The sequence below is a fragment of the Pezoporus occidentalis genome, unplaced genomic scaffold (genome assembly GCF_034315485.1).
Source record: "Pezoporus occidentalis ecotype Australia unplaced genomic scaffold, CSIRO_AGI_Poc_V1 ctg181, whole genome shotgun sequence".
NCBI lineage: Eukaryota > Metazoa > Chordata > Aves > Psittaciformes > Psittacidae > Pezoporus > Pezoporus occidentalis.
Window position 1 is genome coordinate 1,230,803 of NW_026913652.1, and position 247,538 is coordinate 1,478,340.

The following is a 247,538-nucleotide window of genomic DNA, read 5'->3' on the forward strand; positions in this document are numbered from 1 at the left end:
TATCCTATCAATGGTAGAGTCTTTTGGTTTTAGCAGAAATCTAACATCCCTCATGAGTGAAAGAGAAACTGATTCTGCCAAAAACCCATGCCAGAATCTGGAAGCCAGAAGATGCAGGTTACTGGAAGATGCTGGTGTAGGACCCAATGAACAAAAAAGCTATTGATGTTGTCTTATTGCCTCACATCCAAACTTATGCAAGTATTTCATTACTCTGTATTTTTGTCTAGTTGCAGGCTCCTGTTCCATGACTTCTCTGGATATGAGCACAAAGTACTGTGGTATATCAGCAGGGCCTCCCAGCTGAGGCTTTGCAAATGAGCTGTATGGTGGCCAGCCTGTGGCAAGGAGAACCACACTGTGCTTACAATGAGTTGCTGGACATAGAGGTCTGGTTCTGCTGGCTGAAAGAGTCAAGGCACCACAGAGCTTTCCTGCAGGCCTTTTGTGGCCTGTTTTGAGAAATCTGCTGTGATTTTCAGTTGTAATGCCGTATAAAACCAGGCCAGTTTCGTATAGTTTCAGGTTTCATTGCTAACCTTCCAGGCAACTCACTGAGTAATATACATGCAAGCATTTCATGACTTTAATTTCCCATATGGTTGACTCATTATTCTACCTCCTGCAGTCAACTCTTGATTTCTTAATGTATTTTCCTTTCATCTTCTGCTCATAGCTGTCACATTGTTTAGAAGATATTGCTCCTGCTATTAACACTAGAAGTACTGAGGTAGTAGCATTTGCTTTCTTAAGGCAACTGGGAAATTTTGGGAAGTCATCAGTGTATCACATGTGCACTGTATTTTCTTATGTCCACAAACATATACATAAATAAGTAAATTACTTTCACCTCTTTTACTTACAAATTCCACTATAAAAATGCCTGAAATCTGCTTGTATGTGGGTGGCTACATGTGCTCCCATGTGTATACTTTCAGCACAGCTACAGCTACACCAGAAGTACTTGCCTTACATTTCACTTCTTCCTCCTCAGGCACATGGAGCAACAGTCCCAACTGCTGCATGACACCAGTTTCCTTCCAGTGGCCCCAGACAGAGAGGACTGGTCAGCAGATAAGGATGTGCTGCTTTTTCAGGTCCCATCCTCATTTTGAGGCCATTCGTATCACACTAATAACCTTCCACACCAGCAGTTTCCCCAATTTTCTTATCAGATACCTTTGTTTACAGTTTCCATCATTATTTAGACTTGGTCCAGTGACAGCATCTAAGAACCAAAGTTGGCAACAGGGACTCCCACATGCCAGATATTACATTAAGCAGAGAAAAAGATGAATGCCCACCCAACAATTTGTGGTGACATCAGCCCTGGTTCCTGGCACGATGGCTTCTCTCAAAGGGAAAACAAAATTACAATAGCCAGCTGTCATTTTTGTTAAGAGATCATGAAACTGAAAAATCTTAGAATTGTGTCCATTTATTCTCTAGGCTTTAACTGGCCTCTTTGAGGAAAATAGCACCATTAGAAACACTAAAGGAAAAGATAATGGGGGGCTGTGAAACCAGTCACATGGATTGGTGACATTAACTAAAAAGGAAAAAGGGTTTTGAAATTCTTCTCTCTACTTCTCTCTGAGTGACTGATAATATGTTCAGTTCCCTGAAAGAAAACTCATAGTTCAGGACTTCCTTGTAATGACAGAAGTTACACTCCAGAAAAGTAACTAATAAATTGTGTTGTGAAGTAGAGCAATGATGTTACCATACCGAAGTAAATGTGACATTTAGCAAAAGGGAAAGCACATTTTTACATAAATTATCCACAGCCATTATTGCAATGATTTTTCCTATTGAAAAGACTGCATTGGTATCACTTTCAATTAAGTTCAAAGATTGAACCAGATTTGATTTAAGTGTCTAGAGAAGGATTTGGTCACCAAATATCTGAATCTGGATTTCAAACTCTGTTTGACTTCTGTAAAACTAGTGAAAATTGTGTTCTGTGCATTAAACAGTGACAGGATTTGAACAATGCAGTATCAGGAATATGCATGTGCCTCAAATCCAGCAAACAAATTACATATGTGGAATAGGAAGGGTCATTCACTGGAAATAAGTGGGAGCTTGTCTCAAAAAAAAGAAAAAAATTATGTGCTTCGGAAGCCTTGAGAAAAGCCTGAGAAATAACAAGAAATATACACTAACGAGATTTTTCAAGCACAGTATTTACTCTAAAAGGGATGAGAAGATTAAGAGATGGTTTACCAACAATGCAATAAGAGCTGAACATAACAGAATAGGTCATAAACTTTCATGCAACACAATGCTAGCCAGCTGCTCTCAAGCATGTCATGTTTTCTCAAAGCAAAGACATTTGCTGCTGAAGCAAGTAACATCCATTTTGAAAAATGAGAATAACTGGTGCTTTACTCAGCCATAAAACTTCCTGCATCAGAATAAGATTGTGTAGAGTTATGTTGTTTTAACCTTAGATATAAATGCATCGGTACTGTGAGACTTTCGAAGTATCATGCTCTACAAACTCCATGATCCAAAGCAATAGATAAGGAAGATATTTTCTGTTTGAGGGGTAATTCCTGAATTCTTTCGTCCTTTTTTCTTTTGCTAACTGCCCTGTGAACTCAAGAAGTCTGATGGACTAGTAGTGGTGAATCATTTTTTGATTATGGCTTTGTAATTACAGGGAATGACATAAGCACATTGTAATGCAGACTTGGAAATTATTCAAAAGGTTTTATCCTTTTTACTTATTCTTTTTATAGCTACACAGAGCCATTTTATAACTGTATTAAAGCACTCTGGGGCTTGCATTACCAAGCCATTATAACACTTCAAGAGACAGAGCACTGCCTCTCACTTTCTGTCTTACAAAAAGAAAATATCTTGTGCAGATTACAGACAATATTCTTGGGTTTCTCTCTGTGGAAGTGCCACACATTTTGCAGCATGCCTTTTAAAGTGGGAGTTCTGCTAAGTTAAAAGTTCCATTCAACTTCAATATAGATATTTTTTTATTTTCCCTAAAGTTTGGTCCAGGAAGTAAAAGGAAATGATCTAGTTCTTAGCAGACAGAATTTTAACGAAAAGTCCAAGCATGTGAGAGTCGTGCATATGAAATCATTTTACATAGCTCCACTTTGTCTGCAAGTGACAGATGAAAAGCTGTACTAATTTTTCTGACTTAGCTGAACTGAGAGAAACCAGAGTCTTAAAGAGACTGTGAAATGAGGGAGAAAAAAGTGAGCGAGGAAAAATAATCTAATTCAATCTACATCTAATAACATATAGTGTGGTATATTTGGCCAATGTTTGAGTTAGCAATGCAATGTGTAGGACAAGTGTCCTGTTACCATAAGAGACACATCATGAGTCCTTTGTGCTTTTTTGTTCCTCTCATACTGGAAAATTCCTATAGATTTATGTTGATTTGAATTTTGGAAATCTGAAAATTATCTGAAGATTTCTGCATGCCTTCAGAAGTATTTATCTTTCTGTAGATTTCTTTTCTTAACCTACTTGCAGGCTTCCTCTTACCAGCCATTCTTAATATTGGCAGAATTAAAAATACCACAAGTGCAAGGAAATATCGAAGATCAACAGAGAAAACAAATGTTAGGCAACAACCAAATGAAGCTACTGATTAGTTAAACATCAATGAACCCACAGGTCCTGCTGTGTATGTGATGTAGCTCCCTATCCCTAGCCATTGCAACAAGAAAGGACTTCAGGGAAAAATCTATGGCTCTGTTTCTGTAGCAAGGCTGTATAATCTTTTGTTTGGTAGATTTAAGCAGAAAAGTAGGACAAATGCATGCTAAAGAATTCTTTTTACAAGTAACTCACTAAGGCAGCATACATGTTTGGATTGAGTCATACATATCTAGGTGTGGGTGATAGGAGAACACACAATTACAATACCGACTTCCAAGATTCTAAATGAAGAGTGATATTTGTTATATGCATGAATTAAGGTTCTGGATGAGACCATGCTCACCTGTGATTGTTTCTTTCACCAGGCAGTAGCTGGGTAACAGCGAAACAACAACAAACATGAAAAATCCCAGGTTTATATAACAAGTCACTTTGATTTGTTTTGTGTTTTATCTGTAACAGATTTGTTATGAGATTAATCAGCTGCTGTCTTTGCTAACATGCTGTGGCATTGCATATCCATCCTATGACCTGAAAGCCTCTTCAATGCATCTATTAAAGTAGCACTTCTGGCCTGCTCTGTCCTGTGGCTCTGAAAATGGCATTTTTTGTGTCAGAAGTGTGAGGTTCACACTTATCAGGGATGGCAGTGACCACGGTTTCCTGGCAGTACCATTCACTATGCTATTCCCAGGGATGGTACAGTGTCCAGAGGAGTGGCAGCAGCAGCAGCACTGTGCCTTCATGCTGCCAGGACTCTGCAGGTACCCCATGCTGGCAGACAGGTAGGAGGGGAGCACCCTGACCTGAGCACACCAGCAGCAAGCCCTGGAGTGAGTGCCCTGAGGGCTTGCTAAGGTTTACAAGGCATACATGTACATGCATACTGTCACATCATTGCCATACAAAAACACGCTAAGGAGATCAGGAATATCTTGCCAATTATGTTATTTTCTTGTACCTCACCAGTCATATGTTAAGCCATGCCTTAACTGCTGTCATGGACTTGTCAAGCCTTAGACAGAACTTTGGCGTGTCAGATAAGAGCTGTTTCAAGCAAAAAGTGATGTTTCTTGGTACATAAATATAATCCTACATGATAAAAAGAGGATACCTTGGATATTGGTACCTTGGAGGGTATCAATAATGAAAATCTTACCATGGGCTGATATGTTATTGTTTTATTCACTGCATCTGGCATTAGTAACATGAGGCAAAAATGTTTTTAATTTTAAGTTGATACTTTAGTTAAGCTTGGGGGGAAAAGTCAAAAGATCATACAACACAAATATGACCAGCCTTTTGACTGTGTGCTTCCTTGTGAGCAAATAGTGGAAACAAACATTTTTTCAGACCAAATGCACTGGGAAGTGCCTTCCTTTGGGAATACAGTTATGCTTGTAACAGCTCTGCTAGTGGATGTAACTTTCTGAAATGCAGACACTGATAAAAATGGAGAGCACCAAACATCTGCATGATTAGCACAAAAAAAAAAAAAAAAGGAATTTTATTTAAGGACTCAAAGCATCCTGTCATTGTGAATAAAGGAGGCTAGAAAGATCACTAAAGTTCTGCACAATGTTCTTTAAACATGAAATTGAAACAAGAAATGAAAAACAAAGCTGGCATTCTACATAAGCACTGTAAGGCATACAAAGAATTCTCTAGCCGCATAGCTAAAAATAAATTAATATTTATATCATATATAGTCATCCAAATATACTAAAATAGCAATTTAACTGTAAATCTTTGGTCTGAATAGTTCCTTCCTTTCCATTTTCTCACTGGTTACAAGGTTGGTTGGAATACTGAGTTTCCTTCATGAGTTGCTGACCCATGTGCAGCTCACACACAAGGCTCAACATTAATTTGAAACATTTTTATTTAAATGGCTCATTCTGATTAGTAAGATGAAGACTGTAAATCAGAATAACTCATGTATCTCTAACATGTCATGATTGTGTACAGCAATAGAAGTCCACAGAAAGAGCTTTTCCATTAATTCATTCTCCTGTAATTTCCATTAATTCATAACTTTTTAATGTTTTTCACATAGTCAGGAAAGTAAGAAAGAAGCAAGACAGTGTGGGAAGCATGAATGTGACACAGACCAAGAAAGTAAGTATTTTGGAAAACATGTATCTCTCTTCATTGAGCAGTGCCGTCTTTAATGTCTTCCTCTCAACTTCTGAAATTTTTCAACTGAAGAAAAAATTAGTTTTTTGATCATTACAGAAACAGTTTTATTTGTAGCCTCTTTTAAGCGGCCTTGCCTTTTCCATTTCATCTTCTCCATCTTCAGTGGTTTCATGCATCACACTGGCTCTCCTGCCAGCCAAGGAATTAACATGGCTTTATCCCAGATTGAAATTCCTGTCACCAAGAAGAGTGGCTGCTGGGCAGATCAAAGCTGTCCCTCTCCCATAAGGCACCCAGCTGCCACTGCCTTATCTTGGAGACTGACAAGTTCTCATTTTCTAAAAAAGGAATGTGTGTTTCCTGACTGCAGCATCATCTCTGCACTAGCTTCAAATATATTAGCATTTTCTTGTTAAAAAGCAATCGCAATTTCCCTTCAACAGAATTGTGCAAAAAAGCAGGACTCTCCAAACTCTACAAAGAAAATACAGATTCCTGAAGAATATGGACTGGTTCCTAAGTTTCCGCTAATACTTTTTTCCCAAACAACATCTGCTTCTATTTGCTCTTTTCTTCAGATGCTAAAGATAAAATTAGAATAGATAGATTTTGGTGTTAAAACTGTAAGTGTAGATGTGTTGAAAACACTGCAGCCCTTTTAATGGTCATATTTCAGAGAGATGCTGGGAGTGACTTGCAGAGATCAGTTTCCCACTGTGAGCATAATTTTGAGGTGTTGAACTTCCAATATATCAGAAGACAGTGGCAGCCACTGAAATATGCTGCTAAGTTTCTTAGCAGAGCTTCTAAAATTGTCACAGTAATTATTTTCAAGGTGTTTTCCAAATGTACCACTTTGGAAATCTGTTTCTGTGAACCCTTTTCTGGGAAGGTCTTGCATAAATTCCAGGTACAAACAGTAAGAACTATTAAATGCCTAAAAGTGTGCTGAGGTAAGCACTTTACTAATTTTTCCCCACCTACAAAAAGCAGCAAAGCAGATCACAAATTACTGCACCACATCATCCACCCTTCCAGGATAACTGCTGCTCACACCTAATACATTATTTTTAAAAGTTACATAAGATCACACTTTTTGAAGTCAGGTGCCTCAGTTTCCCATTTTAATTGAATATACCAGTTCAAAGCTGCTATAGATAGAAGGTATTCTCTTAAGCCATTAACTATCCTCTGAGAATCTGATCTTCTTAAATAGAACAGGTAAAAAAAACAAACTCAGCGACTAGTCTCGAAAAATGCGGATTGTAACTCATGGACCTTTATTGCTTGGTCTGGGGATCTGCAAAGTATGAGATTTCAGTCAGAGTCAGCTGGAACTTGGCTTTCCAGCATGGATGTACAGTTCAGACTCCAACAGCAACAATCCAGTGCAAGGTCATATGAAGTATTTCCACTGAACTTCCATTGAAAATTCCTGGATTCCAGAAACCACAATTGTATTTCACTTACAGCTTTTTCAAAGTTTCAAAGCTTCTACAGCCTAAAGAACAAGATCCTGAAAATTCATAGACCAGGTCCAAAAAGCTGCTGAAATGCCACTGAACTTGGGATCAGTAGGCTGTGTTACAATTCAGCTAAAGACAAAAAAACCTGTTGGTACTTAGGAGCAAGCATGATTACACGAAGATTTCCAAAATAGGGCAAGAAATAATTGAAGTTCAGATGTTTGAATAAATGGAAAGACTGCTTTCTGTCATACATTCACCAGAATTTGAATACATCCCCATAAAATTCATTTTGCCAGTAAATATACTGTAATTGATACTAAAAGTAGTCTGGTGAAAAACCCCTCAAATTTCTTTTATTTTCAAGCTCATTTTTTTACTTCATCTTTCAGAAATTAAATCTCTTTAATATGAAAGACCACAAAACAGCAAGTGGCAAACCAGCACATAGTGATTGCCCTCAAAAAACTGTCCCAGTTCTGTGGAGAAACTAATTCGCATTTTAACAACTCACTTATCTTCCCTGAATGAAGGGAGGAAAGAAACTGTGGGGAAGAAGTCTGCCAAAGTACTTCTTATATAAAAGATATATTTTTTAAAAGGTTCTTACTCGATTTTTCTCTTGTATTCCCACACAGTGCATGAACCAGTGACCTCGCTCTTCTGCGGGACACAGGGCTGAAGGAAGGAGTGATGAAGCTTGTCAGCCAGAAGACATGAAAGCTTATGAACATACCCCTGATTGAGACCAAAGCCTGCAATCACTGCATCTCTTGAACAAAAGGCAAGATTCACAGGCTGTGTTACAGTTCTTCGTATAGCACACACTAAATATAGTCAAGCTATGTAAAGTGGAGCAGTGAGGTTCTTTGGCACTTCTTCAAGAGCTGTGTAGAGGAAAGGCCAGTTACTTTAAGTTCAGAGCTATATGAGTCATTTATCACTGAAAGACCCGCTAAACACAAACAAAATCCTTCTGAAACCTAAGAGGAGTGGGAATGTTACTGAAAATATCAAAGTATCTGCCCTCTGTGAGAGGATCCTAAAAAGACCAAGATACCTTCTTGAGTACTCTGGCTTTCAAGGTTGAATCTTGTCTGAAGAGGTGAGTGTATAAACACACTTGGGTGATGCATGTGGCAAATCAACATAGGTTTGGTGTTGGTTTGCCAGAGAAATAGTGCATGTGAAGGCAAAGCCTAAGGTGAATAAATGATTTCACTTACAGCAATGCCTCAGTAGGAAAGGGGATTTTTTTACAGTCTGAATACATTATCCTCCTCTGCTCTCTCACACGTCTGTCTGGCATCTTCTTGCCGCTGAGCACCACAAGTCAATACACTGTAACTCACTCTTCTCGTGAGCAAAACTGCAGAGCAGCATCAACCTTTATTCTGAATGAAGCTTGGTGTGTGATTCTTCCATAATTTCATGAGGCTGGGCAGACTAATTAGGATGCTTCTTCTCCTGCACAAAGGGCCTAGGACAGGATAAAACATTTTTTAAAAAAAGGAAATAAAACAGAAAGGAGAAGGAAAAGGAAAAAAGAAAAGAAAAAGGAAAACAGAAAAAGAAAAAAAAAGGAAAAAGAAAAGAAAAAGGAAAAGGAAAAGAAAAAGAAAAAGAAAAAAGAAAAGAAAAAGAGAAAAAGAAAAAGAAAAAGGAAAAAGGAAAAAGAAAAAGGAAAAGAAAAAGGAAAAGAAAAAGGAAACCCAAAGGAGTTGTTCATCATTATTTTAAACAAACAAACAAAAAATGTTTACATTATCCATTTTTTAAAAGATGATGAAGGATTAGAATGGCTTATCCCATTCTTAGAACAATATTGCTTTTCCTGCGTGTTCACTGAAGACAAAACTACCAGAAACAGCTGGGGGGTCTTGTTCCCCTGCAAGTAATAACATAAATCATTCCAGACATGGATAGACAGTGCAGGAGGTAAATTAGCACTGTTTTAACTTCACTCACATTAATTTTCACTCTTTAATTTGGTAAGCAAGCAAAACAGATGAGCTAAGCTTTCAAAAAGGGAACTGAAGCAAGGAGCAGTTTAAAGAGCAGTGCTGCAATGATGTGGCCTTTGCTCTTAGCCAGGAGCAGCAGAAGGGAATGAAAACCTGGTACTAGACCCAGCATCCTAACAGAACAAAGGTATGTCTCCTTCATTAGACCATAGCTGAAAGACTAAAAGACTTGTCTCAGATTATTCCTTTCCTGTGGCAGGAAAGGTCTCCTTTAGAAGATTTGAAGTGCCTACCAAAGGCATCTGTTTTAGAGGCAAGCTTGTTTCTGGGGACTCCTGGCCCTGGGGCAACCTGAGAAGGTGTGGATGATGCTATGGGCTATTACAGGAACATGGTGACTAAGGGGGGCGGTTTCTATGGAGTTTGGCATGGTTTCAGACATCTTTGCTGCGTAATTTGGAAAGTTATGGCTGACACTTCCCTTTTTGCCTGGCACATTTCTCCTCAGACTCTGAGGGGCTCTGGGTCAGTATCAGCTATGTGCAAGCAAATGCCCCTGAAGTCACTGGAAACTGCTCTTACAGCATTTGTCCCTGGGAGCATCATGAGTGAGATGTTGCTTTTACTGCTTACTGCATCTCTATTTCTGATCTTTCCTTGCTTGTGTGAAGTGTGTACATGTGTTTATGAGCTGCTTGTTGCAAAGATAAGGGAATGTGGGGTGCTAGCAAATCCCTTTTTCCATTACTCCTTTAGGTTTTCTCTTTCTTACTCTTCTTTTATGCTGCTTTCCTGTCTCCTGTTTTTTTATTTATTTTTTTTTCATCCCCTTCCTTCTATGGCAATGAGCAGGGTTTGCTCCTCAGCCAAGGCAGACCCTGCATGCTTTGTCTTCACTGCTCAATAAGAAATCTGCTAAAAAAAAAATCAAAAATACACAGAGAGCAGCTCTTTAGCTCTCTCTAAAAGCAGGTCATATTATGCCACACAGATACTATTCTTCACGCTCTAACATTAACCTAATGTGTAGCTTAACCTGAGACTGAATCAGAGTTATGTGTTTTGAGGATTATTTCTTGGCACTATAGAAACCATTTCAGATGAGCTCCAAAAAGAAGCACATCCTGCACCCTCCTGGTACCATAGGAACGACATTTCTATACTTTGTAAATGTCTGATACAGCTTGTTACTGATCTTCAATCTCGAAATGCCTCTTTGTAATTCAAAAATATTGCTATGCATTTGTAGTTGTATTTTCTAATCTGCACTATAAGTGGCAGGTTGTGACACCTGTCACCGGGCTACTGCATCCTGGTGTTCTGTCACCAGATGGAGGACTTTGTGCAGAGCTGAAATGTTCACCAGGCCACCAGCCAACAGATGCCCTACCCCAGCCTGGGGGGGGGGGCCACATCTCCCATCCAAAGATGGCCTTCTACACTGAAAGCATGTGTAGAAGGCATTAATCTGCTGTCACCTAGGTATTTTTGAAAATCCCTTCTTTTTGAGATGTGAGTTATGCTCACCAAAGTTATCAGGAGTCTCATGACCCAAACAGATTTTACACATGATCTAGATTAATTCTTCAGCTTCTTTTGTGATTAAGATGAGCAATGTAAATTCATTTGCCTCTGTCTTAGTACTATAATGCATTTGCTTTTTATTTCACATATGGACATGAATATTTTTTCACAAACTTAAATTCCATTTCCATGGAATGGACAATTTCATTCAATGGAATGAACAGATTATGTCTGTTATTTCAATTTTGTTGCAAAGTTATTTGTCTAGACATGTAGATCTGTTTGGAAAACAAAGAGAATCAAGAGTATTGGTGGAAATTACAGAAACAATTGGGGTTGTAAAAAAGGCTTCTTTTGTCAAAAAAGTAAATTTATCTTCAGGGTTTTTTGTTGCTGTTTGGTTTTGGGGGTTTTGTTTGTTTGTTTGTTTTGGGTTTTTTTGTTGCTGTTTGGTGTGGCTTGGTTTTGTTATTTTTTTTTCTTAAAAGTGTATTGTTTTTCAAGCTGCCTTTATGGACCCTGGATATCTTATATTACTATGAAAGAGTACGTTTCCAGGAACACATCATGTTGGGTATCAGGGTAAAAAGCTCTCCACTGGAGAAATCAGTACCATTTGCTGCAGTACTTCCCTTTCTGATTTCTTTATTTTGCTACATTTGTTGATGTTGTTGTGTTCTGTTTTTGGTTTGTAGTAGAAACAGATTTAAGGTTGTTTTCTTAAATCAGCCTTTAAAATTTATAAGCTTGTGCTAGAAGCAGGGTTATCCTGGATTTTGGTAAATACCACACGCTCAAAGGCAGTGTTCTCAGTGGGTAAATAGCTGGATGGGTAAATGCAAATGTGCTTGGATTTGGATAAATGCTACAAAATACATCTTAAATGTCAAACAGCTGAAGTCAGTCCACACAGCAAGAACATATGTCAAGAAGCTATGTGGAACTGATGGTACTTCTAAGCACTGGGATCTGACATGGAATCAGCCCTGATTCTACTCAGAAGTAGGGAGCTGGAGTCTCACTGACAGCTTTGTGGAGAGCAGCATTAGCTGCCTACCCCCACACTGCCACTGAAACCTTCCTCAGATAATTGCCTTGGGAATAAACGGTTTAAATCTGTCCTTTGAAAGCACTCTGCTGAGGCAGCAGGGAACACAAGTTTACATTGGTGCCATTCTGGTTTAAGGAACATTATCAGTATGTGACTCAGCATAAAGGTTAACATAGCTGGAAGAAAGCCAAGAAAATAGCTTTGACTAATTTTCTTTTTCTCTTAATGCCCACCATAGCAGATGAAAGTTCAACGAGCTATCTGTCAGAGCCTCATGTGGTGATGCCATTTGCTGTGCATTAGGTTTCTGAAGGCTGTATTCTAGCATCTGAAAACAGGATACTTTCTGGCTGATACCCTCTGGTACCCCAGCATAGGTATCACTGAATTATTTTCCTTCCTTCATTAAAAAAGGGGAATTCCATGATACCATGGGTGACTGCTTTGACTGCTTTCACATTTTTTACCTGCATAGCAATTTGAAACCTGGGCTGGTTTCATACAGCAGCCAGGATGGACTTCAGCTGAGCTCACACGGGGTCTAAGCAGGATGCCATAAACCTGGGAATCAGAGAAGGGTGGGAAACTACAGCCACAGTGTTGCTACTATTGCCTGTAACAATTATTGGAGCAGGGTCAGTCCCTGCTTGCTTATCTGGGTAAGCCCTGAAGAGGTACTGTTGGCTGCTCCAAGTTTTGCCATCTTGTCCTCAGGATATTGGCTTGCTCTTTACAGATGAAGCAAGCAGCAATCTGCCTTCTCTCTTCCCTATCTCAGACATAGCACACCGAGTGAGCTTCCTCTGGAAAAAGTTCCACGGTTTCGGCATATTTTTCAGGGACATGCTCCTTTGCCTCTTTCTGGTCACCCTCTGCTCTGAATAGAAGAACTTGTAAACTTTTTCCCTAGACAGAGCTGTAGAGATCTTGGAACTTTCATAATTTCCAAGTTTTCACACCAACCTGTACAATTCCTTAGCATATTTTCCAAAACAAGAAAAAGAAGCTCCAAATCACTTCTGGTTTTGCAGACCTGAATCCAGACCCACCACATCTTACAGTTAAAAGCCATGTGGTGGCTATTTTATTTGCTAGACTTTTCCCGACAGAGAGAGTCTTTGTATAAATCAAATCTAGTGGTTGCATAAGTATAAAATCTGGTGACGTGGTCTCTTTAAACACTTTTAATTAAAAAGAAGGAAACTACATGTCCATCAGCCTCCAGCCGTCTGTGTCCTGACTGATGAAGAGAAGTGGAGGTTGCTTCCCGGCACTGCCAGCGTCTGAGACACCTCATCCTTGACTGTAACCTGGGGTTTTCATCATCATGTTTAGGCGACTCTCATGTCCTGAAGCTTTGCTGCAGAGGTAGCTTGAGTCACCCACATGTCTCATGGAGCCAGGCAGAAATACCTGAACTGTCTCTAAATTACTATGTTCAGATACATCAGCAGAGTAGTTATGTTTACATAAAAATTCATTATCTTGCCCTCGGCTTCTGCTATTTGTTCTCCAAAACCTTTGGATAGATCCCTGAGTCCAATGCCAGTTCAATGTCTGAGGTCTGCTACTGAAGTGAGAACTGGGCTTTAGCTGCACTGCACCAAGGACACATCACTAGCTGCAACCCCATAACCACCTCCCTCTGACTGTGTCTGCATCATACAGGAACAAAAGGTAACCTGCTCCTTCCATACAAACTAGAAATAATGCCTGTAGCATTTTAAAGCATTCAACAGTGCTTACACTGATCATTTAGTGTGAATAAAATAATTATGTATCAGTGTAACATTTTGGGTTTATTAAAGAAAAAACTGCAATGCTCATCCTTAGCCCAAGAAGCAATAAAAAGAAATCATAGAACATTTTCTGCATATCAGGAACTCTGTAGTGCTATCAAAGAAAGTAGGAATACCTTGATAAGCTGTGTTTGACTATGGTGTAATAATGGCTTCTAAACCACTCAAAATAGATTTTTTTCATGGTTCAAGGAACAGATGTATCTAGAAACAATTAGCAGTGAGGGACAAAGATTAAAAAAACAAATTAACTCTGGGGTTTCTTTCCTTCACTCTGCTAAAAACAGTGACCTTTGTGACATTTTGCAGAGGCCATCTTTTGGTTGTAGTGTTTGCTTTTCCTTGACTCTTTTTATAACTTCTTGCTGGTTATGTTTTGACTTTCGCCTCAGTGTACATGTGTGGGTGGCAGGAGCAGGGAGCCTGCATAGGCCTGTGACAGACAATGCCAGATAAAAACCTTAGCACAAATAGTCATTTCCAAGCAGTATATTCAAACACATCATTCCTTGTGCCAGTAAGGAGGGACATAATGGATTTGCCCCATGAATTTCTAGTTTCCAACAAATGCTGACCTATTAAATGGCCACATTTGTGTAACTTTCACAAAGACATACTTTCTGCCAAAAAGTGTCCTCTTCAATCAAATTTCAGAGCCAGTGAAAGAATCAATGTTTCTGTCTTTCAAATAGATTCTTTTTAATATAATGATTTTCTCAAGAAGAGAGACAGATAACATAATTTCAGGATGCATATCAAAATGCAAGTAGAAATTGGTTCAGTCTGATTTTGCCTAGCATAGGATTGAGGTCAGTATTAGCAGTTCCATTAGTTAGATTTTAATTTTTATTTGGCAGTGATGGTCAAAATCACAAAAAATAATTTTAATAAGTCATAAAGCCTGAATGATGCCAGTAAGGAGTTTAGGTGAAGAAAAGAGGGTCCTTGTGCCATGCACATTACACTCTGGGGAGTCCCAGGCTCCTTCTCAGCTCTGTCATTTGCCATTTTGTGGATAGTATTTTAAATTTTGAATTTACATTTACCTGCAATTTCTATTAAGAGGTTGGATAAAGAGACATTCTGTATGGCTCAAGATTACATGTCAAGAATTTGAACATGTAAAGAAAATGCAATATTAAAAATCTACTTTTCATGCTAATTGTTAGGCTTATAGAGTCATCATAGAAAACATTCCTGGTAGAGCAATTGTTATAGCAGATAGGGATAGTTCACTGTGTTCTTAAAAGTGCAGTATACAGGTCACTGTGGTAATGTATCCCATATTTTAAACTAATTTATTATGCTTTTTTGTGAAGTTCTTCCTACTGCCTGTAAGATGCATGAAAAGGCAATGTCCTGCACAGACTACACTTTCAGCTACCATGTGGAAAATGAGAGCTTGTTCACTTCTGCAAAAACTAAGTCCTCCAGCTTTTCCGGAGATACTAATGGAAGATCATTTATCCCCACTGGGAGAAAAGTCTGTATCAGGTTCTGTTCAGTTCCTCACGGTCTCACTCTAGCATGGGTTGTCTCACCTGGCTGTGATATCTATTTAAGGCATGTAGCTTGCATTTTGAAAAGAATAAGCTATTGCAGCTGTTCAGCTGTAACTTTGAAATCAAATTCTTTTGTCTATCTAGGCATTGACTGAGTCCCTTGTGTCTGTTCTGCTTGAAGAACAGTCTTTGTCTTCAAGATAAATCTTGTACCTGGTTTCCTATCAGCTTGTACTTGAACATACCACTTGCTTTTCCTCCTAAAATCTTCCCATTAATTTTTTAAAGGAACATCTGCAGCAATAGTAGTAATAATACATGCATTTTAGTGTTTATCATTGCTATTCAGCTTTTTAGCCAGTTGAGTCAAGTTCTACATGTATTTCCCATGTGTCCTTTGTTAAATCAACAATTTCCTTTTTAAAAGAACAAACAAACAATAAATTTAGGACATCTAGGAGCAGATTTACAAAGATATTTAGGTGTCTTAAAAGGTGGGTACATACCTTACAGAGTTTTCCGAGACATCTGAATGAGGTGCATAACTCCTTTTTTAAAGCATGAGAAGCCTGGATTACGTTCAAAACCAGAAATTTTGACTGTCAGATAGGTCAGAAATTTTACATAAGTAGCAATAAGTGGTAGGGAGATTTTGTTTGTTTCATTGCTTTCTTTCTTTTAAAATATAAATGTATTTAATATTTAATTTAGCTTAATTATTCCTGTCTGGGGTCCAGGTCTTTCGGAAGCTTTGACAGCTGAGTCACTGTCTTAAACAGTTTGCAATTATTTAGAATTTTTTCACAGCTTTGACATGAAGACTTGTAGACCCAGATGAAATATTAATAAAGGAACAAAATAAAACACTTTCTCTTTCTAAATAGATACTCCTTAGGTAAATATTCCTTAAGTAATCATGCCTTCTTTTAATTACATTAAATACACGCTGGATTTTAAATTCATGCTTTCCATAATGGCACAAAGATTGAAAGCATGGCAAAGAAAGAATAGGGCAAGTTATTCAAGGTGATGTAGTAATTTAATGTATTGCATGGAAAAGTCAGTCCTTCTTTGACAGGTACACTTACATGTGTATTTTACTGAACACAGATGGATATTTTGACTCCCAGCAGCATTTCTATTTGGAGAACCTTAAACTTTAAGGAGATCTAGAAGGAATGTTGCTGAAACCAAACTGCCTATTCACCCAGGAAATTAGAAATCTTTGCATCAGCTCTGAGTCACATGTTCTTCATAAACTAGTATTTACAGCTTCATAAGTTTCTTATTTTGCCACTGGGATGTTATGACTGAGACTGCAGACTCTCAGTGGTCTGGAGACAATACTTGGATTCATATTTTTCTCACATACAGAAGTAATTGTGAAGACATTTTCTCTGATAATGAGAGCCTGGCTTCAGTCTCTTCAGACTGCTTCTTCTCAGGTGGTGATTTTTTTTGAACACTGACAGAGCTGAGGAGTTCCACAGGAACTTTCATAAGCCCAGACCAATCTTTAAAAGATTATAATGAAAATGAGCTATGAAAAGAAATTGATCTAACGTTTGCAAATACAGAATTAGAGATTTATTGGTATTCACGTCTATCTTTAATACTTACCTTGAGCTTATTGGAGTAATTGTACTCAGTGTGACTGACTATGCTGCTTTTCCGAAGTTGCAAGGATAAAACAAGGATAAACCATTAGCGGACACTGGACTGCTAAGCAGTCCCCTGACTCATAACAAGTATGCATAATACTGTCTTACTGAGGAGAAGAAAAAAAAAACAAAAAGGAGGGTGGTGACCATGACGGACGATTTATCCTAGTTCCTCGTGATGCAAATAACATGAAGATCCAACACTAGAGAACTAGAAGGAATCACTACAATAATGATCACATATTTAATTATTTTTTTTTTAACAAAAGTCTAAAATGTGGTTTCAGTCCTGAATTTGTCTGTATGAATACATTTTTATGCAAATTTTATAGCAGCAAGCAAGTGGAACACATGCCAGAGCTGGCACGTGTGTGCAGGCAACATACTTGCATGGTGGTGAACTGGCTATCTGCTCCCAGATTCTCCTGTCCATATTTCCTGGATCTCAGAAACCAGTGGCACAATTCCCAGTCCTGATAACTGGGAAAGAGCTGGTTAAATGTTTTGCCTTTGCACTACCCTGGTCACAGAGGAAAATTCACTCCAAGAGCTGCTAAAGGCTGAGTCAGACATCCTGGGCAAGTCGCCCTGTGCTGAGGACAGACTTAATCTCAGTTTACAGCATTTTCTAAAATCATAGATCCTATGTTCCAAAGCTCTTGAAAAGAGACTTCAAGTTGTCAGGGAACAGGAATTTATAACATGATTTCTGCCTGAAGGCCCACACTAAAACAGGCTAAAGGAGCGAGGAGAATGAGTGTGAACATCAAAAAGCTCAGGAGAGCAGCATTCTTCCAGATCAGCAAGAAATGACTTCCTAGAGCTTAACTTTTCTGGAAATGGAAAAGGGCATGCCTGAGATGAGAGAAAGGGATGGGAATGGGTCTCTGGGTAAGGAGACGGACTAGAGGAACTGAGTAGATGGGAAACGTTAGCAGTCTGACGATCTTGGGAGAATAAGGTTTCTAACAGCTGCCACAGACAGATATGGCTCATCTGGTGGGCTATATTGTATCATCTTTGAAACTGTCAACATGATGAGAAAAGTGGACTGAAAGTCATTCAAAACAAATTTCAGGGTTTTCAGGTGTGAGTAGAGAGATGAGAAGGCTGGGTGATACAGACTGCAGGAGCTGCATAACATAGGGATCATAACAAGCAGGACAGGAAAGGATTTCCACCTCACAATCAACTACCGTGAAGCCACATGGGAAACTGAAATAACAGGAGGCTTGACTGAGATTCCTGGATAGAAGAGCAGGAGAACAGGAAGATCTGGTAAAGGAATGAAAAGACCAAGTGCTGCTAGAAAGTTGACTTGGCAGCAGAACGCAGGAGCATGGAGGAGACAAGAAATGAGATAGATGCAGTATTCTTCAGCAGACATATGGGATTGGGAATATTAAAGAGAAATTGCCAGCTGGTACAGCTCAAAAAGAAGATACCAGGCTGAATGCTAGTGGAGTCTCTCATGCTCAGCCACATGACTGAGGCTGTTAAATATTTGCATTAACAAACTCAACTCATAAGGTAGGAAAGTGCATAAGAACAATGACATTCTCTACTTGAGTAACATATGGGAGGAAATTAATTATTTCTGGGACATGTAAGACTTGGGAATAAAACACATGACCAAATAAGAGAGGATTGTGATCAGCTGGGAATATTTCAAGAGGAGAGAAACCCACAGATAGGAGTTGACCACAGGATAACAATGAACTTTCAAAGTAATGCATTTATAATAAAAGGCAAGAACATTCATAGGAATGTTTGTTTTTTGTTTAGCCTTTGGTTTTGGTTTTTTGTGTTTGGTTTTGTTTTTTTTTTGAGGCTTTTTATTGGTTGGTTAGTTTCCATTTTTTGTTTTGTTTTTTTTTGGGTTTTTTGTTTATTTGTTTGGGGATTGGGGGGGGGGGGTGTTTTGGTTGGTTGGTTGGTTGTTTTTTTTTTTTTAATTGTGCAAGATACTGATAATAATTTGTTCATTTTATGCTCCAATCAGTCATGTTCAATAAAGATTCAAAATAGATCAAACACAGAGACTGGCTACTAAGGTCATCTGAAGACTTCAAGTCTCAATTGAAGGCACTAGAAAGCCTTGATTTATCTAAGAAAATGAAGGCTGAATGACCTTTAAGAGTATTCTTGCTCTCTCTAAATTTGTAATGAAGGGGAAAATGGGAGAGAAAAGGGGTACTTAGGTACAGGACAATATTGGCACATAATCCAACTATTAAACAGGTCATATAGACATTTTGGCTGAAAACTGTGAATACAAAATAGTGATGGTGTATACAAAAAAGCCCTTCAAGGAACAGCTGGCTAAAAATTTTAAATTTTACTAAAATGTAAGAGCAGCCTTGATGCTCTTATGTGCTTTAGATCAGCAGATGTATCTGTGAAAGTGTTTCTGTGGAATTTTCCCTTTTCACTTCCATTATGTCTTCAAATCTCAACTCAAAATTCACCATAACCTCCAGCCTACATTGCTAATTTTCAAGTATTTTCTTCCATGGGAGATACCCCTTACCTTTCATACCTTAATAATTTCTATCAGGAATCTCTGTAGCCCATCTTCTGTAGACAACTTTTTAATTTGCCTCCTCTTTCCTCTGGCTATCTTCTGCTGTCACATTAGCAGCTAGTTTTATTTGCCTAGTTCCTATGTATTCAAAAAAAAAAGACTGAAAATTCCCCGAATTCTCATAATTCTGTTTTTTGTTTGCAGCTGGCCCCTGAGGCTTTGGTGTAGAGCAGCTCTTCCTCTTTGTTCAGGCTTGGCAGCCACTGCCCAACCTGCAGTGATCAAAGGCAGGAAGCATCCAGCGCACCCTCATCCCCAGACTTCTGGCCCTGTTGCAACATAGTCCCTGAACAGCCCCTGAAATATGGTTCTCTGAGCTGCGATGTATTGTACACCCACACAAAGGATCCCTGACTTCACTATGTCTCTGCCCATGCATGATATATTGCTTACCTTCCATAGTTAGGGCAGTTTGTATAGGAAAAAATTCATACCATTTGGAATTCTCCAGCAGTAGAAGAAAGTAACAATTGGACCTAGACAGTCTTTTGTGTCTTTGCAAGGCATAAAGCTGTTCTGAAATGTGCTTGTTTTGTTTTTGTTGTTTGGTTGTTTTTTTTTCCCCAAAACAAATGCAAATCTTCCTTTTACTTGGCTTGTTTTTTGCAGTATAAATTCAGGTTTTGTATTTCTTCCAAAATTGTGTGATGACAGGGGAAATGCTGAATGGTGATGTCATGATAAACTAAAGAGAATACAATTGAGCAATTTGACAGGAAACCTGACTTTTGGTTGGACTGTGCACAGTCCTTTGGTTTTGATTATTAACCACTCCAATACAGTGACTGATATTTTTGCCATTTCAACTAAGACATAACAGCTCACAGTAAAGTTCCTAAAAATTTTCTCACAGAGTAAACAAGTAACAATAAAATTAAGTGTCAAAAGACTTCAGAAGATTCTCACTTCAGTATATAACATATTTCGACTGATCTAACTGAACAGGAACCCATTTAAAATAACAAATCAGAAATTAATGTCTTCTAGGTAAAGACCAGCAATCCTAGCATTTCCAGAGTAAAGCATCAAATGGATCCTTCAGTGTTCATAAACTGGGAAAAATTGATACTTTCATAGGCTCTTTCAAGTCCAATTTTGAAATACCCTGCAGCAGATCCTGCCTCTAAGATTGTGTTTCTATACATAAGAAACAGTGTTTAATATTCTGGAAGATAGCATCAGTGGTTTCTTGACATTTCTGGAAACCATACTTTTTTTCAAAAAAGGAACTTCAATTTATTTTTCATTAAGGGAAATATGCTGTTTGTATGCTCATCCTATAAAGAACTATCACCAGCTGCAGTTTCTGGTCTGACTGCAAGTTATTCTTTAGCAAGGTGGTAATACCAATGAGTCTAAAAAAAATCTAGAAAGATATGACATAAATTTTCAATGTGAATCCACCCAGCACCTAAGAAAGGCCAAGAGGTGTTAAAGAACATAAGCTATATACTGGGAAGTGTATGTTCCTTGCTAACTTCTTTCACATCAGTACTACTTCTTGCATTTTTTTACCATTATCATGAGTATTCCTTCACAAAGTTTACTGCACACTATTGTTAAACATTCACGTACTTCAGCCTTAACGAATAAAGTACTAATATACGAAGTATCCAAGACTACTTACCCCTCTCTTGTTATGTATCCATCCATGAGGACTGGGTCTTACCTAATTGAAACAAAGAATTCTGTAGTTGACCGTTTGTGGCTTAAAAGATGCGTGTGTGTGTGTGTGTGTTAGCATGTTTTGTGTGATTTCATTTTCTTTAGCTTAACTTGATTGACACCTATTTTTGAGGTGGCTTCAAAACAAAGCTGTACTCCAGGTGGAGTCTCAAAAAGATTTCTCTCCTGCTCTGTCATAGAATCATAGAAGAGTTTGGGTTGAAAGAGACCATCAGATCATTCAGTTTCAACCCCCCTGCCATGCACAAGGATGCCTCTCACTGGACCAGCTTGACACCAAGACTCATCCATCCTGGCCATGAGCACTTCCAGGGATGGGGCAAATACAACTTCTCTGGGAAATTTCTACCAGTGTCACACCACCCCTATAGTAAAAAACTTCTTCCTAATGTCTGATCTAAATCTACCCTTTTCTATTTCAAAGCCATTTGTCCTTGACCTATCACTATGCCCTTGTAAAAAATCACTTTCCAGATTTTCTGTAGCCTCCTTTAGGCACTGGAAACTGCTTTAAGGTCTTCTTAGAGGTTTCTCTTCTCCAGGCTAAACAACCTCAACTCTCTCAGCTTATCTCCATAGGAAAGGTGCTCCAGCCCTCTAATCATCTTCGTGGCCTCCTCTGGACTTGCTCTAACAGGTCCGTGTTCCTCTTGTCCTGAGGACGCCAGAGCTGAATGCAGGACTGCAGGTAGGGTCTCACAAGAGCAGAGTAGAGGGCAGAATCACCTCCCTCAACCTGCTGGTCAAGCTCTTTTTGATGCACCCCAGCACACAGTTGGTTTCTGGGATGAGAGCACACACAGAAGCTGTCTCATGGTGAGCTTCTTGTCAACCAACACCCCAAGTCCTTCTCCTCAGGGATACTCTCAATCTGTTCTCCACCCATCCTGTATTTGTCCTTGGGATTGTCCCAACCCAGGACCTTGCATTTGGCCTTGTTGAACTTCATGAGGTTGGCACTGGTCACATCTCAAGCGTGTTAAGGTCTCTTAGGATGATATCCCTTCCCTCTAACATATCAACCGAGCCACACAGCAGAGTGTCATCAGCAAATTTACTGAGGGTGCATCAATCCCACTGTCCAAATAACTGACAAAGATGTTATACTCTTCCTTAAGGTATTTGTGTTTCTTAAGCTATTTATGTGTTTCTTAAGCTATTTATGTGTTTCTTAAGCTATTTATGTGTTATGTTAAATCCCACCCAGAGCACATGTGTTATATTTCTTATGGATTTAACTATGGCAAGAACATCTCTATAAATATTATGATGTTTTTATACTGTAATGATGAGGCTTAAATTTTCCATTGTTCTCTTTTTATGTTTGTGGATACATTATTTTTTTGGTCCCCTCCTTGAATCCTAAATTTTGTTTCGTTTTGTTTTGTTTTTCTGTTTATATCTTCCTTTCATTTTAGTTCTGGAAGTAAAGGAAACCGCTGTATCCGATTTTTATTATTTATTTAATTGAAAAGATTCAAAGTTAGATAGAAAAATTTAGACAGCTCTGTGTCTATTCTCTATTTTTTCTATGTTCTTTTTTATAGCTTGCATTTCTGCCATGAGAATTCTCTTCTGAGAAAAGACTACCAGCTACCTATGTGTTTTTGGTAGCTGAACCATAGAGTTAAAAGGTAAAATACAAATGCAAGTTCTTTTATGTATTAAAATGCACTAGAGAAATAAAAGAGAAATTGAGAAATTAATATCAATAAACCAATTAAATTGTGTATTCTTTTTTGTCTTACTTTTTCATTTTGTCTTCCTTCCCTATTACAACATAGAACTGAAGATTATTATGAAGTCTAGTTTATTGTACCCTAATGTTCTCAGCTCAGTATTTTGCTGTTTGCGGTCTACAGAGTATTGATATTCCTGCTTGTTCTTATCAAAGTATGCATAAATCCTGTTTTTCTTGCTCAGCTCCATTCCACTGTGAAACAGGTATGAAGTTTTTTTTTTGTTCTTTTTTTTTTTCTGAGTAAGTAGGTATAACTACTGGCAGATGAAAAATGGAAGCAGTCATTTAATCTCGAATCATGATGATATCCTCAGATTTTTAATTTCCCATAGAACACAAAGTCCAAATATTTTAGTATTTAAAAACTTCCGGGAATCTGCTTTTTACATTTCATGTAAAAACCAAACATGTTGGTTTGTGAAATATTTACCTAGAAGGGAAGGATGACACATGCAGTTCAATTTTTTATGAAATATTTCCTTTTAAAATACTCCACATGCTTAACCTTTCAACTTGCATTTTTCTCAGAACTGGAAAGAAGAAGAAAGCAAGGTTAGACCTTGTCTTATGATGGCTGTAGATATACTGTAAGGTGGGAAATGAAGAAGATGACTGTGGTGAGACAGCTACGAATGAGTGTGTGAAGAGAAAAGGAGCTGTCACCTCACACCTCTGTATCTCACTCCTCTTTTGGAGGAAGTGCATATCTCTGCCAGGAGCTGGTTAGTCTGACCATGGGGATACTCACTGCAGCATCTGAGGAGATACAGACAGCGTGGGATGCATCCATGGGGCTGCAAAATGCCATGGCACAGGGGCAGAGAAGCCCCACTGGGGGCACACTGAAGCTGTGGAACCAATCTGGCCTCAGACCTAGGCTGGAAAAAAAGATGGCTTGAGTGTATGTTTAGATAACATCTGCTGCTAAGATGCACAGCCATTTCCCTTAGATGAGGGAGAAGAGAGACTAGTAACTAAAACTCATCTAACAAGAAGTAATGCACATTGTGTTTATCAAAAAACATGGTGGGTTGAGTGAAAGACCTTCAGAAACAGCCTGACTAACCCTGAAATCTGATCGATTGAAACTGAACTATAATATACTACTCAGTTAAGCCATTTCCAAAAAAAATCAGTTTATCTAATAAAATAAGCATTTTTTTCTTTATTGAACCACAATATTTTGGGAGAAAATATGATTCATATTATTAATTTCCTCCATTAAGTAGTATCAACATTATCTACTCCCAGGATCAAGTTTCTATTAAGTGCATTGGATCAAACTCTTAGATTAATTGTCTTTGCTGGTCTCTTACTTGCTGATTATTTGGCTCTCTATATTCACCTGATGATATGAATAAAAAAAAAAATTTTCTTGATTTTTCCATTGCTGCCTGAGTAAGACTAAACCTAGTAGATGAAAATGAGCTTGACTGCAGAGAACAGAGCAAAGTACCTGAGAACATACCTCAAAATTAGTGAAGCAATATGCTGTGAGAGGTTTGGTTAATGTCTACATGGCTATGCTGTAGTGTTCTTGAGCATGCTTTCCATTTTCAAGGACACAAAATATGCAGCAATGCATGTACTGAATGTGGAGCCAGTCCATTTTTACATTGATCGTCTGACACCCTCAGGGTGATACTAAACCTAGACTTCACAATCACTTCATCACAAAGAACTGAAAGAATCAACAGAATATCTCTGAGGACTATTTGAACAAATTTACATAAAACACACCTTCTGCTCCCAGTTATACAAGTTAGCTTATATTTACATTCATGCTCAGAGACCACTGGCAATGAACATCGGTAGGAGAGCAGTACACGCACATCAGTGGGCAGGCACAATGGAATCTGCAAAGGCAGCAAGGTCCTGGTTTCCCTAGTCACCCTCTGTGTACTTACATGCCAGTGTAATGCAAATGAATAATGAGGTGCTGTGCATTGTCAGAGAGTTGAGGAAGCAAATTTCATTGTCAATACCTTTGCATTCTTAGGTCATGCTTTCAACAAGTGAAAGTTGTCCAAAGGTTTAATATTAGAGATGGATGAACTGAAGAACAAGCAGAATCAGCAAAATACATGGGACCTAAATCATGTATATTCATCATCTCTGATCTTGGATGACAGGTTGGAAGAGCAGGGGCTGACTTCTTAATTGGGCTATCACATGACATGGTAGGATAAGGAGATGTTTTTGCCTAAGAGGTGAGTCCTGGGCAGTTTCTGTGTCCATTCAGAACACAGTGAAGAGGACGCTGGTGATGAATGGCAGGACTGTGTCTTGCCATTTGAGCAGCACCGGAGCTCAACACTCAAGTCTGAAGTGAGCTGGATATTTTAAAATGTAAATCACAATTTAATGGTTCTCTTGGTGCTCAAAATGATGAACACTCTTCATCAGGGCACAGCCATTTATAGTTGGGTATGTTTTAAAAAGGAAAAAAAAAAAGAGAAGGTAGGCAGAATTTTAAAATAAAATTTTCACCTTCAGATAGGAAAGACAACGGCCAGCTGTTCAAGCAAGTTCATTCCTCAGTCGTACTTTAGATTGTGATGACGTAATAGCTATCTTGGGAAAGTTGGAAAGATGATCTTTAAGGATCTGTAACTTTCCTGCTGCTACACCTCTTGATATTTCCATGATGTTCTATCCTACAGGTGAAAATATATAAAAATGTATTCTTCTTCCTTCTTGGAAAACTTTAGGCTGCTGCTTGAGCTTGCCCATTTCCACTTCCATATTTTACTAGAAGTCTTTGTTTATTTAAGTCAATTTAAATGATCTATCAGATGAATTATTGCATTTTAAATGCTGGCAGGAGGGGCATTATGAAAAGCACCAGTTTGCTTAAGGTCCCTTAAGTACGTAGTCTGCAAAAACAAACTCCATACAATTTCACAAGGGTAGCTGGAGTGCAACTGATTGAGTAATGGAGATATTTAAAAACCCGCAACAATTTGGCTTCATTAGCCAGTCCATTCCATAACACAAAAGAAAAAAAAAAAAAAAAAAGCAGCAAACCCCAACATATCCATAAATGACAGGGGATATATATTTTATTATTTGTATTTCTTTCCTCATGAACTAGGGAGAATATCAAGTATCAACTGATTAGAGTTCTGTGTTGCACTTTACGTACTGCAGCAGTCCTGAGTGAAAATGAACACCGCTGTATTGTTGCTACACACAAGTGCTCCACCACTTTGGATATCATTGCCTCAGCTTCAGTAATCACCAGTTTCCTGGAGTAAAGCCTCACCACACTTTCTGAGCTGTGTAGGGAGCTCTGTCAGGTTGCTGAGCTTCTTGTACTACTGATGGTAGTTATTTCCTCCAAAAAGGCTTAATCCCAAGAAGAAACTGCCTAGTTTATAAACAAGACAGAACAAGTGGCAACCATCTCAAAACCAAGCCAATCTGCAGTAGGCACAAAGAAGACCCCGGAAGGCCAGGCACCTGGAATTACCATCCTAGAATTATTGATTATTGGCAGGTCTCATCACAAATGAAAACCTGTAAGGCACCACAGGCATTAAACCTTGGATGTTGCATAGAAGTGGGGTTGTTAAATTATACATTCTGCATGAAGAACAATGTGCAAAATGCTGTGAACAGCTTGTGAATACCCACTTGGCCACAAAGAAAAGTTGGATTGTAAAGACAGATGATTTATTAATTGTTTAATTAAAGGTAGTTAAGAATCCTGGCATAAAGTGTGTCAAATCTATCTCCCATTTAAGAAAAGGAGTATGCTTTTACTTGAGAAGGAAAAGGTTTGGAAAAGCAAAGGATATGAGTCTGAACAAATTTTTTATTAACCCATGAAGGGACTAGGTAGAAAATGTCCTGTTTCCCCTTGAAATCATAGTTTTCACTGACTGCAAATTTAGATTTAATTATTATAATGCATGCCACAGGTTTGGTGAGTGGTTAAACAGCTTGATAGCAGTTACCAGAAGGTGAGGAAAGCCCTGGAGAAATAGATACATGCACAGTTTACTTTTATTTCTATACACCCTTGGTCATAACTTCTGTAACTGTGTTGACTATGTTTAGATTTTGTAAATATAATGCTTTTACTTGCTTTTACCCTAATCTGGCCAGAAGTAAGGATGATTTCAAAGTATCTGGCAAACACCAAACACACCATCCTGATAGGCACACACACATTCGCATCTGGTGTTGACTTACTCCTCCAGAGTGAAGTGCTCCAATACTTTTCTCCAGAATAGCTGTAACAGAATTAAAAATTATTTCCATTAAGCTGTAGAGGTGCTACTGAAAGCTTCTATGGTATGGCCTTTGCAGATCAGAGGAGCAGAGATTCCCTGGTCCTGGCAGCATCAGGAAAATTGCTTGGGCTCTATCAGGTAATGAATCCACAGGCTCCTGTCAACAGAGCAAACACAGATTCCAACAAACAACCAAGATCATTCTAGATGTGTTTATTTTACTAGTGTAAACTAAATATGGGATCTCAGGTAAACCACTTTGCATCATCCCACTTAGGTATTTGTAAATTCATCTTTACCGCAGCTGCTGTGTGAAACTTGAGGGCAATTGGGGTGCGGGGAGGGAGAGGTGTTTGGGTTTGTTTTGTTGTTCCTTTTGTTTAAAAAAAAAAAAAAAAAAGTGATTTTGCTGGTTCAAATAAGTCTGAGTGAGTGATAAGAATAAAGAAAGTGCTCTGTGGTGGGATAACCTTTGCTGGATACCAGGTGTCCACCCAGTCACCCTCTCACTCCTCCTCCTCAACAGAACAGGGAGAGAAAAAATGATGAGTCAAGACAAGGACAGGGAAATCACTCACCAGTGACCATCACGGACAAAACAGACTTGACTTGAAGAAGATTATTTTAGTCAATTGCAAGTTAATAACAGAGTATGACAGCAAGAAATAAAACAAAACTGAAACCACCTTCCTGTCACCTTCTCCCCTTCTTCCCAGGCTCAACTTCACTCCTAAATCTTCTACTTTCTCCTCTGCATCCTGAGCAGCACAGGGAGATGTGTAATGGGGTTATGGCCAGTCCACAACACTCAGTTATGGAAACAAAGTGCACCTTCCTACTCACACAGTTGCCCTGCTCCAGCATAGGGTCCCTCCCACAAGATACAGTCCTTCACAAATCCCTCCAAAATGGGTCCTTCCCAGAGGCTATATTTCTTCATGAACTCCTCTAGCATGGGTATTTTCCATAGGGTAGAGTGCTTTGGGCATGGACTGCTCCAGCATGGGTCCCCATGAGACCTGCCAAAAATCTTGGTCCTGCATGGCATCATCTCCATGGGCTGCAGCTTCCTTCAAAGTACATCCACCTGCTCCAGGGTGCAGTCCTCCGTGGGCTCCAGTGTGGATATCTGCTCTGACATGGTCCTCCTTTGCCTGCAGGGAAACAACTTGCACCATCTTTGTCTTCCCTGGAGGCTGCAGGGGAATTTCAGTTCCAAGCACTGCTCAGTGCTGGGAACACCTCCTTCCCTCATTCTTCATTAACCTTGGTGCCTGTAATGTTGTTTCTCTCATATTTTCCTAATTGCCTCTCACACAGCTGCTACACAGAATTTTTTTACCCTTTCTTCAATATGTTATCATAGAGGTGTAAGCAACATCCCTGGTGGGCTCAGTTTGCCAGCAGTGGGTCCATCCTGGAGCTGGCTGGAACTGGCTTTATCTGGCATGGATGCAGCTCCATGTCTCTTCTCACAAACTCTTCTCCTGCAGGCCCCCTGCAACCAGAACCTTGCTAAGTAAAACCGATACAAGTACCAAGGAAACTAAAGCTTCCAAAGACTCTTTGGCATTTCAGACCTGGAAGGTCTCTAATCACAGAGCTTACTTGCCTGTGATTTATGAGGTCACAAGTATTAATATATTCAAGATCTTTTATCAGATTTAGGATAGGCTACTGTTAATTTCATAATGTGTATTGAAAGCCAAACTGCTGTTCAGAAACCTGTTTCAATCATACAGCCAAAAAAAACCCCACACAATAGCTGCTTAGGTCTGGTAACAAATCACCCAGCTCAACTGATGAACATCAAATAATCAAGGTAATCAAGTCACAAACAATTCCATAACCATGGAGATACAATTTCCATAACATGCACCATTTAAAATCTCTAGCTGTGTCAACTAAATGAATCAATGGTTGTTTAACAAGAGTGTGATTTGTTAATAAAGCAGAGTGACAAACACACTCTGTTCAGTGGTTCAGATTGTGTAATCAACTCAGCTTGGTCAGCCAACTTGGAAATTTCATTAGACACTTGAAACTTTTGCAATGTTTTCTGTTTCCTACTTTGGCTAAATCAGAAATATATGAAAATATCTTTCTGCCACTGTTTTGATACTTCTGATATAAAGAAATAAAGACCTAAAAAGACATTCAGATTGAAGACCCAACTACAGGAAAGATTCAATTTTGTTTCAGTTAATGGTATAACAACTATAATTTAATCTGAACTATAATGCTGATTTCAATAAGTATTATTTACATACTTTAAATTTAAAACTCTTGCATCCTCCTTTAAAACATTCAGGGAACATCTAAAGGACTAGGTGATCTTAACCTTCCATACACTTTTACATTCCTTTTCTTGAATATATTTCCATTTTTCCCATCCATAGACTACAGTGCTCATGATTAAACCTGCATTAGGATAGATGTACAGTAACCTAGTGATCTGTGAAGTTATAATTCAATAAAAAGCTTTGCGTATTTTTCAGATTTCATGGGTGATTGACTCCTGTTTTATGTGACCAGGGAAATCTGCAGCTTCAGTTTCTGTTGATTTCTAGATATTTTCTGTAAGAATGAAGTTGTACTAAAACCAGCATTTGTTTCTGCTCAAGTAGCTTCAAACTAGCCAAATATTCCTTGCCAAAGTCTGCCAAGGGAAGCAAATAAGCACAAAAGTGAAGTTATAAAACTAAAACTATTTGGGGTGCACTTTAGAGCCTATGGAGCAAATATATCTCTGCAAACTGCATATTCATTCCAATTCAAATAGAGATTCATAACCTCTGAAGATCCCAGTTTGAGTTTTGCATTGTAACCTCTCCCTTAACATTCTTTCTCCAGAAGGAAGACTACAGGCAGGACTGTTTCAGCAAGCACATAGCTGATAAATAGGTAGAAATGATTATTCTCACCAGCTCAGCTTTGCAGCCCCCCTACAGCACTGTCTATTTCAGGCCCCCAGTGCAAAAGATACATTGAGAAACCACAGTGATGCCAGTGAAGGCCCACTGCACTGGAGCCATGTCATGTCAGCAGAGACCAAGAGAGCTGGGCTTGCTTTGTCCAAAGAAGAAACAGACAAGTAGGGACCTCACTGTTGTCTTCAGCTACTGAGCAGGTAGTTACAGGGATGTCTTACAGATTCTTGTTAAATCTGCACAGGGAAGGCAAAGTCCAATAGCTGCACCTTGCAAAAAGTAAAACCAGAACATTTTTTACAGTAAAGATGTCTAGGCATGAACAGGTTGCCCAGAAGGATGTACAATTTCCACCCTTAACGATATTTGATGTTCTTCTGGTCAAGGCCCTGAGACAACTTCAGCTGACTTTGAAGACGGTCTTGCTTTGGGCAGGCAGTTGGATTAGAGACATCCAGAAGTCCCTGTCATCTTAAGTTACTCTATCATCCCATGGTTTCATTAGAAATTAGGATTGTAAACACAGTGTTTTTTCAAGGCCTCAACAAACTTTAAGGAAAAAAAACTACAAAAACTTGAATTTGGGACTCTTTCGTATTGATCTTTCTTCTCGATCACAAGAGATGCCTCAGCAATGTATTTAAAATTAATGAGGAAATCGGGAAACAAAAAGATTGTTTTTATCTGTCTTCTATTTTTTTATTAGTTTGGTGTGTTGGTTTGTTTTGAATTTTTTTTCTTTTACATCACATCGCATGATCAAGCTCTTATTTACAGTCCTTTTAATGTTGTTTCCAGGACCTGGGGCTTTTCCAGCAAAATACCAGATATTTCAAAACATCATAATAAAATAAAAGCAATACTGAACCACATTTTTTTCTCAGATTCCTATCTTCATTTGAGATTACAGTTCCTAACTTGAGAATATTAACATGGGTAAAAACTATTAAAAAATTGTGGTGGCTTCAGTTAGCTGTAGTAAGGAAAGTTTTCTTAGGAGTTACATGCAAATATTGTGTTACTGCTATGAAGTTGTGGTTATCGCTCAGTACTTTCTACATTATTAGATTAGGTATGACTGAGTTCAAGAGGAATAATTAATATTTTGATGCATCTAAAATTTGTTCCCAGGTTTTATACAATTTTTTGAAGAGTATTACTATTTGCATCTTAACTCCACTCCTCCTTTTTGTCTCTTTTTTCAGTAAATTTACAGTTAACAGAAATCACAATTTCTCTCTACAGTTAAGTTTTATGATGCTTAAACCTTAGAAATAAACCACATGAGGTGTAGAGGCTTTATGAACTGAAATTTGTGCTGCCTCCTCAACACAATTAGCTGCAAGACCAGAAACCAGCAGCCATCACACACCTCTTACCATTGGACTACTGTGTCACACAACTTATGATAACAAACACATGACCTACTAAAGAAGCATTGCAAAATTACTTTCTTTTCTATTTTTAGCCCTCTGATGCACTACGGTTTAATAGCAGGCATGTGACACCAGACACACTCATGCCCTTTATTCAGAACTTCACCATAACTACACAGTGTACACATGCGACATTACCACTTGGTTTCCTTTTTCCGATGCTTGTATTTCAAGGGGTCAGAAAGGTGCTGACCATGAATAGTTATGAAAAACAATGTGTTTGAGCCTATTCTCCCTCAGTTCATACTGTGTCTCATTTTGGAATGTTTATTACTCTGTCCAGTATTATTCTGCAATATTATTCTTCAAGAGGATTTATACTTCCAGCTGATTTGCCTGAAGTTGTGGCACTGTTCATAAAAAATTAGATCAATTTCCACTGTGTATCATGACTGCCAAATGTAACAGATGTTTTCCCTTATAACCCTAATACTTGCTTTGCCATACTGTCATACAGGTGACAAATGTAATAGAAGATATCTGAAATGAACTTTGGCCAGAAAAATACAGTGAAACATAAATTATCCAAAGAGTACTTGGAACATATGTAAACATTTTGTCATAGATGGCAAAACCAGTAGCTGGCTGGGAGACCCCTTTGCACTGTATCCTCATAGGGAAGTAGCATAAAACTGGAGCGAGACTTGAGTGGAAAATAATTAAATACTAATTTTAGGAAAAGAAAAAAAGACAGGAATAGCAAAATAAAAGCAATGGCCTCCAAGAAAACAGAGTTTTAAAAGCCCAGGGACTAAAGCTAGAGAAACAAGTGTAAGGAGATAAAGTATTTATGAACAGCTACTAGTCTACTGAAGAAGTGGGAGCAGAATTAAAGCCCCGTTACACAGGAAGGATTCAGAAGCAGAAAGGCTTCCACCAAGGTCGAACACAAAAAGGAAACATTCAGGAAGAGGAAACTTGGACAGATTGCTAAGGACAAGTACAGATCAGAATGCACAGTTAAAACCAGAAAGGGCAAGTCACTAAAGGAGATCCAGCTATCAAACCTGAAGAAATTTGTTCTGGAAGCAGAAAGAAGACTTAGGGGAGCACTGGCTGGATATTCAGCAGGAGGGAAGGCTATTGTCAAATAATGCTGGGAAAGCCAAAGCTCTTCATGTCATCTTTGATTAATATTCACTAAAAAATCTACTAAAAACATCTGTCTAATACCAGTGACAAAAGGATAATATTTCAGTCTAGAACCATTAAAAGCAAATTAGAGACTGTACCATGCCCTTCGAAAGATTCTTTTTTTTAAACCATGTTAGTCTGACAAACTACGATGCAAAAAAATAACTGGGCAAACCAATTTCTCAGAACTGGTGAATGATTAATACTGGAAATTCTTGAACCAAAACATTAAAAGAGGACAACACTGGGCTCTTTCATAGAAGTTAGAATGAAGGCATCATAGACCACCAAAATTAATTTCAGTTACTGGATTGCTAAACATACTCCTAAAGAAGATACCATTTTCCAAGGTCCATTCCTGATAAGTATTCCTACTGATGACTAGGCAAGAGAACAGAAACCAGGTTTATTACAGGTGCAGTGACACAAACTGACAGTTATCACCACTATGTTGGGGTAGAGAGTGAAAAACCAAACCATCTGTGATAAACCAGAGAAGTGCAGGGTACCAAATGCAGACAAGAAATATCAACTGCATGGGGACAGGAAAAAACAGCTCAGGCAGGCATGCTGAGGAAAAGAACTAGAGATCATTCTGAAGACAGGTGGAATGACAGTCACCACCATGATACTATGAAGAAAATACAAACTCACAGCTGCAGGAATATAGCCCACCAGATGAGAAAAAAAAACAACCACAGCACTGCACCAGCTACTGAGAAGGAGAAAAATGACTGCTACAGCTGAACCCAGGACACCATCCTAACTCAATAAAAGAGCCACTTCCACACCTCTCACTCCATGAGTGAGAGGCATGAGTCACCTCAGCTGTGTCAGAGTGACTGGCCAGTTGTCGATGGCTTCTTGGAAATAGCTAAAATCTACCTGTTGACATGCACTGAATGGGCAAATGATATCATGCAGGGGAGTCACCATGCTGAAGGTGAGGTGATAGACATGTAAGGATCCACATGCAAAATCTCTGAGCCAAAGTATGAAATTAGGTTGCATCTTCTGTGGTCTCTCATGAGCCACATCAAACTGTCTTACAGGTACAAGTGGCCTTTCCGGGTGCAAGTCCCAAAGTAAGGATCCCCAGATCCCTCCTGTAAAATGGGCATATCATTATCAAATTTAAATAACATTTTGATTTCTTACTATTATTATATTACAAATGGAGATGCCTTCCTGTTACGTGGGAGCCTACAGTACCTGATGCTTGCTTTAGAAAACACTTTTTCATCTTGTATCAAGCTGTCAAGAACAGAAGTTCTGTAATACTTTCTCATCTGCACATCTATCTCCAGTGAAAAATTTTTGAGAAAGTTCAGCCAACCTGACTCAATCATTTCCAAGCATAAGACAAAGAAAAAAATACATTGTTTTGCTCATATTAGAAATCCCGGTAGTGCTGCTTTTGTAACATAGCTTTGCTTGTGTAAGATACAATCATTAATTGAGGTCAGTCACTGACAGAGATGGCAGCAAAAGTCAGAAGTTACTTGTTTGCATTTTGTCACTACTCCACACTGTGCTGCTTTCACGGAAGACACTGCTGAGAAATTCCCTTAAGTATCTCAGGAAAATAAGAGGATGTTGTGATTTTAGGTTATTTTCTGTGGATACACATAAATAAATGAACCTCAATTGGATGATGCTTGTTCAAATGCAGTTGGTCTGTCTCTTAAAGGACATAGGAAAATCATTTTTGCTCATTGTCACCAACCTGGCTGTGACTGCTGAAGAGGTGAGCACCAAGCACAGAAGCAGGATCTTGTTTGTACCTCAGCAATGCTGGCTGCTGCCTTGGCCCGTCAGTTGTTACCAGCTTCTGCTGCTCTGAGTTGTGTCCATGGCTCATCAGCTGCTTTTAAAGTGTCCTGCTAGAAATCCTTCTCAGAGTAGGACCCGTGGCTGGAAATTCACTCAGGAGATATTTGCTCCTTTTTTATATCTGACAGATCATAAACAGCCCACTTTCTATTTAATTTCTGGAGGAGAACTCAGAATTGGAGCAAAATATGCTAATTTTCCACATCAGAGAGATTGCTCAGTGTTATAACAATTGAAATAGGGTGGAGAGCATCAATAGAAGGTAGCAATTCAATTGCAACTATCATGTATTTTTTCCTAAAAAAAATGTTCTAAAAAAAAGATTTTCTTATTAGAAGTACGTATTTTCCAGTGATATTCTGCTAGACAATCTCATTTTGACTCTGATTTCCTAGGCTGGGTGTCATCTCAAGATGCTATTATACAATGATCCATTTACAACAGTATTCTGGGTTATAATATGCACCCAGATGTTGTGTGACTCACTATCACACTGTTTCAAAACAACAAAATGGAAAACTAAAGTTGACTTTTCTGAAGAAGAAAAATAGCCATTTTTCACAAAAGCTTTATTTACTCCACCTTTAAGAAGGAAATGTGGGAATTTTTGGTGAGACAGTATTTTATTCTTAACATTTCAGGCAGTAGATAAAGCAAGTTAAGACAGTCCTCTGGAGCAGCTAGGCACCTCTTTTCTTGTTCCCTGTTTATACTGACTACATCCCATCTTTATTTTTGGCTATTTGGAAAGCACAATGTAGGTCATGTAGCTGCAATCCCACTCTTCCATGAGGAATGACAGGGAACAGTTCTCTCAGCGTTTACATTTCACAAGCAGCTGGGGTCAGGATGCACATGTTCTTTCTCACTAATCCACAGGGTTTATTTTCACAGCATGTTCTCTTTGTGTGATGTGTGCACCTAGGATTCAAATAAATAAATAAATAGAATGGGAGAGAAATAAAGTTTTTACCTTTTATGTAGCTACAAATAACAAGAAACTTCAGCTAGATTTTCCTCAGTGCTTACATGTACAGCCTTCTTGTTTACTTTGTACATTTAAATTGTGTCATTGTGTTCTGTAAAATGGTAAAATGATAATAGAGTATTCAGATAGATGAACCTGTCCAGATAAAACAAAAAAACAGCCTGAACTCTGCCACCTAGCCTCTGGAGCATGAAACCAGGAACAAACACTTCTCCGATCACAGATCACTTTGTATATCTAATTTTATTTTCATTAGTGGTGTAGTTTGTCAAAATTGTATCTTGCTAAAGAAGACATTCTCTCAGGTTTATGAATAGATGCAGTTGTCTGATAAAAACAGCACTGCATACTTACCACCACAGGGAAACAGCACTTAAGTGTAATACTAGATGTAAAAGGTAAGGCTCAAGGGCAAGGGAGCTGGACACCTCACCGTTATTTTTGTTCAATGGAATGTAAGTTCCTAATTCTCATAAACTTCTTCTGATATTTCCAGAGATTTGCCATGTTGATTTATTTGTTCTATCACAGTATTTTTGCGAGATGACAATTAGGTGGGCATTTTACACTATATGCCTAAACTTTAGTGGATATTTAGTGAGTTGGCTGCATCAGCTTTTCTTTCTATCATCCCTCCGATGGAGATCTGTTTTGTGAATTTCTTGACCTTATACACAAACTGAGCAACATATGCTCATTTCTAGTTCTAGTTCCATGCTGTTCTATTAGGATTTTTACAAATTTAGTGATTCATATACTGCAGGTAATAATGAGAGTGTCAATTTTACTGAAAAGGACAGAAAGGAGGCATGCCTGCTGAAGTAGACATTCTTTATTTGTGATATGGATTTAAACCCTGTAATATTACTTCAGTTGACCTGAGAGCAGAGCAGTGGGTTTGACTCTGATTTTTAACTCACTAATGTCACTATACTGCCCTCCTTGCCATTGGTAAACTGTGATCCAGACTGTCCATGAATTCCTGTTCATTTCGTCTCATCTTTCCAAAGGTTCCCCTCCACTTTTGAAAAATTTTACTAGACTTACTGGAATTTTTGATGTAGATCAGAGTGATTTTTACTTGGCAGCCTCCACCAGCTTTCTTGGTAAATCCTCTTCTAAGTGAAAAATACAGATGCTGAGTACAAGGCCAGAGCCTTCATCCACTCAAAAATCCATTCCCTTAACCATAGGCTGCTGGGGTGAGTAAATGAAGTATTGAAGCTGCTGCTGGGAAAAAGAGCAAGCGTTCCTTTCTTCTCATTTCCATTCATGAATCATATAATGCACTGTTCCAGGAGTAGTGTTGCTTCAAGATAAACACCATTTGCAATCATTATATATTACTGAAGGAGCACACAATTGTCAACACAAGTCACATTCCAATAATGTGATCTTCATGAAGAAATTAGCAAGCTGTGGGTGCTATCTGATTGGAAGTAGGACTTAAGGAGAGTTATTTTTAAGCTCAAGCGTAAAATGTTACTTTGCAAAACTCCATATAGAATACCAAAAATGTTTTTTGCAAGTAGCTCTGAGTTTGTTTAGTTTAATTTTCAGTAACCCGTTTAACTCCAGCTGCTAGGGACTGGTACACTTTCTGTCACTGGAACTACTGAGTCAGAACACATATGTCTTTAATGGGGCTTTTGGCAAGCGTAGCGTAGATGCTATTATGGATGTTGATGCAAATAAAACTAATAGTTTATTTCATGCTTTGCAAATAGAAATCAATGCTTAAGGTAAAAAAAAAATGGAGTTTACACACAGTTGTCGTGGTTTAAACCCAGCCAGACAGCTCGTTCACTCACTCCCCCACTTCTTGCCCTTCCCCTACTCCTGGAGGGACGGAGAGGAGAATCGAAAAGAATGCAACACCCACGGGTTGAGATAAGAACAGTTTAGTAACTAAGGTATAACACAAATCACTACTGCTACCACCAATGATAATAATGATAAAGGAAATAACAAGGGAAGAGAATACAACACCTCAGCACCAGCCGACCAATAACTCGCCCCCCAGCCCGACCAAGCACTGACCCATGCCTCCTTCAACCCTGCAGACTCCCAGCCCTTCCGGCTAACTCCCAGTTACATCCTGGTCATGACGTGCTGTGGTATGGAATACCTCTTTGGTCAGTTTGGGTCAGGTGTCCTGTCTCTGCTTCCTCCTGGCTTCCCCTCCTCCCTGGCAGAGCATGAGGCTCACAAAGTCCTTGGCCAAACCGAAACATCATTGTTATCAGCTCTGTTCCCAGGCCAAAAGTCAAAACACTGCACTGCACCAGCTACCAAGGAGAAAAACACAGCTACTGCTGAACCCAGGACAACCATAAAAATATTTATGGAGATAAATCAGCTAATAGGTGCATTATACTTATGTTCATTTTACCTATGATGATAAATTATGACCTAAAAGGAAGGTGGCTGACAACTGCACATAACATTCATGAGAGGATACATTTTTAAAAGGTTAATGAAATCAATGTGAAGCCATCAAGCTTGCAGTCTGAATTTCCTGATTTGGAGAGGGTGGGATTTCTAAATCTTATGCATGCTACAGCTTTATATTAAAACTTAAAATTTCCTGTATCTCTCAAATTAAATACAGTCAGTCTATTTCTATCAGTTTCTAGGCTCCCAGTACAGCTTTTTTTATTTCAACTGCAACTTCAGAAGACACATCATAAAAGCGCTTTTAAGTATTGGAAATTCCTCATATAAAGGATTATTTGTAAAGTCTTTTCTGGGGAGGAAGATGAGATATTTTGTTAGATAAAGACATGCCTGGGGATTAGCAAACCGGACAGTACACAGACAATCTCCCACAGATGTAAATCATTTCAGCACACTGTCCTGACCCAAAGCTGATGTTCATAATAGCTGATAGTAGATTTTGGATGTCCTGAAGTGAATAATTTTAATACAACTCTTTTTCCATTCAAATATAGCCAGTTTGTTCAGATTTGTTCAGCATGAATCACTTGAGAGGAATCAATTACATGCAAAGTTCTTAGAGACAAGGAAAGAACACTGCAAAAGGCTGTGAAATTAGAGTATTTAAGAGGTCCCATTACTGTTACATGCTCCAGTCTTTCCACTGTTTTCACACTCGGGTGAGACAGCAGTGGGGTGAGTACTGGAAAAGCTCACATGGCATCCATGAGCATCTCCATATCCCCATTACCCTTGGTGCCTGAGGTGCAATCTCTGCTCTCCACCAAGGAGCACTAGGCACGCATAGTCCTGTGCCAAGACATGGGGATGGTTTCATGGATTTTGCAATGCAGAAGGAAAGTCTGTCTTGAATTGAAATGCAGCAATTAGTATGTTTCTATAAGGAATATAGGGTTTACATGGGTCTTGGTCTGTGTTACCTGACATTATTATGAGTTCACTAAAGCCCTAACCCAACACTATAGAAGTTGATAGGAATTTTTCCTCCATATCAACTAGATTAAAACATAATCTTAATTTCTTTTTAAAATGGCATGTCTTGTGGATTATTTGCCACTGTTTTTTTCAGGCTTTTTATTCCTATGTTTGGTTTTTAGCTGGAAAGAGAGTCATGGCATTAGACCTGTAAGGCTATTTATCTCTATGAAATCTATTTCAGATACTTTTCAAAAACAGATACTTTTCAAAAAACATTAGTAATTAAATGGCTCAAAAATGGGAAAAAATCATACTAATATCTTAAATGGTAAAGTCACTAAATAGAGGTTCTTTGAGATGTTAGACAGTGAAGATCCCACAGATTATTGAGGCTCTGTGATAAATGAAGAGCTCTATTTCATTGATTAAACTAACTCGTTTAAGGTCAGGACAATGCTTTATGGGACTGATGAAATTCACTTATGATAGTCTTGGTATAATTTCTGTAAAGTGTAAAGAAACTGAAAAGAAAGGATATAAGGAGTCCATCTGAAGGCTCTGAAGTTCACGCTGATGAAATAGCTAGATGGGGACACTCACATGCTGTGAAAATATGTGTGTGTTTTACGTCAATGTGTGATGAAGCTAGTTCTGCAAGATACTCCTGCAAAACAGTCGTTGCACTTTTAGTTTCTTTGTGTTGTAAAAACAGCTTCAGGCTTAACACCCACCATGCCACCAACTGGAAAATGACTAAGAAGGCAAATCTGTTTTGCTTTCCAAGGACTTTCCTTAGGGTAGGATGAGAAGTTTTAAATATTTGGACTGCTTAGGCTAGGAAAGCAAAGAGTAAAAAGAAATCCTGAGACTGTTATGATGGCATTCAATTGTTCTTCATGCCCTGTGGGGGAAGGAAAAGAATACAATTTAATTTGTTCTGTTGAAAAATGATGCTTTCAAGAATAAGTTTTTAATAATAAAGGGAGTCTAGCACTGGAAAAAGCTACCTATGATTGCTGCTTTTAAGTCTTTCACTGGAGGATTTTAAGGCAGACATATGTTATAGGTAATATAATCAATCCTCTTCCAAGCAAGAGGATGTGTTCAGTGGATCTCTTGAGATTCCCCCCAGCCATGCATGTCAAAAACACTTGGGAAACAATATGTAGATAAATTGGCCAGATTCAGAGAAAGGGTGCATGTTGAAAGCATTTATGCAGTGATTCACTATTGTGAGAGGTAAGCATTTGAATGGTTATTTACTATTGTTCTATTTGTCAGTCAAATGATTTTGTTACTGGAGAGCTGATTCAAATGCATATATTTCAGCTGCCTGACACTTTCTATTAGACAAGATTTTTTTGTGCTGTCTTTGAAAAGCAACTAAATTATTTACAAAATAATTTTCGTAGTCTACAAGAAAAAAAAAACATTAGCTAGAGAAGTCCCTTTATTGCTCCATAAACTTTCATTCAGGGTAACTCAAGCTATAGGTTGGGGAAAGTGCATTCTTTTCTCAAGAAAAATATGTCATCCACCTCAGCAGATATCTTTTCCAATGAGTATTAATCACATAAAATACCCTAAACAGTTAGGTCCATGCTGGACTACAAGATATCTGAGAGTTGCCAGTGCAGATGCAGCTGGACAGAAGCAAATCAGAGCTATTTTTGTGTCTGTGTTTGTAGAAGAATTTACACACCTCTATACTAGGTTTGCAGGTGAATATATATATATATATGTATGTACATATACACTGCCAGTGAAGTTGCAGCTATATTCATTCTGTCACATACATTTATAACATTACTTTCCAGTAAAATGGATTTTCCCATGGAAAATTAACATTAAAGGTCTGTGAGGTTTTTCATCTAATAGTATATTGTTATTACAGCTATTCTTACAATGTTTTCCAACTCTTTCTTTCATTCTACTTATAATATTTCTTGTCTGATCTTTCGCTATACTGTGAAACTTGATTCTTCATTGGGAATGGAGCGACTGACAAGTACCACCTTTATTCCTTTTATGAGCATTGTTGTCTAAAACACCTTCATGCCTACCTCTTTATAACAGCAAAGGCTAGAAAAGAATAATTTTTCAAATAAATCCAACATCAGAACTGCAGAACTGGTTAGAGTCTATTCAGTAAACACAGCACCTCATGCTGTATTTTCCATTGTGTTTGATTTAAGACCATTTATGAGGGGTTTCAAGACTGTTTCACCAATTTCAAATATTCTCTGTGTATATAGACATTAAGGGTACAGTCTGCACAACATCTTTGTTAGGAGTCTGGCCATAGTATTCTGCAATTATTGATCAAATAGTGGTATAAGTCTTAGCAATGAAAGCAACAGAGAATAGCAGTGATGGCTGCACGATGCAAAGGGTAATATCAATGAGCATGTTTGCTCCCACTGAAGACTGATATATTTACCCTCATTAAGTACTAAACATGCTCCAGCTTAAGGTAACATTCTGTGCTTTAAGTAATAGGCTTGAGAGAGGAGGTGTTCTCCAAATTCACTTGCAATGATTTCAAAATACCTAAAGTAAACAAGAGGTAAAGGGCAAAATCCTGTCCTACCTTAAAGCTGACATAAAATCTTTGGAGGTCTTTTATCTTGAAGTTAGTGAGTTTGGGCTACATAAAACAGGCAGAGCTGAGTTTTGCACTGATAATGATCCCACTGAATATGATTTAAAGCTTTCGTTCATTATGGCCTGGTTTTGAACTGATATTCAGAGCAGTGGACTTATTTCCTTTAAATATATATTTAAAAAAAAGAAACATTTTTTTGGAAAAAAAATCAAGCTTAGCTCACTGCTGTGTTCCAAAGGAAGCTAAATAGCCCTAAGAAGAAGGGTGTCTTTGGGTGGCCTGGAAAAACAGACAGCAAAGCTGGAAAAGCATTTCATGGACTGTTTATAAAAATCATTTAAAAAAAAAAAAAGGACCACTATAAATGTTCTAAGCATTATTCCAGTTGCAACATCACTTTGGGGGAGGAGAGGGAGAGGGGAATGTGAATGGTCCCTGAAGGATGCAAATCAGCCACAGAAAAATGTGGGATTTGCTCACAGCAAATTAAAACCAGATCAATTGATTATCAGGGGACAGCATTCAGACTTCTACTCTGCTAAAGGGAAGTGCCATAAAAGTTGCTCTGTTCTCACAGTATGTACAATAGGAGTCCAAATCAGGGCCCAAGTGTGAGCTCAGCAAGATGCTCACTCCAACCTTTAATAATACAGATGAAAATTAAATGGAGGTCTATTCCTGCATGTTTGCCCATCTGGAAACACTCATCTGCATGCCACACTGTCTTGGCCCAATTAATTACTCCTCACCAAAGATGTGACAGGTAGAAATGTGCCACTGTACCAACTGTGTGGTCATCAACACTGAAACACAGAAAATAATGATACCTGAATAGTCCTCCACCATCTTAGTCATTTTTCCCCATTTACACAAAACACAAAGTCACCCTTACCCTAATATTACAGAGGACTGCCAGCACCACAGCTTCAACAGTTTCCTTAGCTTTCTCACCATGATTGGCATGTTTACATCTCAGCAATCGGTTCTAAAACACCCCCGTGCTTTTCTAAATATCCCTAGTCTGCCCCATGACTAGACAAGCAGGTAGAATACTGATTTGGAGAGTTCTAGATAGATGGGAGACAGACAAGCATGGAGAAGCCAGGGAGCATGGCTCTACTACTGCATCGACTATTTTTCTCCCAGAGAAGGAGCACAGAGGCAGGAAGGGCTGTGACAGCCTCAGGACCACACGATGCCAGACAAGAACCCTCTGTGGCCCAGGGGAAGCTGACACTGCTCCCCCAGGAGCCCTCTGGCACCAAGCAAGCTCAGTGATCTGGGTTTGGCCAGGGTGGGAAGGAGAATTAGTCCTTTTTGTTCAGCTCTACACAACATTAGAATAAATAGCTGCTCAGCCTTCAAACTGAAGTGCAGATGTTCATCAGCCAGTTTGTTAAACAAATCTGTTTCTCTTTTCTTGTTTTGAATACAAACCAAAACCTCCAGAAAGGAAAGATAAAGATTGCCCACAAAAAAAAAAAAAACCTCTCTGTGACCTTCGTGGCACACTGACTGATGTCTCAAAAACAAACAGCTTGGTGAGCAGCAGCAGCACAGATGAAACCTGATTTCCTACAGCTTTGTGTCCCAGGGTTGCTTGGTAATGCCCTGACTTCATCTCTTCTCCGTAGCCTGTATTTACATTCATTTTGCCTCCTGGTGCAAATGCAGACTGTAACATGGTAAGGCTGGAGCCAAATAGGACATACGGCTTCTGCACAGCTAGGATAGCTCTGTTGGCTGTGCAAGGGGTTTAAATCTCATCTCTCTCAGATGTGGTTGAATCTGGCCAATACCTAATTACTTATTTGGAAGTGGAAATAGCAGCAGCACAGCAGAAATTAACTGAATTCCCTTAGACAACGGTATACAGTCTCATAAGCTGCTGCAGTCCGCCATCAATATTCTTTTTTAGCTTGGGATCCACCACAACCCCTGGCTGTAAGAAATGCAGTCTCAGTATCTGGACTCACCCTTTGTTTGTGCAGTTGATGACTTAAACCTAAGTTTTGCATTTATAGTCATAGATTTGTGTCCTATTTTGATAACTATATCTCCATTTTTTCATGTTCTATTTGGATTCTAACCCTGTTGTCCTCCGGTATAACTGTTTCTCATTGCTATTCAGGAGCCTGTGAGAAAATCCTTAGGAAGACACAGATTGAAACTCAAAAGTGTCTTTTTAAAAACTTAAAAATCCCCATAATTGTCTTAAGGGGAATATTGGAAACATAAATAACCACCACTGCAATTAAAAGTTCATGAGATTTATGTAACTTTTATTTTTGTCCAAGGTATGAATGTTGGATAGCTAGGCACAACATTGTCTACAATGAAAATTAACCAACAAAAAAAAAACAAACAACACAAATGCCCAGGCTTCTGGACGATAGAAAGCTGATGTGTTTCAGGGAAGAAGCTATATGTAGAACAAATATTTTCTAAATTAAGCTTGATTCACTAGTTCCAAGATGTTTGTTCAAGTAGGCAGCTGCATAAAACATGATTACTCAGTTCATAATTTGGCACTGTTCTAAACCAGTACAGAGAAATATGTTCTTACACTTTGCCAGTTACTGCTTAGCTAGTGGCAAGTGAAAAAATCCCATTTCCACGTACTGGCAAGCAGAAATCTGTACTGAACTTCTGGAGAAACAGGCCAGTGGGTTTATTACTAGACTAGACAACAGAGACATCTGATTTCTTCCACTAGCTAATTTCAAGTGACTGAACTAAATCTATTTTAGAAGCATCCTGATTTGGAGAAACATCATATTTATATTTCTATTGTGAAACTACTCTGAGTATAATTTTAGAGGAACTAATCTGCTGTGAAAATATAGTACTTAATGTGGATATTTAGCTGGTTTGAAAGTTAGAAGGGTCATCAACTGAACCCAAAGACTCAAACAAACAATATAAGATGCTTCATGTTTTTTTATGAAAGGGATGTACTACAAATCACACAGGAATATCTCAAATTTGGTACTTTGAAAATGTTGGCCTTAACTTGTGATGTTCCTCAACTTTAAAATACAAGTAAAGGACAAGTTCTGCTAATAGTATCAATTACTTCCGTAGTTATTGAATGTGACCATATAAAAAAAAATCAAAAAGAAATCAAAAAGAAAAAAAAAGATATGGAGATTTTTTTCTGGAAAATACCATCCTGAAAACCTCTGTCTGTTAGTCGATGCTGCCTAGCAGGAAATTGTTTCCAACTTTCCTAAGTTATTTTGGTACATGCTGCTTGCCCTCCGGGTCATAAAATGCTACAGTTTTGTGCAGTAGCATTTTCCAAACATTCCACTTTGTTTCCACATGATTATGACAAAGTTTTCTCCATAGGCAAAATGGTAAAAAGCACCATGAAGGAGAATATTCATCAAAGTGGAAAGACACACCAGACCTTTATAATTAGTAAATTAATTGTGCCTCAGCTTATCTGTAGCCAGCCACCAACTATGTGGTACTCATTCTGCAGGGAACAAGAGATCCACAAAAACCAGAGATGTTGCATGGAGCCTTCTGCTTCTAAAATATCTCTGAGACTATGTTTCCTGTCTGAAAGGACTAGTGTTAAATTTGATTTTTCCCATTCTTCTTCTGCAGTTGTCTTGATCAACAGTTTACACGAATGGAATGTATATCAAGTTTAAAATATTGTTTTACACACACATGAACGCATGGAGCTGTCTCTTCTACTCATCAGTTTGCGTAAGAGGTGGCCACTGTTGCTCGATTATGGTCTTTCAAAATGAGGTGCACCTTACTTGGTGATAGCACAGTATCACCCATCGTCTGTTCTGGGCAGCTGCTGAAGCCCCCACTGCAGCCAAAAGAGAGACAGATATCTCCAGTGAACAATATTGAGCATCCTAGGAGACATATATCAAGTTTTTGGCATAAAGTGCTCCCCCTACAGCACCTTTTCCAAATCATAGAATCATAGAATAGTTAAGGTTGGAAAGGACCTTAAGATCATCAATTTCCAACCCCCCTGCTATGGTCAGGGACACCTCACACTAAACCATGCTACTTAAGTCTTCGTCCAACCTGGCCTTGAACACTGCCAGGGATGAAGCATTCACAACCTCCCTGGGCAACCCATTCCAGTGCCTCACCACCCTGACAGGAAAGAATTTCTTCCTTATATCCAGTGTAAACCTCCCCCGTTTAAGCTTGAACCCATTACCCCTTGTCCTATCACTACTGTCCCTAATGAAGATTCCCTTCTATTGCAAGACAACCTTTGGACAACGAGAAATAAGTAAGATGAACTCTGTATGGGTTGCCATGGAATTATTCCTATGCACTGGGTTTCTAGTGTTAGGATACTTTAAATGAAATAATATGATTGAAATTATGATAACCTTTAACACAGAACAGGAAAATTAGATTCACAGTGTTAATAGTTCATACATATATAACACCTTTACCTGTGAATATATATTCTTTCCACTCACCAAGCAGTGTATCCCATCATGATATACAATAGCAGCAGAAAACTTTCATAATTAAATATGTTTTATTATTTTTGAGGAAAATAGCTGCTGCCATTTTGAAGTGTAGGGGTAAATTTCACATATTTGTTCAAATGTAAGTTTATTTCCATTCCCTGCTCCCAAAAATCAGAGAGACAATAATTCAGTCTGAGCTCTGATTAAGTGTAAGACATTAGATGGAAGGGTCTGACTTATCTACTTGTATGGCGAGCAAACTGGTGTCTGCCTGAAAAAAAATCTTTTTTGCGAGGAAGAATCGAGAGGCATGGAAAGCTGACTGCCTCATTAGGTTAATTTTTACAAAGGCTCCATCCACCAGTATGCATTTGAAAAATTAGATTTATAGAATCCATTTTGATTGCTGAAATTCAAGAACAGGTTGAAAGGCAAGTTTCTTGCTCAAACCTCGACTCTATGTTGTACAGGACAAAGGAAACAAGATAAGGGATGCTAATATAAAGATGTTTCTTCCATGCACCATGACATGCGGATCACTTCCAATCATTTCCACCAGACACAGACTGCAGTTACAATTGATTTACACAGCAGATGTTTGTTTCCAGTGTTTTTCAGGAGATTCAGAATTTTCAAATCCAAGCAAAAACTAAGTGATCAGATTATGGTGTTAGGTAAGGATAAAGTATTAGGATAAGAGTGTTTTTCTACTTGTAAACATGAAATCAAGGTAGCCTACAGATAACAGGATTTACTATACTATTTTACAGTATACTTTCAGGATATTATTCTTGACACTGAGTAGCATATACACCAATTTTTTCACATGATACTTTGCCACCAGGGGCTGTGTTCTCATCCTTTGGGTTTTTGTCCTGCCCTTCTATAATTTCATTTACAGAAAACAATCCTCAATAGACCTCTAAGGAAAAAGCAAGGCAAAAACTTCTGATAGCCTTTGTTTACTACTACCTAAAAATAAGAATGGTGTTAGTCGTCATACAGCTATTTAGGGACTTAATCTAGGGTTTGTGAACATATCATACAAATCAAATCTTTCTGTTGACATTTGGTTCAAGATTAGATTACATTATACATCATTACATTATACATCCATTAGACATCCTTCTTTTAAAAAAGAACAGTTTCAACCTTATCCATTTACTTATAGCCAGATTAGCACATAAGGGAATGGCTCGCACAGTGGATATAAGAACACTGGGAGATCATGAGCTTTTCATACAGGGTTAACACCTTCTGCTAAAAAAATCCTTTATATACCAAAAAAACCCACCCTAAATTATATAGTAATCTCTTCATATAGAAATCTAACAAAAAAAAAACAAAAACCAACAATAAAAAACAAAACGGGATTTGTGTCCATTTTCCAGTAGCTGGGTGCTTCAAGTTGAACACCTTTAAGCTCAGAGGGAGGCAGAAATCAATTCTCCTGCACCAACCAATGAAGCAATAACCTGCTCATTCACACACCCACGTGTGGGCAGATCTGGCACAAGTCCTGGACAGCTATTCCAGAAGCACGCAGTTAATGGATAGATAAAAGGATCCTGGCACTGATTCCTCCAGGATGGCTGTATCCTCAGCAATGACTTCATTTATGACCTCTTAAAATGAGTTAAAGAGACAAATTAGCTTGGCAATCAAATTATTCTCTGATGGCAGGGAGTGAATTATTCTCTGATGACAAGTCAGTGAAGACAAGTTTGTCTACCTGTCATTTTCCAGCACTTTCATACAAATATTTTATTTCTTCCATTTCCTCACGGAAAGATAAAAGCCAGAGGCTTAGGCAGCAGCCCCGGAGTATAATTCATAGAATCATGAAATCTAGAATGGTTTGGATGAAAGCAACCTTTAAATGTTATCTAGTCTAACACCCCTGCAATGAGCAGGGACACCTTCAACTCGATCAGGTTGCTCAAACCCTGGTCCAACCTGACCTTGAATGTTTCCAGGGATGAGGCATCTATCACCTCTCTGAGCAACCTGTTCCAGTGTTTCACCACACTCATTGTAAAAAAATTCTTCCTTATATACAGTCTGAATCTATCCTTTTTAGTTTAAAACCATTATGTCTTGTCCTATCCCTACAGGAGCTGCTAAAAAGTCTGTTCCCATCTTTTTTATAAGCCCCCTTATAAGCCCCCCTATAAGTAGTAAAAGACTGTGAGGATTTCCAGAGCCTTCTCTTCTCCAGGCTGAGCAACTCCACCTTAATTAATAATTATTCCCACCTTAGCTCTTTTTGGTTCACACAAGAGCCTGTCCAATACCTGGGGTTATCAGACAACAAAGATTTCTCTCTGCTGTACACATTGCATCTAAGGCAAATGAAGGCTTGAGCACTGTGTGACTCATGTCACTGTGCCAGGCCTACACAGATGTGGGTTTCTTGGATAATCTAGCAGCTAGTCTAACTTGCTTTCCAGATCTGCTGTGCCCAGCAGAACTAAAGAAGTGCAATGTAGCTAAAAGTCTAGTGCCAAATTTTTACTCCATTCTGCAAATTTTTGCTCTATTCTTCATTTAAGAGCTTCCTAGCTATGACACATTGTGGATGCCTAGACATTACCTTAAATGTTTCAAAGACGAACAGTGCGAAGAGTTAGGCAGATAATCACTCAGTTTATTGGGGACACCTAGGACTGGATGTTTGGTTAGGTCTTTAATTCTTTTGGGTAGGGTATGACCAAAGCTCTCATATTACCATAAAGTGTCATGAATACCTACACTTCTGAAACATGTGACATTTTGGGTGGATCTCTGTTAATAAGTGTTTTTTTAAATTAGGCAAACTCACAGACCCTGAGTGGATACATCTGAAGATTAACTGGTTGGGCAAGTTTCCTTACATGTCTGTAATGCTGTCACAAAGCCTCTGTGCGTTTGTTCTATTTGACAGACTACCCACAGCTATGCTGCATAGATTATTTTGCTAACATAACAACAAAGAGCACAATTTTATCTTCCTTTTGATGGGCTATCTTTCTTGCACTTTGAAGGCTACAAACAACAATGAGAGAACACAGTGAACTCCTTTCTATGAGCATGGTAATAACAGCATATTTACTTTGCACCATTGTTATTTGTTTACTGGGAGTCTACATCAAAAGAAAGAAAACAAGAACATATTTCACAGCCCTGAAGTCAACAACTTCCCAGTCCTCAAATCAGCATCTAATTCAGATATACGTGCCTGGTTTACAGCATCAATCAGACGTCACCACTGAGTGTTTTTTCCTTTTCTACTGACACCACAGAAGATGGTGCACATTGTCAGAGACAACTGCTTAATTAAACCACAGTTACAGGAAAAGCCACCTACAATTGCGACGCTAAATAAAACTATGATCATAAAAATTGTGCTCTCTCCCACATTAAAGATCAGCCATGAGAGAGGTCTTACCATATTAGAATCACAGAATAGTTAGGGTTTGAAAGGGCCTTAAAATCATCTAGTTCCAACCCCCCTGCCATGGGCAGGGACACCTCACACTAAACTGTGTCACCTAAGGCTTGTCCCAACTGGCCTTGAACACCGCCAGGGATGGAGCATTCACAACTTCCTTGGGCAACCCATTCCAGTGCCTCACCGCCCTTAAAAAACCTCCTCCTTATATCCAATCTAAACTTCCCCTATTTAAGTTTTAACCCATTACCCCATCTCCTATCACTATAGTCCCTAATGAAGAGTCCCTACCCAGCACCCTGGGGATGATGCTGAGGAGCAAACATTTTATACATTATTATATTTTTACTTCTCCAGTAAGTAAAGTAAGGTACCACAGTAACAAGTGTCCTTTAAAGGGACTTCAGAAAAAGGTTTTTGGAAGGAAAAAAAAAAGCTATAAAATAGGTAGATGGTCACCAAAAAGACCATCAACAAGAACTTTGCAACACGCAGTTGAAGTTTGTGCCTTCCTTGAAAGGAAACACTTTTCCAGGTCCCGTCTCACACAGGCTAAGACCTACCAGAACTGCTGCCGATCCAGAGTTGAATTTTGTTCATCCTATGCCTGAGACATTACAATTCTAGAGGGAAAGGCAGACTGACATGAGTTATCAGAGGTGCCTGAAGCTACACGGGGTTTGAAACTCCTGCAACACTCCTATGGGAAGTAGACTAGGAGAAAGAATGCAGGTAAGACTGTGAGAAGAAGGATGACTAATAACCTTCATTGCCTGGCTCTGGTGTTTTTCTCAGAGGGCTTTTATTCTGTGTCCAAAGCAGAAAATACTCAAAATAGAAATTGCCAGAGACAAGAGAAGGCTTTGAAGAACTAAGTTTATGAGGCTGAGGGAGAGCGGAGAAATAGGGCAGGAAGGAGAGAGTGACAGCATATAGAAATGCAACAAATAAGGTGGGAAATGTCCACTGAGGGAAAAGAACAAGCTCCAAGGTCATCTTGTTTAACTAAACCAAACCTCTTAGTCTTAATGGAGATGTATGAGATGCCCATGGACTTTACAGCACAGTAAGAGATTAGCTAATTGACAACTGTATTAGCTAATTATTTGATAATCATCCTACATTTCTGAGACATAATTTGAGCTCAGGTTATCTGCAAAAGTAAATGCCAGGAGCTGGCTGTTTTTTTCACTATCTTATAGCTACCCTTTTTTTGGTGCTAGCCCAGAACGTGGGGTTTCGGGTAATTAAGAGTTTTTTTTCCTTGCCCTGACCTTCACAGTAGAAGAACCAAATATCTTTTCTGTTTCAGCAGTGTAAAGATGCAAGAAAATGCAAGTTGCACAAAGAAAATCTATATAAACAAATACCATTTGCTATTCAAATGTCCCAGTGATTCTGTACCACTGTAACATTAAAATCTCAACACATCTTTATTACTTTTGCGTAACTCCCAGCTGCTACAATATCCAACATCATCACTTGGTTTAATGTTACCTTCAGAAACTTCTCAATGATGTCTGCTTCACAGGAGTTCAAAAGAATCCCAGACAGTTGTTAGATCTACCCTGCATGTCAGTGTACAAAAACAGTGGAAGAAAGCAGTAGAAGACATAAAGGCTTACCATCTAAGCAAACTGGCAGATATCCAGGCAAAATGAGGCCTGGCTGCAAATGATTTTGTAAGATAGAGTTGCATGACATGTATCAGATCAAACTTTTGAGGTCTTATTATGTGCATTTCAGCAGAGTGGAGTAAAGCTACATTTCCCTTGTAATCTAGCTTCCTGAAGTGCCTATGTGACGAGGTTAATGCTATAAAAATACAGGAAGTGGTTAAAAGCCTTCACTTCACAGCAAGCAGCATGTTGCAACTGAAACTAGATTTTACTTAAGAACCCACTGCTGTTTTCCACACAATTTTATGATCTGAAGCAAAGATACATGGATCTAAAGTTTGTCTCCATTAAGACCTGCCTATATCTCAATTTCCTTCCTTTCCTAAGAATCTATTGCTACTGTAAAGAAGAATTTTTTCCTCAATATTGAAGCTGCAATTTTACCATTGCAATAAACCCAGACAAAAACCCATAAAGAAACTGGGTTTGGCTACCTCAGAACACGCTAACTTTATGAACTGTATTACAAAGTAGCTTTAACAAAGTCATTTTTTCCCAAAAAATTGAAAAAGCATCCTAGTCTTCAATATTCTTGCTATATTGCTGTTTACAGATCGTTGATCTTTTTCTTTTAATCACAAGATCAATCTTATGACATCAACACATCAGAAGTCAATGAAATGAAAATAATAAATGAATTTGCAGCTCTTATAAAATGGATTAATGGTTTAAATTTGGGCATTAGATATGTACACAATTATATAACAAACTGCTTCCTCTCTGTATGAAGTCAGTGAGCATATTTTGTTATTCAGTAACTTTGGAAACAAAGCCACTTAATTTACAGGCATTTAGGTAATGAACTTTAGATGAAAAACTTCAGCTGCAAACCCCTTTCTCATTAAAGCAGTAAATGTTTGCTTCACTTTAAGCACATGTTTAAAGTGCTTTCTTGAATGAATAAAATTTAACACACAGAACAAGTATCTAGGGCTTAGACTTCATTATGCATATCCAGAATCCCTAATAAACAGAATTAGTCCAATCCCACACCAAAGATACTGGCTTTAGTACCACAGTCCCTTAAAAATAATTTAGAGTAATATAAATTCAGTAGTTACTGCAGATTTATTTCAGGTTTAATTGAGAGGTAAGGTGCAGCACTAATAAAAGTAAAAATCCGGAGACACAAACACTGTGGAAATGCTCAGAGTGAGCTTCTGCAAAGCCTTCAGCAAGAGCTCAGACCCTCTGCAGTGGTTTCCTTTCAACCTGCCCCCATGCATCCCTGCCTCATTTCCCTGGTCCCAAAGAGATGAAGACTCCACATGAGAGTTATAAGGACACAGGGAGCAGTATCCTTTTCTAATGTAATTGTGATTATCATTCTCCCTGCCTAAAAGTTTGACACTGCAATCCTCACTTTTCCAGAGAGGAGGGGAAAAAGTCAATCATTCAATACCCCCATCCTGTAGATAAAGTACAGCCTAAATCATAAAATACAGTATAATTGATAAAGGACAATACATGATAGGGAACATAAAGGTATTCATAATTTACAGGTGATGGCTTAACTGAAGGTACTGATGCAGATGTCCCCTGAGGTACCATAAATCTTATTTCTCAGGCACTGTTGCTTTTACTTTGGTAATATCAACTTATTCTTTTATCTAAAACAAATTCCTTAGTACGTTACTAATTGATAATAGTATTTTTTGAAGACTACAGGCATTGTACAAGAAAGGTGAATTAATGTTGCCTCAGGATTATTAACAATTGACATCCTACTATTAAAGCAGTAGCCTGAAGATTTATATGTGCAATATTAGCTGACAACTGAAAGAATTGCTTTCTTGAAATGCTGAAACATATCAATATATTAATTTGAAGTAAGACTTTACTCATTCGGTTCCTTGGAAATTTCTGTATTACATTATTGATCTTTCAGCTTGATCAGTTCTCAGTCACAAACAAGAGTAAAGTCCAACTCCCTACTCTCTTAACCAGTAGCCAAAGAGATATCAACTCATACCTACACAGAATGTACATTTCCAAATGACAGACAGCACTGATGTCAGTCCCAGCATAAGGCCATGTGGACTGCACAGCAATCATTTTATTAGATCTTTCCCACTGACTTCATGCAGTACAGATTGCAAGGTTTACTTCACTCTTTGCCAGCTAAAAATAGTAAGAATTAAATTAGTATTTACTACAAACTTGCAGGGATTGTCACAGTTTTAGAAGATCAAATGCCTTTCCTGAGTGCCAGCATGCCAAAGACAAACTTTCTTCTAAAGCTTTTTGTCATAGATAAAACTGGGAGTAGTTGAATGGAAATACTCATAGTTAATGTTCTATGCAGATGTGAAAGCCAGTTTTTATTGTAGGTCCTAACTTGGGAAATCTGGAATTTTTAAGCATCCCTTGTTTTTACTTCAAATCCCATTTTACACCCAGAATGTATAAATGTCTGTGCAGTTCAGGTAGGATCATATGGCTGTTCTTACAAATATGTTCATCTTTGGAGGCAACACTTTTTATGTGGGGATATTATTTATACCTGAAGTACTTTGAATCAGACATAGTTTACCAGAATTCCTGGTATTTGCAGAAACTTTACCTTTTCCTTTGTTTTTTGATTCTGAAGAAATGCTAAAAATGTGCAAGGAGCACACAGTTCTTTAGCAGCATTGCAGGGACCCGGCAGCACTGTGAGACCTTCTTGTCTCCATGCACCTGTTTTCATGGAACTGATTATTTTATCAGAAGGATTTTTTTTTCACTTAAGCTGCAGCTCTTTCTTAACTGTGTCAGACTGCATGCAAATGCAGCCATGAAAAATGGGCAGATGCACAGGAAGCCCCTTTCTGATGAGGCAAAGTAGCTGCATGCCTGGTCAGAAACTCCCTTTTATGGCTAGAGACACCATCACCTGTGAAGCATCTGCTTGTGAAACACACCAGGGGAAAGGCATGAGCTCAGAGGGGTGCAGCATAAGCTAGTGAGCCTGTTATAGTGGAGGAGCCCCTTTCCCAACTGCAGAGTTGTGCTTCTGTAAAGTAAGAAAGAAAAAAAATTAATAAAGTAGAGCAGACCTTGCAGGAGGATGTGCAGCCTTGCAGTCCAGCAATCAGTACTTTCTCCATGAAGAGGAGATCCTGAGTTTTGATTCCAGTTCCCACACTGATCAGGGATTGTGTAAAAGCACAGCAATGAATTGTGGAGCCTCAGGATCTTCCCTTATTTCCTCTCCTAAGGGATATGAAAGCTTGCATCAGAGCACTCAGCCCTTGTGCTTCACAGACCAAGGGAGGGTTCCCTTGGGGAGAAATTACATCTTTACACCAATTTGAACATTGATTTCTTCTTCCAACTGTTCAGCTACACTAACTGTCACATTTAGGTCTTTTCTCTGCTGTGCTGGAAGACAAGCCTTCAAATCTTTTTACTTTAACCTTCATTTCAGTTCTTTGTTACCAACATTTGTCAGCCAGAACATTCTTCTCTATCTCACCAGCCAGCGTAGGATGCATACCCCCACTCAGAGAGCCTGGGGGACTTACTCTGCATACATGATTTGGTTACAAAATAAATCTGAATATTATTTGTTACTGAGGGACTTTATTCAATAGAACTATTTTAAAATGTAGCTGCTGTTACTTCTAATGACTGTTGTTTCCTAATAAGAAGCGTTGACATATGTACATCTTGAAAGCTTTTGTCATTCTTTTAATAACTCAGTTTCAGTACTAAAACCTACCCCTCTGGTATTACAATGGGCCCAACCAGTGTGACAGGTTCTGTGCAGGTTCATGGAACTTGTAATTCTCATTCCTTTTCCTGTGTTTACTCAAGTCACACTTTCCCTGCTCCTTGGGGCATCCAAGGTGTTTGCAGCTTTTTGAGTCATTAGTAAGTAATGGTAGTGATTTCTAGAGAGTTACATCTTGCTACCCGCTGACACTGTGCTGGCCTGAAGATCTAGGAATGGAAGAGTTAACCTGGCTGATTGCAGGTCCTTGGTGATCCAGTCTCAGAGATCATGAGACACCAACATGGTATTTGGCTATTCTTGCTCTGCTTCATTCCACTTTCAAACTTGGAGGAACTGAAAATCTCAAAATTACCCATTTTACTTTAAAACCACAGACAGATTTTGATGAACACACAAAGCAAAATGGAAGCTCACAGCTAGCATCCTTGGTTTGGGGATGGCCAGCATGCAGAGTGCAATGTTTTTGGTTCTGATGCCTTTCCCTAGATTACGGTGAGTCACCATCCCAGATGCACACAGTGAGAACACCCTGGCAGTTCTAGATTCATGTTTTACATCCTTAGCCCATGGGTTTTAATGATTTTCTGTACAAAAACTGACATAAATCCATCCCCTTCTGGCAGCGATACTTTTCATACTTTCATGAAGATAATGCTGGCTGTTGGCACTGAAGGTGAAGCAGATGCAGAAGCATAGATTTAGGAAGCTACCTGAAACAGGTTTCTATATAATTCTGGCCACATTGTTTAAAGTGCTTCCAGATGAAGATTTATATATAAAACTTTAGAGGTTTATTATTGCTATTGTTAAAGAAACAAGACTGTTGTCTTTGCTGCTCTACTGCACAAATCTGATTTAATAGGCTACACAGTAGAATATATGATCACACGTGTTTAATTGAAACAATGTTGAAAATATGCTGCACTGTAAAGACAGCAGAATAAAAAGGTCTGAAAATGGTGCTGTTACATTTTGCGAGTTGTTTTAAATAGCTGTTTTTATTTCTGGCTGTTGTAAATATCTATCGTTGTCTACAGTAACTACTATGATTCATTATCTTCCATGGATTTGACACAGCAATTGTTTGGTCAAGATGGCTGTCGTTCAATTAACTCCTAAAATGAATTAAGATTCATGTAAACAATCCAAAACACACACACAAAAGTGCTACCTCACCTGTTTTATGGATAAGAAAAAATAGGGAAAAACTGTGAAATATAAAGAGTGAGAGCTAAGAACAGTGTCAACCATCTTTCAGCTTAACCCATGACCTTCCTACTTGGCAAAAATAGCTGAGATTTGAAAGCATTTGAAAGCACATAAGACTGAATGTTTCAAAAACTTTGACAGAAGAGAATGTGCCCCGATGGCTCAGACACCATCTACAATTCTGGAAGGCCCAGACCAAAGAACCATTTTGGCCTCATCCAGAGCAGGCAGTTTCACTTACAGGGTTTCAAACTATCTATCTGGACTGCCCTGCAGATCGGGAGGATCTGATGTCACTCTCCTTTTCCACCATCAGATAAGATCATGGAAATCACACAGAATTTTTTTATAGCTAATTTTTCCAACCCAGGTGGTAAAGAATGCAAATGAAATAAAAGGAGAAATTAATACAGGGGACATTCAGACACCAAATGATTACAGGATTGCAGTAAATTTATATCAGTTCTTATATTCTCTTACATCAGTTAACAGGAAGAACATTTTTGTGTACATGCTGTGGGCTGCATTTTGAACATAAAACAGCCGGAAGTAAAGGAGTAACAAGTAAATTAAAAGGTTAGTGGTTCTCTCTAAAAACTCAAAAAGAAAGGCAGTCCTGTTTTCAGCATAAAGTTGTTAGTGTTAACAGTTGTCAAGTCATAATGTACATTTTTATCCTCAACATTGTTATTTTTATTATTAATCTCAGGCTATGTATATCAATCTTATTACTTCTGAAGCAAATATATGTGACAGAAGAGTATTAGTCTGGGGAAAGTGACAATATTTTTTTTCTTTAAAGAATTGTTGCTCTCTTCCAAGCTGATCTCTAGTTATTCCTTGAAAAAGAAATTGGTGTCGATTACTTTCCAGTGCAAAAACCAGAAGTACCTTACAGCACATTTAGCTCAAAGCGGATTGATTTTGCATATGCACATCGTCTACCATAATGACCTTCATTTTTAATGTCACACAATGTACATATATGTATTTCAAAATTCTTCATTCCTACATGGTTCTGTAAGATGCTATACTTATTATGCACTAAAAAGTACTAGCAGGCACAGCAAATAAAGCAAATGTGCTGACTGATTCTTAGTAACTGAAATATTCTCTGTATCTGAAAAACTAGAATACAAATATTCATATAGAGATCAAGCCTACAGAGCAACAGATTTTCAACAAAAGCCAATAGCACATTAACAACAGATATATTAATCTGGTATAAAACTGAAGACTGCTTGGATACTGCTCAACATTAGTAAATATTATCCATTTGGATGTCCTCAGAAACAGCAACATTCAAGAAGCATCCAGACTTTTACAACTGGCATTATTCTTGTGTTTGAATAAACATTTCCTTTTCTAACCACAGTCCATTCATTTATTTGCTTGTTCTCTTATTTCCTTTGGAATCTCTAACTGTTATGGAAAAATCCACAGCCAAAAGGGAGGCATGAGGAAAAAATGACAAAGTTTCCACATAGAGTTCTGTCACTGGTATGGCATGTTGCAAACCTATGGATCTCCCTAGATCCACCACTGTCAGCAGTATCAGTACTATCTGCAGTATTTGTAGCATGCTGATCATTATCTCAGCACTAAAGAAAACATTTTTAAAGGAGTCAAGTAGAGTCAAAATCAGCTCTAGTATCATCTTCTTTGCAGTACAGCCCTAGACTTCAGAGTTTTTTTCTCTTTCTTTCCCTAATCCAATGTGCCTCCTTCTCTTCCAGTTTTCACTTAAAGTCTTTGCTAATTAGATTATGGGGGAAAGAAATTGAATTTGCCATTAGCTCTGGAAAAAGACAGTCTAGTATTTGTCCAAACCTCCCTGGCACAGATGCACTAAAAGCCCTTCTTGGGAGTTCCTTAGGCTAATGCTGGGTTGGGAAGTTTCTTCTCAAGGGAATTCACCTCATCCCATCACATTTCATAAACTCATCTCAAATAGTTGCAAAGAGTAAATGTGTTTTGAAATGGTAATAATAATGTGGACTTTTTATCTACTTGTATATATGTGTTTGTGTGTTTTCTCATAGGAAGAAATAACTACTTTCTCTAGCTTTCTCAAAACAATCTGCATCTTTTTCCCATGCATCACATGCTAAAAAGAGCACAATGTGCTGAACAATTACCTCACTCAGAAAAGTTCTCAAGAAGATAATAGAAATGGTTTTAACGCAATTTGGCTTCCCAAAGGATATTTCTACATGGAAAGATACTTTCTGAGGCAAGCTGGCCTTGAAACAAGATGCATCAGAAGCATCTAGAAAAGATGCTCCTCCCTAGACTGAGCTCTGTTATGCTGTCTCCCCCTCCTTATATATGGAATTTGCAGCATCATTGTCCAAGCAATTTTTTTTTTTACAAATCTTCACTATTGTTTAAGCACAATGTTGTTTTACAGTAAAATGCAAGACAACAAGACTCCTTGCAAATGACTTGTGGAAGTTTTTGTCTTGATACCAGCTGTTATTATTATTGTTGTTTCAAAGACTGTGACTGTCATAACATACTGAAAACAGTAGCACTGTTAAGAAAATTTTTATTACAATGGCCAGTGTGATCTTCATAGTGTGAAGATCAAAACTGAAGCAGAAGGACAGATGCCTAAATCTGAGTCATCTCAGAATTGTGTTAAGGATATATATGTCAAAATAATTGTACATTACTATGCTTTAGCACTTATGTAGATCTCCCAGAAGGACGCTAGTTATTTCCTTTTTTTTTTGGTGAATAGTTCAGACTCTGGTGAAAAAGACATGAAGGTGGTATCTCCACTGTAATCTGAAGGACAAGAGGCTGGTCGCACACAGAAAGAGGTATTTACTAGAGCAGAAAAATGCTCCCAATTGAAAAGGAAAGTCTCAAGTGTCAAGTTAGAGTGTTTTTTCATAGACTCAGTGTTAAACCTGGAGGGAGTATTCTTCCAAGCCCAGCTGGCAGCAGAGGAGTAGGCAGTGAGGCATCATTCTGCAGAAGTGGACTTCCTCATTTCATAGGTTCCTGTCAGCATTTTTACCTAACAGAACTTTGTTCTTGCAGGACTGGAACACTGGCTTGGCAGTTATCTTTCCTGCTCTCCTCCTTTGGCAAATTACTTTGCTGTGACTTTTGGAGGTTAGTATTAAAGGTCTTGACTTGTTAAAAGGCTTCAGAAAATGTTTTGTGAATAATGGGCTGCAGAAGGCTGTGACGCACAAGAAACTTTTCTAATGTCTGTGTGCAAGGCATGGACTCTTTTGCTGCTGGGGCCTCTTCCAGTCTGATGTTACTATTCCAGCTGGGACACTATTAAACAAAGGCTTGTTCTTGTCTGCACTAAATGCTGACTAGTGTTGATATCTTGTTAGTTGCAAGTTAGCTTTGCAATTCTAGGCCTTTCTGCTATCTAGACAAGTTCCTAGCAGCTGGAGGAGGCAGAGGTATGCTCTGAGATTTGCTGTCCCTAGAAGATGGCACACTTCAGAAAATGGCATACTTTCTCTGAAGGAAACACCAATGACTTTGATCTGCAATTTGTGTATCTTTTCTCAGCCATGATGAAAAGAAATCTGAGTCATCTTTTTTGCAATTTGGTCCCATATTATCCTTTGTATTTACTGCCTATGACTATCTGAAATATTCTCTGTCTTGCTCTGCAAAGAACAATTTATGCAGTCAGTACAAAAATCTGTTGTTCAGGAGCTAGTGATAGTGTTTCCTGAAACTGCTACAGCAACATGCTATGTTCTACCCACAAAAGTTTTAGTACTAGTAAGACAAAAGCACAACGGTCCTATGAAACAGACAGATCAAGTGCAACCAATTTTAAAGGAAAGCACATAAACCAGGAAATCTGGGATTTTTATAAGGTTAAGCTGTAAATGAATTTCGTAGGAAGACATATAAAAGGTTAAAGGTATAAAACATAAACATGCCCATGAATTCCAGGATAGACTTTGATCTCAGCTGACATCATTAGGATGCTTGTCATTGAATGCTTTTAAAAAAAAAAGCAGCTTTCTCACTTGTCTCAGAAAAACTGTTGTCACTGCCATTATTTTTGGCAATGGTACACTGATGCAATGGCTGTTGGTTTGGGGGTTTTTTATTTCTAGATAAAGTAACAGTTAACTGGGTCTTTGGACTTGGAAATCTTAAAGAACTTTCTAAATGCCAGTTAGTATCATCATACTCATAAAGCTGGGGAAATCTGAGGGTTGGGCAAATGATGGAAGAAGAAGAATGAATTTTCATTTAGATTCTCCTACGTGGGTTGCATTCCCTTGCACCTATTCCACACTGACTCTTATTTGCCACCCATATTAAGATGAGCAGAGGAGAGACAAGTGATTGGAATCTACACGCAGGATGATTCACTGCTTCTTGCCGCATGAAAAGAGAAGTATGCACAGAGGAAAAAGAAATAAGGTTTTCCACCTATAACATTTCAAAGCTGTTGTTAAAAAAATGCAAGCACCCAGCTTTTAGCTGTTTTCCTAAAAGCTTAGCTCAGCACACTACAAAAACGAAAATCTGGATTATAAACAACTCTGTGAAGAGTTCTTCACATAAGAATATTAGAAATCCCTTTTTGCCCCACAAAAAAAACCTAATAGGATCTTTTAAATGAAATTCACAGGCTACAGCAGCTCTGGACAGCTTAGAAAGTCAACTTCCTTTGCTTGAATTACGAACAGTGTTTCTGGTAGATGACTTGAGGAAGCAACGTTTATGTCAGAAGTACAGGAACAGCCAGACATCCACAAATGAATATTGAATGGTATGTTCAAAAGCCTGGTTTTTAAACAAGGTCAGGTGCAAAGCACTTTAGGACAGGTGTCTGTCTTAAAATTTTGAGTCAAAGCTATCACTTTGTTTAAGATTCTTGTGATATCTTCATGAAGGTAAACAATTTCAAAGCTATTAGCGCTTTTCTCCCCAGCATTGCATTTAACTTTGATATAAAACATTTCTGTTAGGATACCTAAAATGGAAGCTGTTCTGAGGGCTCTCTTATAGCAAACTCTCGAAAAGAAATCAGAAAACTGTGTCTAAATTATAGATCTTTCCTCAATGAAATGTGGACATATTTATCTATATGCATGTTTAGAGATACCCTCAAAATTAATTTAGCTTATTCATGTATTTGAAAGACCAAACTATCAGCAAAGGATACTTAATATGCAAGGTCTGCTTTTATAAAAAAATCCTGTTTAGTGACAAGAAAACAACATGTTGAGAATTACTGAATACTTTCAAAGAATCCTTGCACAGTTCAGTTGGCAGAGTTCATCAAGTTTCAGGTGAGATGAATACACGTTAAAGATATGACATCTTGCAGCTCAGAATCAGCGTCAGAAACTTCCACAGATCTTCTTATGTCAGCTTACTTCAGGGTCAACTTATGATGAAAACATCACAGAAAATTTTGCTTAACTGTTTTACCCTCAGCAACTGTAAGAACCCATTTGTCAAACTTCAGAGGAATCTGCAAGAGAGAGCAGCACAGTATGTCAGCTTTCACAGCAGTTGGCAGAAGTCCAGGATATTCATCTGCTGTAAAAGCAGTTTTACTGAAATCCTACAAGTTGCTACAAACAAGTTTGATTTCAATATGAAGTCACTGTGAGGTCAGTCATAATCGACAGCGAACCCTGCCTGTTACTAAGTCAAGGTAAATAGCAATAAACTGTGTCTATATTAGGCTTAATTTGAGGTTTAGCAAGTTAATCTTTCTCCAACCTCACCCCATAGTCTTAAAATAGACTAACACCAAAAGTCTTTCGAAAACTTTTACAGGATTGTGACATACAAGACAGTAATTTCGCTTTGCTAGTATTCACATGCAAAACCTGCTCGTTCTTTGTTTCATGAAAAGTAGTTACAATTTAAGAAAAAAAAAAAAAAGGAAACAAAATTTAAAAATCCTAATTTCTTTTGTTATGCCTTGAAACTATCTTTTACTCAAATTCCGCAGTTTACAAAAGTTATTGCAAGGAGACATTTCAAAATGCTAGAATACAACAAAAGAACAACATTGCACATAACTCGTCTTGCCTGGATCCCTCATCTTACAGTTTTCCAAGGCCTACGCTTTCTAGACTTGACTTAATAACCCTAAATATTTCAGGGCTGTCAACACTTCACCGATGACTTATCTTGTCCATCTTGAACATCATGAAATTCCTTCAGGGTTACTGAGGTACCACGCCAAGAGTCTTTCTTCTATTACCTCTCACTGTCTGGCAGTGAGCAGTTTTAACATTTCGAGGAGAACACATTGCAAACTTTGAAGCCATTCTAAAGATAAACCTAACTGAAGACCCCAAGGAATCAAGTAATGATTAATACCAAAAAGCTTTCATCAAGTTTAGAAGGTTGGGTTGTTTTTTTTTTAAGAAAAAGACATTCATGAATATAATGTGCTTACTGAAACCAGGTTTGCCTTATGAGCAGGCTGCGTTGGTTTTTTTTAAAAAAGATAGAGCAATAAAATACCAGTAAAAATGTCACGCAATAAAACTATATACATCACTATTGACAATGTTCTATTTGCATATCTCTGAAAAGCTAAGCAGTCATTTTTTCAAAGATAGGAATGAAAAATACTATGGGATCCCAGCAGCAAGAAAGCCCTATACCTTTTTCTCAGCAATTTGTATCTCTCTACTACTGTCTGTAATATTTTATATTATAAAAAAGCCATGAGGCATCAGCTGAAATCCCTTTATATTAATTGGCAATTCAAACAGAGAATAAGGGACATTTTCCACCTTCAGGACCTGTTGAACTGAGAAGATAACATAGACAAATGTTAGGGAAAAAGGAGAGATTATTATTGGCAGTTTGAGGGGGAAGTCTGTCTAAATACTTTTAGGCATGAAAACCTTATGATAAATACCCTTCTCGGATTTGTAAATGCATATCTGGTTATTACTCCCACCTGTCCACAAAAGCATGACCACAGGTAACTTGTTCAAAGATCCAGTGTCTATGGTAACACCCGTAGTGGCACCTCCATTTTAAATGTGTCAGTCAGCCTGAATCATTATATTGCCTTACTGCTTTTTAGCATCATTATCCAGCAACCATTAATTGTATGTTTGTATCACAGTAATATAGATAAGTCCCATCTAGACCATATCTTCAGAGGAGCTTGCATCTTCTCCTGTCATCCAGGTCACAGCAGCCTAACAATTCGGATCCTTATTTACAGGAAGGTTGAAGACTCTCTGCTTTGATCTCCTGTAACCCTGGGCCTAGTTATGACTGAGATATATATTGAAAAACTAGCCTTTCACAAGCAAGAAAACTGTCCTATCAAATGTGGGACTTCAGGAGATACGTATGTTCACAGAGTGACCAGAAAGAAAGTTGTGGGGACTAAAGCGGAGTGATGCAGAAGGCAAACTAGGAGTTCGACAGTTCACAGGCATTTCATTTGTACTTTGATCTGCTTACACACATGATGAACTAATTCAAGGCTGAAAAACAAAGGATGTTCAAGAAATGCAGTACCTTGGGATTTGAAATTGTATTTGAAATCTGCATTTTCCAATGGAGGAATTAAAGATATTTTTATTTAATAAGCATAACTTTGGTAATATATTGCTTAATCTAAAATTACTTGTATTTTTACAGGATATTTTATACTGCATAATAAGAAAAATAACAAAAGCTCAAAGTGGTAGTTTGGGTCAGTATTTTCCTATTGCAGTTCTATTTTATTGCTTTTCAAGAGGTTCTCTGAATTTACGAATGAGACTGTGAAGGAAGGAAAGCCCTCTGATCTGGTTTGGTTATATTTATCTTGTAACATTAACTCAAGCTCCCTCCTTACCTGCATAGTAGCATCTCCTGTAGCCTAAAGCAATGAAGCCTGTTAGTCTGGTTTTCAAAGGTCAAACTGAAGGATGTTGTGTATTTGCATTAATAGTTGCCTTCCAACTCAAGCATTTAGGGAATGCTGCTCAGAGGTCTTCCAGAAAATCTTCCACACCTTGGCTAGTGATGGAAAATAGTGTTAATGATATTTAGTGCATGCTCCAGGCAGAAAAAAAACAGATGCGATACACAAAGCCAACAAGGACCAAAATGTTAGTGTGACAAAGGTGAAATTTAGGTACCTACACTCTACTGCAATCCCAGTAAAACCCCTGTTCATTTCAAACATCAGCATAAATTGATGCATGTAATTGCTTTTCCTGTATAAAACCCTTGTGGAACAGTCCCATACCAGACAGGGTAGGTAAAAGCTGCAAGGCATGCAGTGATCCCACCATGGGGAAGGCAGGTGGTAACTTTCTGGCAATATTCCTAGCAGCATGCAGCTACCCTTCTGCCTGACTTTCCAGTCCAGTGATGAAGCAGTATGAAGCCCCAAAACCTTTTGCAGCTACCGTTCATTGTGTGTGCCAAAAGGACACCAAGTGCCCTCCTTCAAACTTGGGGGTTTCCCACCTAGGCACAGAAAACTAGAAGCCCAAAGTCGCAGCTCATGCATTTTGATCAATGTAATCTTATCTACAATCAACCTTTACACACTGAATGGGCAAGATCAGACCCACAGCTGCCCAAGTATTCCTTTAGGCAGCGTTTGTGCACACACTTCACAGAAAGCATCCTGTCAAGTCTCCTTCCCAGCACTGACCAGAAGCATTTCTAGCTCACTAGGCAGCAAAATGAAGTACCAATGCATGGTGAGAAGCACTCTCTTTCTTGGGACTAGGTGTCTAATAAAATCCTAAACTCTGTCATGAGCAATGATCCAGACAGGGAAGTGACAAAAAGTTGCTTTTTATAAAGCCTTGACTGGAGCAAAAACCATGTATTGCCATCCTTCAAAGCAGAAAAAGGAATAAAACACCCTCCATGCTGAAGACCCTGAGCAGATGGGAAGGCTTCAAAACCAGTTCTATTTACAATACCATAGCTCCAAAGAGAAGACAAAGTGTAGAATTATTCCTAAGCTTAGGTGTTAATTGGCAGCTGTTAGTGGTCAGTGCCTATGGATCATCCTTCAAAGGCATCCAAGGATTTAGTAGTAGTCTACATAGACTTCCTTAGAAATAGTCTGCTCTGAGTCTTGCAATGCTTACACTGAGCATCAGAAGGAGACAGTTTTCTAAAATTTTGTTCATTGTTTCTGCAGGCTTGCTCCACAGGTCATTTGTTACCCTGGTATTTATGGAACATTGCAATGGACCCACTGCAAATTTGATATGGCATGCCCCCCCCTCCCCCCGCCACTTGCCTGTAAATTCTTAAATGTGCTGTTCCCAAGAATCTCTCTGGGAGCATCATGTAACAGGACTCTGTAGGAGAGGTAAGAGACCATAGCCAGATTTCAGGGACATTCACTGGAAAATGATACTTTAGCATAAGGCAGCTGTGGGAGGTCTGAAGCAAGAGACATTGAGACAGCTTAGGCCTCGAAATTTAAAATGCAATCAGAAAATATTTTGCCACAGAGATAAAACTTTATAGACAGAGGAGAACTCAAGGGCATCGCAATACAGCCTGCATTTCTGCATTTCTGCAGAAAAGCCACCACAGGCCCTGAAAGCTATTTTGCCATATTGCCAAATAACCCTTTTTCCAGTAAAGCTAATTAGTGTGAATCCAGCATGATGCAGACTTGGCTATACTTTCCAGTTGTTGGACTGGCTCCTTTTCTGGCTGTCTTAGAAGTCTGTGCACTCAGTTGTAGCGTAGGGTTTGCATAGCCAAAGAATCCTCTTCTATCTCAGGGGAGTCCTCTGCTATAACAACCTTGATACCCTCAGAGAGGCTGCCAGCAGATAAGTAAGGATTAGACCATTACGTGACTCATGTGTGAACCTTCCCACGATCACCTTACAAAGCAAGAGGATTAAGTACAGGAACCCTGTGACTCCATGAATATAGCTCTGGTATGCACTCCCGATATCCTTGTTTGCCGTGCTGATAGGTGTTCATCCTAGATGACATATCCATCCCACACTGCTGTCAGGAGATTAAATATTATTTTATCATCAATTAAATGTAAATAATGGCCTGAGCCAGGCACAGTGCCAGTACCTTTTATGCCCAGTTGACATAGTTTTGCCAATATGCATACACTCTGCAAGTGTGCATGCTTTCCTAGGGTGTGAGCAGAGCTAATGATGAAGATGGTCTCACAATGGAAGACCAAATACTAACAAAAATGAAACAAATAAAAACCGAGAAAGTGCTGAGTCTCCACCAGACATCTTCATACAGACGTTTCCCTCATTCTAAGAGTCTCCAGTAAAAGAGTATTTACTTAAAAAAAATAATGCCAGGACCCAACTCTTCACCATACTTTATTCTTAATTATATCTGTACTATCAACAGGGCTTTTCTTTTCGATAAAAGATGGCCTCTGAGCACTTACAGTTTATTTATACTCAGTATGGTAAATGCATAATAAACAAACCAAGCACAACGTACAGTGAAAGGCTTCAATGCCAAAAGAAAAACTAGGGAAGAACTGAAGCATTAGCTCCAGATTCACCATCCAACAACACTCCTACCCACACACACAGAGCTTAACACTTTGTTTTGGCTATCTCTCAGCAGTTTATTAGGTTTGGGAATACTATTCTCAGACACCTGGCTGTTCCCACACGCTGTGCAGGAAGCTTGAATGCATATCTCCATCCAGAATATCAGTGTGGGAGCCATATGCTGAAGAATTTAGCTACTTTGGCACTAAACCTGCTGGTATCTTAACTTCATACTGGGTCTAACCCAAAATTCTCAGATGCAGTAAAAGAATTTAGCACAGTAAAAGCCAGAAGAGTTAAGCCTGTTAACCGTGGCTGTAGAACTGGTCTACATAGTATTATAAATCATCTAGAGCTTTTGGATGCCAAACAAAGTCTTTCAGTTGAATTCAATAGACCTTGAGTCCCAAATCCCGTGGAAAAAAAAAAAAAAGTGTATTTATAGCAAGTCTTTTCCTCTCTATTATTTAACACCATCATTAAAATCTGAACAATGACTGTGTTTTTATCAGTTTTATGCAGTGAAAAGCGGAGTCCACAATTGCCAAATCAATTCTGGCTTTACTGTAATGTCTCTCGAGAGTCATGGCTGGCACAAAGCCTCAACTAAGGGCTAATTTTCACCTTCCCTTTATGTCAGAAACAAAACACAATCAAAATCTGCTCACATTTTCAAAATGGAAGCAGCACAAAAAAAAAAAAAAAAAAAGAAAGCATTTGAGAAGAAATAGAAGAAAAATAAAACACTCTGTAGATTAAAGTCCACCTTTGTAAAAGGTCAAATTTTTCCTCTGTCAGTATAAAATGATCACACAACATCTAGTCATGTGCTTGGTTTTATGTGTCTGCTGCTTTAAGAAGTGAAAGTCATTATTTCTGCTGCAACATTTGCCTTCTGGGTGGGGAAGTTCCCAGAATGTGCTGATGGTTGGTCTCTGACCGCTGGCTTTCTGGGACACCTTGTAGTCAGACTTCTCTGGAGCTAGCTGTAAGACTTTTTATTCCTCCTTTAGACTTACACCATGGCAATAGGTCACAAATGACCTTTTCAGGCACTTGGCATGCCTAGCAATATCTTTTACTATAGGTAAGTAGTGACTGACATCCAATTCATCAGTTGTAATCATTATGCTCAAGAGTTTTGCCTTAGGGCTGGGTGTGCTATGTTTAAAGGACTTGACTGTCATACCTGAAGAAAACTGGCGGAGTACACTGTAAACGCATTCACTGCTTTTCCCCTTCTTTGCAGGGAAATTAAACTGTATCTAAGCTTGTGCTCCTGTAAACAGACATGTTGCATTGACGAATGTTCCAGTCTATAGTACAGGCCTTCCTGAGCTGATTTAGCTGTTTGGTGAGCAGATGGTGGATAAAAGAGAAAGGAAAATATCAAAAGGTATGCAGAATAAAGAGGATAAAGCTGAAGTACTTGGGGTTAACAATGTCAGTAAAACAAGTACATTTAGATCACCAAGTCACATCAAGAAAAGAGTAGTTCCCCACAACTCAAGACACAAGCTGCTCTTCACTGCCGTGGTTGTCCCAGACAGGGGTTAGGTGCTTGTTTCAAGTGATTGTCCCTCACTCGCACCACTGTACACCCTCCATGTATCACCACAGTCTTGCCCTTCTCCCTTTGATTCCAGCTGACCTAGACAAGGAGAAAACCAAGCCAGGGTCATCCTGCTTTTTATACCAGACCAGACAGAACATAATTCAGGCACATGTTTGTGCAGTCTGAAGGAGCAAATTGGTACAGCCTATGGATTTATCTCCACAGCTATACTTCCAATCTGTCCCATTAGACATGCTTCATGGTATTTAAAGTAAGCAAGGGCAAAAGCAAGGCCTACATACTAGGAGATGATGAGTGGCTTCAGCTCACAGGATTCTGGTTGTAGGGGCACGCATGATGACCTTTTGCTGTTTCTTAAAATGAACTTTCCATCTTGCTTGCTTTCTGTTAATACATGGAAAAATAACAGATTTTCTATCAAAAGGCAACACATTTCATATAAACAGAGGTTCTTGTTAAAGCTTTCTATAGACTGGACAGACCGGCCAGGATAGTTGTCAGTGCTGTAACAAGAAGATGTGTAATAACATGTAAATATTTCTGCATATGAGAAATTATGTCATAACACAATTGGCTTGGCTTTTGCACAAAGTTCTGCACCTGAGATGAGTCACTTTGGTGCGTAATCTAGTAACGTTCTTTCTTTTTGTAGCTGTGTTATAGAAATGCTTTTACGAGGCACACCTAAGCCAGGAACACTAAGGGCTGAATGTCCAGGACACCCTAAGTATGTTGTGTTCTACTGAGAATGCATGCAAGTAAAAACAACACCTTGTATTCTGGTGAAGACATATTTGTACTCAATCAAACAATGAGATAATTAACCAAAGTTAACATCAGCATGATTTTGACAATAAAGTCTGTATAGAGCTAGGGATGGGCAGAGCCCTTTGTAAAGGATCAGACAGCATGTCTGCATTGTGCAAGGGTGTGCAAAGCAGAGATCCTGAGCTAGCACATACCCAAACTGGTCTGTCTACATGGCACAGCAGAGTGCCAGGTTACCAGCTCTGGTCTTGGAAGCAGTATAGCAGCATCAGTGTGATACCACACCCTATTAATGAGCTTGGCATCACTTTGCTGACATGGCCATCCTCCTCCAGATTCCAAAGCTCCATTAGCTCAGGCATGCATGCAATGTGCTATGTTGCACAGCAGGTGTAGGCTCCAAGTTAAATGGAGCTTTGGACCAAGTGCAAAATGGAGCCTTAAGAGAGTCAAGAAAAGCAACCCCTTAAGTATTGGAAGAGCAAGATGAAGAGGATTAGAGGTTACTTTGGACAAGGAAAGCCAGGGATAGTTAATAGAAGTCTTAAGATAGAGAGATAAGTCAACTCTGTAATAGGCCAGCATAAAAAGCACATACATAAACAGCAGCAAAGTAATATCTGGCCTTGTGCCAGCTCGCTACACCAAGGTGAGCTACATCCTGAAAGAAAAATTTGGTGAAACCATTAATAACTCAGCATATTTTAAGATATAACAGTGGAACTCAACCAGTATAGGAAACCTGGGCTTTATTCCCTTTGTTGCTCATTATGAAATAAAGTATTTGCAGTGCTACCTCTAAAAAAAGTTTTAAAAACATCTCATAGAAGATCTAAATTTTACATAGCATTTCAAAAATTTTGGGAGCTTGGAATTCGTAATTCTTTCCTGCCTAATGCTGAGCATCTTGCTTTTATAAATCCTATGATATCTTATATAAACCTACTGTAAAATGCTGTGGCAGAAATAATATAGCTGGTTGATGTGGTTTTACAAGCTGGTTAAAACCATATTTAGATTATGGAGCATTCTTCATGAAAGTGAATGCCAATGCACTCAGTGAATGTTGGGATGCTTTGCCAAAAAAGTCTCGATAGTCACTGCTAACATGAAAACACCTCTGGGACAAAACTGTCACAAATACAAGTCAGTAGTTCCACACAAAAGGAGAAACAAAAATATCACCATTTGGGCTGGAAATGAAACAGCAATTTGTTGGCTTTAAAGTAGTTAACACCGTTAGTTAAGGCAGAAATTTTCATACAATCATAACATACCAGGTTTGAAGTGATTTCAAGGACCACCTAGTCCAACCTGTCTTGGCAAAAGCACGACTTAGAACAAGATGACCCAGCCAGCTGAATGAACCTTGTGTATATTATTTTAAAATCAGCCCCTTCCACAGCATCACAAACAGCTTAAATATACTTCAAAAACCCAATTTTTGTATTTATGTGTATAGGAATAACATTCCTGAGTATTTAGCCATCCCTGAAGATTAGAGAAGATACAAGGTCACACCCTCAATTCTTTTCTTTGCAAGCCACTTAGAGGAATCAGGAACATCCATAATCTTAGCACATCTCACATTCCCTGTCTCCAGCTCAGAAAAAGTAGTGCCAGCACAGAACTGATGCACCTACATGCCAGAGCTTTTATTTTTTACTGAACGGGGGGGGGGCTGCTCTCATCTTTCCTACCTATGAGTTGGAATCTCCATATCCCTTCTAAACTTCATATGGCTGAACGAGATCTGCTATAAGCAGAGATGTGAACATCACAAAGTTACTGCACTTGAGGTCTCGGATTTGGAAATCTTTTGCTACAAAAATGTTTTAAAAAGGCAGTGAAGGAATCAAAAGGTCATCTTTATGTCTACATTGCCTCCTATTTGTCACTTCTTATGTTACTTCCTCCTGCATCTATTTATAACTTCCTTGTATGAGCTGTCTTACCACAAATTTATATGACCCAGTTAACACGTACACAATCGCTTCAAAGATTGCATTATTAACCGTCTTGGTTTTCTAGGTCATAAATTCAGATCCTATTTTTACATTTGCCTTTGTCCTACTTAGGAAAATGACCAGCCCTCTTGAAGCAAAGTGGGTAAAACACTTTCAGATGGCTGGCTTCTACATAACCTGCACTATTCAAAGGGAGTTTCTGAGCTCTATGATGGTTCCCTAAACACAGCTTCTCTCTGTGTAAGCTTCTCCTCACATAAAATGCATAACCTAAAGAACATGTTGAAGGCAAGACAGTAACAAGACAAGTGAAGCTGTAACCAAAGCAGAGGACAGTGGTCTTGTTACGTGCTGGAGCCAATGTAAACGGCTATCTGACTAGGCAAATACACACCCCCACAGTCAGAGAGAAACTTTAACAGAGCAAATTTCTCTGTTGACTGGCTCTAGACATTCCTATAAGGTTTTCATCATCAGTCTCAGCATCATCTTCTTCAGTTTCCTTCCAGGTACCCCATAGAAAACCTGGCTTGGTATGCATAGGTATTTTTGAAATGTACTTTGAAGGCTCTGCTCAAAAGAGTATGTCATAGTGCTTGAGCCTAGCAAAGGAGTCACTATGTCCAAGCTACCCCTAGAATAAAGAAAGGAAGCAAAGGGTAGTTTTGTTCAGGCAAAGGACTTATGTCATAATGCCATTATATGTATCACGTGATTAACACTACTACTTCTTTTACAGTGCAACAAGAGAGTTTAGACTTTAGAAACTGTTCCTTTTCTATAGATTCATGTCTTATTGAGCATGCAGGATTCAGCACAGACGAAAATAGATATTGGTCAGCACTGCTTAGGTGAGTTACCCCAGAAGAAACAGAAACTAAACACAGCTCATCACAAATACTCCTGGAAATAGGGTGTGAGCAGTGTCTACTTTCTATTTTGGTGGTTCTCTCTGTACCACAAGTTGACACATGGTGCTACTATTCAGTTTATGTAGCAGCCCCTGTGTGTCCCTGGCAGAACAGGTAACTTAGAAGGGAAACTGGACACACCCTTTATTGTACTGAGCTGTACTGGATATGATATGCTGCATAGATGCACTGCCTTAAATCCATGAATATATTCTTTCTGTCACTAACAGAGATTGTGAGCTACTTCTGTTTACACTGATAAGAATCACTGTATCACCAGGCAGCATTTATTTATCCCATCTGAAGTTGCTGCCATTGCTCCTACTGAGGCACCTTCTGAGTTTAAGGAAAATAAAAAGAGCTTTAAAACTATCATTTTATGAGCAAGTACTTCAAAAACAAGCAATCTCACAATTAATTTTTTAATAAAATTAAAAGAGCATTCAGTATTGGACAGCATGACTGGACGCTGACTTACTTCTATATGACTAAAAAGGACTTGGGGGGGTGGGGGGAACGACCCAATATGAGCATTTCACTTGAAGCAATCTTTTCCACTGAAATGTATGTCACAAACTCATTACAGTCACGTTACTCTACAGAGACCCACACCCTCACCTGAGCACACAAAAAGAGCCGTGGCATCTCCTCAGAATTGCCCCACATTTTCAAGTGCTGCTCTCAGCCTGGAACATTCACTACAGAGCACACATCAGACTCTCAGAAAAAATAAGAACCAAAGTAAGAGAAAATTCCAGAAAACTGAGCATGTTGGTGTTTTTCTTCACTGGAGAAAGTCTGTTCAACCAGATTTTCCTCATCTGAAGTCTACATGATGCTGGTCAATATCAGCAGATTAAAAATCACATGTGTTTCCAACCTCTCAAAATACAATACTCTTACTCTGTACCTAAATATTTATCCAGGCTTTATATGACCCTGACTAGTACAAATACTTGATTTTTCTGTGGCCACCCTGTCACATTTCCTGATTTGAAAACATTCATGTCTTTGAGACTAAAATGAACTTCAGCCACTGTGTATGCAAAGTACAGGGACTATGATTCTTTTCAAGCAAGTCTCCCAGGGCATTTTTTTTGTTGTTTCTTTCTTTTAATCTATGTCAGGCTGTATTTCCATCTGTCTGTAAATAATGCATCTATACAAAAGCATTTGCAAGTTTATTAATTTCTTACAAAGGAACGATCTTTCAGAGCTAGTAAGAAGGACCAGACTTGTCCTTCACTACAGACTTTTCTCTCTTGCTCAAACTGCTTATTCTGCAGGCTTCAGCCTTGCTCTTGTCTCTTCTCCTAACATTCAAAATATATCATACCTGCCTCCTTTATGCATTTTATCTATTATGATCTGCCTTGCTGTGCCTCCCACAAACAAAACCACTTTCAGGAACAAATGATGATGCAGTAATTGCTCTCAATAGTCTTTCATAAATGTCATTACCATGGTGTGTCTGAAAGCTTAAATACATTTCAACAGTGTAATTTTTTTATTTGGAGAACAAAGTTGATCTTAGACATGAATTCACTTTCCTTATTACACCGATACAGTCCAGTCCTATTTTCAGCATTTGAGTCTTTGCAGCAGCACCATTACATAAAACTTCAAAATGAAAAAATCTTGAGGAAGGTTTAATTCTAATTTAAGTTAAAAACATATGTTTTCAAACTTTCCAGGAATGCGACAGTCTATAAAAGGGTTACTTTTCCCAGAATAATCAAATAATTTTTGGATAATACTTTTCATAATCAAATACACTGGGCTGTTTCTACCTCCCATCTAGTCCTAATCGATAGAGAGTAGAGAACCATTCAGGCTTTGGTCACAGAGAATCAGGGTACTTGAAACAAACAGAGGTCAGGAAGGACTGACTCACAACCCTGATGGCTAAGCACAACACCTATTAATATAAATATAAATGTGCAATATCAACATAAAACTATATATTAAGATACAATCCTCAGAGTGATTACAGTCAAAATAGACAGGAGTCCCTTCGGGCACCAGACTCAGAACCCTTGTTTTCATATGGTATTGTGTTTTGGAAAGTGGTATGGTAAATATCTTAAGATCAAATAACTCTCTCTGGTGCATAAAATCAAAAGGCTGGGACAACATGACCCTTCATTTAATCAAGGATTTTTTTTAATACTATAAATACACTCATTAGGCCCAAATCTGCTCTCAGATATATTAACTTTTAAAGCTTATATTGTAAATTCAGGACTAATGGAATGATAACAATTATGGCCAAACTTGTTCTACTTAAGTAATATGCATCAAGATGTATTTTAAAAGTCGTGTATGATATGCCTATATTTGATAATGTTAAAACTCTAAGGACAGCATAAGGCAAGTAGATTTTAATGCTAAAGCTGTACCTTACGGAGCTATGTAGTTATACAAATTATTTGTCTAATTTAGCTACACACTGTATAAACACAGCTCCATGTCAACTAGCTGCTCTTACAGCCTTATTAATGTGAGCATCTTCTTGATGATACAGTACATTGACCAGTCTGCCAAATCAAACTTCTTGTAAACCAATCTAACACAATGATTGAATATACTTCGATAAATATAATGAAATAAAAATTTGAGAGAGCAAAAATTAGTATTTTCCAAAGAAAATACTGTACAAAAGAGCTAACATTTATGAGATTACATATATGACAGCGGTAAGATATTTATGGAAAAGATATCTGGAAATTATTCTAGATTATATGTTAATTACCCACAAGTAATGGGTGTTGTGGGTGGAAAAATTACCCACATTTATTTGGTATGTTCAAATATAACACTCCTCTTAGCTATGCTTAAGTGTTTATAGTAAAGTTTCTCCTTTTTTAGATTTAAATTCTTCTTAATTTGGAAAAAAAGGATTTTTCACCCACTATCTGTGCATTTCTCTGCTCAGTAATAGTCACTGAATTTAACAGTATCAGAAACTGGGGAACACCTACTTCATTTCATACAGACAGAGCAGACATTAGATATAAGTGATTTGCAGTCATGCTAAGTTACAAATCATAGAATCATAGAATGATAGAATTGTGTTGGAGAGGACCTTAAGATCATGTAGCTCCAATCCCCTGCCATAGGCAGGTATGCCTCACACTAGACTGTATTGCTCAAATTTCTGTCCAACCTGGCTTTGAACACTGCCAGGGACGGAACATTTACCACTTCTTTGGGCATCCTGTTCCTCAGTAAAGAGTTTCTTCCTTATGTCCAACCTAAATAAGCCCTGTCTGATTTTGAACCCACAACCCTTTGTCATATCATTACAGTCCCTGATGAAGAGTCCCTCTCCAGCATCTTTGTAGGCCCCTTCAGACACTGGAAGGCTTCTATGAGATCTCCATGCAGCTTTTCATCTCCAGGCTGATCAGCCCCAACTCTCTTAGCCTTTGTACAGAGTATGCTCCAATCCCCTGATCATCCTTGTGGCCCTCCTCTGGACTTGCACCAACAGCTCCATGCCTTTCTTATGCTGAGGACACATAAGACAAACAAAGAAATAAAAAAAATCAAAACAAACAAACAAAAAAATAAAACCAATAGCACTTTTAAGCTTTAAAACTGGACACTGGTTAATCCTCACAGAAATCACTATTTAGAGAAAGGGAGAATTCAGTGAAAACTGTTGTGAAATGCCACATTTTCTATGTCATTCAGAACTGAAAACCACATGGGCAGCTCGTAAATGGTTAAAATCTATTCTCATTTGCACCAATAAAAGTCAGAAAATATTTGAAAGACAAAGAAGCAATTGAGATCACCTTGCCCCAGACTGAAATAAAAGTGAAAGCCAAGTCAAGAATCCCTCTCTCGATGCTTGTTAATTCCTATTAAAAATGCAAGTATGTTTCCAAAACCTGGGACTGGTTCAGATTTCTGAAACGTTTGAAAGAAAAACTTATTTAATCAACAGCGTTCTATTTTTCTCACAAAGCAACGATGAGATTACTAACAATAATTAAATAAGAGGTTACCTCCCTCCATTACTAAATTAATTATCTCACATATTATTAGGAGAGAGCACTATCCTTCAAATAGAACCAGATCCTTTAGAGGATCTGTTTCAAGACCATCTTAAGAACCTGAACGTGCACAAGTACATGGGACCTGATGAAATCCATCCACAGGTCCTGTAGGAGCTGGCAAATGGAGTTGCCAAGACACTGGCCATCATATTTGAAAAATCATGGCAGTCAAGTGAAGTTCCCAGTGACTGGAAAAAAAGAATTATAACCCCTATTTTCAAGAAAATGGATGACACATGGAACTACAGACCAGTCAGTCTCACCTCTGTGCCTGGCAAAATCTTGGAGCACATTCTCCTGGAAGGCATGCTAAGGCACATGAAAAACAACAAGGTGCTTGGTGACAGCCAGCATGGCTTCACTAAGGGGAAATCCTGCCTGACCAATTTGGTGGCCTTCTATGATGGGGCTATGGAACTGATGGACAGGGGTAGAGCAGTTGATGTCATCTACCTGGACTTTTGTAAAGCGTTTGACACTGTTCCACACGACATCCTTGTTTCTAAATTGGAGAGACATCAACTTGATGGATGGACCACTCAGTGGATAAAGAACTGCAAAGAGTTGTGGTCAATGGCTCAATGTCCAGCTGGAGACCAGTAATGAGTGGTGTCCCTCAGGGATCGGTGTTGGGACCGGTCTTGTTCAACATCTGTGTCAGTGACACAGACAGTGGGATTGAGTGTGTCCTCAGCAAGTTTGCCGATGACACCAAGCTGTGTGATTTGGCTGATACGCTGGAGGGAAGGAATGCCATCCAGAGGAACCCTGACACACTTGTGAGGTGGGCTGATGCCAACCTTATGAGGTTTAACCATGCCAAGTGCAAGGTCCTATACCTGGGTCAGAGCAATCCCAAGCACACCTACGTGCTGGGCAAAGAAGAGATTCAGAGCAGCCCTGCGAAGAAGGACTTGGGGGTGTTGGTCAATGAGAATATGAACATGAGCCGGCAGTGTGCGCTCACAGCCCAGAAAGCCAACCGTGTCTTGGGCTGTATCAAAAGGAGCGTGGCCAGCAGGTCAAAGGAGGTGATCCTGCCCCTTTACTCATGAGACCTCACTTGGAGTATTATTTGCAGTTCTGGTGTCCTCAGCCTAAAAAGGACATGGAACTGTTGGAACAAGTCCAGAGGAGGGCCACGAGGATGATCAGGGGACTGGAGCACCTCCTGTATGAAGACAGGCTGAGAAAGTTGGGGCTGTTCAGCCCGGAGAAGAGAAGGCTGTGTGGAGACCTCATAGCAGCCTTCCAGTATCTGAAGGGGGGCTATAAGGATTTTGGGGAGGGACCCTTCATTAGGGACTGTAGTGATTGGACAAGGGGTAATGGGTTAAAACTTAAACAGGGAAAGTTTAGATTGGATATAAGGCGGAAATTCTTTACTGTAAGGGTGGTGAGGCACTGGAATAGGCTGCCCAAGGATGTTGTGAATGCTCCATCCCTGGCAGTGTTCAAGGCCAGGTTGGAGAGTGCCTTGGGTACATGGTTTAGTTTGAGGTGTCCCTGCCCATGGCAGGCGGTTGGAACTGGATAATTTTAAGGTCCTTTCCAACCCTAACTATTCTATCATTCTATGATTCTATAAATCCCAAACAAGTCCTTTATGACAAAGTTTCAAAAAGTTTTATACAAATCTTAAGAATCACAGCATGGTTATGCATATTTGCATTGATCATGCAATTTGTGTTCTTGTTTTTGTAATTTAACATTTCTTTGGGTTTGATTTGTAGACTGTCACGTGCTCCAAGCGCTCAGGATATCATCAAATTTTTAAGAGAATTTTGTAACTAAGCATGATAGCACTGACACTGAGAGAGACAACACAGATAATGAACACACAGCAGGTTAATAATATTGTGCCTTTTTGTCTGTTTATTTGTCTTATTTACCCTTTGTCCATTATTCCAGTTAAAGGCAGAAGAGTCTTTAAACCTGATTTCTACTTTGCAGTACAGATTAGTTGCTTTCTGTTGCTTATCTTGGGTATACAGGTTTGGTATCTATCATAGGGATACAGTGAGGTTTTTCTTCCAGGCTTAAATTTCAGACTTATCTAATGGCAAAAACAGTTTCTATATTTGGGCATGTATGGCATGAATTAATGTAAGGAAAACAAAGTCACATTTCCTTTGAAGAAGAAGAGAAATTACGGCATAACCTTTGCACAGATGCCTGTAGTTAGATCACTTGCCTAAGTATCACATATGAAGTCAAGTCTAGATTTGGATCTCTGACAACAGCATGAAAAAAGCCTATGTAAAAAGCAGCCTACCGTTGTGTTATCCTTGTGAGTCAAGCAGACTCTTAAAAAGCTTAGGCTTTAATGAATTTTTTGTTTACTGTGGGTTTGGGTTTTTTCGCCATTAACATTATAGAAGGTGATTCTACCTCCAATTAAAGGTTCAGGCTTTGTTGTTCTACTTCTAACCAAGCATAATTTCTCCTGGATCTTGGCAGAATCACTTTTAATTGTTAACAGACCTAACAGAAATACTTTCAAAAAATACTTCCATTTGCCATGATGAAACACTGCAGGCCATGTTGTGAAGTTGTACATTAAATACAGAAAATTTCCTTCCACTTTTAGGTGACATTGTCTATGTAGACATAAACCACAGCAAACCTAGACATATGCTACAGAACACACAGTGCACAGCAGCATAGCAGACAGACTTTCATTCTTATTCCTGCTTCACATTTTTTAGATTAGGCAAGGCCCCAGGGTTTCTTCAATCAGTATGCTGTGGTTTGGGTCTTACCCCAGATGAGTAACATCTTGGTGGAACTATTTTCAGTCAAGGGATTATGTGTATACTCCCTCCTGAATACTGACCCTACCACATCCACTTTGTGTCACAGACCCAAACAAAAGGAGGGGAACTGCTGCCAGCATTTCTCCTGTGATCTTTGCGTGAGCATCCCCATCCAAATTGCTGCCCACTCACTGTTCCTGGCACTGAAGAACTGCTGTGGGAATTGTAGAGCCGTTGAAACTGCACCTTCACACACAAACTAAACATGGCTTCTGTTTCCTCATGCCTTGTTTCCAATATCAACCCATTTGCTTGTTATTTTTCTCAGAAGAATCCCCTTGGCTTTCCCTTCCCACTAAATCACTAAAGTAGTACATAAGAATTAAAGCCCCTGTTAATAAGATGGCAATGCATTCAACCAGCAGCCTCACTAGTGCCATGGGTACACAGACTGTCTGAGGGGAAATAGAAAGAATAGTCTGTCTCCTTCCAGTTCAGAAATAACATTAATTCTTTGCTGGATGCTGAACTACTAGGATATATACTATTGCTGTTTTAACACTCAACAGCAAATTACTGTAGCCACACTGCAGTACTCAGATTCTCCCACTTATGATGCCTATGAGTCCCTGCACAATGTGCTGCAGTGTCATGAATCTGACTTTGAGGAACCTCCTTCTCCTTGTGCATAGCAGAGGGAACCAAGACCCACTTTCATCTTTGGTCTCCACTGTGGAGTTTCTGTGCCTAAACATGTAGCCCTGCAAGACTCAGCATTGCAACATTTCAATTTTCATTTGGATGTAGCCCTAATTTGCTGTACGACACCTCAAGCATAGAGTAGTATGTTAGTAATGTGTTCAGAAACACCTACCAAATTACTATGCCTGACAAATACATAAAAAACTTCTCCCTGGGAGAACAGTCTGAACTTTCACATACAGAAGAAACCCTGGCACATTTTCACTCTTTGAGATTCAGTTAGAGGCAGATTTTTCTTCTGGACTTGGAAAAGATAAGTGGACCTAAAGAAGTTGTCTGTCCTCCTATTCGCAGTAAGAAAGTGTACACAATGTCTATGGTTATATGGACACAACATAGGCAAAGTAACATGCTTTGATTTAGATCTCTGTGTGTTGAGCTACATAAGATGTTAACAGCACTATGACCTCGATGTACACTGCTTTCCTTGGCTGAGCCAATTCTGTTCATAGTACACTGGCTGTACTGAAGTCTTCATCTTCATGTATCTAGCTCTCCCCGTTCAATATATGCAAAGCCTCAAAGCCTTAACTGGGGTTTAAAATACTACCAGACAGCAAAGTATGGTGGCATAAATTTCCCCAGGCACCTACCTAAGGCACATAAGTGGTGCAATAACCACTCTCCACCTCTGTGCAACCAAAGGAGTCAGCTAAGGGCACCTGCAGGGATCAGCCAGATCCCAAGTGGGATGAGTTACCTTGAGGTACTTGCTCCTCTCCAATTAGACATGAAGGCAACATTAAGTAAGCTCCTAGTTTAGATGCCTCAGATAAGTGTCTCAGCTTAGAAGGGATGAATCCAGGCCCATGCGTTATATCAGGAGAAGCTGAAAACACACCCAGCTCTAACGTGGAAATGCAGAATGCTATGCATCGTTTCTAAATAAGCACCCTGACACCTTCTTCCCCTCTGCAGCTCTGCACTCAAGAGCTTGATTGTGATTTACCCCACTGCAACAGCTGCCAAGTCCACATCCAGATTGCCTTAATTAAGAGAAATCGTGTTAGATAAAGACAAGTAAAGACACATCAGATAAAAAAAAATCAGAAAGAATGTATAATTTAAATATGCCTCAGGTTAAAATTACTCTGAAAATTGCTAAGTAGGCTAAATATTGTGTATTTCATTTTTACTGTGTGTGTAATGTGATAACAAAGTTTTACTTCACAGCTCCTTGTCTGAAAAAGTCACCTTCTTCCTTTTGTCTGTCTGGTGCCCCAAGTACGTGGAGACATTTGTCGTTGGTAAGTTCCTTCTTTGCTAGCTACTTGAAATTGCATTTAACTTAACACTACTTCTGAGTTTCACAGTGGCTAGCTTTCAAAAGCAATTGTAAGGGTTTAGGAACATTTCCTCTAGCCAAACCAATGCTGTTGCATGAATAACTGATTGTTCTCTTTTTCCTCCCCTGAAAGTTGTTTGCTCAATATAAACAAGCTTTCCTGAGGGAATTCCATGAAGAAAGTTAATTTGGCAAGGCTCTGCACTGACTGAGTTGGAGAAAGATACCCTGACCTCCCTTGTGTGAGCTATGGAAGCTGAATCTCCCAGAATAAAGAAGATATTTGTCTACACAAAGAAAGGCAATTCAGTGCACAGTGCACTTCCCACACAGAGGATAAGGACCAACTCTAGACAAAGGCAAGGGCTGTCACATAGAACATCTATCTGCAGCAGGTGGCAAAGCAGCCACAGACCCACAAAGCACTGAAAAGGCAAGTTTACTGGCCCTGCTACCACCAACAACTCAAATCAAGATCTGGGGAGAAATACAGAGACCTTTTCTGAAAGAAAGGTCCCCCTGTCTCTCCTGCCTGCACCCACAGCAGCAGGAGTAGCAAAACCAAAGTTGGTTTTATTCATTGACTATCTTGGCTTTATTCCCTCCCTGATAGCAGTGGGAGAAGCCTGGCCATGTTTTGCCATCCTTTCTGTGCAATTGTGGGCCAGTTATGCCCACATGGCTGAGACATCTCAGACAACTCTGCCTAGAGTTGGCGGAGATGTAAGCATTATTGTAAATGTGCAGGGAGAAATGCAGTTTAAAGATTAAAATCTGAATCCAGAGATAGATCCAAGAAACAAAGGGCAGTGTTCTTTAAGTAAGAAATGTCGAAGAGCCAAAAGAGGTGCTGGTAGGGAAGAGCGAGCACTATCTACCCAGAAGGAACCCAGAACACTGGCATTTCAGAATCATGACCAAGGAAATATCTGCCTGCAGAAATTCTTAGGCTAAGGCAGAAGATTATAAAATACCAGGATTAAATGTCCCAATACAGGAGCTGGAGACAAAAGATACATGGAAGTCGTTTGGAAAAAACATGGTGTTAAATGTACTTCTGCTTTTATGGACTTGTGTTTCTCCAAAATGTCTGGAGAGTTTATCTTGCTCACTATTTCATTTGCACATTACTCTAAATGGTATTATCATCTACATCCATGCAGGTGCATTCACCTTAGAACTCCAGTAGGCTGCCAGACTAAGTACAATTCTGATACAGCTCCTGAATTTTAGAAATAACACAAAGATCTGTACTCAGCAGACAATTAAAATTTGAATATATGCAGAAGCAAGCTGTTCCCAGGACTACAATTAAATACCTAACCGGATTAGGAGACTCTGTTTCTGTGAACAAGTTCTACTGAATCACATAGATTTACATCAGCATGTTTTAACACAGGGTTTCGGAAAACAACATTGCCTGGGATTACTGGCTTTTGTACAAGAAAAGGATCAAACTTTCTAGAAAAAGGTTGCATGCAGAGATAACTATTTTAGTAACAAAATGTTTTATGATTATGAAATGAAACACACACATAATGTCACAACCATCACTTTGCACCTTGGTGACAAAGATCCCATGAAAAATATAAGAAAGGTGCATCTGCAACTGATGTCATGATATCCTGACACCAAATCCAAAATGCGTTTGTATAATGATACAGAGTTTACCAAAGTGTAACCAACAGGTTGAAGGAGGTGATCCTGTCCCTCTAATCTGCTCTCATGAGACCCCAGTTGGAGTACTGTGTACAGTTCTGGTGTTCTCAACATAAGAAGGACATGGAACTGTTGGAACAAGTCCAGAGGAGGGCCATGAGGATGATGGTGGATGACTGGAGCACCTCCTGTATGAAGATAGGCTGAGAAAGTTGGGGTTGTTCAGCGTGCAGCAGAGAAGCTGCGTGGAGACCTCATAGCAGCCTTCCAGTATCTGAAGGGGGCCTTCAAGGATCCTGGGGAAGGAATCTTCATCAGTGACTGTACTGACAGGACAAGGGGTAAGGGGCTCAAACTTAAACAGGGGAAGTTCAGGTTAGATATAACGATGAAGTTCTTTACTGTGAGGTTTGTGAAGCACTGCAACACGCTGCCCAAAGAAGTGATAAATGTTCCATCCCTGGCAGTGTTCAAGGCCAGGTTGGATGGAGCCTTAAGCAACACAGTCTAATGTGAGGCATGGCGGGGGGGGTTGGAAGTAGATTATTTTAATGTCCTTTTCAACCTAAATGATTCTATGATTCTATGAATATGACCTAGCATGAATAACAGTGTTTATCCCTTTACATGGGATATTTTTTTTAAAAGTAAGGTGACTGAATTTCTCTAGCTTATGCTGAACTCAATGCTGTCCTTTTGGGCTATACTGGCTGACTATGCTGAGCAGGGTCAGAGTGCCAGACTGTTTTCTATTTTGTGATGCTCTTCAGTATTTCTGTATTTCAGAAGGCCATAAACAGGAACAAAATCAAGGCAGGTTCAGATATATACAAAGCAAATCTTCAAGGATTCTCTTTTTGTTTGAAAATTTCTCTGAATGACCCAGTATGGCAAGGCTTATGCCATGACAGCCAGCCTCTCAGCCAAGGCTTTTGAAAGGTTTTTTCACTTTTGGATACATGACTTACAGTCTCTAACATTTTAGCCATCTGCACTTCTTTCAAAATCTGATCTTTAACTGTAGTACGCCTTTTCTACTAAGCATCTGTGACAAGATATCTAGTAAACCATAGTAATGTATTCTGAAAATCATAGTCAGCCTTCATAATATACAGGATAAATTACGTTTGCATTGTCCTTCAAGCCAGGGTTACAGAGATATTTTGAAGTTAAATCAGTCCAAAGCTTTTTACTGTGTGTGTTATACAGCAGAAGAAACTTAACATCTGCAATTTACTTTGATGATGAAGTAAAGTTAGCTCTTCAATGGCCTTAAATTTGGCAGCCACCAAAGCATTTCTTATAATAAATATATTCATCTATGTTATAGTCATCTTACACAAAACTGACACATTTCTCAACATGATCACTACACAGAAACTACAAATTAGTGTATCAATTTATGGGAAAGATAAATGGAAAGATTTCTTGATGCTTTTATCTTATTCCATTTAATTGTTGGAGGTGCTAAATGTTATATAAGCAATTTTATTTAGTACTTCTCTTGTAGTGGTTACTCTTCAGTTGGTAGTATAATTGAATAAACAACCTTGCAAATACGATTGCTTTTAGGCTAAAATCTTAAGTAGCATATTTGCCAGAGGACTGTGACATGATTTAAGTTCCTTGATGTGAGCAAAAAACAAATATTCTCTTTCAATGAGAGTGCTAAAAATTATATTTAATCATGGCAATTTTAAATAGTGAAGTATAAATCAGTTTATCTGTTACCCCTACACAGGAACCCAAGATGTAGTAAAATCATTTGAATTAACACAGTAGAACTTAAGACCTACTTTTTTTTCTTTTAAACAGATATTTTGAGTCAAGAAAATTTGTGGGAATCTACTTTCTCCTTCATGGAAAGATATTAAATACTTGATTCTCAGAAAAATGCCTGAATTGCCAATAATATTAGACACATCATATCCACGAGGCAGTGTCCTTATATGCATCCAAAGGGTTTCACAGGGGGCTAAAATATCTGAGGGGGAGTGGGAAACAGCAAAGATGACTAACTATCACAACTGAGATAATGTGGTTTCAGAAAGGGACTTCCCAACCTTACTGTTGACAGCAATTTCTTTAATGTGGAGAGGGTTTTATAATTTTACTGCATTTTTGTCTCATGAAAACATTTTTATTATGAAACTATTTGCTTAGTCAATTAGCTCTCTGACACTCCTTATCAATAGGAGAAGTCAACACATTAATAGAAAATAAAACACAAATCAAGAGAGAAATACTTAAAAAATGTGCACCAAATCTAATTAAAAGCTCATTTGTACTCCGGTTTTTGATGACATAAAATACAGGCTGAGGAGGTGGGGAGTGGGTGTTGTTTTGCTGTTGCTTTTGTTACTGATAATTCTTTTAGAGACTGTATGTCTGCAGATCAAATTTATCCAAACTCACCAGCATCATTGATTATTGCTATGAAGAATGAAAATTCCTTTATTGTTTTTGAGTTTGACCCACCAGTATTAACTATCATCAGCTCTTATCCCATTTTGATCTATCCATAGAAACACGTATTATTTCCTCATATTTCCTCATATTAGCATATTGATTTTGGTTTTTTTTTCTGCTTTTTTCTGTTTTTTTTGTATGAAGATAGCTTACCAACAAAAGATGCTGCTATTCAAGATGCACTTTCTATACAATCCAAACTCATTTGGATTTAAACCTCAACAGACGTATAATTCAGTGGAAACAGTTTTCATTTGAATTTTCAGTTGACCCTGATCAGATATATTTATTTAAACTTTCCTAAATGACTGCAGATATTGGGAAGGTCTCATTTTGCCGTCTTAATAAATAATAAGAGAGTTCATTGGTTCCCCGAGTTCTAAGTGCAAGCTTTGTATCATTATTTAAACCTAGATTTTCAGTCTCAGCAACTAACAAAACCAGGCAAATCTGCAAACAGACTACGTAATATGCACGTGTAAGTTTGAAACTGAAAGGAAATACTCTGTATCTTTAAATATTAAGCAGCCTTGATGTCCTGCTCTCAAAGCAAATTCAACCCACTAAGCAACACCATCTGGCAAGTAAGTTATGTTGACAAGGTTTGCTCATAGACTGAGCTCAGTTCCCCAGTTCCTTGTTTCTCAGGCTCTGACTTAACCATTTTGCCTACAGCTGAAATAAATCAACCAGCTGAAATTCTGGTCCAGATGCTGAATTCTACTGAGATTTCCTAAGTAGCTGCTTGGCAAATACAATGGATGAGAAGAAAGAGGTGGTGGTGCAAGCTTGGATTAGGGGGAAGAGGGTTAGAGGGATGGCCAGCAGCAGGATCAGACTGAGTCTGTGTTAGCTGAAGTCCAGCAGTAGCACAGCTGTGGTGAAAGAAAGCTGCCATATGTCTTTTCATCAAGGCCTGATGTGACAAATGCCCATGGTCCAATTGATAATTTTTAGTTCTACATATAAAAAAACCCAACTGCTTTCTTATTCTAAATGAAAGTCAGGATCTAGAGCTGTTGACAGGAAGATGAACAGTTTGTTCAAACAGGATCCTCTTTTGAAAGTAGACCTACAAGCTCACTATACTTTCTCTTGTGGTTTTCTTTTTCCTTATGAACAGCCTGTGAACTTCCATGAAAACAAAAGAGGGTTGACATTTCCAGGGAAATATAACTGTGTGTTATATTCCCCTTATTATTCAGTCCCCTGCTGGAAGCCATCCAGTTGTCATGAATCTAACAATACCCAGAGAAAAAGAAATATCTGCATTTACTAAAAACCAAGAGAAGGCAAATAATATCCTTCACAATCTCAGAATACTCTCAGAAAAGCCAACATGTTGCCATAAATTCAAATCACACAGTTACTGACATTATTACGCTGCCACTCTGCAAAAGTCTTCATTCATTGCACTTCAGTTGTGCATTACAAATCTGAAAGCTTTATCACGCTTTATTCACACTAACATTGAGATCAGAGGATCCTGTGACACCATAAAAACCATCATGCTTCCCTGTCTTTGACGAGTGACAAGTTTCTTTCACTGTGTATTGCCAAAAGATGATAGTTTAATGCTCATGCTGATTACATCCAAATAATAAAATAAGAAAATTTTCCTCCCTTCTTTCTGCTTTTGGTCTTAAGGGTGAAAAATGGCTTTTTTTGAAAGAGAGCTGAGATTCTACAACTACATGATTCAAAACCAAGACCTGCTGAAAAATAAGAGTCTTGATATTATAAGACAACCTGCTTAAGCTACACAACCATGTGAAGTTTTATTACAATTTTTATCATGATGCCTCTGTTTCGGTTGAAACAGGCTTTGAAGAAAACACACAACTGCTCTTTAGGAAATTCAAAATATGTAACATGTTTATGAGTACTGAATAATGAGACCGGTAATGTAACTGTACAGGTTGGCTTACATCCTTTGTATTTGTGTACTGACCCAGCTTAATAGAAGTACTGGAAAAACAAATGGGAAAGCAGCACACAACATTTAGATAACCAGCCTTTTAGCAAGCACTGGAAAGTAACTATCAGACACCAACTCTCTTCCAAACTCTAACCCAACATTTTGTCAGATTTGGAAAACTGAGGTGGTTGAGAATTAAATTTTCTTAAGAACTTATTACTGGTGTGTTTGATTTTCAGATACCTAACTCTTAACCTTTCCTAAGTATATCCTAACTCAGAAATCTAACTACCTTAGACTCCCTGAACAGCCAGCAGAGAGCTGAGCATGCCTCTCATGCTTGGATGCTGCTGAATAGATTCAAACTAAAAAGCATATGGAGCAGAGAGACACCTAAAGTCAGCAAAATGTGCAGGAGCGAACCGATCCATAGGAAGGCACTATTTAAAGAGTGCTAACTTGAAGCTGAAGGACAGTCATGGCATGGACTTTACTGCACACATCTCAAGATGATGCAAAGTTTCTTTCTACTTCTAGATACTTTGAATTATCAACAAGGCTTTCAACCTCTGGCCTTCTTCAGAACTTAGTGTGCAGACTTCATCTTCTGAAACAAACTTTTCTAGTGAGTCAACAACACTTTCTTTATGAGGGCATGCTTCCTGTCTTTCTCTTCTTTTGCATCTAAACTGAATACATTCTCCAATCTCCTGCCTCCTTTTGACTGAATACGTGCATTTTTCAGATTATACACTACTTTTTAAAGGAAACTTGCCAGGGAAAATAAAAAGAAGTCTAGTAGCAAAATCTTACTCAAATACTGGCAAAACACCTGTGAAACAAATCTTTAACTAGAAAGGAAAAGTACATATCGATTTAAAGACCTCACATTGTGCCTCCTGTTCCATTAAGTCACTCAAAATTCACAGGATATCAGCTCCCACAGCAGGCTACAAGATTAAATTGGCATTGAAAAGATGTCATGATAAATGAAGTGCAGTCAGGGAGAGAAGTGCCCCAAGATCCTGAATGATGTAGTCATTTCTTCCCACCTTCTACACTATAGTACATTTTGAACTGATAATCTTGTTTTTCCCATCTGAGTCTTCCATGATGTCTTTTATTTGTCAAATGGCATCATTTGTACTGAGAGATAGCCTGAAAATGGAAAATAGTCACACAATTCCCATAGGGCCTCATCGGACATTTTTTGGACAGGCAGCAATGCTGCTAGCCTTATGTCCTTCCCTGAAATCCTGATGTGAAGAGGTGGCATCTCCCTGGAATGAAGTCACAGCAGCAGAATCTGAGCAAGTGTAAATCATGCACTCTCTGCCCAAATTCCTGCCCAACAGTGACAGGCAATCCACCTGCCCCAGTGGTCTGCAGGCACAAAATTTTGCACTGCCTTCTCATGCAGAAAAAGATACACAAGTTCTTTTCCTCATTCAAAAGAACCTAATACACCTTTCCTTTTACTTTGGAAGCAATTTTGAATCTCACTGCACTAAATGCACTTAACACACCCTGAATCTACACAGAAGTCTTTGATCATAGAATCATGGAACCACAGAATCTTAGAATGGTTTGGGTTGGAGATGACCTTAAGATCATCTTGTTCCAGCCCCCCTGCCATGGGCAGAGACACCTCACACTAAAAAATGCTATAGAATGATAGAATAGTTAGGGTTGGAAAGGACCTTAAGATCATCCAGTTCCAACCCCCTGCCATGGGCAGGGACACCTCAAACTAAACCATGTTCCCAAGGCTCTCTCCAACCTGGCCTTGAACACTGCCAGGGATGGAGCATTCACAACATCCTTGGGCAGCCTATTCCAGTGCCTCACCACCCTTACAGTAAAGAATTTCCTCCTTATATCCAATCTAAACTTTCCCTGTTTAAGTTTTAACCCATTACCCCTTGTCTTGTCACTACAGTCCCTAATGAAGAGTCCCTCCCCAGAATCCCTATAGGCCCCCTTCACATACTGGAAGGCTGCTATGACGTCTCCACGCAGCCTTCTCTTCTCCAGGCTGAACAGCCCCAGCTTCCTCAGCCTGTCTTCATACGGGAGGTGCTCCAGTCCCCTGATCATCCTCGTGGCCCTCCTCTGGACTTGTTTCAACAGTTCCATGTTCTTTTTATATTGAGGACACCTGAACTGTACACAATACTCCAACTGAGGTCTCCTCCTCTGCAGGGCTGCTCTGAATCTCTTCTCTGCCCAACCTGTAGCTGTGCCTGGAATTGCTCCGACTCAGGTTTAGGACCTTGTACTTGCCATGGTTAAACTTCATAACATCATGCATCAGCCCAACTCACAAGCATGTCAAGGTCCCTCTGGCTGGCACCCCTTCCCTCCAGTGTATCAACCGAACCACACAGCTTGGTCAACAGCTCTACCCCTGTCCATCAGTTCCTTAGCCCCATTATAGAAGGCAACTAAAGGCAGGATTTCCCCTCAGTGAAGCCATGCTGGCTGTCACCAGCCACCTTGTTGCCTAAGGTTCTGTCCCACCTGGCCTTGCACACTGCCAAAAATGGGGCATTTCCCACTCACTTGGGCAACCCATTCCAGTGCCTCACCACCCTTGCAGTCTCACAAGAGCAGAGGGGCAGGATCACCTCCTTCAACTTGCTGGTCACACTCCTTTTGATGCAGCGCAGGACACAGTTGTTTTCTGGGCTGTGAGTGTACAGATGTAGATAGCTGTTCAGCTTGGGAGGAGAATTTCCCCTCCGCCCAACCTGTAGCTGTTCCTGGGGTTACCTTGTCCTTGCATTTTGCAATGTTGAACTTCATTTGTTTCATTTGTCTGTTGTAGGCTCTGAAGATCAGCTGCAAAAACCACAGTACTCATGCTGGTGCTTCTTCACATATGGACCTGTTATAAATACTAGCAGAAGAACTAGGCACATTTGTTCCCAGATATGTTCAGCCGGAGCCAATCCTAAATTCACAGCTTTCTAAGGGTGAGAAATGGAAAGATTTTAAGCTCTCTTCAGGCAGACAGCTAAATAATTCCTCAGCAGCTTGTTTGGGTTGCCAAAGTAAAGATATATCAATAGTCTTATATTTATTTTTAAATTTAATTTCATTTTTTATTAATTAGTATAAACAAAGAAACTAGCACCATATTTATTTTCATGTTTGGAACCTGGATACATGCTTTTGAGAAAAGATGAAGTGATTGTAGACAGGAATGAAGTACAACCACTGTTCATGTCTGTTAAAACAGAATCTTACAGCACCGATGAAGTTAAAGCATTTTTGCTTATATGTATGCTCTTGAGACTGTGTCAAAAGATAAGGCAAAGAAGAGATAGGAAGACATGAAAGGCCTTGTCCAAACTTAAACAAGTTCCTGGAAGAGCTGCAAGTAAAACTGTATGTCCAGACTACCAGCTGGTGCATTAACTAGGAAAGAATACCACTTCCCATTTAACACTTACTTTTCATAAATTCTATATTTAATTTCTCTATCTTTCTGTCAACAAATAGTAAACGACATATTGCTAGTATGAAATTATAAAATACATTTGTATATGATGTGCACATAAAGTACACAAAGTACATTAAACACAATTTAGTGTTTGACAGTTCAGAACTTTCAAGAAACAGAGAAAGTGATTTCCAGCAAAGCCAGCTAAGCAGGAATGCTGTAGAAGGTGAAAAGATCTACTCTCCAAACAGGGAAATTTCTCTGCCTATCTGTCTCCCTGAAGCCACTTCTCTTACTGCTGCATTTCTTTCAACTCGACTTTCAAGTTTCTTGGTCACAAATTTTTGAACTAAGCTCTGAACATACAGTTAGATTCAGAGTTACAAAGCAATGTGATAGAATCAAAGAATCACAATCTGGTTTGTGTTGTGAGGGACTTTAAAGATTATATAGTTCTAAACCCCCTGTCATGGGCAGGGACATCTTCCTCTAGACCAGGTTGCCCAATGCCCCATCCGACCTGGCCTTGAAAACTGCCAGGGATGGGGCAGCCACAACTTCTCTGGGTAACCTGTGTGAGGGCCTCAGCACTTTCACAGTGAAGGATTTCTTCCTGATATTTAATTTTCTTTCTTTCTGACCCTCTTTCACTTGTCATACCAGATTCATGTAAACTGCACTCCAATTTTTGCATTCTTGAAATATATACATTTTTCATGGCATTTCCCCCACATTCAAAATTATATCAATAGAAAACTAAAATCAGAATTTTTTTCCTTGCTTTTTATTTTTTTTTTAGTTTTTCTCAACATGAAAAAATACCACACTCTGGTTCCACCTAAACCCTTTCCTGGTAAGGATTGGTCACACATGATGTTTCTGATTAGCAGGATTCTTTCCTTAAGAAAAAAAAAATACTTTTTTTCTTTTTTTTTGTGAAAATTTAAAAAAGTCTTAAATCATCAGATACAACATGGATTTCATTTTGTTCTCTCATGCTACAAAGATTGGCAAGCAACTCTAATAACAGAATCAAAGGCTGCAGTGATGAAAGTTTTCTTTCAACTGTCAGTATGGCAGGGATACCTACATGTCGACATTTTCTTTGTCAGAGTTACAGAATTCTTAACATGAATGTCATTAGCTATCATTGCATTTTAAAGTTATAATTTAAATGACTATAGTCCAAAAAAAAAGTAAACATGGGAGCTGAAGATGGAAACAGAGACGGACAGGCTAACTGACCAACATCCAGAACTAAGGAGTATCACATAACTGTCTGGTAAAGACCTACAATAATGAGAGTTGCATTATACAAGATTCAAAAGACATAGAAACGGACATACACTTTGATAAGAACAAGACAAATTGGTATTAACCATAAACAACACAGATAAATAGAGCCTCTCAACCACATGAACTCAGAATGGAGAAATTTTGTAAGAGCTTTACTTACCAGAAACTATGATTTCCACAGCACCTTTAAATTAATATTATTGCAAAATATCGAATCAGTTTGTACCAGTCCTCTCTCTGTTTTGAATTGTGTTGTCATGGTTCAAGTTTTTTATTTTCTGTTTAACTCCAATTTTAAGATTTAACAATAATTCAAAAATGCTCTTTCATTCAAAGCTGTATTATGCCATAATGTAAAGCAGTTCTTTCCATTTTCCTCTCCAAAAACCAGTACAAACATTTTTATAAAATACTTTTATAGACAATTTTGGTTTTGGTTTTTTTTTTTTTAATTAAGTTTAAGACTTCTCAACTAAAATAAGGACCAGAACTTTTGCTAGACAGAATCAATCATTTCTGTAAAGGCAGATAGCTTATATAAAACAAGTAATTAATCAATTCTTCAGAAGCAATCCCCCGCCAAAAGTGCTCAATCCATCTCAAAGTTAATTAGTGACTGCTTATTTTAGCTGGGTAGCTTAGTACCTTGAGGAACCTGAGCATCCTGGGAGATATGAGTCTTGAGAGACTGCAGCAGGACTTTTGAAATTCCGGATCTTGCAGGAAGTGCTCATCTCTCAGATAAATCATGGTTTTAGATCATGGTTCTGGTTTTATTAAGGGGGATACTCTGGAGCAAGTCATTGATGGCTTGAAGTGTGGTATTCTTTTCTGTGCTTCTCTGTATCATACAACACTCCTTTAGAGGTTTATGACAATGCATGCTCTTGTGATTTCAATAAAAGTTGCTTAGGAGCTTTTTTTTTTTTTAATAAAGTGTTGATGTTTCTAAATGCATTTATTTTTATGGGTGTTATAAAACCAGAAGGAAAGTAACTGCAGAGGGTTTACATAAGTAATGCTTGAAGTTATTTGAAAGCTCCATACAGCTTTAGATTCTGTAATATTCAGTTTACAGTCAGTTAGAAACTTATCCTGTAAACCTTTGTGATTATGAGCAACCCTTACTGACTTGAGTAAAGCCACTGATGTGAGTAGCCCTATAGACATGTATAAGGATTTACAGGATCAGGACCCAACATTACTATTGGTTACCATCTCTGTAACTCCAAATATAAAATAAATATTGTTGTGTAAACTTTGGCATAGCCCAAACAAAATCACATATTTTGTTGTTTTTTTTGTTTCTGTTTGGTTTGGGGGTTTTTGCCTGATTCAAGTGAGAACAAAGTAAGGCCTGAAAAGCTAAAGAAAAAAGATTAAAGAAATTGCTCTAAAGAAAGCTGGAGTAAACACACTGATATTTTGATACAGTTATCAGCTTCCAAATAGCTGATATGCACTTGGCTCCCTTAAGGAAATATCTAGAATCATTCATTTTAGAGTTGCTAAGCAGGAGAGCTCTGTCAAAGCACAAAGTTAATAACTGCCACATATGTTAGAAAATTATATTTTTTCTGGCAGATTTGTTATTTATTGCCAATAATTATTTTAGTTCTGTTTGTCCATTTTATACAATCTATACCTTATTTCTATGTAAAAAATAAAATAACTACATACTTATTCATGGGATATCTGAGTCTAAATCTGTCATGATTTGTTCTTGAACACTATTTATTTATGTTAATTATTAATGTGTGAAATAATAACCTGTTTTGAAGTTCTAAATATATTCTGCAGAAGTATTACTGCATTGGGATATGGAAAAAAAATCATTGGGGAATTTTAGGAGGAAATACATTCATTAACAAGACAATTTGGTCATCTCCTAGCATATGTCACTAAGTTCAAAGGTTATAGGTTTCAGTTTGTGTGGGGTTTTGTGCGTACAGCAGTAGATTTCCTATGGACGCAGTTATTTATGGATGCAGGGCTGCCCTGAATCTCTTCTCTGCCCAACCTGTAGCTGTGCCTGGGATTTCTATGACCCAGGTGTAGGACCTTGCACTTGGCATTGTTAAACTTCATAAGGTTGGCATCAGCCCACCTCACAAGCATGTCAAGGTCCCTCTGGATGGCATTCCTTCCCAACAGAGTATCAACCAAACCACACAGCTTGATGTCACTGGCAAACTTGCTGAGGGCGCACTCAATCCCACTGTCCATGTCACTGACAAAGATGTTGAACAAGACCGGTCCCAACACCGATCCCTGAGGGACACCACTCGTTACTGGTCTCCAGCTGGACATTGAGCCATTGACCACAACTCTTTGTGCGTGGCCTTCCAGCCAGTTCTTTATCCACTGAGTGGTGTATCTATCAAATTGATGTCTCTCCAATTTAGAGACAAGGATGTCATGTGGGACAGTGTCGAACACTTTGCACAAGTCCAGGGAGATGACGTCAACTGCTCTACCCATGTCCATCTGTTCTTACTTTCTATTAAGAAAAGGAGATTCCTGTATGGAGGACCATGGTCTGTGAGTTCTTCCTATCCTGAACAGTGGAATACTTAAGTGTTTGCAAGTATTATGGCAATTACAAGCTACAGGTGCACTGTTTGAAATGCTCAAACTAAGCGCCAGTTAGCAACTATCAGAATCTTCAAATCAGTTTAACTGCATGGTTTGCCAGATAACTGGGGGAAGTTATGCCAGATAATTAGGGGAAGTCACATAAAAATTGTCTCTGTGAAATGGAATTAAAAAGGGGACACAAGTGGTGTACCTTCTTACTGGTATCTTTATGTGAAGTACCTCAATAAGATTGTCTCAGAGTCATAGAACGGTTAGGGTTGGAAAGGACCATGTAGTTCAACCCACTCACCATAGGGGATGCTTCTTCCTTGAAGTCATGTGAACACGTTTAAAATTAATGAGTAATTTTGAAGTTATGAAGACTCATACTGAATCTAAAACTGTCATTGATCTCTGCAGTTTTATTTTTAAGTTTAGTTTAACGTTTATTAGTTTAAAGTTTCTATTTTAGTTTTGATAATCCCCAGGCTGGCACAAAAATGCAGCCTGGCCTTATCTGCCATTCTTCACTTCTACAGTTATTTGTGAATGTACCGGGCAACAGGATTCGACCACCTATCATTAGGGAAACCAAGGTATCAGTCACTCAATATGATTCTTTACTGCCAAATAATGCCGAAGCACAGATCAAGAGTTAGTACTGGGCATTTGCAAGAGGCATGTTGCATATGGGCAGTATGTTCTGCAAAGAGTTTGATGACATGAACAGGGGCTGTGTGCGTTGGCTGAGCCCTAACGCCAGAAAGCAAACAGAGAACACTTAGTGATAATAGATGTAACTTCTGTTTGTTACTTCAGACTGGCTTTGAATCTTCTCTTTGATCTGGCCAATATTTACGTAAGGAATTCCAACTGAATATTAGAAATGATATTTTAACAACACAAAGGCAGAATTTATACGCCTATAAAGATACCATGGTTTAGCTGATAATGAAACAAAATAGTTTTATGATTGAAAACTACAGAGAAAAATGAAGAATAAACTGGGTCCAGTAAATTACTCTTTCAGATTTTGTTATGATCTTATTCTTTCATATATAAAATCCCCAACACGTATCTCTGAAACATTTCTAAGAAACAAAGTGGACTGCATATTTCTACATCTTACACTTTCTACAGTGAAGTGGACTTCATTGGATCCCTTTATTCTCCTGTTGGCAGGGTCAGTGTGTCTTAAAATGGTTACAAGTCATATTACTGGGGTAAAGTACTGACAAAGGGCTCCAGTATAAGGAAAATCTGTGGCTTCAGGCATGTTCCTGCTCACCAGAACCTTTCATTTCAATGAGAGCACATCTGAAATTTTCTGCCATAAACACTTTCATGGGCAGAGGCTCCAGTCAGTTCACAAACAGGGGAAAAGATCAGAACCAGGAAATACAGCATTCATATGCTTTTTCTCCCAGACGTAGCTTGATCACTAGTCAGCTGCTGCACCAGAAACAAAACTAAGGTGGAAGTCAAATTACTCCCAACCTTTTAGAAAGCCTTGCCCAGGCAGTGCTACGGCAGTAAAAGACACAGCTGACTGCCTTCAGTTCTTGACAAGCACAAGGTGGAAAAAAAAACAGTTGTAGTGGCATGAAATTATGTCAGCTGGTAACTTCAAGTCTGTCTATCACATACAAGCTTTTAATTGCTATAACACTGCCTTAATATGCTTGCCTTGAAAATTTTCAAGTAAACTAGTCTTATCATGGGGATACATGAAAAGGCCTCATTGCCGCAGTCCAAGACCTCCAAGCAACTTGATCTGCTATTACAAACATGTGGGCAAGAAATCTTCACAGCTATTCCCCAGAAGTGAGCTTTGCATATCCAGAAAAATATATGATTGAGAGTGTCATGATGGCTGGCAGTCTTCTTGTGTTTTACCAAATATTTCCCCTATTCAATTCAATTCAATAGAGGAAACTGGATTTCCCCCATTCAATTAAAATTTTAATCTGGGTACAAAATCCTATTGCCTCTATAAAGAAAGGAGTATTCTAGGAAATGTACTGAAGTTTGTCTAGGTTCAGACCATAGATATTAAATACAGAATTTATGCCTGTATACTATTTTAATATAAACACTACATACAATTACAGATATCTCTACACCAGGAAGAAAATATGAGGCACAATTTTAAAGACTGGGAAATGGACAAATATTAGTTTTGCATCTCCTACCAAAAAATTAATTAGAATCCATTACTAACAGTACAACTTGTCACACAACATCCTCCTATTCTCAGCTATTGCTTCCTGGATTCTTTCTTTATACTTGAATTGCCAAATAATATATTGTTTCCTAGTTGTGGTTTGCCAGAAAAATAAGCATAATAAGAAACAGACTAAACAGCTTAGATGATGGGGTGATCTGAAAAGATGTACTTTTGTCTACCAGGAAATCTTTTTGTTTCAGATTCACCAAGCTATAATTTTGGGGGGATTTCAATTCAAAACAGAAAAAAAATCCTCTCTCAGTTGAAGTAAGATTGCATTTAAAGGATTTGGTATGTTTTCTTTTGCAGAGCTTATTTTAATTATGTAGTTTGACTAGAGTTTGACTAGACAAACTTCCTTCCCTAAATCATGAGAAACCCATAATCTCTTTGAACAAATATAATCATGGATAAATTCTCTACCCATCATAAGTTACCTTAGAGATCTACCTTCACCATTTGAGATATGAAGGTGTAATTTCACACTCTTAATTAAAAACTGATCTTCTATTACTTTGATAATAGCATTATCAATCTCAAATTATCTCAGATTATTTTTCACTTTCCAGATATCTCTTCTTATAAATACAAATAATCAGTGAAGAACTTAAAGCTTTTGCCACTTTTGAGTCAGGAAAGCCTGGAAAAGTTAGCTGAACAGAACACATTTTGCTAGTTTAAACAATCATAGCTTGAAATTACTACCAATAAAATTAGTATGCTCAAGCAGAAAATCTGTATCCTTTTCCAGGTTTGCTACCATTTTGTGGATTAAATAATTTATATCTGCATTGCCTAAAGTTGACTATACTAATCACTCAAATCTACAGTGGTGTTTTGGATGGCTGAGTAAACCACTATGACCTGTGAACCTAGTTGCTGACTCCTGAAAAGAGCAGGATGTTAATATTCAGATTTAAAGAACTCATTTTTAGTAGCCTATTATCAGCTTGTACTGATACTGAATTAGCTGAAGGGTAAACATACTAAAGCAAAACTAATACTATATAAAGGCTTCAAACATTTCAGAAGAATGCCTCCAGTGTTAGGATTGTTATTCAAGATTAAGGTCTTGTATCAGAAGACTATCTTTGCACGGTAAATTGAGTCCGTACTTGTTCCACAATGCCAAGAATATCTGGTAATTTATAAACAAGTAGCCACACAAAAAGGAGCTTCCGGAAAATAGTCCCGGTGCTGTTCTCAACCACCCTGTCTGTACAAACTGAAGTTAACAGCACCTGGAGATCATAAAATATTTTCATTGTTTTTTTCCTGTTCTTGCTAATGTTCAATATAAAGTGAGCAGGAATCTGTAAAAATTGTATATGTGTAAGAAATGTATTTTAAAACTACTGCAGCTCACGTAATTCTGGAGAGATTCAAAAGGTAAATATAAAATCAGAGGCATTTTGTAGGACTTGAGAACTGAAGCGCACGGGTGCTGTGAACACAGAGCTCTGCTAGCATTCCTCATAGGATCTACACGGCTCCAAAACTTCATCAACTCTGGAGATTATAGTTCTAAACACTGGAGTTCATGTTGTAATTATCTCTAAGAAAGGGAAAAAAGAAAAAGAAACTACTCTGTCTTCAGTGTTCTACATGAAGAATCAGGTAATTCGTACACACCTTCACAAAAATCATTGCTAACATTTCCAGATCTTATACTTAAAAAATGTAAAAATTAAAAATAATGTTTTCAAAACTTGCTCAGCTTTGTTTATGGTTTATGCTGCTAAATTGTACAATGTCCTCAGAGTCACTGAAGATGAATTATCATGAAAGGACAGCTGTTTATTTGCTGGTGAAAATCTGTCCAGCATGCCAAGTACTGTTAGAAACCTGTTATACCTTTAAGTGTATACTTGATGTTACAGGCTTCCCCTACTTGTTGACGTAAGTATAACTGCATTACAAAGAGCAAACCTGCAAATTGCCTTCTTAACTTCAATACATTTATTTGAGATCTGAGGCCTACAAACACAGAAAGATTTATCCAACTAAACAATCTGATTGTTACAAAAGCTTCCTAAATCCCAAAATGAGAATTTTTGGACTCTAAGCTCCAGTCCTATGTCCTCTATCAGAACAGTCCCACAGGTTACTGCCGCTGCTTATGTACAGACCTGCCCAAGTTCAGACTAACACGACTATAAAATGAATCTAGCAAGAACCAGGTTCAAACAAACAGTCTCTGGTTCCTCACAAAACACCTTTTAAGATTGAATTAAATATTCATTGGCCCAGTAAAATTCAGTTCTATTTCCTGTTACAATGAGTATTTAATAAGTCTACTGAATTAGTCAACTAAGACGCTAGGATTTACAGAATCTCTTATTTTCCCTCTTTCATTAGTCATGAAAATCCTATTGTGCACTGTAACTACAGCTGTAGATTCCCCTAGAGAGTGAGGTGCTGCAACATCCACCATTGCAACATCTAAGTCTGCTAGTTTTGAGCCCGAGATCAGTGCAGCCTCAGTGAGGAGTCACAGCTGTACACAGGCTCCCATCAATCAGCTGCCATCTGGGTTCTCCAAGATCAGCCTTGCCACACTACACCTTGCCTGCATCTTGAACTTTTATTACCAGGAACCTCAGGTCCCAGGCCTGCATTTTTCTTGCTTAACATAGGTAAAGAGTGAGCTCTGCAGAAACTGTATGTGTAAAGTTCAGAGGACAAATGTGTGTTTTCCATAGCCTGTTTCCTTCCCAGGGTTTCAGGGAAAGAAAAGGCTGAAAAAAGCTGATCAGCTTCCAAACTCAGGCCCTCACCAGCTTTCAGCAGGCAGGGTGGCATCAAGTTCGATAAATTATCACTCTCACATAAGGAAAAAATAATGCTTGTGGTGATGTAGCATACAAGGGCTAAGTAATGCCACAGACATTTGACTCCTGAACCTGAACTGAAAAGAGAACTTTTTATTTCATTCAGTCCAAAACTAAATACCATCAGGGTTTTCCATTAATAAGAAGCTTTGTAAGTCTTGAAAAACTCAATATATAGGATTGTCTTATATAAGATTATCCTTAGGGATAAACCTTGTTTATGTGTTTTGTCCAAGACAGATTATAGTGAATCACTAGCTGAATATGAGTCAACAAAGAAATGGTCTTGCAATAAAACCAGTCAAACACCATCCTCAGATGTTTATCCGCAAGTATTGCTTTCTGCTTTACTGATTACTATTCCAGCCTTTGATAAAATAGTGCACTGTCCTCAGAACTGCCCTTCAAAAAAAATGTGGACTAACTGTACAGGATCCACAAGAAAATAATTAAGTATGAGAAAAGAAATAATCATGATTGTTTAACCTGTAACATATTACGCTATGTTACATATATGTAACATAATATGCAGGTGAGAGGAGTCTTTAAATACATACCAAGTTGCTGCAGAAAGAAAAGGCGTAGTATGCTTCCAAGGTTACAATAGATAAAACAAGAAATAATTTGTTAGAAGAAAGATTCAGGTTAAATAGTGGGAAAGTCTTTCTGACACTGAGGACAATGAAGTTGCAGGAGGAGATATTAAAGTTTTTGCTGCTGGCAGCTTTTAAAAATAAACTATGCACGTTTCTGTCAGGAACACTAAATAAACTCTTCAATTTGAGGTCCCTGTCAACTTATTTTCCATAACTCTAGCAAAATACATAAGAATTCCTGGGGAAAGGGCTCAAAATCCAAGTTATTTCTCTTCCTTTGTAGCCAATTAATACACAGTTACTTAGTTATAAAACAAGAAACCCATTTGGCCACTGAATCTTGATTATCTTGATGGGTTGTAAAGCATCTCCAGGTGAGCTGGAATGTTATTACGCCCTGCTGAAGGGTAAGAACTGTGGTTTTAAGTCTTTCTCAACAGAAAAAAAAATATTGTATTCCCCACACTCTGTAAAAGCATGACCTCAACCCCAATGCAAACTGCTTTAACAGTTTTTGTAAGTCATTATCCTGAAGTCCCAGTCAGAAGCCAGACTATAGCACACTTCCTTGAAGCCCAGCATGCTGCATTCTGTTTCCTCCAATAGCTACTTAACAGAAAATGTGCAGCAGAGATTGTCTCTATTGTGCACAAAAAAAAAGGAATGATACTTAGTAAAACATTCCCTTTGACTCTGATACCTGACAATCTGACTTCCTGTTGCCTTAGATGTCAAAAGTTTGAGTCTTAATAGCTACAGCCTGGACTTAGAAGGTCCCTTGCACAATGTGGGTTAGGAAGTTTTCTGCAAAGTGTCTCCTTGAGCTTTCAGCTAGGTAAAGGGGTACCTTTAATGTTTCTCTAAGTGGAAAATGTGCAGCTTTGGTGCTCTTGTGCATGGCCTTTTCCCACAAAGCCTTCATCCTACCCACATCCGCTCTGAATAATTGTTGTATGAAAGGAAGGAGATGGAACATATTGCAGTTGTCCTGGTCCTTCCACAGGCAAAAATGAGACAGTGAAAGGAGCTAATTATGTCCTCCTACCCCCACTGAGCACCTTTTTAAGAGCTGGCACTGTCTAGACCTTACAAGCCTCTCAGCCTTAATCTGTGTCATGCTTAAGCAAAGACAAGAAAAATAACATTTGGAGATGTTTTTATTTGATCAAAAATCTTCTGTTTTATTAGCTGTGAAGTTGGTCTCACGTTTCCTCAGATGTGTCATGGTAATTCTTGCCATACTAGATTGCACAAATCATACTCATTTGCTGGATCAGAAACAAAGTAAAGTGGCTGCCCTAATTATAATATCTACATGGTCTTCCAAACATTTAAGAGACTTCAGCAGTAGTGTTACACTGCCAAAACCATGGGGAAAAACATTGCAGAATCCTTTGTTTTTTTTTTCTTTGAATCAGTGACAATTTCAAGGATAATAAAGGAAGCTGGAGTCCCATTGAGATTTAGCTTTATTTTAACAGCTTCCATAGGAAGGTATTATTTTCAAATCTGGAGATATGCTGATCAACTACACAAAAAACACTCATCTGCAGAGAACTTTGCCTGCTGCTTAGACGGCATTCCTTCACAAGCCCATCCAAATTATCTTTCTGTACTAATGCATACAGCTACACTACTATAGGGTGTTGGGAGTTCTCTGTGCCACAGGAAATATAGTTATTGGGCTCTTTCTGAGAGAATTCAGAGAAGTCCAATGTATGCTCCCAGCAGACCTGGATCTCCAGTGGTGACTAGGCATGAGTTTTGAGGCACCTGATGAGGCTGAGAATTCCCTTCCTGAATCTTCTTGTGTTTTACAGCATTTTCCTAAGAGCAAAGCCATTTTTTCTTGTCATCTGTCCTGCTTCTTTGGCATTGCTCCAGTAATAACCAGAAAGATCAAGTTTAGACATAGCCATACAAGGTTATTCCACCTAACAGGCAATAATTGGACATAAACCACTGCATACCATATTTAAAGATACAGAACTGGTTTTAAAAGCAGGTAAAAATCCAAGCCCAGCAGCATTTGTTTACAATTGTTACCCCTCAGCTCAATATAGTCTGATTCACTAACTCGAGAGAGCAACACTGTTCTTTTCAAAAAGATTGAATCAAATGAATCAGCAGGGCAGGTCATCATGAGATACACAAAGAGCATCTTTCAGCTGAGACAAGCAAAGAAACAGTGACTCAGATACAGTACTCAGCAGTACTACCTGCTACACAAAGCAGAAGACCTCAGTCTAATACAGTAGCTTCAACAAGATCAATTACAAAAATAAAAATAAAATATAAAATTAAAAAAAAAAAAATCGTATTTCATTATCAGAAAAAAAAATGCAACATGTACATAGACCCTTGATGTATGTATGTTACTTATCTTCTGTATATATTATGTAAGCATAAGGGTATATATGTGGTGCATAAGAGTGTAGGAGGACACAAACTTCATATTGAAAAAATTCACTTTTCCTAGCCAAAATCAATTGGATGGTTTTGCGTTTTAAATAAGGGAATGGAGGGAATTAAAATTTAATTAATTAATAGTAAAAGAAACAGTGCTTTTGACCAGTTTTCTGCAGAATGTGCCTAATTGTTATTTCATTTACTTTACTAGCTCCCAGACTTTAAGTTAAGCGTGTGCCGAATAGGGATTTAAATCACTGTAATGTCAAAATCCTGACTGACGTCATTCGTGAGAGTTCCTTTACTTATGTTGTCCAGAACTTGATGTATTGTATTGATTCATTGTTCTTTGGCTGACTGTGTGACCTAGACTTTGGCTGGGAAAATCATTACAGCTTCAAATATTTTCTTCTCAAACTCTTTCCTAACAGCGATAGATTCACTGCTTCCTGAGCTTACCCAAATCTACCTTCTGTAGTTTAAACTACTTTCTTTCCTGTGTTGCTGAGGGAGCTTTAGCTTGCCTGTATTTCTGTTTAACATAAGTTAATAATTACTTTTCTGGTAAGTCTCCAGTGCAGATAGGACTAGGACAAATGCCAGAATTCATTGCTAATGGAACAATTGTTAAATAGCTCAGAGTGGAATTCAGGTGTTAAACAAGATCTTGGTCATATGGTCAACATGTATGCTCATAAATTAAACAGCTCCAAGAAACAATCCCAGGAAGGATTCACTCAACTATACTGTTACTGTCTGGCCTGTTTCATGTAAGCTAGTGCTAGAAAACAATTCTAGCAGTTTAATATACTCATACACATTTGTGCAACCACAAACTTACTCGTATCAACTACATATTCACACTACCCCTCAGTACAGCTTTTAGGCTAAAAGCAAGTAAAGTTCACATAAACTTGGACACTATAAACATTAAACATAGAATTATAGAATCATAGAACCATGTTGGAAAAGGCCTTTAATACCATGAAGTCCAACAGTTAAACAATATACAGACATATCTCCTATAATTTTGTTTGCTGATAGGACAGACCATGATGGGTATAAATGAATTAATAAGCTATATCATTATTATTACCTGTGCAAGATCTATATCATCATGATTTATTAAGTGGCAAACAATATTAGGTGTTTCTTTAAATCTCTCAACCAGACAGCAGAATTACTAAATGCTATTTTATCACAAGATAACCAGCAATGATTTATGCAGCATTCAGAAGTATTCAGTGCTACTGTAGACTATAAAAGAATTCCAATGGTTATTGAAAAATATTGTGATTGAATTTTCATCTCATAAATCATGACAAGTAGAGCAAGCTGAGCTAGCTGGAAAGAACCTATTGTAAGAATTAATATGAAAACTAGTATTTAGTAATATTTATTCCAGTTCTTATTCCCCTGTATTAGGAAAATGAAGGAAAAATGAAGTAGGTAAAGTAGGACAAACAAAATGGGCAGTACAAAAGCACATGTCAGCCAGATTTAAATTCTGTCCCCTCTTGTACCTACTGAAGCTCAGGAACCAGAGCACTGTTAGATATTCTCATTCACACTGTGGTTGCTCTAATGCTTATCAGAGTCCTAAAACTGACTTCAGTGAATCAGCTACAGTTAAGGAACAATTGCATTTACGTGTAAAGCATCTTCTTCCGTTTGCTTCTTTAGGGAAAAAAAATGCATGGTCACATAAAGACTACAAGTTATCCAAGCCTCTTGCTACATTTCATGGTTTGTTCTGCCAGGACAAAATCATGATGTGCCCAAAGAGCTTTCCAGCCAAGTAAAACTATAACTCATGCATTACTACTTGTACAGGAGAACTGGTTGTGTACTCCTGTCTCTGAGGTCAGTGGATGATACAGCAGAATAATACCCCTGGTGCTTTATGCAACAGTGTCTCAGCTAGCTCACTAATGATTCCAGCCAAAACCACATGTTCTACATTCTCAGCCAATGAAACATCGTAAGTGGGGCTATAACACAGCAAGACTGCCATGCCGAAATAGAGACAGAAAATGCCCAAAGACCTAGGATATAGAAATGAGGGCACTTTGACATTCAAAACTTGTTTCTCACAATAGAATATTAAAATATTGAAATAAAAGATACTTTTTTTCTTCCTTTTTAATTACTACGGGGAACTGAGAAATACAAATAAGCAATGCATAACACTTGATCCTAGGAAATGTACAGCAATTTGAGAATGGCTATTTAAAGCTACTTTATGCAACTGCAGTTATAATGTGATTTAAAACATTAACTACTAGAACCCAGATTTGTGGAGTTACTTAATAATTCTTGAGGAATAATTCTTGTGAACTGATACCAAGAACCCAGAATATAGTGAAAAAAGTGAGATGATGCAAAATAGAATTCAAGCCTAAATAACACAGTAGCAAGGCGTTAGCGCAGGAGCAAGAAATATGAGGATATTTGACTTCTGGAAAAAAAAGTTCATGGGGGGGTGTCTCTAAGTGTAGTTAAAGAGTAGGAATGAAAGAGAAGCATGCACGGTAAGCATGGAGTTCTGGAAGAATGAGGCATTTGTTTTTCTCATTGAAGTTTCTCTTGTGTAATAAGTTCATTTACTAATAAAACAAAGACTGCCATAAAAATCATTTACAGTGCCTGAAGCTTGCCTGAGTTATGTGAAATTGAACAGCTTCTTAAATGCCAGATATTCTTTTCAAACTACCTCAGGAAGTGACTGAAGAATCTAAATTATTATCATGGTCACCATCTCTGGTAATACTTCAATATTTTTTAACTTTTTCGAAACCATTTACATAAATGGCTATCATGTACATATTTGGATGAATGGAGAAAAAATCACATGTTTCTGTCTGTAATTTTATGGGTGCAACATAAAGTAACATCCATAGGACTCAAGCAATGAGAGAGCCATTTGCAGTCAGTTCACCACAACAGCATTTACTCTACTCTTGATTTCCGTCTTACATAATGCTGTCCATTCACACTATAGCATAAAGGGATATGTTTGCTTAATATGAGCAGGCTGTTGTATACAATAGGTGTGTTGTTGCAAGAGAAGTTTAGAAATGAAAATACTAGCAATCAAAAGACATAGACCATCTATACAGTGTAACAATATCTGTATATGTGACTTCATCCTGAAAACCATGAGGCAAGAGGATTTAAAATAAACTGCATGCTATTTCACATGTGCTGACAAGTCTTGTGTGTCATTAAAACATACAACACAATTACAAATGACTAGTCACAATTAAATACTTTTTAGGCTCTTAACTATTAAAATGAAACTTTGTTGGTTAACTACAATATTTATTAAACTAATTTTATAGTTAAGTTAGAAATCCCTGCTCCCCAGTTATTACTTATATTATGCCACTAGTGAATCACACTATCTGAAGCTATGAAGAAGTGAACACCATCTACTTTTCTTCAAGAGTGTTACATTTAATCCAGTGCATACAGAGATCAGCGGGAGTCTTTCTGTTGTCTTTCTGTTGAATTCAATTAAATTGCTGTTAAGTGCTTTTCTACTTATGCAGCATCTTTATGTAGATGAAAATCATGCATTGCTCTTTCTATGCATTTCTACAAGTTTCATCCTCATAGGCAAGCACATATTTAATGTGGGTCCTGCTTGCTTTCCACAGAAACTTTTTGGCTGCCCTCCTTTGCAAACCAGAAAGAATTTGGATTGTGCACTAAGCATGAAAAGATTTCCTTCCTATACTCCTCCAAGAACAGCTTTAATAGCTACTCTTCATATTTACTGTGTAGTACTATTTGGTCTGTTTGATTTTTTGAATTAGTTACTGGTTAATTTTTTTCTCACACTCTGCATCCTCTGCTACAATAGGAACGAATCTCAGTTAAGACTGTTGCAGCACATACCTTCTCCTTTTTCAGTTTCTCATAATTAAAATATCTTTGGCTGCCAGGGTACTGAACAACAAACAGATACAATATCAAGTGATTTAAATTTCCCATAATTATTGTTGATATTTATTTCTGCCAAATATTTGCTTTTCCATTCATTGCAGCTGAGGAAAATGCAAATTAATGATTCCAAAATGGGCTCCTTTTATCTTACCAAGATTAAAAGTGTCAGAGTGAAAACATTGACATAAAAACTTAATTACAGTTAAAATGATTAAAGGGTTCTTGATTCTATTTCTTTGCATTGTGTGTTAATTATTGATTTAACTAAATTAGTCTACTAAGACTTGAATAAAACATTTTCCTATCATATAATAAACAAACGTAAGATGAGCTTTGTTTAGCTTTAAGCACTTTAATTTTATACCAAATAATAGATCTATTTTACAGGGAAAATCTTTATTTCACTTGATATCACATCAAAAACCTCGAATATATACTCCATCTAAATCCTAAGGACAGGTGTTTATAACACAAAACTGACTGTTGATAAAGCTAGCAATAACTTAATATGATATTAGGAAGGAATTTTTCACTATGAGGGTGGTGAGAAACTGAAACAGGTTGCCAGGAACATATGATATACATAAATTTCCAATTAATCCCTTTATGACATACATAAATTTCCAATTAATTTCCAATTAATTCTTCTCTTTCTGTTTATTGAGATACACTGACTTGATCCTTCTGTACTTGCAATATAGACCAGCATTTTTCAGTACCATTAGTTAAACGTTTTGAAGTTTAACTCCTGAAAGTCTAGAGTACTTGAATCCAGCAATGCAGTTACACATATAAATAGCTTTAAGACTCCGATTAGACTTAGAATCTAAGTCTAATTATTGGGATACCATATAGTACAAATTGAGCTAAAGTTTCTGTCTTCCAGTTGAGTATGCACTCAGGCTCACTGCTGAATCAAGTGTGTCCATTCATCCAACAATCAAACATTAGGATCAAAACTCTAAGCAGTGGATCTGCTTTAAAAGTGCATGAATGGTGCAGGAATAGACACCAGCTTGTGATGTGTTTTTTGATCATTCCAATTTATTTACCACATATTGCTATGTGAAGACCTCTAGGAAAGATATCAGCATTCCTCTTGATCAGTTTGCATGGGCTTCCCAACAGAAGATTCTAAACTCTTTCATGGAGAGAATGGCATTACATGGGGAAATGCCAAAAGTGACAAAGGTTATGGATTCATCAGAAAGGGAGAAAGAAGCATTGCCCTAGATTTCAACCTAGGTCTAGTATCAAGGAAAGAGCTAAATCTGACAGACATATGGTGATATATCCATGGTCTTCTAAGGCTTTCCTTAATGTGAAGATTACAGTAGAAATGGTAGTTTTATTTCCATATTCAGATGTAAAAACAGACTGCAGTTGTTTTGTTCATCATGCCTGAGGTTAGTACATCAATCCAGAAAGCATCTCAGTGGGGGCTTATTAAGACCTGTATGCCAATCCGCAGTCTCCAGTGTCTGCAGTCTTCATGGTTTGTTTCCCGATCAGTGGACAAAGAGCGCACTACCTCTCTACTACAACAGTGCAAGCAGCTGAAGGGTACAAAAAATAGCAGAATCAGGGAAAGACTTGGAATTTTTTATGACACCACAAGGTTATCTGGGAGAATGCTCACATAGAATAATTGTAAAGGTAAAAAAATTTGGAATTTGGACCACACATTTAGACTGCATTAGGACAAACCAGAAACTGAAAGTACTATGTCCCTCATGCACTTTGTAAAGAAAAATGTCAGTGAAAAACACTGTACTGGTTTAGGCAACAGTACCTGTCTGTTGTTCAAAAATATAAATGTTTCTGGAGTTAAAAGCTCTTCAAAGGAAGTTTTTATTTAGTTTTGAACAATGTATCATCAATGTCAACTATATTCATTAGAATTTATGTTTATTAATACTGTACGAACTTAATTTCTCTCTCATTTTAGAACTGAGTCTTAACACTTTTTTTCACTTCGGTTTCAGTTTGTTCCTCATGTGCATCCTAACTTAGTTCCAAGAATTTATGCAAATGTTAAGCATTAAGCACAGAAATATTCTTTGGTGACATGCACAGATCTTTCATTTAATTGAGCACACTTACAGTAATGCTCAAGCATTACAGGATATAAGTATCAAAATATTCAGTTAAACCATACCTAATTTTGTGTAAATTTGCAAACTCAGAGAAGGAGGCATTCTGCTCAAAGAATTTAAAAATTTAACCTTTTGTTGTGAGTTCTAGTCTTCAGAACCAAAAACAAAATTTCAGGTAATCAAAATGGAACAAAAAGAGAAAAGAAGTTACAGGGCGTTGCCTTTCAAATGACAGAGCCATATAAGTTTTAATAAATACTTTGTTTATATGGATTTGAGGTTACAATCTCAGAATAAATTGTCAGTTTAAGATTCTGGTCCAGAGATTCTTCATTTCCCCACCCTCACTGTTACCATGTTAAAAAACTTTCAAAGTGACCTCATGGTAAACTCCTTATTGGCATCTACAGACAGACATAACTTATCATCCAGACTTATTCTACAATAATGCTATTCAAGAATCATATTCAACATTTACGGAAAATGTCTTCTATAAAGATGAATGGAAAAAAGATGGCTCCCACATCTCCTATCAGCTTCTGTGATTCAGACTTGAAAACCACATGTGTCTTGAAGAAAAACAAAAATTTGACTTCTTTGGATTGATTACAAATTACTTAGTAGAGGTTAAACCCTCACAAAGGCTGACAGAGGATCTGCGACCTGTTTTTAAACCAGTTTTTATATACACCTAATTGATCCAGGACTTGGTCCTGAACTTGATCTGTTCTTCATTATGAGAAACAGTTATCTTCCATTTACATATGTGCATAGTGAACATATTGCTTACACTTCCCTTAGTACCACTCTGCTTTCACTCAAGCACTCTGCTATTTTACCTTTTACAGGATTACTTATCTTTTCCCTTCCAATTCTTTTCCCTTTCCTTTTTCTGTTTAGCAGAATGCCCAGTACATGCTCTATTGTCATTTCAGTTGTGGATAAGGCCTCATTGTTTTCCACTCAGACACAGAACTGCTTTCTGAAATAGTCTGCATTTGCTGTCTCTTTCAGTCTACTTTAGTATTAAAATTTCCCTTACTCACTGTCTTCATGTGGTTTTTCTCCTATAGAAATGACTACTGTTGGGTCTCAGGAGAGTGCCATTGTGCTGCAGCACCTTTTTCAGCTTGCGTCACTAGAACATCATAGTCTGGAAATGGTTTTCCATCTTGCGGTTCACCCATTTTATTTCCTCTGCCTTCTCTGAATTCTCAGCAAGGAGATTTTTTTTTCTCCTTTCTTAACTGCAGGGCTTCACAATATTGCAGTTATTTGTGGCTTGGCTTTCTCTCTCTATTTCTCTCATCTTACAATGCTTCTCTCCCACCAGTTCAAACTTCTAAGGTAGTTAGTTCTCTCAAGTTACAAAGACAAGGAAAAAAAGAAAGAAAATATAATTTCTTTCTGCTACTTTCCTACTTTCTGTTTTCATTCAAAACTATTCTAAGTGAAAAGCCATTGTTGCATTTGGCAGTTAAAGAAATGCACCTATATACTAATTATCCTTGCTGTCTGCAAATTCAGAGGGTCATGTCCCTTTCTGCCTAAGTCTACCTTATGCATTAAGGTTGCTAATGCATTAAGGTTTGTCAGTGACATTTGCTCTACTCACTGCAGTCAAGTTTATCTCCTGCACTGGTACTGAATTTGGACTTTTGTCAACTGCATCATCTGTAAAGGACATTCTCCATGTAAGAAGGTAGGGAGATAAATTGTTATTACATATGAATTACATTTTTACATTTTTGTATTTTCAAATACAAAGAGCCTATTTAAAGACGTTCTCCATCAACTACCAATACAGAGTCAGTCCCTGTCAGGAAACTCCCCAGCTGTACTGGTTTTAGTATAACACTTGAATTCATAAATTATGACAGAATAACCTCCATAAAGGTAATGAAGATAGACCAAGATTCATACACTGCAGTTCCTTAACAACACATTAACTTTAAAATGCAGTGATAACCCTTTACTAAAAATCTATCTATAATGCTTTTTAAAAGTCTATTTTTAACTTGTTAAATGAAAAGATACCTAGCTTCACACAGCTCGCAGAGATAATACTGTCTAGAACTAAAACACCTCAGCTGCTTTGGCAGCATTTCAGTCTCATTAGAAATACTCATCAGAGAAGAGCTTCAGGTGAACATCAAGCCTGTGGAAAGTAAACACAAACACTAGCTCCTGTAAAATACAGCAAATGCCAAACAGTTTTCAGTCTGATAAGTAACTGTGGAATTGCTTTTATATAGCTTGAAAGCCTAAATATTGCCAACATATTATTGTAAACTATCAAGAGCTCTTCTAGTATCCTGATGTTGTTTTATTTTCCTCAACAATTAACAGAGGCTACTGTGCTATCACACCCACAGGACTTTAGGTTGAAGGATACCCTCAGTTTGTAACGCTATTTTAAATATTAAAAGCTGTGCATCTTAAGGTGTATGATAATCTTGTTTTAACAAGACAAATGTTCTCCACATTTTTATGAAGTTTGCAGTGCACTTTGTTTCATGATTAAGAATTTAAATTAAGCCCTTTAGAATGCCAAGTGGACTCTTGTCTAGGCATTATCTTTGGGAACACATGCACTCATGTAGTTTATTTACAGCAATAAGTTCCTTTCAACCAGTCACATTTCTCCCTTGGCTTCAATGAGGGTTGGCTCACACTCTATTAAGATAACCAGTTACAGAAACTGGAGCCTATAATCTTGAATCATAACAAGAAGGAAGAGTGAAGCATAGGTAGCACTATGATCCAGCTGCTCAGCTGTAAGAAAAGCTCTGTTCCTTCAAGTGAGGAAAAACACACGCACATCTCCTTGATGAATTGTGGGACATTGTTGTCATTTCTTCTAGGAACAAAATGCAGAGGGCACAATGACTGCTCCACCACAAGTAAATATGAAAATAATGATTATCTCATCACCAAAGCTTCTACGTTTTGGCTTGTAACTCTTGCACTGTTTAAAATGCTCTTTAAAACTCTTGACTCCATTTCCTTTCTGTGGCATCCAATCATGCCTAGAAAAGGGTAGACAATTATTTCAGTCTGAAGATTATTTCCTGAATTCAGATAAGCTATAAACTATAATTGATTTAAGAACAAAAGATAAGAACACAGCTACACATTATAAGGGAAGATGAATAAAGGATCAACATTTTTCATATTAAAATTTGTATTCATTGTTAAATCAATTTGTTAACATCAAAGGAAGCTGTTCTCTCCTATGGGATACAAAAATTTTCCAGAGACCTAAAACTATGCTGCATGTGGTCTTTCAAAAAGTTGTACTGGATGCATAAAAACTGTGAAGTTTCAGAATAATTTATTTCAGTTGTAGCACTGCTGTTTTTAAAAAAGCAGGACAAACCCAGCATTTTGTGTTACTACTTTGATTTTCTCACATTTGCAAAACACGCTTGTGTTGGAATGGGGGTATAAAATACCTTTTCTGCCAAATTTGACAATTTGCCAAAATTTAGAACTGAAATGGGTAATGAGGGTACATACAGCAAGATTTCCCACTGCCACATTGTACCAGATGCTCTCACTGTTTTGTCAAACTCTACTCCACAAGCCCTTTATACTGGCATAATTTGGTACTGCTCCCAGAATTAGTTCTGCAACCTACTCCTTTCAAGCTGCACACCACCTATTCAGCTTCACATCCACACAACAGCAGATTGGAGAATTGATACAAAGACACCTTTAATTTTTTGCTGAGCAAGAATGAATATAGAGGATTGGCAAGAGGATGGGACTGCCTTAAGTAGCACCACTGGCTTATGCCAGACTAAAATGTTCCTGAATTTATAGTACCTGTTTTCTATCATGAAAAAATATTTTTGGACTTGGGTCTAGTTAAACTACAGCTATGAATTCTACTTGTTTAAAAAGGTCCTTTATGTAAGACAGCAGAGCAGCACCGGAGCATGCAACCAAAGAAGTGGTGGAATCTCCATCCCTGCAGGTTTTTCAGACTGGGCCAAAGCTATGGCTGACCTAATAATGTTCATGGTAGTCTTCTTTGGAGCACAAAGTTTTACTAGAAACTGTCAGAGGTTTAACTGTATTTCCATGACCTATGGTCTGAGATACTGAGATAAAGCTGGTATGTACTCAGTTAATCATAACAAGTACATAGTGGATTGTATCTCACTGTCTGTGCAAACTATCAGTCTTGGCTTTTACCCCTGAAATATACTCTATCCTGCCAATGAAGGTTTTCAAAACACTCTATAGATAGCAAAAGGGAAAGTCATTTATGAAGGTAAGCATACAAAATTGAGATTAGTTCAAATTACATTGCCTTTTCTCAGTACTTGAAGGGCTAGAAAAAATGGCATCCTACTTGGCCTCGCACTCTAGCTAACCTGCTTTTACCTATTTCTCAAATACATAATTATCAGCTTCCTTCTTGTGGAAGACGAGCCCTAAGTGCTCTTGGGACAAAGGACACAGAATAAATCATTACAAGAAGCCTGGCGGAATATAATCAGTGGGGAAATTATAGCTCAGCTCCACAATAAATATTTGGCACAACGCAGGATGCAGTCTAATTCCACAGGGACCTCATTCTGTATGTTGGGAATAATTCTATCATAGATAGAATAGGATGTTGTAAGATATTACTAATACTTACAGACCATGTAGAAAATTTCTTTTCACTCTGTAATTGAAGAATTAGTAGAGTTTTTTCTAAAGCAAGTGAAGATTATGGCCATGAGATTGGGAGAGTTATTAAAGTGTTCTGAACATCCAGGAGATTTCCTGAAGGAGTCTCTTTTCCAGGCTTTATGGAGTCTTGCACAACCATCTAGAAATTATGGTATGTAATTGTTTGTCCAATGCACAAACTTCGCCCAAGTGGCAAGGCTATAATGCCTTACCCATTAAGGCCAATGGAATGATGTTCATTATTAATGATGAGGTTCTCTGTCACATCTTGGTGTTCGAGCCCGGAGGCTCCAGCTAACACCTTATTCACAGTTTCGATTTCCATCTAGATCGTATTATTAACATAGGAATAACTTAAAGCATCAGAACAATCCCAGTAGTCCATGCAAGTAGTCATTTAGACTTTTGGTTGAACTGACTCACACAAGAACTAAAGACAGAAACTCTGAGAAGGTTAATTATTTAAGTAAGACCATTCCCCTAACAATGTTCTTTAGCAGTTTTCAAAGCACATCTTTTAAAAGCTCTGTTGAATAAATATCTGACAAAATTTATTCCCAGAATTTTCTATTAATCCTATTTTTTTCACTGTATACTAGGCAATTTTACTGACATGCCACTTGGTTAAAGCAAGGTGTCTACCTGTGCATTGGCATAACAAATATTAAATTATACATTTCTCTAACTACCACTGGCTGCACAGATCATGAAGAGAAATTCACCTTAGATTTTTTAGCCTCCAGATGCACTGGCTGTTCTATCATAATAAACTAGTACCACTATCCAGTGTATGATTTGTTGATGTCATGAATAGAAAAATTACACAGCACATTTTGCACAGCCCTGTCAAAGAGATTTAGCACAGTTCTTCACAAACACTAGATTAATATGCTTAAAAATTTTAGAATGCTGATTTTCTTATCAATATCCATTGTTGGGAAAAAAAGAGCTGCCACATTAAGGGAGCTGATACTATTTCAGCGCACATTATTTTTTATCTTCTTAATCTTAGAACATTTGTATCACCTTTTAAAGAATAAATCATACAAACCAGTTGATTAAGACAATACAACTCCAGCAGCTCTAAGTATCATTACGCTCATTTTGACTAAAAAATGGAGTGATATGATAAACTTCTGGTAAAAGAGATACCTAAATAAAGAGCTCCTGTATTGATCATCTGTGAGTGTTGATGTATGTAGGTTACTAAACCATTTCATTTCAGTAGCATTTCACAACAGCAGACAACCTGGTGTTCTGGTTTCAACTCGGATAGTGTTATTTTACTTCCTAGTAGCTTAAACCATGACACCTGGCCTGTGTGCTTCCTAATGCAAAACTGGAAATATCTCATAATTAATCTCCCATTAATTCAAGAATCCATGTCCTATTATATTTGCTTTAGTAATCAATGCTCAGTATAAGTTCAACTTGAGCAATACAGTTTGCAGAAACAGAACAAAGTTTACTTGAGATTTTAATTTTGCACATGTTTAACAACTGGGTTAAGAAGCATGACAGAAGCAGCAGTCTTTAAGAAAAGTAGAGAAATGAAGGTGGGGAAACAGCAGTAAGTTCACACTACTGTGCAAACACCAGGAGGTTAAAAGCCTGCAAGACTGATAATTCCCTATTAATTTCTTTCTATGCTTTATCCAGAAATCTATTATTGCCAACTGCTGCTCAAACTAGCTACCCTCACTGGCTGGCCCAAGTGGCTTTTACAATGGCTCACACCATTGTAAAATTTTAAAGGTTTATATTCCTCTTGTTTGAGTAGAAGCATAGCTTCTGAAATCATTGGAATTAAATACATGTGAAAGTTGGTAGATACAAAAGCAGAGTCACTCTATTTCTTTAGACTTTATCCATCTACACTCTCTTCAGAGCTCAGTTTGCTTTCAATATGGAAAACAATCATCTGATTCTGATATGGAGAATCAACATATCTGTGAGGCCTTCTACACAATGTAATGTTTGTAGATACTGAAGCTATGTGAGTGTATGTACTCATGAGCTTTATTCTTTTTTGTTAATTTAATTAAGCAACTTAATTTTATATTTTTGGCATGTATCCAAAATAATTATACTTCCTTCAGTTAAATGTATAGGAAATCAGACCTACTTATACAGCTAAACTGTACCCTGGTCTTGACCCACATAAATGGCATCGGCTCACTGGTTCTCCTTGTTTCAGCACAGCTAGAACCAAACAGGAATGACATTGGCAAGATAAAACCTAACTACAGTGCAGTGTAACTGCACTAGCATGGTGCTTTTCAAGGTAATGTTCTAATTCATACCAAGCTGGTAATCATGGGTGTTGCTACACTAATGACATCCAGCTAATATCCTTAGATGTAGTTTAAAGTACCTTTGCCCAGCACTGTCTTGTCCCATAATTATAGAGGGCTTTTAGTACATAGGGGTGAGTTTTGAGACCAGAATGACAAAGCTCGTTGCTGTAAGATAGTTGTAGGAAAAGAAAAGAGAGGGAGACAAGCAGACACCATAAGTCAGAGTAATCTGAAAAATAGGTAATGAATTGTTGGGCCACATCTTCAACAACTGTAAACTTGCACAGAGCCATTACAATCTCAGAGCTATGCAAAATGCTAAAGATTGGGATATGGTCACAAAACTAAGTTCGGTGCTGAGCAGTTACTTCTGAATGTGTTTACTTCTGCATTATGCACTGGACCCTTCTCTCTTAATTATACTAATTACCTGTGCAACTGCCAGGCTGTGTTGTATAAGTACGTTCCTTAGGCATTAATGTCCCCTTTCAGAAAACATTGTCCTAAGGGTGGGAAATAAAGACAGCTAAAATTCACAGATGTTCAGACTGGTGAAAAGTGGGAGAATTTTATCTTTGAAAAGGAATCTATGCATATTTAGCAGAAGCTAATATGTGATAAAAATCAGTTCCACAGTTAACAAGACTAGCAGGATATGTTTAGAAAGAGGAGTGGGAACTTAGCATAGAAAAACAAGGACAATGAAACTGCCAGGTAGAATAATTCACTTATTCTTGGACAGCCACATCACCTTGCTATGCAAGAAGCAAAACAGATGGTAAATGTTAACACAAATGTACTTATAAACAGCATATCATAATGAACAAAGATGTTCTGTGTAGAATGTGCAAAGGACACCTAACCTATATTATCCATGCTCTCACAGGAGTACTTTGGGTGTAATACACTTTGTAGACCTTTCACATCCAAATGATGTGTGCAGAGATATGTACATGTCAGTCACAGCTGAAATGTGGGAAAGCAGTAGCTACCTGTTTATGCATAATTCACAAGCCCATAGAGCAGACGGCAATGCGGACTTCCCAAATGCAGCTACACAGTTAAAAAAAAAAAAAAATGAAAAAAACAATAAAAAGGTAAATTTAATCCTACTGCCTAACATAAATTCTCTGATGTTGCTATTGGAATACTTCATGGTATTTTTATACTGCATTTAAAAGACTGATTACAGCAGACAGAAACTAGCTGTATTGGAAATAGACTGAAAACTAACTAGCCGGCATCAAGCTGATTGGTCATTTAAGGTTTATATAGTTTTCCAAACATACATCGTATTGCATGCTCAGCTCCACACTACCACGGTTATCTAGTTATCACCATCTGAACTACTTAATTCAGGTTGGGCATGTTGGCGTGAATTGCAGTCATACCTAGGGCTTCAACACAGATACCTCCTCCTCTCCACAAGAAAGCCTGAAAAACAATTGGTGAAACTTTAGAGCCTACGCTAATTAACCTCTGGCAATCCCAAAATCCTTGTCAAGATCTGAACGGCAGCAGAATACTAACTCTGTCAGTAAACACTGAAGAAAAACTTTGTACAAGTCATCAGAAGAAGCTTTCATACAGCCTGAGCAGTTGATTAAACACTGGCATGATACAGAGAGAATCTGAAAGAAAAGCACATAGAAAAGTAGAATACATTAGTAAATTGAAGGTGGGGCATCCAATCTTCCATATTGAAATGAGTCACTCTAGAAACAGCCAGATCTGCAGATGACACATCAGTGTTGCAGATAATCAAGATTAAATGCTGTGAGAAGTATCAGAGTATCTTTTCAAAGCTAAGCAAAAGGAGAACGACAAATATAGTTCAGGACTGTGCCATTCAAAGCAAAGATGGCCTAATCTGAACATCTTTTGCCTGTCCCTGATGACTTGGTTAAGAATGCTGGTCAGTGTGCAATAATGTCCCAAAAGGCAAACAAAAAGCAAGGATGTTCGAAGAAACGTTACAAAGTCCTTGTGGAAATCAGAACTGCACTCTCACCAGCAAGACATTGTTCAGTTCTGTCTACTGTTTCAAAAATTTTGAAAACATAGTAGATGTAGGAGAAACAGGACAAGTTCATCAAAGCCTCGTTTCATCCTCACTTTGTCGGCCAACTGGCAGCTTTGGTTAGGCAAAGGCTTGTATTCATCTGCAGAAGCCAGAACACCTTTGGACTGCTAAATAATGCACACAGCAACCTGAGATTCAGGATCACACTACTGTTCTTTCTTGACTTCATTAATTTAACTTTTTCCTGTGGGCTCCACTCCTCTGACACCACTCCACAGACTCTGCCCCTTTGCTGTGCCACTCCTCCTATGTCAAAACACAATGTACTCCACAGAAAGCATAGCATTCACACTTGCATATGGCCCACTTGAATTACATGTCTGCTTTAGCTTGTTTGATTCAAATAAACACAGCGAATTTCCAAGGGTTCTGCAAATTCTCACATTTATTTAAAATTACAAAGCAAAAAATATATCACAATCTCATCCTCTTCTTTCCAATCTCCACTACATAAAATCAGGTTTCTGTACCACAATTTGCCTACTTAATTATGTAGGAACTATAAAGTAATTGCAATATTTTTCACTTATTTCCTGCATTAATATACAAAAATAAAGCAGGTATATAAATAACTGTAGTCTTTTTATTCATGAAAATGTTGTAGAAAGTTTAAGTAGATAATTTACACATTTGTGAGTGCAGGTATAGTCCCAAGATTTTTCTTCACTACCCTCATCCCCTCCCAAACAAAGAAGACAAAGAATCTACTCAGAGAGAAAATACGGACTCTTACTTTTTCATAACCTCTAATAAAAAATTCTCTTTCATAATTCTCAAATGAAAGCTGTTAAAAAATGAACAGTTAGCAAAGGCTTCTCCCAGACTCCTTAATGCAGTGTAGAATGATACTCCAGTAATAAATATTTCTACAGTGAGAACAGCAGCTGGGATATTTAATAAAATCATAATATAAATGCCAAATAAAAGTAAACAAAACCAAACTTGCTGAAGTTATTTTTCATACCACCTCTACCCAGTAACCATACTTTTCACTCTTGATCAGCCAAGTCCCAGGAGTTAAACAGTTTCAAAGATGTCAGCCAATGACAGGTACCTGGGAACATTAATACTGGAAGTGTCAGTAGAAAAAAAACAGAAGATTTGAGGCCTTGTTGCTCTTTGACACAAGGGTTTTGCTTTCTGATGCTTAAAACTACCTTCCTGAGGTAAGTTTTATGGGACTGTCTTGGGGGAAGGGAAGAAGAGTTTTGGGTCTGCTCAGCACTGGAAAAGTGTCAGCTGCATTTTACACAAGTTGTATATGAACTGGAACGGTAAGCATGGAACAATAATAATTAGAGACCTAGGTAGCACGATCAGTGAAAAAAAATTGAGTTTTATCCTAAGGAAGAAAAGAGCAAAGGTGAAATCTAAAACCAAAGTACAGGTATACTGATAATGAAAAGGAGAAAATAATCTGTCATCTATGTCTTTGATGGACAGGCAAAGGAGCCATTGTTTTAAGTTTCTGGAGCAGTGATTAAGTAACAGGAAAGCCTTCAAATGTTTAGGAAAACTTTGTAACAGTAAGGACAGGCTAAGGTCTGAGACAAATGGCTTGAGAGGCATCATAAGGAGTCTTTAAAAAGAGGTTAAACAACGTCAATAACACATTATTAACCACGCTTTGTCCTGTCTCCTATGACTGTCACTCGGCTACTAAACTGCAAGAACTCTTTTCACCACTCAAAAACAGGAGGAAAGTGGTTACAATGAGAGAAGTAGATTTTTTTCAGCAATAGTCTGACAAGCCAGTTCATGTGTTGCAAATCAGTATGCTGCAGAACACATGAGCTGGTTGGCACCTTAATAAAACAAAAAATCAGATTTCCAAAAAGTCCAGTTTAAAATGCCAGTACAGAAATAGTACATTAAATATGTGAGCTGTGGAGTATTGTCATAAACCAAAATCATGTAGGACACACAAAAAAAAAGAAGAGTATTAAGCGACCAATTTTCTTTACTGAAAAAGTAAGTTGAACAGTGAGAGATCAAGCTGCTTGTTTCTTTTAAAGTATAACTGAAACAAAACTGGAACAAAGGCTGACTAGTAAGCAAGAAAAAACTGCAGGTGCTTCAAAGTTATTTAGGGTGGTCAAGTCCAGACAGGACTGTGAGAAGTTTACAAGAGAAACCAAAGTAATCACTAAAATGGCAAAGGAAAGTCGATGTTAGTACATAGAAAATAACCCACATTGGACAGAAGAAAAAGGAAGAGCATACTTTCATCATCCAATTAACTGTGTGAACTTGGGAAAATAGTCTGGTATCACTGTAGAAAACTCATTAAAGACCTCAGCTCAATGCTGAGCTGTGGTAAAAAAGCAGACATGATGTTTTGAAGGATAAGGAATAGGATGGTGAATAATACAGAAAGTATTGTAATGCCATGATATAAATCAGTGGTGGAGTCTCATCAGGAATGCTGTATACACTTTTGATTACCCAGTCTCAAAAAGGATACTGCAGAACTAGGCAGGATTCAGAGAAAAGCAATGCAAACGATCAAAGGGCTGTGGAAACCTCATATACAATAATCAGAAAGGATGAAAAACATTACTTAACTTCTGAGAGGAACAGACCATCAAAGACAAATGTGCACAACTAGAGCATATAGGAGAAAGATTTTCTTTCTCTCTGCCTCATAACACAAGAACAAGGTCATTAACTGACATGCAAACATTACAAATTTAAAAACAGAAAAGGGGATACTTCACATCTAACACATAATTAATCTGTATAAAGCATAAACATGATTAAAGCCAAGTACTTATTCTCAGTCATTTCTATATGTTATGAAGCAATTGAAAAAAAAATCAAGAACTACAATGTGCTAACAAATTTTGGATGGAATAGTAAACCAATTAGGGATAAGGAATAAGCCAACCATGGCAGGCAGATTATCCTGTTTTACGAGATATTTCTTTGTACTTCCTCAGCTACCTGGCGATGGCAAGAGTTGGCTGCAGCTTGCTGAACTAAACTAACCACAAAACTGATCTTACTCTGGTCACTTCACTACGTCTGTAAGAGATGAAGGGGTGACGTTCACTGCACATCAGCAATGCAGACAGTTAAGACAGGAGGTGGTAGGAAATGGCACACCACCCCTAGAAAGAAACAGTGTGTCCTGGTTTTGCCTGGGATACAGCTAATTTTCTTCCTAGTAGCTAATACAGTGCTGTGTTTTGCATTATGAGAATAATGTTGACAACACACCAGTGTTTTCGTTGTTTTTAAGTAGCGTTTACCCTTATTCAAGGACTTTTCACCTCTGATGCTCTGCCAGTCAGGAGGGGCAGAAGAAACTATGAGGCAGCAGAGACAGGAAACCTCACCCAAACTAGCCAAAGGGGTATTCCACACCACAGCATGTCATGCCCAGTGTATAAACTGGAGGGATTTTGCTGGGAGGGGATGATCACTGCATGGGGACAAGCTAGACATCAGTCAACAGGTGGGGAGCAGTTGTACTGTGCATCACTTGTGGGTTTTTTTCTCTTTTTCCTTTATTATTATTATTATTACCATAATTATTCTTGTATTTTGCTTTATTTCAATTCTTAAACAGATTTTATCTCAACTGATGGGTTTTACCTTTTCCTGATTCTCCTCCCCACCCCACCAGGGACGGGGGGGTAGTGAGCAAGCGGCTGCATGGTACTTACTTGCCACCTGGGCTTAAAGCGCAACATTGCGAAAAGCAGTTTATATGAGATTATCGAAATCCATTCATCAGTGTTGAATTAATAATGACAGAATTGCCAAACTAAAGTTGCTGACCACAATCTGAACACAACCATAAAATCCAGATAATCAGGGAAAAGAAAAGTAGCTTTTCTAAGGCAGAGATGTGATAGGCAACTGGAAGAGGTCCAGCCTACATGAGGAAGCTCATTCTAGGCTTCTCATAGCATTAAATAACCAATTTAAAGCTGGAAATGTAATAAGTCATGTTTTGTTTAAAATGGAGTATATCTGCATGACAGCAAAGATGAGCTGGCACAGAACTCAGAAAAGGCACACATGCAAGCTTTAGAGCTAACATAAACAGGTGGGAAAAGAAAAACTCTGTCCAGAAAGCAACTCTAACAGTGATGGTAGTTTGAGGCTCCACAAAGGCACTTAAAAAACTAACTTCTATTTTGAAGCGTGCATCCCAATGACTGAAAGAGTTTTAGGCACAACTTTCAGGGACAGTTACAATTTCAGCTGTGCGATATTAAATATAAATTGCTAACCATACATGCAGTTTTGCAAATCTCCTCTTGATAGAACTAAGATTCTTTGGCTATATTTATGTGCATGTGTTTATTTCTTTACATTTCTGTATATATATATATATATATATATATATATATATATATATATATATGTGTGTGTCTATATAGGCAAAGCAAATATGGCCAGAACCATTTTCTGACACTGAGACCAACTGGCAATCAGCCAATTGAGTCTCTGCTACTAAAGTAAACAACAGAGAAGGCACAACCTAGAAAGGGATGTTAGGCAGTGCCAGCTCCCAAATCCTGCCCAGGAATTGCCTGGGAGAAGGGCAGCTGACCCTGGCCAGGTCACAGTGGTGGCTGTGGCAATGCATCTGGCAATGCAGCAGCAGAGGAGACCCAGTTGTAGTGCTGGGCAGACACCCAGTACTGCTCTCTACCACAAAACAGCTCCTGGACCCCTGTCCCTGATTACCAGCATCTGAACTGTGGGAGGTTTTTAAATTTTGAGTGTATTTTTAATTTACAATAGGGAGAATATCAAATAAAATACACTTTATTTTTATTATTAGTTTGCATTACTGTCATTACAGAATACCTGAGTGGATAGATACTTCTTTCTCTTGCAGAAAACCTTTTTCATCCCCTCTGATGCGCTCGTTTCACACAAAATGAAATGCATGTGACATTCAGGTGATGTCAGAGGTGGTACACAGCAACAACATGAAAGCCATATATGGACAGGGAGGCAGACTGCCTCCTTCTCCTGCGCAAGGACTTATGACAGCATCATACTGTGGGATTTGCATGACTAAAATTAGGCAAAAAACGTTCTCCATGAAAGAAAAGCAACACAGTCTATAAGCAGTAGCCAGAGGCAGCTTTGGACGTGTCAATTCAGCTGTGCAAAGAATGTGCCAGTCTCACTGCTGGAATAGTTTCCACACTTTAATATACAGAACGAGTCATTAAAAATGAGGGGGAGTAATATGAAAGGATGAGGCATATGGCACACGGTGTGCTACCACAGCATACCATATATTTGAGATAATAGTGTGCACTAGAAAACCCATTTACACTTTCACTGCTGACAACTACAGCTACTGCCAATTAACTTTTCTCTCTACCTCAACTTCTGTTTCGAGGTAAATTCCTGGCTTTAATGAATCAACAGGAAATTTGCTATGAAAGTAGGACAATATTTATTTGTTTGTGTTTCTGGAAGTGTTTAAATTCCACTAGTTCAGATATGTATGCTTATTTAGTTTTTTAATACATACCACTTGGTTCATTCCCCAATGTTATTGTCTTCAGTTTTTCTTAATTAATTTGGAATAGAAAATGCTGGAAAATACTCAAACACCCAAATTACTATGAGATTCAAAAAAGGTGGGCACGTGTTTAATCGTCAGAGCTCCTGTTTAGGAGAATCTCTCATTTCCAATCTTCCTTGGAGCTTTGTATGAGTGAGTTCCCTGTAAATTGGACAAGCGGAAGCACAAGCAACATCAGCCAACTCAGTCACTGGAGGTCTGCATAGTGTGAGTTCACAGTTGACCCATAGGTGGAAGATTTGCTCAGTGCAGTGGCAACCACATTCTGATGGTTCAGGGCCTAGTCCTTCTCCACAGACATCAGTGCAAACCTTACCATCAGCTTCTGCTGTAACAAGATTTGACCCTGGATTACAAGTGACGTTCACCCACCTTCTTGAAAAAAGCAAGTATTGTGAATTCATTAGTCATGACATTGGTAGCCTAAAGGATTTAAACAGTTTGGTTCCAAAACCATACAAAAATGATAATATGCCATACCAGAGGAACTGTACAGTTGTTTCTTTCATACACACATTGTATTGATTAATGTTGTTGACTGATTAATATTGATACTCAGGAGCTACATACACCATTTAAAGTATTCCAACGCAACATCACCTCACTTTGATTCATTACACAAGAAAGTAGGTCTGAGCTCACCCAGGAAAAGAGGAAAAAGATCATGCAGAGACCTGTTTCAGTTTTGAGGCTCTTTGAATGAATATTGTGTTATGCACTCTGGGTAAACATATAGCTACTGTATGAACTCTGTCACAATTACCAATACGTACAGACGGAATTCCTCACATGAACAGGTGAGCACAACAAGCTGCACAGAATAAATTTTAATTTACATAATATACTGCTCAGTGTGGGACAGTTTAATTTTCCCAGAAATTTATGTTAAAATACTCCCTTTCAACAAACTCCAACCCATCTGGCTATTGCAAAGCCCATCTGTACAACACTTCCTGAGACTGAATAGTTCCATTGATGACAGTAGTACTATCCGCACATCATCGTATTGTTCACTATGGGGAATACTATGACTCAGTTTGGTCTGCACTTTTTATTACATTTAACCATAAATCTTACTCATAGAAATACAATTGCATGAGCTTTAATTTCATAAACTGAAAATAAAAGTGCTTATTTTATTGCTGTTACTATGTAAAAGGCCACAGGAAATCTACCCACTCCAAGATGACTATACACATCTCCATATTGGAAGAGATATTCTTAACTAATTTCCTGTATGAGATTCTGCTATTTTGGGAACATTAAGTGCTGCTATTCAAAAGCAATCCCTCTTCTGGATGAAAAATACATGCTTCTTCAACAATCCATATGTCTTAGGTATATTGTGTAAGCAGGAGGAAAATATCACCTTACATCAAAATACAGATTTGAACAGACATTAAAAATTTTTAGTGCAGCTTCCTACTAGTCAGCAATAAAAACCAAAACAAAAAACAAACAAACAAAAAAAACTGATGTTGTTTTTTTCTTTATATTTCTAAGGATGAAAAATATCTTGTACAATGAACTAATTAGTCCCATGACTCTATACATTGTTTTCCACTTCCATGATCAAATTTCCCTCACTTCATGAACAAATTCAACTATATCTGCAGGAAGATTGAGGCAAAGACTCACCTTGCTGAGGGTGGGGGTGGGGCAGACAGAAGATCCAAGGCTACAATGTACTTCCTAAAACACAAAATTATAGACACTGTATGATCTAATGCTCCAGTTTATAAATGAAGGTGGGGAAAGGATGGAGTGGAAATTCAGACATATTTCAGGGCTTCAATCTACCACAACCCATATCGGCTAACTTCAAAATAATAAGCAACTCAAGTGACTTCAAGGATCAAACACCAGCTGTGTTTGTTGAAGAAAAGCCTACAAATGGACACTGTCATTTGTTTTGTTAAAAAGATTTGCTATAAAAGGAAAATGGAACAAACAGCAAACTTGTTTGAGTCAAGTGCAAAGTTTGTATACCTGATGCATGTACATGCTTTATTTGGTAATCTATTTTCCACAACAGTTCTCCAAAAGGACACACCAATGAAACACTGCTAATAAAAAGCAGTTGTCCAAATAACTGGGACTATCAAAATACATTCATATTACTGAAGTTAAATTAAGTTAAACTTCTTCTTTATTGCATTCATCTAACTCTTTTAGCATTGGGACATCATCAGTCCAAGCCATTGAAAGAGAAAAAAGTAAAACACCACAGCTGTCAAGTAAAATAATAACCTAGTAATTCCACTTCATCCCAAAATAGCACATTAAAATAATAATAATTTAAAAAAAATAAATCAGTTCTCCTAGATATAAACCTGTTCATAGATTTGTACACTTTTGTACCTCTGATACCGCTAATAAAGCTACTAGCCACAAAAGGCATTTACCTAGTAGAGAAGATCAATACCCTAATCATAACTGATCCCATCAAAGGCAATCAAGGAAATGAATCATATCATTTATGCTAGAGTTGAACGTCAATAGCTTATTTCTAAAACAACAACAAAAGTATTTATTCTTTCAGAATTTTCCGTATTTATCAAGTACTAGAATGGTTTATAAACAAGAGAAGTACGTATCAAGAATGTTACTATACAGCTTAAAGAGCATGAAATATATCTCTGGAATGTTCAGGTCGAGAGCCAGACTAAACTGTTATCTTTATGTTCCACTTAAGACTTTGTGCTGATCCCTGTAAAATTCATTCTGAAGAAGAATTCTAAGCTGGTTTTATTCTAAGTGGGAATCTTTTCCTAAGAAGTTGCTGATGTTGAAATCTAGGTCCCATTATGGTTAACAGCTGTTACTCAGTTAATAGCTCTTGCTGTTGACTTCAGTGAAACCAGGCTTTCAAACAATTTTTTTGTAAAGGTATTTCTACGTGTTATCAGAAAAATAACATAGACAATGGCTCCTAACAAATCACAGAAAAATAAAAAGAAGTTTCAAAAACTAAGACTTGGAAAATGTAGTTGTGGCTTTATAGGTATAATGAAATCAGAAAACACCCTCTTAACTATGAATATTTTTTCATCTTGAGATAAAAATATCAGCTCCTGGAAGGACTGTCTTACTTTCTAATGACCACAAATACAAATGTTGTAAGGTACAAAACGGTAATATACTCTGTGATTTAATGAACTTACTTTCTTAAAAGACATAGAATAAAACAGACATTTTCTGCTTCAAAGAAATAGCTAAAAAAAGTCCTTCTTTCTTCCACAGATTAGTCACACACATTTTAGTCCCATTTGAATCAATGCCACTTCACCTGCATGAAGCAATACAGCCTAAATGGAAATGGTAAATTGGTTCGAAGAATTCACACCAGCTGATACTGCACAAGATGAACAAGAATTCAGCTCTTGTAGGTAAGGTGCTGAACATGTGACTTTTGCCAAAATCACATGTTCAGCAATCACTCTTTTGTGAAGATTTTGGACAAGAAAGATTTGTATCAGCATTACCACATGCAGGACAGACATTAAGAATGTCGCCTTTTGATACTGAGATGTTTTGGTGAGATGTGTTTAATAACAGGACACTGGAAACAAAAACTAACAGCAAATCATCCCTCTGTGCCTTGGCATAGGCCTCACAGAACTGTATCACTACAGTTTTAACCTCACAGATTCATTTTCCATTATTTCATTACCCAGTTTCTTTGTTCTTCAATACGGTGAAAATTGGAAGTTGTATAGTGACTGTCTTCAGGTCAAAAGCATGCTTCTTTAAGCCTCTTTGTTCCTTTATTTTGTTTCTCCAGAATGAACAGTTGAAAACAAGAGCCAAAGCACACACACAATTTACCTCCACAGTAAAAAAATCTCTGGCCAGAAGACATGTCCATATGAAAAGTTCCCCAGTCTATTTCTTTTCTGCTCCTTGGAAAAGCCTTTCAAGCTAAAGCTGAAACTCAGTTCCAGACACTGATTAATATCTTAATAATGCTTACAGTATTAAAAAACAAAAACACAAACAAACAAAAAAAAAAAAAAAAAAAAAACAACAACAAAAAAAAAAACACCAAAAAACAAAAAAAAAACCCTCCAGGTTTTCTTGTAAAATACCATATAATGCTGTTGTATTCACAGTGACTGAGACACTGTCACCATCCTACAATGATCAAGAACTTTTTCCACTGACAAAGAGATCAATGTTTTCAAACTCTTCTTGGAAAAACACTGCAGAAAACAAGCCCACAAATTATTCCTCTGTTTTTTTCACAAACCTTGCAGATTTCTGAAAGTTGCTAGGAAAAAGTTACAAGCAAAAATACCCAGCTGAGAACTTAACTCAGTGTGGAAACAACAGTAAGAAATACAAAGAGAATAAAGGAAAAACAGGAGCTACAGATATCTGAATTAACTTAGTGTAGTGTTTTCCTCATTAAACCCAAAGGCAGTAATACTGAAGGCACTGGATTCAAAGACACAGACTGTGGGCTCACTATGAGGTTTGACACAAACTTTCTAGCTGTTGATTTCATGGTGTTATTCTCATGTGTAGCAGTTTGCAGTTTCAAACCTGTTCTCCACAGTTTCACTGGAAAGAAACCTAAATTACAATAAAATCATAATGCTGCTTGTGCAACATGATATTTTTTAAATATAAATCAAATTACATAAGATAAACAATGAAGTCAAACATATTTCCATAAATACAGCCCTTTCAGTTGATTGAGTTTATTGGTGCAACTAAGTGAAACTAGTAGTGCTAATTTACAGAATAAAGTTGAAAGCAACAAGTGATGTTCATCAGTAGATAAGACACTAAAAGCAGATTCTGATTTCTCTCAAGTGCAACTACATCCCTTATGACTCCTTTGTATTGTAAATGGTATTTTTCAGCCAAGACTGTCAGTACTGCTGACTATAAAACAGAAACAACACAGCTGACCCTTCACAAAGAACTTTAAATATAAAAAAAATCCCCCTTCCCACAGACAGAATAAAAACATCTTTCCTATACATTTTTTTAACATCTTGCGCTTCATAAAACATTAGCAAGTCTAAATCTGCTGGTGTCATGGAAATTATATTTAAATTAATTCTGTTTTCTTACAGGTATCTCCTCATATTCTACAAGTCCTCTCTTATTTAACATCATGCATTCAAACACAGAATTTGGGAGCAGGATGGATCATGCTTGATTTTCCATTTAAGAAGAAAGCATATTGTTTCAGTAGGTTATCAAGATTCCCTCTTTGCTCAGAGAAGACAGACACCCTCAGAGGACAATCCACGTACTGTCGGGAGAGTTCTCAATGGCATCTGAAATACTCTTAAGCTCAAGTTGCTGCTGAAAGGAGCACCACCATCCTCCCTCAGCTGCACATTCCTACAGGCTTTTGTATGTTCACATTCAATGAGATCAGGAAACAGATTAAGGTGAAAATTAACCCCCAAATTCAGGTGAAAGCACACCAGGCAACAACCTTTCAGAATCACAAAACCCAATATGAGTCAACAAACATCTACAGAAAAAGATCTGTGTGCAGAGAAAAGCAGCCTGCACCCAGTTTCATTTAAAATAGTGATAAAACTGTAGCTGAATATAGGAGACAGTTCCAGACTACCCTTCATTACAGAAGAAACCTAGACAACACTGTAAGACTAATGAAATTATATGAAACCTGCTTAAATGTCTCTAAATTCCCTATGGTCTATAGACTGTGGTTGAGGGATTTTTTTCTGCAGTGCTTGTCGAGCCAGGTTTTTTCTTACATATCATTCAATTGTTTGTACAAAACTTCTTTGCAGTGAAGATACAAACAACAAAGCAAGCTTCTAAATGTAAGATGCTTTTGTCCTTGCCTTATTGCATTAGTGCAGCCAGCTAGGTCCATCTTTAGAATTTCAGAAACTAAATCATAAACTTCTTCATGTACAATTGAGTTCTACCTTAGAAAGTTTTTTTTTTAGAACTTTAATGATTTGTATTATTAGTTCATAAAAACCACTAAAGCTTATGCTGCAGGGTTTCTAAGCACAATGAGACAATCTCCATGGATTATTTTTAGCAAGTAACTCTATATCATGGGAACAAACAAAAATATTATTCATTAGAAAATACTGAAAATAATCTGGCATATGCATATTTTTAATTCCTATGCTACACCTTTAGAGTGAAAGTTAAACTCTTCCCTTCAAACGAAAACAAATCGAACCAAACAAACAAACAACAAAAAACCCAACCAAAACCAAAACCAGAAAAAAAACCCTGGAAGCCTGGCTGCTTCTTCAACTTAATATGACCAAATAACGGTTTGCCAAGGAAAAAAAAAAAAACAAAAAAAAACTCTTCTCTATAAACAAACTAAATTTATCATATTTCAGGTGAACAAGTAGACTGCTTTTTTAAGACTGAGGATACATAAATACACATAGAATAACACTTTATTTTTAAAATTTCCATTTCCATAATTTCTATGTCACTTATTTTGTAAGACATACCAGGCTGCTTATAAAGTTTGCGCAGACAGCATCAGACCTGCGAGATGTCAGGGAAGCCGAGGGGAAGCAGGAATGCTTGCTCCTGGCCCAAACTGTGCAGGGGCCTCAAGCTTCCCCTCTAGCTCATGAAGGAAAGAAGGAGGCCGTTAACCTGCAAGGCTGTGAATTAGTGTCAAAAAAAAAACAAACAAACAACAAAAAAAGGAGGAAAAGGAAAACCAAAAGCAAGGGGCTTCCCCCTAAATCTGTTGTCCCCACATAGAACCGCTTTGCTGTCCTGCAGGGGGCTAATGAGGAAACGCACTCAAGCCAGAAACAACCGGCTGATGCCCGGGTAAAGATCACTACTGGTGCTGCTAGGAAAAAGCGGCGGGTCATAGTAGTAGGAGACTCTACACTGAAAGGGACAGAAGCACTCATCTGCCGGCCAGACCCCGTCTCAAGGGAGGTGTGCTGCCTACCAGGGGCACGGATCAGGGATGTGGCAGAGAGGCTGCCTGCTCTAGGAAGTCCCACGGACTATTGCCCACTTCTAGTGATCCATGTGGGTGCTACGGATATAGATAGTAGTAGCCTGGGGAACATAAAGAAGGACTACAGAGCCCTGAGGGAAGTGGTTATGGGCTCTGGAGCTCAGATTGTCTTTTCGTCAATTCTCCAGGATACAGGGGAAGACCTAAAAAAAGCTAGGAGGATTGGCCTGGTTAATATATGGTTAAATGGGTGGTGCCATAGTCAGGGGTTTGGGTGTCTTGAACAAGTTTGTAGGCCAGGTCTAGTGGGGAATGGTGGAGCTGGTCTAAAGAAGGGAAAGAGCAGTTTTGGTAGGAGGCTTGCCAGACTGGTCAAGGAAGCTTTAAACTAGATGTGTTGGGGAAGGGGGGGAATCATTCCATCCCAACACACCCATTCAGTTGCCAGCACCTATAATAAATGCTTGGACCAATGTAGAGATATCCCAGCAGCTCCAGCCCATGAGCTGGCTTCAGCTGGATCTCGGCTCAGATGCCTCTATACAAATGCCCATAGCGTGGGGAACAAACAAGAGGAATTAGAGATGTGTGCATGTCTATGGGCGTATGATATAACAGGCATCGCAGAAACATGGTGGGATGGCTCCTGTGACTGGAGTGTTGGAATGAAAGGTTACAGGCTTTTTAGAAAAGACAGGCCTGGCAGGCAGGGAGGGGGAGCTGTCCTTTATGTTGGGGATAAGCTGGAGAGTATGGAACTCTGTCTAGGGACAGATGAGTTGTCAACAGAGAGTTTGTGGGTCAGGGTTAAAGGGAAGATAGCTATGGGAGACATTACTGTGGGGAATCTCTTACAGACCGCCTGATCAAGGAGAACCTGGGGATGAAGCACTCCATACACAGATAGGAAAAGCCTCACACTCACAGGCCCCTGTTCTCATGGGTGACTTCAACCACCCTGACATTTGTTGGAAGGACAGCACGGCCCAGCACAAGCAATGCAGAAGGTTCCTCGATTGTGTAGAAGACAAATTCCTTCTGGAAGTAATAGAGGAACTGACAAGGAGAGGTGCCATGCTTGACCTCGTGCTCACCAACAGGGAAGGGCTCATTGGAAATGTGACGCTCCAGGGCAGCCTTGGATGCAGCAATCACAAGATGGTCGAATTTGAGATTCTCAGGATAGTGAGAAGAGTGTGCAGCAAGCTCACTGTCCTGGACTTCAGAAGAGCAGACTTTGGCCTCTTCAGGAACCTGCTTAGTAAGGTTCCATGGGATATAGCCCTAGAGGGCAGGGGGGCCCAAGACTCTTGGTTGATATTCAAGGATCACCTGCTACAAGCTCAGGAGTGTTGCATCCCAAATAGAAGGAAGTGCAGCAGGAGGGCCAGGAGACCTCCTTGGATGGATAAGGAGCTGCTGAGGAAAATTCAAATGAAATGCTTCTATGATTCTATGATTTCCTATGAAAAGTGCGACTGTGCAAGTGACATTTCAAAAGCTATTCCACCAGCCAGTTAGCAACACAAAGACCAAATCACTTTTGTGTCTCAGAGCTTACAGAATGTGGGCTTGTGCCATGTTACCTCCTAGTCCTACCAAATAGAGTCCTAGTATGCTCCATGGTCTCCTTGCTCTCTGAAGAGAGATGAAGATCAGGAAATTCCCAAGAACTGCAAAACAACGTAAAACCATTTGAGTAAATCAGTATGGTGGCTGAGAAAATACAGAAAACATAGAATCATAGAATCATAGAATAGTTCAGTTTGGAAAGGACCTTAAGATCATCAAGTTCCAACCCCCCTGCCATGGGCAGGGACACGTCATGCTAAACCATATCACCCAAGGCTCTGCCCAACCTGGCCTTGAACACTGCCAGGGATGGAGCATTCACAACCTTCCTCGGCAACCCATTCCAGTGCCTCACCACCCTAACAGGAAAGAATTTCCTCCTTATATCCAATCTAAACTTTCCCTGTTTAAGTTTTAACCCGTTACCCCTTGTCCTGTCACTACAGTCTCTAATAAATAGTCCATCCTCAGCATCCTTATAGGCCCCCTTCAGATACTGGAAGGCTGCTATGACGTCTCCACGCAGCCTTCTCCAGGCTCAACAGCCCAACTTTCTCAGCCTGTCTTCATACAGGAGGTGCTCCAGTCCCCTGATCATCCTCGTGGCCCTTCTCTGGACTTGTTCCAACAGTTCCATGTCCTTTTTATGTTGAGGACACCAGAACTGCACACAATACTCCAGCTGAGGTCTCACAAGAGCCGAGTAGAGGGGCAGGATCACCTCCTTTGTCCTGCTGGTCACGCTCCTTTTGATGCAGCCCAGGATACGGTTGGCTTTCTGGACTGCGAGCACACACTGCAGGCTCATGTTCATTTTCTCATCGACCAACACCCCCAAGTCCTTCTCTGCAGAGCTGCTCTGAATCTCTTCTGTGCCCACCCTGTAGCTGTTCCTGGGATTGCTCCAACCCAGGTGTAGGACCTTGCACTTGGCATGGTTAAACTTCATAAGGTTGGCATCAGCCCACCTCACAAGTGTGTCAAGGTCCATCTGGATGGCATTCCTTCCCCAACTGAACCACACAGCTTGGTGTCATCAGCAAACTTGCTGAGGGCACACTCAATAACAGTGTCCATGTCAGCGACAAAGATATTAAACAAGACCGGTCCCAACACCGATCCCTGAGGGACACCACTCGTTACTGGTCTCCAGCTGGACATTGAGCCATTGACCACAACTCTTTGCATGCGGCCATCCAGCCACTTCTTCATCCACCGAGTGGTCCACCCATGAAATTGATGTCTCTCCAGTTTAGAGATAAGGATGTCATGTGGGACAGTGTCGAACGCCTTACACAAGTCCAGGTAGATGACATCAACTGCTCTACCCCTGTCCATCAGTTCTGTAGCCCCATCATAGAAGGACACCAAATGGGTCAGGCAGGATTTCCCCTTAGTGAAGCCATGCTGGCTGTCACCAAGCACCTTGTTGTTTTTCATGTGCCTTAGCATGCCTTCCAGGAGAATCTGCTCCAAGATTTTGCAAAGCACAGAGGTGAGACTGACTGGTCTGTAATTCCCCGGGTCACCCATTTTCCCCTTCTTGAAAATGGGGGTTATATTTCCCTTTTTCCAGTCATCGGGAACTCACCTGACTGCCATGATTTCTCAAATATGATGGCCAGTGGCTTAGCAACTTCATTTTCCAGCTCCTTCAGGACCCACAGATGGATTTCGTCAGGTCCCATGGATTTGTGTACGTTCAGGTTCCTAATATGGTCTTGCACCAGATCCTCTGGTATAGTAGGACTAGGGTCTTCATTCTCACAGTCCGTGTGTCTGCCTTCCAAGACTTGGGTGGGTGTGGTCAGAACCTTTGCCAGTGAAGACCAAGGCAAGGAAGTCATTCAGAACCTCAGCCTTCTCCAAATCCTGTGTAGCTAGCTCTCCCAAGAGCTTCCTGGGGGGCCCTACATTCTCCCTTGTCTGTTTTTTATTTGCTATGTACCTGTAGAATCCCTTCCTGTTATCCTTAATATCCCTAGCCAAGTTTAATTCTAACTGGGCCTTAGCTTTTCTAACCTGGTCCCTAGCTTCCCAGACAACATCCTTGTACTCTTCCTAGACCGCCTGTCCTTGCTTCCACTTTTTGTAAGCCTCTTTTTTCATTTGAATTTTCCTGAGCAGCTCCTTATCCATCCAAGGAGGATATGAGGCCTTGTTAATACCAAGTACAAAATCTGGGCCTTCAAGCATACTAAACCATGAGACCACAGTGCACCAAGTCTAAAGCTGGCACAAGGTTCCTGAAACCTTTCATAGGTAGACTTAAGGCCCTGACGTCTCACTGTCCATTCTCCAGCCCAAGAAGTGTCTAGCTGCTAGTAAACACATAAAGTATTATTATTATCTCTTCACAACATATATCTGAAATTTAATTTTATTTCTGGGTCTCAGTATTGCTGTTTTAGACAGCCATGCTCTTTTGCAGTTGAATTAGTTCTAATTCACAAGTTCAGAACAATGCAGACCCTGAAACAGCTGACATACTTATGTGGTAACACCTATCCGTGAGCCTCTGATCTCCCTCTTCCTGTTTTTGTCTCTCTCCTGCTGACATATACATCTAATATTATACAATTAAAATTACAATGACACCTTAGTCTGTTTGCTTTTGTTTCTGTTCCAGGATGTTGTCCATTGCCCTGATTACAGACAGGTGGCATACCTAATCTGCTAACTATACTGGATTTTAAAATACTTTATCCAAGAAATATAGTTACTGATTGCCTAGAACCATATGTTCTCCAGTTCTGTTGGGAGTACCTGTGTCATGATTTTAATGACAGAAATCAACTCATGACACACACACACACAAAAAAACAACTAGTTATCCACCTATTTCAGCTCTTCAAGTCACATTCAGGAAAGTTTAAGTTTGTAAAAAACCACTGCAGTACTGTTTTTCAAATAAAAGCTACTATAAGCAACGTGTACATAGAAAATATTACCAAGCAGTGTGGCAATGAGAGTAAAATCTTTATTTGCAAACCTGGAAACGGAAAAAAGAGCAAAAAGCACTAGGTATTTTTCCTGCTTTACAGTATCCAGGAGAAAGCAGATCCAGACCATCAGGGATACCAGAGACATAAGGCGAACCACAGAGGTGTCTGTTCACAGAAGCCTCTGACAAATGAAAAAGAAGAAAGAAAAATAAAAAGAGTGAGAGAGAAGGCATTACACAGAAGCAAAAGGACATAGAAACTCATGGGAGGACATTGTAATTACCAAGGAGATGGTGACATGGGTAGTCCTCTGACTCAGGAAGGGAATGCTGAGACTTAACAGGGAAACATTCTTGAAAGGCAGAACTGAAGCTACCTTGCAGAGGAGATGTTTGAAAATGTGTGTCTTTCTTTAATTGCATCATTGAAAGGCTGTATTGAAAAGAAGCAAGGAATTTTCTTCCAGACACTTCTTCAAGTATCATACAAAGTAAATTACCATTGTTATTGATCCCTACAGTATAGATCAATGATCTGTGAAGCTCTACACAGAGTTACTTTTTGGATGAAAATCTTCATACTGGTTGGGTTTTTTTTTTGTGATCTGATCTCTCTGAGGACAAAGGCCTAATCTAAAGCTGCAACACTTAAGTTATCGGTGTAAATCAACTAGACAGAAGTTTCTGAAATGTGTGTTTCAGCAAGACATTGAATAAATTATTTGTTAACATTTTCTTCAACTGCAAGTTATTTTCAGCAAAAAGAAAGCATCCAGCCATCATATGACAGGCTCAGGAACTAGATGAAAATTAAATAGCAAGGACAAGTTGAAAACCAAAGAACAAGGTAAGAGTATATGACCTCTGAGCTCCCTTCTTAAAAACTAGCAGCAACACCTTTCAGTGTGCCTTTTAAATATAGGTCATTCAGGCTTAAAAATGGCAAAAAATGACAAACCATAGTACCCCTCCAATCCTGAGGATATAGTCTCCCCAAGTTATCTGCTGAGTCTATTACATCTACTGGAAATAGAGCTGCTCAGCTGTTCACTTCCCTAAACTGTTCATCTGCTGTCAGTTTAAATCTCTTGTGCAATATTTGAGCCTTTCAGTTACTGTAACAGCAATTTTAGCTTTCAGAAGGCTTCCCCTTCCTCTTGAAGACTGATACTTGTTTTGCAATTCAGTTCATTTTTTTATAAATATTTAATTTTCATTTGCCTCCTTAAAATTTGCTCTGGGCGGATAGTAACATAAATTTATTATGAAGTATATTTATCTTTATGCACCTCATTAGTGCTCAAGAGTTCTGTTGCCTCTACCAAGCATTCTGCTGAACAAACTTCTGGAGGCCAAATTCAAACGCGTGGAGGAAATGAAGCATAAAATTAGGATGCAGTTCTTTCATGCCCCTTTGCAGTCTTTCTCAAAACCACATGCCACACTGGAGTTCAGAAGTGGCATTAAGGCTGGTTATCTGAAGACAGAAGACATGATCCAGATTAATTTTAAATCCCCAGTACCACAAATACATTGCAATGACATTATTTCCAGGAATAACCCAAAGTGGTAGTTTCAAGGGTTATAAACACACATCCAAAATAAGAAAATGGGTGGAAAAAAAATTTATTCTTTAAAATTAAACAAGAACTACAAGGGCTTGTAGTTGTTATCCAATATTACTTTATACTAGTTGGTATCCAATATTTACTTTATTGTTATCCAGTATTACTTTATATTACTTTATGGGTTTACTTACTGCTGATGGCTCTTGAGACATGAACACAACTGAACAAATGAGCCAGTTCAAATCAAATTTGATGCTGCTTGAGAAAAACAGAAGTGAAGAATGAAACAAAGAGCACACAAAAAGTTTTAAGATTAAAAAAGAAAAAAAAATCATATCTCTACTATTCAGTGTGTCAGTGAAGAAATAACTGACAAAGACAATGGAACTGTTAGCCCATCCGCGCATCTCATCATGAAAATGACTGATGACATTTTTAATGAACCTTCAATTCAACCACAGTTAGCAAATATTCTGATAACATAAGTATCCTGAAAACACCAGCCAGGAACAGCACAGCATGATTTCAATCTGTTTTCACTTAGGTGCATCACTACAGTTTCGTAGAAACAGGTCATAATTAATGGAATTATTTTTGTCATTTTAAAACATTTATGATGTAACTTTCTCATCTGGCTATCAAAAAATCCTCTCCGATCTCTTCCCTGTTAGGGGGAAACTAGAGAGAAGTTAGTAACTGGGCAGTTCCAAGCATATCTGCATACTTTCTCCCCCAGAGACCAGCATCACAACTACTTCACGTTGTATCAGTAAGTTCACATTTTTTCATTAGTATTAAGTAATTTGGGAGCTGGAGAGTAAAAAAAATACAAAAGCAGTTAATTCTGGGTTTAATTATGATATCAGAAATCATTGCGATGCTAAACACCTTGATTACAATAATTTAATAAATCAGTCTGCATGAAAACCATACATTATACTAACTACAGTTAGCTTAATGCAACACAGAGAAAAAAAATATAACACTGCAAACATTTAATGAAAGTATTAAAAGAATAAGCGCTTTTTACTCTGTCTCTGCAGATAAAAGGGATGGACAGTGCATTACACTCTTAAATCAGTGGGAAAACATATAGTCAAAACAACCTTTACTGGCGCTCTTGAAATGTCATGATGATCGATTTTCTTTAAAATGGACTGATATTAATATTTGTGTACTTCAGATAAAACAACTGGTATTTTGAAAAGTTCATGCTGGTCTACTAAAATAGATAATGCAGTTCTCCATATCACTAAAATACCCATTAATCTGCCATGCTGTGGTATTTCAGACATTTAAACAGGTTTCTGGTTATTATTATAATGGACTTCAGACTGGGTTTATAAAAGATTAGGTATTGTTCCAACGCATTCTCTTCTTATTCTCAGACAAAACATAATGGTTAGAACTGCCAGTAAGGTCCTACGATTTTTCAAAATACTGTTCACTGCAGATGCCTCTGGCAATCAGGTTTCCTGAAGAGGAACTACTTCAGAAATTTATGTCTACAAGATCAGCTTTTGTATTAACAGTTCCTAGACACTAGACATTTACAGAAGTTATGAACTTTCTGAATTTGTGTGAGGTTTTCTCAGCTACTGGGAGTCTCACCAAGCACACTCTTTATTAGCAAATCCTTGAGACAGTAAAAGCAAACTACCATAACCAATTTAGCCTTCTTGACTATTTCTGGATTCTGCTAAAAAATGTGTTTCGCAGTAGTGCTAACACCTCTCACAGTTTTCAACATTGAAGTCACTACTATATGCTTAGTATATTGCAACTAAAGTCATATGAAATTGCAACTTGAAAATACAATTCAGTTAGTATCACAATTCTTTCTGAACTGGTAGGGAAAAAAAAATAATCCTGATGGTCAAAATTATTATTAAAGAAATAGAACTAATGCTATAATCTGCATAGTTCCCAAATGTTGGAAGAGTTCAGATAAAAATCTGACTGGTACAGATAATTTCTACTATTTAAATCTTTATATGTTTGTGTAAGGTACTGGATGATCCATTAATCTCTCAAAAGGTCACTATCCAGTGAAACAATCAACAAAAACTAGGATAATAATTCAGATAAAACAGACTAATTAGTTCCTGTAGGAAACAAAAAGTGAGCAGAAAGAACACTGATACTATCAGTGTCATATATTAGTGAAATTGGTTACTGCAGTATCAGAAAGTACTTCAATAAGGACGTGATGAAAACCCAAAACAATCTACAGAAACTATTGGCAAGATAATCAGCTCTGAACAGATAGATGATGTAGTGTATTTGGAGGAGCAATTTCAGACACGGTATCTAGCAAAAAGGAACTGAAAAATACTGCCATGAAAAATTCTGCCATGAAACTGAAATACGTTGCCATGCAAGAATACATGGCAACATATACAGAAATGGGAAGCCAGGAAAACAGAAGACAAAAAGAGGAGGTTTGACAGACACATAAAATACAAAAAGGATAAAAGCAGTGACAGCAGCACAAGAAATTATATGGGACCTTAAAAATACATTTTCAACATTGACATGCATCGTTAGATCTGTGTAAGTATATTGTAGGTAGGATTCAGATGCTTGATTCAGTACTTAAATTCCAAAATTAGATACTCAGCATCATCACTGCTACTTAACCCTGAATATCAGCACACTCAGCTGCTATTGCTCAAGATAGCTGACTCCTCTAGTGTAACCTCCTAATTTTAATTAGTTTCACTTCAGTTTATATCTACTTATAGTTCCACATTCCTCTGCTTCCCTCAGCTGTGACACACTAATCAAGGACATCCTCAAAAAACCAGCTTGAAGACAAACAGCCAGAATGACAAATGTTCCCTGGAGTTAGGGCTTAAAACCCATGTCTCTCTGCTCCCAGATGTGTGACCTAATCCATAAACTGATCTTCTTTTGCACTCCCAATTAATATTTAATTATTCCATGCATAGAAAACACCTTCAAGAGGAGATACCGCAACCATCCCACCTCAGAGTACTTTATAGCCAGAATACTTTCCTGGAAGATAGGAGCTGCTGATTAGAGCTCCCTCAGGCAGAGGAAGAAACTAAATGCAATCTTGCTGCCTTTAACTGCTGAGCTAGTGCATAGCATGCACTGGGAGTGGCAGGCAAGCAACGGAACAGTAAGAGCTTTTGGACAAAAAAGGCTATATGGCTTATTTCAGGAAAGGGATCCTGTGATGAAGGATACTATGGTAAGAAAGTTGTGTCTGTTCAGCATGGGGAAGAGAAGCTGCATGGAAACCTCATAGCAGCCTTACAATATCTGAAGGGGGCCTACAAGGATGCTGGAGAGGGACTCTTCACGAGGGACTGTAGTGATATGACAAAGGGTAATGGGTTCAAACTTAGACAGGGAAAGCTCAGGTTGTATATAAGGAAGAAGTTCTTTACTGTGAGTGTGGTGAGGTACTAGAACAGGCTGCCCAAAGAAGTGGTAAATGTTCCATCCCTGGCAGTGCTCAAAGTCAAGCTGGACAGAGCCTTGGCAACATGGTCTAGTGTGAGGTGTCCCTGCCCATGGCAGGGAGGGTGGAACAACATGATCTTTAAGGTCCTTTCCAACCCCAACCATTCTATGATTCTATGATCCTAGTCACAGGCAATGACACTGGTTAAGGCACTTCACCACCTGAAGTTCTTTTAAAGATCTATTGCAAGCAGCATTCCAGTCAGCTTGCTGGGATTTGCTATATAGCTCTCCTTCCCACAGGCACTGAGAAGCTGGCCTTTATGATGTTAATTCATTAACACCAAGCACCTAGGTAGTGGAAAGCTCAGAGGTGTATGAGTTGTGATTTTCCCTGTATGATGCCCAGAGCCTGAGAGATCATAGAATCATAGAATAGTTTGTCACTGCCAGTATGAGGAAATACACTGATGACTTGTGTGGCAGCAGAAGTCTGGGTGGACTCTAGCCAATAGAGTTTAAAAGCAAGAGGCCAAACTGAAAGCGCTTACTGTAATTCAGCAGAAAGTCATGAGAAAATGAAGAAAACATTTTGGACATTCAAACAGTGAAGTTCAGAGGAAAAGTGCACCTAACTCTACTTCTCTACAAGCTCCTGACGTGTTCTTGCCTCCCATTATTTCCAGTCGTACCACCAAAACTCCCACAACTTTTACACCACATCAGCTGTCTTCTTGAAAGCTACCATCATTCCACAGCCTTACAGATAACATCCCTTCTGTCATCACACTAATAAAATGAACACGATTAACCATTAATCATTAAAATAAAACATTCTATGTGTATATCTCTCCCTGAACACATGCAAAAAATAATTTTAGATTATTTGTAACACAGATTGTAATTTCCCCTAATTAGGGATACTGGGCTAGATTCTCAGTTGCGATATGAATCAGTACATTTCCAAGAAACTATCTGATTTACATCACATGAGTATCTTGCTTGTCTAATTAATATACATCAGGCCATTATGCAGGAATGCTTTCCACATGCCATACTTGTCCATGAACTGAGTGATATATCACACACATTACTTCCAGATCTGAGATGTCAGAAAGTGTGTCCCACAACACTGCTACACTTGCACCTTCTCAGGTAGGTGTGGTTGAAACATTACTGCAATAAGCACATTACAGATGCAGGAAGAAATTACAAACGAGATGGCCTAAATCCTTGAGATTTCCATAGGCCATTACCATCCAACAAGAAACACTGCAACTTTGCATTGTCTTCACTTTTCTTTCTGTCAGCATGTCTCAAGGAGTCTCACACAGCACAGAAATACTTGGTACTAAGTTTAATACAACCTGAGCTATCATTTTTCTAAGAACTGCCCAATTGTTTCCAGAATTAGACATGTCATGCACATGAAAATTTATTTAAAAACGGATGGGAAGCACACAATCACTTCATTTACTGTACTAAAACAGTCCTAAACTGCAATCCTTCACATGACATGAAGGCAGCTTCTATCTTCTTTCTTTCTTCCTCCTCAGATTAGATAAGGACTGCAGCACCCCACTTCCTAAATCCATTCTCAAGCTCCTAAATAATTCTTCCAACTGAAACCACCCCCCCCCAAAAAACAACAACAGACACATGAAGCACTGCAAAGACACTGTAGACCACTTAATTTTTTTGTGCTAAATAACTAGGAAAATATTGTTTAGAGTTCCCTGAAAATGTTCAGACCTCAGCAATCAAAAAGCTTTATAAAATTAATACCAGGCTCAGCAGCACTGCACAAGATATCACAAGCCTGTATGATCACAAGTAATTACTCATACTTGGTGCCATTTGAGCTTTCATCACAATACCAAAACTGTTACAGCAGCATACAGTAGCTGTAGCAACTGTTTAGTCAAGAATACTTACATTATCTAAACGTCTCATCAGAAACGTGCACACATGTAAACTTCAGCTACAATTTAGTGATATGAATACTGAAATAATATAGAAAAGCAATAATGCCGAAGTACAGAAACCAAGGTTTATCTTGTGAAAAGTTACGTTCCTGTTGACATGTGAAAGTTCAGCCCGTTGCAATGAAAAGGCGTGTTTGCAAGTCTAACATTTATAATTACACAAACATTCCCCCACCCTTAATGTCAAACACACTGCATGCCTTCCTGACAGTGAGAGGCTTTCCAGCTGGTGAAGAAAACCTCATCAGGAATTCCATTTTTATATTATTTAAAACTATTATTTCTGTGCATTTCTAAAGAGAATGGAGTTCATTTTTGTCCCAGTCTGCTACTCTACCACAGCCAGATGCTATAATAATGGATCAGATGTATAAGTACCAGACAGAGAAGCAGAGAAGCATAGAATCAAAAAAGTTGGAAAAGACCTTTAAAATCATTATGCCCAACCATTACCCCAGGACTGCCAAGTCCACCACTAAGCCATATCACTGCAGGCCTCATCTTTATGGTTTGTGAAAACTTTTAGGGACGTGATTCCACCACTTCCAAGGAAGCCTGTTCCAATGCCTGATCACTCTCTCTGTGAATAAATTTTTCCTAATATTCAGTTTAAACCTCTTCTGGTGAAGCTTGAGTCCATTACCACTTGTGCTACAGCTTGTTGTTTGGGAAAAAATTTCGACTCCCACCTCACTACAAGCTCCTTTCAGGTAGTTGTAGAGAGCAACATATGAGTGAAGATTCACTTATAAACTGCTCATAAATATTACTAAGCTAATAAATATCTTTAATAAATGGTGAACTGCTGATTAGAGAAAGCAGTGGTTTAAAGTTTACTTATGCCTATTTATATTATTTGCCAACACTTACATTCTCCATCTGTGGCATGCTTGCAGTTCAATTAACCAGACATTAGCCCTCTGCAAACTGCTTACCAGTGAAACAGTATAAAGTTCTAACTAAATACATTAAATCAACTATAAATGGTGTGTCTGTTCCAGACAAAGCTGCTTCCACTTTGGAAGGTAACACAATCGAGATTGCAAGGAACGGACAAGCAACAATTCTAGCACTAACCCTTTGTGTGTCTTTGGGAAAGCCATCCTGGGTTCCACCACCTTCTTTCGTCTGCTGATGTCAGATCAGTACTCAGGCCTGGAATCATCCCATTAAGAGTAAGATACTTAACCAAAGTGATTAATTGCCTAGACTTCTTGTATAATCGGTGGAAAGCATGACATAAATCTTCTACTGATCCATATAAAAGCCTTTCTGTATTCCTTTGATCATGTGACATATAGGTTTCAAAATGAAATCAAGGTAATTGGTTATATCTGTATTGCTCCACAATAAAGAATTTAGATACATTATTCCTCCCTTATACAGTCTGTTTTTTTTCCAATAAATATTAAAAAGTAAGTGTCATTTCTGAAAGCAAATTCAAAACTAGAACAGAGGGGGTAACATTGTCTAGTGTGAGATGCCCCTGCCCATGGTAGGGGGTTGGAACCAGATGATGTCTAGGTCCTTTCCAACCCTAACCATTCTATGATTCTGTAACACAAAGGGATACAGCTAAATTTGACTTACAGGCCTACCACACAGACATGTATTTAGAAAAAAAAAAAAAAAAAAGGAAGTCTTGTGCACGACAAAGAAAACTCTGAATGATAGTAATGTCAAGATCAAACTAGCCATGGAAGCATTTCTAATCATATTTACAAGTTTCTTAAAGGAGTACTGGTTGGTTTGTTGTGGGTTTTTTTTCCAGAGCAAACAATATAGATGTTTGTAATTAATATATGCAGTGCAGTACTCGTTAATCAGACTTCTGAATAAGATGAATAAATTGATAAATATTACTTGCTATTTTGTTATTTACTATTCTGTTATGTGGTTAATCAGTGGCAATGTTGAAAATTTCATGTGCCAGCTGCAAGATCCACAGAGGCCTAAATGAGCCTGAAGTACTGACCCGTACTTAGTTCTTCCTCATGGGACTCTCAGAGCACAACACTCCTTTCTTTTCACTAGCAGACCAAACTGCTCTTTCTAGAAATCTGGTAAAAAGACTAATATCCTTGAGAAGCTGAAATGCTGCTTTGAATGGCAACAAATGCTGATTAAAAGGGCTTCACTGAACCAGGGCAACAGAATAGCTGGAGATCCACTTATTCCTTCTGTTATCCTTTCAAAGATTCAGTGGTCACTGCACTGCCTCGTGCTCTCACATCAGAAGAGCTGCTGCTACACTTCAGGACCGACAGCCACAGAAGCTTACTGTCATGGTTTAAACTGATTTAAAATAAATTATCAGAGAAGAGACAACTCAGAGTATCCTCCTAGTCACCACACACTATCAGTACCACAGAGAGCAGATGCAGGCAAGTATTACTACAAGAATCCACAAATATACATTCTCCCTAACATCATCTGCTGTAGCAGTGAGTACAGTGGCAGAAGGAAGGGTGGATTCAGATACCACCAGAGCAGACCGACTACCAACTTTGTACTAGGCTTTTAGTGGTGCGTGTCTCCCTGCCACAGCTAAATAACCTTGCCCTAAAGAGCTAAACCGAGGCACAACTGTATCAGTCCAGATCTCAAAGAGTTATTAAGCAACCATGAGCAAGCCGAATACTCTTCAACTTACAGTGATTGTATGCATTCAGCTTAAAAATTAGTTCATGTTGTATCTACTTTACAGCTGACAAATGAAAGTCAGATAGCTCTTTAAGCATCAGGCTCATAATGCAACTGTTGTCAGCATAAGCTGAGAATAGCTGTAGTAACTCATGAAGGGCAAACAAAGTGGTAGCAGGACAGAAATGGGACTAGTGTTGAATTTGGCTGCCTTTTCGAGTTTCAGCTTAAGAACATACCATAACCTAACAGTATGTTTCAGCATTTGTTAATCTGATGAAGTCAGTCTGCTGAAGTTAATTTTCATTGCCCTATCTCAAATAAAAGGAAACGGGAATCATCAAGCTACCTTTCCTGATCATTCCTTCAACACACCTAGCTTCCTAGAGGATAAACTACCCTCTGCTGGAGTAACAGAGTATTTACAGGCAAGAAAACAGCTCCTTAAAAACTTACTGCCAACCTTTTTAAAGGCATTTAGCTGCAAATACAGTTTATCATTTGCTGCAGGCTTACTAAAAGTGGTGTTTATTCTAATGATCTTGCTGCCAGTGTCCTCTTAGTGAAAGATAACTGACTCACCTAACACATGAATCATTGTCACAAAATTAGGCTCTTTTCAATGATCTTAAGTAAATTTTTCTAAGAACCAAAGTGCTGATTTCCAGATAGCATCCAGTAGCTTGTTGGTTTGTATTATTTTCCTGGTCCTGCAATCTTTCAGAATGCAAAGATTAATTCTGATTCACCCCATGATATAATTCATCCCATGCAAGATTTGATTACACACAATACTTACATAGTGTACAAAAACTTCCTGAATAATTGCAATGGTAAGCATCTACAGAAAGCAAAAATTTTTCCCAAAGAGCCCAGCCTCACCATTTATTAGGTGAATTCTTCCACCAGGCAATGAAAGAGCCACTGCATTGCTCTACTAATTGTTAATCCATCCTGACAGCTGCAAATGTTTTCAAGCCCGGCCCCACAGTGGGCAGGATAGTACAAGAAGAAACTTCTATTAAACTTTCAGCTGATCTTAACTCACATCTAGCCTCAAATCACATGCCTAAGCCAGCCTTCATGATGCAGAGGTACCATACAGCCTCAGCATATACTACAAAGGAGTTTGCCCTCTTTCCAAAGATCAGTCAGGCACCTTTACAGAAGAAAACAAATTTTACCTCAAAATTACTAAGAATCTTCTGGAGTGCTTCTCCAGGGTAGAAACAGAGAGCACAGTGTATGCACAGGTGGTATACTTCCCAGAGAAACTTCACTTTATTTTACACAAAGATGTTTAAAAGAAAACACCCAAAGCCAAGTATGACAACAAAGGAAGGAATGCGACAAAACCATACCATGAATTAAGCCACTTCCATGACTGTTAATCTGGCTGCAAAAATCACAGGTCCACTGATTTCATCACAGATGTCTTTGGTACACAGTTTTTAACACTTGATAGAAGTGTCAGCTTTCAAACAAAATGCACAGCTTTAGTTCTTTCTTCACAGCTACAGAATAGGGCTGTTTAACACACTCACAGGTTCCATTATCACACCTCCAGAAGGAAAAAAAACAAAAGGAACAGAAGGAAGTTTGCCGCTGTCTTGAAATTTCAGGCACACACATACCATCACAGAGTGACAGTCAGGATCCTTGGAAAGAGTCTTCAGATGTCTCATGGAAAATCTGCAGAACAGCGAGGTTCAAATGGAACCTGCCAGATAGTTGCTTTGGGTGCAGTGATGGATTGTTTCTGCTTCCACCACAGCTGTTGATTACTGTACCTTGTCACAACAAAATGAACCACCACGTACAAACAACTGCAGAAAGCTAAAACAATACAAACATTTCCAATTACTAATATTTGCAAAAGATATTCTAAAGTTCCTTGTAAAAGCAGCCCAACATATGTTCTAAAAAGATACTAGTTTACCTTAGTGAAAGTGCCACAGTCTGTCCCCAAGAAGAACATTATTCATAACATTTTTTTATACATAGGGTCTGACTTGGTTGTCTACTTCTAATTCATCAGGTAAGACCAGCAGTAGTTAAAATTATTTTAAGGGCTCTAAAATTGAAAAAAAAAAATAAATTGGCAGCTAATTATTAGTGCTTTTCTATGAACTTCCCCTTTATGCTGTTGGCCTTTAAAAGGCAAGAACTGCCAAAATTAAAAAAAAAACAAAAAAAACAACACATCAGAAAAAAACACTGTAAACAGTTGAGGAAGAAGCTAATTTCGTCTATACTGTTCTGAAGAAATGGATTGAAAAAAACAAACCTAAAAGTGTTTTGTTAATACCGATTTCATAACTACTAAAATGGAACTATGTACTGCTGCAGCGACAAATGTTATTACAGAGGAAAAAGTCATTCAGTGTGCTATAAAGATTAACAGAATCATTTAAATGGGGAAAAAACTCAAACTTCAGTAGCACAATTGACTAATATGGAACACATGACTGTGAAGTAAATTATAGAGCTGTATTTTTTGGCACAATGGTGTCCTACTGGAGTGCAGAGGTGCCTTGCATGCCAGCAAGGCACCACCAGATCCCCTGCCAGTAGCAGTTTGAAGCTCTCTTCTCAGTCATGCAGTGACAAGAGCTGGGGGGCGGAGAGGGGACATGACTGCTCTCACTTCCCAGGGAACTCCCCCACCCAAGGAAAACCCCTAGTCATCAAGCTGTCTTATCAGGTACAAAGGAAATGCACCAGAAGTGCTGGCTAGTCATACCAGTAATAACCAGAACTCCTAAAATAAATTTTATACTGTTTCTATCTATGATGATTTTATATGAAAGTATGTGGGCAGGAAAATATTACTCTTAAATATAATTTTTTATCTCATTACAATGCTATTTCTATTCAAATTACATTACAGAATTCCCCACTTCCTTTCAAACATTTTTTTTTCAACTTACTTCATCTGTATTTCTTTTCTAATGGTTAAAGAGAGAATATTATGTAACATTTGGTTCAGTCTATTTCCATTGTCTATTAATAATGATTTTATTTTGGCATACAGACAAGAGTTTACTCTAATGGTTGGTTGTTCCTGAAAAACTTTGCATGTCAAAAGCATGACAGCTGAACAAAAATGAAGCAAAAAAGCAACAAGCTTTCCTATGGCCAGCTTTCCCACCAAGAAAAAAGGCTGACAAACTCTGGACTAAGTCAAGAACATTGCTGAACTTCAGATATATAATGGGACTTTATCATGCAAAACGTTTTTCAGACCTGCAGTACGTTAACAGTAGTCCAAAGTTTCCAAAATTGGCCATACATCCACTTCTACTGCTTGCTGAACACACAGTTCCTCTGGAAGTGGAGCTCACAGAAGCACCTCCAGAAAATACCCATCAATTCACATGTCTACATGGGAATTTTGGTGTTAAAAATCACAGTTGTATACAGCAGGGAGACGTTTGTGTAGTTTATTTGTCTATATTCCAGCTGCCCCTGAGCAATGCAGGTAAGGTTTTGGAACCATCAGCTGGCTAAAGGAGGTTTGTAAGGGATATCACGTGGCAGCTGAGACATGCCACGGAAAAAGAAAAAAAAAAAAAAAGTCAAGTATTTTAATCTAAATCTTTCATCGAGCTAAAATATGACTACAGTTAGTTACGCAGCTCAAGTAATGAAACTATAGTAGCTGACTCATGTACTTCAGAATTAATCTTCTAAAAAGTGTAACAACATTAAAATCAGAAAAAGTTTACTCCACGGCAAGTAAAAGTTTATCTTAATTATTTTCAGCGTCCATTCTTTCTAATCTAGTATTTTTTAAAAGAACTGTTGTTTTTTTGGTGGTTTTTGTTTTTTTTTCTGTACATGATTAGCACTTCAAATCTTTCATTTGTGTTTTTTCTAGATATTTTTACTTCTCACCTAAGTGGTTTCTGAACAAACAGAAGTTCTTTGGTGGTTATTCAGTGCTACCACATGTGATATTTCTGCTATGACAGCATGACTACTTGTGTTGCAAGTGGAATTTCTTCAGTTTTTCAGTTCCACTTTAAGTCTCTTTGCTATGAAGACTAAGGCTTTTGTGTAATTATGCTTTTCATCTTAACTAGTAGTTACAGGTATCAGAACCATTACTTCAAAGGGAAACTCACAGAAGTTACTGATTTTTTCTAATAACTCTAAAAGATTTACACAATGGGTAGATACAGTAAGCTTTCATGCAACATGTCATACAATTCTGTGACTGATTTCTATCACATTCTCTAATTATAGAACTAGCACTATTTCACAAACCTGATCTTACTGTCCTTGCACTCAAAACTATACTTTTGTTGTTTCTTCACTGATTTTCCTGGCTTTCCTGCATCTTCCATTAGTTCTCACAGAATGTAAAATATCATTTACTCCTTCACATACACACATGTGTATATGTACCCACAGAAGGACCTAAGAACCCTCTGCTACAGACTGAGGCTTCTGAAGACACACTGTTGTGACATGGTCAAAATACCATGTAAGTATGGATCTGCAGACAAGGAAAAAAATGGAAAAAAGGCAGCAACAAAGAAACAAATAGTTTTCTCTGTCCTTAGTCATTAAAAACCTTTGCACCGTTGCAGGGAAGCAAGGTGATTCTTCTTCCATACCAGTAATGACTGCTGCACCTATGTTAACATAATCCCAAATTAGGGCCTCTAATATCAGAGCACCGAAGTCTCAGCATAGGAAAGGAGGAGTATTGCGAAAGCACATGCAATCACATCGCCCAAATGTAGAGCTTGCTTGGTACCTGGTTCAGCCCTCCTGCAACTGCTGGGACACTGTTTAAAAGATTAACAAAACACAACCTTTATGCTCTGCTTTCTTACGAAAGCATTTTGAAGTGCTTATAAATTGCTTCTGACAATCAGGCAAACCTAAGTGACTTCTACTTCCACGCATAGCTTTGTGCTTGTGATGGAATGATTTTCCGGTTTTGTAAAAGACAAAGAGCTGTCAATACTAGCAAAATATTAATGAAAAGTTCTGTTCACTTTCTCTGAGCAGACCAGACCACCACCACCATCCTTTCCCTCTCAATGTCTTGCTTCAAAACCATCTTTTCTAAGACTAAAAGTTAGTTTTCAAAACAGATAACACTAAAAAGCTGATCAAATTAAAAAAAAAAATAGCTTTTCTCGTCATGTCTGTTCATACAGCATTTAAAACAGAAACTATGTTCTCTTTTCCACAGTACATACTTGCTCTTTGTTCTATCAGTACTTTTGTTGTCAGGATGTCATGATATTGTCATGACTCTGCTGAATGCTAGTAAGTCCACAGGCATCACTTTCATAGGTTTAAAAAAAGAGGGGAGAGAGGATAGCAAGACTGAAAAAAATATCAGACTTTTATAATACATTTTAGCTTTATGTCAGAGGTTTCTGTAGGGATATAAATGTCATGCTTCAGGGAACAAGACTTTGTATTCTTTGTAGCAACCCGTGTTACCTAATGTACAAGAATGGTAGACAGCTGGATCTACATGTCTAACCCTGTACCATAGTGTGAGGTTTCCTTTGTAGCCCCACAGCATTAGCACAGTCACTAGTATTTTCAACTCCAGCAGAAACACCATTGTGCATACCTGTTATGGGTTTTGTAGGCATATCTGGACTACGGACTCCCCACCACCTTCACTCAGACGAAGGCCACCACAAAGCATCACACAGCATCACTGCGGTCACTCCACCACCCCAGCTGGAGACTGAACTATGAACACCGGGCTTTGCCAGCAAGCGTGACCCTATTTCCAACTGATATACAATCGCCCCATAGTCAAGACAGCACAAGTTCTTCAAACAAACATAAATACTTCCCTCGAATGTCCACACCCCCTTCCTGTGTTTACTAACATCACTAACCGAGGCGAGATACAGGCCGTATGTACACCAGGACATCTCTCCTGCAGCGGGAGGCACGGGTCGTGCTGGCATGAGAGAGCAGCAGCACCCGCTGCCAGGTGCCGCGCCCTGGGATACCGCTGCCTCTCTGCAAGTCTTCCTGACAAGCGGCCCTGCCCCGTCTCCCCCAGCTGCCCCTCACGAGCTGGCAGCCAGTGTCACAGCCACTTCTCCTGGGGAGAGGGAGGCGACACGGGCTTCCCCCCGCCCAGGTCGGGAATATGGCGGGAATATTTCCTCAAAGCGCCCGTCCGGCAGCGCTGCCCTTCAGGGAAGGTGCGAGAAGCCCTCACCCCACTCGCGGGAAGGGCTGAGGAGTCACACGGGCCTCCCGGCCGCGGGAGAGCAGAAGCGAAGCGCACACCATGCGCGCAGGTGCCTCCGGCTTGCCGACGCCCGCCGTCCCAAACAGACACACAGACACACAGGTACACAGTCACACAGGCAGACCACAGACACCCCCCCACACACACACACACACACTCTCCGGCAAACCTACAGACTACCACCACCACCCTCCGCCATGAACGGGGCCACCCCCCCCCCTCAGGCAGCTCCGGGCGGAGGCGCCCGCGCCCGGCCCTGAACAACCTGCCCTCCGCAGCGCTGCCAATGGGGCGAGAGGGCGGGGAGCGCGGAGGGAGCTGCCCTCACCGCCTCCGCGGCGAAACTCGGCGGGAGCGCCGTAGAGAGGCAGTCGGCATCCGCAACCCGCACTTCACCGCGTCGGTCCCTTCTGCTCTTCTTCACTCCTCTTCACTCCGCACCGCCGGCCGGCGGGAGGGGATGAGCGGCGGATACCGCGCTCCGGCACCTTTCCGCGCCGCTCCCGGGAGCATCTCGAGCCGCCGCCCGCCCCCCCAGGGCCGCGCAGAGCTGAGCCGAGCCATCGCCAGCGTCGGTGTGAGAAGTTGAGAGCCGGCCCTGCTCCCATCGGCTCCGTGTTTTTCCTCCTCGGACCACTCCAATCCCCCTTCGCGCTGGGTGGTGGAGCGCCGCGGGCAGAGCAGTGGCAGGAAGACGCAGCCCCGGCTCCTCCGCAACAGTCGGTCGCTACCGGACGGCAGCCCGCTTGGGCTCCTCTTTAGGACTTTCTTTTCCCTATTTTTAACGAAAACACACCTCTTTTTCTTCCCCCCCCCCCCTTTTTTTTTTCTTTCTTTCCTCACGGGAAGTTTTGTTCTCACGCTGAACTACTCCTCCTCTCCCTTACTCTGCCGTTCCGGGCCCACTCCAGCCTCTTCACGACTCCCCCAGCATGTCCTTTGACCCTACTGTCATGCCACCTGCGAACGGCTCCGCCAACGGGACCGCTACTGGGGCTGAGGGCGGAAAGCCCCCCACCATCCCCACTGTCATGTTCATCTTCGGTGTGGTGGGCAACCTCATAGCCATCGTTGTGCTCTGCAAGTCCAGGAAGGAGCAGAAGGAGACCACGTTCTACACACTGGTCTGCGGGCTGGCAGTCACTGACCTCTTAGGGACCTGTCTGGTGAGTCCAGTCACTATTGCCACTTACCTGCAGAACCGCTGGCCAGGAGGACCAGCACTGTGTGAATACAGCTCTTTCATCCTTCTCTTCTTTGGACTCTCTGGCCTCAGCATTATCTGTGCCATGTCCATAGAAAGGTACCTGGCCATCAACCATGCCTATTTCTACAACCATTATGTAGACAAGAAGCTTGCAGGACTCACGCTTTTTGCCATCTATGCCTCCAACGTGCTGTTCTGCGCTCTCCCCAGCATGGGGCTTGGCAAGTCTACCTTGCAGTACCCTTACACTTGGTGTTTCATAGACTGGCGAGCAAAGGAGGCCACGCATGCGGCATATTCCTACATGTATGCCGGCTTCAGCTCCTTCCTAATCATGGTCACCGTGGTGTGCAACATCCTGGTGTGCGTGGCCCTCATCCGCATGCACCGGCAGTTCATGCGGCGCACGTCCCTGGGGACAGACACCACCTCCAGCCGTTTATCTGACTTTCGCAGACGCCGGAGCTTCCGTCGGATGGCCGGAGCAGAGATCCAGATGGTTATTTTGCTCATTGCCACTTCCCTGGTGGTGGTCATCTGCTCCATTCCTCTGGTGGTGAGTAACAATGTGGAACCCTTCTTCTTTTCCATCACCCGCACCACTGAGTCTTTCTTGTTCCTAGTCTGTGCTTGTAGGACAGACTCTCATTTAGCTGGCACTGCAAACTGTTACAATAACTTAAAGGCTGTTCATGTACGTGCATGGTGAGAGAAAGTTGTGTTGATTCATATTTACATGAAAAACTTGCTTATCCCAAGTCCTGGGCTTTTTTTAATTGATTAAAATGCAGCGCCAAAAGTTGTCAGTAATTTTTCCACTGTTCATCTGGAATCCGAATAGCAAAAATCTTGCTGAGAGCTAGAGGCACTTTAAAGTTCACTTCCAAAATTAATTTGTGGTGAGTGAGCTTTGGGTCTGGCCTGCGTTTCTGGATGCTTATTGTCTTTTTAAAATGTGCACACTGTTGCTGAAGGGTACAGCAGTCCTTAATATGTGGAAGGAGGACACAGCTCTGTTCATTTGGCAGCAGGCACATGCAGAATGCTTCACACCCAAACCTTGAGATGAGCTTCCTGTCCTGAGGGAGAGATTCACCCACCATCCATGGGGTAGAATCCACACAGGCATCCCTCCACCAGCTCCCTGCTGTAGGAGGAGGAAACTTGGTGGAACCATCAGCCAGTGTAATGCTCACTTGAATAAGAGTTGGAGGAAATTGGTCCATGTAAACCGAGAGATCATGCTGAAATGTCAAGCAACAGTACCACTAACCATTTGCTAATTTTTCTGAAACAGCTGAACAATTAGTGTAATTAAATTGACATGCAGGCTCTACTTCTGTACCTCTGCCTTATTTCAAGGAACTATAAAATAACAACCACCCACCAGCTGGAGGCTCAGTTCTTGCCAGCCCCCATAATAAAGCTTGGCGAACTTCTCTCCTCTTCTGCCTCAGAGATGTTAAAACAAATAGGTGGCTTGCCCTGTTCACCACCTTCCAAAACACACTGTAGGGAGCCAAGCAGTGGTTGTCAGAAAGTGGTTTAGCAGGATTGTTTTGAGGTGGTTTGCTGTCAGTAGGGAGATTTGTGTGAAATACAGCTGGCCAGATGGAGATGTGAAACAAATAGTGTATACCATGGTAAGAAAGTTTAGAGAAGTACATGTGAACGTACAGGACTTGAGACATCAGTGAGTCTGTCCCCCTGCCTCAGAGGAGTTGTAATCGCAAGTGTTGGGACAGTTTTGCCACATTACTAACATAAACCGGAGCTACTGAAGTGTGACTGTGCTGCAGCCCCAGCTGTCACAAAAAGCTGTGTCCCATCCTTTGCTGTTGTCGCTTTGCATTGCGCCAACATCATGCCATCATGGCATGACCGAGCAAAATGCCTTGTGTTCATTGCTTGACATGTGAAGGGAGCTTAGAGGTACTGAGCTTCATGCAGGGTATCTGGGAGGTGCATGTGTGTTAGATGGAAGAGCTGAGCACAACCTGTCCTGCAGTCCAGCTCCAGAAACTGCAGCTTGCTGCACTGGGAAGCATCAGGTCATGGAGTGGTCAAAACTCTTGACAGTACTGTGGGTTGAGAGTACTTAATTTGATTAATCTAGTATTAAAACAGCTAATTGACAAAGAAACAATATTACATTTTCAAAACAGATGCTGGTAAATGCAGAAAATAGGTTGTGGAAATTAAATACAGGGTTGTGACGTGATGGACTTAAGCAGTTTGAGGAAAAAAAGCCAGAATTTACTGTGTAGACAAGCAGTTAGAGGAAGGCTGAGAACTCTGAGTGTAAAATACAAAATGAAACCATTCACATCTGTTTGTACGTAGGCAGTCATGGCAGAATATTAAAAAAAGAAAATTGAAGCAGGAAGGGTTAACAGAAAATGAACTGGATCGTTGACGGTTACACTTAATGAACTGGGGTGGGGCAGAGGGTTTATTATTTAAACAGTAGTTAGTGAAAAAATTGTGTATTGCAGAAGGTACATGAAGGTGCAGGTGATTAAGTTGTGTAGCTTTTTCAGACCTTGATTTCACTACCTGTAAAGGAACAGTGTTACCTCGGCAGCATTCATGTAAGTCAGCTTTTCCCTTTTAAACCAGCATCTTTTCTGTATCTAAGATGCAAGAGTCTGCCATTTCACTTAGATGGATGACTAAGAAAAAAAGGAAGCTTTCTTTTAAAATGCCCAGCCAACCACATACAAGCTTATCATCACAGTGTCCAGTGTGGTTAAATTTCTTCATTAGCAGCTTTTGTAATTTGTTTACCTCCCCCTGCGGAAGTGCTTTGGCCATATATGCTGTATTGTGCTGTGATGTACTGCAGTGTATGCTGCTGTATTAAGCCATATATATAGTCTGAGGTTAAGAATTAAAAGGGAAACTCAAAAAAGTGACACTTTTATACTGTAAATCCCTAGAAGGATCCACTACCAGAGGTAGATCAATCACTTATACAGAGGTACATATTCTCGACTTGGAGGACTTTTAGGGAGCCGTCACTGAGTGAGAGGCTCATGTGTAACAGGACAGCCTGGCAGTCATCGAGAGCAGGCAAGGGGTGAGGTGATGGCAGCGGCATGATTCAGAAACACAGAGCAGGCTCAGAGGGTGCTTTGTAACTGAAGTTTTCTGATGAGCTGACTTCCAATTGATGATTTCAGCTGAATAAACCATCACCTAAGTCAAAGCAAAGCAACTTCTGAAAGACTTAAGAGAGACATAGACCTCTTAACATTTTAGTATGAACATTTTCACAACATAATAAAACAGCAGATAGAAGCAGTCATGCAGACTACATTTATTAGGGTTTGACAAAAAAATTTCAAGTCTTAAAATATTAAATAGCCCTGAAATAATAAGTAAAGGCTTGTCTTGATTTAAAAAGTGGTTAAAGAACAGCAAGCTGAGTCACAAAGAGTAGCAGTTTTTAACAAGATGCTCCAGCACTCAGTTTACAAGTAGGTTTATTGATTGTCTTAATGATTTATTCATAAAATCAGCAAACTTTTACAGTGACCAGTACTATAACAAAATTGTGGGGGATTATGCAAAATGGTGAATGAATTTTACGGAACTTACAAGCTGGTCAAATATGTCAAGGAAAAAAAAGCTGAATGCAAAATATTCATGAAACTTTTGCTACAACTTTGTGTTCTTAGTATGCAGAAAGCAATGCAAAAGACATGAAGAAAAATTTGACACTAGTTTAAAAATGAAATAAGGAAAATGTGTAAGTTGTGTGCTGACTCTTGTCTGAACTCCGCACTGGTGATGCATCTTCCAAAATATTGTGAGATAGAATTAGGTAGAGTTAAAAGTAGAGAATAAGTTATATTAAGAGAGATTTTTGTCAGGAATTGAGTAGAAAATTTTCATCCGGCATTTAAAAACAAACAAACTCTTTCAAGAGCTAATAGGCACATGCATGAAATAATGAGTTTCTAAATCAATGCTGAACTGATCTGAAAGTTTGGGGTTTCTTTTGGCTTGATTGGTTTTGACTTTTGAAATATCAGGGACTGTCTGCAGCCAACAGCAAGGTGGAAGACAAAAGTTTTGAGCAGTGGAGTAGACACCAAGCAGACACCAGGCTCTTGAAGAGCAAAAGGTATTAGCTTGCAGAGCTGAAAAACTTGTTCCTGCTTACTAGTGTATGGTTTTTAAGTTTATCCTATCAGTATGTGAGGAGATTTTGAGGTGGAAGTTATGAAGACAATTACCAGTGTGACTGTAACTATACAAGTCACTTTGTAGTACTTCATAGGATTGGAAGTCATAATTTGCATCTGTAATTAGTAAAATGGAAAAGCAGCAAACAGTTCACAGGACTGATCCTACAACTACCTATAACTTAAGCATAAATTCAGCATACTCTGGAGCTATGTCCCGCTTAATGCAATTGCAAACAAACTGCTAGTACTTTTAAGGTATGTTGCCTGAATCCTACGTATACAAAGCTAATGTATAAAACTCATTCTTTTGAGATTCTTATTGCTCTAGTGTGCTTCTTTCTTTAAATAGGATTTCAAATTGCACAAATTCAAGCATCAGATTAGCTAAATTACTAGTGGATTCCACTTGGTGCTGACTTAGAAGATGCAAGGTAATATCGTTTATTATTCTGCCTCCTGCAGCAGAAGGCTTCTGGCCAAAAGACAGTACATCTCTTGCTGTTCTTGTATATCATACATTAGTAAGTGCTGTTTCCCCAGTATATATATAAAATAAAACTGGCATTCCAATGCAGATTAACTTTTACCTCATTGTGATTAATATGTAATCCCTGCAATAGGTCTGTCTTGATAGTTGCATTTAACATTTGTGGGGCTTCTAACAGAATATGTAAGACCTTTCGGGAAGTAGAAACAATTTCGTATAGTCCAAAGTTTTCACTAAATTTGTCCATTTTACAAATCTCTAACCTGTAGGTGCTGCATAGCTGTCAAATCAAAATAAAGCATACAGAGATAACATAATGCAAACTGCACTGCGCAATTAGCAATTGTCCTTTTCTGCCACAGGGTGAACACTTAAAAGACATTTTTGTCTTTCAACAAAGCCAGCTAGAGAAAGGTGAAATAGGTACCTCAGTTTCATATGCCGCTTATCAAAAGAACAATCCGACTATTAAATCACTGACGTGTAACTATAGCTCCAAGTTTAAAAAAAAAAAAGTCAGATCTCCGTAGCTGGACTGTGTACTTCTTCAGCTATCTTCAAAGTGTGCCTTTGGGTTCTGTGATCTGGATGGATTTATCAGCAAATACCCCTCCCTGTCACACCTCTAGTCTTCTCGGTAATGACGGTGCTCAGTTGTGTGAGCTGCTAGAAAGCCTCCACCCCCTCAACACTGTCCTTTGGACTCCTGGCTTTCAGGGCATGTACCTGTCTGGTGATAACTGGTCAAATACATAGAGCAGCATTTACATACTTTCAGGGTGTATTCCCCTGCATAAGGAAATCTCAGTGCAGAAAAAGAAAAGGAGTGTTTCGGAAGAGTTGGTATGGCACAAGTTAAATCTCTTGGGGAATGGGGTATTTCTATATTTGACCTTTGTATATTTATACATTTGACCTCTGACCATTCCGTAGGGGCAAAAAAATGTCTCTCAAATGGTCAAGCATTTCAGGAATAGATTTTAGCCAATGCCAGGCAAAGCCTCAACTTATTTTTCAGCATTCCAGGTTCAGGGCACCTGACTGTTCCCCCTTTACAGCCCCAGCGTCAGTCATAGGGGCTCTACTGCCACGAGCTGGCAAATGGAGTCGCAGAATTTGTATCTCCCTCTCCAGCGTTAATCCAGGATTGCCCGCTTCCATCCGCATGACCGGTATGAGCCGCGGCAGCCCCCGGGCACGGGCCAGGTGGCCCCGTGCGACAGTGACCGTGGGACACGGTGACCGCAGGACACCCGTGCCACCTAGCGGTGCCCTCGAGAAAGGTGTCGTCGAGGCGGACCACCTTCCAGCAAAGAGAGTTTCGTTAAGGGCGTTTTTAAGAAATCATCAGCCTTATTTGAAGGCCTTATTTCGGCTTCTGGAGGGCTTTTTCTCATGGAATCATGGGGTGATTGATGCCGGGTGGAGGGAATATAAATAAAACAGTGGAAAAAAAAAGCAGGTAAAGCTTCGTAAAAGAAAACCCTATAAATTCAATAAGCAGGAGAATACTCTTTGAAGCACCCAAATTACATATTTGGCTTAACAGAAAAATAACGTAAATAAATGAGTTGTCAAAAAGATATCTGCAGTGTTAGAAATCATTAGGAATCAAGAATAAAACTCGAATCATTATAGTGCTGCATAAATTCAAGATTCTCCCGTATTTTAACTCCATGGGCAGGTGTTGTTACCCATAAACCTACAGAATACCATCTAGAAACAAAATAGAGGCAGTCATATCGATTTGACAGTCATTTTGAGAGAGACTGTATGCACAGGGCTTCAAAAGAGGCACTCCGCATTATTTTAAACATACTTTATTGATAGCTTTGGAACATACTCAGTCTCTGAATTCTGACAAGCCAAATGGCTGGCCTGCTGCAGGAAAATTTGTCCAGACAGAACTGTGAAATTCTTCACCAGACATGGATGGTTTCACATGCAGAACTTCCAATAAAAAATGACTGAAGAGATCTGTGTTAGTTTGCCTTGTTTATTTAAATATTTGTCTGTCTCCTTGCCTGTAACTTCCTAGCAAGGCAAGTTGTGATTCGTTTCAGAAGCCAGGGATAAGATTTTAAAAACATCATCATTTTGCTGCTCGATTCTTACTGTATCAGATAAGATAATTAAGGGATTTATTTTGCCTTACCTTAGGGAATCTGAAGAAAACAGCATCTTCCATTATCAGTGCAGTAGCTTTTCGAGGCCTTCCTGTAATTAGACACTGCTGCTTGCAATGAATAACAGCTATTTGAGACTGATCAACACAAATTCATATGATGCCACAATTCCATCCTTAGTGACACCGGAAAGATAACAACTGATATCAAAGAACTGGGCTGTGTGTTACTCAGAGTAGCGTTTACAAAAGTGGCTTCTAAACCAGGAGAGGCATTAGGTTACTGGAGATTTTGATTCAGAGGGAAAAGATGAAGAAGCCTTTTCTATGTAGAAAACAGGGCCCTTTAGTCTTGTATTTTTGTATGATAAACTAAAATTGCTAATTAAATACTTCCTTCATTATTCAGCTTCAGCATCTTAAATTCTTCACCACTTCATCAGTGTTTTTATGCTTATGTAAGTAGAACCAAAATGCTGGCTTCTATAGGAGGGCAGAGCACTCCAGTCCAGTGGTACAGTCAGCTCATAATCTTGACCTATTAAAAGGTCAAGATTAAAAATCTCCTAGCTGGGGGACCTTTCTTTCTTTCTTATTTTTTTTAGCACATGTCTGTTTTTCAGAACCATGCTGCAGGGAGCCAGCCTTTGAGGGTGTACAAAAAATTGCAGTAAGGACAAGTGCCAGCAAAATGCATTTCTAAACTTAAGAATCGACAGCTCTGGACTTGCTTCCACAGTCTAATGTACTTGAATTACAATCTGTGTTTCAGTTTGTTTCTAAACAAACAATTAGTCCTTTGCTGGAGGAACTGAAAATGCAGGTCTCCTCAGTCAGCTGTCTCTTTACAGGTAGCATAAGACTCACAGTGTACCAAGGGAACAGGATACAGCTCTACATCTTTGTTCTGGAGTTGTATCAGGAACAAGGAATTTTTAAAAACATCATACAAAATTTGGAGATTCAGGGATTAATTATGAGGGGAATGAAAGAGAAAGAGCTATTCCTTTCCCATGTATAACAAAGAAGACCAGTTTATAGTAGATTCATCTTTTTTTGCTGTTTCCAGAAACAGCGTCACAGCTGCCAATCTGAGATGCCTGTGTTTGCCAGTCTCTTCTCTTGTCATAGCTTGCATAGCAAATGTAGATCTCTGCTTCCAAATGTAAAATTTGGTTTCCTGGTGTAATAGTATAACTATGTCTTCCTCTTCCCGTCTTCTTGGGTAGGTCCGTGTCTTTGTGAACCAGTTGTACCAGCCGGAATCAGTGAAAGATATGAGGCAGAACCCTGACCTGCAGGCCATCCGCATTGCCTCAGTGAACCCCATTTTAGACCCATGGGTCTACATCCTCCTCCGCAAGACCGTGCTCAGCAAAGCCATTGAGAAGGTCAAGTGCCTCTTCTGCCGCATTGGAGGGGCTCGAAGGCAGCACTCAGGGGGCAATTTCAACTGTGTGGATGGCCGCAGGACCTCGTCCGCCATGTCAAGTCAGTCACCCTCCTTCATTTCCCGTGAGCTGAGGGAGATCAGCAGCACCTCGCAAACGCTGCTCTATCCTCCGGAGTTAAGTGAAAGTAGTGTCAGGGGCCGTGTGCTGCTCCCAGGGCCCAGCGCCAGCTTGGCTCAGTCTGACACCACCTCAGTGAGGACACTGCGCAGCTCGGAGACCTCAGACTCCTCACAGGGTCAGGACTCCGAGAACGTCTTCCTGGTGAATCAAATGGGGTCTAGTGGCGGGGCCAGCTGTACAGCGAAGGGCAGCCCTCTGCAGGTCACCTTCCCCACAGAGACACTGAATTTGTCAGAAAAGTGTATATAGATAGCTGCGAAAGGCATCAACATTGGGGATACTTCCCGGTACATTGGAAAAACTGGTGCAATAGAGAGGTGTTCTGCCATTCAAGGGCAGAGGGGATCAACTGTGCTCCAAAGGGCTATTTCTTTTCTTGCCATGTGATGGGTATGTTTCTTTTAGACTACTGAAGACTGTGTGGAGCAGATGCTGCATTTGGACCCTGCCATCAAAAATGGTACAAGGCAGGTCTAATGGGACTGGAAACATGAACTGCCTTCTGGGACACAGGGAGAGCTGCTGCACCCATGGAAATAGGAAGACCCATCACTTTGTTTTTTCTTTCTCTTTTTCTTTTTTTTCTTTCTTTCTTCTTCTTTTTTTCTTTCTTTCTTTCTTTTCTTTTTCTTTCTTTCTTTCTTTCTTTCCCTTTCCAAATATGTTAGAACTGTGTTTTCTCTCCCCATGGTTGCTCAGCTATTGAGAGTTTAAGTTTCTGGTACTAGAGCTGGATGTGAGGCAGCTGCTAGGAACTGAACACAGCTACTCCAAGAGCTGCCTGGGGCAGGATTTTAAAGTGTCTCACTAAAGCATGAAAATGTGAATTTTTACCACTGTATATATATATCGGGACTGAAAATATTTAAAAGTCTGTTCTTCTCTGTGAGAAGGTTTCTTATTCATACAAGGTATATAGAAATGATTGCCAGCCTTCTTTTCCCCTAGTATTTCTTGCTAATAAGACAGTCTTGGCTTAGATTTGTTGTCTATGCTAGATTTGCAGCTGATGAGGTAATTCTTTAGCTGAGAATATATAAGCACTTTCTGAGTGAAATGGGAATATATGCGCTATTAAGGGAGAAGAAGAAAACACATCTTTTCAGTTAAAAATATTCCTATTCAGTGTATATACATACTAAAATGCCAGATTTTATTTATGTGCTGAGAATGTTTTCCTGTGTAACACATCTGCGCCTTCCTGAGTACTTTGGCTCACAGTCTGCATGCATTTAGGCACACACTTCACATCACCCATCAGAGTCATCCCTTTGCTATCAGGGAGACTACGTTCATGTAAAATTAGAGATGTACAGAAGTGCTTTCAACATCAGGGCCTAAAACTTTAAACCCTGGTTAATAGTCTTAATACTCACTTAGTTAAAGCATCACTGATGTAACAAAGGTATTTTTTCTTAACATTTATCATTTTACTTTAAATAGTAAGTAGAATCTTATGACTGTGTAATCTGATACTCCATCAACTAAATGTACAAAACCATGGAAGCAGAATCTTCATTTTAAAGTACAGGTATATAAAGCCATAACTTCATCTTGAAAATGATTTGTTCTTACAGTTTTAATGGCAAATACATCACTAAAACCAGCTGTTAACCACTGACAAAAAGAGTTTTGTGTTTTATGTTGTAAGGGTTAGATCTTGTTCCAGAAACAATGTTTATCGAAGTAATTCTATATAGATATTTGGAAGATGTTTTGTCAAATACTAAGCATGTGATGCTGCTTAACGTGTTTTCATGTGAATGCTATATTGTAGTGACAATCTTGAGCCTTATGTGGGTATGTTAAGCAGTTGTACTGACCAGAGTAATTTCGGAGATCACAATTAAACGGAAATGTTCTGCTTGACCTCAGCTGTTTATATGAGTCTGTTATTCAATGCCAGCTCCTCGCCATTACAAGCCTCCCATCTTGGAATGCTTTGCCCTGTAAGTTCCCCAAACACCACAGCATGATCAATACCAGCAGGAGGCAGCCATCTTCAGAAATGCCCCCCAGAGCACCAGTGTAGAGCCATGAAAATTCTTTATGTAAACAAACAAAAATCACGTTTTCCTTCGACAGGGAATAATAAGCTAGTTGAGCTTATTTGCCTTGATCCATATACAAAGTGAAGTTAAACCTCTGCACAAATACTTGCAGCAGAAGCCACTTTTCCACCAGTTAAGCTGCACTCAAGTTCTTACTGCAGCTACAGATAAAGATCTACCTGAATCCTTTGCAATTAAAAAACATACCTATGGTCTTGCTTACTAGTGACCAACAAATAGAATACATTCATCATACTTCCCCAGACAGGAAATAATACCTGGCAGAGCAGGAAGACAGGACTGCCACTTGTACCACTGTTGGACCACACCTTTGCAGCCAGCCCAAAGCAGCACAGCAATGTTACTGCTGCTGTATGCAATGACAGAATTAAGTATCAACAGTGTATAATAGGTATCGAAATAAGCATAGGCTTATTATTTTTAATAGATTTTATTGATAATTCTTTTATTATTTATCATCATTATTGATGAAAAATGCATATGGTCTGGAAGAGCTTTAAGCAAGAATAGACTATCCCAAGTAGCTGACCTTTTAGCTTCTCTTAGCAAACACATACAAGAAACCTGGGGTGTTCCTCCTACCCCACAGTATTGGCATGTCAGTAGTGGACTGGACTCGCAGCACACAACATTAACACGGACTTCTTCGGTGATGAACTCAAGGATTCCCAGCCTTCTTACAAAGTATCCTGAGCAGTACTAGAATTGCCTGCCACAGCACAATGGCAGCGCACAAAGATGAAACTGGGAGCACCTCTACTGCCTCGCTGCAAACACAGGTGAGTGTTCAGAAGTAGCCAGGCTAAAAGAATTGGGCTTTTGAGGGTGACAGACTACTATGTCTCCCTGACCTGCCCAACAGTCCCACTCAGCTTTGGCACCCTCTTCCATGCTGACCACAAACACATCAGTGAGTTACCTTCCTCAGCCTCCCTGACCATAACCAGTCTCATAAAATAAAGCTACAAGTTTGTAGAGGTTAATTTGCCACATGAAAGTTACAAGGTCATTTTCCTGAGTAATTCACATACGTTCAAAAGGGCTTCCCTTCTCACACATAATAGCTCCCTTCCACTCCTGTCCCCCAGAGGTCCAGAAACCCTAGCAACAGCCTGTCTTTCACATCTGCATGCCACTTCCCCAGCCCTCTGTGTTCACAGAAGATGCACAGGTTTGCCATTCAAGAATTTCTCACACAAGTTATGTGTCCCCAACTCCACCTGCTAGTCCTGTGAGTGGCAGCCCCGCACCCCAGACCTCTCCTTCACACAACCCTTTTCACCCAAAGGTACTGCTGGACCCCCATCTCACTACTGGGACCCCAAGCCCCAGCACTAACTCAATTTAAGGCCATGTCCTGTGGCACAGTTTGGAGGATCTACCCACCACAAACAGGGTGACAGTTGGTATCCGCACAAGACAGTGGTTTCTATGAATATTTGTAATTATTTTGAATCTCTGATCAACTGGCCCCAGGTTTAGGGTGTCGGATATCCTGACAGAGAACTTGGACTATAAGGGTAGGTTGTAAGGTGCTGTTTTAAGTCAAGCTTGTAGCTCCTTGCTGTCTGCAACACTAGTGCCTAACCCAAACTGGTGCTATAGGCGCAATGGCAAAGCACTGACAAGATCAGTATAACCCACTGTCTTCAAATGGCACTAGCCATCACCCTCAACAAGAAGCTTTCTACAGTTTTTAGTTCTGCTCCTAGAGACAACTGCAAACATGTTCTATTTAAGGCAGATTGACTATTAGAACTATGGAATACCACCAGACTTTTCCACTCCTAGGCCTGTTCTAGACCTGACAGTTTTACCAGATCTGGAAATCAAGAGAAGTCTAAATCATCTGCTTTCTGAACTCAAATAGTCAACTCATTCTCCACCTCTAATGTTTTCCCATGATCATTTACCCTCTAGAAACCTCAGAGCTCCTAGAAAACCAACCCTCAAATCCAGACCAGTACATCTGGGAGGATCCAGCAATCACCAACACTCATAAGCTCCTCACGCTTCTAAACCAGTTCTCTCTGGAGATAACTACAGCCCAAGGACTCCAATCCATTCAAGAATACGATGTTAGTGTGATGCCAACCTACAATAAATACATGTTGTTGGCAGCCTGCCAATAAACCAAGACCAATTTTATAGCTATTGTATGACCTCAAAATAAATTAAGAGAGCACCTATCTTCAACACCAGCTTTTACCTCCTTTCCCTTGGTTTTAGGATCCTTGGGTTTAGGATCTGGGATGCACTTACCTTTTATGGCCAGGTAAGTTTCCAATGCTACCACTCTAATCTTGATCCCCAAAAGATACTGACACAATTTTCAGGAACTACAAGAGTAAACTGTTAACATTTGCTTTTTTCCCTTAATAACTACTTTTAAAATCCAATCTGTTATTAGCAAATTGGTCACTGTTGTGTTATCTGATCCATACCTTTTCTACCCTCTAGTATTGTCAGAAAGGATTTATTATCTATCTCTCAGTATAATCTATGAGGATTTTCAAGATACTATCTCCATCTCTAAGAGTGGAATTCATCTGCCCTGTTTCAGCATTTGAAGTTAACTTCCACTCAGTCATCTTCAGTTTCCATTTTAACCAAAGGAAAAAATTAGGCACCTTGGGAGGTATCCTAAGATTCTTCTGTAACACCAGGCATATGAATGGCCCTCTGAGGCTGTGTATTCCTTTACACTGGATATAAAAGGATTCAAAGGGAAAAACCCTGTATTTAAATGTTTATTTATGGATTCCCAATTAAGCAAATTAATCCACCTAGCCTTGTTGAGATTTCCTCTTTAGCAATGTTGCAACACTTCAGCACTTCAATGTATATGATTCATATGGAAGGCAAACACATGGAAGCTGCTGCAGCCACTGCCACAAGTGACGCTGAACAACAATAAAAATAAATTACTGATGGCAAAGTGGAAGCATGCTTCATAAACACCCTGTTTTTTATAAGGAAGGCTTTCTAGTTTGGGTGCCTCTCATTTGGATACCCCTGGGAGGTTTAAGAGCACCGAACACTCTCTACCTTTTATTAAACATTTTTCCCAAGATGTCCTTTTTTAAAAAAAAAACTGTAACACATCAACATGTTCAGCAGAGACAGAAGCAAAATGATTAAATGAGTGACATTCTAAAATGGTCAACATTAACCTTTACTCTTGTTATAACCAAGAGAATAAACAGGCATCACTAAGCAGCAGAGAAGTCAGTATTTTATTCAAACAGATGAAAAAAAATCCCATACAAGCAAAACGTGGCATGCTGTATAAAAAACAATGTTGAAATCACCAATTTTTTAACTTCTTCCCAGTCTGAGATTAACACTATCGCAAGAATTTATCTGCTCTACAGTGCTCTACAAAACACTACAATCCAGACAGTACCTAGAGTTCATCACCTAATCTAATCGGAATGAAAACACATTTAGCACAGGGGATAGAAACAACCACCCCTCAAAGCCGGCTTGGCCATTCTGCCTGATGGTGCAGATGCACACCCCTCCATTAGTTTGGTGCAGCAGTGCTGAAGTCAATATGAATTTTGTGAATCATTTCAGTGGAAACAGATTCTGTGATAGCATGGGACTTCTGAGAGGAGGGAGGCAGTTCTTCCTGTATGAGCAAATACATAACACTGACGCAAGTATAAAGCACAAAGAAAAGATGTGTTGGATTATAGCCAAGATCCTTCAAAATGAAAACATACCTTACAGCTTCCAGCACATTTCCTTTTCTAGCCAGAGAACGTGTCTCCTTTGAAGAAACATGTCTAAATCCTTCTCATACTAACTTCCTATGGCTGAATAGATTGTATTATTTGTTAGGAAAAAATAAGATTAACAAGTTCTTTAACTGGGAAAATTTAAACCATCTATCAAACCGTATCTTAATCAAACATCTGTTCAGTAAGCGTTTAAGATCTAGTTCTGAACTGAATGAACAAATAAAGATGTAGCATGGTGACATTTTACATTTCTTAATATATTTTAGTCACTGTAATTATAATTATTTTGAATACTTAAGAGATGTTAAAAAGTGTAAAACTGCGTGTGCACATGCAAGCACAGAGTTAAAAATTCATACATACACAGAAATATATTCAGGAAGAATCTTGCAAAAATTAATGTAAATTTAGGAAGTACAACATGGCAATTAAGTTTTTGAAAGGGATAATTAATTTCTGGAAAGACTGTGTCCTCCTCAATAAAGTTATTCAACTGAAAGCATAATCTGAGATAATTTTTCTACATTACGCTATTGCAAAAATCATTATGCTTCTCAAGCAACATTATTTCCTTTTAAAATGTGTTACTTTGAAAATAGAAATCAGATATGAAAAATACAAAGATAAGTGATTTCAAAAGGTTTCCCTTATCTATAAAATTATCATTCAAAAATGTTTTTATCATGCAAAATGTCATAAAGTACAAATTATGTGTTCCCAATCCTGAATTGCCTCTGAATCCTCCACTGACCATTTTTTCCCAGCCTAGTTTATGAGGCAACCATCTCTATCATGTCTCCAGGCAATGCGAAAAGAGAGCAGTCTCTGCACAGAGCACATAGAAGAAACAGCCTGACTTCATTTCCCTGAACTGCCCATGTGAGGCACAAACACATGCCTTCCTCTAAAGAAAGATGAACATTCAATAAATCTCCTATGTTACACCCCTAAGTTAAAACAATGTGAATACCCATCACAGCACCCAAAATCTGAAAAGGATAAAAAGGAAGACTCTGGCAATGCTATCCTGAAGTATGAGTTCACTAAGAACACACTTCAAATATCAGGTCATAAAAATTAAGAAAAATAAATTGCCTCCTTGTATGAGAGTAGCTTACTAAGAAATAAAAGCCTAAACATAACACACTTCAGACATACCCATTTCCAGCTCCCACCATTTTACTTTTGGTGATGTCTGTAGCACAGCATTCAAGGCCAGTTTCAGTCTTAGCTGAATGTTCTTTCTTCTGGTGAAATCCTCAGTAATAACTAAGCATTCAGGGCCTTGTTTGATACAGCATTCCCTTTCATCTGATCAGAAAGTGTTTAACCCATCCACCTATGAAAGCAACAGGAAAGTTTCTGTTGAGTTCATTTGACTACAAATTGGATGGCGGATCTATCACACACACAATCAAAATAATAATCCATCTCTACTTCATAGGAAGCTTCCTCATAGAAAAGTAATCATAAAGAAAATAAATACTTCTGATAACAGAGAACAGTTCACACTTTAGCTGGAACAAAAACAATGTTAATGAATAAGGACTGAAATAGACTTAAAAAAATCCATTTTTCTTCTCAATAAAATGAGTTTAAATAAAAGCTTATTAATTACTGGGAAAATGTAGACATTAAGTTGTAAAATTATGTAATTCAGCCAGATGAAAACAGTTGTTAAAATGCAGTTAAGCATTTTAACAATGTATTTGTTCGTAAGCTCTTGGCTTTTTTCTCAAAAAATAAGCATGAAACAATTTGGGTCATTTCTTTTTTTCAATTTACAGAGGTAAAGTAACTGCAATTTTTTTAACTTTCGTAGGCTCTCCCACTGCTTAGAAAATAAATAAAAAAAAAAAAGGAAGCCCAACACAATAAGTAACAGTAGTTCTTAAAAGAGTATGACAACCCATAAGGCTGCCCTATCGAGCTCTGATGAAAAGGGTTTCATCAGGAGTTGCAGGACAATCCTCCTTCTCGGTAACAGTTTCTACTGTGCCTGAAGCAGACACAATCACTACTGTTTTAGCTTCTGAAAGAGCTTTCTCCTTCTCTGCAATGGCAGCACAGACTGCCACAACTTCATCACTTTCAAAGTCATAGTCTGGGATTGATTCTTGTTCATGCTCCTTAACTTTTGCTAGTGTGTGCACTGCCTCAGTCTTGGTTGCCTTCTGCTGTTCGTATAGTTTTCTTGCCCAGGAAAGGTCCTCTTTCCATACTTCAGGGTTCATCGGAAAGATGTGTAAGGACACCTGGAAACTTCGGATTGCCTAGAAACAATAGGAAAGAAACAAGGACCGGACACTTTAACACCTACATATTTCATAATAAAAACTACCAACAACAAAATACTCCATCATTCAAGCAAAGACAAAAGCGATTTTACTCCAGTCTGTCTTTAGTGGAACAATCCTCCCTCAGGTGTAAGCTCAATAGCAGTGTTACCCCTAAGCAACTGTGCATACAATTATCTGAAAGTATGAAGAATGAACAGATCTGGCAACAAGGGCACAAATAAGTGTTCACATGTCAAACATAATGTTGGAATTAGAAAGGTAAAAGCAAGAATAATTTTTGTTTAGATGGTATTCTATCCCACTTGTCTCCTTTCAGATCTATAGGAAAGCAAGAGCAGACAGATATGGTTTAAAGAAATACAGAAAAGGAGTGACTGGGATTTCACGCATCACTAATATTGCTGCTTTTAAATTAGCATGTAGTCATATCCCATACACACCTGGTACTACAGTAATCACAGCTCTATGATAAGCACTTTCTGTAACAGGTTTGTGATTGCAAATACACTTACCTGAGCAGACAAAAGTAGACAAACTAACTCCCAACTTGGAAATTTATTCCAAGAAAGAATTTTTATATTCTTATGAACAATTTAATATCAATACCAGTGTAGTTGACTCTGTTTCTCTTGTCTTTCAGCTCAACTGGGAAAAGTCTTACAAATAAAATAACACAGAAGTTGTTAAGTGTAAGAAAAATGTGACCATCTAACCCAGTAGATGTGATATTCAACAATAAGAAGAGATTGCTACAATACTGAAAAAATGCTAGACCAAGAATCTACAATGTATTTTATTTATAGTTATATTCACAGTGAAAAGGTCAAGACTGATCCTACCTACTCAGACTTAGGTGTATATATGCACAGGCCATGTGTATTTCACATTTATGACTGTACGGTAAGTTGTGGAAATGGCCACGTGAGTGAAAAACTCTTGTGTCATGATGAACAGAAGCCTTCCTGTAGTGCGGGAAAACAGTGATGATACAGATTTGGACTGTATTTGGGAAAAGTTCTAGCAACTTACTTATAAAGACTTTAAAGACGCTTGAACAACCACTGAATGCCATATTCTGTTGTAATTTATAAATAAAGAATGCAAATCAATTTCAAAAATTAGAATATTACTTCTGCATTGACAGAAATTGCCAACTCATCTTTCTGCTGGCTCAGATTAATAGATGAAATCCATATGACGTGAACTCAGCAGACAAGATATACAAACCAGATTTAAGAAATGCTGATTGTGTACAAGTATTACTGCTGTTGCAATAGTCAGCCTTTCAGTTCAAAGAATAATACTTTATGACTGGCCCACAGCAAGCTCTGAAGTGTATGTGCATGCTGAACTTTAAACAGAAGGAGGAGTGCAGTGTAATTCTTGCAAAACAGCATCATTTTATTCAACTTTGCTAGCTTTTAATTTCCAGTGATAGATGAGCTATAAGTAAACACTAAATGCTTTTTTTTTGTATTTCTGTTGAAAACAAAATATAAACAAACACCATCTGCTTTCAATGAAAGATGTGCCCCGATTAAAACCTGACTATATAGTTTCGTATATGCACAATAAACAACACTGGAGAGTAATCAAATACAAGGTAACATTTGTTAAGCTTAGAAGCTGCTTTGTTGATTCATACAACACAGCATAAAAAGATCATCTTTGTATATCTATTAGAAAAAAGATTTTGTGCGACGTTTTTATAAATCATAAAATATTAAAAAGTAAATTTGAAATGTTGCAGAAGACCAGAGCGATTCATTTTAAAGCAGCAATGTAACACTAAAAATACAGAACTGCCATCCACATAAAATTTTATGTTGACACTGTAACAGCTTCCACAGCCATTAATTTCCATTGAAACAAAAGAAAAAATAAGAGTGCTACTTTTAATTCTCCCCGATGGAGATTTAAATCTACAACTGCCTGTCTTGCACTACAAGAAAATGTAGTAGCACTAGACAAACTTGGCACTTCTAGCCTCATTTTAAAGGGCACTCTGATCTTAAAGACACCCTGCATGTAAGGACTACAGGACTTCTACACGGAACAGTATTATAAAATCTCCTGCAAGATGCTCTTGCTTGCTGAATTATAATATTTGAAGAATTGGTATTTTTTAAATATTTTACATTTCATCTCACTATAGGGCATTCTGTAGCAATCTTTCATCTGTCCTATGAGCAGAATCTTTTCTGCTGGTTTGCAGTCTTTCAATGTGAAGGGAAGTTGTGATCAGACTAACATTTTTTTACAGCAGGTATCTGTAACATACAGACCCAGTAACTCCCACTATACAGTGACCCCTAAAAAAAAGTAAGAGAGCATTTTAAGAAGTCATGCAGCTCACACCTGCCCCCAAGGTTTGAATTAGGCCTTTATATTACATCTGACAGTCACCATCTGACCTGTTTCAAAGGATGTCCATCAGTGAAGACATGTACACCTTTACATGTAAACCTTTTCTGTGTTTAATATTCCCTAAATATGGATTTGTTTTAACAGTATCCAACATAATACAGGTAGATGAAAAGCTGGGCATGACCGGACAATGTGCACTTGCAGCCCAGAAAGCCAACTGTATGCTGGGCTGCATCAGTGGACATGCAGGTCGAAGGAGGTGATTCCCTCTACTCTGCTCTCGTGAGACCCCAGCTGCAGCACAAACCACTACTGCTACCACCAATAATAATAATGATAAGGGAAATAACAAGGGAAGAGAATACAACACCACCCGCCAACCGATACCCAGCCTGACCCGAGCAGTGATCTAACTCTTCCGGGTAACTGCCCCCAGTACTACATGCTGGGCATGATGTGCTGTGGTATGGAATACCTCTTTGGCTGGTTTGGGTCAGGTGTTCTGTCTCTGCTTCCTCCCAGCTTCGCCTCCTCCCTGGCAGAGCACGAGACTCAGAAATCTTTGGTCGGCCCAAACGTTACTGAGCAGCAACTAAAAACATCGGTGTTATCAGCACTGTCTGTTCCCAGGCTGAAAGCCAAAAACACAGCACTGCAACAGCTACTAAGAAGGAGAAAAAATGACCGCTACTGCTGAACCCAGGACAAATAGAAAATTCCAATTCTTTCAGCTATTTTCACTCTAGTTTAATAGTTTATATGATACAATCTAAATGATAAATGTGTTATCTATTTTAACTTTGAACTGCGGAGAACTGATGCAGTGTAGATGAAGGTGCATCACCCCCAGGGGTGACTCAGATCATGTTCTCCCTGGGACACATGCCCTGACTGATGGCTGGCAGTAGAGACCAGAGGACGTGTGCCTCAGCTAAGTCAGTGGGGAACACTCACAACATGTACCCCTGCCACAGTCTGTCATGTTACAGATGAGCCCAGAAGCGTAGTAGAAGATGAAATCAACAGGACAGAAATACACCCTTGTCACAGGTTTTATTTTCAGAAGAAACATCTTTTATCAAATCCTGATAAGTAGGACAGTACCATTTAAAGTGTGACACAAAACCTGTAAATAAAATAACAAGAAATTCTAGGCCAAAATCATACAACAAACAGCAATTTTCAAATTTTTTCAAAATTTCTATTTATGCACATAAGAAGAATACCTATGAAGAATATTAATATAATCATCATAAAATCACAGAGTGGTTTCGTTTGGAAGGGACCATAGAGATCATCTAGTTCCAAACTCCTTGCCAAGGGCAGGGACACCTTCCACTAGATCGGATTTCACAGTATCACAGTATCACAGTATGCTAGAGATTGGAAGGGACCTCAAAAGATCATCTAGTCCAATCCCCCTGCCGGAGCAGGAACACCTAGATAAGGTTACACAGGAACGTGTCCAGGCGAGTTTTGAATGTCTCCAGGGAAGGAGACTCCACAACATCCCTGGGCAGTTTGTTCCATTGTTCTGTCACCCTCACTGAGAAGAAGTTTCTTCTCAAGTTTAAGTGGAACCTCTTGTGTTCCAGTTTGTACCCATTACCCCTTGTCCTATTTCTCCAAGCCCCATCCAACCTGGATGATAAAGTGAAATATTCTATCATTATACTATAATACACACCTTTTTTTGTGCTTATAAGGAAGATTATCACAGTAGCACAGTTAAATAATTTAACAGACCTACAAAATAATACCTGCATTATTTTTCCCTTCAAGTGGATAGGAAAACAATATGAAACACATACTTGATTGCTTTTCAATGGAAAGCCAACCATCAGTTTCCTTCTGATTACCACAATATCTGTTTCTGCATACTTAACATTAGTAGCAGTTTGAAAATTTCTCTCAAACTCAGAATTAGTTAATTAGCTGGATTCCAATAAAACGCAGCATTTCCTCTCTTTGCTAGTACATAACTCCCAGCATTATGTAAAAGACCTAGAACTATTTCTTTCACGAGAAATAAAAGAAAGGGCTGATCTGAGGATTCATACTATCAAGGCTTGATTCCTTTTACAAGATGCAGTGTCACACTTCAAGACTGCTAAGCCACTAACTACTTAGTAACAATAGAGCAAACCACATCCTTCAGAACATCAAACAAAAAGCATGCACAACTGGTCTGTATTCACACATCTGCCCCGTTAACTTTTGTCATCTTCAGTACTCCAGATCTGACACAGAGGCCTCAGCTCACAATGGGGTAAGCTTAAGTCACAGCATCACAGAATGGCTGAAGTTGGGCAGGACCTTCCCAGGCCATCTGGGCCAAACCCCTGCTTAAGTATGGCCACTGGGAGCTGGCTGCCCATGACCATGTCCATATGGCTTAAGAACTTCTCCAAGGTGGGAGATTCAGTCAGTCTCAGTTGGTCTTTATTTTTTAATGCTGGTTTTTTTTTCATTTGTTTGGATGCTTGGTTGGTTTGGTTTGGTTTGCTTGTTTAATGAAAGTGTGGTGCTCACTCTGTCCCATGGGAAGAACTGTTCTAATGAAGTATCAGTGTGAAATTGTTATGGCTTAAGTTGTTATCACCAATACAGTAAATAACATCTGTAAAAAATGTTCACAACTAAATGAAATATTTTAAGCCTGACTGTATTTCTACATTCACACTGCAAAGTTTACTTGGGTGTGCTCTTACAAACTGATCCACAGAATTTAAGGAATTTCTGTCCTTACAGAAACAAAATGTTCTGCCTGCTCACATTTAAGGATTACCTCTGAATTACGTATTTAGTAAAGTCAGAAAAAAAAAAGCAAACAGCTTTTCAAAAGCTAAATAAAAAGAGGCTAATTTATCTCACTCTGTCACAAGTTCGACAAAACCAAATCAAAGCAAATCTTTGTCTGCAAGTAATTAATATATTACACAGCTCATAATATAAATTAGATTTGTATTTTAGACCTGCGAAACTTGAGATTAAAATACAGTAAATTGTTTTTTATTAAGAAAAGTGCATAATTTATTGTGAAGTAATAAAAATATCTACAACAGACCATTTGGCAGGATGGAGGTAGTGAAGACAGGCGCTGGTAGGGGAGAAATGAAACAAAGAAACAGAAGAAGCTACTCCTGAGAAGGGCACTGACTCCCAAATCTCAAACATTACTAAAAAGCCCTGACATTTATACTTTATTAAGTTTTGTGTGTAAAAAGTACAATGCAATGAAACACTAGTAAATCATGATAATTAAAGGCAAATAGGAAAAGGACAATTATGACTTAGAAAAGTACAATTATGACTTAGATCACCTGGTCAAGAAGCCTCCACAGGTTCAGTAATTATGAAAACATTTAACCTTAATTGAGTCTTAAAGACTGCTCCATTCTTAATGTTTTCAGATTCCTTAAAAATCGATTTGTTCAAAAATAAATAGTGAACATTAACTGCATTTAAGAGTAACTATCCAAGTTCTCTATACGTGAGAGCATATTCATCAGAAGGCAGTCCAGTATGCTTTAAAGGCAGAAAGGCAAAAAGTAGAACACCCAGTTCTAAAGCACTGAAGACACCAACAGGAGCGTACCCACCTCTGGACTCCCTACTTGGAGAAAGACAAAAACATTAAGAGGGCAAACTACATGGTGATAGCGCTTCCTCCCTCTCTCTTTACAGATGGCAAGGTCAATATAAGAATTACAGAAGCACCTACAGTAGTGTTTTGTTTCAGATGAAAACGTGCTTTGGCGAAAATCTGAGACTGTTCCCACTTAGAATGCTTTGGTTTGAATCACGGTATACTCTCAGACTTACAAAAACTACATTCCTCTCTAATTAAGCTTGACAGTGCACTCCAAAAGAGCACCTGAAATACTACTCTGATGTAAACCAAAATAAATATAATGTGAACACTGGGTCTCCATCACTATTAACTCATGACATTCCCTCCTATATTCATTATGAGAGTGATGAGACACTGGCACAGGCTGTACAGAGAAGCTGTGGCTCTCCCATCCCTGGCAGGGATGTTGGACGGGGCTTGGAGCAACCTGGTCTAGTGGAAGGTGTCCCTGTCTATGGCAGGAGGTTGGAACCAATTAGCTTCAAGGTCATTTCCAAACCAAACCATTCTATGATTCTACTGGTGTGATGTGAACTGCCACACACACCACAAAGGGTGAGCAGAGTTGGTGGTGTAACAAGTATGGGTATATCATCATCTTTAATTAGCATTACAGTAACTGTAGCATTTTTTACAGAATAATCGGCAGCAGTTACCTAGGATCCTTGCAGGAAATAAAACTTTTAATCTCCTGAGACTAATGCATTTAACAACCCAATTTACAGTGACAATTTCAGACACTAAGGAAACAAGAATAACATTTATAGATTGCAGATCCATACAGGACAGACCATCTACTCTGACCTTCTACACCACAAAAGCTATGGTATACCACTATGTGATACAGATATGTATGGATTTATAGTAAATATTTCTAGATAGTTCGTATTATGATCAACATAAGGTAGCACACTACACATCTGCAACACACAGCTTTTTCCTTATGTTATTCTCACAATCTGTTGGGGTTTTTTTGTTTGTTTTTCATTTGTTTTTTGTGGTTTTTTGTTTGGTTGGTTGATTTGGTTCTTTTTAACTGCTCTTTAATACATTTCAAAAATAAACTGCTTTTTTTCATGATCTGTTACCCTCCCCCCAAAAAAACCTCAAAATTCTCTTTTTATTCTTGAAAATTTTCAGTCTAAACATTGTAACTTTGCAAAACCACTCCAAATTAAAACAAAATTGTTTCTATCAGACCAACACACAGCTAATTCTATTAGAAATAAAATCAAATCAGTATCTTGTATCTTTCTTTATCTGAGAGTTCATGATGAATCATTTCTCTAATGGACTTTGTGGATGTGTCTGAACCTAAACGTTCACTCACTATGTTTCCATACTGACTAGGAGAACACGCACCCTAAATATATGTCACATTATTTACAGGTATGTATAGCCTGTAGGTGGAGGGTGATGTGATGTGGGGGAAGAGTCTTCCTTTGCACCACATCATGTCACCAAGCCAGCACCATGGCATGCAGCTGCAGCTAGAGGAACGATACACTTGAGCTACTGCAGAGCATCATAGCCCTTTTGCTTTCTTATTAAGAAGCAACTTCAGCCACCATATGGGGCCAAGGAGCCACAGGAAATCATGAATGAGTACATAGTTTGCTGCACCTGAGGCAGGGAAGTCAAAGACTGAAAACAAGATACTAGAATTTTATTAACAGGCGTATATAAAACCAAGCCAGTATCAACTGGGACTTCACAGTACCTTCATAGAATCATAGAATAGTTAGGGCTGGAAAGGACCTTAAGATCATCAAGTTTCAACCCCCCTGCCATGGGCAGGGACACCTCACACTAAACTATATCACCCAAGGCCTCGTCCAACCTGGTCTTGAACACTGCCAGGGATGGAGCATTCATCTTCAAATTATGGTTAGCTTTGTACTGTAGCAGTACAGTACCCAGAACGTTGTATGTGCAGTTATGTCAACATAATTATTCTATTGCATAAAGCCACCACATAAATATAGTATATAACACAAAAGGCTTTGAGCTAGGCAGGTCTTCCACAAGCCCAGCAACAAAACCACACAGGAAGCATTTGTGAAAAACAACAAAGTAGAATGAATACTGGAGATAAATAATAACAACATTTTCTTTGCCTACTTTCAGATTACATAAGGATACGCAGCTACCTTGATATTTCTGTACTTTCATTCTTGCACATGCAATTCAGAGGATGTGGTTTACAAGTTTAGCACATTAATGTTCATTTTCCTACCAGTGCTATCTCTCCCAGTCCAAGCTGGGCACGTCCCAAAGTTTGCCAGGCATCCCAGGAACGTGGGTTTCTCTGGATAGCCATTTCTGCTGCATGCACTGCTGGGAACATTTCATGTAAAGACATCAGAACCTATGACAGAAAAATAAAAATAGAAATAATAATAATCAAAATTTAAAAATACGTAAATTTTCTGCAATTACCCAGGAAGCCATCATTGTTTCAATCACTAAGGACAGGTTCATCTTACCTAGCTTTTTCTAGTCTAAAAGTTAGTTGTCTAATTGCAGATAGTCACCCAGACTCATTCCATAGCCCACAAAGAGAAACAGGTATGCTAGAGGGTGATTCACCTGAACTATTTAAGCAACTCTATTAGAAGGAGATAATTGCTTCTGAAGGTGTCCCTCCCTCTCTCTTCCCCCCTACACTCTGTAAAGCCCTACAAACCCTACACTCTGTGAAAATGTAACAGAATATACTGAAGGACAAACACATCGAGAATTACACACAATAAATAAGCAAATATTGTTGAAAAACTCCTGGGTCGTATTTTATCATGTTAATAGAAGACTGTAATCATGCAAATACAGTTGGAGTGCACACGATATAATTATAGAAACAATCCCTGTAATTCAGCATAGAAACAGCCCTTAACAATGACTGTTCTATTTGGAGAGTAAGCATTCTGCAATAGCAAAGCCTAACTTAGACATGAAGTCACCTACATTAAAATAAAAGTGGTTTCCGAATGTGGAAATCTCTTTTACCTAGCAGTCCAAGTTAGTGTCAGCCTGTTACCATAGTATTCCACTCCTTGCGTTGCATCTCCATAGCCAAGCCTATAAATCATAGTTGACGATACATACCATGGCTCAAAGCTTGACTTATTTTTCCAAGACCACTGTGAGATTGGCACATTACCTGAATACCTGCATCAGATCATGATTTCAGACACCCACATGCTGTGGTGATAGATAACCAGTACAAGAAACAAACAAAGACTGCATTCCTACAGTATGATGAGAATGTCAACCACAAGAATAAGACTCGTGTGGGCAACCACTTTCATCGGAGCTGACCCACAAGTTTGATGAATAATATTAGGTAGAATATACTAGAACTACTGCTGAAGTGCAAAAAGCATTTACTTAATATCACTGTTCTATGATATATTAATTAGATAAATATGAGCATGGAGTAGAGGAGGAATCAAATACAATGATCTTCAGTATTAAATTAACAAAGTACTTGCACAGCACTGGGGTGAGTAAAAAAAAAATAAAATAAATCTTTACTACAGAAAGTAATTCTGTACCCAAGAAACACAGAAAGCATAGCTTAGCTTCTGATAAAACCTTTGGATCCTTATTCCTGCTGGTTTAGTGAAAATTAGTAAAACTTTTTTTTTCTAGACTAGTCCTATGGCTTCTCTCCAATACCATTTAATAGGCTGCACAAGGGAATTCAGAAGTACCTAAAAACCTTTTAAAAACAACCCACAGCTTTATGTTGTCATTTTCCCTTTTTCCCTCAACAGCTCTCAATGACTATGCTTGTAAGCAAAGTTTGTAATGAATACAATGTATTCCTTCAAACCTTTCCGTTCAACTGCATTTTTGTGCACAGTCTCTCTCACCGGCAGATGTGTGAATCAAATTAAACTGTTACAGTATGTTAGAGATTGGAAGGGACCTCAAAAGATCATCTAGTCCAATCCCCCTGCCGGAGCAGGAACACCTAGATAATGTTACACAGGAACGTGTCCAGGTGAGTTTTGAATGTCTCCAGGGAAGGAGACTCCACAACCTCCCTGGGCAGCCTGTTCCAGTGTTCTGTCACCCGCACTGAGAAGAAGTTTCTTCTCAAGTTTAAGTGGAACCTCTTGTGTTCCAGTTTGTACCCATTACCCCTTGTCCTATCATTGTTTGCCACTGAGTAGAGCCTGGCTCCATCCTCGTGACACTCCTCCTTTATATATTTATATACACTAATAAGGTCACCCCTCAGTCTCCTCGTCTCTAAACTATAGAGACCCAGCTCCCTCAGTCTTTCCTCATAAGGGAGATGCTCCACTCCCTTAATCATCTTAGTTGCCCTGCACTGGACTCTCTCCAGCAGCTCCCTGTCCTTCTTGAACTGAGAGGCCCAGAACTGGACACAATATTCCAGATGCGGTCTCACCAGGGCAGAGTAGAGGGGAAGGAGGACCTCTCTCGACCTACTAACCACCCCCCTTCTAATACATCCCAGGATGCCATTGGCCTTCTTAGCCACAAGGGCACAGTGTTGGCTCATGGTCATCCTGCTGTCCACTAGGACCCCCAGGTCCCTCTCCCCTACACTGCTCTCTAACAGGTCATTCCCCAACCTATACTGGAACCTGTTACTAATGGATAGGTGCATATCCTATCAAGATTAAGTGATTCTGCAAATACCAGCTAGCTTTTGCATTTATCTCTTAACATGTTTATTCTGATGAGAGAAAAAAAATCTAAGTATACACTCATCTAAACGTTTTTATGCATCCCGAGTATTCAGTATTTCCTACCAGTACACAATTCCAAAACATCTACGTATTTAAGAAATCTTTTGTAGTTTTTAATTATTTTTACTGCTTTATTTACTGAACTGTGACCTCACTAATAAAAGACAATTATTCCACTTTCATCTATTTATGACTATTGTATATACTAATTTAGACAGCAGCTGTAAAAAATGCTCTTCCAGATCCTGGTGGTAATTATAGTGCTTCTACTAACTACAGCATCAGTTTCTCAAAGTTCATTGAAACAAATACACATCTGAATGTATATGTGCTTTGTCCAGCACAGGTGTTTTTTTTCTTCAATTGTTAAAAAACTGACTCAGCTATACCTGTCTAACAAAAATCCACAATCATACTTCTATTCCACAGACGACATTTAATGCAAAACATATACTTCAGTATTTACGCATACTTGAATAAAATAATAATCTTGAGTTCTGCATGACAATAAAAGACACAAGGCTTATTTTCAAGGATGCAGCTACTCTTAAATACTTTCACTGCATTTCAGATATTGCATAACTCATCACTAATTTAAACATACCCAGAACTGAACTCCTTGCCTCCTTCCTAAATCATCTTACTTTCGTTTATCTGTAGTGCTGTCATTATCATGACAGTATCATTCTAATTTTGTCTTCCTGTGCATAAATTTAATCTATCTTTATTTATGCCTTGTATAAAGGCAAGGTTATTCCGCTATCTACAAAACTCTATTGTTGGTTTCCCTCATTCCTACATATCACACCATGGTGAACCAAAGTCCATTTGATTTAATAAAAAAAGACGCTCATTGGGTCCCTTAATTTTTCAAAGTCTTGCTCCCACTTTCTTCTGTACACAACTTGATTTTCTCCTCCCATTTTAAGAATCTATACTATTTGTCTCCTTTTGAGTAAGTTACTCTTACTTGCTCCAGTAAGTTACCCTTATTTGCTCCATTATGGCATGAGTATAATGGTCTATTTTTCTGCTTCTTACGAAGATTCCCCCAGATCTTTCATTTCAGGCCATATGCTAGAAACACTTCAGCTGATTAGGAAACTACTGTCTTTTCATTCAGATGTGTGTGTAAAACATGAATCTGGAAGCCAGTAGCACTCCTTACACCCAAGCAAGAGCAGAATTCTGGTTGCTATTTTTACCTTTGTTCAATTTTATCCCATTGTCACAATAATTTATTTTATTTAACTTTAATAGCTGGTTTGAAACAGTATTCTGTAAAAAATGGAATAAACAGAACACTACAGAACACCCCTAAGGGCTCCCTCCAAAATAAGCATGTGTTGATCAGGCTGAATTTCTTTCAAAAGAATATAGTGATCTCCTCTGTGTGGGGAGTGTTCTTTGTTGGGAGCTCTACTGTCCTTATTACAGCAAACTCCTGACCCTCTTTTAATCCTTTGTGGACTACTTCAGTACACTTGATTTTAAAATACAAGCCACAATCAGCACAAATCCAGACCTGCATCTGATTACTTAGCCTCATCGGTAACCAGTAACTGTGCAATCTCTTTTAATTCAAGATAATTTTACATTAATTTCAATGTGGGTTTAGTGTTTTGGGTTTTTTTGACAGCAGAGTTGTCACCCTTTGCTAGTTACTTCCCACAAAACATTTAAATTATTACTAAAAACAGGAACAAGCAGGCATTATTCTGAAAAGGACACAAACCATTATAATAGAGTTCTCAGACATAGCAGTTCTTTTCCTTAAACAGATGTTTAGTTTTTAGAAAATTAATTCAGTCACATTAGGGTATTTTTCAACAACCAGACAAATAGTATGATGCTTCACAGGGCAATGTCATCACTGAAAACTCAATTTAAATCCCTCTTCCCCAACGTTTTAACTCAGATTCTTTAGATTGTCATGCACAAAAATCATCTTGTCATTTGAGTGTATGAAGATGTCAAGCTTCTACTTATCAAAATTATGCTGGGGAAAACCATAAAAAAGACAATCCTACCAGCAAATTAGGTCATTAATCTATTTTGAAGCAAGCTGTTACAGAAAAGGAGTATTTTGTCAGAATCACCTATGGTAAATATGAGGATGTGTGTGTTAGTTTATGAACACCTTTTAAGAGCTGACACACTTCGATTCTACTCCTTTCCCGTTGCTCTCAAATAAATTTCTCAGATTAATTTCCTTTTGCCATCTTCATTAGCAGGATAGCACTGAAGTTTCACAGTTAAGTAATCTCACTTAATATTTGATTTACATTCCAACTATAGTGATAACACGTCATTAGAAAATACTCTTAAAACTAATCAAAATATTCGAAAAAATCTTACAATGGACAAAAAACATCTTAAGACCCTCATGCACATACATACTAAAAATTACTGAGCTGTCTTACAAAGATGTTCAGTAGGTGGATTTTCAGAACTTACTCTATTCCAACATAGACTTACCATCATCACGTGCATTAAAACAAAGAACATATGTGTTACTATGATGACTTAGTCTAATAAACCTAGCTTAAAAAAGACCCCACTAGACTAGAATTATAACAACTCAGTGTCAAACCAATTAAACATCGCAACTGTCATCAGGAGACTGACAAAGTAGTAAAAATACGGGCAGTAGAATGACCCACCCTGTCCTGGCCACAGTATTTTTGGAACTGTTATGAACCTGAGTCAGTCCTGGTTTTAGATGAGCTCACTAGATTGAAGCTGAATCACTAGATATAGATGCATTCCAAGTCCAGTGAAACTGGAAGGAAGGACCCAATTCCTTCTTCCACCCAGAAACTCATTTCAAAACACTGATGCATAAAAATCTTCCTACCCATAAGCAGTTTACATTTATCCATGCTGTAAAGAAAAAACATTGCACCATAAAGTAATGCTTTTTGCTATGTTGCAGCAGTGGCAGCAGTTGATGTTACTTATTCACTGAGTTAAAGATTAAGGAAACTTTAGAAGAGGGGAAATGGAATGACTTGGATTGTGAGCATGATGGGTCCTGTTCAATCAGTGCATATTGAGGATGCAGGATTGTACAGAAACAAGATCCTCAGACAACAGATGACAAATATCCAAAAAGCTTACTAAATGGAGATAAACCTTTCATTTATATTTACATGTTTCTGTAAACATCTATGAACAATTATGTTGTGTACTTCAGGAATCCTGTCACAGTTGCACAGTGTGTTTGACAATGTTATCTGAGATCTGCAGTAGATGACTAACATGAAACCAGGGAAAAATGGAAACCCAACATGCTCCAGGTTGGGCAGAAAAGAGATTCAGAGCAGCCCTGCGGAGAAGGACTTGGGGGTGTTGCTCGATGAGAAAATGAACATGAGCCAGCTTCAGTGTGTGCTCACAGCCTAGAAAGCCAACTGTATCCTGGGCTGCATCAAAAGGAGTGTGACCAGCAGTTTGAAGGAGGTGATCCTGCCCCTCTGGTCTTGTGAGACCTCACTTGGAGTACTGTGTACAGTTCTGGTGTCATCAACATAAGAAGGACATGGAACTGTTGGAACAAGTCCAGAGGAGGGCCAGAGGATGATCAGGGGACTGAAGCACCTCCAGTATGAAGACAGGCTGAGGAAGTTGGGGCTGTTCAGCCTGGAGAAGAGAAGGCTGCCTGGAGACCTCATAGCAGCCTTCCAGTATCTGAAGGGGGCCTAAAAGGGTGCTGGAGAGGGACTCTTCACTAGGGACTGCAGTCACAGGACAAGGGGTACACAGGGGAAGTTTAGCTTGCATGTAAGGAGGAGGTTCTTTACTGTGAGGGTGGTGAGGCACTGGAATGGGTTGCTCAAGGAAGCTGTGAATGCTCCATCCCTGGTGGTGCTCAAGGCCAGGTTGGACAGAGCCTTGGGTGAGATGGTTTAACGTGAGGTGTCCCTGCCCACGGCAGGGGGGTTGGAACTAGATGATCTTGAGGTCCTTTCCAACCCTAACTATTCTACGACTCTGTGATTCTAAGTCTCCCTTCATGCAAGAAAGAGTCCCACATGGCTGGCATGCAAATGTTCATATTCTAATTCCACGAATTTTTCAAGGTCTATTCCTCCTTCTTTGCAATTCAAAGCAGCAATAAAATAATCCAGCCAATGTTTAAAAAACCTAATCTACAATAAATTTCAGTCAGTCTTACTAACTGTATGAATACAGGTAGTCTTTATACACTCGTTTGAATTGACACAATTTATCTAATACTAGAATCAACATTAGGCTGCTTTCTGGGTACTGGGAGGTTTCAATTCCTTGCGTATGTGTGTTTTGTTTTCTTTTTGTTTGTTTGTTCATTTTGTTTGGGGTTTTGGGAGGTTTTTTTTGGGTGTGTTTTTGTTTGTTTCAACAAAAATATAGAAATTAACTGCTTGCATAAAGTTTACTTACCAATCATTGTTCTTTCAATGGGGGAGCCATTTAGGGTAATGGAATGGTCAAGTATATACACTGAAACATTGTGCATGCAAAGACCTGTATTAGATGCATCCTTAACCTCTCCACACATCACAGCAATCTGTTTTTAAATGGACCAAAAAGTAGCTGAGTGCAACAGAAAATAAAATCTCATCAACTTTTATGGGTTTCTGAAGCAGTTGAGCAATTCCACAATTCCCACGTTTTTCTGGAAATACACTTACTGCAAGTGTCATTGACAACTTTAAATGTTATTTCTGTTCTTCAGAAATACTGAAATACAGATCTTTAAGAACTTACCATAAGTATTTACCAATTCCTACTGTGTCATCAGCATATTTATCTGAGCTGCATATTAAACAACAGAGTATTTAAAATGTTACGTTTGCTGCTGAGAAAGGTAATACCGATGAATTGGAAAGCTGCTATATAACCCAACATTAGATTATCTTAATCAATGTAACAGGACATACAGATATTCAAGCCTGTGCAAAACACTCCATCCAATGTTAATTCTCAAAAGATATTACTTTGAGAGAAAACTTTTCCTCACTGAAAGAAAGTTAGTATAGACCACAAAGAATCTTTGCATATTACTCAAAATCATTCTTAACATGAATGACCTCCTCAAGTGACTCACATAACAAGATATGCAGATATTCATAAGCCCAGCACTCCTCAAAACCCTTGCTGAAGTCGGTGTACAGTTCTTCCAGATCTGGAACTACCCAAAGTTTCTCATTTACCTACACAGTATGAGCTGCAGTATTTGTGCTGCTATGCTGGATTGGAATAACACAGTAAGCTCTAAGATAATATCATTTAAATACTAACCAAAATATTTTTTGAATGAATTACATATTTCTATTTTGGCAAAAACAGATTTTTAGAGCTCACATCAGTGCCTTTAAAAGTATAAAGGTATCAAACTGCACATTATACTTACCAGCTTCCAGTAAGCATAAGTCATGCTGCAAAAGACATCTGTAATAATTATCTGCATGTACTAGAGAGATGTTACCAATTTACAGATTAGACAGTTTGTTAACATGATTCAAGAAATAATTTTCTAAATGTGTATTTTTTACATAAGCTTTTCTTGTGTTCTCATTCACAGTTTAACAGAAGTGTTATGCAATAACAGAAATGAAATTAAAAAGAAACAGTGCAGCTGCCCAGAACTACTCTTCAGGAAAGGAAGCAAGTGCATGGTGAAGCAGAGGCCTGGGTCCCTTTATTCTTTCAGCTGTCATTAATCCCCACTGGTTTCATTAGACAGGCAAAAATACTTTATAAGACGGCTCAGAGTCACACAGCTGGCTCCTCAGCTCAGCTCCAACTCACCTTTGCCATTTAGCTGAAATACACGGAATGGGGTGCCAAGTAAGCAACCACCTCTCAGTATTAAAGCATTGCAGCTGGAGCACTGATTGAAGGATGTTGTAGTGAGCATCCATTTGGGTAAGTCACTGCATCATAGTTCGGATCCTGGTAAGATAACATTATTCCCTGTTTTCCTGTTTTTCCCACTGTGAAAATATTTTAGTATTCAAATAATTTCAAATTAAATAGAGAACTTTTGGAGAGGTGGTTTAATTCCTGCATGCACGGAAGACTATAATAAATAAGAACTACTTATTAATTTGTCCCACTGAGTATAACTGTCCTTTTCAACAGCTTTCCCTTGACTTTAAGCTACTAAAAAAAAAAAAAGGTAAAAATAAAAAAAAGGATATCATTTATAAACACAAAATAAATGCTGCTTCAAAACCACCCTGTTTTAAGGAGCCAGCATAAGAGCATGTGAACCATTTTTTCACAAACTAGAAGAAATGCCATTAGCTGATCTGTTTTATTCAAAACAGAGTTAAATATATATATATATATATATATATATATATATAAAACACATTACAGGACTATTTTCACATCTTAACAGAATTCTTTTACTAGCGAAGTTAAAACTTAGATGTACAAGTGAACAGCTACATAAGTTAACCACATTTACAGCATCGTAGAAAGTTGCTAATTAAAACAATTATATTATTCTGTCTCTTGCAATAATGCGTAATTAAAGATTTGGAACTCCTTGACACAGCTCTGCAGACGCTAAAGGTTCACATGACAGCAGATAGCAATGAGATAAATTTGTTGGAGAAATATCTTTCAAGCACTTCAAAACACAGAGAATTCCCTGGGCCAAAACTTGCTAGAGGCAAAAGTATCGTGAGGGAAGCACTCCTGCAGGCTCATACCATTCATACGTCTTGGTGACACCCCTCCACTGCTGGAAGTTGTCAGCATACTATGCTAGGCAGCTATTTCATTTAAGCCAGCATTGATGTAAAAGCATCCAAATACACGTAAATATTTAATGGAGATCTACTACATGTTTATGATGTTTTGTTACCATAAAAGTATGAAGGAGTCAAGCACCTAAATCATACAAGACATCTGTTAATTCTAGTATGCTATCTAAATAACATACAGATCTGATCCTAAGTGTGCCCAAATTAAAAGAACGTACAATTCCAGAATTTCCAACAGGTCTGAAAAACATGCATGAAGGTTTGTTTTTTTTTTTTTATTTTCTTCTAAAGAGATATAGGCCTCCAGTTTTAGAAGTTAGGAAGAAATAATTGACTACAAGTCTAACTTGGTGAAAAAATGGGGAGAATAAATGCCCACTTTTCAGCACTGTGTAGGGTATAGAATGAGAAAATAGCACTAGAAAAAATCAGCAATTTAAAGTAAAAACAATTACTGCATCTTCTTGTCAACACCATTCAAATTAACAAACTAAATCAGAAATTAACCCTTCACAGATAACCCTTCCTGTGTTAGAAGTTTTTCCTTTTTCCTTATACAGTCTATCTTGATCCCTTACATACATATGATATGTTGACAAAGAAATCCAACAATACACTTCTCCCAGAATAATTCAGGAAGAAAAACCTCTAAAGCTATAAATTATGTCTCAAACCAAATGCAAACACAAGTAAGATTTAAACCTTCTGCAGCTATGTAAAATAAACGCCTCCTTCAGCATTACTGAATTGAAATGAGCTTATGATTATTCACATAATCCCTTTGCAGTATCAAACTTTCTTCACAGACAACATGACTGCAAGCTGAGGAGGAGATGCAACAGCATCAAGGAAAAAAAGAGCAGTCACCACACCTTCGGTTTGGGGGAGGTTGGGATTTGGGTGTTTTGGTTTTTTGGGGGATGGGGTGGTGTTTTGGGTTTTTAGATGAGAAAAAAAATTACAAAAACAACAAAGATTTAAAAACTAAGCAATATAGCAAGCTTCCTAGAAGTTACTAACACCATTTTACTTTTTATTTTGTTTTTCCTATCTTTAAAAAAAGATAATGTATTTTTCAGCCATGTCTTGAGTAGCTAGCATCCTAAAAATATTTTTTTCCCATTCTCATCTGTCTATTTGGTTGAAAGAAACCATACATTTCTTATTCTCATCTTCAATTCAAACTATTTTTATTTTTGCAGAAGAGCATTTTTAATTAATAGAGAATAAAAATACATATTTTTATATCTTTGCATACAGATGGAGACAAAAGCTTCCCAATCCAAACAAAATAATGGATCCTTGCACTTTTGCCATCTAAGCCATGCAAAGACACACTGAAATTACAAGCTGATCTCATAGCTTCAGTGAGACATTGACAGCTGCAAGCCTTTTTCCTCAGCTTTAAAATAAAGGCTTTGATGAACTGACATCATAAGGATACTCTGTTTAATGCTCTTTTCCAAAACTACTATCTATGTAACATTAAATATGAAAACAGAACAGAGCCAATCTTTTGCATACAGTATCCTTGTTTAATGTTGTCAGTATTAAACCAGCTCTTTAGAAAGAGCAGGCAGATTTTTAATGGTCAAATTTCCTGATCTATCACAGTCAAGCTCTCCTCGTTCCTCCCAATGCAATTTTCAAATACTGCAGTTGCTTCTTTCATGCTGTAACGTCTTAATTCCTGTCCTAACAAAGATGTTGTTTATTGTGATTGGCTGGAATAGCAGCATTATTGTAATTCCTGATAAAAGATGCCCAGTAGGGTTGGGAAAAATGAAATACCTAGATTATTCCATATTTTATATGCACAACCACTGCACAATTTTGCACAGTATCTGTTCACAAGCATAGTGTTTTCTGATAAAGAACTCTCAGGCTTTACCTGCGATTTCATTTCATAAAGCGTAGCATCCTCTGGAGTTAACTGCAGTGCTTCATCCCACTTCTGAATAGCCTCTCGGTACCTGTAGTAAAAATAATATTACAGTCTCACTACATTTAAAGACACTAGATATTTCATTTTATATCCCAATATCATGCCATGTGATGAAGTGCCATGGCACCTCATTAGCATTAACAATTTTTCTAACCACTTTCCTATAAAATATGCTGAACTGTTTTAAGGAACTATCTATTTGTTCTTTTGACCAAATGGATGTTAAGTACTAATGTACAACTAGCCTCAAGTGAATTTAAAAGTCAACATAGGAAATGTATGGCAAAGCAATGACTAAAAACTAGAAATTCTGAACTGAATCCAATTCCTCTCATTGCCAAATCACCTTTAGTTAGGCACAAAGAAATATAATCTGAACCCAACACGCCCCCCTACAGTTATAACTTAAAATTCCTTTTCAGTCTAAAAAGGCTGAAACATAGGAGTTGCCCTCCTGCATTTCTGTACTGCAAGATACTGAAGATATATGAGTAACTTTTGTATATAAATATAAGAAGAAAGCTGAGAGTAAAAACTTATTTTGAAATCATTCAACTTTGGAAAGGTATACTACTGTAGCTTCAGAATATGCTTCCCTTCTCTAGAAAACTGAACAAAAGAGATGAGTTGACCAAAATCAATAAAAAGCAGGTCTTCGCCTTGAACAAAGAAGTGAAACTTGGACAAATGCATACTAGTTTTGAACCATACTGAAGAACTGTAACTGCAGAGTAAGATGCAGTTACAGTAGGAGTGTAGTCTTTCAGCCCTAAAGGTGGCTTCAGATTAACAAGTCTGTGCCGTGCCACGTGTTCTCTGAATCTCTTCCAAAATCTACCTATGTTACAAAAATAGAAGCCCCTACATAGTTCCATATTAATTTCACTGCAAAGGCATGAATACAACACACTGCGATTTTAATATAGTAAATTCATTTTCCCAGAATATTCATATAGAAACAGCTTTTATCTCCCCCTACTCTCCATTCTCCCTTCTCTTCCCCTTTTTTCAGTCCTCTGGCTTGTATTAATGCTTCCAGGTTTTCCAGAGCAGGGACAGGAAGACTTCAAAAGGTTCTGAACCAACTGGGAACACAAGAATAGACTGGAAAATCAATGCAACTGAAGTCAAACTCTCATTGAGATTCAGGTGCTATTAGTTTGTAATTGACACTGATAAGTATGATGTTTGAGTGCTAAGCAAAGGATGTTTCAATAACTTTTCACATTTCCTCAAAGTTTAGCCACCAGCTATGCATCTGTAATCACGGTCCATTCCCCATGTGCAGGTGTTGACACTAAAGGAAACATCACCATGTTTTCTACGTATGTCAGTAGTAACCTTAAGCTTCTTTAATCATTCGATTAGCAAGAATTACTTTTTGAGTAAGATGTTATAGTTTTGTTTGAGACGTAGCACAAACATAGAACAATAAAAGCTGTATGAATAAAGGACATCATCAGCTCAGTTAGGCAGTGTCTTGGCCGTGCAGCAAGACACAATCTTGTGAGTGTCCTAAAAAAGTTTAGAAAAAGACAGTTTTGGAAAACGGACCAAATACAGTAACAACTATAGTAACCATAAAGGAAGGAACACTGTCATTCTGCAAACAGAAAGATAAAAGATGCATTTCAGAAATCTTTATTTTCACTTCAATGGCAGGGACATCATTGCTCCAAGCGTCAGTCTGAGTGGCATAAAAACTCCTAGCCAGAACATGATACCTCTGAAGGGAGCATCAAACATAAACAAACATTGCCCCAAATCCTGGGGGGGGGGGGTGCTGCCCATTTGTCAAAAGAATAAAGATGCGCAAAGGAAAAGAGGTTTGTCTGTCCATTCATAGAAATGTGCTACGCCTGTTCTGTGTATGAACAGTGAGTTACTCAACTGTGCTTGTGAGCTTCAGAAAGCATGATCAAAGAGAAGTGACGACACAATGCTGGAATCTCTTCCCAGGACTAAGAACACAACATGAGAGGTGGGGAGAAGGAAGATGCTGCAGGTACATCCTGAATCACCTGCTCAAAGAGACTGGCTACTGACAACCAGTTTACAGTGGAGATATGTGCATGGCTGTGAAATACTCATCTTTCCAGCACACATATTTCTTTAAGAACGAAGTCTGATAAAACATGAGTGTTCTATGCTTTTAAATACTCAGGAAAAAAAAAGGTGTTTCATTGTTGTTTCAGGAAAAACTAAGGACAGCATTCTTTTTAGGAGAACTGAGCCCTGATACTTGCTTCAGTAATGCACATTCACAAAGAAAGTCCTTTCTCTAAAGATAATCAGATTCAAAGAATCTTCTACCTCTTTCTTTTGAAGGAAAAGATTATATACTATACTTAATATCAAGCACCCTACCAAAAAAGCTGCCTGGGGATATAAGATACAACCATAAAGTCAATGTTCCAATATATGTTTTATGAAAAAAATAAACCTTGCCTGAAATAAGAAATGAGTTAGCACAGGGGTAGTGTTCTAAAATAAGTAATAGATCATTTTACTGTCTCTCAGTATCTTTCTTGGAGCTGAAGTGTACAAAACCTTTACCATTACAGGAGGGAGAACTAGTTTTGAAAACTTCAATATAAATATGATATATGCTTTGGGTTCAATTAATAAAAATTCAATGAGCTTTAATGAGCATTTGCTATTCCCATTTCTTTTTTCAGCAAATAAATAAGCTCACATACAGTTGAGTGACTAGCAGCTAACAAATTGTATGCATAAGCTGAGCTACAAAAACTGCCATGTCATGGCTGGCAAAAGTGAAGTAACAAATTTTAGCTTAATGCTGTTCTACTGAGGTCTACCTGAACTTCTTCCCATATGCCTGATACGGAAAGAGAGCACACATGATCAGAGCACATGCTATGGCACAGCTGATGCACAGTAATATGCACCTGAATCTTACATCCTTTCAGAAAAAAAGAGATATGAAACCCAGCACTTAAAATAAAAAAAATAAAAATAAAAAAAAAAAAAATCAAACTTTTGTCAAAAAGACAGAAATAAGAATGAGACCCAAAGTCACAGATCCATCCACTGGTGATGCTATAAATCTTCAGAAACCCCTGATATTTATCAAAGTGGAAATTAATGCCAAGCATCAGTTCGCGGGGGCCTACTAGCTGGAAAACAGCTTTGCAGATAAAACATCTAGAGATCCTGAGGGACAGCAACTTGACTATGAGCCAGCATGTGCCCTAGCAACAGAGAAGCCAAACATATCCTGGGCTGCCTTAGCATCGCCAGCAGACAGAGAGGTGATCTACCTCAGCTCTGGTGAGACCTCATCTGGAGCACTGGGTCCAGTTCTGGGCTGCACACTATGACAGACAATGAACATACAGAAGTGAGTCTAGCAATGGGCAACAGAGATGATTAAGGGTTTCGGAGCATCTGTCATATAAGGAGAGGTTGAGAGAAATGGGACTATGCAGCCTGGAGAAGGGAAGGCTCCAGGAGGATCTTATCGAAGTGTAAAAATACCCAATTCAGAAGTGGGCACGGAGTAAAAAGGATGGAATCAGGTTCTTCTCAGTCATGGCCAGTGACAGGACAAGTAGCAACAGGCACAAACTGAAGCATAGGGAATTCCAATTTAAACATATCTCAACTGTTGGAGATACCCAAAACTCAACTGACAACATCCTGAGCAACTCCTAGTTGACCTTGCTTTGACCAGGAGCTGGAGTAGAAAATCTCTTAAGGCTCCTTAGGATTATATGATGCTACATCAGCAACCTTAGTGATACATGATTTAAGATGAGATAAGATTATCTCTTGGCTAAATGAACACAAATATTAAGCAAAATATGATCTTGCAACAAATAGACCCATTAATTTTTAGATGTCATGGGCTACCATGAAAATTGATCTAATGTAGCAGTAAATAAGTCTCAGAATATTAATAGTGGGCATACAGATTTTATAGAGTATCAAATTAAGATTTCCAGCAAAAGTAGGAACCTGACTTGTATATACATTGTAACTAAGCAACAAAACTCCAGTAATATAAAGCATTTTTAAATTACTATCATATTTGGAAGTACTGAGTTACTATTTATGTGAGTACAGCGATACAGTATATTTAATTTTATTTACCCACAGTCATTTCAGTAAAATAATGCACCTCACTATGAAAAAAAAAAATGCAACTATAACTAAAACTTAATTATAAATTTCTTTATTGCAGTGCCATAAAAAGAAATTAATTACTGAGAACTGGATACATGTGGGATGGCTTCAGTGCACAAGACTTGATGGATCTTGCCAATTTTTATTTAACAGTATATGAAATCTCACAGCTGCCCTAAAGTACTGAAACTGCTCTCTTCAGACATGCTACTGACCATCTGGGAGCTATAGAGACTTGGCACATTTTTCTACAGCTTGCTAAACTTTTGAAACAAACATCTCATGCTTACACTCCAATTTTCAAGACCAATTCTGGGAAAACAGGATCTCTTGAACTCTTGAACAAAATCATTAAAACAAGCTCATATTTCCATAAAAAATATTTTATTGGAGGCTTTTGGTTAAAAAAAAAAAGCAAACCCTGTTCATGTTATACAGAGGTCAGTTTTTTAATCTCATATATATATATATAAAATGCTAAAAACTATCACTGCAGATCACACAGGATTTAGAATCTTTTAACTTTACTCCAACAGGCTTGCCACAGTTGATGCTTCAGGAACGGGGCATGCTCAGAGTGACACTGAAAATATTTGAAGATATACTGAAGAGATGAGATGGTATCAAGTCAGGTAAAATGAGACAGGCCTGCAGGAGAGAGGCAGAGCACAGACATACAGATTCAGTAGAAAGGATGAGGCAACATAACTACTGGGAATTCTTAGAGGCCTGGAGTGACACTCCTGCAAACAGATGAGGAGGACTCAGTTAGAGCTAAAGAAGGGAAAATGAACATTTAAAGAAACAAAAACAAAACCATGTTTAACTGTCAAATCCTCGTACCATAAAGGATGAATGTGAACTGTCTGTGGCCATCAGAAACACAAGCTAGAAGAATTTTAATGTAGCGTAGGGTCAAATTCACACTTTGGTGAAAGACAGAGAAAAAGAACACTAGTCAGTAATTATACAGAGTACATACCAAGGAAAGCAAAATTAAAAGCAAAGCAGAAACTGTTTACAGGAACAGACTTCCCTTTTTAAAACGCAAAAATGATGAAGTGCTGGACCATGGGAGAAAAGATTCAAAAGAACAGGTGAAGAAGGAAGCTAAAAAGACTAAAGGAGAATGAAAGGAACATTCAACATTTTTCAGCCACATATGTAAATATAGACACTTTTTATCATTGCATCTATTAGATAAATACAGTTTTGAAACTACTTTTGACAAAGAAAAGGTATGAATCCAGTACTGGGGAGAAATGATCTCTAAGAGAAACAAAAGCCACAAAATCAGGATTCTGGTACTGTCTCAGACAGAAACATCCTCTCTCATGTGGAACAACATTTAATTTCCTCACATATAAGATGAAAAACTAATCACACACTACTACTTCACAGTTCTTTTATTGAGACCCAGGAATGCAATATATTGCAGTAAATTCTAACAACAAATGACAGTGAAGTAATGCAACAGAGTACTAGGTAATGATGGGGAGTGAATAGGATAGGATGCTGCCCATACTCAAGTCTCCATAAGGCATCTTTCACAAATACATTTTATACTGAATTGTGGGCAACAGCCCTGCTGCCTTTAACTTATTTTATACCCTTCTTTACAATCTGGTGAATCACTGACTGATTCATAAAATATCTCAAGTTGGAAGGGACCCATAAGGATCACAGTCCAACGCCCTGCTCCTTGCAGGACCAGATAAAACTAAACCATATGACTAACAGCATTGTCCAGATGCACCTTCAACTCTGACAGGCTTGGTGCCGTGATCACCTCCCTGGGGAGCCTGTTCCAGTGACCGACTACCCACCCCATTCAGATACTGCACTTACCTGTAAGGATACAAGAAAATCTGCGACAAATCCAGCTGCCATTTCATTACTTAAGCAGTAAGAACAGACCTCCATAACCTTACAAGCTCTCAGAAGACACATAATTGTACAGTTTCAGTAAAATCAATTCCCTACTTTAATATCTTAAGCAAAAACTGCAAATATATTATCAATATAAATAGAGTATCAGATACTGCAATAGTCATATTTTAAGTAATCAGAGGTAAGTGATGTATTTTTATTGCTGATATTAAATTTTAAGTACAAAGCTTTAGTTCCTCAAAACAGTTTCAAAAGTAGTTCCTGTGAAAGCAGCAGGAAGAAAAATGCAGAAGAAAGCCTGTTCTGCTGCATTTGAAGCAATCTTGAGTTCATATTCTGGTCTTGAGAATTACTTGATCAGATAGCCTTTAGAAAAATAGTAGTAGAGCTGTAATTATAGGTACCATCTGTTTTCTTCTTAGTTGAGTAGGCATTTAATCCTTTATATCTTTTAATTATTTGTCCACAGATGACTGACAGCTCTGTCATTCTTACCTCATGTTATGATCCTCCTGGTTCTCAGAAATCAGCCACAGAAACTCAGTCAAGAACTCAAAAGCTGTAACAGCATCAAAAAAAGTTTCTGAAATTTAGATTCCAGTATTTCTCTACCTTTCCCAAAATCACTTATTGGAATAATATGATGCTCCAGAGGTGGGTATTAAGGGGGCAAAACATTCTGGGAGAGATGATACACAAAAAAGCAGGGGTGCTCACATTCTATTCTGAGCAGTTCCATTTCATCTAGTTGACATGCTCTTCTTATCTGTACTAAATAATGCAATTTCCCTTCATTTTCTTTCCCTCTATTACTTTTGGCCTCTTTACAGTATTTGCTGATGTCAACATCACAGAGTAATAATGACAAGTTATATAGAAAAGCAGAGAGAAAGAGATAAAGACAGAGGGAACATGTAACCCTCTATGGCATTTTAAAGAGACTTAAACAGCAAATTTAATTCATTTTTCATGAAAGTACCAATAAGTTAAATAAGAAAGTACCCTATAAAATACCCATGAAACAATTTGAAAGGATTGATGTAAAACTTCTAGAAAGCAGCAATGCAAATACTAGTCAGCAAAAAACATCAAGTCACCTGAAATAAGTGGCATATTGATGTGTAATAAACGGAAGATTCTACCTACAAGGACATATATGTACATATATGCAGATTATTCAATGTCATCATCCAAAACTGATTCCAGGAAGGAAAGTATCAGACATTTATAAATCCCAAGAGGACTAACATGTAAATCATACACAGAAAAGTGGCAAGAAGAATGGGGACTCTCACTGCCAGCACTGCAGAGACAGGGAGTGGTAAGCCTCAGTCACATTAAGCAAAAATGTTCTGTAAAGGTACAGATGAGGCAAGTTTGTGCTTCAATTTCTGTGACAGAGCTAGTTAGTTCCTTCCAATACTGTTATGTTTCTACGAATAAGCAACTTATAAGGCCACATCGGGAGTACTGTGTCCAGTTCTGGGCTCCTCATACAAGAAAGACAAGGAGATGGTCGAGCAGAGGGCCACAGGGATGATCAGAGGTCTGGAGCACCTCTCCTATGAGGAGAGGCTGCAGGAACTGGGCCTGGTTGGTCTAGAGAAGAGTAGACTGAGAGGAGATCTCATCAATGCAGATCAATGTGTCAAAGGCGGGTGCCAGGAGGATGGTGCCAGACTCTCTTCAGTGGTGCCCAGCAACAGGATGAGGAGCAATGGCCATAAACTAAAACACAGGAAGTCTCACCTCAACACAAGGAAGAGTTTTACGTTGAGGGCGGCAGATCACTAGAGCAGGCTGCCCAAGGGGGTTGTGGAGCCATTCAAAACCCGCCTGAACACGTTGCCATATAACCTGCTCAAGGTTATACATTGGCAGGGGGTTGGACTAGATGACCTCCAGAGGTCCCTTCCAATCCTAATGATTCTGTGAACTTTAGAAGAACCAGTAGATTCAGACTGATAACTTTTGCTGGCAGTGTGATTTTGCATACACACAGTAGTGCCTATCAAAACAGAGTAACAGCAAGAACTGTTTGAACTTTCTCCTTAATATTTCCTATAGCATAGCATGAGATGCAAAATAAAACATTAAACATTCAACAGAAGATTAATATTTCACATGGTTTTATCTACATTAATTACTGGATGGGAATACTTAAGCCATTTAGTCCACACTACCCTGTGCTTCTGAAGCCTAACTTCCAAAATTAACTCCTCCTCTAATTTTATGACTCAAATCCTATGCTCTACCTAGCAGGGATCATCTACAAAGAGTATTTTGAGTTCTGAAGTATGCCCTTCCCATTAAACTACCCAGAGATTTACAACTCACTTTCAGAAAAGTAACCAGGCCAACAGACACTAGTTTGTTGCCATATTCCACATAGCTGCAATGCATCTGTGAATTGTAAGATCCCCTCTTCTGAGTCAAAAAAATATGGAAGCCATCAAAGACTGATAGCTTCGGTACTGCATCCCGATAAAGGATGAGTGCCTCAATGATAAAAATATGTCCTTTAACATTTATAATTTACTATCTTCCCTCTTTAAACATCAAATTGATCCCACTGATTAAGTATAATTAAGTCTGAATTGTAAAAGCCTTCTCGCTCTACAAATTCTTTTCCTAGACTTAAGCTACCCTCAACAAACTCTAGCAGCATCAGTGTAATTTCTTTAGACTGAGAAATGCACTCAACTTGGTGGATTTTTTTCCAGTTTTGCTTGTTATTTAAAATTTCTCTCAATCTCAATTTATTAGCAGAATATGATGACTGAAACTACATAACTTTGTCACTCTCACGATCATTTAAAATATACTAAAAAAAAATATAATTTACCCAGAGGAAAAAACCTAGGTTAAAGATTTCTCCCATACTTATGCAATGCTCCCTGTAATAGCTGTTTACACCAGCAATTTACATACGACTTCCTAAGATTTTATGACAGCAATTTATTCTGGAAATCAATTAGGACATTTTAATCATAGAATGGTTTGAGTCAGAAGGGACAATAAAGCTAACCTAGTTCCAACCCCACTAGACAAAGTTGCTCAAAGCCCCATCCAGCCTTTCCTCGAATGATAGCGTTCACAATTCTAATTTTAGCATTCATTTCTTTGATTTTGTATGTCAATGAATTTTTTTTCTAGTATTGCTTGGAATTCATTTCTCACTTTGAATCCCACAAACGAAACCAGCTACTAAAACAATTTCTGAAATCTCGTTCATGCAATTCCACCCTCAACACAGAAGCATTGGAGCTCTTCTACATTTTTGAAAGGCAAATACAAATGTCTTAATATAAAGTTGTAGAGTCATTCTAAGTGAGTCCTTGTAAGTCATTCTGCACTCTTCCACCTCAGTTTACCTCCTAGCCCCTAGGGGGGCTATAAAAGCTTTTGCTTCTTAAACCAAGTTAACATAACAGGTTATGACATTAGTTTGTTTTAAAACACTAAGCAGCTCCCCAGTGTAATTCTCCATTTGGCTGCATGAACACAAAGAACAGATCTTTACTTAGGCAGTGATGACACTGCTATGTTGTAATGGCTTCACATGATAGCTAAACTTTTAACACCTCAAATGTATGTTTGGAAGTTGGAGAACTTCACTATCCTTACTTTACTAAACAAGAGTTGTGATAGTCATGAAACTGAATGCATTATAAAAAACAGGCATTTTTAGCAAATAGCTTCCTACCACCTTCACACTGAGAACTCCACGTATTTTTTTTCCAATCTGGCAGTGATGGAAAGACAGTCTAGCAACAGCTGGCTAAACCAAAATTTTCTATACTGGAAAATTTTTATTTCAATCTCAACTTACTATCTTATCACCCAGAATGCTTTACACAAACCTTTTATTTATTAGATCCCTATTTAAGTCCTTCTTGAAGTCTCAAATATTAATCATACTCAGATCAGAAGTGGTCTTTGAAGACTGAAAGCTGAAATACTTCACTGAACTACAGTTCTATTTTAGAACATGCAATACTTCAAATAAATGTCCAGGAAAATAAGTTATGTGTGACAAATACCAAGCAATGTTAACCTTTCAACAAACAAAAGAGTTTCACTGACAGACTAAAGACAATTAGAAACCTCTATGTCAACATACAAATTCACTAAGGATGAATTTATGATCATCACAAAAGCTGATTGCCAGGAAAAGGAAAGCTTGTACTAAAGCTTGTAGACAGACTCAACTTCCTAAAGAGAATTGTAAGCTGTAGAACTCCTCACAGTAAGTTTATCCTATTTAACAAGTGTCTCCATTTTTAACAGTAAAATAGGAATGTGGAGCCAGCTGAATACAAACCATTGTCCATTGCCAACATCTGTTATCCAAAGAATTAAGTTTACAAAAGAAAAAAATCTTCAACTATCATCTGCACTTTATCTTAACTGTCATTTCTTAATTTTTGCAGAAGACAAAAAGCATAAGCCACGGTCTACTATATTGGACTTCTATTGCAGCTGACAGGCCAAAGATAAACCAAGCAATGTTTTTATAATTTGCAATTTAATTTCTAGAGTCAGTGAAACTCCCGAGACTGGTGTGAAAACATGATCAATACACTTGTAAGAATGGGAGCCTGTAAAAATTATCAGTTTGAGCTGGCTTCCAAATCAGCAAACTTCCATTCTCCACAAAAAACAAAATTTCTCTAATTTTTTTTCAGGGAGTAAGAAAGAGGGGAAGGATGCATTATCTCTGTCACTATATGGTATTACTCTAGCAGGTAGAAAGGTATGGGTTTTTTGCCTAAAAACTTTGACTTCTGGTATTTAAACACCCTGTTAGAAAACTGAGAATGATATTATAAATCTCATGATTCTTGAGATTGGGATGGATGCATGGTCACCCGAATCACTGTACTAAGAAAAATGTACAGTGTCTGTCACCTCTTTCTTATAGGTCAATTTACCAAAAATACTTGACAGTATATGTTAACAATTTTGACATGTTATGACTCTCTCTGCACCTGCATCTCCTAAAAAATGTGTACTTCAGTTATATACTGCTAAAATTAGAGAACATAACTGCTCTGCATTTAACACAGTAGCCCAGTCACTTACTAGCCAAGTAATTTGTTGAAGGCCCACTCACTCAAAGTGAGTGAAGAATTAGACTCATTCTGAAGGCAGTGAACATATAGAAAGTGTAAAACCAGAAATGTCTGGCCTGAGAATTAAAACACATTCACAGACATCTATTTCAAATTTTAAGTGCAGTACAGTGACCATAACACACAGGCAGCAACTAGAAAACACCACCACATGAACGAAAGAACTGGCCTCCCCTTGCTTTTGGCCACTGTCTTGGGTTCAGCAGTAGCAGTCATTTTTCTCCTTCTTAGTTGCTGGTGAAGTGCTGTGTTTTTGACTTTCGGCCTGGGAACAGCGCTGATAACACCGATGCTTTTAGTTGCTGCCCAGTAATGTTTACTCTCACCAAGGACTTTCTGAGTCTCATGCTCTGCCAGGGAGGAGGGGAAGCCAGGAGGAAGCAGACAGGACACTTGACCCAAACTAGCCAAAGAGGTATTCTATGCCACAGCACGTCATGCCCAGTATAGAAACTGGGGGCAGTTACCCAGTAGAGTTATATCACTGCTCGGGTCGGGCTGGGTATCGGTCAGCAGGTGGTGAGAGGTTGTATTCTCTTCCCTTTTTATTTCCCTTATCATTATTATTATTAGTGGTAGCAGTAGTAGTTTGTGTTATACCTTAGTTACTGGACTGTTCTTACCTCAACCCGTGGGAGTTACATTCTTTCGATTCTCCTCCCTATCCCTCTGGAAGCGGGGCGGGAGAGGAAGGGGGATAGTGAGCAAGCAGCTCCATGGTTCTGAGTTACTGGCTGGGCTTAAAACAATAGCCACTTACTCTGACACCCATTTTCCCGTCTATTTTAGCAAACGCGTTTGTGAAACATATCAGAGTCAGCAACCTGAAGAAGGCTATTTTCCAGCCAGGCTTCTTCTCTAGTCCAGTGACAAATTAGTATTCGAAGGTGGCTCCCCACAGGGTAAAACAAAAAAACATGGGACTCTGCAAAGGGTTGGAATGAGAGGGCAAGAGAGCTGGATGACATCAACCCTGACTAAAATCAGCTTAACCAGTGATGGAACTGCAACCTTTGACTAGATACCTGACTTGTAAACAACCACAGCTAGGTAGCATCTACACAAGCCCTTGCTTTCAAATAACTCATCCCTGATACAATTTAACAATTGTCTACAAAATTATTAAATCATTAACTCCCATGCAAATAACTGAACAGGAAAAAGAGCAATAAGGAAAATCAAGAACCAAAATAAATTATTTTTCCATTAGTATGATGACCACATGTTAGTGTACAAGACCCTTACAAGTCATTTTTCTTGTGGTAGTACAGTATGTTATGAAGTCATCTCTTAAACAATTAGAAGTCAAGTATTTCCACAAATTAAAAAAGAAAATGTATCAGTCTTGATCTTCTCCAGCTGCTACTTAGACTAACCCTTCAAAAGACCTGGCTGAACATGACATTGTTCTTAAAGAATTTTTATTCTGAGCCTTTACTACCAAGCATCCTTTGCAGTTTAAGGGTACTCTTATGCCATATGATGTGGAGGACACCATGTAGGGAACTAGAAAACAAGTTGACACACGCATAGATCTTTGTAGCAAAACACATTGACATAGCCTACTTCTTTTGAAAACTCCTGAAATAAATGCTGATGAGCAATTATGATCTCTTAAATGCAGAACATGTTAATTTTAGAAGACATGGACAACAGGTACGCAACAGGTTCAATGAGGATCATGCAAGGTGAACGGAATTACTCTTTCAAAAATCAAACTCCATGCATGATAAAGACAATTAAAACAAAGCAGGGGGGGAACGGAAGCAACAGTAACTAGGGGATTTTTAAGAGCAACTGGGCAAAGGTATTAAATAAGGACATAACTTTATTTTTTTTCCCCTGCAGTGTCCCCTATATGAAAAAAAATAGTATTCTAAAAAAAAAAAACAAAACCCCCAAAAAAAAAAAAAAACACAAAAAAAACACCACCAAACAAAAAACCTAAATACAAAAGGGTTTTTATTCAAGTAAAAGCAACTAGGTGTACTTAACAGTAGAAGTTATGGGAAAAATCTCCTAGCTCAAGTCAGAAAGATGTTCATTAACTTGCTAGAGTTTTTTGCATTGTATACCTGAATCTGTGGCCACCATCTACCAATACAGACCTGCTAGCAGAAACTGGTTTCTACAGGCTAGCGAGTGATAGTTTTGTTGCCACTTTGTCTAGCATTTCAAAAGATGGCCCCTGTCGCAGCCAGTTTACAGCAGTAATATGCAGCAGGACAAAAGGATTGAAGACAGTTTCAGAGATCAGTTCTGAAAAGAGGCCAGCTGTAAGAGAAACTTTTGATAGAGCACTTCATCTCAACAGAACACTTAGAGGAAATGAAAATGCACCAGGTGCACTTTGGTGTATATGCTTATTATCCCTCATATGCAGTAAAAGGTTTTAAGTGATGCTGAGGAAAAATATCTCCAAGGCTGCATGGCATACACACATCAGAGTCAAAGAAAACCACATAATGTCTACAAGAATAAAGCAGAAAAGGTAAAGAGAGTTAATTCTCTACTTGTGTATAATTTACAAGGCTAGACATATGCCAGTACATGTGCTTTCACCTGCTTTCACCTATTTTTTTAATTTTTCAAGCACAGCCATGATGAGCGATTAAAAATTAAATGTAAAATATTGGTGTAAAAAAAAATTAAAAATTGCATACGGTTATTTGCAGTCCATTACATTTTGAAGTTCCTGGTAGAACCTTAAATAGTACTACAGAGTTACTCTGGGATTAGATGCAAGTATTTTATTTGGTCATAAACAAAAGCTGTCCGTTTGGTCATAAATAGAAGCATTATATGCCGCTAGCAAAGTAGAAATTTAGAAACAGTCAATTCTTGTCCTATTGATTACTGAGAAGTACATACAGATCTTTTTTATGAAATGTAAAAATTAGAGGCAAGCATCCATTATTTTCAAGTAACTTCACATGCATTAGGGGGACAGAAGAACATAATTGTCAGGCCTGACTCCTCAATTTGGAGATATTATTAGATACATACAAATTAAAATATACAGATGAAACTTTTACTTAAGAATAATTCTTTCTTATGCTTCAATTGCAGCAACATACATATTTAGAGTTCTAATTAAACAGACACATTTTCAAAGAGTTCATTTAAAAAACACTACATAGCACACGTCCAGTGAATACAAGAGCTTTTCACTTATAGAGCCCTGTAGACTATATTTCATGCACAGAAGGACTAGACTCTACACTTAAATCAAAAGACAGATAACAAATTATCCTTCACCTCCAACAGATACCAGCAGACAAACCCGATTCATGCACACAAGTTTAGGCAACTAACCTGAAGCATTCACACCAAGACCAGTCACCTTGTAGCCTCATGGGCTGTATCTGCACTAGCAGATGCACTAGCCCAGGAACATTCCCAGACATGGGCACCTCAGCAATGTTACTCTCTGTCTTACAGAGTAGTCCTTGGCACGGCTCTGGCCGGCCAGCACTCTCCCACAGCCACCCTGTTCAGGAAGGCAAAAGCACTACAACTGGTCCTGTACATGAGTAATGTATCTATAAGGTTAACAGCAAGCAACAGGAATCTCCAAATCCCAATTTAAACTCTTAAGTGATCTGAATTATGCCAATACCTCTGTCTCCTTACATTGTGAAGAGACCTTGAACAAATAAAGATTTATATCTTGGTTGACTAAGTGCCTAAAGTCACACAGCATGACATATAGGCATCAATTATGTTTTCTATATAAGGAGAATATAAATATATGTGCATAAAAAAATTATTCCAGTCTATGTCCAGTTGTTTGACAAATATTCATTCTGTTTCTATTTACAAATACATACCTACAAAAACATACATTCAAATACACATGGACAGTACCTTACAATTCAATATCCTCAGGCAGCAATAATTCTAGCAAAATTATGCTCTAAAACTCATTCAAACTGTCTACAGTTCAAATAATCTACAATTATTCTTGCACAAACACTCAGAAAAATCCTCACTAAATTAGTTACAATTTCTAAACTGAACTCCTGCTTTCCCAAAAAATAACCGATTGTTGGAAAATAATGTTTGACAGAACAAAAGAAAATTAGCTACATTAAACAGCAATTTACAATAAAGGAACTACTTCAACATTCTGCAAAGAACTTCTTCCTGAAGGAGATAGGAGAAACAGATGTATCACAAGGAAGCAACAACTCTTCCCAGTAAGTGAGAAAAAACAGTATGTCTAGCAATAAAAATTAACTTAGACAAAAATTAATGTATTACTTCACATGGCAATTTATGGGAGGGTGTTAAACACTGTAAAACACTCCCTGAACTTATTTTTTAATTCAGTGGAAAGGTTATGAGGCCTGCAAAACAAGTGATATGTTCTAATAATGTGCTTTTTTTTTATGGAGGTAAGTCCGTATTTGCTCAGTCTTTTCTGTTTCAGCTCATGTGTTCTGCACTCAAGAGTTAGAGTTTACACACCCTTAGCCTCATTTTAGTGAGCAGATCAAGTATAAAGTATTGTCAAGGAAGCTAACAGCAAGGAAGTTGTGTATATGCATATACATATATACATACATACGCAGACATAACAGACAATAATACTAAACACTGAAAAACATTTAGAAGTGATCAGGTATTTTGACTATAAGTCATAACCACTGCAATCAAGCCCCTATTTGTACTGTAAAATTCTACTCGTATTGAAGTAAAAAATAGGTAAGAAAACAGGTAAGCCTATTTTCTCTGCATTCTTGCATGATTTACCTTAGAAAACACTCAACGTAATCAAAGATAATAATTATTGACATTAAAAATTTTCATTTTATTTGGAAGAGTGGCATTGGTCATTCATTCTGAAAAAGGTAAGCACTATACAGAACAGCTAATTATACCTTGTGCATGCAAATTACATCTAAGACTGATACCCAACAGTTATTTTCAGCCTACAAATGACAGTAGGAGTGAGCACTTACTACATCCTTCCAGTTTCATTATAAGCTTTTTCCAGGGATTTCCCCGCACTTCATTACAAAATCTAAGGCTTTCAGATCACTCCTCCATAAGAATCGGTATTTCTGATGCAATATACCAGCAGCCTAACAGAATTTTAGACTATTCTAGGAGGCAGAAATAAAAGCTAAGTTTGCAGACTTCCAGATTATCTACTACCCCAATCCTTTTCATTTTCTAACTTTTAAAATGCATCTTTGCTAAAGTCCGTTAGCAAACAGAGATGGTAGGAAGACAGAGAAAAGACTGCCCATTTTTTTGTCTCCTTCTCTGTAACCGAAGCATTCCACCAAAGACACATATGGACTAGTGAAACAAATAAACACAAGTTTCTCACCCACCAAGAAAGGTTCCACACCAATGACCTACAGAATCAAATTCAAAGTCTGAGGAACTACCTTCTGGTTTTAAATGTGTCTGTAATTTTAATGGGATTAAATCCAGAACAACCAAGATTGGAATGAACCTCTACAGATCATCTAGTCCAAACACCCTGCTCAAAGCAGGGTCAGCTGAAGCAGGTTGCCCAGGTTATTACCGTCCAGTTGGGTTCTGAGTATCAACAAGGATGGAAAGTCCCCATCGTTCTCTGGTCAACCTGTCATTCATCAGGATGATCTCCCCTCTGCTAATTAATGTCAGCTACTCCCAATAACCTTCTTGTACCTCCTGTGTTTCAAAATGGTTTCAGAATTATTTGTTCCATCACCTTCCCAGGGACAGAGTAGAAGCTGATGAGCCTGTAAGTCACTGAATCCTCCTTCTTATCCTTCATGAAGAAGTGATGTTTGCTTTCTAGCAGGCCTTAGGAACCGCTCCCAGTTGTCATGACCTTCCAAATGCAGTAAAGAGTTTGTAAGTTCAACCAGCTCCCACAGATGCACCCCATCAGGTCCCCTGAACTTGTACATGTCAGGTTTATCTAAGTATTTCATAGCCTGATACTATTCTGCCAAGGGCAGGTCTTCCTTGCTCCAGACTTTCCCTCGTCTCATGGGCCTGGGGTTCCTGAAGGCAAGTCTTATCAGTAAAGACTGAGGCAAAGAAGACATTGAGTACCTCGGCCTGTTCAGCATCCTTTGTCACTAGATTCTTTAGCCCATTCAGCAGAGAACCCACATTTTCCCCAGTCTCCCTTTTGCTGCAGATACAAACACCTGTAGAATCATTTCTTGTTGCCATTCACATTACTCACCAGATTCAATTACAGGCAGGCTTCGGCTTTCCTAAACCCATTCTTTTACAGTCAAACAAGGTCTCTATGCTCTGGACCACATAACCCTGCTCCCACCTATCCATTTCATGTTTGGATTTTGTCAGGAGAGGCCTGTACATCTACACAGGACTACTATCACCTTTTATTCATGTCCTCCTCATCAGGATGAGCCACTCTCAAGCTTGGAGAAGATACCTTGGGGGGGAAAAAAAGAGAAAAATGCAACCAGCTTTCCTGAGTCCCTAATTCTTCCCTACCACACCATGCTTCTCCTGGGCTACTCTGTAATGCAAACGAGCCTATTAAACTGCTGAAATACTCCTGCCACAGACAGCTGCTGGATCTTCTGGGAAACCTCTTTATTAACACTATACTATGTAAGTAACATCAGTTTAACTGACTGAAAATTGAAAGGTGATTTCAACACAATGACCTTTGCCCTTTGTCACATTAGTTGCATCAGTATAAATTATCAAGATAATTTGAGAGCAATTTTATTACTTTAGCACTTTCATAACTCATTAGTAATCCAGTGCTTATCATAATCTAAACCTGAAAGACATGAGTAAATTCAACAAACACAAATGTTATAAGAGCATGACAGGCTTTTCAACTTGATTTAAACAGGCATTATTCTCCTGTTCTATTGCTAAAAATACTATTTTTTGATAAATTAGCTTTCCACTAAGCACACTTTTTAAAGGAATGTGCCTCATCATCTGAGGCAAACACCTTACAATGTCGAGTAAGAAAGAAAAACTCAATTACAGCTCAGATTGCTAAGGAATCATATGCTACACAGGGTGAAGTGATGCTGGCATATTAGCATCGAGGGGAAAAAAAAAGCCTCTATTGCTGAAATGTGGAAGAAGTGGCACTTTACGGAAGTTAAATTTTTTTCAGTAGATTCTAAAATTAATTTAAGTTATTCTTACTAATTCCTCTAGAAAAGAGTTTCATTAAAATTGACCTATTATCTGGCCTGCTCATAGCACTTTGACATGTCCTTATTTAATCTACTGCTGCAAAAGCTTAATGACAGAAAGAGTAAACCTTACCAATTTAAACATCAAGTGACAAAGTGACTGCAACTATTTATTTTAACATGGGTGAATCTCTATAAGCTCAGACAAAATGTACGAGTGTTCCAGCTGAAAATATGATCTTCCCAAATCAATACTAGTTTTAGAGATGGAGATATTTTTACTGAAATATGGAACAACAAATAAATATCGTCAGAAGTGAGAACAGTATTAACTTGTATTTAGCAAAATAGAAAAAATAAATGCAAATGAAGGATTTAAACCTAATAGTGTCTAGTTGCAAAAGAAAAATAAGTACTTAGATGAGCATTTTTTGCTCATCTTCAGGGTATATTGAGAAGAATTCTATCTCCACCTACTGGACCAGCTAAGAAAATGTCTGTAGTTTGAAAAGAGCACAGGGGGATTGCAAAGCCGTATTAATGCATATGCAATTCCATTAGATGGCAGTTCTGAGAAAAGTTTTTTTTGTCCTTGCTATTAGCTGTCTACATGCTGTAGGTTTCAGGACATTGTATTTCACTGTTGAATCTCATCTAAACCCATTCCACAGTCAAAGATGACCTATCTACCAGTCAAAATAGACAGTAATTGCAAACTGCTGTATTCAAAATACTGAGGCTGAGCACATGAGATTTTATCCTTTAGGATTATGCTGGATTTAAAACAGTGTAGGACTATCAACCTGGATTATGCTTGTTGGTTTCTAGGTTTTCTTTTGGTTGTTTGGTTTTGTTGTTTGTTATTGGGTTTTGTCTGGGTTTATGTTGGGTTTGTTTTGATTTTCTTTTCATGTTTTGTTTTTATTTCCAGTGTATGTAGACACATCTATACTGGTGTCACAAGCTGGATAACCTGCCAGCATTAGAAGTTTCATATAAGCAAAACCAATTTCTCCTCTGGAATATTCTCTGTTCTTTCCACCAGCAGACAACAGTCTGTTTACCAAGACTGTGTGTATGTTTGTACATGTTTGTTTTAATGCTTCTTCCCTCATATCCCAAAAACATACAGTGTGACCCTTCTTCCAAGTATCTGCCTTTTTCTGTTCTGACAGCAAGATCACTCATTCAACCATCATCTTAAAAACTGCCTATTGATCAAGGTCTGAAACTGTTCTCTTCACTACCATTTTTCTTCTGTGTGTGCCCCAGTCTCAGTTTAACAGGTTCACAAACCCACATTACAGCAGGTAGAAATAATCCTCAAGCAGCTCATATAAAAGCTGAAAACTCTGCCACCTCCAGAACAATTCACCCATGCCACTTCCAAGTTTGCCAGCATGCAAAGAAAGCAAGCTGTACAAGTTCTGATCCATGAGAAGCCCATTTGCTACTCCTTCCCCCAGGAAGCACAGAGATTCACTTTACAAGCACAAGTCCAGATCTCATACATCCACAGAAACTGACTTGCTGCATACACAGACACTAACAAATCCTTGGTGGGGATGTAGCAGCATCGTTGCCTTCTCTTACCAGAACTTTCCACCAGAGAGAATAAATATTCTTTCGAGTCTGCTTCCTCAAGTTCCCTGTAATGGTATGTCAACTATTCCACCTGTAACAAGTAATAAAAGCCTCCTACTGTGAGTTTAGCCTCTAATCTATGTGAAATCTCTTTTTTCAGAGAAAAATCTGCCTGAAAGGTATGCACTCTGACAGCACCATACCACCATAATTGCTTAGACTGTATAGAGTGTGCTACAGTAATTGATGGAAACTACAATTTCAAGTCAGAACTTCTGTTAAAGCTCAGATATAAGAATGTTAATACATGGAGCTTATGTCGTACAAACCTCCCAAAAGCTGCATTTTAATTCTTTTTACTTGTTCCTCAAACCTGTTACAAGCCATTCAGTGTTTCTCAGTAGGTCTTATAAGCACTTCTGAGGAAATGCAGTTCTCACTAAATTCACAAAAAAAATACTTATGTTCCTACTTACGGATGGGTTAAGCTTTTGTATTGTTTTCCAACTGACAGGTAAAAGAAAACTCAAAGATCAACTTAAGATATGTTAAAGCATCAAATATTACGTCTGTTCAAAATAAATATGCAGCAGACTGTTATCTCCCTGCCCTAAGCCACATAAGACAAAAGATTATTTGGTGCAGTTCGATTTATTACACTTTACGTAATACACAAAAATAATCAAAAAAGAATACAAAAATCCACAAAGATACAGAAGAGCCAAAGCAAACATGAGGAAGGCAAAGGTAGAACAGAAGGTAAGACAGAAATAAAAATCTATCTGTTTAATATGGGTAAATACAGTAAATATTAGTGATTACCAGCTGTAGAAGGAAAACATTTAGAAGGTCTTCTCTATTGCTCAAGCTCTACATTCTGAAAGCTCTATGTAACAACCTCTATATCCTGAAAATGACAGAACAGACTTACTTTTATACAGACCACTGAATAATTTATTTCCAGTGTTAAGATGCTAATTGACTCAATGTGTGTATTCTGTGCTTTCAGCTACTAATAGTAAGGCAACCAGCCTGGGAGACTTGGGTGACCTGGACTTTGGGGTGATGGTTGATGAGAAGCTCAGCATGACCTGCAGTGTGCCCTTGCAGCCCAGAAAGCCAACCATATACTGGGTTGCATCAAAAGGAGTATGACCAGCAGGCTGAGGGAGGCAGTTCTTCTCCTCTGCTCGGCCCTCATGAGACCCTACCTGCAGTACTGCCTCCAGCTCTGGGGTCCCAAGAAAATAGGGACATGGAGCTGTTGAAGCAAATCCAGAGGAGGCCACGAACATGCTCAGAGGGCTGGAGCACCTCTCCTATGAAGACAGGTTGAGAGAGTTGGGCTTGTTCAGCCTGGAGAAGAGAAGGGGCTCCGGGGAGATTTTTAAGCATCTTCCAGTACCTAAAGAGGTATGATGAGAAATCTGGAGAGGGACTTTTTATGAGGACAGGTAGCAACAGGACAAGGGAGAATGGCTGAAGGTTTAAATCAGATGTTATGAAAAGATTCTTCACTATGAGGGTGGTGAGACACTGGCACAGGTTCCCCAAAGAAGCTGGGGCTGCCCTATCCCTGGCAGTGTTCAAGGCCAGGCTTGGTCCACTAGATCACCTTCCACTGGTCTAGTGGAAGATGTCCCTGCCCACGGCAAGGGTTTGGAACTAAATGTTCTTTAAGGTCCCTTCCAACCCAAGCCATTCCAGGATTTTATCATTATTCAGCTACTGCATTAAAAGTATTAATACAATGGCTGCATGCTTAAAGCTGATCTAAACACAAAGTCAACTTTAAAATGCTTCACAATTTCATTTAGGAATTACATAACACAGGAACTCAAAAGGATCTTCAGAAATGAGTCACTGCCCCCCGCACAGTGTCACCATTCAAGTAAACAGTATAAGAGGAAACAGTATTTAAGTATTTGCAAATAAAACTTTTCTCAAAGACATTTTGTATTTAATTATATTTATATATTTTAAATCAGAGCAGACCACATAGAGGGTGTATTTATTATCATACATAAACTTGCCTGCTTTAAACCTCCAAATTGTTCATCCTCCATATTGCCCAGAGAACCCTTTTTTAGGATAAAATTTCTGATAACAAGAAGTTTAACATCTCAGCAGCGCATACTGACTTACCATGGAATTGATTCTATCAGGAAATAATGTTGTGTCTGATCTGGGACAATGAATAAAATGGAGATGCTCATTCAGGTAAAGTCAACATACAGATTTAGATATCAAGCACTCAGAAGATTTTAAGGGGACTAATCCTGAAACTGATTTTTTCCCCTCTACAGAGAAGATCCAGCCAAATTATGTAGTTAATATATAATTTATAGTCCCTCTTTGCCTCTTCTAACGCCTGCCATGCCAAATACACCTTCTGTTTAAAGCATAATAGAACAATAGAACCATCTTTACAATATCCTTCCAAAATTGCCAAACTCTCAACACTCAGTACTGCTATCAGAAGATATCAGAGCAGCTACCTGAACCTGACTTTCCAAAAGCATTAGACAGGTTAATAGAGCATTAGCTGCTTTGAATCATTTGCCTGGGCACTGTATAATAAGCTTACTCTTAATAAGGGAGAAAACAAATTTACAAGAGAGGAGAAAACTACCAGAGTAGCTAAAGCATTATGCACAGTGCAGCTTACCTCACTGTGAGATTCAATCAACTTCTCATTTCCCTCCTTCTATCATTTTTCTGTTATGTGTACACACAAAAATGAGATGGAATAGACTTCATTTCACAGCTGCCAACACTACCAAAGGAAACTGTTTATTTAGTTTCAATCAGTAAAGGTGGAATGAAAAAAATACATCACTATTTTAGAAGTGAAAACTGTGACTGCAGCTGCTAGCAAATTACCTACTGTTTAGAGAAAGGATTAAAATATCATTGAGCACTTGTTAAGTCAATGAAAAGGAGTAAGTTAACATAAGTACCTCCTCTTTTCCGCCAAGTTTGCACCTTCCTCCTTCAGCTCCTTACTTTTCTTTACACAGTCTTCTAAGAGAATTTCCTTTCTTCTCTTTGCTGCATGCACCCAGTTAGCATCATCTTCATTAGTCACATCCTTGTCATCTGCAGCTTCTGCTTCAAACTGCTGGGAAGTAGCTTTTGAAACTTTCTCACCAATCTTTCTCTTCCACCCAAAAGAAGCCATCTGGGCAACTAGAGATAAATGTATTTTCAGTAATTAGGTAATTTAGCTTTCACGTGCATAGATGAAAAAATACACCCTGTTCACCTCGATTCTAATACAATACCATGTAACAGACTGTCCCTCCCCAGTGCAAACTCTGCCCATGAGCTTCACCAGAGATGTCAGACAGGCATGCATAGCCTTTGAGCAATTGCAAGCGGCTGACATCAGGAAAAAAAAAAAAAAAAGGAAACAATAAAACAAAGGCCAGAGCTCTGATGTACCAGAAAGCCCTATATCACGTTTGTCTGAAACCACACAACACAGGAAGGAAGCGACTCGTTCTAATGAGACACATCACAGGCACGGACATAATCCGGTCAAGCGGCACCGGCCATGCACACTCCGCTGCACGGACTTAAACGCCCTCGGTCCGCCTCCCCCCGCTCCAGGCTGCGGGGAAGCTCCACCCGGCAGCCACTCAGCTGCCAGAGAGGCGCCCTGAATCAGCAGCTCCCAGACGAGACCGCACATCCCGCCACCCATCCCCAGATCGCGGCCCCGCACGACCGGCGGCGAGGCGGCAGGCGCCGACCCACGGCAAGGCTGAGGAGGCCACGGCCTGCGCAGAGGTGGCCCCGTCAGCGCCCGCGTCCCGCCGCGGCTTGATCGCAGCAACCTGATCCCCGCGTAGGGCCGCCGCAAGACGCTTTTACCTGCGGCTGTTCCCTAAACACCGCTCTCCTGGTCGCAAGGGCCGCGGCACCCTTGACCCCAGCCAACAGGAAGCGGAAGACAGGAAGGGCCTCGCTGGGCGTGCCGGGAGCTGTAGTCCCGCCGTGACGGAACTGTGCTCCCCGGGAGAGGCTGCCGCGCAGGGGGCTTCGCGTTGGCGAGTGCTGGTGAAGTGCGGCCTCCGCGAGCCGAGCAGGAGGCGTGAGGGGTCCGCTGCACGGCGGAAGGCGCGGTCTAAGCGTGTGGGTGCCACAGCGCTGAGCACAGCAACACCGCCGGGGGACGCGGACTGCACCGACTGGCAGTGCTCGGGAACCGCAGGGAAGAGGTGAGGGAGGGCCAGCTGAGTGCCAGGGAAACACTGCGCAGGGAAAGGACCGAGCCTGGAAAGAGAGGTTTTCCTAAAAAAGAGGAAAAACGCGAGACAGGCTGCTCCTTGGTTAGAAGGGCAAACACCGAGACTCAAGAACTATCCACAGTGTCCGAGAAGAGCAGGGTGGAAGATAACCACTTTAAGCTGAAAGAGGGTAGATTTAGATTTGGCATTAGGAAGTTCTTTACTGGGAGTGTGTTGAGGCACTGGCAGAGGTTGCCCAGAGAAGCTGTGGCTGCCCCATCCCTGGCAGTGCTCAAGGCCTGGTCGGATGGTGCTAAGAGCAACTTGGTCTAGTGGAAGGTGTACCTGCCCATGACTGGGGCTTGGAACTGGATGAGCTTTAAGGTCCCTTCCAACCCAAACCAGTCTGTGATTCTCTGCAGGCAAAGTGGGTCACCACAGGGCAGGGGCAAGGGGAACCTTTGCACAAGCATCCAGCAACCCTTCCATCTCAAACTGCTTTCAGCAGCAAAGGGAACACCTGACAAGACCAAGGGGAAAAGACACAGTCAGGGTTCTAGGCTGGTACCCTGCTGGGAATTAATGCTGCAGTAACTTGTGTCACGTTGCTGCTGAAGTCAGTAAGTGCTGTTGTTTCAAAAACATGTCTAACAGTCCTCATGTTAATTTATAACTCTAGATGAAAGCATGCACAAAGTTTCAGACACAATGATTTAGTATTTCAGGTTTACTTAGTTTTAGGTTTTGAAGGTTTAAAAAGTTACACAGGTATAAACAAGCATTTTTGCCATTCATCTTTGTCAAAAGAAATGAACACAGGAAGTAGGCACATCTTTCTTAAAGAACAGGACTTCATATCGTACAATGGTAATCAAATGGTAAAATAAAATTTATTTCCAGGTTTGTATTAAACACTCATAGCAAGACAAACATGAAAGTTTTTTTCCTTTTTTCAGTATTGCACCAGCAAGATGAATTTTTATCCCTTATCTAGTGAGTTATATTGCACATGGACAGTCAGGCTCATCCATGCTTTTGAAAAAATTACAATACAAAGGCAAGATAATTCAAGGTACTTCAACAGGGAACACAAAGTAACATACTTGACCAATCTGTGTATTTGCATAAGTTGCCTCCTTACAACCCTGGCAGCTTTCTTAAAGAAGTTTTGCCTCACAGACTGTTGGCAGATAGCACGACACTAAAGAAAGGTCTGCAGTATCAGTAGGAACATGTGAAGAAAGCAGTTTCAACAAGATCTACAAAGCATGGGAAAGTCACACAACAGACAACTGTTCTGGATTTAACAAAGTTATCAATCCCCCACTCTCCCCTATAAAAATTTCAGGTCAGAAAACTTCTGGCCATCTAAACTGATCTATCATACCAATAAACTTACCCTATTTAAAACTACAGATACAGTATGCTGCTGCCAGAAATTTCCTTAGAGCTCCAGATAACAAGACAAAGGAAAACCTATGGTTGCCTTAATGCACAGAGGGCCAAAAAAAGTGTATCAAAGCTTTCTGCACCTTGACACCTTGCATTCGTGATCAGCATCACACAGGTCAGGCACCATGTATAAATATACTTAGTTTAAACATATGCAAGAGTGATCCCAAACCAATTCCAGATGAGAAATTACTACAATTAAAAAACCTGTGCGTTTGTTGTAGTTGTACAAGTGCAATATATAACTACTTCAGAATTAAAGGGTAACACAGATTAACACAATGATTTATTAAGTACATCCGAACCAATTTCTACAAGACTAAAACTGTGACTTAGAAGTAGGATTTGCAGCTGGTCCCTCTTGCTGACATTTTGATCTTGGGAGTTTAAACCCAAAGTTTTATCTAAGGAAAAATCTTTCTCTTTAAGGTACAATACAACCTTGCATCACAAGGACCACGTGTGACACTTAAGGATAAAGAACTGAAATTTTAACTTGCACCTACATACTAGGCAGATCACACAATTGCCCAGAACGCAGTTATCACAGTTCCAGGGCTTAAAGCAGCTTTATGTTTCTTCAGATTCTGTGCATATTCCTAACAGATGAAATTCTGGACTGAAGCCAGTGGGCTTGGATTAAACTGTTCTTCATATCTGTAGCTAGTAATTTTCCATGGATAAAGTTCCAAGTCACTGGCAAGGATCCCCATTGCATTTTAAGAGTCCAGGTTTCACTGTTCACAATAATGCCTTGATTTCCAGCCTCTCCCTCGGAGAGTGGATCATGAAGCTTGTTTTGAAGAGAACACTGAATGCAAAACTAAACATTTTACAGCATAGTTTATTGTGTATGCCTGTTAGTGCTAGATGGAAATAGAACAATGGCTAATTATATCCAATTTACAAGAGACTACAGTTTTGTGCAAGTACTAGCTCTGATTTTAACATAAGGTTCATTTTTTCTCCCTGAAATGCTGCAAAAAACATAAATGCAAAAGGGTGTTACAGGTAGTTGCAACCTACTACTGAAAACTTCTTAAATATTAGTGCTTAAGTTGTCACGATCAGTTTTCGATATTCAACAGAGAAGTTAGAATATTAAACAGCAGAGTTTGATATCAATGTGGCCTTGGGAAAACCTAACCCATATATGTAGTTTCGACTGCAAAGTGAATTTTAAATAGTATATGCTAAGTCAACATGTGACACAGAGCTGTATCGAAGTGCTGCTGCTACACTAAGGTATATGCACAGATCAGACCATCCCCCTTCACAGGGCAACACTGTGTTTTAGGCTATCAAGTCTATCTTTATAGTCACCCTATCAAAGGTGTCTTCAGCATTTAAGTCTCTCACCACTGTTGTGGACTCAGGATAGCTTCTAAATCTTGTTTTTTTTAAATCTTCGCATATAGAACAGAATCATAGAATCATAGAATAGTTAGGGCTGGACAGGACCTTAAGATCATCTAGTTCCAACCACCCTGCCATGGGCAGGGACACCTCACACTAAACCATGTGAACCAAGGCTCTGTCCAACCTGGCCTTGAACACCACCAGGGATGGAGCATTCACAACTTCCCTGGGCAACCCATTCCAGTGCCTCACCACCCTTACAGTAAAGAACCTCCTCCTTACATCCAAGCTAAACTTCCCTTAAGTTTTAACCCGTTACCCCTTGTCTTGTTACTACAGTCCCTAATGAAGAGCCCCTCCCGAGCACCCCTATAAGGCCCCCTTCAGATACTGGAAGGCTGCTATGAGGTCTCCAGGCAGCCTTCTCTTCTCCAGGCTGAACAGCCCCAACTTTCTCACCCTATCGTCATATGGGAGGTGCTCCAGCCCCCTGATCATCCTCGGGGCCCTCCTCTGGACTTATTCCGACAGTCCCATGTCCTTTTTATGTTGAGGACACCAGAACTGCACACAATACTCCAGCTGAGGTCTCAGGAGAGCAGAGTAGAGGGGCAGGATCACCTCCTTCGAGCTGCTGGTCACGCTCCTTTTGATGCAGCCCAGGATATGGTTGGCTTTCTGGGCTGTGAACACACACTGAAGCCAGCTCATGTTCATATTCTCATCAAGCAACACCCCCAAGTCCTTCTCCGCAGGGCTGCTCTGAAACTCTTCTCTGCACAACCTGTAGCTGTGCTGGGATTGCTCTGATCCAGGTGTAGGACCTTGCACTTGGCATGATTAAACTTCATAAGGTTGGCATCAGCCCACATCACAAGTGTGTCAAGGTCCCTCTGGATGGCATAAACATCTCTGGATATACATAAACAGCTTTTGCAAACTATATATATTTGATATTTCTGTTCTACTCACAGCCCACGGAATTTCATCCTTAGTGCATTACAGAGCACCTGCGTATGTTTCCAGCTGGTAGAACCTGCATGCATCTAATCAAATCTACCCGTTGCTAAAAGGAGTACACTCTAATGCATTAAACAGTTCTTTATCATTTACTGTCAAGTAAGGGAGGGGAAGAAAGACAGCAGTTTTAACATATTACTCTTAGAAGATGTTGACAGTTCTGACCAACTGAGTCACAATTGCGCTTAGTGACCAACAAGTCATACTCAGGGCACTGAACTAGTAAGTGTACATTTACTTACAGTGCATCAGGTGTATGTATTACCAGTGAAAAAAAAAGAACAAAAAAAACAAAGTCCATCTAACTTAAATGTTATATGCAGCCTAACGTGCACTCAACATAAATTGTTACGAATGCTGCCTCAAGGGCATGTGATTTCCTGCACCTCTGCTACTGGACAGCAGACAATCAGAATTCTCTCCAGCTTCAAGTACATGTGAACTGCCCATAATCATTTCAATTCCTGTACAAATTGCATTCTGTGGCTAGCTTTCTCAGCGCCTTAGTAAATTTAACTTGATTATAACTGGAAGCATCTGGCTATGATTTAGGCATGCTTATTGCTGTGAGAGAAATAAGCCCATCTTCAAAATTACTGTGCAAGTATTTTAATAAGATTTGCACACATCTCAAAAAACTCTATTGTATGACTCCCTGGCCTTGGAGTTAAGTCAGCTGTAGAAGAGTCAAGCGATGAGTTGACTGATGAGGTAAGGGATGTATCTGCAGATTTTCCTTGTGCATCAGCATCTGAATCTTTTTGACAGGATCTATAGTTGCTCACAGAACCTGATCTCTGTGGAGTTGCAGTCCCAGACTTCGTTTCAGTAATTTCATCTGGGGGGCCAAGGGAGAGAGAAGGAAAATTAGATATCAGTATCAGATTAGTTAAAGGCACAGCAAATATCTGCCCCTTCTCACACATCAAAATCTTGGGTTTTTTAAAGTCTCAATCAATACATATACTGCTTGTGCAACGTGAGTTGTATTTCCTCAAGAGTTGAGGGCAGCACTCCAGCAGGCTGCCCTCCAGCTGTGTGGCTCTAAGCAGCCATCTCCCTCTCAAAGGGATGACATTTGTCCTATACTGCAGTAGCTCAATACAGGAAAATGATTAGTCCTCTCTATCAAGTACCACTGGATCTAAGCAAGCACCTGTATTGTCAGAAGGAACGGCAAGAACTCTACCACCAAGTCAGATGAGACTCAACTGTCACAAGATATGGCCTCAACTACCCTACAATGTAATCCAGCCACACTCCAGTAAATCATTTTTCCATGTCACTCGTTTTCCTAGGCATGTCATCTACACCACTGGCTGCAGGCAATTCTGCTTATGTCTAGTATGCCCATAAACAAGCACAGTAGCCAGTCGCTATCAGCTCCTCTGTTCGTTTTCAGGAAGGTATCCAACTGGGATTTGTATGCTCCATTACTGTCACTCTATAAAATACACCTTTCCATAGACTAGACAAAATGCTTCCAAGGCTTAAGTTACTGCAAGCATACAACTCCTATCTCAAAATTTTGTCTACCACTAACACTGGTAGGTTGACTTTGCCTGGCAGCTAATACCTCTGAGCAATGGGCAAGAATATTTTAAGGGCAAAAGTGAGAAAACTCATGAGTATAAAAAAATATAGCTTAATAAGAGGAAAGGGGGAAGGACGGGTAGTGATGCAAAAGCAACCACTTGCCACCTCTCCAAAGCAGACTCTATGTCCAGCCAGCCTCAAGGCTACATTCCCTAAGCCCCCATCCCTCAATTTCTTTGCCAAGCATAACATTATATGGCATGGAATATCCCTTTGCACAATCTGGCTTAGCCCTCCAGGCTGCATCCTCTCCCAGCTTCTTGCTCATTCCTGGCCTGGTTTGACAGTGAGGAAAGAAAGAAAGGCTGAATACCATGTAATTAGGTCTCAGCAACTGCCAGAACATTGGTGTGTTGCCAACACTGTTAGTCACAGATCCAAAACACAGCACCATATAGGCTGCTATGAAGAAAATGAACTCGTATCTCAGCCAGACCCAGTACAGCAGTGTACAGTCCAAATCACATTTCAATGCCTAGATGCCAAGCTTTATCTTCACTAGTTTATTCACACGCTTACATCTAAACGTTTAAACTTTGGGGGTGAGGCTCCACAGAGAGTTTAGGTTGATACAAATCTCACCCCTTGTAGCCCAGTCCCCTTTTGCACTAGTGGTATTAGTGCTGGAGTAGATGCAAAATTGGAGCAGGAACTGATATAGCTAAAATGCTATTATTTAACAGATGAGTCAGATAACCATCTCCTCATAGGAACACTAGACCAGGAAGGACTAAGAAACACCAACAGAGATCTAGGTTAGCTTAAATTAAAAGGTAACGCTTAATTTACTTGTTTAGAAGTGAAGTATGACAAGTTTGCATTTAGAATGGTTTCCTGTACAGTTCTCCACATTTATGTAAGACTTCACATACCATCGATGCTACGGAAGTCCAGTAAGTATGTCCTGCTGTCCACCTGATACAACTGTAGACTCATTTTAGAATATGCACTGGTAACTGGATTCTTCCTTCGGACACGCAGATAGTATGGATTTACAACCTAGTACAAAAGAGATCTGAATTAGTAACCAGAACTTATTGAAAAGCACTGCATATTATCATTTCAAATCAATGGTATTATCAAGGGATTCAGTTTATATGCTGGAGGGAAGGAATGCCATCCAGAGAGACCCTTACACACTTGTGTGGTAGGCCAGTGCCACTTTCATGAAGTTTAACCAACTCAAGCGCAAGGTCCTACACCTGGGTTGGGGCAATCCTAGGCACAGCTACAGGTTGAGTAGAGGACTTGGGGGTGTTGATCGATGAGAAACCTAGCATGAGTTGGCTTCACTGTGTGCTCACAGCCCAGAAAGCCAACCATATCCTGGGCTGCATCAAAAGGAGCGTGACCAGCAGCTCGAAGGAGGTGATCCTGCCCCTCTACTCTGCTCTCCTGAGACCTCACTTGGAGTATTGTGTGCAGTTCAGGTGTCCTCAACATAAAAAGGACATGGAACCGTTGGAACAAGTCCAGAGGAGGGCCACAAGGATGATCAGGGGGCTGGAGCACCTCCCATATGAGGATAGGCTGAGAAAGTTGGGGCTGTTCAGCCTGGAGAAGAGAAGGCTGCATGGAGACCTCATAGCAGCCTTCCAGTATCTGAAGGGGGCCTTATAGGTGTGCTCGGGAGGGACTCTTCATTAGGGACTGCAGTAACAAGAAAAGGGGTAACAGGTTAAAACTTAAACAGGGGAAGTTTAGCTTGGATATAAGGAGGAAGTTCTTTACTGTAAGGGTGGTGAGGCACTGGAATGGGTTGCCCAGGGAAGTTGTGAATGCTCCATCCCTGGTGGTGTTCAAGGCCAGGTTGGACAGAGCCTTGGTTCACACGGTTTAGTGTGAGGTGTCCCTGCCCATGGACAGAGCCTTGGTTCACACGGTTTAGTGTGAGGTGTCCCTGCCCATGGCAGGGTGGTTGGAACTAGATGACCTTAAGGTTCTTTCCAACCCTAATTATTCTATGATTCTATGATTGTAGGCTTTCCTGTTGGAGTTCTGATTTGGGGAGGTTAAGGGTGAACATGTGGGGGTGGTGTTTTGCAGGTTGTTTGGTTGTTTTACCTTGGTTGTGTTGCTGTTTGCTTCTGGGTTTCTTAAAGTGTTTTTTGGGGGGTTTGTGTTTTGGTGTTTGTCCTTTTTTTTCTTTCATTCAGTAGTACATGAGTTTTTTGTTGTTGATGTTGTGTTTTGGTTTTTTTTTTGTTTGATTTTTTTAGCAAACAAAACCATTCCTACAACCCCAGTAGAAGAGGTAGACATGATAGCAAGGTTTTTTCCTGTCAGCATGAATAGCCTCTCCCAAACCACTTCTAGGTCATAAGAACATAGTTACATAGCCTAGAAGTATGAAGCTACACAGCTCAAACAAAAATTTGCTGGTTTCTGCTGTAAAGATACTTTATTCTTTTACCTTCCATTCATAATCCAGTTGTTTAATTGCTCGACAAACTTCAGCCATGATATCATTTGGTCGACTCTGACTTCGTATTCCCAAATGCCACTTAGCCCTCCTTACACCTTGGTGCTTTGACTTCTGTGGATTCAGCTCATCAAGAGTATGGCGAGGACGAGGTGCTTCAGCTACTAAAAATGGCACTCTTTCAGGATGAGGGCGAGACAGATGGTGATCATCAAGAAAAGAATCTGGGGGGCTTGTTGCCAAGTAGAAGTCTTTGGCCTCATTCATTATTCTTCTATTATCTATAATGAGGTGATAAGCAACTGCTAAAGGATCCTGATGATTTCTGCTGTACAGACAACTTAACACTTCCTCTTCAGTGCATTCAAACTTCTCACACACTTCTTTTAAGGCTTCATCATCAATCATCGTAGAGCTATATGATGGGTCTTCAGGAAACAAGTATTTTGGAAGGTCCAGTTTAAACCATTCATGTTCTCTAGATTTAAAAATACATATAAAAGTCTGAGTGTAAGTATGAAAAGCAGACCTTTTTAATATTAAATTCTTTCAAAATTATTTTTAAACTGTACAGAAAGAATAAATTGTCACTCCATGTCCTCTTCTGTGCAGCAAAGACAACAAAAGAGTACATAAACACTGCCTTCACAAGCTTCCTAGACATTCCGTAGAAGACTAAAATCCTAAGTTTTTCAACTGAATTCCAAAAATACCTTTGTATAGCTCAAACAGCTTTTTATACAAATGGTATACTTATTACTGCCACTGTGCTACTTTTTAAATGTTTTCAACTGAATTTCTTACACTATCCACTTGAGTTGTCCCTCCCCAAATACACACATAACAATACCTAACAAAATTATGAAATGCCAAAGATTCATAACTTTTTGGTAGATGGTTGGACACAGATTTTTGAACACAAAAGCCAGATTTCCCATCCCAAACAAGCTGCTTTCAATTTTTCCATTCACAACACCTGCAGTTGCTTCTTCAAGACTTAAAATGGGTTGAAGGAATCTCTGGAAGGGTCAATCTGTACCTCTTCACTACTGTACTGAAATAGAGAAATATAGGCTGAAATATAATCTATTATAAGTAAGTAAATTACTTTTGCTTAGTGATCATCCTTGTATAAGATAAATGACTAGTTGCCGTAGTTCTAGGACCTTGTAACCTTGTGCAAAATTTATGGTAAGCAAAACAGAACATGTAGATAAGGATTAGCTGAAATTAGCAGATGTTCAGGATGAGTTGTAGCTGAGTTAAGTGATAAGTAGAAGGACAGAGAGAAATCATTTAATTATGTCAGTGGTGTTACTAAACTAATTAAGCTGGCATAAGCATTTATCTACTGTGCATGCTTCAAAGGCTGCCAGGATGAAAGTTCAAGGAATGGCCAAGTGATGAAGACTGCTGGACCCCCAAAGACCACTACTACATGAATATGTATGCTTAGTGACTATATTAGAACAGATTGCTTAGCACTTCAGCAGACATGCTAGGAGGAGCTATCCCCCGTGTCTCCCACGCTGCAATAAAGAATATCTGCTTGTCAACTTAAACTTCGTTGGCAAGTTCCTTGAGATTTCTCTGAATCAATTTGGCAGCCCAGACAGGACCCGCTCTACTCGGCTGCAGGACCCAGTGAGGACAGGGCTCCCTAGGGCCTTCAGGAACTTTTCCCAGAGGGACGCCTCGACTCATTCAGATCGCTGCAGCAGCGGACAAGAACCATCTTTATGGAAGATATTCTTTTCTTTTTATATATAGTCTGTAAGATGCAGAGAGCATCTTACATAAAGACTAAATTGGATTGGTAAGCATACGTAAGGTTTGGAAGCCTTCCGTAAAACGAGATAGGAAATACTGTAGGTAAAGGGGAATACCCAGCTGCTAGCGTCCATTTGGTATACACCTGCAAGACACAGGTGGCGTCTGGTGGTTTAGGTCCTGCAAGACGCGGGGGGTGTCCTATGGAAATTTTTTTTACTGGTATTTGACTTATTTTGTGGCTTGTTATAGTAATGATTTTGGTATTGGCAACAGGATGTTGTAACTGTTGACTAACTGGTGTTTGATTGAATTTAGCCTCCGTCTCAAGTACTGTAACTGTGTGGAGTGTATCTGTGGGATCCCTAGTGTGTGTTAATGTGAAATTAATAATCAGAAATCAGGAGAGTGGAGAAATTTTGAAAAAGAGTCCTTTGGGGTATACTTTGGCACACTGGAAAGACCTGGGAGGGGCTCCTGGGGGCTCAGTAAACAAGTAAATATTGATAAAAATACTGTGATCAATGGTAGCCTTTATATACTTCAGAAGATCAGGAAAAATGGCCTAAAAATGGAACTCTGAACTGTAATACATTGTTACAAGTGATGTTCTTAACAGCAACAAGGAAAATGGGATGAAGTTATGTATGCAGATGTTTTTCACTTTAAGAAACCACCCGGAGTGGCAGATGCAAAATTAATATAGTTCCACCAGTTCCTTTAAGTTTGGCTTTGGAAAAAGATGGAAAAATAGGAAGCTAAGCTGCAGACATGTTGTTCAGCCTGTGATATTGGGGAAAGATGTTTAAAGTTAAAAAAACAGAGTAATCAGGAAGACAGGTTGGAGAATTATGTATCACAGGTACTTCTGAGAGGGGCACCCTCTGCATCTGTCTTATCTGATATCAATAAGGAGGAAGAGATTGCTGTCACTGGCAATAAGCAGCAGATTCACATTTAGAGTTAAGAAAGGGTTAAAACAGAAGTGCTGTTGCAGAGGCAGGCATCTCCAGCGACTGCAGAGCAGGGTGGGCAACTGGGGAGGATGGGGGGGAAGGGACTGTGTTTAAATGTAAGATGATTACTAGGGCAAACAGACAAGTAAGAACAGACATACTGACAGACTATAGGCCCGAGGAGATTAAGAACTTACTGGATATAGACAAACAGAAATAAAGGAAGAAGCACAGAGAGCAAACAGGAATTGGGAACAGGTAGAGAAGAAAAAGCTGAGTCGTGCTATAACCACAGCTACAGTGGGTGCTTTGGGACAACTGGAAACCGGTGGAAGGACTAATGTGAGAGGACGAGGCAGAGGTGAAAGACTGAATTCTCCTATGGGACGAGATCAGTGTGCATACTGTAAGGAAATTGATGCTGGAAATGAGACTGCCCTAAAAGGAATACCCACAAGGTGGCACCAGTAACCGAATTAGAACTACACTGATGGGGGACATGAGGAATCTAATTTAACGAGTGCATCTGCTAGCGTAAAGCTAGGGACTAGAGGAAATGAAGTGGAATTTTTTAGTGGATACAGGAGCAACATATTCAGTGTTAAATCTGAAGGAAAAGAATTTGTCACAGCTGTGGGAGCTACTGGCCACGAAGGAGGAAAAAAAGAAAAGCGGCATTCTTTCTGAAACCTTTATAGAGCACAGATTGGGAAAACAAATAGGAATGCATAAATTTTTATACATGCCAAATTATCCAAAATCTGTATTAGGGCAAGAAGCAACATTTAAAGAAGGCAAAATGGAACTAAGAGTTAAAAATGATCAAGTAATCGCAGTTTTGAGTTCATCTTTAATTCAACAGAAAAGCGAACAGGACCTCCCTGAAATAGAAGAAATCCTTAATCAATTATATGTGGGAGTATGTGCATCTGAAGTTTCAGGTAAGACAAAAAATGCTTTGCTTGTTAAAGTAGAAATAAAAAGGGGGGCCTGCCCAATTAGAATAAAACAATATCCCTTAAAATTGGAGGATCAAAGGGAATCAAAGAAATCACTGATAGTTTTTTAAAATATAAATTAATTGAATGTGAATTGGAATATAATACTCCTATCTTGCCAGTAAAGAAATCCAATGGTAAAAGTTACAGATTAGTTCAAGATCTCAGAGCAATCAACAAAATCGTGGAGGATATTCACCCAGTAGTAGCTAGCTAACCTATATACCTTATTGACTAAACTAAATAACAATCAGAAGTGGCTTACAGTTCTGGACTTAAAGGATGCATTTTTCTGTCTGCCCCAGCCAAAAAGAGTCAAAATTTATTTGCTTTTGAACAGGAAAACCCTGAAACAGGAAGAAGGACACAGCTCACTTGGACGGTGTTACATCAGGGATTTAAAAACAGTCCGACCATTTTTGGAAATCAATTGGCATGAGAATTAGAATCCTGGGAAGCACCCACACAGACAGGCACTTTACTACAATATGTTGACAACCTGTTAATTGCTACTGAAACTGAGAAAGAGTGTGTTCAATAGACTGTAGAACTGTAAACTTTCTATGGCTAAATGGATACCGGGTATCTAAACTGACAGCTCAACTCATTCGAACTTGAGTATCTTATTTAAGATAAGAAATAACAGAACAACCAGAACTTGGAGAAGCTTGGAAGGAAGCAATCTGTCAAACACCACAACCATCCATGGTTAAAGATATCAAGACATTTCTGGGAATGACAGGGTGGTGTCAACTCTGGATCCATGATTATGGGGCTCTGGTAAGTCCCTTACATGAGCTGCTAAAAGAGAATCCAACCTTTCTTAAAATGGACAGATCAAGCTGAAGAGGTGTTTAAAAGTTTAAAGACAGAACTCATGAGAGCTCCAGTTCTGGGTCTCCTGGACATAACCAAACACTTTTGGCTACATTCCTACAAGAAACAGGGAATAGCCTTGGTGGTTTTGGCTCAAAAATTGGGACCTTCTAAAAGAGCAGTGGCCTATTTTGAAAACAGCGGGATGAACCAAGCAAAGGCTGGCCTGGATGATTGAGAGCAGTGGCAGCAGTTAAACACCCAAGAGGCCCGAAAATTTAGACTGGGACAAAAGATTACCACGTGTAACACTAACATGGTTTCAGCAGTCCTAGAACAAAAAGGTATTGCCATCATGTTTCTTGAAATATCAGGCTATCCTAGTAGAACTGGGTGATGTGGAAATTGTGGTCACTAATGTTGTGAATCCAGCATCTTTCCCTCAGGAAACCCCCACCAAACCATTAGTTCATGATTGCTTCGCCACTATAGAGACAGTATACTTGAGCCAACCAGACCTGAAAGAGGAGCCTCTGGAGGGTGCAGACTCCTGGTTCACAGCTTTGTTAACGATGGTAAATGACAAGCAGGATACACCATAACTACAACTTCAAAGGTAACAGAAGCTAAACCATTACCCTCTAATACCTCAGCACAAAGGCAGAAATAATAGACTAGAGCCTTGGAGCTGGCAAAGGACAAATGGATAAGCATATGGACTAATTCCAAATATGCCTTTGGTGTAGTTCATGCACATGGAGCAATTTGGAAAGAACGAGGACTTCTAAATACCCAGGGAAGACAAATTAAACATGCAACGGAAATTCGGCGATTGTTAGAAGCTGTGCAATTACTTTATGAAGTTGCTATCATACATTGTAAAGGATATCAAAAAGGTAACTCTGATCAAGAGATTGGAAATAATTTGACTGATCGTGAGGCTAAATGGGCAGCAAAAACAGAGTTGAGGTTATGTCCTTAATTCCTGATGGTAATCTGGTAATTGAGCAAAATAAACCTAGGCATTCCAAAGAAGGTATGAAACTAACTGAAGACTTAGAAAGATAGGAAATGAAAAGGACTGGATAAAAATACCTGATGGGTGAGTAGTGATCCCCTATAATCAATTATAGAAATTGGTACGAGAAGAGCATAACAAGAGTCATTGGGGAAGTAAAGCCTTGTATAAATATTTAAACAAACACATTATAGGAAGAAATTTCTATACCATAGTGCAATTAGTGACAATGTCAACTACGTCTGAAATACAATCCTAAGACTGAAAACAGGAATCAAGTTGGGACAATTAGAAAGGGGAGTTATCCGGGACAACAGTGACAAATAGAATTTTCTGAATTACCTAGAAAAGGAGGTTATTGATATTTGTGGGTATTGACAGATACTTTTTCAGGTTGGCCAGAAGCGTTCCCTTGCAGGGCAAATAATGTGAAACAAGTGATTAAGGTGCTATTTAATGAAGTTATACCTCATTTTGCGGTACCAGCAACTATCTCCTCTGACTGTAGTACATATTTCAGTGCAAAGTTATTTCAAGTAATCAGCAAGAAATTGGAAATAGATTGGCAATTACATGTTCCATATAGGCCTCAGGCCAATGGGCAAGTGGAAAAAATTAATCACTTAATTAAACAACAACTGGGAAAGATTTGTCAAGAGACAAAGTTATTTTGGTATCAGGCATTACCATTGGCCTTATTAAGAATCAGAACAAAACCTCAGTCGAAGGAATTAGCTCATCTGAGATTCTATATGGAAGGCCATACCAATCTCAATTTAAAGGGAAGAGCCTTCAAGAAGTAGAAGAATACCTTCAACAGTTCCTAGTAAACTTAATAAATGGCAGAGTGTTAGGGACCAGGGCCAGAGGTTTAGATTATCCTATTCATCCTTTTAAGACAGGAAATTGGGTTTATATTAAGAACTTTACAGGTAAGCCTCTTAAGGAAAAGTGGAATAGACCGTATCAGGTGCTGCTGATCACCTTCACTGCAATCAAGGTAACAGAGCAACCTGCTTGGATACATACACAAGAATTAAGAAGGACAACCAGAAAAACACCAGAACTGAGAAAAAGTATGGCACACCGAGTCTTCAGACCTATACATGTAAGACTGCACTGATCATAATTTGGACTTGTATAATAGAAGTATGGAATCAAAATCTGTATCTGAGATTGATACAAGATGTTAGTAGTGTCTTAAACAAGAGTGATTGTTGGATCTGTACTCAACTACCTAAACCAGGAGAGAGACTGGGTATTCCTTTAATTGGCCTCCCTATCCCCTTTAAGACAAACTGGAATAGATTGTAGAAAGATCCTATTTATACCGACAACAGCCATAAAAATGTATGGGTTTTAAGGATTCAAGCCTCAAATATGTCATAAGATAAATGCGACCACAAACAAAACTCTTAATCAAGATAACATGTCAGTAGGAAATTACCCATATTGCAGGTAGGCAATGCAACTTCACCTTCAAAAACCTTTAACTGGTTATTGGAATGTTCCCGAAGGAAAACGGTGTTATTGGTTATGTGGAGAAAATGCCTACAAGGCTTTGCCTCCTAACTGGAAAGGAACATGCACACTAGGAGTAGTGGTTTCCAACTTTACAGTAATTGACATTCATCCCTCTGGAACCTGGGTTTGTAGCTTTAATAAAAGAATCAAACGAGGATATAATCCCATAGCAGAAAGAAATGCTTTCCATAGCTTTGTTAGATGGCTTATTCCATCTCTAGATATTAGTGAATTAGAGAAAGTGATTGTAAATATCTCAGCTGCAATTGAGGAAATAGAAAAAAAATCACACGGCTGATGGTGTTGTAGCATTGCAAGAAGAAATAACCAAGCCTGTCTAAAGTAGCACTCCAAAATTGAACAGCGTTAGGTACACTGTTAGCATCCCAAGGAGTAGTTTGTTCCGTAATCAGTGAAAATATTTCAAAAGGTGGCACAGGATGACACCTTGTGGGGTTTGAGGAAATCTGGGAAAAATTAACATCATGGCTACCCAATCTCTCCTGGTTGAAACAGTTGGTTTTAAGTATGTTAGTAATAATAGGAATGGTTCTGATTACACGTAGAACGGTCCAATGTTCCTTTTGGTGTTGCAAACAATCAGTAATAAGCTAAGAGAACAGAGTTAAACATCAGATAGAAACTGAAGAATATTTCATAAAAACATTAGAACATAACAAAATGATTTAAGAAACTTGTACAAAAGAATTTGCAAAGGAACACAGAAAGGGGGGACTGAAATACAGAAATATAGGCTGAAATACAATCTATTATAAGTAAGTAAATTATTTCTGCTTAGTGATCATCCTTGTATAAGATAAATGACTAGTTGCCATAGTTCTAGGACCTTGTAACCTTGTGCAAAATTTATGGTAAACAGAACATGTAGATAAAGATTACCTGAAACTAGCAGATTTTCAGGATGAGTTGTAGCTGAGTTAAGTGATAAGTAGAAGGATAGGGAGAAATCATTTAATTATGTCAGTGGTGTTACTAAACTAATTAAGCTGGCGTAGGCATTTATCTACTGTGCGTGCCTCAAAGGCTGCCAGGATGAAAGTTCAAGGAATGGCCAAGTGATGAAGACTGATGGAAGAAGTAAATGACCCCCAAAGACCACTACCACATTTGTGCGCATGCGGGAGAAACTTTCTAGAAGAACGATGCAATACATAAGTAGCCTCATGAATATGCATGTACATAATGAATATGTATGATTAGTGGCTATATTAAGGATGGATTGCTTAGCACTTCGGCAGAGACATGCTAGGAGGAGCTATCCCCCGTGTCTCCCAGGGCTGCAATAAAGAATACCTGCTTGTCAACTTAAACTTCGTTGGCAGGTGTCCTGGGTTTAGCAGTAGCAGTCAATTTTTCTCCTTCTTGGTAGCTGATGCAGCACTGTTTTGACTTCAGCCTGGGAACAGTGCTGATAATACCAATGTTTTCAGTTGTTGCCAAGTAATGTTTACCCTGACCAAGGACTTTTTGAGGCTCATGCTCTGCCAGGGAGGAGGGGAAGCCGGGAGGAAGCAGAGACAGGACACCTGACCCAAGCTAGCCAAAGAGGTATTCCATACCACAGCACATCATGCCCGGGGTGGGGGGGTAACTGGGAGTTACCCAGAAGGACATGGGCTTCTGGGTCGGACTCCTTTCTCGGCAGGTGGTATTGTATTCTCTTCCCTTGTTATTTTCTGTTATCATTGCTGTCGTTGGTGGTAGCGGTGGTGATTTGTGTTGTACATTGGTTGCTGGACTGTTCTTGTCTCAACCCATGGAGTTGCACTCTTTTGATTCACCTCCCCATCCCTTCAGGAGCAGGGAAGGGGAGAGCACCCAGGGAGGGCTGGGGGGGAAAGGGGGCCTCAATTGCCTCCAGCCTGGCACCACTCACTGGGAGTGGGTGAACAAGCTATCTGGCTAGGGTTTAAACCATGACAGCAAGATCCTTGACATTTCTCCAAATCAGTACCCATGCACTGGTATTTATAAAAGGGAAAAGATACAGAAGGAACCAAATAATTCCATTACCCAATCATACAGAAAAGAAATGATTGGTTTGTGTGCCCCAAGCAAACTTCCCAACTAGCTGAAGGGTACATCTTGACACCAATTATGACAGTATTCCAGCCTAGAGCACAAATGCTACAGATTTATGAGCAGTTATATAGCTTAACCCTTGCCAGCAGCTAAGCACCACACAGTTGCCTGCTAACTCCCCACCATTGGGATGTCAGGGAGAAAGAAACCTATGCGTTTCTCCACAGCTGAGATGCAGGAGAAAGATGGAGGAAGCAAGATCCTCTTCAAATTCTCAGAGCTGGCTGTCCAATCCATCTACAACTGGTGCCTCCCCATCTGTCCAGCTCATTATCACAAGGGTGTTGACATATGATATCAATGCATTTAGTACAAACTTGCACCGCATGGACTGTGTGAACCAAAGTCTCAACCAGGTCTTTGGATACCTGCCAGGATGCTACAAATTACCTCCACCAAGACTAATTCCCTCAAATAATGAATATGTCTCCTTAACAGCAATACATTTGCTTAAGAATTTGCAAGATCTTCTTTAAAGTCATACCCACCCCCACCCCTTGAAAAATTAAGGTACTCAATTGAACTCAGTTTGTCCCTCAAAGTGTGAGGTGACATCTTGTATGGCTAACAGGACAGAACTATTTATGATACAAAAGCAATCCATGCTCTGCAACAGAAGTTTTTCAACATCTTGCACACCACTATATAACTTATTTTACTACGACTCCTGACAGAAGGCCACTGAAGATGAGAATCAGAGGTAAAGCCAAACCACCAGCAGCTGAATTTTCTCTCACCCTACAAAACACAGACTAGCTGTATGAATGACTTCTTTGTTCTGCGTATTTGTACCGAGATTATCATTCCAGCATCCTGTGATCAGACATCAGTTAGTGTTTTACCTAATGTCTCTGACTGTTGCTCTCTTCATTGGATCCACTTGCAGCATGTGCTTCAGAAGACTGATTACAGACGGATTCAGATACTGAGGGGTATAAAAGATACCATCACATATCTTCTTAAAAAGGGTTGGGACATGATCATCATCAAATGGAAGCGTTCCACATAACAAAGCATAGAGAATAACCCCACTGCTCCAAATATCTACTTCTGGACCTGCATATAATCTGGGAAGAAAGTTAACTATTAGTGATTTGTGTTTAATACATTTAAATATTTTCTTCTCTACTTTCTTACACTGTACCACAGTAATTAAAAGTGTATTAACTTGGGACAACTAATCTGCGACTACCATGCCATTTCAGTTCCATGACATGCTTCCCTTAAATGTCAGTGTCCTTCCATTTCAAATATAAAACAAGGCACAAGTACATAGGTTTCCTCTGTAGTTTATAACAACAGTCCACAAATGCAGTTTAAGTCAATGACAAACCCAAAGAACTTGCACCTCCTACTAAGAAAGCCCATGTTACATATTGTTATAATGGTTTTGGAGGAATCTGTGCAAAGTGCAGGACTTGTCACGTGTCCTGTGGTGCTGCCTGAATAAAACAGAGATTTGCCATCCACTAGCAAGAGGCAATATTGAGTGGGTAGCTGAAGGCAGCAGAGTCAAAAAAAAAAAAAAAAGAGGAAGTTACTCATTCTGAAAGTACCTACTCAGCTTCATAGCAGACTTTGCCTTTAATTCTATTCACACCTCTACTTCCAAGGTCTGAGCTGTTGAGATTTTTAAGATCAATCCAGGAACACTGTGCACACTGCATAAAGCGCAACAGACATCACCTCCACCTTGCAGAAGCTATCCAAAGGTAGTGCATAGAAGCCTTAAATCCTCATGAAAAATTATCAAGCCAATTAAAGCTCGGCCCATGGTTTCTCAGCATCAAGCCTGTCAAATGAACTAGTTCTTGTAGACCTTAGAATTTAGCAGCAAAACGAAGTACATGCACACATGTATCCAATACAAAAGAAACTACCTTCCAGAAATTACTTCTGGCGCAGCATAATTAGGGGAACCACAGCTTGTTCTTAAAAATTCTCCATCTGACATCATATTTGATAGACCTAAAAGTGTACAAGAGTGACTATTAAAAATTGGGAGAGCAAAATGGTTTCATACTGCATATACCATCTAGAACAAATCACTAGTAATTCAAATGAGAAAAATCAATAAATTTATCTCAGTAAAGAAGTAATATTGTTTGGAATTACTGAAATTTTTACATGAGCATGCCACATAATCCTCCATTTAGTTTATCAGAAATTTGAGTAACATCAATTCATTATTGCACACAACCCAGAAGTATTTGAAAACGTTTTAATTCTAAAACAAAAACCAGTCTGATTTGGATGACACAGACATGATGGAGAACAAAGTTGTTCTAAGGAAGATGGAACAGCACAGCAAGATAGGATTTTGGTCATTAACAAGAATGTCTTAAAAATTACATTTGTTTCTAAATGATAAAGTGGAAGATGCTACACAAAACTGACTAAAGTTTTGTAGAGACATAGAAAATACGGGAACTGAGGACTACACCTGACTTCACAATTTCCTGAATCACTGTAGTTCATTAGATTGATTTTAGATATTCCACTGAGTAATTAAATTGTACTTTAGAACTAGGCCATCTTCATTCACCAGCCCTCAGTATAGCCTAAGATCAGTACAGAACTACCACTTCTAGAATAGCTATGGAAAAATGCCTTTAGTTTCTTCAGCAGAGGCTGCATTATCGAGACTACTCAGTCTCCAAGAAGGAATTACATCCTTTTACAGTGGGAAAGGGAAAGATGAAAGAATACAGTTCAGCTAGTTTCCATACTCTAAATATGCAAAACCTTCTATTAACATCTCATTTGATGCACTAGTAACAACTAAGTCCTATAGATTTGCTGATTCGTAAGCTACAGGAATATAGTTAAGTTTCTGTAATTAATTTCTTCACCAGATAAGCATTTTCTACATACAAAAAAAAAACAATATAATTCCCAGAGCCCACATATTTGAACAATGTACTTATAAATATACTGTCCTGGGTTCCGCAGTAGCAGTCATGTTTTTCCTTTGTGTTAACTGGTGCAGTGCTGTGTTTTGACTTCCAGTTTGAGAACAGTGTTGGTGAAGCCGATGTTTTCGGTTGTTGCTAAGTGATGTTTACCCTGACCAAGGACTCTGTGAGGCTCATGCTCTGCCAGGGAGGAGGGGAGGCTGTGAGGAAGCAGAGACGGGGCGCCTAACCCGGGCTAGCCGGGGAGGTATTCCATACCACAGCACATCATGCCCGGGGTGAGGGGTAACTGGGAGTTACCCGGAAGGACAGGGGCTTCCGGGTGGAGCTCGTTTTTCTTGGCCGGTGGTATCGTATTCTCTTCTGGTGGTGAGATGATGTATTCTCTTCCCTTGTTATTTCCTTTATCATTATTATCATTGGTGGTAGCAGTAGTGATTTGTGTTATACCTTAGTTACTAAACTGTTCTTATCTCAACCCGTGGGAGTTGCATTCTTTTCGATTCTCCTCTCCGTCCCTCCGGGAGCAGGGGGAGGGCAAGAAAGGGGGGGAAGTGAGTGAACGAATTACCTGACTGGGTTTAAACCACGACATATACTTAAAACACTCAGGATTACCTAGCACTGTCCAGAGAGCTCTAAGTGCTTTACACAAGCAGGCATTATCCACTATGTCTACAAGAGATATATCGTGATGCTATATCAGTATGGATACCTTACTATGCTTATATGGTGAGGTTTCCTGATTCAGATATCTCCAAGAACTAGCTGCTAGTCTTCAACAGCTGTGTCACAAATAGGTCATATAAACAATTAAGCTTTCTGATCAGTTAAGCAAGTATATAGCAAAAAAAAAAAAAAAACAAACATGAGTTCAGAAGATTAACTGTTCTTAGTTTACCTCTTATATTTTAATTAAATTTTTTTAATCACAACTTTATAGAGTTTTTAAAGCGAATTTAGAGTAGTTTGATTGGAGGACTAATGTATTTTACCATACCGATTAGTTCTTTAATATTATGAACTGCTCCTGCACTGTACTTCCAAGAAAGCTAAGCATCTGCAATTTACAAATGGTGAAACAGGAATAGGAGTGAATTTTGAAGCAGAAAGGTCAGGAACCAAGTCTATTTAGCATTTCAGAGAAAATATTGTTACACAAAACCAAACAAATCAGTTTGTAATTTCATCCAGTCACAGAAAATTTCTGAAGAGAAAGCTTCAGAGAAAAACAAGTTCTACACATGTGCATGAAATATAATTTTCTTTATATTCATACTCTTCAGGTTCTTGTATTGTGTCCCACCACCAGGATATTTAAAAAAAAATGTGTATACTTGAATATTTCTCATAGTAATTAACAGGAGCTAAACACCACCAGAAACATGATCAGGTATAAAACAGCAATGCTTACCAAAGTCAGCTATCTTGGCATTCATGTGTGCATCAAGCAGCACATTTTCAGGCTTCAGGTCTCTATGTACTACCATATGCCTGTGACAGTAGTCCACGCCAGAAAGGATTTGCTGGAACAAACGTCTACTTTCCTTCTCATCCAGCTAAGGCAGAAAAAGGTTTTAAAACAACTGAGACAGTGGAAGATAATTTGGTTTTTATATATGTGAGTTAAAGGAAATTTTCCCACCACCTAAAAGTTATCATTTATTATTGATACTTTATACAGCAGGTTATTAGAACTTATAGAAGAAAGCTACATAGTTTATAGCATTTTGATTGTACCACAGCTCAAAAGTGACTATAAAACATACCCACCAACTCAGAAAGTCTCTGAAACTTCTAATTGGACTTTTGAAATTGGTTAGGCAGATCTTACATACTCTGTAACTAGAAACATTAGCACCCAAAGTACAGCATAAGATTTAAGTTGACAAAAGCTGCTGACACACATCACAGAAGTGCCAAGTTTTAGACAGTATAAGCAGCTATCCCAAAAAGCAGACTTAGCTGGACATTTCCTACAAACATGCCCTAATCCATGTCAAAGTTTGCCCTAACAACTAAAGTATCCCGATTTGTCAAAAGTGACTTCAGAGCTTCCACAGAAACTGTTCTACTAGTAGAAGAGGGTATTAAGGCCACAACAGTAGCTTTCCAATAATGGGTTATACTCAAGAAATGTTTTTTATACTTCAGCTGGATACATATCCACCCAGTCTGCTCCCGGTAATTGTAAATTAACAGATCAGCATAGAAAAGTGCTATGACAGTCATGCATAAAAAAAATTAAACATGTTAACATTCTACCATTTTCAGAAAAACATGTAGTCCTACAGTATGTTTTAACTGCTAACAGCAAAATTAAGCCCAAATACAGAAAAGCAAACCTTCACTTAACAGGGTGTGACTGGTACACTCTGCTCCTGGCCCCCGTAATTTGATTAGCATAACTAACACCATTTTATGAGGTAAACAGCCATTCTGTGCCTAAGCAAGTCATGTATTTGTGCCCTTTCCCTCACTGTCTGGCCCTGTAAACCCAGTAGGTAAACCAAACATTTCTTCTTCCCATCTCTACTGGCCTCAAGGTTCCAGGGCAGCAGGCTGATAATACCTTTCCTTAACATTCCTGAAGGTCCATAGCACCTAACCAGCCTGGCGGTAGTGATAACACCGTCACAGCACAGGGAAGTGTAGCAACACCCAGAGCACTGTCTGTGAACTCAATCACAAGTTCTAAGTGTGGAACCTGGAACAGAACCACTGCTGGACAACAGCCACAACTCACTGGTGGCAAGATACACTTCCACTGTCCTCCGCTTCCTCCAAAGACTGAGTGACTCATGTTCTTCCGTATGATTTTCAAGTCTAGACTATGAATGTTGTACTGATACAGTAAACCATGTATTAAGATTTGACCAGATCTGCAGAGGGTCCAGGTGATAAGAATGGTAAAAGTTAAATTATATTATAAATTCTGTATCACACTACTTATAAGTTGTACTACATTGATTGTTCTTGTTGCAGTCCTGTACCACTCTAGTCACAAATTCTGTGCTACACTAACTATATTATCTTGCTAAGAAAATAAAGCTTTAATTATATCCCCAAAAGGATCCCCCAAAAGAACCTACTTTCAAAGGCAGGTGACACAGAAGTGTTGCAAAAGCAGTAACAGAACACAAGTCATTGATTTCTAGAGTCAGACTACTTCTTACCCTTCCATTTTTACAGATATAATCAAACAGCTCTCCTCCTGAAACATACTCCATCACCATGAAAATATCAGTTGGCGTACTGATGACCTGGTACCTGATAAGAGAAGGTATTTGTTAGTCTACACACTCAGTAGATGATGCTAAATTACATTTAGTTAAAAACAACATTGTGCAAAGAGTCAGATAAAAGTATAGTTTAAAATATTTATCAGCCAGTTTACAGCTATTGAAATCACATTATTTTTCAGAAGCAATTTTTCTCTTTCCACTGTGAGATGTCATCATTGCGAAGATTAGCAGCATACTTATATTTCTAAACAGGAATATCAGCCTTTATACTTTAAGAAGGTAAGCTTAGTCCAAGTGATTCCTATACAGTGCTGCCTTGCACATAGCTTGGTTCAGTGAAGAAGGAATTCAAAAGGACTTTGCTAGCATCTCAAATGTGTACTTCCCAATGTGCTAAGAAAACTTGACTTGCCACAAATAAAACCACACTTCAAGACAAATGGGAAAACAGATGTGCTTCAGCTTACTGAGAAGTTATTCTTGAACTACACACAGCAATGAGTTCAGACATGCATTACCTTTACCAATATTCTCTAACACCATGGTTGAACATTAACAACATTCTAAAGCCATGGCTAAGAGACTACTACAGAGATAGTATTTTAATCAATTTAAATCCAAAAGTTACAGCCAAGCTTCTCTATAGTCAGCTCATTTTTCTGGGTATGGAAAAGGAGGTTGTGAAATAGTTACATACCTATAATATAAATAAGATTATCAAACCATTTGGTGTAGATGACCAGAAAAAAAAAAAAAAAGAATTTTAGGTAGGAAAACAAGATGCATTCTATTGCTAAAGGTCAAAAACTGCAGGAGGAGATGCTCTAAAGGCTTTATTTAAAGCATGGTATAGAAAGAAAATCTTACTGCAACAGGCTGGCAACTGTACACACTGTTACAGCCATGCATGAAATTTTTCATAAAGCTCAGAAGTGTTTCAAATTAGACATTGTCTACCTCCTAATATTAAACTGAAGAGATATGTTTACCTTTACCCCAGATATCTTAAGCTGCTATCTAACAGTTCCCCTGTCCAGTTCCTAATAGTATGAGCAGCATGATCCCAAGCTTCCAGCTATCTGTATAACAATATCAATTTTGTCTTATATGCTACATACATACAAGCTAATAATCCTTCTTCTTTAGAAACGCAGGCTGACAAACTGAAAAGTTTGTGAAAAAATTGATGGAATACCATCTCCTCCCTTCTCTTCACATGTAAGAGGAAAAAAAATATCTCCCCATAAGTCCCTGAGAAAGAAACTGTCCTCTGAAACCTGTTTAACTTAACAGTTTAGCAACTCCACAAGTACACATTCCTGTTCCACCCCCACATCTCAGCCGGTACACTGACACCTCCTATCTTGTTTTGGCTACAGCTATGTCCTTTGGACTCATTCATGAACTCTAACTGGCAGCACCAGCAATTCTGCTGTGAGATCAGCTCAACAGTCTTCTGAAAACTTAACCCACTGAAGAAGTGAGTTGATCTTACAACATCAAATTTAGTTTCAGTGTTAAGAGCTGTTGCCAAATGAAGTGGAGTCTATAGTGCTGGCATATGTCAGTGGCAGCAGCATCTTAGGAGAAGACACTGCCAATAAAAAAAATAATTAAGAAAAAAGATAGGACCAACACCACAATTAAGACAGTGAAAATCACCCACACTTTAGAGGTGCAGATATACACTACAGGAAATGAAAGTCAAAAAATCGAAGGCGTTTATAACTTATCAGACCACAGATGAGGGGTCTACTCTGGGGCATACTGTCCCCTGACCTCCACTTTTGAATTATTGATCAACTAACAGATGTAAACAGACACACTGTGAACACCACAGTTAGACAAAGTAGTAGCAGCTTTACTGAAGAATTCCAAAATAATGTAACAAACTGCACATTCCTGATTCAGAATGTATCTCACAGGGCGCCATCTATGCTGGAAAACCATAGATCACTGACCAGCACATCACTAAGAACATATTTTGAGTAAGAAAACACAATAAACTTAGTACAGAAATGGCCCTTTACAATCTTTTTTACAACTGATTTTTGAAGCAGAAAAAAAGGTCAAATAAAACCAGAAAAAGAAAACTGAAGCTAAAAGCAGAGATGGATGCTACTAGAAGTATCTATCATGGCATTACCTTTTACATATCCATTCAAAAAATTTGTAAGTAAAGATCTAAAGGTAGCTCTCCAGCCTGCAGAGAAGATCAGTGTTATGAAAACACATTACAGAGGACACTGAAAATGGTTCTGTACTTGGGATGTGGTTATTTTCCTGACAATATACTCCTAGAATTGCCCTTTAAACATATTTCAGATCAGTGAGAGCAAAGAGAGATTACTGCTTAAATATAGCAAGTAAAACTTACAGCTTAATTATATGAGGGTGTCTGAAGAGCTTGAGGTTCTGAATCTCCCTGCGGATTTTTCCTACAACATCAAGGCTGCGAATCTTCTGTCGATTCAGGATCTTCACTGCAACTTTATGCCCAGTTAACTCATGTTTGCCAACTGCAAGAATAAGAAAGTATTTAGTGAGGGTTTTCAACTGCTCCATAAAGACTATTTGTTCATTTCTACCACAGCCAAGAAATACTAAGATGTTTGCATTCCACATACACCCATTATCTTGAAATGCAGTTGAAAACCAGATGGCATGTAACTTCTTCTGCCCTACTCCAATTTCTCCCATAACTCTATCATTAGAAGATGAATGGGATATGTAAGAAAAACCTTAAACATAGCCTTCAGATGTCTTGCAGCATGACTGCATTTTTTGCGCTACTGCTAACAAAGCATACACCAAAATGCTATCCTTGCTAAATGCATCCTTGCTGAATGCAACCTTGCTAATTAGGGACACCATTTTCTCTCACTGTATAAGTCACTCCAAACTTTTAGCTCACCTGGTAACTGACTCAGACATGTTTTCCTGCAGTTCTCCTACTTTATCTGAAAGCACCCCTCTTACTAAAGAAATCATTATTGTTCCCTCAAGAAGCCAGATTCAGCAATTACTCTGAATTACCAGAGAGTATTAGTTTACTTCAAAAATAATTACCTGTACTTGGAACAGTCTGACCCTACAGTCCACAGTCTGTGCAGTAAACACCAGGGTTTTATTACGTAAGTGGTAAAAACTACAGGAAACACACAAAAATCAGTTGTAACTACGAGAAGCAATGCAAACATGCAACCTCATATTCCTCAGTTTGTTTCCTACTTCTAGAAGGGTTTCATTTTCTTTCAAGAGAGGAAGTGTAAAACACTTCTCGACACTTGTCCCTCCTTAATTTAGAAGTGCATGTGAAGCAACCACAACAAAGTTGCCAAAAATATTTTTCTTAAACCCAACACTGGATCACAGATAAAGCACAGAAGGCAAGTATCTGTTCCACTGTAAGTTTTCACTATCTGCATGGATTTCTGCACACAGTTATATTCTGATTCAGCTATATCATATTCATTTGCCACCACAATTCTTGCCTTTTCACGATTAGTCAGATTCCAGAGACACCTAATCTGATGATCAGTCAAATTCCAGGGTCCCTACCAGGGATGTGTCCTTGCCCACCTGGAAACTGCTAACAGGTATATGCTGACTCACTCACCTGGGTGTCTCTCCTCACCTGAGGATTTAACTAAGCCTCAGGCTTCAAGCTTTATTTAAATATACCCATGGGAAACTCTGATAAACAGCTATGAACCTCTAAAACCTTCCTGCATTCAACAAATAATCTCGATGGAAATCGCAAACACTTATCAATCTGTGAATCTCTCTTCCCAACACAAGACTTTCCAGCTGCCTTTAGCTAAAAAAAAAAAAAAAAAAAAATAGGAAAAAAATGCAAGTGAGAAGAAATTCTTAGCAAAGACACAGAGGTAATGGCAAGCATCTGAGTAATTATTCTTATGACAAAGACAGCCACTATGTAAAATAAAGCATCTTGTCTAAATTCCTAGAGGTAACTACATAGTGGATTATCCAAGACCCTGAACCATCACAACCTGAAAATATGGAAGGGCTCCCACTGCAAGGTGAGAAAACCCCTCCTCTCATTCAGAGGAGTCATTACCTAATAACGGCCACAATAATCAAGACACTGGACAGGCACATTTGCACTGCTGAGGAATGCAGAACAAAGCTCACATCCACCACAAGTTCCAGACAGCCAACAAAGCATGGACAGGCCAGTACCTAGAACTGTAAAATCATGTCACATACGAGAATTAGTTGCTTTCAACACCTACAATTAAAGTAATTGCATCCCCTTTGGGTTTTTTTCAGTTCAAATGTGACTGAAGTTTTAAAGGAACCTAACAAATTATAAAACACATGCTCAAACCCCAACAAATAACAAATTATCGACATAAAACATTAGAAAAGCAACTATTATATTTGAATTACAGAGTTTCTGCTTATCAGTAACGTAAGCTGAAATAAGGCTATTCTGGGGGGGGAATAAAGAATAAAAAAAGTTTAACATTAATTTTGGTTAGTATGAAACAGCTTCTTGGAAACTAAACAAAAAGACATGAATTTACATCTTCCTTTGCTTTACAAAGTACATGTAGTAAGGTGTGTAATTTAGTAAGTAGCACATAAATCTGAACAATTCTACAGCTTAGCATATAAATATTCAGTTCTGACATGCACTGCATTATAAATTCTCATCTATGGGCCAATTTGTCTCATTTCCAATTTGTCAGTCTAAATTAGACAAAAAACATGGAATTTCATTAGAACTCAGAAAAAGGGAAAGTAACTTATTAGCTACAACAATCTCATGTCACATAAGGTCTCCAATACACTTTTTCCTTTAAAGTAATTAAACAGTGACATTTGCAGCTGACTGAAACTAATTCTAGCTGTCACAGCCATCAAGATTGTGCACTTCCAGCCTTAATTTTACTCATTGACTAGGAGTAAACACGTTTTTTGCCTCAACTGTTTGCTGACTTTGAATAAATTATTGTAATGAAAATATAGGGTGGCTTTGTGCAGGTGCAAAAAGTTCCCAAAAAGCCAGTTCACTTGCTTAAGACATTTCAAACTGAATTACTTTTTTCTCCAGTAATTTTTGCCTTCCTTTTTAAACTTAAGATTTTAACAAAGCTTTTTAAGTTTCAAGTAACTACTTTGGCAAATGAAACTGTTTTCTTGTATTTGGTTCAAGGTATCAATAGTAAAACAGCAGTCACTACCTGGTAACAGACCACTGACTACTTCTGATTTCAGCACGAAGAACTGAATGCAAGACCTCAAATGATAACATCATGAAAAAAGGTAAGCAGAGCGTTATATTTCAGAAAGCTACTTTGTATTACATCTTCACAGACGTTTTACCTATAAAAGGGAAGTCTTGCAAATTGCAAGTAATCAAAATTTGAGTCACCTTAATGCTCAATCAGCTGTCAGTCCTTCAACAGAATATCACTGCAATAAGTTCACTTTACAGACCTGATATCTCCCTGTACTTCTTTATTCTCTGATAACACCCACTGCCTTCAAGCTTCACTATGGCTACATGCACCACCGATTTCCAAGATTCTGGCAGAGTCTCAAAGCAGCAGTGACTTCTAACTGTTGAAGTGCAGTAGCAGTGGTCCCTAAACTCAGTTCAGCAAGTCTTCAGATATAAAAGAAAACCGATCACAAGGCCATACAGACAAAATACAACATTCTTTTGAAATATCAGTTATAAAACCATAGGGGGAAAAATGATAAATATGCATATGCTGTATTTAATGAAACATTTCTGCAATAGGCTAAAAAGCCAACCTGAGGCTCAGATGAAAGTGGTCTTAAAAAGCCTGAGCTAAACAGATGTTTCCATTAACATGGGAACAAAACAACCATGACTTAATGCTATGCAAAGGCATTTTGCTGCACAACATTAACAGCAAACTGATCCTCACCATCTATTTCCAGGTCTCTCATCACTGCATTTACCAAGACAACCTGTTTACATCAGATCTGCAGTCTATACAAACTGAGGATTGGAACAATTATTGTGTATTTACAAACTTATGTAGAATCCCTCATTTTCTCAGTGCAAACCATTGGATGCCCAACTACTTTTCCTTCTATGAAGGTTACCTTTATTATCAAAACTATCTGGAAACAACGCCTGCATTCACTTTCAGCAGGAAACAGCAGCAGTGGGTGAGGAAAAAAAAAAAAACACACCACACCACCACCCCCCCCCCCAAAGAAAAAAAATCAATAATAGGGATAGAGGTTTTACATTAAATACAAGTTTAAATAAGAATGTGTCTCATATGATTTAGCTCAGTACTCTTCTACCCCACAGCTTTTTACTTGTGTGGCATTTTAGGTTTGCCTAGATCTTGTCCAGAAACAGCTGTCTCCTCCATGACTGCCCATCTGAGGTGAGTCAAGAGTCAATCAGTAGTTAATTCCGACTAATACAGCCAGAGGAAAACCAGGAAAACACCACATCACTAAGTTATCTGTAAGTGCAAATCAAATAAGGCAGGAAGAGGGGTATTATGGAAATAGAGCAATAATAAAACTTCCACCTCTATTTTTTTTTTTAATTTTTTTAACCTAACTCTATTTCATTAAATATTAATAGTAGTGATGTTCAATAATATATTAAAATTATAACAGTAGCTCCACAAAATTAAAGTGTCAACTTCAGATGCATTTTTGCCAAGAGAGACAAGAACATTTATGTAAGCATTTGTTAGTTTTGTGCAGTGCATTGGGAAGGCGGAGAGCCACACATCTTTGACTTGCCTCCTCCCCTCAACCATGTAGTCCCTCCATGAGGAGGAGGGATCTGAGTCCTCCCTTCTGCTTATCTCATTTTCTTTTTAAGGAGGTGCTAAGATCCCACAGAAAGCAATGGTACTCCAGCTGCTCCCAAGTGCCTGGGGGTATCACTTCATAAACTGCCCTGAAGAAAGGAGACCTGGAGGGCTCCAGTCTCAAAATATTTTCTTAGCTACTCTTAAAGGCAAATATATTTTTATTTTCCATACATGAGCAATTTCTTCAGAACTTCTTAACAGTTGAAAGAGCTTGTGCAGAGAACACACAGCAGAAACACTGTAAAAACATGTTAAAAATCAGCTAGCAGATTAGATATAACAGGGTAAGCTGCAGTTCTCTACTGGTTGTAATAATGAACAATCTATTGGGATAACCATAAAAGACCTTATGAAGAATGCAATGAGAGTATAGTCTAAGTCAGTTGTGAACAGTTATTTTGCATTTGCGTACCCCAGTATTTGAACAATTTTCACAAGCATCACAGCAGGTACAGTACAAGCTAATGCAGCTTTACTACCTGCGGCAGTTGGCATCAAAGAAAAGTTTAATTTCTATTTCTGCTAGTCTTCAAATCTGCGGTATGGCATCTGCACCCCTACTGGGAAAAGTTTTTAAAGCCCAAGATGGAGAAAACTCCTTTGGTAACCAGTAGTCACGTGGATTTAGCATAAAGTTTTTCTGTATCTGTATGTCAGCTGCGCTGCCAGTTAATCCAGCAATTCCAGAATCATCTTTGTATGCTTATTCCTCTCTTTGCAGAGGGAGAAATCTTGCCTCCTTTACAAGGACATCAAGAGTTGGTACTTGTGCAGCAAAATGCAAGGTACAGACAGCTCAAGAATTAAGCCTCCCTAGTTCCCTTACACATCCGGTGCTGTCTGCAATAAATGCAGCATCGTTAGTTTGCCGTAGTTAGTTCCGTGAACACCGAAGAGAGCCGCCGCCGCCCTCCCCCCCCCCCCCCCCGAGCCCTCACTCCCCGCCGCCAGGCCGGCCACACAACTCCTCTCCCGCGGGTCACGCGCAGCACACTGGGCGATGTTTGCACGCTCGGCCAGAGCCCCTTCGCCCGGTCCCCGCTGCGGGCAAGGCTTCCGCTAACGGCCCATAACCGCCCTCCTGCGACGGCGACACTGGCAGCCCGACCAGCAGGCGCTTCCCGGCCCCTCTCCTCCGCGCCGCAGGACCACACAGCCAGCGCCGCCGCAACCCATGACTCACCCCCCCGGCGGCACTAGCCGGGCGGCGGCTAGCAGCTCAAGTTTCCCGGTGTCGCCGCCGGGGAGGCTTGGCCCGCCGCAACCCTAGGGGCGGGAGACGGAGCGGGGCCAAGCCCGGGCTGCGGCAGCGGGATCCGCATCCCCCCTGCCCTGCCAGGCCTCTGAGGCCGTCCGGACATAACGGGCCGGCTGCCGGCGGCAGCAGCAGGAAAGACCCAAAACCCGCCGCTGAACCCTGCCCGCTACCCCCTTCCCGCAGCCCGGTGCGCGGGGCAGGCGGCAGCCCCTCTCCCCGCTGCTCACCCTTGACTTTGCCGAAGGTGCCGACGCCGAGCGTGTCGCCTAGGATGTAATGCCCGATCTTCACCCGCCCGTGCTCGTGTTTCTGTTTATCACCCGCCGCCGCCATCTTTAGCCAAGGGCCGAGTCTGCGCATCGTACCCGCCCGCGCCGAAACCTTAGCGGAGGAGGAGCAACCCAGAGCACCCGCCTGCACCAAAACGTGGAAGCGAGCTCCGCTTTCAGCGCCTTCCCGCTCTCCCTGGGACAAACCATTGCGGTTCGAGGAGGGGAGTGGCGGGTCAGCCGAGCGGCGTTGCGGGGGTGCCGGTGTTGCCCGCAGATGGCTGGAGCCGGGGGATCAACGCCGTTCTTGGTGCGAGGTGAGCCGGTACAGGGAATACATCCGTAGCTGTAATTAATAAACTTTGCTCGGTTTTCCAACCACCCGTGCTCGGCAGTAAAGGAGGATCCGTGACATTACAAGATGAAGCAGGCTGCTGTAGCCATGTTCCAGCCTCCCTCCCTGGCGCCATGAGCAAACGGAAGCCCAGCCCTTAATTATGGTGATTCAGGAGCATAAGCTCCCTCGAGATCAGTTCTGCTAAAACATGAGTGTTGGGGTCCTATGGCAGAAACATACCCACCTTCAAATAACCAGATGTCTCAAGTTTCCATACTTCTCATCAGCCACATAAATTAAATGTTCATTCTCTCCCTTCCTCTTCCCTGGTCCAAATCCAGAGCCTATTTCAGGAAAACAAAGAGAAGTAGAACCTTCGTAGTCCTCCTACCTTGAGCAGATGACCTGTCTTCCAGTTTGTTTCACCAACACATTCGTTCAGATTGCATTTAGGCCAGCAGCCTTCCTTCTGTTGATTGATTGTATGGTATTTTCTACATACCCAAGACTACATTCTTTTATTGTTGACTGTAACTGGGTTATTTTTAAATCACTTTCGAACCCTACCTCCAAAGAAACATGAATCTGGAGGAGTAACAATTGGATGAGGTATTTATGTATGGAGAGATCCACTTAAGAGGGAAGTTATCAGGGACTCCCATCCCTTCACATCCTCTCCCCAGTGTTCCAGGCTAACTGAAATGCTTTCTCTTGCCTGCTCTAAACACAGCCCCTGAATGTGCTTGCAAATAAATAAAGATTTTTTATAGTCTTTAGATATTTATTTGCAGATAAATAAATATAAAGATTTAAAAATGTGCAGACATGAGGAAGTTGAACAAGTTTTTCTAGTAACTGCCCTAAATCTGATTCAGAGACCATTTGGTGTTACTTACATTACAGTCATTAATGTAATGGAAAGTTGGAAGCAGAAATTTGGTTCCATGGAAAATCTTGCTATTTTAAAACATCCCTCTACCATAAAGGGCTAAAAAAAAAAAACAAAAAAAAAAAACTCTATCTGTTCATTACTATGGAATAAAAAATATGAAAATATAAAGGAAGTATAAAGGATACTTTTCTTTAATTTGATAAAATCAAGTCATTTGTTCAGCCAGTGCCAAAAGATAGACCAGTAGGGAATGTAGGGACTGCTTATAAGATCTAAACTGCTAAAAATTGCATGACATGAAGTAAATTAACATTTAAAATGGTAAAATAGTTAAAACCAGGAAAGTAAAACATATGTAATTTTTATTTGAGTGATTTAGAAGTTTAATTTCAAACATTTTCCTAAGGATCGTAATTGAGCAGAAAATGTGGGAAGCTTTCAGCCTGCTTTAATTGATCAGTATAAAGTTTTACTATCAATGTCATAAATTAATGTTAAAAGAGACTATGCAACACAGGAAAAGCTTCACTAAGCTTGCATTAATGTGTAAAGGTGCCAGATTTTTCACTTCCTGACTTCTGAATTCATGTAAGTTAATTATGCACTTTCTGGACATCACCTAAAGAGATGTATTCCCACAGCAATTCTAATCTGAATCACAATTCACCCTCAGTAGCAGTAGGCTTGTGAATCATGTTGTTTTTCTTTTTTCCTTTTTTTTTTCCTTCGAATTAGAAGGAGAATAGAGAGTACAGAAATCTGCTAATTTCTCTGTCACAGAACTTCCTGTCTTCTGTTGTCAGACCCATCAGTTCTTAACAGTGCTTTGACATATGTACGGAAAGTACACGAAAGGGAGACGAGGAAGCATCAGGCTTTGTGCTCATCTGTACCTATGTGATTTCCTACAGTTCTGCTTGAATACAAGTGACATCCCATACTTTTAAGGAAACATAGAACAAGTTCACAGCTGTTAGTTTCCACAATGACTTGTGGTATGACTTTTAAATGACTTGAAATTCAGTTCTAAAATAAAAGACCTTGGCTTTAAAAATGCTAGCACTATTTAACATTGACTAACATAAACTCAGCATCTTTTTAGTTTCTGGCATATTTTATACATCAGCAATCTGCCTCCCATATCTCACAGCAGAAGAATATTCAGCATTAAGGTTAGACATTGTTTCATTGAAAAAGTTCTCTGTAGAAGGTAATAGTCTCACATCTGAGAAGCCTTCAGTGGTGCTGTAGAAGAATCCACAAAAGAGAGAACCAAGAACAGTCAACAGACATTGCAGAAATACAAAACCAGACATGTAAATAAAAACAAAAATTCAATTACAGCTGTACCTAAGCAGATGACAGGACTCCAATGATCAATTACACTTTGAAGTCTGAAGAGAGGTCAGACCTTTAGAGGTGACAAATGTGACACGGTATGCAAGCTGCATGGGGTTTATCCCATGTTGCTGCTTATTGTAGCCAAAAATAACATACAAGCTGAGAGCACTATTAGCGTTTTCTTCATTTATTGATCTTTTTGGAATGTACATTATTGCAGCCAGGTGGGAACCCCGGTTTGAGTTTTGCTTTGTTTCTCGCTCCTTCTCCCCTCCTGTCTTTTATCCCTTCATCTTCCTGTAAAGTGCTTGTATTACAAAGCAAGGTGGTCTAACAGTGACCCAAAATCCCATCCCGCCAACTGGACAGTGATTTGATGATTACTTTCTTTCCTCCAGGCTATTGTAGACTGGCTGGGTTAAGTCCAGTACAGAAGGGTAAAGTTCAAGGATGTCTGTAAGAGTACTCAGAAAGGGACACTGGCTCCAAGTTAGAGGCTGTGTGTAATAGCTTAAGAATTTCAGCACTAACCTGAAGCTGGTTTTTGTGTAAGATCATTACGGATTTGTGGAAGGCACTAATCTGTAACATTGAAGGAAAAGTGGTATATGCAGGTTCATTTGTGTAAATAGTAATACAAATGTGTATCAAAAACAGTGAACCGTTTTCTGAATGGTATACAATCTGCATGATATACAATTTCAGACCTAGAATATGATGAATTAAGGCAGTGTGAAAATGAAGCAACACACGGATGGCCACTTGCTGTGCATGCTGTACCATGCATAGCTTGCTGATCTCTAACTGCATGGATTCAGATGATAAAGTTTCTAATATGTTGAGGTTGCACATACACAGTTTTAGACTGGCTTTGTTGCTTTGATCATTATGAAAAATAGAGAAGCATAAATAAAAATACAGACTCTCATATAGTAAAGGAAGACAAAAGTCTGAAATTAAATCTGTCTTTATCACTGTTAAAAGCTACCATATTTTTCCCATTAATCTCCCAAATCAAGTGCAAAAATACCTAAAGAATATGTAAACAAAATTCTACAAAAATAACAAAGTTGGAAAGAACAGAGTACCACCTGATAATTCTGATTTCAAATATTTTGTGCTGATGACTTAAGCTAATTTCCCCTTTCTCAATTTTTATCAGCTGTTCTGTATTTCTGATTGTTTTCCTGTATTCTGGTATGCATATTTAAACTATTTCCACTACTCTAACTGGATGGTAAATGTTGCTCCCCAGATTTCAGAAAACCTAAATAATGTTGCACTTGTGTGGATAACCAGTAAAACCCTGTTAACAGCAACAAATTTCTTCTCTTAAGAAGTAACTAAACATCTGACATCTATAACCTTGCAAAGTACTAAAACAGAGTAGTTAAATGCTGTACAGCTTGACTCGGAGGCAGAGTTGTCACCAGTTTCAGGAGAGTCAAAAGAAATACTATGGCCCATTGTCTTTAATATAACTTAAATGTTTGATTGAGGTTCCACTATTGAATACCAAAACATCTTACTTTGGTAAGAGGTCTCGCTTCATGCATGTATTTCCAAATTAACTCTTCTGATTAAAACAGACAAATCATGCATGCCTCCTTGCTAGCTCTAAACTGGGCAGCTTTTCCATGGCCAGACACAAGAAGCCCCCCAGCATTTCCTTTATCCCCACAGACGTTGGTTTTGGAAACCAAGGACAAGAGCAGACTCCAGATTTCTTGCCCTGCTGCGTCCCTTACCCAGAGTGCTGGCTCCCTGTGCGTTGCAAACAGAATCCACACCTTAGCACCACACAGAGCTCCCCGGGGCAGCTGTAAGCCCCTGGATCACGCCAGGCTGTGGTGTTTCCAGGGAACAGCAGCTCTGCTTCGAGCACAGCAACCCTGAGGAAAATGCTGGTGCAAGACATTCCCACCGTTGCCAGGGAACCAAAGGCGAGAGGCTTGTGATTCGGCTCCTCCATGGGACTGAGCCTCGCCACATCTCGTGCCAATGTTCCTGAGCAACACGAAGTAACAAGACCCACCGTGGGTGCACCCCATCCCTTGAGTCCCGTAGCTCAGGAGCATGGCGCCGCCGAGGCTCATCCTGCACTGCAGGCTCTGTGCGACTTTGAGAGGGTTCTGGGTGGAGGAGGTGAAAGACCCAGCGGGCACGTCAGGAAACAAAGTGCTTAGCACCGGGAAGTGCGGGAGAAAGTGGCACGGCTGGGGATAGCAACGCCACCGGCATTGCCAGTACCGCTGACACTTCTTCTGCAGTTTTTATGATGTTCTTTATTTACTGAATAATAATAATAAGTAATTAAAAATAAGAAAAATAACGATG

The 247,538-nt window shown here is 39.0% G+C and overlaps 3 protein-coding genes and 2 long non-coding RNA genes across 6 annotated transcripts; 2 read left to right on the forward strand and 3 right to left on the reverse strand.

The window, feature by feature from the left end:
* Positions 1 to 131,541: 131,541 nt before the first annotated feature.
* On the forward strand, positions 131,542 to 215,464 carry LOC134162024 (uncharacterized). The gene is made up of 2 exons (XR_009964165.1): positions 131,542 to 131,963; positions 214,755 to 215,464. It is a non-coding gene; the product is annotated as an uncharacterized LOC134162024 (long non-coding RNA).
* On the reverse strand, positions 144,820 to 148,978 carry LOC134162020 (uncharacterized). 2 transcript variants are annotated; one of them, XR_009964164.1, is made up of 3 exons: positions 147,971 to 148,978; positions 145,500 to 145,634; positions 144,820 to 145,396 (listed from the first exon to the last, which is right to left on the reverse strand). It is a non-coding gene; the product is annotated as an uncharacterized LOC134162020 (long non-coding RNA). The 2 variants fall into 2 exon arrangements; XR_009964163.1 differs by having other exon boundaries at positions 144,820 to 145,634.
* Positions 150,631 to 159,980, forward strand: PTGER4 (prostaglandin E receptor 4). The gene is made up of 2 exons (XM_062615440.1): positions 150,631 to 151,567; positions 159,046 to 159,980. The coding sequence occupies exons 1-2, from the start codon at positions 150,737 to 150,739 to the stop codon at positions 159,637 to 159,639; spliced, it is 1,425 nt and encodes a 474-aa protein (XP_062471424.1). The 5' UTR covers positions 150,631 to 150,736; the 3' UTR covers positions 159,640 to 159,980.
* TTC33 (tetratricopeptide repeat domain 33) lies at positions 164,676 to 210,169 on the reverse strand. Its single transcript, XM_062615441.1, has 5 exons — positions 210,118 to 210,169; positions 209,794 to 210,022; positions 186,883 to 186,964; positions 175,746 to 175,877; positions 164,676 to 167,481 (listed from the first exon to the last, which is right to left on the reverse strand). The coding sequence occupies exons 2-5, from the start codon at positions 210,012 to 210,014 to the stop codon at positions 167,131 to 167,133; spliced, it is 786 nt and encodes a 261-aa protein (XP_062471425.1). The 5' UTR covers positions 210,015 to 210,022; positions 210,118 to 210,169; the 3' UTR covers positions 164,676 to 167,130.
* PRKAA1 (protein kinase AMP-activated catalytic subunit alpha 1) lies at positions 214,782 to 242,778 on the reverse strand. Its single transcript, XM_062615442.1, has 9 exons — positions 242,590 to 242,778; positions 236,637 to 236,778; positions 234,191 to 234,284; positions 232,429 to 232,573; positions 229,980 to 230,067; positions 228,942 to 229,166; positions 218,906 to 219,392; positions 217,365 to 217,491; positions 214,782 to 215,734 (listed from the first exon to the last, which is right to left on the reverse strand). Exons 1-9 carry the CDS (start codon positions 242,720 to 242,722, stop codon positions 215,490 to 215,492), a joined length of 1,686 nt encoding a protein of 561 aa, XP_062471426.1. The 5' UTR covers positions 242,723 to 242,778; the 3' UTR covers positions 214,782 to 215,489.
* Positions 242,779 to 247,538: the final 4,760 nt, after the last annotated feature.

Coding starts and splice junctions, on each gene's coding strand:
- PTGER4 (XM_062615440.1), top strand. CDS start 150,737: ATGTCCTTTGACCCTACTGTCATGCCACCTGCGAACGGCTCCGCCAAC. Junction 151,568..159,045: donor TCTGCTCCATTCCTCTGGTG/GTGAGTAACAAT, acceptor CTTCTTGGGTAG/GTCCGTGTCTTTGTGAACCA.
- TTC33 (XM_062615441.1), bottom strand. CDS start 210,014: ATGGCTTCTTTTGGGTGGAAGAGAAAGATTGGTGAGAAAGTTTCAAAA. Junction 186,965..209,793: donor AACTTGGCGGAAAAGAGGAG/GTACTTATGTTA, acceptor TTTTTACTACAG/GTACCGAGAGGCTATTCAGA. Junction 167,482..175,745: donor GACTGGGAGAGATAGCACTG/GTAGGAAAATGA, acceptor TATTGTTTCTAG/GCAATCCGAAGTTTCCAGGT.
- PRKAA1 (XM_062615442.1), bottom strand. CDS start 242,722: ATGCGCAGACTCGGCCCTTGGCTAAAGATGGCGGCGGCGGGTGATAAA. Junction 234,285..236,636: donor CACCCTCATATAATTAAGCT/GTAAGTTTTACT, acceptor TTCTCTTATCAG/GTACCAGGTCATCAGTACGC. Junction 215,735..217,364: donor GGACTTCCGTAGCATCGATG/GTATGTGAAGTC, acceptor TTGGCCCCCCAG/ATGAAATTACTGAAACGAAG.